The 215,879-nt window shown below is 32.6% G+C and overlaps 4 protein-coding genes and 1 non-coding gene across 15 annotated transcripts; 4 read left to right on the top strand and 1 right to left on the bottom strand.

Moving 5' to 3' along the window:
• The first annotated feature begins 14,702 nt into the window (after positions 1 to 14,702).
• Positions 14,703 to 167,786, top strand: LOC135141810 (uncharacterized). Of its 8 annotated transcripts, none has more exons than XM_064073302.1 (19): positions 14,703 to 14,818; positions 58,055 to 58,900; positions 59,130 to 59,306; positions 121,515 to 121,623; positions 121,705 to 121,927; positions 126,384 to 126,548; positions 127,531 to 127,611; positions 133,595 to 133,792; positions 133,843 to 134,118; positions 136,677 to 136,816; positions 137,053 to 137,097; positions 138,195 to 138,313; positions 139,668 to 139,832; positions 139,904 to 139,999; positions 142,164 to 142,304; positions 157,046 to 157,111; positions 157,535 to 157,674; positions 157,724 to 157,936; positions 166,914 to 167,786. In XM_064073302.1, exons 2-19 carry the CDS (start codon positions 58,300 to 58,302, stop codon positions 167,073 to 167,075), a joined length of 3,117 nt encoding a protein of 1,038 aa, XP_063929372.1. In that variant the 5' UTR covers positions 14,703 to 14,818; positions 58,055 to 58,299; the 3' UTR covers positions 167,076 to 167,786. The 8 variants fall into 8 exon arrangements, with proteins under 8 accessions (XP_063929372.1, XP_063929355.1, XP_063929364.1 ...); XM_064073285.1 differs by lacking the exon at positions 157,046 to 157,111 and adding an exon at positions 156,733 to 156,891; XM_064073294.1 differs by lacking the exons at positions 139,904 to 139,999; positions 142,164 to 142,304 and adding an exon at positions 140,620 to 140,871.
• Positions 92,353 to 93,816, bottom strand: LOC135133404 (putative nuclease HARBI1). Its single transcript, XM_064061789.1, has 6 exons — positions 93,551 to 93,816; positions 93,130 to 93,416; positions 92,873 to 93,070; positions 92,653 to 92,811; positions 92,461 to 92,565; positions 92,353 to 92,384 (listed from the first exon to the last, which is right to left on the bottom strand). Exons 1-6 carry the CDS (start codon positions 93,769 to 93,771, stop codon positions 92,353 to 92,355), a joined length of 1,002 nt encoding a protein of 333 aa, XP_063917859.1. The 5' UTR covers positions 93,772 to 93,816.
• Positions 97,616 to 97,688, top strand: Trnas-gga (transfer RNA serine (anticodon GGA)). The gene has a single exon. It is a non-coding gene; the product is annotated as a tRNA-Ser (tRNA).
• A 5,479-nt stretch (positions 167,787 to 173,265) lies between the features above and the next one.
• LOC135141803 (ubiquitin-like modifier-activating enzyme ATG7) lies at positions 173,266 to 175,945 on the top strand. Its single transcript, XM_064073262.1, has 10 exons — positions 173,266 to 173,517; positions 173,568 to 173,763; positions 173,814 to 173,924; positions 173,969 to 174,186; positions 174,235 to 174,459; positions 174,507 to 174,651; positions 174,701 to 174,856; positions 174,909 to 175,259; positions 175,308 to 175,715; positions 175,770 to 175,945. Exons 1-10 carry the CDS (start codon positions 173,318 to 173,320, stop codon positions 175,803 to 175,805), a joined length of 2,046 nt encoding a protein of 681 aa, XP_063929332.1. The 5' UTR covers positions 173,266 to 173,317; the 3' UTR covers positions 175,806 to 175,945.
• Positions 175,946 to 176,380: 435 nt separating this feature from the next.
• On the top strand, positions 176,381 to 192,375 carry LOC135141779 (uncharacterized). 4 transcript variants are annotated; one of them, XM_064073242.1, is made up of 4 exons: positions 176,381 to 176,539; positions 177,279 to 177,363; positions 190,253 to 190,576; positions 191,521 to 192,375. In XM_064073242.1, the coding sequence occupies exons 2-4, from the start codon at positions 177,279 to 177,281 to the stop codon at positions 191,802 to 191,804; spliced, it is 693 nt and encodes a 230-aa protein (XP_063929312.1). In that variant the 5' UTR covers positions 176,381 to 176,539; the 3' UTR covers positions 191,805 to 192,375. The 4 variants fall into 4 exon arrangements, with proteins under 4 accessions (XP_063929312.1, XP_063929304.1, XP_063929295.1 ...); XM_064073234.1 differs by lacking the exon at positions 176,381 to 176,539 and adding an exon at positions 177,067 to 177,225; XM_064073225.1 differs by lacking the exon at positions 176,381 to 176,539 and having other exon boundaries at positions 177,067 to 177,363.
• Positions 192,376 to 215,879: the final 23,504 nt, after the last annotated feature.

Genomic DNA, 215,879 nt, shown 5'->3' with positions numbered 1-215,879 from the left:
AAGACGCAGAAATGAAGAACATTTCGTAGAATAAAAATTTACCAGATGGGTTTACAAAAATTAAAACGAAGTCGAAAATCTGTCCAAATTTTACAGTTCTGTGGTATCAAATAATTAAGATATGAGACTAAAAATATAAAAAAAACTGCATTATATTTGAAAAAAAAGTTAAGTAATTTCCAAAAAAAACAAAATGATATACGTTTGTTACTTATCGTATCTACATTGTACAATTTATATTACTTCTGTGTTATTTAAGTATTTAAAGTTCAGATTTCTACATATATCTTGGAATAACTGAGATATTAATGTGGACAGATGGATAAATACATAAACATAAACTCAAACTGTGAGTAGCAGAAATTAAAAAAAAATCCAAATACCAAAAATTTTATAAGATTTGTATGTACTTAATTTAACCATTCCTATAATTTTTAAAAACCTGTATATTCCAAAAATCTGAAAAGGTTTCAAAATTCTTAGTAAATTGATTATCAAAATGGGTACTAATCGTTCTTGGTCCTCGAGTCATTCAAAAACATGTTTTTAGTATTGTAATAGGGTCTATCTGGCGAATGGCTACTTTCATGTTTTCTTGACGTTTGGACCCCTACATTAGGAAAAAAATAGAATTTTAGTTTTCCTCTATCTGTCGTCAGTGTCGATTTTTATTACACAAATAATCTCCGAAGCTACTGGACCGATTGTTGTCGAGTCGCTTTTGGGAATTTTGAATTTTAGTGGTAGATAGGAGCTTTAGGGATATTGAACTTTGAATGAAGATGGGGTAATTTAGGGATTTTGAATTTTGGAATTTGGTGATCTATGTAGTTTATGTATTACTATATACATTTTGAAGAAAAAGTGTCAGTCAACTACAGTGTCGGGTGCAGAATTCGAACCTTCACTCGTTTTTCAAACCACACCTTAAGTTTAGCGCCTGCTTAGTCCACTCGGCCAACCTAACTTTCAATCGAAAGGATTTAAATTAGGAATAAAAATCTATATATCCTCCAAATTTGTTTTAAATTTAGGGGTTTATACTTCTGTTTTTAAACAATAATTTTTATTATAAAAATCGCAAAAGTAAATTTTATAATTTTTCGAATAAGCTGCATTTTTGTTAAAAATTCTGTTGAAATAACCTAAATAAGTTAAGGAAGTACAGTAATGGAGTCTATCGGGCGACTCGGCAATTACATGTTTTTTCGACATTTCTCTAAAGTACGAAAAAAGTGGTGCCGTGTTTCCGTCTATCTGTCTGTATCGACTTTTATTAGAGAGACAATCCCCGAAACTACTGGACCGATTGTTGTCAAATTTTGTTTGTATGTCTCATTAGATCGTAAAACGCTAGCCAAAATCTGGCTAATCATTCCCACCAACAATGTGACGACGTCGCCTCAAAATCGTACGTAGTAAATGAGTTTTAAATTGTATAAATTAACATAGTCGTGTCCTACATGTGTAGTTTATAAATCCGTGTTGAGTTTTTACCCGAAAAACATAAAAAAAATTAAAATTGTATCTTACACACGTTTTTTAATCAAAATATATTTTTTGCCCCCCCCCCCCCCCCCCCAACAAAATCTCAAAATTTTTGTGATATATAATTGCCTATATATATATATTTTTTTTTTTCAAATTACCTATACAGGGTAACTCAAAACTGAGTCAATTTATTACATTGATTAAATCAAGAACGGCTCAGTCCTTTTTCCCAAAAATGTGGAAATACAATACAGTTATTTTTAGTATTACACTGCACCTATCCAAATGGATATATGGGTAGTTGCAAAAATGTTGCTGACGTCATCTTAAAATTTTATAAGCGAAAGACTCATTTGAAACATACGCGTAGCACGCTATTTACTTTAGAATTACGTACCTATCTTTATACCAACTTATAGGGGTTCTCATAAAAAAAGTAAACTTCGCAACATCAAATTTTATAATTTTTGAAAAAAGCTGGATATTTATTGTATATTACAACCAGGGCGAGAAAAGTTCTGTGCAAATAACCTTCGACCAATTTTGATCAAAAAATTAATTAATATTTTTAAGATGACGTCATCAATTTGTTAGAGGTGATGAATAAATAAAAATGTTGTTAATCCTGATAGAAATACTACTCAATTCATACAATGTGAGCCATTTCGGAATGAATAAAAAAATAAATCGACTGTGTCATTACTTATTTTTTTTGTGACAACTCGTTTAAGTAATTCTTAACAGTAAAAATATAATCTCAAAACACCAACAAGATTTCGTCTGAAGCCGTATTTTGTAGTAAACATTTTTTACATAATTCTTCGTGATGAGGTCATAAGTTATTTTCAAGGGATCAACAACTTAGTAATATTGTTATTGTACGACCAAAGAAAAATGCAAACGCCGTCAATTATTTTAGGGTTATACACTACTTTAGACCGCAACAAGACCATTACGTATTACCAACTAATTTTAATTGAAGTCATCTGCATTTATCGTTTGGCGTACTTTACGTGGGTTTAATAAATTCTTGCAAAAGAAAAATAACTTTTTGACAAGAGAATTGAATTTCAATTTCTAATTAATTATTGTTCTCTTGTTTTTCGTGGATATCTTGTAACTTAATTATCAACGTCCTCGTCGGGTTCATCATTGTAATCGAATCCTCGCCAACTCATGTACTTCCCAAAGGTTTCTTTGCAAATTGCTAACACATCCTGAGCTGATATGACTCTTTGCATTAGGAGAACCGCCAAGGACCAAATCTAGTGGAAGACGCAGTTCCCGGCCCATCATCATTTTGGACGGAGTGTACTGTGTAGTTGCGTCAACGGCCGTCCTATATGCCAGCAAACCCAGTTGAATTTTCTGATCCCAATTTCTTTGATCATCATTTACGAATTTCAAGAGATAGTCGAGAAGTATTCTGTTAAAACGTTCTACCATACCATCAGATTGGGGGTCTAAAGGAGTCGTTCCTGTTTTATGAATACCCATGATCTTCATTGTTTCGAGAAATACTACGGATTCGAAGTTTCGCCCTTAATCTGAATGCTCCCTGGGAACTCCAAACCGTGAGACCACATGTTCAACTAGCACCTCCGCGATGGTTTCAGCCTCTTGATTTGGTACAGGAATTTTGTAAAATAATCCATTAAAACAATAAGGAATTTGTTTCCTCGCTCGGTGACATGCAGAGGACCCAAAATATCTACTGCTACTCTTTCAAACGGGGCCCCGATATTAAATGGTTGCATTTTAACGTGATTGCCAGTACATCCTACCCAGTAAAATCGATCCTTAACTTTTTTTAAAGTTTTAGTTACATCCAAGTGTCCCGTTGCGACGAAATTTCGGTGTGACGTCTGGCCAACCTAAGCTTATGCGGCGACCTTCATGGGGTGGCGCCTTCGGTCAGGAGCGGCGGTCCTTCGGGCGCCAGCTCCCTCTCCGGGGGAGGAAGCGCCGGGGTTGCTCTAAAGCCGGAGACACGAATATCAGGTGGTGAGCGCCCGCGAAAACACGAGAATAAAATAAAACGGCCAGGAATATTTTAAATACAACAGGTTTATTCCCTGCCACCAGCTACACGGCTAAAATAACGAATGGCGAACACAGGTTCCGCAACAACGGAGGAATCTTTAATGAAACATGTGTAATAACTACACAAACCCAAGGAACTACGAACTTCACGTACACTCCTGGTGATTCTACATTTTTTACAGCTTCAATCTTATCACAATCTGTGTAAATTCCATCACCAGTTAACACATGCACTAAAAATTTATCTTTTCGTTGGAATTGATGATATTACGCTTACAAATACGAACAGAGAAAGAAGTTCAAAAAAATAATGATTAGATACTCCACTTAATGTATTTAGGCCGAAAAATATAAGTATGTCAATTAAGGCGTAAAAGCAGATCTGTTAAGAATAAAAAAAATCTCTCTGCGGTTTCCAAGCACTTCCTCTTCCATTCCATTTGCATCAGTGACAAACTCCTGAATTTGCACATCGTTAGCAATGATTGTGGCATGTTCGAGCTTTTCAGTTAATTTCAGGATTTGAGCCGCTGGATCACACATACCGGCAAAAGTTGTCAGACGTAATCTAAATACATGACTGGAAAGCAATTTCCCAGTGAGAATTATACGAGCAATTGACATCCACCGAACTGTTGTATATAGCACAAAAACTTCTGAGTAATTGCTTCGTGCACAGTGGAATTGCTTTGTCGTATTGTTGACTCAGTACCCATTCTCCAATATCATAGCAGCGCCATCTGGCGCACCACTTATCCGTGTCAGCAGAAACCTGCCATCCTGCAAACGGCGGGAAAGCACCAGACCGCATTTTGTCATATGCCCGAACACGATCCAATCGATTTCCCTTAACTATTAACCATCCAGCGATGTCCTCTCCGGCCGAAGATAGCGTGAGCTCTCCACATATCACCAATTTATCGGTTTCGCTTCCGTCCCTCTTTTTCATAACCCTGCCGACGCAGACACTAATTGAACTAGCGACTAGTCGGCAAACAACACTTCGATCCGACCGGAACCATAAATAATGAAATGCCTCCTCAAAAATTCATAAAGCACCCAGCAAATTTGACTGGTAGAGGTCGTGCCTCACATCACGAAAATCTTTTCGTGTGACACGAGTGTCCACCAGAAGTCCAAAACAAATCGTTCCTGCCGGCCGTAAACATGGTCAAAGGTGAGCTTGGTGTTTTCTCAGACGCACTCAAACGATTTTTCTTTTTTCCTTTTCTTTTAATTTGATTGAAACTCTGTTACGGAGTTTCGGCCGCTGTGATTTATTTCTTTCGGAAAGTTACGAAACAAAGTCGCTCATATATCATAACGGCAGATGCCGAGAATCAACTAAATTTGATGATATTTCTACGTGGCGGAAGTTGGATGGTTCTGTTTTGGAGGCGACGTGAAAAATGTCAGTCTTGGACGGGCTGTTGTTTCATTAAAGTTGCCAGTTATCAGGTCGATAAAAGTTGGATATTTCAGGACGCTGCACAGAACCGGACTAGAAAATTGTTTGTGGGAGGGGCTAATTGATTGAATGAGGAAAACATTACCTTTAAATCGTGTCAGGTTATGACAATGAAATGGGACAAAAACTATTATTGACGCAACCTGTTAATGCATTACATTGTGGGCGGTTCATTTCCTTAAAAGCTCGCCATTGAAAAACGTTCCGGTTTGTTTTAATGCGAAATCGAAAATTTAAAATTCGACGAAGGAAAATACTGTGGGACGGATTGCGGGGCATTGACCCAATATTAAATTGAAGGATTATCGAGCACAGGGCTACAGAGATTTTCACAATGACCTGCCTTGCGCTCTCGGACATAATTTAAAATTATAGCTTTTTATGCACAGAAAAAATCAGGTAAGTAATTTAAACAATTTTTAAAATCAAAAATACAGTTATTCTTTATATAATTATTAATTGTTCGGTAGTGTCTACACGAAATACAAAAAATCCCGAGTGGCCGTGATAGGACCGAAAGAAAACTGCAAGCTGAAGAACAAATTTTGCAGCTGAAGTTGGAGTTTCACAGTTTGTAGTGCATCGTTCATTAAAAGAACAAGGCATACATCCTTACCACGTTCAAAAAGTGCAAGCTTTGGAGCCCGCTGATTTTCCACATCGGATAATTTACTGCGAATGGTTGTTACAGCAATTTTTGAGAAGAACAATGTTTTCCATAAATGTGTGAGAATCAAAGGAGTCTGAAGTTGGATTACCTCATCTTTCTCTTCTGGACCAGTAGTTATAGAAGAAAGGAATCATGATTTGAAAGCTTTCAGGAATCTTACTCTGTGAATAATACCATTTACAAGATCCATTGTTGTGGAAAATGGGTTGTTTAGGTAAAAAAGATTAATTAATCGCCTTTGGTTAATTAACGGTGTGGTGCACACTTGAATATCACGTAAAGATGAAAAGAAAAACCAATTTCGATTTCAATAATTGGACACATCTTTCCAATTCTTTATCTCTGCAAACGTGGAATTAGTTTATTTACTTTGACTGTGAAATTTAATGGTTTTTTAACTTTCGACTGGATCACGTTGTGCAAACGCAACTGAGCCACTTACGTTGATAAGTTCGGTTGATCTCCAAAAGTCTCTTAATCCACAATCCCAAACCAATTTCGCGATTTCTAAAAGCTCCAATATGAATTATTCTTTTTTGCCTGTAGCTATTCTACATTTCTTTTGTTTTGCCCTCCTAATCATCCTCTCAGTGAGTAAAATCAATAAATCCGGAGTAAACTTTGACGCATTTATATTTTGTTTCAGTCGTTCCATTAAAAACAACGAAATCCGACGTCGCTCCGTCAACAAATCATTTATTTAAGCTGAAATGAAATTCATATTCATTCACATAAATTCATAAATGTCTCGCTCAAACCTTTACACAGGAATTATCATAACATCTTTGTTTACAGGAACTATAAATTGAGTTCTTCGGTTTATTCACAACCCAAGCTTCGCCATTATTTTGAGTTTGAAGTTATAAAACAATTTTCTGATTTTATGATGTTCGAAGTTTATTGTTACGCCAAAATTCGGATATCTCATAACAAATTCTCTTTGCTGAAGACATAAATTTTACAACGATAGTTTTTGTAAGAAAGTGCTGAGACATTAAAACGTAAAAATAATCATTTGAACAAAAAACCGGCACCGTCGTGACTGGATCAACTTATTTAATAACGCTCGTTAAATCGATACAAATTTTGCATAAAAATTGTATTAATAAGTTTTCGAATGACGTCATAAATTATTAAGAGCGATGTGAGCGTCTTATTAAAATTTCGACAAAGTGTGTTCTGAGGTAAACTGAACCAAACCGATTTTACGATCCAAACTTTAGCTTTTAGAAGAGCTTATATACGGGAAGATAAAATTTTGAGTAAATTATTAAACCATCTGCTGTCCATAGCGACATCCAGTATTTAACAGCACTTTGCGATGATGTCATCAGTTTTTTGGAGGGAGTCATAAATCCGCTTACGTTACGTGTCCAGATTGTATTATTGAATTATAATAGAAATATTTATAACATTCTTCCCATGTATAAACAAACACTTGAAGTTAAAACTTGTTATTATTGCTGAGAGACCGTTTTTTCGCAAGCATTATTTGCATAATTTTTCCAGCGAGATTTGTTGCACTTGTACTTCAGGAGCGAGGAAAATTCGTCGAAATGAACTTTGATTTTTTAGTAAAAACGTGGGTTTGGGCTGCCTTTTCCATTGAACCCTTGAAATAAAAATTTACCATAAGTGTGTCTGACACGTCTTTCCAATCCGTCGATCCCGCGCCAATTATTGGTCCTTCTAGCCTCACTTCTACTTTCACCTCTTCAAAATCTTCAAAGCCACGGACGCGACAGCCGCCAACGATAATAATAGCGGAAAGCGAACTCTGTATAAATTTGCGACTCATAAATAATTTTATTTTTAAATTTTCGCTCTGCTTTTCGTGTCGATCGGGCGTAAACAATAAACGGCGACAATTTCCAATAAAGATGTATCAAAGGAGAAGCGAAAGTGATTTTGGCGAAGTTTTAAAATGAGTGCGTCAGTGGCGTCCGCTAAATCCGGCGTCATCGCAATTATTATAATTTGGATGAGACACTTTTGGCTTGATACCACGGTTTTGTGCATGTGGAAGGTACGCTTATAGCATGACCCTAGACGAAATTTTTCTTAATTGAAGCCAACTGGGCTGGCTGGTGATTAAAAGCGACGATCCACTTAGTGTTTTCATTTTCGGGATCAAACTTGAGATGACATCTTTCATCTTCAGGCCTCGTCGGGACGTTCGATTATAGAAAACACTTAACGCTTGCCATGCCAAATTTATTCAGATTTTGTGTTGCTTTTAGATGATTTTTCGTTATAAAACAGGCCGCTATTGTGGACGAGCCAATAAAATCGGAAAGATTTGATGCGAATGCTGGAAATAAATGGACGCTGGGAAATGATATGAAAGGTTAAGTAGCACCCTTTTACAGCAGGATTTTTTTCAATACTGAACGTGGATTTCAAGTAAAACAGTTCAGTGGACCTTTTTTAAAAGAAGCGTTTAAGGGTGTGCTTCGTGACGTCATCATAACTGTACCACTCAGCTACACCACAACGTATTTTAAATAAATTTTCTTTGTAGTGCGTCAGGAGGTTCGTGACTGAATTGCCAAGTACGTGGTCGCAACTAGAACTTTCAATAATACAAACGAATGGAATTTTTTACTCAATAACTGGCGCTGAAACTAAAAATGTGGCGACGTAGACAGACACGATAAGAAAACTACACCTTAAGCGATACAAAATATATAAAATTCTAAATGCTTGACTGCGATTATACAAATTCCAGTGACGGCTCGTCGACTGCGTTCCATTACATTTTAAATAATAATAATAATAATAATAATAATATTACAGGAATTGATATTAAATACTAAGTACTACTACTAAGTACATTATTGGCCAAATAATGGTAATTCCCTGCAGAAGCTATTTCGCTATCCTTTGAGAATGTCGCTTAAATAATCCATAGTCACTCTCTGCTAGCTAATTACCTACCTACGTTATCCACTTCCAATAACAGTTATCAACATAGCCTCGATTTCCAACAAAATTATGCCGTAATGGAAACGGCATCCAAGTGGCACGTGAGCAGATAAAGTTATGCCTGGATTATGCATGAGATAATATGGAAGCTGCTGTTAAACTTGTACATAGCTGGATGCATCTGTCAATGTGAGTAGAAAGCAGCCAAGCATTCAAGACGCCGGGGAACAGCTGAACTACGTTAAGTTGAAGTTAGGTGTCTGTGTTTGCATACGAGTTTAAAGTGGTTAGAAAGTTGGATATTGTGTTTGTGTTTTATTGAGTTTTAGGGACTTTACATTTTATTGAAATATCCTGTTTGGTTGTTAGGATAGTCTGAGTTTGTACACTGCTGAAAAGAACTGAATAACTCTTGTGCGATGAGACGAATGATGCGAGTTTTTAACAGCGCTTCTGTCAATTTCCACTTTATGTTTACGATTTTAGGATCATAGAGTGCTTTAAATGCTGCAAATTGTAAAAGATGACTTAAGTACTATAAATGATTTTCGCAATAAAAAATGTTTCACTTTATTTGCATTTTATTGTATTTCGTCTCCTTTGCTTTGTGAAAATCTGATTTAAAAACGAGAAAATGCGTGTTGACAAAAACATTACAGTAAAATTTACTTTCCGAAATTGCTTCCTTCATAAAACAGAGTTTGTATTACGAAAAATTTAAATCTTGCCTATAACAGTAAAAGTTCAAGAATCTTCACAAACCTGCTTATACATCCGAGATTATTTAGTGCTAAACTTGATTCGAAAACAAACTGAAAAGCTCGATATCCACTTTTGCGAGATTTATTTCACTCTAAATAAATGGTTTTCGGAAGATCTCGATGAATTCATTTCATCCTTTCCAATAAAAGCGTACCGAGAAACAGTGAAATTTGAGTTCGGTTTTATTGATTTTGCCAGTCAAAAGCATGATTATAACGGATTAAATATAAAGAATGTTTAACAGCTTGCCACCAACACTCATTCAATTTTACGGTCTGAAAAGTAGATTAGTACATAGTCAATAAAACAGAAATGGCTACAAATCAAATATTGAGTGTATTACATACTCCGGTGAACTGGAAAATTCAAAGTATTCTGAAGCAATAAAAAAGCTCTTAGCATGAAATGCTAAAAATAGAGAAACAAAAAGTAGGAGCGAAAAAACGCACAACAAAGAAACACTAAAAGCTTACAAGGTAAAATCGTTCAAAAAGCGTTCTAATAAAATAAAATAATAATAACAATGTAAAATCTTTTAAATCGATAAATTTGTCATGAGGATCATTTGTTTACATACAGCTTTAGGCTTACAATTAAAAACATGGGTATAATTTAAATTAACAAAATGCGTGATGAGTTTTTTTAGACACAAGCAGAGCGAGTGTTTTAAAACGGAGTGTCTAGAGAAGGTTTTAAATACTAGAGTAGAAAAATAAATTTAAGGGGAAAGCTTAAAGAAAAAATAGTCAGTTAAAAATCTGGTTTATAGACAAAATTTTGAGATTACGTCATCACTTTTAAACGGGATGATCCAAAAATTATAGCTAGTCTTTTACTAGACAAACAATATTTCATATTAGATAAACTGATGCTAAAATATAGTGGTGTCACGAAGTAAACCCATACGCCGCCTCGGAACGACGTCTATGGGTTTTTCAGTATGTACATTGCCGCGATAACCGGTGACTCATCATCGCCGACGGCGGCGTTAGAATAAAGAAAAGCCTAGAAGCGGTTCGCCGGAAGTTGGACGGAGCGCTCCAGAAAGCGGCGATCGCGAACTCTCCAGAAGGAACGGTGGTTGTTTAAATAGGAACCTTCTTCGGGAGCGAGCACTCTAGACAAATTCTTTCCAGTCGATTAGTGAGTGCAAGTTCTACATTAACGCTGTATCGGTATGGTGGTAATTCCCTTAATTACTACTGGACTTTAAAAATCTCCACAAGTTTTATCATGAATTTACTACCCAGCGTTAGCATATGATATTCAGAAAAGATTAAAATTGTTTTAAACAATTGTGTTAATATTTCTGAGACAGTGGTAGAAAACATACAAAATAATGCTAGAATATACCACCACAAATAAAATAAAAGTATGGATCTGAAATACAAGTTACTAAGTAACTTTTTCAGACGACCGTTACAAATCTAGTGGTTCGACGTCCCCCATCACGCCCATGAAACATCATTTTTTCGTACCTACTGAAATGTCAAAATTATTTTTTTGGACTCACTTGCCACTCGAATGTCGAAAACTTACTTTCGCATCTTTGGCCTTATGTTTATATCCAACATTTTTTTAAATAAAAAAGCCAAAAGTGTCGTTATTTGTACTCACTTTTACTAAATATCGTCATGAAACATGACGGTACCAATTTTTTTCTTAATAGAAGGGCAAAGTAGCACTTTGATTTTTATCAAATCTGTAGGACTTTTCCTCCAACAACGAAAACAATTTTCTAACCTCAAAACTAGTTACATAACTAGTTATTTTTCTGTTTGGACACCTAAAAAACCTTGTGTGTACCTTGGTCAAAGAGACCTTTTTCGGCCCCAAACTTCAGATACGCTGAAAAGGTTTTTTGTAGTATTGACACACAAACTATTTAAAATAGTGTCATCGGTCTTTTTCGGGGAAACGTATACACATTAATTCTGCTGTAATTTCGAATAAAATTCTTGAAAAAGTTTAAAAATAAATATCAAACACTTAAATGTAATGATTTTTAGCTGCCGAGCATTAACTGAGGAAATAATCGAGTCCATCGGATGATTGGTTACTTTCATGATATGTCGACTTTTTATCACTCTGTCCGTTTGTCTGTCGGTCTGTCTGTCCGTCTGTCTGTCGGTCCGTCTGTCGGTCTATTTGTCGTCTGTCTGTGTGCCGTCTCTCCGGATTTTTATTAGACAGATAATTCCCGAAACTACTGAACCGATTATTGTATTGTTGTCAGATTTCATATGTGTATTAGGAATATCATGTTGATGGTAAAACGCTAACCAAAATTTTGCTAATCATCCTCACCAACAATAGAATGACGTCATCTCCAATGTTCACACTTGTAAGTGTTATTTAAGCTTATAAACTAAGGTACTCGTGCACTTGTGGTTTATGAATCCGTGTTAACAAAAATTATTGTCTACACCTTCGTCCGAGAAAATAAGTATCGTTTAAGATAAAAAAGTTTTTATTTGGGTATCCAGATTTTTGTAAAAAATCAATTTTACAACATCTTTTGACTTTGAACCTGGAAAACGCTAAATATCCATTTTTTTGCGAAAAAAACTGAGTGTGCTTATTCAACAATAATAATTAATTACTTAGTCTTCTCGTCTGCTTTGAGGAGGCAGACTCAAACAAATTTTATTTTCTTTTAACGACTGATGCAGTGTAGCTTGGAATCAAAACGTGCTAATAGTCGAACTCTTTCCAAGTATAAACATAAACAGTCGAAGTTAAACATGTACTGAGAAATAGAGAGTATCTATATTTTCCCGTCGGTTACTTGTTTAAATATATTTCATACTGTGTGCACTTGAATTACGAAAAAACGGACAATAACTATAACAATCAGGAATCTTTGACCGTCGTGATTATATTATTATTATTTTTCATTAATAAATAAACAAAAAAACATTTAATATGACATTTATAATTATAAACAAAAACAAAAATAACAAAAGGAAAATCCATTAAAGCATAACCAACTAAACACTAGCGACGATGTTAAAAATTCCTGCCCTAGGCATATAAGTAAGCTCGTAATGTTTCCAAATTTTGATCATTTTTTGTAAAAGTTAGTCATCAGTACTTGCTAAGATAAAACTGATTTTGGCAATGACATACCCTCTAAGAAAAGAGGGGGTCGGTGGGCGGGGCTAGTAGCTGCCAAGATAAGACTGATTTTGGCAAATGAGATACTCTCTAAGAGAAGAGAGGTTGGGTGGGCGGGGCTAGTACCTGCTAAGGTAAGACTGATTTTGGTGGCAAATAAGATACCCTCTAAGAAAAAACTGATGAAATACCATATCCGCTAAGACAAGCGAGGGTGGGTGGACGGGGTTAGTAGCTGCTAAAATAAGACCGATTTTGGCAAATGGAACTTTTTTACTATTTTTCCCAGACTCACCAGTTGATTATTGAGAGCGTAGCGGAGAGTTAACCCGCCATTTTCCAGACACCCAGTATATCTAATATGCGAGGGCAGTTTTTTTAAAACAGTTTATTACAGATATTTTTAAATTTTGTTGAAATTTTTGCATCGCGTATTCTAAAAAATCAATATTTCAGTTATTTATGGAAATTTTGGAACGCGGTTTTCACCTCACAAAACTTTAGAAATCGGATATATTTTCGACTTTATTGGTTGGTTTGTGGGAAATATAGTAAAAATAAACGTTTAGCAGCTGTATCGCTTCTAGCAAAATAAGTCGACAAAATATTTGGTACAATTTCTGGAGTTTTGTAAGCTGAAAACAGTGCTGAAAATTGTGTTCCGAAATTTCCTTAAATTAAATGTAATAAAGTACTCTTGCATTTCTGGTTTATGAATGTGTGTTTACTGAAATTAGTGTCTATATTTTCTTCCCAAGAAATAAATCTCGTTTAAAATAAAAACGTTTTTAACCTAGGTATCCAGATTTTTGAAATAGAAAACTGTTAGTGAATTGATAAACCACAAGTATAGATTCAGCATATTTTACACATTGTATAGGATTTAGTTAACAAAAAAACAATTTTTAGTGGCGCCCTAAACGCATAAATTTTGATTAACTATGTTTCCGATAACCTTAAAACGTTACAAGAGTTCAGAGCATTCAATTTCGCAATTTCAAAGTTAAATTGTAAAATGTTCTTATACAACTTTGATTTTGTTTATAATAATCTGGATGCCTGGGATATAAACTCAACACGAATTTATGAACTACAAGTGTAGGAGGTGATGACGATATTCCATTGTTGGTGGAGACCAGCAGACAAAGTTTGGTTAGCATTTTATCATCTACACGATATTCCTAATATACATGCAAAATTTGACAACAATCGGGCCGGTAGTTTAAAAAATTATTGTCTGGTTAATAAATATTGACACGAGCGCGGACAGACGGAAGACGGCAGAAACAAAAGACCTGTTTTCGTATTCTACGGGTTACGGAACGTCGAGAAAACATGAAAATAGTGAGTCGTCCGATGGACTCCATTTTTTAGTTTACGCTCGGGAAGTAAAAAGGGAAAAAACAAAATAATACTGTAAATCAAAAACGCGCTAAACCATTATTTTAAAAATACGTCATCAATTTTTTGAACGGGATTAATAAAAAAATCTTACGCATAATGCAGCAGACAGAATAGAGCTGGGACACAGACAGACAGACGGAAATGAAAAATGTGGGTGATATTGTAATCGATTAATCATGTCGTTAGAGATGTCAAGAACGTATGAAATTAGACATTCGTCAAAATATATATCTAAGACACTGATTTAACTTTATCGAGAAAATAAAAATATGCTTTCTCATCTATTCACATGTGGAATTAAGTATTTTTTAAATTTTGTAATTTATCTATTCCCGTTGACACACCAAAAACTACCAAAAATGAAAAAGGAAAAAATAAGTTTGATTGTAACTTGAGGAAAAATAATAAAACACAAAATATCAGACAAAGGGTTAAAAATTCGTATTTAAAATGTGAAACTCAGTTGAATAAAAATCTAACAGAAAATTTTCCTCATATTTTACAAAGTTTTCTAAAAAGTGTCACAGAATTGTACGAACTAAGCCCTAAAACGCAAAATCTATGTATGATATGTGAGACAGAGCACAAGAAAGCTCAACACAAAAACTTTTAACCCTCGAAGCTCAGTGCGACAAAACCTCCGAAAAGCATCCCCGATCGTATCAGACTACCATCAACTCCTCAGACGGCCCCAAAAAAGCCCCCACAACTCCCCGAAACAGGCGTTCTTATCACCGTGATAAGAGTGCAGCGACATGCGCGTCATCGTCCTGACAGGTAGATGGCAAGACGCGTGAACCTGTACGACACCGACGCCTGTAGTTTTCAGTAGTCAGTACAGCTCCGGCAGCGGACGGAAATAACCGCGTCCTGGGCGTCGCGACGCCCGCGCTCGTGTCGAACACAGTGTGTGATAGTATGAGTGCGCGATGCCTTAGGTAGGTACGACCGTCAACGCTCGGTGTACTCATTACGCGTATAAATACCTGAAGGTTTCCCCGATTTTTACGCAATAAAGGCAGAAATAAACTTTCCGACAACTTTCCAAATTATATAATGGCACTTTTTTTCGGAGACGTTCGGCGTCTCTGGAAGGAAGCCCATATTTAATACCATGCAGTCGAAGGTCGCATTTCGAATTTGAGCGGCGCGGAACGCGGCTAGGGGTTGTTTTTGCGTGCAATAAAAGTAACACTGCGACGCGAAATGAATAAAAAGTCGAAGAATGCCGGGCTGTTATTTATTTTTTGTTGGGGTGATGATGAAAAATGGAGCATTGATCCGACAATTTTACACAAGAAAAGTTTCAAGTGTGAAGGTTTTGACGCGGTAATTGACTGACATAAAAACAAACTATAGGTAAATAAACATAAAATTTTAGTGCAACTATAAAGTACGAAAATACCCGCAAGTTGTCCACTGGCGAACTGCGAATTTATTTAGAGTTGATTCGGTTAGTGGAAGCTAATGCGGGCCTATTTCGCAAACGTGTCATTACGAGGGAAAAGTCAAAAAAGAATGTTGCAAGCTGATATGAAAGAAATGTCTTTATCGATTAATGTTGAGGACATTGACGAAGGAAACGGGGAACGGAACTACAAAAAGAAAAGAACTCCATCCGATAAAGTATTTTAATGAAACACGACACCTCCTATTTTCTTTATTTACTTTTCAACTTGTAAGTCGTAATTAAAAAATAACTTTAAAGAACAATCATGAAATACGCATTCTAACTACCGTTTGTTAAATTTATTGCAGATCTAATCTGCAATCATTCATTGTAAACACATGCAACGAAAAGATTTGCATTAAACTTACACACTTGAACCTTGGGCTGATTCGCTGAATGTTTTATACGTTGCGGACAATGTGACCAACCTGTAACATTTACCAACGAAATTCAAGCAATATACAAAAAAAAGTTTGCAGTAAATCTTTGAAGCTTTGATTTTTATGAATTTATTTTCAAATAATAAATAGTATTTCAAGATACCGACATATTTTGTTTAGCTTCAAAATTTTACATTTTAAATTCCTAAGCTCTGTTATGTTGCCTTGAGGTTATGTTAATTTTGGCACAGGTACTACTATTCATCTTTATACATTAACCAAAGCCAAACGCAGGTGATCTTAAAGCTAATATTTTTTGTTCTTTATTTTCGAATTTTTGTGATATATGACAATGTTTTTTTCAGTGGTTACAAAAAAGTTACTTTTTTTTTTAAACGACAATAAAAAAAACTGTATAAAATGACAGGTCAAATAATTTGCTAACTAGAAAAAACGAGTGCAATCACCTTAACTAAACTTCTAGCCAAACTCCAAGAATAAAGACAGAGAATTTGAAAATCGCCGAACTTTTATAGCTTTCGACTTGACGTGGATAATTTTTACATGCAAGAGGCAATAAAAACATGGTACACCTATCAGTCCCTATATTTGTGAGCTCTCTATTTTTTTGTTTTTATGGGAGTGGTGCGTGTTAGACAAAAATATCTTAGGAGTCGTATCATGAATTTTTTCCCTCATGTAAAATTATACACTTTCGTACAAAACTAGCTTGTATATTAAGGTACTCTAAAATAACGAGTTCACATTAGTTGACTATATTTTTGCAATATTTGTACCTAAAATATGACCAGTAAACTTGCTAAATATTCAATATGATTAGTTTTGTCCATTGGACGATTCGCTACTTATATATTTTTTCGACGTTTCATGACCCTTAGAGTATGAAGAAATAGGTCTCCCCTTTCCGTCTGTCTATCTGCCATCTGTCCGAATTTTTATTAGACAGATAATTTTCAAAACTACTGGAACGATTGTTCTCAAATTTTATATGTATTAGGAATATCGTATAGATGGTAAAACGCTAACCAAAATTTGCATAAACATCGCCCCCAACAAGAGGATGACAATATCTCCAAAATTTACACTAGTAAATATTGTTTCAGTTTTATAAAATAAGATAATCCTTCCCATGCGGTTTATGATTCCGTCTTTAGTTTTTCCCTTTAACATTGGCAAAAAAATAAAATTGTGTAACAACATTTTACATTTTAACTTCGAAACTGTAAAATCCAATGCTCTGAAATCTTTATGCATCCCATTCCAAAAAATTGATGACGAAATCTCAAAATTTTGATGAATAAATCCTCTCTGAAGTATGCAAAATATTATGACTGTATAATTGCAGTCTATCAATGCACTCACATATTTTAAAATTACTTATACAGGATAATTAAAAAAAAAACTAATCAATGAGGCAATTTATTGTATTGATTAAAATCAAGAACGACTCACTCCATTTTCCACTGAGCGTAAAGTACTAGTATTATTAGAATTATACTGTATCTAGCGAAATTGGTATACGTGTCCTTGCAAAGATGTTGATGATCTCATCCCAAAATTTTGTAATGGAAAAGCTCACTTAAAACAAACGCGCAGCATGCTTCTTTGCATCTGCTTTAGTACCACATACATATCTTTATTTTAATTTAAAAGAGTTGTCATAAAAAAAATAAAATTCGCAAAATCAAAGTTTACAATTCTTCGAAAAATCTGGATTTATTTACCTCGGAATTTTTGATGTTAACAATTTTTCGTTTTTCATACTACCATTTTCTGAATTTTTAATTTTTGTTCAATTTTTCGTTCCCTCGATTTTTGATTTTCCATTTTCCGGATTTTATATCACAATTTTTCGTTTTCCCTTTTTCTTCGATTTCACAATTTTTTGATACGAGAGTTTTTAGTTTTTTTTGTTATTTATTTTTTCAATTTCACAATTTCTCGCCTGCCAAATTTTTCAATTTTTCGATTCTCAAATTTTTTGATTTGCAATTTTTCAATTTTGCAATTTTATGTCTTACAATTTTTCACTTTTTAATTTTTTAGTTTCCCAATCTTTAATTTTTGTTCAATTTTTCGTTTCCTCGATTTTTGATTTTTATTTTTCATTTTCCCGATTTTTAATTTTTGATTTTCTCGATTTTATATCACAATTTTTCGTTTTTTTTCCTTTTACTGTTCCAATGTTTCTTTCAATTTTTGATTTTTCAATTCCGCAATTATCCGATTTTCCGATTTTTTTATTTTCAATATGTGGATTTATAACATTTGGTTTTTCGATTTTGGAGTTTGTCATTTTTTTTTCCTTTTTCTTCGAATTTATGTCACAATTTTTCGTTTCTTTGTTTTTTAAATATTTCCATTTTTCAATTTATCGACTTCCAAATTTTCCAATATTTCGTTTCTTGGATTTTCCGATTTGCAATTTTTCTATTTTGAAATTTCTCTATTTTGCAATTTTTCGATATTACGATTTTTCCTTTTTTTATTTTTCAGTTTCCCAATTTTTAATTTTTCGATTTTTCAATTTTTCGTTTGCCCAGTTTTTCAAGTTTTGATTATTTTTCATTTTCCCTACTTTTCTGGATTTTATATAACAATTTTTCGTTTTTTCATTTCCTCGTATTTTCTCTTTCAATTTTATAGTTTTTCGCCTAAGCAATTTTTCAAATTTTCAATCTCTGATTCTTCAGTTCCTCAATTTTCCAATTTTTGGATTTCTCAATTATGTGATTTTCCGATTTCTTTAATTTTCAATATTTCGGTTTATAATATTTGGTTTTTTTCATTTTATACTTTTTCGTAACTCCATTTTTCTCATTCGAAAAGTTGGAAAATCCAAAAATTTAAGAATCGAAAAACTAAAAAAATCGAAAAACTGAAAAAAACGAGCATTTGCAAAATCGAAAAAGTGGAAAATCGAAATTTTTTAAAAATCTAAGAAATGAAGACACGAAAAATTGAAAAAAACAGGACTGAACAATTGGAAGGAAAAACAAATCTAATCGAAAAACTGGAAATGCCAAAAATTGTAAAATCGAGAAATTATAAAATCGCCAAAATTGTTAAGTTGAAAAACTAATATTGAAAGATCCAAAAACTGAAAAATTAAAAATCGAAAAATTCAAAAAGTAAAAATCGAGAAATTGAAAAGTAAAATAAACAAAACAGTTTTAAAGTCCAACAATCGACAACTATAACTATTATTACATATTTAAAATGAAAACTAGAAAAATCCCAAGTCAAAAATTAATGAAAGTAAAAATTAAAAAATCGAGAAAGTGTAAAATGTAAAATTGCAAAAACGAAAACTATTTCGATTTTACAATACATTTTTCTATTTTCACTTTTTCGATTTAGAAGTTTCTCAATTTGTTATACTTGGATTTGTCAATTATTCTAATCTTCAGTTTTTTTTTCTTCTTGATTTCCAGTTTTTAAATTTTTCGAAGTTTTCATTTTATACATTTTGGTAATTTTATTTTATGATTTCAATTTTACAAATTTCAATTTTTTTATTCAAAAGTTAAAAAATTCAAAAACTGAAAAAACGAAAAATTAAAAATCGAGAAACTGAAAAATTGAAACAAACTCAACAGTCCAAAAACTAAAAGACCAAGAAAATCGAAAAAATGGAAAAAAAATTACAAATCGAAGGCCTGAAGAAACGAAAAATTGAAACATTCAAAAACTAAAAATCGAAAAAATTAGAGAATCGAAGAACTGGAAAGAAGAAAAAACGAATAGAATCGAAAAATTGGAAAGTCGAAAACCTGAAACACCCAAAAATTAGAAAATCGAAAAAAAATCAAGGGCTACCAACGTATCGTAAAAATTGCAAAACGAAAAATTTGAGAAACGAAAATTTGAAAAAAGTGAAACTAAATAAACAAAAAATGATTACTCCATAAAATGGGAACAATGAAAAATACAATTCGAAAATCTGAAGAAATGAAAAACTGAAGAATTGGAAAACTTCAAAATTAAAAATTGAAAATTCGAGAAATTTTAAATCGAAAAATTAGAAAATCTAAAAATCTAGTCCCTCCTAAAATAAGACTAATTTTGGCAAATAATATACCCTCTAAAAACAGAGTGGGCGGGTGGGCGGGGCTAGTACCTGCTTAAATAAGACTCATTTTTGCAAATGACATACACTGAAAGATCCAAGAACTGAAAAATTAAAAATCGAAACAATGAAAAATTGCAAATGAAAATTTTAAAATCCACTAATCCAAAAATGAAAAAATCGTAAAATTGAAATATTGTAAAATTTTTAAAATTATAATTATTATTACATACTTTAAATGAAAACTACACAAATTGCAAATCAAAAATGAAACAAACGAAAAATTGAAAAATCAAGAAACTAAAACCTCTAAATTTTAAAAAACGAAAAATTAAAAGAACCAAACAACCGAAAATTCCAAAAATTTAAAAATTTCACGTTGAAAAAAGAAACATTATAAAATTAGAACATTGAACACCGAAACAATAAAGAATCAAAACCCGAAACGAAAAAATGAAGAAATGAAAAATTGAACGGTCGAGAAAATTAGAAAAATTTAAAATTGAAAATTCATGAAATTGCAAACTCCAAAAACTGAAACATTCAACAGTCAGAAAATTTAAACCTGAAAAATTTAAAAATGAAATTCGATAGTTACATATCATATACCTGAAGAAACAAAAAAATTAAAAAATGCAAATCGAAAAAACAAAAATTGATAAAATCGGAACATTGAAAAATCGAAAAATTGTAAAAGTAAAAAAAAATAAATCACGAATTTCTCGTTTCGACTTTTTCTGTTCTTTTAATTTTACAATTTTTCGGTTATTTCGTTTCTCGATTTAGCAATTTTTAAATTGTTCAATTAACCGATTTTCCAATTTATTTAATTTTCAGTGTTTCAATTTTAGAATGTTTTGTTTTCATAACTCGTCGTTTTTTCAACTTTAATATTCCCAAATTTAAAAATGGAAATTCCAAGAACTACGTATCGTAAAAATTGCAAAACGAAAAATTTGAGAAACGAGAATTTGAAAAAATTGAAACTAAATAAACAAAAAATGTTTACTCCATAAAATTGGAACAATGAAAAATAGAAAATTTTCTAAAAAAGAGAAAATAAAAACCGAGACGTAAAATCACAATTCGAAAATTTGAAGAAATAAAAAACTAAAGAATTGGAAAATTTACTCTAATAATTAAACATTGAAAACTCGAGAAATTTTAAGTCCAAAAAATTGCAAAATCTAAAAATCTAGTCCCTCCTAAAATAAGACTAAAATTTTGGCAAATAATATACTCTCTAAGAAGAGAGTGGGCGGGTGGGCGGGGCTAGTACCTGCTCAAATAAGACTGATTTTGGCAAATGACCCTCTGAGAAAGTAGAATACGCGCGGATGAGGTTAGTACCTGCTATGATAAGACTGGTTTTGACAAATGGCATACTCTTTAAGAAAAGAGGTGGGTGGGCGGGGCTAGTAGCTGCTAAAATAAGAGCCATTTTAGCAAATGAGATACCCTCTAAGAAAAGAGAGGGTAGGTGGGCAGGGCTAGTAGCTGCTAAGATAAGACTCATTTTGGCTAATGAGGTGCCCTCTACAAAAACAGAGGGTGGGTGGGCGGGGCTAGTACCTGCTAAACTAAGACTAATTTTGACAAATAACATAGCCTCTAAGAAAAGAGAGGGCGGGTGGGTGGGGCTAGTACCTATTAAGACTGATTTTGGCAAATGACATATTCTCTAAGACAACAGAGGGTGGGCGGCTGGGGCTAGTACCTGCTTAGATAATAGTGATTTTAGCAAATGACGTATCCTCTAAGATATTTAATTAAATTATTATAAGAAAAGACATTAGAGGCTCCAAAGCACTTTCAAATTCCTTCCAAACAGGAATACCTAGAACCTAAAGATGGTTTCAAATTTTTCAAAAAAAGGGGTCTCAAAATTAACTCAACAACAGGTCAGATCAGAATTTTCCAAAAGTAGAAGAGCAAAGTTCCCCAAAATTGTTAGTAGAGGCTAGTACCTGCTTATATAAAACTCATTTTGACAAATGACATATCCTCTAAGAAAATATATGGCGTATGGACGGGGGATAGTACCTGCTAAAGTACGACTGAGTTTGGCAAATGATATACACTTTAAGAACAGAGTGGGCGAGTGGGCGGGTGTAGTACCTGCTTAGATAACACTGATTTAAGCAAATGACATACCCTCTAAGTTAGACAACTGAAAAACTAAAAAATGTAAACTTAAACACTCGCAAAATTGCAAAAAAAACCGAAGAAACAAAAAATGAAAAATTGAAAAATTCAAGACTCAAAATCTGCGAAAGTGTTATTTGTGCATCTGATTTTAACATTATAGAGGTTATCAGAAAAATAACAATCGTAAAAAATTTTTATAATTTTTAGAAGAAGCGGGATTTGTTGAGCTGTACTTCAGGGGCGAGGGAAAGTTAACTTCAGTAAAAGCCATGTCAAAATTTATTATGCAAGTTACTTGATGTTGAGAATTCACAATGTAAGCATGGTTGGAATCGCTGAATTTTATTTTGGATTTATTGCGAAGGTTTAAACAATTTTTTCACATAATAAATCAGTTCAATTTTTTCAAGCATTTTTTGCATGTTTTTGATCGTAAGATGAAACTAATTTTGATTTCTAGAATCTACAAACATATGAATTCTGTCAATAAATTGCAAAGACGTCACTTGAACACCATTTGTTTGTTAGGAATGCACGAAATGCAAACGTTGGTGAATTATTTTCCGTCCCTCCAAATTTATTGGAATTTCTTGAAAAAATAAACTTTCCGGAATTGCGAAATATTTTCCAAAAGACGTAAACTATTCCTCCTTGTAGATATACGGTGGAATTTTAGTAGATAATTTGATTCAAAAATTGAAAAAAGTGTAAAAGTGGTGATAAAAATCTCAAAAGTGCAGTAATTCGGGATGGAAAACTTCTCGACTCGTGAAAAAGCTACGCATATATGAATCGATAAAGATCGAATCTAAATGAGGGTAATGACATTTAAATATTCATGTCACAATTTCTGCCTCACTAAAGCATGATCAAAACAATGTAAATTTTACTCTGGAATTTCTGCGAAAGCACCAAGCTTTTTCCGAAGTCGTCAACACCCAGCCAATCACACACCACTCACACATTTCCGTCTTTATTGTCTACCTTTCTTCCACCATCACATAATTGCCGCCGCATTACTGCGTAACATATTGCCCGGACCACTACAATGCGACACAAGTGTGCGAACCATCTTTATCTCGTAACGATAATGCGTGTCTTACAATTTACGATTGCACCCTGCCGTAAAACAGACATAATAGCACTTACGGCACTCATATTTTAGTGTCGTTGGACATAATCAAAGATCATCGAGGAACAAAACATTTTTCTAGATCCGACAGTAAGACCGAAATATTTTATGATCTGGAAATCCACTTATACGAAAGCAGTACAATAAAACACGTCAAAAGTTATTTAGCACGAGCGGGGTTTACATTTTCCCTCATATTTTCACATAATACAGTAAAATGGAAATTTTGCCAACGCAGAGATCACGGCTAAGAGGGAATCTTATTGGGCGGGAAAATGCATTAACAAACAAAGGAGAAGTAATGCGTGGATGGTAACATGTGGGAAAGACAAAGTGTGATGAACGTGAGTTGCTGCTTTAGTTGTAAAAAGAGAACCCGAATAATATGACAAAAAAATGTTTGTTATTGTGGCAGTGGTGCGTGCGTTCACCGTACGTACATTACCGCGTCCACCCTACTACATTTTTCTGGAGCACATTATCATGGAAAATTTTTCACGGAATAGAAGTGAAATAGAAGAATTAGCAACAAAACGACGGAAAAAACGCAGACTGATCTCAATTAATGTGAAAATACAACGCAGTGAAAAACATGTAACAATCATGCCCCTGGGAGTACTAAAAAGCAATTATCGGTGAATTAAGCGAGAGAAAATTGGTGTTTATGCTTGAATGCGGCGCAAACGTTGTGTCAGACTTTTATTAATAAATTCTAATTGTCAATTATGCGGATGTTAAGAGCCGGGGGATTTTCGTCCGATTTGCCTCCCTTAAGCAACGGCCTCGTTTCGGGTCCTTTGAAAGCGTGTGACAGGCAGACTCGTTTTAATTTTTATAACTTTTTTAAATTCCATACTTCAAACGAAAGCCTCGGGGACAATGCTCATAAATTTTTACATTCAACAGTTTATTTACTTCAGAATTATCATAAATAAGCGCTTGTAGCGAAATTCTGGAGCAGTGATCTTTCGACCTGCGTTAAGCTAGACGTTTTCTATATTGAAGGTGTAAACTGAAAGGAGGGAGACGAACGAATAAAAAACGCAGAGCTCAACGACGTAAAAAACGCCCAACTTGGCACGGATCTCCGGGTTTAAACTCTACGTATTTGCATTCAAATCACGACCAATTAATTTCTACAGGGGGCCTATCAGATTTTTCGCTTAGATTTATACCAGCTTTTATTTATTTTAATTATGTAGTTTTATTTCATTTTTTCAGAAGAATTAACGAGGGGTTTTAATCTAGCGAGCTATCAATTTTACGGGCATACACGCGAATTAAATCGCCAGCTGTCGGAAGACTAAATAAAATTATAAATTTTGGATATTAGTTAAAGTCAGGTTGGTGACATACGAAATTTGTTTAAAAATAACGGATGACACAAGTCATTTCTGGTAGAAACGTGCTGTATGTGGGAATTTCTATATATATCAAAGTATACCAACCATTTAAGATTAATGTGTGTGTGGGGCTTTCGTCAGGGACGTGGATCCGGTTATACCACTTTCATTTTTCGAAACCTTATTTAAGATTTTATTAGATTAATTAACGCATTGTGGGGTATTTTTAAAACTTGTTGTTCGAAATTTGGCAAAAATGATACTCTTTCGTACAACAAAATCAAATATATTGCAACAATTTTGTGCCAACTTTGTTCAATAAGCATTTTAAACAACAGCCTTATGGATATACTGTTCGGAAGATAAATATTTGTGCTAAATTAAAGTGTTTTCAGCAGTTTTAATCCACTTAATCATTCTCAAACTTCACATAACGTGTTTTTTTTAAACGCAACTTAGTATCAACAGAACGTTTAAAGACTACCATCTAAAACTAGCTGTACACCTATACATACTTCCCCCACCCGACAGAAGACTCGACAAAGAGGAATTATATTTAAATATTTCTAGAGAATCAACGCATCTTGAAATTCACATTCGATTGATGCTCTTCTAACTTTGTGACGATACATTTTCTTGTTGTTCCTATATTTTTACCTCCTGAGCGTAAGTAAAAAAGTATTATACTCGAGTTCATTGGACGATTAGCTCCTTTTATATTTTCTCGACGTTTCATGACCATTGGAGTACGAAAAAAATAGATCGCCTGTTTGGTTTCTCTGTGTGTCTGTCTGTCTGCCGTGTGCCCGAATTTTTATTAGGCAAATAATCTGCGAAACTACTAGACCGATTCTTGTCAAATTTTATATGTATATTAGGAATATCGTGTGGATGGTAAAACGCTAACCAAAATTTGGATAAACAGCCCCAGCAACATGACGTCATCTCCAAAATTTACATTAGTAAATATTATTTCAATTTTGTAAAATAAGGTAATCCTTCACATGTGGTTTATGAATCCGTGAACATCCAGATTTCTGGAATTGTATGTATTTTGCAATTCAACTTTGGAATGGTAAAACCGAAACATGGAAAATCGTTCATCAAAATTTATTCGTTTATCCCCTTCCAAAAAATTCGTTTTTCCATTTTCTCTATTTTTTCACTTTTTCATGTTTCGGTTACAAAATTTGTCAGTTTTTTCAAGTTCAGTTTTTTTAAGATTACTTTTTCAATTTTTTAATTTTTTGATTAGTCATTTTTCGATTTTTGCAATTTTTCGATACATCAACTTTTCAATTTTTTGATTTTTTACGTTTTCGTTTCCTCAATTTTTCAAATTGGTTAATTAATTTTTATTTTTCATTTTCCCGATTTCTTAATTTCTCGATTTTATGTGACACTTTTCCGTTTTTTTATTTCATTTATTTTTTCAATGTTTCTTTCGATTATTTCATTTTTAGCTTATTCAATTTCTCCTTTTACCAGTTTTTAAATTTTTGTATTTTGCAATTTTTTAATTTCTCAATTAACCGATTTTCCAATTTCTTTAACTTTCAATATTTCGATTATATTATCATAATTTGTCGTGTTTTTAATTTTTCAATTTCTTCAAATTCTTGATTGCCAATTTTTTAATTTTATACTTTTTCGTAATTTCGTTTTTGATTTTTCAACTTTACAATTTTCCAATTTTTTGCCACTTTTTTTAATCAAAAAGTTGAAAAAAAGAAAAGCTAAAAGTCGAAAAACTAAAAAACCCAAAAAAATTTAAAAACCGAAAAATTGAAAAAACGAAAACAGGAAAATTGAAAACCTGACAAACTAAAAATCGAGAAACTTAAAAATCACAAAGAAGAAAAAATGAATCCACTCGGAAAATTCGAAAACTCAAAATTTGTGAAAATTATGGAATCGTCACAATTGTAAAGTCGAAAAACTCTTAACACTGAAAGATAGAAGAATTGAAAAATTAAAAATGGAAACAATGAAAAATTGCAAATCAAAATTTTAAAATCCACTAATCGAAAAATGGAAAAATCGTAAATTTGAAAAATTAAAAAATTTTTAAAATTATAATTATTATTACATACTTCAAATGAAAACTAGAGAAATTGCAAATCAAAAATGAAACAAACAAAAATTGAAAAATCGAGAAACTAAAACCTCTAAATTTTATAACGAAAAATTAAAAGAACTGAACAACTGAAAATTCTAAAAATTGGAAAATTTCACCTTGAAAAAAGAAAAATTATAAAATTAGAACATTGAACACCGAAAAAATAAAGAAAATAAAAACCCGAACCGAAAAATTGAACGCTCGAGAAAATTTGAAAAATTTAAAATTGAAAATTCATGAAATTGCAAACTCTAAAAGCTGAAACATTCAACAGTCGGAAAATATAAACCTGAAAAATTTAAAAATGAAATTCGATAGTTACATATCATAAAATTGAAGAAACAAAAAAAATTAAAAATTGCAAATCGAAAAATTGAAAAAATTTGAATTGAAAAAAAAAATTGATAAAATCGGAATATTGAAAAATCGAAAAATTGTAAAAGTAAAAAAAATAAAACACCAATTTCTCGTTTCGGCTTTTCATGTTCTTTTAATTTTACAATTTTTCGCTTATTTCATTTCTCGATTTACCAATTTTTAAATTTTTCAATTAACCGATTTTCCAATTTATTTAATTTTCAGTGTTGCAATTTTAGAATGTTTCGTTTTCATAACTCCTCGTTTTTTCAAATTTAATATTTCCAAATTTTCAATTTCTCGATTTCCAAATTTTTCAATTTTTCGTTTCTTCAATTTTCCAACTTCTTGATTTCTATTTTAAAATTTTTCGGTTTTCATTGAATACGTTTTTGTAATTTAATTTTTGATTTTTCAAATTTACAATTTTTTCATTATTTTTCATCGAAAAGTTGAAAAATTGAAAAATTGAAAAAACGGAAAGTGGGAAAATCGAAAAGTGGAAAATCGGAAAATTACTAAACGAAAAACTGAAGAAACTAAAAATTGTAACATTGACTAACTAAAAATCGAGAAAAACATAAAAATCGCAAAGAAAAAATGAATCTAATCGGAAATTTGGAAAACCCAAAATTTGTAAAATCGAAAAACTGAAAAATTTAATAAATGAAAGTCTCAAAATCTAATAATCGAAAAATGGAAAAAATTCTAAAATCGTAAAAATGAAAAAACGAAAAATTTTAAAAATTATAATTATTATTACATATGTACTTCAAACGAAAACTAGAAAAATTGCAAATCAAAAATGGAAGAATCGAAAAATTCAAAAATCGAGAAACTAGAAACTCTAAATTTCTAAAGGCGAAAAATTCAAAGAGCTAAAAGTTGAAAAACCGAACAACTGAAAATTCCAAAAATTGGAAAATTTCACATTGAAAAAAGAAAAATTATAAAATTAGAACATTTAATATAGACAACTGAAAAAATTGCAAACAGACGCGTTCGACAGTCGGAAAATTAAAAAAATTGAAAAAACAAAAATTTATAAAATCGAAACATTTAAAATCGAAAAAATTATAAAAACAAAATAAAATAAAAAAACAATTTTTCTTTCCGGTTTTTTATTTTCTTGTATTTTTATAATTTTTCGCTTATTTAATTTCTGGATTTACCAATTTTTAAATTTTTCAATTTTGCAATTTTTGTATTTCTCAATTAACCACCGATTTTCCGATCTCTTTATTTTTCAATATATCAATTTGACAATGTTTTGTTTTCGTTTTATTTTTCAATTTTTCAATTTCACGATTTCCAAATTTTCCAATTTTTCGTTTCTTCAATTTTTCAAGTTCTTGATTTCCAATTTTTAATTTTGCGGTTTTCATTTAATACTTTTTCGTAATTTCATTTTTGATTTTTCAATTTTACAATTTCGCAATTTTTCCATTTTTTTGATAAGAAAGATGGAAAATTGAAAAATCGAAAAATTAAAAATGGCAAAATGGAAAAACGAAAAATTGCAAATCGAAGAACTGAAGAAATGGAAAATTGAAACATTGACCAAACTAAAAATCGTGAAAAACATAAAAATCGTAACTAGAATTGAATCGAATCGGAAAATTGGAAAACCTAACATTTGCAAAATCGAAAAATTACAGGATTATCTAAATTGTAAAATCGAAAAACTGACTTTTAAAACCAATTTTTTATCGCATTTTTGGAAATTTCGAATTGCCAAGAAGCCTGTAAAGATCTTCTTTCATACGATTCTTTTGGAAGGTTTTTTTTACATTTTGGCGACTAAAAGAGCAAATGGAAATATTTTCTCTGGTATTCTCTGTGAAAAACAAAATAGTCCCCAAACGCACCTTTCTTACATCTAATAATAACTCTATTTACAATGCTCACGTGGAAACCGTTTCACTTTTCAGGAATTCCTTAGCGTATGTTTGGGGAAACAAACGGACGAAAACATTCAAAACCTGCCATTCTAAGTACTTACTATTAATTTAGTAGATTTCTAGACATCTGATATCTTTGTCGCCAAAATTTTATAAAATTTAGCCCAAAAATTTGAACAATGGAATTTACCTGCGTGATGGAGTGCAACGACTGTAGAGTCCCGTGTGAGTCCATTGATATTTTTATTATTTTTCAGTGAGCAGTAATTTTCTTTTTCCTTTTGTTAGCGATTCAAAATTATTTAATAATAATTAATAAGTTCCCAGAATAAACTAAATACGTATTTCAAAATGTATTTATTTCGTTTTTCAACAAACTGCAGCAATGAAAAAACAATTGACTGTAAAAAATTAAAGCCATAAATAATCTGCGCAAGGCTGACACAATTTATATAAAGAATTTCCACCCCCGAAGATACGCAATAATATCATGAGATTAATTTCACTGAAGTATGAAGCAGCACTTTAACCTCCATTTTTTAAATTTATGTTTAGAGATAAGAAAAACATTGAGAGTATTATATTAAATATTTATATCTTAAATTTAGGGTAAACTATTGAGATAACGCTCTGAACATCTGTTACAGTCTTTAAGTAGACGTATAAACAAAATGAAGTGTTTTACTAACCAAGTGAATAACGGCCTAATCAACTGATTAAAATTGTCTCGAAATTTTGAAAATTGTTGATTTCCAAACATTTCCTTTGAAAAAACTTTTCAAATAGCGTTATACTGTCTAAATTGTCAGAGAACTTGTTTTTTAAGTTATTTTTGTGATTGCGATGAGTCAAATTGCTTCAGTTTAATGTCTGTCAACAAAAATGCAAATTATTTACTTACATTTTCACATTCGATAGTAAAATCGTTCAGTATTCATTAGTATTGATATGTTAGGAAATGTTTTAAATTTAAAAGCAATCTACCTTGATCATATACAAAATAATCGCTAGCGCGAATCATTAGTCTTAGTCTTTTTTCAAACGATCTGTTAAAACTTAAAAACAGTCTAATTCCGTTAAAACTATTGAAAAATTCGGTCCTGACACTTAAATTCGATCTAGTTAAACACAAACATATTAACTTTAAGTATCATACTGATTTAAAAGTTTACGATAAAGATCAAACTACAGTGTTTATTTAATTTGAAGCTTTGACCTGTAGCTTCCTATAGTAAAACATGACGGAAAAGTGTGTACATTATCTATGTAATTATTCTAAAATCAAGTCTCGAATTTGAACCTCCGGAAAGAAAACACCTTATTTAAAAGGTCAAATGCAAGGTGTTATTTCCTTTCAGCTAACGCTGTAATTGAAAGGGATCGAATGGAATGTTAGCAGTGATCGGATTTAATCTTGTAAGAACTTCGTCCTAAAGTCAGAAGTTAACAAGTGCCCAAGAATTCGTCGCTCCTAGTAACACCACAGTCTTTTAAAAATACACTTACTCATATCCTGTTTCATTGGATATTCTGAACTTTACTCGTATGATCAAACATTCAAAAGTATCCTTGTTAACATTAAATTTTCACTTGGTTTCACCTTGTTGGGAAAACCTCTGCGTTTCAAAGGGCAACCCTTATGGCTGGAAAGAATAACAATGAATAATATAAGCACGCCTTTTCTCTTTCATCAATTTCAGGCTTATTTTATAAAAATGGATTTGTCAAATAATAGACACAACAGTTCTATTATTGGGTAAAAAGGCGCTGCCAACCAGGAACAAATTTCGATCAACGTAGAGCGAAATTTCGTAATTAATTTAGTACCTTTAAAACAATAACAAGCAGTCCGTTGCCAGAGCAACCAGCCAAGGTGACCTAATGACCCCAAGTTCAGCAAGCAAAATTCGAAAATTTTCAATTGCATGTCTGCGAATACCGAAAATCGCTGTCAAAATATCGATTGTTTTTACGCGCCGAGTCAAATATTTAAATAATCATTATTTATGACGATATTTTCCCGCGCGTGTGCTATTATTAAAATCATTTCCATCGTAAATATTTAGATAATTGAAATTTTTACTGCAAAAATTGCGGGCGTCATAATCATGATTTAGCACGACATTATTGCCGTATTAACACGTTAATAATAATAACATTCACAGTACATAGAAGTACCGCCGAATGTCACGATGACGGATTAAAAATTGACGCTCGATTTTATATGAATTTGAATTTCCGCTCCACCGATGTTTATTTTCTTTCAAGCATGCAGCCACAATACAATCAAATTTACCTTCGTGCTTCTATCTCGAATGCTCCGGCTGAAATTTATTCTGAATATCATAAATTAATTTTTCAGGCTCGTTTGTTTTTCTTGACGATAATAACTTCCACGGATTGAGACGAGACATTTGGAAACAGTTATGAATACAATATTTTTATTCCAAGCAACAACGCCGTTTGTTTCGGTTTTTATGTAATTATTGTCGGAGACGCTGACCGTGAACACAAAAATAATCGGAGCTCGGAGGCAGGATTAAAACCGAAAGGTTTCTCCTTTCTTAATAGAATCACCGGTTGTTGTAATGAACGCACAAGGTTGGGTTAATCTGCTCAAAATGTTGAAATTTCGCAGAAATTCGAGCTTTAAAGTTGGTGGAATTTCATGGATAAGTTGACTGGTTTTTTTACGAGACGTACTAGATTCAGCACGATGAAGAGGTTGCTTAAACTGACAGCTGTCATCAACATCGTCAGTGCATGTACGACCAGAAGTTCCAATTAGTTTTTTTTTACATTATTTGTCTTCGTCCTGTCAAAATAAATTGTAAAACGACTATTTATTTCGCAGGTGGAGCGGAAAGTGGATTTTTTCGTCAATGTTATCTAAAAATGAACATACAGAACTTTCTCGTAATGATTCACATTATTCACGGTTTCTTTGGAAACTACTTCAAAAATTGATCGAAGGTTATTTCAACAGAACTTCCCTCGCCTCTGAAGCTAAACAAATCATGCTTCTTTGAAAAATTAGAAAAAAAAATGCGGTTTTTGTTTTCTGATAAATCTTTGTAAAGCTAAAACTTATTTCGAATTCTTCAATTTTTTTTTCAAGTTTTTAAGTTTCAATTTTCCAGAATTTTTCTATTGCTTAATTTTTCATTTCTTCAAATTTTTGGGTTGGCAATTTTTCGATTTTTCATTGTTCCGATTTTATAATTTTTTGTTTTTTCAATTTCAATTTTTACAATTTTTTGTTTCTTCAATTTTACGATATGCGACTCTCATGTTTTCATTTTTAAATTTTTCAGCTTTTCGATTTTCCAATTTTTGAATGTTTAAATTTATATCACGAGAATTAAATTTTAAATTTTTCGGTTTGCAATTTTCGTTTCGGGTTTTTATTGTCTTTATGCTTTCAATTTTTCGATTTTTCATCTTATAATTTTTCATTTTCTCAAGGTGAAATTTTTCAATTTTTGTATTTTTAAATTGTTCAGTTTTTCAACTTTTAGATTTTTTAATCTTTCGTTTGCTCATTTTTAGATTTTTTTCACTTATTCAATTTTACGATTTTAAAACTTTTTCATTTATTCGATTTTTCAATCTCTCAATGTTAGAGTTTTCTACTTTACAATTTTGACGATTCTATAGTTTTTTTGATTTTACAATTTTTGGGTTCTACAATTTTTTGAATCGATTAACTTCTTTGCGATTTTTTGATTAATTTCTTTGTTTGGTTTTTAACTTTCTCGATTTTTAGTTTTTCAATATTTCAAGTTTTCGTTCTTGGTTTTGCAATTTTTCGATTTTCCACTTTTTCCATTTTTCAAATTTTTCCCATTAGTCTTTCGATTTTTCAGCTTTTCTAAACAAAAAAATGGAAGAATTGACAAATTATAATGAAATTACGAAAAAGTATAAAATGAAAAGTTTAAAAAATCGGAAACCACGAGCTTAAAGAATCAAAAAATCGAAAAAAGTGCAAAATTGAAAAAACGGAACATTGTAAAACCAAAAATTGTAAAATTGAAAAATTAAAAAAAAAGTAAACCGAGAAATTGAATAAATGATAAACTATAGAATCGAAATAAAACATTGAAAAAATAAGGGAAATGAAAAAACGAAAAATTGTAACATAAAATCGAGAAATTAAGAAATCGGGGAAATAAGAAATAAAAATGAAGAACCTGAAAAAATGAGAAAACGAAAAATGGAAGAGTCGAAATTTAAAAATCGAGAAACTATAAAATCAAAAAATGAAAAATTGTAATAATTATCAAAATCACAAGTAATATTACGAAAAAATAAAAAATTAAAACTTTGTCAAAAATGGAAATCAAGAACTTGAAGAACTGAAGAAACGAAAAATTGTAAAATCCAAAGATTGAACATTGAGAAACTTCAAAATCGAAAAAGTACAAAATCCAAAAAACGAAACATGGTCGAATCAAAATATTGAAAATAAAAGAAATTGGAAAATCGAATAATTGGGAAATCCAAAAATTGCAAAAATTTAAAAATTGTAAAATCAGTGAAAAATTATTAAATACAAAGAAACATTGAAAAAGTAAAAGAAATAAAAAACCGAAAAATTGTGATATAAAATCAAGAAATAAATATCTGGAAAATGAAAAACAAAAATTAAGAACTTAAAAAACTGAAAAATCGAAATATTTAAATTGAGAAACTAATAAATAAAAAAATTAAAAATTGTAGTAGGGATCGAATAATTGCAAAGCTGAATGATTGCAAAATGAAAAATAAAATTAAAAAGAAAAGATGAATTCAATTTTTCAAGTTCTTGATTTCCAATTTTTAGAATTTTAAATTTTTCGGTTTTTCAGCTTTAGTTGTTTTAGTTTTTAGTTTCTCGATTTTTCATTTTTTCGTTTCTTCCATTTTTCATTTGTAATTTTTCTAGTTTTCATTGAAGTATGCAATAATAATTATACTTTTTAGAATTTTTCACTTTTTTAATTTTACGATTTTAGGATTTTCCCATTTTTCGATTATTATTGGATTTTAAAACTTTCATTTATTCAATTTATTCAACTTATAATTTTTCTGCTTTTCGATTTTTGAGTGTTACAGTTCGTCGACTTCACAATTTTGACGATTCTATCATTTTCACAAATTTTGGGTTTTCCAATTTTCCGAGTCGATTCCTTTTTTCTTTTTGCAATTTTTAAGTTTCCCGATTTTTAGTTTGTCAATGTTTCAATTTTTCGTTTCTTCAGTTCCTCGATTTGCAATTTTTCGATTTTCCACTTTTCAACTTGGACATTTTTCGTTTTTTCAGTTTTTCGGTTTTTCAATTTTTTTCGATTGTTTAGTTTTTGACTTTTAACTTTTCGATTTTTCTACTTTTTGATAAAAAAATGGAAAAAACTGCAAAATTGAAATTACGAACAAGTTTAAAATGAAAACTGAAGAACTTGAAATTGAAAATACCAAAGTTGAAAACACGACAAATTATGAAAACAAAACATTGTAAAATCGAAATATTGAAAATTAAGACAATCGAAAAATGGGTTAATTGAGAAATTCGAAAATTGCAAAATAGAAAAACTTAAAAACTGGCAAATTGAATAAGCGAAAAATGATAAAATCGATAGAAACATTGAAAAAATGAAGAAAATGAAAAAAACGGAAAAGTGATATAAAATCGAGAAATTAAGAAGTCGGGAAAATGAAAAATAAAAATCAATCAATCACCTTGAAAAATTGAGGAAACGAAAAATTGAAAAATCGAGAGAATAAAAATGAGAAACTTCAAAACCGAAAAAGCACAAAATCGAAAAAACTAAACATTGTAAAATCTAAATTTTGAAAATTAAAGAAATCGGAAAATCGAATAATTGAGAATTCTAAAAATTGAGAACAGTGAAATTGATTAAATAGAAAAATCTAAAGAAACATTGAAAATTAAAGAAAATGAAAAAACGAAAAATTGTGATGTAAAATCGAGAAGTCAGAAATCGTGAAAATGAAAAACAAAAATCAAGACTTGAAAAACTGGGGAAACGAAAAATTGAAAAATCGAAAATTGAAAAATTGTAATAAGTATCATAAAATAGCAAAATTGAAAAACTGCAATATCAAAAATGAAATTACGAAAAAGTATAAAATGAATACTTGGAAAAATTTGAAATCAGGAAGCTGAAAATTGAAGAATCGAAAAATTGAAAAATCGAAATATTAAAAAAACTTCAAAATCGAAAAAACGTAACATTGTATATTACGATCATAATGAGATAATTGGGATATCCAAAAATTGCAATACTGAAAAATTTAAAAATTGAAAATTCGTGAAATTGAATAAGTGAAAAATTTTAAAATAGAAAGAATCATTGAAAAAATGAAGGAAATGAAAAAACGAAAAATTGTGGTATAAATTCGACAAATTAAGAAATCCAGTAATGAGAGATAAGACCAGTAATGAGAGATAAGAAATTGAAAAACTCAGGAAATGAAAAATTGAAAAACCGGAAAATTAAAAATTGAGAAATTGAAAAATATAAACATGAAAAATTCTAACAGATATTTAAAATTGTAAAACTGAAAAATTGCAAAATCAAAAATGAAATTACAAAAAGACTTACAATGAAAACTTTGGAAAATTAGAACTCAAGAACTTGGAAAACTAACGAAACGAAAAACTGAAAAATCGAAAGATTATAAATTGAGAAAGTTCAAAATCGAAAAAATGAAACATTACAAAATCGAAATATCGAAAATTAAAGAGATCGGAGGATAAATTGAGAAATCCAAAAATTGCAAATTTGAAAAATTTTAAAATTGGAAAACCGAGAAATTAACTATGTGAAAAATTATACAATCGAAAAAAACACTGAAAAAATAAAAGACATGAAAACATGAACAATTGTGATATAAAATCAAGAAATCAAGAAATCGGGAAAATGAAAAATAAAAATCAAAAACTTGATAAATTAAGGAAACGAAAAATTGAAAAATAGAAACATTGTAAAATGAAAATATTGAAAATTAAAGAAATCGGAGAATAGGTCTACAGAGAAATACAAAAATTCCAAATTTGAAAAATGTTAAAAACTGGAAAACCGAGAAATTGAATAAGCGATAAATTATAAAATCGCCAGAAACATCGAAAAAATAAAGGACATGAAAAATCGAGAAACCAAAAAATTAGGAAAACGAAAAATAGAAAAATTAAAAATTGTAATAGGTATCAAAAAAATTACAAAATCAAAAATGAAATTACATAAAGGTATTAAAATGAAAACTTTTGAGACGCTGGAAATGAAAAACTTGAAAGGAAAAATTGAAAAATTTAAAAATTAAAAATTGAGAAACTTGGAAATCGAAAAATTGTAAAATCGAAACACCAAAAATCTAAAAATTGGTCGAAGGTTCCAGATAGTTTCAAAAAATTAAAAGATTTGATTTTGCGAATTTTAAATTAAAATAAAGATACGTAGTTAGTACTAAAGTAAATATTAAGAAGCATGTACGAGTGTGTTTTGAGTGAGTTTTTCCGTTACAAAATTTTGTGAGGACGTCATCAACATTTTTGTAAGTACGCGCATAATATTAGTTTTGATAGATGTAGTTTGTACTAATAATTTTCGGAAACATGGAGTGAATAGTTTTTGATTTTGATCGATACAATAAATCGTCTCACTTATTAATTTTTTTGAATCACCTTGTATAAATAATTCTAAAATTCTATGAGTTCATTGATAAACGACAATTAAAAGTCATAATAGTGTTGATATTTCAGAGGATTTATTGGTAAAATTTTGATCAATTTGCCATGATTACGGTTTTTTAGTTTCAAAGCTAAATTGCAAAATGTTGTTACACAATTTTAATTTTTATCAAAAAATCTGGATGTTTGGGGTAAAAATTGAACACGGATTCATAAACCCCAAGTGAATTATTATTTTATTTTACTAACCGAAAGGGATGAACAAATTAAATTTGGTTCATATTCTGTTCAAATCGATGGTAATGAGATAAAAAGTCAAATTTGTTTGGAAGGAATAAAATATTAGTTGCGACGTTTCCAGTGTAAAAGTACTCATAAATTGCGCACAGTTACTCTTGAAACAATGTTACAGAAAAGCAAAGATGAAGATAAACCGAATATAGTACGCTAGAATTTCAAAGTTGAGAAATTTATTATACCCCGAGGAACCTGCATAGTTTCCATTAGCATATGGTTGTGCAACTTCCAATACAAACAGTTTTTCGAATTTTAATAGAAACGTCAGTCTGCACATCCGTCACCCCACAATCAAAACATTTCCTGCGTTTCACTGTTTATGCAAACTTCTCGACCGTCCCCTCGTTTTCCATTCCAGCAAATATGTCATCCCGTCCAAATGTGCAACAATCACAGAGAATATGGAAAGCGCCTTTCCGTATCGACTTTCCGGGTTCTGATTGTGTTACCTCGCAGCTATTAAATCGCTTCGCGAGTGCTTCGACCGATTTTAAACAGCATTCCATCTTGATTGCTTACGTGCTCCAATTATTACTATCCATAAAACTAGAGAAAAAACAGAAAACGAAAATTCTCACATCAAGAACTATTAACGTCGGATCACGTGAAACCAAAAATAACACTTTAAGGTGGAGTATCGACTCGGTGTAGAAAGGTGACGTACGGAATTTCGTCACTTACATCTGTCACAGAAATAACAATTTTTATCTGGTTCGAGGCCACACCGCGAAATGAAAATAAAGTGAAAAGCTGCTGGACGCTAACCGAAATAATTAATCTCGCGACGTCGTAGACCGAAAGACGCTTATAAATAAGGCAAACATTTAACTTTTGCTTAACAAGGCTAGGCACCGTGCCACAAAAAATTCGACAAATTCCGTAAATTTTCCACCGCTTTTTAAATTCCGCCGTGACGTGACAATCAGATAATGTACAGTCCATCCTTCTCAGCCACTTTAAGGCTTCGTTTATTTGCGTAACGCGAATCAATAACTTCCTCAAGGGTTGTTATCCCCTCAAATATTTAATAACAATTTCTCGTGCACAATTCTTTTGGAAGTTCGTGTGTTTCCGAAACGGTAGACGGTTTCTCCTTTTTTTTTTCAAATTGTTAGATATAACGAGTTGACTTTACGGGAAAACTTGAAAGTGTTTCAGCCGGAAATAGTGAATATTACAACTGGATTGGTGTAAACATTTTTTCACCTTTCTCCCTGTTATGTTGACATTGAAAAATCTCATAAATCCTGAGAGAGATTACAGCAGGAGCTTTTCACTAAACACAAATCATACGCAGTCCTCTGAAAGCACGAGAAGGCTTTATTTTTAAAAATGACATTTTGAGCCTTTGTCGCACAACGTTTTTAAAAAGGTTGACCTTTATAAGAAAGAACAGGGATTCTATTGAACACAAAATCTGTGTAGTCACTGATCCTGCTCAAGCGTATGTAGTTTTAGTGTTCATTTTACGGAACTTTCGCAAAGCTCAGGTAAACACACGCTAAGAATTAACTTAGGATTTAAGCTTTCCAGGCAGTATTGATGTAATCCTTCTACTGACAAACAATAGGGCTCTACATATCTTGACGAACAAGTTTTTGAAGTTAAAGCTGCACTCACTTTCAGTGTGACTAACAAAGAAATGAAGATAAAGTTAGCATTAGTGGTATTTGAAGTAATAAATAACGCGGCAATTCATCACTGTCGAATTCAGTTCATTAATTTCTTTTTTACGAATAACCTTGTGTGAGTGTTACAACCTCGCTAAGTATAATAAAATTGTTTGCATTTCTTAATGCGGTTCTATTTAAAAAAATGTGACGACTGCACCAGCTTCAAAAATTAAATGAAAACATTTTCTATATATTTTTAGACTACCACTGTTCTTAACGCAGTAAGAAAGTTGCGTAATTAATGAATACTGTAAAAAAGAGTACCAAACGGTGTAAATTCACAAGAAAACGATAATAAATATAGAGAAAAGTACAAAAAGTAATAAACGAGACAACAAAAAAATTATGTAAAATTTAAATATTAGCTGACATTTACTACCTAATAAAATGAAACGAAATACATTAAAATTAAAAGCAAGACATAAAATAAATAACCAATAAAAACAGCCAAATTTTCGCGGCAAGAGAATTTAACGAAAGCTATAAAATGACTTCGCCATTTAATTCATTTCTGGCCAAGAATCAGAAAACAATCTTACATTTCTAAAATCACTCAAGTTAAAAAGTTCGTTAGGACACTCGCGCAGGTTTTTGACTTTAATTTTTCAATTCTATAGTTTTTCGAGTTTAAATTTTTCGGTTTTTCAATTTTTCTATATTTGAATTTTTCAATTTTTAGATTTCGAAATTTTTCGATTTTACAATTTTTCATTCTTGTCGAATTTTTTAAAATTCTTCAGTTTTAGAAGATTTTTCGAACTTGTAATTTTCCGATTTGCAGTTTCACGAGTTTTCATTTTTCAATTTTTCAATTTTTCGATTTTTAATTTTTCGATGTTTCAATTTTATTGTACGATTTTTAATTTCACAATTTTTCAATTTTTTGTTTCTTCAATTTTTGGTTTTTCAACGTTTCTAGTTTTCAGTTTAAATTTGCAATAATAAGATTATTAAAATTTTGCACTTGTTCAATTTTACGATTTTAAAATTTTTCTATTTTCCACTGATTTTAAAACTTTTTCATTTATTCGAGTTTTTAATTTTTCGATTTTTAATTTTTCAAGTTTTCGATTCTTAAATTTTTCATTTTATCGAATTTTCGATTTAGGATTTTTCGTTACGGATTTTTATTTTCTTCAGTTTTTCAATTTTTCAATGTTGGCATTTTATAATTTTTTGTTTCTTCATTTTTAATTTTTTCAATTTTTCTACTCCTCAATTTTTCGATTTGCAATTTAACAATTTTTTATTTAATTTTTTGACTTCAAAGTTACGACATCATGCAACTCTTCAAGTTTTCATTTTTAGATTTTTCAATTTTTCGATTTTCTAACTTTTGGATGTTTCAGTTTTGAATTTTTTAATATTTCCATTTTCCTTTTTTTTATTTCTTCATTTTTCGATTTGCAATTTTTCGTTTCGGTTTATTTTTGAATTTTCGATCCTTCAAAATCAGTTCATCAACTTTACAATTTCCAGTTTACACTTTGTTTTTCTTGTTTTCAATTTTTCGATTCCTTAATTTTTTTATTTTTAAGTTTCTCAATTTTTAGTTTTTGAATGTTTAATTCTTCGTTTCTTCATTTCTTCGATTTGAAATTGTTCGATTTTCAACTTTTTCGATTTTGCAGTTTTTCGTTTTTTCACTTTTTCAATTCTTCGATTTTTCCGATTTTTAATTTTTCGACTCAAAAAAATGGAAAATTTGCATTATTGTAAAATTAAAAATCAAAAATGAAAAAACGAAAAAGTATAATGAAAACTTCGAAAAATCAAAAAATTGAAATTCAAAAACTTTTGTAAAACTGAAAAATTTAAAAATTGGAAAAACTGAATAAACGCAAAATTATAAAATTAAAAGTAACATTGAACAAAATAAAAGAAATGAAAAACGAAAAATTGTACTGTAAAATCGAGAAAATGAAAATTAAAAAATCGGAAAATGAAAAATAAAAATCAAGAACTTAGAAAATTGAGAAACTGAAAAATCGAAAAATGAAAAACTATAATATGGAAAAATTGCAAAAGTGAAAAACTGTAAATCGAACAATTGAATAAATGAAAAACTGAAAAATTAAGTCGAGAAATCGAAAAAATAAAAATTTACAATTGAAAAAACGAAAAACTATGAAATCGTAATTGAAAGAAAATGAAAAAAAGAACTATTGTGATATCCAAAAATTGTAAAATCTAAGGAAGAGGAAATACGGAAACGAAAAATTAGGAAATTTGAAAGTCGAAAAATTCAAAATTGAAAGAAACAAAGTTGTAAAAAACGAACAATCATGAACCCAAAATATTGAAAAATTGAAAAATGAAAGAAATTGAAAAAATAAAAAGTTGTGATATAAAAAAATTGGTCGAAGATAAATAAATCCAGATTTTTCAAAAAATCGAAAGATTGGAAACCAAAAACTTTGAAAAACTGAAGAAACGAAAAATTGAAAAATCTAAAAGGTGCAAAATCGGAATTAACCGAAATATAAATTGTAAAATCGAAATAATGAAAATTAAAGAGATCGGAAAATCGGATAATTGAAACACAAAAATTCCAAAATTAAAAAATTGAAAAACTGAGAAATCGGGGAACTAAAAATCAGAGTTTGAATGAAAATTTGAAAAACTGCATTGAAATTATAAACTCGAGAGAAACATTGAAAAATAAAAAGAAACGAAAAATTAAAAATTGTTCTGTAACATCAAGAAAATGAAATTTAAAAAAATCGGAAAGATGAAAAATAATAATCACAAGCTTGGAAAATTGAGCAAATGAAAAATCGAAAAACGAAAAACTGAAGAAAGGCAAAATTGAAAAATCGAAAAAGTGCAAAATCGGAATTAACCGAAATATGTATTGTAAAATCGAAATAATGAAAATTAAAAACTGGGAAATCGAGGAACTGAAAAATCAGAGATTGAAAATTTGAAAAATTGAATTGAAATTATAAAATCGAGAGAAACATTGAAAAAATAGAAGAAATGAAAAATGAAAAATGTGTCTATAAAATCGAGAAAATGAAACTTAAAAAAATCGGAAAAATGCAAAATAAAAATCACAAACTTGGAAAATTCAGAAACTTAAAAATCGAAAAATGAAAAATTGTAATACCGAAGAATTGCAAAAGTGAAAAATTTCAAATCGACAATTGATGAAACAATAAACTGAAAAATTAAGTCGAGAAATCGAAATGAAAAATTTAAAGTTGAAAAAACAAATATTGTGATATTCAAAAATTGTAAAATCGAAGGAAAAGGAAAAACAAACAAAAAATTAAAAAACTTGGAAGTCGAGAAATTGAAAAATTGAAAGAATTGAAGTTAAAAAAATAAAATTATGTAATAGAAACATTAAAAAGTAGAAAAATTGAAGAAATGAAAGAAACGAAAAAATGAAAAATTGTGATATCAAAACATTGTGAATTCAAAAAATTGTTAAGATTTGATTTTGCGAATTTCATTTTTTATGATAGCCATTATAAATTGAAAGAAAGATATTGTGTAATATTAAAATAAATCAAAAAATTTTGTGGTGACGTCATCAGCATTTTTACAGGTATTCAATTGAAAAAGGCATCAAATTGGCTCTGATTTTTTGTAAACATTGTGAACTATATTTACAGTTGAAGGTAAGCGAAGAAAAATGTTGCCGCCCGGGTGGGAATCGAATCACACGTCTCTCGCTTGCCGGGCTTACCTTGACCACTAGACTAGAGAGCGGTTTATCTTTCTTCGCTTACCAACTTCTTATTGTGCCGCCACACAATTAACCTAACTAAAATTTAATCAATAACAGCTAAGAACCTCGGAAATGTCAGTTATACACAATAGTATAGAATAATAAAACACATGCGTTTTTCACTACGTCTGCTTCTATTAAAAAAGCAATACCAATGTAATGAGGTTTTCAATTGAACACCCGTTATATCAGTTTGGATAGATTCATGCTAACAGCACTGTATTCCCGAATTTTTGGAAATACAGTAATTAATTTAATGAATAAAATAAATCGCTTCATTCATTAACTTTTTTAAGTCACCTGTGTAAGTAATTCTAAAAACTAATAAACCTCAACTATAGAGGCATAATATTTTGCACATTCCAGAAAGGCAAAATTTTGAGATGACGTCACCAAATGTTTGAGAGGGAATAAACGAATTAATTTTGATTAACGATTTACCATGACCTTTCGAAGTTAAATTGCAAAATGTTGTTATGCAATTTGGACTTTTTTTCCAAAAATCTGGATATCTAGGGTAAAAGCTCAACACAGATTCATAAATCACGAAAATCGGATATCTTATTTTTAAAAAATAGCCAAATTTTGATTAGCGTTTTACTATTTCCATGATAGTCATGAAACATATAAAATTTGATCCAGTAATTTCAGAAATTATGTGTCTAATAAAAATGTATGTAAGTCAGTCAGTCGATGAATCACAATTTCAACTACAAACGTTTTCCTTTTTTGCATTTATCTCAGCTATTAGAAAACTCTCAATTTTGACGTCATAGATACATATTTAAAAAAATCGCCCATCAACGTTGCAAAATCTTTGTGACCGTGCACATACATCATCAACTAAAATCTTAGCCTTGGCCTGCAAACTTTATAAATATCAGTCCACGCATCAACGTAATAATTAAAGCACAAACCTGAAAGATCGAATCCAACTTTAACAACTCTGGAAACAATTTGACGACAATTTTCGTGTTTCAGAGGCCCCAATTTTTCTTAAGCCGCGTTTAGACCTGCCGTATTTGTTTTCTTTTAGACACGACACAATTATTGAGAGCCAATTTTAGCTATTACATTGTCAACGCGCCAGAATAAAACTCGCGGTTACGGTAAGTTATTAAAGAGACAAAAGCGTAAGCTCTGGCCATCTAAAAATGTCTCATATGTGAGCCGCGACGAGGCTGAATAATTAACAACAATAGAATTAAATAAATAGGGGCGAATAATCCGCACGATTACTCAAGGCTTCAATAATTTATGTATTGCACAATTTATTTTAGCCGCTCTTCGCTTCCACCACTAGTGGTGATCCTTTAGATTTATGGCCCGACCCAAACCAACATGATCTACGTTATTTGCCAGTATGAGAGATAAAGACGTGGTGAATCCAACGGGAGGGTTTAATTCTTAACACAAAGAAGATAAATCTTGGCAACTATTTGTCGCCAATAAACCGGTTGTGTGTGTCATCGGCGATCAGCCGGTTTCACGCTCCGTAACTAATCGGAAACCAATTTGTCGTACGACGTCGTAAAGTTTAAGTGCGCACGTGCCACTTCTTCGAGCAAACGAAATCGCTGCAGTTCTCTGTTCGTTAAAGAAAATCGCTTTTAATGGCATGCAACGTAAACCGTTGCTAATAACCGCTAAAATTACCCCGTCATTTCGGCTTGCTAATTTTCAAATTAAAACTGTATCAGTTCCACTCTGGCTGGCGTCCAGTTTTCGCGTAAATTATCAAAGAACGTGTCACTAAAAGCGCTTCCATTAGAAAAATCGCTAACAATCACTACACCGACATGCACTCTCCACAATGAACTCGCCGAAGCTGTTGCTTTATTTTTACAACTGCAGCCAGAAATAGAATAAGGAATCGGTTTTACTTGTAGCAGTGTTGTCTTGAATTTTTTAGGGACGTCTAAGAGTTTAATTTAATAAATAGAACATCTATTTCTGTCGCGAGATAACTAAAAAACCATTTTGTTATCCGCGTACGATATTTATATGGAGCACCTGTTTACTAGTCCTTGCCCAGGATGTTGAAAAATCAATCACATGGTTACTTGACGATGACGCCACATGACGTTTGTGCATGGTGCGATATAAAGTACATCCGAGATTATATTTATCGGGCCACAACCTCGCTGTGACTTGGCTGGATATTTGGTTATTAATAATTTTATAAGTGAATCATCGGCGAACATGGGGCTGACTCGATCAGAGTCACTGCACGGGAAAAATGTTTGATTACATTAACAAAAAGACGTGCTCCCCAGACCCACTTGTTTTTATTGGACATTTACAACGTTTGCAGTGTCACGGCAGTTGCTATAATAACCCGGTATAAATAGAACGATAAAACGATCTTAAAAGAAAACCAGGATTTGTCAAATTTGCGACTTGCTCTGAATTTTAATTCAGCAGAAGATTTTGTGAAACGTCAAACACCATTTTTTTAATTTAACAATCAACGCTCCTGTTTTATTAATAACATTGTATAGAAGAGTTAGTGTAAATAAAAAGATTAAAGAATATCCGGTATAAGTGAGCTAAATATCAATTTTTATAAATGAGGTAATTTTTTTTTTGCTTAGATTTTTTCGTATTTATTTTTTTTTGACACAGCTTACAGTCCAGCAAAAAAACTCGTTTCCTGTATTTAGACACGCTCATCACATTTCCTGTGGTTTCTTTATACAAAAACAAATTTGTATTATAAACGCTTTAAAAATAATTTCTCAATAATGAATATCCAAATGGCTGACAACTAAACTTTTAAAACGCAGAATACTGGAAAAGATAGCTGTCATAAAAGTGTGAACCTCAGTCAAATAATATTTATCACCCTTCTGTTTATGAATAAACATCTGCACAGGAGCGATATGAAGATGAGTCAAGCGAAGCGGCATTGAAAATCGGGCCAGACGTGGTAGAAAAGTTCTAAAAATTACTCCTATTTTATTAATGTTTCGTGTACAAGTAGGTATCAATCTAATTTTTTATATCTTATGAAAATAATTAATATTCATTATTTTTACTTTCTGAGCGTAAGCTAAGAGGTACTGTAACCCAGTCCATTGAAGCACTGCGTACTGTTATGTTTTTTAGACATTTTATGATTTTTACAGTGAGAGAAAATAGGTCCATCCGTCTGTCTGTCTGCCGTCTGCTCGAATTTTTGCCAGACAGATAATTTCCGAAAATACTCAACCGATTGTTGCCAAATTTTATACGTGTGTTAAGAATATCATGTAGATGGTAAAACGTTAACCAAAAGTTGGATAAACGTCCACAGCAACAGTTTTATATCAACACTTTGTAATTTAACTTTGAAACTGCAAAATCGAATGACCTGAAATCTTGCAAACGCTTTTTTACGTTTACTTTAACATTACATACATATGTTTATTTTGACTTACAAGGATTATTATAAAAAAATAAAATTCGCAAAATCAAATCTTATAATTTTTGGAAAAAGCTGGATAATTCAGGAGCGAGGGAAGTTCTGTCAAAATAACCTTTGATATATTTTTTTTTTCAATTAGAACAAGACCAGATACCTAACGAAGCTGTTCAAGTGACATTCAATGTGCTATTTGTTTGTTACACAGGTAAATAATAATACAATGATACTCACTACTTTTCAAAAAAAAAAATATTTTTTAATACGTGACTACGAAATTTTTTATATTTTCTCGAGGATCTTTGAAAGAGAGAGATTTTTTTGTTCAACGAGTAGTCGTATCGATTTGAGATTATTCTCGCTAATAAATCTGTCATCTGCAGAAGTACGATTTTTTTCATAATTTTTGGATACCTAATTTTTCCGGAATCGGTGTAAATATGTCTTCAACAAACGTGTCACTGAGACCCTAAAAAATTCAATGATAGTCTTCATTTTTCGACTGGGGCCATGAACATAGCATCTTTTTAGATTCAGCGCGTCGAAATGTGTCTGCTAGATTTTTTTGTAAATTTTTAGACCACTTCGTGTAAAACTGTTTTAGAAATTGCTTATCATCTATTATTTTGTGAATAAACAAAATAAAAATAAAAAATAGATAAATAAATAAAATGTGTTTTGTCTTCTTTTTTTTTGCTAATTTATACATCATGTGTCAATAGTGAATGGTTCTTTAATAAAGTAATTATTTATTTTTAAATTTTTGTTGAGCCAAATTTTTCAGGGTGGCCGTTTTTTTTTGTCGGTCAGTGTATGTTAAGAAAAAAAAGTTAAAAATAAGCCCCGCCCACCCACCCCAAACTCAATTGTGACGAATTGTACATTCGTTGCCCGACCAAGGAGCAAAGTTAGTAGCTGAAGTTGTCCGGAATCAATATGAAGATGTCAATGGTTTAATTTCCAACGCAAAGAAAGTATTTCTTAAAGCTCATTTGAAAATCCAAGCCTTCTGTGAAACCCTACCGGTTTGTCCGTTGCCTCCAGAACCTGTTGTGACAAGATGGGGTTCATGGATTGAAGCAGCAATATATTATTGCGATCATTTTAGTAATTTCTCGTAGAAAAATAAGGATTTTGCAATTAAGCTCCGCCTGTTTGCTCACAAGGAATAAAGAAATAGTCGTCACAACTGAGACAGGGCGGGTGGGCGGGGCTTATAAATTAGCTTCTTTATTACATTCTCTTGTTAATATACATACTCTTCATAACAAAGGACTGAAAACATGTTTAAAATGGTAAATTTTATCTCCCACACTTCTCTACAAATTTACCATTTTAAACAAGTTTTCAGTTTTTTGTCGTGAATAGAAAACTACGTACATATAAGAAAAAACAGGTAAAATACAAACCCCGCCCACCCGCCCTCAACTCAGTTGTGATGAATTTTCTTATTCGTCGTGAGCCGAGGGGCGGAGCTTAATTGCAAAACGCTTATTTCTCTACAAAAAACTACCATGTGAAACATGTTTTTAAGTCTGCTGTTGTTGAAAGAAATGTATATGTTAGGAAAAAAAAGTTAAAAATAAACCTTAAAAAAATTGGCAACTTTATTGTTTATTTTTTTCTAATTTTATGATATGCAACTGTTCGAGTTTTCAATTTTTAATTTTTCAGTTTTACAACTTTTTAGTTTTTCGTTTCTGAAATTTTTAGATTTGTAAATTTTCAATTTTTCATTCTTATTTTTTTGTTAGAACTGGCTAAAATAAGACTGATTTTGGCAAATGACGTACCTTCCAAGAAAATAGAGGGCGGGTGGGCGGGCTTAGTGTTTGTTACGTTGAGATTAATTTTGGCATATCACATACACTCTAGGAAAACAGAGGGCGGGTGGGCGGGCTTAGTATTTGCTAAGTTGAGACAAATTTTGGCATATCACATACCCTCTAAGGTAATAGAGGGCGGGTGGGCGGGGCTACCACTTGCTAAGTTAAAACTGAACAATATTAAGAGTACTCCCTGGAATAAAGAGGGGTGGGTGGGCGGGGCTACTGCATGCTTATAAGACTCTCTAGAAAAAAGCCAATCTCAGTTCCGCCCACCTTTTATCTCCGTTTCTTTGTCTTATTTTTTTACTGTAAAATAGCAATCTAAAATTTAAAGCAAAGTAAAAAGTGGCCCCGCCCACCCACCACCTCTATTTCGTTTTGATCATTCATTCTTATTGGCTCTGAAGAACGGAAGTTGGATTTTATATCGATAAATAATAGAATCTAGGATTACAAACTTTTCTTATAAAATTTAATTTTTACTAATTTTTTTTTGGAAAAAAATGTCTCAATTTTTAGATTTTTCAATTTTTGATTTGTAATTTTTCGAGTTTTCATTTTAAATAAGTAATAATATTAATAATAATTTTTAAAATATTTCACTTTATGAATTTTACGATTTTAGTTTTTTCCCATTTTTCAAATATTATTGGATTCTAAAACTTTTTCGTTTATACGACCTTTCAGTTTTGATTCTTCATTTTGTTATTTCTTCAAATTTTCAATTTGCAATTTTTTGTTTAGCTTTTTTATTTCGTTTGTTCAATTTTTCGATTTGCAAATTTTCTATTTTTCTTGGCTGATTAAAATAAGACTGATTTTGCCAAATGACATACCCTCTAAGAAAAACACTGAACAATATTAAGAGTAGTCCCTGGAATAAACTTACTACGAAATTTATGACTTGTCCTCGAGGAACTTCAAATTCAAGGGATTTTTTGTTGATTTCTATCTCCTAAAGTCTTTTCCGGTTTTAGTTCTTGGAAAATTATTACCGTTTTGTCAGAGTAAGCAACATGAAATATGACAATTTTTGAAATATTTTAATAATGTGATTTTGAAGCCGAATATTGCGGAAACCAGTGGTCGAATCGATTCGGGATTATTCTCCTCAATAAACCTGTCACTTTTTCATAAGTATGATTTTTTTCATAATTTTTGGACACCTAATTTTTCCGGAATCGTTGTAAATATGTCTTCAACAAAAGTGTCACTGAAGCTCTAAAAAATTCGATGATAGTCTTCAATCTTGGACTGGGACCATCAACATACCATATTTTTATAGTCAACTCTTCAAAGTGTTGGCCTACAATTTTTTGTGGATTTTTAGACAATTTTGAAAAAACTTTATTTTTTAATACCTACTACGAAATTTTTGGCTCTTCCTTGAAGATCCTTGGAATTTGGTAAACGAGATTTTTTTATTGATTTCTATCTCCTGAATCTCTTGCGGTTTTAGTTGTTGAAAAATACTTACTGTTTTGTCAAAATGGGCAACATGAAATAAGACAGCATTTAAGATATTTTAAAAATTTAAATTTGAAGCCGCATTTTTCGAAAACCATCAGTCGTATCGATTTGGGATTCGTCTCCCTAATAAGTCTGTCATTGCTGCATAAGTTCGATTTTTTTCATAATTTTTAGACACCAAATTTGTCCGAAACCGTTGTAATAAATATGTCTTCAACAAAAGTGTCACTGAGCCCTAAAAAATTCGATAATAATCTTCAATTTTCGACCAGGACCATTAATATGCCCTATTTTTGAATTCACGTTGTCGAAATGTGTCTGCTAGAATTTTTTTTGGACTTTTAGATAGTTTCAAAAAAAAAATAATTTAATATCTGCTACGAAATTTTCGATTTTCCTCGAGGACCTTCAAAATGTGGTAAGAGATTTTTTTGTTGATTTTGGTCTACTAGTTTTTCCGGTTTCAGATGTTGGAAAATTGTTACCATTTTGTCAAAATACGCAAGGGGTAACATAAAATATGACAATTTTTTGAGATATTAAAAAAAAAATCGATTTTGAAGTGGGATATTTCAAAAACCAGTAGTCGTTCCATTTGAAATTGTTCTCCCTAATAAACCCATGATTTGTGCATAAATACGATTTTTTTTTTCTAATTTTTGGACACCAATTTTTTCCGGAATCATGATAAATACATCTTCAACAAAAGTGTCACTGAAACTCTAAAAAATTCGATGATCATCTGTTTTAAATTTTTGTTGCAAAAGATGACTACGTATATTAAGAAAAAAAAGGCCAGATATAAGCCCCACCCACCCGTCTCAATTGTGATGATTTTTTTATTCGTCGTGAGCCAAGGAGGCGGAACTTAATTGCAAAATCCTTATTTCTCAACAAGAAATTATCATGTAAGACATGTTTTTGAACAAAGTGCTGTTCAAAAAATACGATGTATATTAAAAATTAAAACCAGATTGAGATCGATACTAATGGGTGGGGCTTATCTTTTGGCTTTCTTTTTTACTTAATACATATAGTTTGCTTTAAAAAACACGATTTTGCAATTAAGCTTCGCCCTACGACTTACGACGGGTAAAAAAATCATCACGATTCAGATAGGGAGGGTGGGCGGCGCTTATATTATGCCTTTTTTTCTTAACATATGTAGTCATCTGTTTTAAATTTTTGTTGTGAAAAGATGACTACGTATATTAAGCAATAAAGGCAAAATATAAGCATATTTTTGGATTCAGCTCCTCGAAATGCGTCTGCTGGAACTTTTCGTGGACTTTTAGACAATTTCGAAAAAAACTTTATTTTAACTACGTAGTCAACACAATTACTTGAATACTTCAGAAGTCATACAATTTGAAAAATAAGATTTATAGCAAAAATTGGATAGTTTCCTTGTTGTTGCCTGAAACGCTAGAAAACACAAAAAAGCTTGAAAAGTAACATTTCTAAGGTTTTTTAAGCATCTCTTGACACTACAAACGCCAGAATGTGAAAACTTAACCCAATCGTCTCCTTTTCGCAAAATAATTGGTCTATTACTTATTATAATAAAATAATTGCATTACTTGAATATTATTTGAATTATTTGTTTACCAAACCTCGAATTATAATATTTAGTCGAGTGTGAGACCTTAATTCAAGCCAAATCACTTCAACGAAAGTGAAACTGCAGAAAAAACATTTATCATATAATGACCGTATTACTAGACCAAACTATTTACATTGTTTTTTGAAGTTTGTTTCTACAACGTCCATCAATTGCTTTTACGTGTAAAATTCTTCAAATTATACCTCATTTTCACTGTTCGAATTTAAATATAGCAACAGTTCTCCAAACATTGATGATTTTATAACCACTTTGGTTTTTCAATGCTTTTCGCTCTGTCCTTGTGTAACTACTCAAACATTTTCTAACTCGGCTTTTAATATAATTAACCTTTGACCCTTTGTTTACAAATTTTGTTTGTTTCAAGGTCACCGCAACACCTTGTACGTAGGAAAACGCTCTAATTCCATAACTACGATTCCCTTGTTGATAGTTGAAACGATGAAATAATATTCAGATTAGAGCTTGGAGACTTGTCGAAAGTTTGTGCTTTTAAATAGTAATTTTCTGACTAAATTAAATGTGAAACAAATTGTTCGTTTCTTTATTATAGTTTGAAATCTAATTTTTGTCTAGGTGCAAACTTGGACAAGTCTCTTTAGAAGTCTTTAATATTGCATCTGTAGGGTCAAACAGTGGATAAAACTTATTCCCTGCCTATGACTTTATTAAGAATTCATTGCAACCTCCAGAACGTCTTTGCTAGACTTACACTAATTAAATTCATGGAGTAAGTTCCTTGAATATTCAGAATTTCATTACTGAACTTTGTAAATAAAATCCATCTTTCTTTTAAACGAAAACTTTGGACAAAAAGTAGCATTCATATAACTGCTACAGACTAAATAATATATAGCTTTCTACCAATAGCGTCTTGGTATTCCAATCCTGGTAACTTCAAAGCACAGACTACTTAGGTTTCAATGTGACCACAACGCCGCTACCAAAGTCCACCTTACAGCACAAAGCTGCAAGCCTTAAGGTCACTCTAACACGTGTTGACCTTGACAGAAAAATAATTAGCCGATCTGAAAGATTTATAACGTCGGGTTTGGCAGAAACGTAGGAAATTGTGGATAATTTTTAAATTCGAAGAGCGCAGCATATTTACAATTTGACGTTAATTTGCTCGTAATTCTATTATGCTCAGTAATGATACCGGCTTCTATATCGATCCCTATGTAACCAGAGAAGTAGCAATTAGCCTCGAATTTAGTAAAAATTCTGTAGCAAAGCGAATATTTACATGGTTTCAGTGAAATATGCTCGTGTTTTGAAACGCTCTGTAATTCTCTAATGCTATTACCATTATTATTACACGTAATCATATTGATTGGAATCTATTATGATTATTATTATTGTACTTGTGTATTGTACATTTTCCGTACGTTCGGAATGGGTAAAGGGTAAAACCACATAAGATAAATAACAACGCTCGTTTCCAATCGGATATGCATCCTGTGTCGTGTTTTACTGATATTTTAGATTAACTTTTAACTGACATGGATTGAAACAAACATGGCTAAGGGCAAAATCTGCTGCAAATGGATTCATTTTTATTGAGTAGTCATTTAAAACTGACGTCGACTGACATTTGAAAACAAAGGCACATGTTGTGCTATTTCCAGTGAAAAGTCAGAGGTGTTACATTAAATTGTGATGAACATGAAAATTAAACACGTATTAATAAAAACGTAGAACGACCACACACTTTTTGTGTGGAACTTTCCTTTTCGAAACCGGTGTCCAGTTAAATATGTCAGTTTTAATATAGTTAGGTCGGGGTTTTTAGTCTGTCTTTAAATATTTTGTTTCCACCAACCTTTTGACAACGTTTACATTAGAGAGAAAACTCTCATATTTATCCTTCCGTGGCACTGTTTATCTTTCTGAAGAATTCCGCAGATACTTTTCTTTTAGTAACTATTTCAACATTTGCAAATTTTTTAAACGTTTTCTGTCGAGTGCGTTTATTTTTTCAGTAAATTTTGTTAACTGGTCTTGACATATAGAACACAGAGACAGATGTTTTTGATTATTGTGCTATAATAAATGTAGTGATTTATTGTCATTACCATTTTCAATTTGAATACTAACACAAATTATTGGAAACGTGGTACACATTACAAAATTCAGGTACATACTTATATGCACTGTTTGTCTTTCTTTTCCGTCATTATTTCCAAGAAAACAAGGAAGTAACGTAATCCGCGGTATCAAATTCCCCCTGATGCTTAGACACACATTGCTGTACATTAGCCCTAAAACCTTTTTCGCCAAATAGTTCCCATCTAATCGAACCTGTTATTGTTAATGCCCCTCACTGAATAGCTTATTGTGTATAAACAAAATTAATTACCCCGAATTAATTAATTATGCACGATCCATTTTGGGGTGGTCGAGGATTACACCAGCACGTTCGTGAATTTATAATGATCAAAGGACGATGGAAGCAATTACATTAATTGCGAATAACCTCCATGTTAGTGATTTCGGTATAATTCACCTAACTCTTTTAAAAATCCATTTCATTAAGGTAAGAAAATTGATAGTGAGAGTTTTAGCCGTAAGACGGGGCTTTAATGACGCGATCATAAAATTTCCTTAATGATGCGAACGGAGCTTTCCAAGCTTTTAGAACAAACTCGCTATTTTCATATTTCATAAAAGCTACGTTCAGTAAAATGCGGCATCTAAAGCAACATTTGTTTTTAGTTAAGTGAGTTGTATGCATCTTTTGTGTGGAGTGGTGGCGAAATTTTATTGTCGTTGAAAGGTAATAATAATAATAATAATTTGATTCACCGTTAGTAGTTTCTATATTTAGAACAAGTCAATACGTAGCTACCAACATATTAATGATAATGACACTTGCATCATAAAAAATATGCTTTCTTATTCCTAGTTGTTCGCTTTGAGTAAGTTTTTTGTGCGACAAAAATATTCCTAATAATTTATTACAAAACGTGCGGGTTTCCACGCAATCTACAAAAAAATTGACTGGTTGATATAAAGCTTCAGAAATTTTAAACTCGATCTATTTGTCTGGAAATTTAACGCTTTCTGAGTTCAAAACTATGTGGTTTAACTCTGGAATAGAGAAAATCATGTTTACTGGTCCTGTTTAAGTGTAAATGATTGCATTTAAATTAAACCTCCGCTTCCGATTGTGTTTTGCTCATATTCTCGACAAGTTTGTTAAATCGTTGTTACGATCGTGTCGTTCGCAAAGCGTATAATTTGGGAATTTGATATATAATTAGAGAAACTATTGATGTAAACACCGACGAACGCAGGAAAACACCCACAGAGATATTAGTTGGTGCGGACGATATGGCATTTAAAGCAATAACTAATAGTAAAAGCTTTAAATTAAGGTTTTGATTTATGAGGTTTTATTTTAAACATTTTTAATTCTGGACGATTTTCACTTCACGAGCGTAAGCTAAGGAAGTGTTGTAATCGAATCCATCGCCGACTCTCTCCTACTTTTGTGTTTTCTTGACCTTTCATGACCCCTACAATACGAAGAAATAGGTCTCTTGTTTCCACCTGTCTGTCTGTCTGCCGTCTGTCCGGATTTTTATTAGAGGGATTAATCATCGACGCTACTGGACCGATTGTCAAATTTTGTACCTATATTAGAAATATCATGTAGATGGTAAAACACCAACCAGAAATTGGCTAATCATCGCCACCAACAATTTGATGACGTCATCTCCAAAATTTACAGTAGTAAATATGTTTTTATTTTTATAAAATAAGACACTCCTGTATTTGTGGCGTAGGAATAAATGTGGAGTTTTCACCCTTCACATCCAGATTTTTTAGAAAAAAATCAAAAAACATTTTGCAATGCTCTGAAATCTTCCAAAAAATTGCTGACGTCATATCAAAATTCTGCCTAATATATCCTCTCTGAAATATGTAAAATTACATACACAGAGTGACTCAAAAAAATTAATAAACGAGGCAGTTCATTGCAATGATTAAACCAAAAACGACTCATTCCATATTCCCGAAAATTTGGGAATACAATACTGTTATTATTAGTATTAAACTGCACCTATACAAATTGATATGCGCTTTTTTACACTTACTTTAACATTGCACGCATATCTTTTTTAACTTATAAGGGTTATCATTAAAAAATAAAATTTGCAAATCCAAATCTTATAATTTTTCGAAAAATCTGGATTTATTTATCTTCGACCAATTTTTTGATATGACGATTTTTCATTTTTTAATGTTCTTTCATTTCTCAATGTTTCGCTTTCATAATTATTCGTTTTTTCAAATTTAATTCTTTCAAATTCTTGATTTCCAAATTTTTTAATTTTTCGTTTCCGTTTTTCCTTCTCCTTCGATTTTACAATTTTTGAGTATCACAATATTTCGTTTTTTCATTTTCTTTCATTTTTCAACGTTCCGGTTTCATAATTTTTTCTTTTTTCAACTTTAAATTTATCAATTTTTCGATGTCTTGACTTAATTTTTCAGTTTCTCAATTTTCCAAAGTTCTTGGTTTTTATTGTTCATTTTTCAGATTTTTTAATTTTCATTTTCTCGATTTTACAGCAGTTTTAAATTTTTCATTTCTTTTACTTTTTCAATGTCTCGATTTTATCATTTTTTGTTTATTTACTTTTTCAAATTTTCAATCTCTAATTTTTCCGTTCCTCGACTTTCCAATTTTTCAATTTTTCAATTCTGCAATTTTTGGATGTGCAATTATCCAATTTTCCGATTTCTTTAAATCCATTTTTTCGATTTTACAATATGTTTCGGTTTACCGATTTTGCACTTTTTCAAACTTTCAATTTTTCGTTTCCTCAGTTTTTCAAAATTTTTGATTACCACTTTTAAATTTTTCGAAGTTTTCATTATACTCTTTCGTTTATACATTTTTGATTTTTCAATTTTACGATGTTTTCCACATTTTCCATTCACGTAAATTAAAAAATTGGGAAACTGAAAAATCTAAAAATTGCAACTCAGAAAAATCGAAGAATCGAAAAATTGAAAAGACGATGAACTGCAAAATCGAAAATTTGGATTTTTTGATCTCACAATTTTTCTTTATTTAATTTTCTTTAATCCTTCAATTTTTCCATTTTCCATTATTTTGGTTTCATAATTTTTCGTTTTTTTAACTATGAAGTTTTCCAATTTTTCAATTCCGCAACTTCCAAATTTTTCAGTTTATGGTATCTTTAATTTTTCAATTTTTCAATTACACATTTTTCGTTTTTCCGGTTTTCAGTTTCTCAACTTTTAAGTTTTCGATTTTTTAGGGTCCCAACTTTTTACTTTTCGATTTTTTCCTCAGGTTTTCATGTTCTGGATACTTATTTTTCATTTTCCAGATTTTTCAAGTTTTTTCTTTTCCTTTATTTTTTCAATTTTTCTTTTGATTTTATAGTTTTTTGTTCATTCAGTCTGAAATTTTTCATTTATACGATTCTCCAATTTTTGAATTTTTCAATGTTACAATTTTTGGATTTTTCAATTATCCGATTTCCGATTTTTTCAACTTTAATTTTTGAATATTTCGATTTTACGATGTTCCGTCTTTTCGATTTTTAAGTTTCTCAATTATTAATATTTTGAGTTTTCAATTTTTCGTTTCTTCAATTTCCTAAATTCATGATTTCCAATTTTAAGATTTTTTCAAAGTTTCCATTTTATACTTCTTCGCTTTTTCATTTCTGATTTTTCAATTTTTTTTTAATTTTTCTAATTCTTGATTTCCAACTTTTACATTTTTCAAAGTTTTCATTTTATGCTTTTTCGTTTTTCTATTTTTGATTTTACAATTTTGCAATTAATTTTTTTTTTGTGATTCGGAAAGTTGAAAAACCGAAAAATTGAAAATCTAAAAACTGCAAAATAGGAAAATTGCAAATCGAAGAACTGAAGAAACGAAAAATGGGAACCCTGAAAAACAAAAAATTGAGAAACTGAAATATCGAAAAAACTTAAGGAATCGCGAAAAATGGGAAAGGGGAAAAACGAATCAAATCGAAAATTTCAGAAACACAAAAATTGTACAATCGAAAAATTGAAAAATTCTAAAATCGTAAAATTGAAAAAGTGAAAAATTTTTAAATCATAATTATTATTAGCTTCATATTTAAAATGAAAACTATAAGAATTGCAAATCATATATTCAGGAAACGAAAAATTGAAAAATCGAGAGACTGAAAAATCTGAAATTGAAAAAACGAAAAACTTAAATATCTGCAAGTTGAAAAAAAGAAAAATTAGAAAAACACAACAGTGAAAAATCGGAAAATTGAAAAAATAAAGAAAATAAAAATTTTTGAATAAATGAAAAATTGAATAAATGAAAAATTGAATAATCTAAAAATTAAAAATTCCTGGAAATTCAAATCGAAAAATTGTAAAAGGTAAAAATTGAAACATCCAAATGTTGGAAAATCGGAAAACAGAAATTTAAAAATGAAAACGCGAAGGATTGCATATTTGTAAATTTAAAGAAACAAAGAAATTACAAATTTAAAAATTGGAAATTAATAAATTGAAGAAACGCAAAATCTAAAAAATTTAAATTGAAGAAACAAAAAATTATAAAATCGGAGCACTGAAAAATACTGAAAGTAACAAACCGAAACGAAAAATTACAAATCGCAAATTTGGAAAAATTCAAAATTTAAAAGTTGAAAACTCGAGAAATTTTAAATCGAAAAATTGAAAAATTGAAGAAACAGAAAAATATGAAAATTTCAAAAATCGTACACTGAAAATTTGAAAAAACAAAAAGTTATAAGATAGAAACATTGAAAAATCAAACAATTGAAATTTAAAAAACCGAAAAATTGAAAACTTTAAAAATGGAAAAATGCAAAAGTTTGAAAATTGAAAAACTGAAAAATGTAAACTTCAAAACTCGAAAAACTCTATAGAGATTATCAGAAAACATAAATCGCATTTTTTTTTATTTTTCAAAGAAGAACCTTCAACCAATTTTCATACATTGGCAAGATTTATGGACCTGTGGTTAGGAGTAGCTCGCTCCGCTCGCTCATTTTGTTTCATGCAAATTTTAACTTTTGTGGCTAATTTAATCTCGGTGGGATGCTAAGCGCTGAAAGTGGTTTAAAATGAAGAGCAAAGCGTAAACAGCTTCACTTTGTTTGTGCACCATGAGGTCAAGGTTTAAAACCGCCGATTCAGTGTGTTAAGATTCTAACATGAATGTACAATGTATAAGTTATTTTTAAGCACGAAATTTCAAAAACACAGTACGCTCTAATCATTTTTACCCAGTCGCATGGTATTAAATTTATAATCAGATCTAATTTTATTTCCACCCATCGATACTTTAACACAGTTAAACAACAAAACTGTGCAGCAACTGTATATATCATCGTAAGAAATTTTTCATGTACCTATGAATTTCTGCTAATAGCGTTCAATACAATTATAAAATATAAAAAAAAATCGTAATCATGTAGCATTCGATCTAAACCAACACAATGCATGTTCTAATTTAAGTTTGGAACCTTCAGGGTGGCCGTCAACTTGTGTAAACCCAAGTTTTTGAAGTTTTAATTGGTGGCGCAGACAAAGCGAAAGAGTTTCCATAATTCAGTGATCCTGAATAAGTAAAGCTGTGGCAGAGTGTGTGCTCGTCGTGAGTAACTGTTCCCACCACCCCGTTACCCAGCAGCCGCCTTCGGAGACACATTAATGTTGGAACCGGTGCTGGGGCTGCTGCTGTGCGCAGTTTCGCGATGTGGGATCCAGTGGGAGCATGTATGTGATATCTCCGGCAGATGAAGTAGTATATCTGTCATATGGTCGAGTCATATACATCCCCTCGTCCCCACCCGCAAGCCGTGTGACCAAACCGATTAGAACCTCCCTGTCGACCGGAAGTTACACGTCTTACCCCAGTGTCCCTTCAACGAGCACCAGTTCGACGAAGAGCCGCCAATCGACAGCCAGCGAGCCAGTCTTCAGTCTCAACAAGCTAAAGCCCAGCAGTTCATCCAAGTCCCTCAACCAGCCCTCCACTAGTCGCGAAAAGTCCCCCAAACCCCCGGTCAGACCGTCGAGAAAAAAGAAGCAGAAAGTCGAAGAGAAACCTTTCGCTCGAAAACAGTCCTTCTCGGACTTCCTGGCAATCAGTCGGGACAAGTCGCCCAAACCCACCAGTCCGACGCCCGAAAAGTCCCCGAACCTAGCCTTCTTCCGGGGCAAGTCCCCCAGCCCGAAAACTCTAGGTCGCAACCGAACAACCCTAGATTTCAGTACCCTTTTCTCTAGAGAGCCCAGTCCAGGCCACCTCTCGGTCAAAAGCCTCAACAACGTGGATAACGGCTCCAAATTGTCGGCGAAAAGAGTGACACCAGGTGAAGCTCGAGTGGAGCTCTTCTGCTACTAATAACCTGCAGATTTACACAGCTTCGCCCGTCTACTTTACCTTAAATTGTGTGAAAACAGCGAACAAATACGGGGCTTGAATCCTATATGCATGCAAATTTTGTATCGACCTAGCCATAACGACGGTTTTTTGCATACACTAACTTTGTTTCGTACATCAAAGGGGAAATTAACTAGAACTATTGATTTTTTTCGCAGAAAAGTCGTCGCCCACCAAGAGAAGAACGTTTTTCGGAAGTGTTCGCATCAAGAAGGTGCCCGAAGTCATCGAGAAGATGGCGGGGCACGATTCGGCCTTGAAAGATCTAATGCATCCCGGATACAACGAACACCTCAAGACACACAACGGGGTCACGTTCAAACTAGTACGAACCGGTAAGTCGCTGTTCTTAGCTCATAGGGGTGGATCAACAATAAATTAGACGGAATTAAACTGAATACAGTACAAAGCGTGATTTGATTGTATACGGAGGACACACTTGAGATGACCAATCAGAACGTTAGTTACGTTGTCGAATTTTCTACTCGTACGTGCATACGTACAATTTTTACTTAAAATTAATTAACGAATTAAAAAATGATTCAATGCTATGTAGTGTCACTAAAAATGATTTTTGAATAGAAACTAGAATTACATTTAATTTTTTCAAGCTTTTTAGTCCCCGGTTCCATTTGTTCCCGCTCTTCAGGTTCTCGTCTGTGTTTCCCTCTAAATTTGCAAGTTATTAAAAACACTAATTAAAAATCAATTTGCATTGCAGCTTTGATAGTGAGGTGAATTTAAACTCCATTTAAAAGTTGCTGCACTGAAATGAACTAGTGATATTTTACAATTCTACGAAACGGAATGCATAATCAGTTAATCACGCAACAGTTGTCACTTTGTAATTAATTATCGCTATTTGTATTATCAAGCGTGAACATCAAATAGCTTAAAAATTTACAAAGGATGTTATGAACCTTGTTAGTTAATTACATTTAACAAATAATTATTACCGCTTTCAAGCATGTTGCACGCGTGTGCAGTGGACCAGAATTGAATTACATGGTTATACAATTGAATTCCTTTTTTGGAGAAAAGGGCAATAGCTCTGAGCGTAAGCTCAAGAAGTATTGTAATCGAATCCATCGGCCGACTCTTCTGTTTTCTCGATTTTTGTATGTCTGTCTGTCTGTCTGTCTGTCTATCTGCCGTCTGTACGGAGTTTCATTAGACATAATCTTCGAAACTACTGGACCAGTTGTTGTCAAATTTTGTATGCGTATTAGGACTAACATGTAGATGGCAAACACCAACCAAAAATCGACTAATCATCCCCACCAAAAATTGCATGACGTCATCTCCAAAACTTACAATAATAAATTTATTTTTATTTGTATAAAATAAAATACTCCTGCACTTGCGGTGTATGAATCCGCGTTGAGTTTTCACCCCAAACATTCATATTTTTAAAGAAAAATCAAAATTATTTAACATTTTGGAAAATTTATCCTTTTATCCCCTCCAAAAAAATTGATGACGTTATCTCAAAATTTTGTCGTATAAATCCCCTCTGGAATATGCAAAATATGATCACTCCATACTTGTGTTTTATGAATGGACTCCTAGTTTTTAGAATTACTTATACAGGGTAACCCAAAAAAAAATTAAGCAATTTATTGCACTGATTAATTCAAAAACGACACACCATTTTACGAAAATTTGGGAACTACTGCCAATTTTACTATTAGACTCCATCATTCCAAATTCATATACGTGTCCTTGCAAAAATGTTGATGACATCATCACAAAATTTTCTAATGTAAAATGACGTTATAGATGGAATACCAAATCAGTGAACCATGTTCGAGTTTTGACCTAATGAATGCAGTATACATACAATTTTTACATATTCCGTAGTTCCAAAATGTTTACAGTCCCAATATATAAAACCCAAGGTTTGAAATCCTGAACTTACTACAGTATCTAGAGATCTAACGAGTTTGATACCAGCATTAACAACGGCTGCAGATCCTTCAAATACCTCATTTTGTAAATAATTTATTCTGTTTGGAATGCGTGATTTATTTATTTATTTTGTACATGCGGCCACAGCTTTTTAGGATCAGATTTGATGTTTTCTTCGGTTTCACTAATATACTTCTTGAAAGATTTAGAAATCTGCCTTTTTATTAATGATCGAAATTTTCAATATTGTTCACAAAAATATTGATTATTATTTTTTTGGATTTTATTCCTAAAATAACTTTTTTCCGAATGTTTTGAATAGTTTAATTGGTAAACCACGGGGATACTAATTACTTAATTAATAGTCCAGTGCTAGCCAATATGCTATTCAGGGTTTCTGTGTAGGTCATGAAAACTTGCCGCCTCTCAGTTTTGGACTTTACTAAATTAAATGCAGAAGGACGCACGACAAATACCACACGTATCTGTATAAACTGGTTGCCTTCCTGCTACATATCTTAGTAAAAAATAAAACTAATTCATTACAATTCAAAAAAGCGATTTCATGTTACAACATTAACTCCTGACTGCTAAGGAAATCTTGTCAAAGATGTTTACGGATTCTGCTCAAGTCGTCTCAAATCATCAACAACTTTCTCAGATACTGAAGGTCTTCCAGTAGATTTCCCTTTGTTGACCCTGCCAGTTCGAACAAATCTGTTGATTATGTCTCTAATGCGAGCCTCTAACGATGTTTCTTGAATTATTAAGTCACGGTATTTGGCTAGATATTCTTGCTTACAAGCGGTTATAGACTACACCTATTCACCGTTTACGAATGTTCCATTGCAATAAGAAGACATAACATGTCTTGTGTTCAACAGAATAAACCAGGTTATAAATGACATTAATGACAAGCAGAGCTGTTCAGTACTTCAAGTAAAAGTACTTGAAGTAATACTTCAAGTACTTTAAGTATTTCAAGTACTTTACTTGAAGTACTTTTATATTTAGGTACTTGGTACTTGGTACTTGAAGTATTTCTAAAATGTACTTGAGTTTAGTACTTGATTTTGCCAAGTACTTTACTCCAAGTACTTCACTCGGTATTTTAAATACTCTTGAATTACTTGAAGTATGAAAGTGGAAATTTCAAATACTTTAGTCTCTATTTTACGAAGTTTTCACATCTCAAAATAGGGTCTGTTAAATACTTGAAGTTATTAATTCAATTATTTGATTAGATGTATTTTTATAGTAAAATCGTGTTTGTTTCCTGTGAGGTTATATTTTGATCTGTGATTGTGGATATCTTATCCACAATATGACGTACATTTCATAGGTACTTGCATAATGCCGATAGATAGGTAGGTAAGAAAATTAATGTCATAAATATGTCATTTGAGAGTGGATGTAAAATTTTCAGCGATGTAAAGTTGTGAATATATGAATTTTGTCTTTTTTGTATTTTGGTCTGGAACTTAACTTTGCGGGTAGTTTTTCAGTACCTTCCCGGTACCCCAAAGGGAATCGGGTTTGTTGACGTACCTGCTAAAGTGCAAGGTCGGATTTGGAAATATTTGAGAAATGATTCAGTACTCGTTCAAAAAGATATTTATTCTTTCATTAGTTTCTTAACCCCGCCGTGTATTTGTCAGTAAGAAGCCTGGTCAGGGCGGAGAACTCGGCAGGGGATTATCCCTTTTATTATAATAGCAATAGCTGATGGCAGGTACAGACTTTCATATTTGCCTCTCCCTCCTAGAATTTAAACACAATTTTATGTTAAATATTTTGCAGTTTAATTTTCTTTATCATGTTAGACACTCGTTTTTTACCAAATTTTCTTTTTTTGTTTATACATGGTTCAGCCATATAAACTTAGTTTGTTATTACTACTTATATTTTCTCACATTACAGTTTCAAATAATCTGTTAAATTGTGTGAATTATTTGAACACCAACAATTTAAAAAGACGTAATGCAGAAAAACAATGATTTTAAAAGTCACACTAATTAGTGTCATTTATCTTTCCTGTGCGGATTTTATTTATTACCGTACAACAACTTTACGTTTTGCATTGCATCGCTTATTACATAAACCCAATATTGTTCAAAATGAAATATGTTTTGTGAAACTCGGCTCGTAGTACCAATGTTTTTTGTAATCCAGTTGATACGACCATGATTGTATGGTTTTGATGAGTACCGAATTGTACTTTGATATTGCTCGAAGGACCTTTGTTTTGTTGTGTGCGAAATAATAGACAGCGTTCGGTTTCGATGTTTAAATACAGGACGGTTACAGAAGTACTGAATTTACATTTGTATTTACAATATCAGGTAAAGATACCCAAAAGGGTCAGTGGCCCCTTCCGTAAATGGAACAAAACACATATTCACATTATAAAAAAAATACAAAGTTAATGAAATTTGCGATTAGTTAGTATAATTGCCTAGATAAATACACCCCTACGAAATATTTTAACAATAATAAATTTAGTACATATTTACCTGAATTTTCGCAAAAGCCGTTGTTAGGCATTCCCTGAAGTCATTGTAGTTATCAGTTACTAATGTCATCTTCTTTGGGTTTTCAGGTAAAAATAAAAAATAAGCCCATCGAAAATGTAAAGGAAAATTTTGAAAGTATTGTGGCATTAGAGGAACAAAATTTTGTATAAATGGACGGAACAGCATTACGAACCTATTATTTGTGATTTGTCAGTGTAAAGTTGCACACTTAGTTAGACAAACATTGTAGTGATTAGTGTTTACTATTTAGTCACTCTAGTATTTAGGTTAATTTAATAATTTTTAGAATAGTAAATACGTAAGTGGTAGATAGATATATTCAGGAATATGGGGCATTCATTCCAAGAAAATTCTCAGCATTTTTGGTAACCGCAAAAGTAAAAAACGACTAATTATTTACTTTGATCACCTTGATATTTTTCAAGAGTTATAGTTTTCGCTGAAAATGGACTCTCGTTTTAGGCATTTTATTTTTTATTTAAAAAATTCATACATTTTTTTTGAAAATGCAACATAGTGACTTAAACATTTTTATGTCACGAGCATGTATATGTATCGCACTGCTCTTAAAATTTTTTTCTGAAAAATTTCACTTTCAGAAATCCGGCCCTGTGCACTTTCACAGTGGGTAATGATTAAGGGTGCTGTAAACTGCCCACAAACTTAAACACGGAACCGGTTCATAAAATTCATATATTTTTAACACAACTTTATTAAAAAATCAGAACGTTTTGGTGGTGAACCAAAATTCAAAATATAAAAAAAAGTCAACAGAAGCCTGAGAAAATACCATACAGCGCCGATGTTTTTGTTATAAATTAATAGTAAGTATACATAGACAACGCCGTCATGTATTTTATTTTAAATTTTAAATTAGAAATAGACGTTAATTTTGTCGAAGGCATTGTGTCAACAGAAAGATGTAAAAGTATTTCAAAAGAATGTTGTTTATAAATAACATAGTATTATTAATAAGTGAGCTACCATTCTGCATTTAAGTTGATGCTTATGCAATTTTTTATGTGGCGAAGTATGTATTATTGTATACTTAAATTCTGAGTATTAAAAAATTCAGTTCCAAAATATATTAAGCTTTTTTAAAAAAACAGGAAAAGTTATCTAATTCTACAGTATTTCAAATAATTAGAAAGTACTTGAAGCATTTTCAGTACTTCAAGTATTTGTAAGTACTTGAAGTATGCCTCCAGTACTTCAAGTACTCGTAAGTACTTGAAGTAATGTACTTGGCTTGTACTTCAAGTACATCTGAAAAGTACTTGATACTTGAAATACTCTTGCTGAAAGTAAGTACTTGGTACTTTACTTGAACACTATTTCAAGTAGTACTTTGTACTTGGTACTTCAAGTACTTTTTTTGAGCACTTTGAACAGCTCTGATGACAAGTGAGAACTGTCATAATGAGGCATAATTTCAACGAAGCGGAATTTTTGAAAACTACTCCATTAGAATCATTTATAAAAACCCTGTATAATTGGTTATAAAATTCTTCCGTTGTTCTAGATATGACCAATTAACATTTTCAAGCAGCTCATAAAGTTTTTGATAATTAGCTTTTTTAAAATAATATTTTTTCGATGAAATGTCGCTAACAAAATATTAATGAACTTCAGGGTTGATAATAAATACTTAGGGGAAGACTATGCGAAAAAATGTTGCATTTTTTTCTCAAAGGATAATAATAACACTTGTTCTTCGCTTTTGTGTTTTTACAAAGACTTGGCTGTTTTATTCCAAAACAGTAGCTTCTAATAAAAAAGTACAAAAGCCGTAATTTACCAACGTGAATGCGTCATTCAGTCCATGGGCAAAAACAATTCTGACGTTTGTTGTTAGTGCAAATGTAACATATACACAACTTTAGATCTAAAGAATACTGAAACGGATGAATTACCAATAAAAGCAAAAATACAAAGGTTGGGTTCATATACAAAAGGTGAACGTTAAATATACTGTAGACGTAGTGGCTAAAACTTAAAGTGAACTGCTGTATAAATTAACTGGTACTTTGTATAAAATAACTACTTAGTTCGGAACAGCCATAACATATACACCGACTTTCAGTTTAGTGGATTAATAACCGTAAACAAATTAGAAGTGAGCCCATTTCCTGGAAATAGTTATTCTTGGCATGCAATATAAACTGGTTATCAAAAGAACGTTCCTATTAAATTATCAACAGTAATAAATTTCAAATATTATCAAATCGTCATAGTTTCTAGCAATGCTTGTACTGCGTAAAAAATGAATTAAATTAAATTAAATTAAATGATATATGACATGAGTGCGTAATATATTTTGTAACAAAAGGAGAAGTTATAACACCTAGTCATTGACACTGCCTTGGAACAATAGCCTTAAAATTATTACGAAATATACCAGACAAAGTTACGTTAATACATCTCTGGAGATGAAAGTACATGCTACAACTAATGAGATAACTATTTAATATGAGGAATTTACACGAAATTAAAATCTTAGTCTCCAACACATTAACACCTACTGCCACTACCATTAAGGTTGTTGCTACGCTGAAATCGGTAAAAAATAACGCCAACTGCTTCTCCATAAGAATCAATGGTAAGAGTCCGGGTCACCGTAACAACAAAAATAAAATCCACAATTCTAAATATATTTTCTAAAGGTTCTTGGACATAATCTCTTTTCTCTTCCAATCACATCGTCTCACACCGTTACCTGACCACATTTCTGAGCGTTGGTGTGGGAGCTTTTCACCTGTAATTGATCACAAAAAAGCGATGTAGATAGCGGCATTATTAGCTGTTAATATTGATTTAGGTCGAGATAAACAGCCTGTGTAAATATTTGCCGACGTATTGATGGACATTTGCGGTAAATATCTTCTCTAAATTCCCTTAGAAAAAAACCACCTACCCCCTTGCGCCCGATCGATTTCAGATTAAACATCAGGTTTATGCAAATGTGACAAAGGTGGAATCTCTGCGGGATACGTCCAAGATAAGTTTCAAAGACGCAAACAGAGCTTGCGAACGTCGATAATAGACCACATGGAGTTCTCATTAAAAGATTTATTGCGTTGTGAGCTAACTGGAAGGATAGGGGTCAATTTGTCCGGGTGAGATGAGTTAATATTTACGTGCCATTGAATGAATTAATGAGCGAATAAACGTGTCGTGCACTAACTCTACACTAATTTGCATTTATACTTGTGGAGTTCTTGTTACGGTGCCATAAATAAACGGAACAGAATTATTTTGATGTATTCTGAGGATATTGTACGAAGTGAAGTTAACGAATGGTTCTAGCTAAATGTAGTTTCATAATTGCCGTTTGCGTCTGTGCTAATAAAGCTCAAGATGTGGATATTAGAAACCAAGAAGCGCTTCCTTTATTTCTGAAGCACTATCTCTACGTTGTGGCTTTAATTACTGCGATTTCATTAGATTAAATGGACGCATTAAACATTTCTTTCGTTTTAATGGATTTTCATATTTGAAATGGTCGAACGTTTTATGGGGAAAAAGTGTCAGCGACTTCATGTTGACGTGACCAGAAATATCAATTATATTTTACATACAGGAGCTTTTTGCATTTCATTTGTATTCCACGCATAATTTTTGATTAAAAAATCCATCAGTTACAATCAGAGTTGTCACAATCAAAGGATGGCCAACATGCAGCAGAGGGGCAATTTCACGCTACAAAAAACGACGTTTTAAAAAGAAAGGCAAATAAGACGAACTAAAAAAAATACTTAATTTATATAAGTATTATGTTTCTGTAGAAACTTATTTAACATTTTTTTGCATGACGTCATCAAATTGCCGGAAACGAAAACATTTTACTTATCAAACTTTTGTAATCTTTGATAAAAAATGGAAAAGTTGATGAGATTTTTTTCGTGGAGACAACACGCGCATAAAGAAAGGTAAAATTAGACAGGTCAAACGATTTTATGATGTTCGACCTTAACTGTACTAGTCTTCTCATCTGAGCTTTATCTTACTTGGTAGTACTGCACCGTCCTCTGTAGTTGGCGCTGCGCTTCATTAAGTTTAAAGTGAGTCTGCAACAATATTTGAAAGGGCTGTTCTGAACGTTAGGGTGAATGGAACCGAATGTTCAGATGAGAAGACTAGTACAATTACGGTCTATCATAAAATCGTTTGAACTGTTTAATTGTACAAACGTCTTCTCATCTGAACATGTCTTTATCTAACTTGGTAGACGTTTAAAGAAATATTGTTGCGCAACTGAAAAGTATGTATGTATATACGCGTCTACAGAAAAAAAAACTAATAAGAGCATATAGTGTTTACGAAAAGGTGGACTGCAGAATGGAGTCTGAAAAGGTTGTGTCAGAGATGTGGCGTTTATGGCGTTTTTATTTTCCCACTGTGCCAAGGAAAAGGGATTAGAACCCTAAAAGGAAATAATTAAGTACGTGAAAAGTGTCTGCAAGCGGGAGCGCACAAATGGAATAATGAAGCGCAGCGCCAACTAATCATATAATACACAATCGGTTTAAAAATGTGTGTGTGGAAGTAGTACCGGTGCAGTACTGCCAAGTTAGATAAAGAAATGTTCAGATGAGAAGACGTTTGTACGATTAGAAGCAAATCAGTTAGTAAAGCCCATTCTAAGTGTAATTTATTTAATAATAACAACAAAGGATGTGCTATTGTAATTTTCTCAGATGTTCAAGATAAAATAAAGTTTTCAGAACGTAAATCCCAAAAAAGGTGTCTTGGTTTTCGCAAATCCGCCTTCAGATCGTTTCAAATTTTACTAACAAAATACGCCCGCTAGTTTTATGAAGAATATATCCCCACAAAGGGCTTTCAGAATTAAATTCTCCTTTCTTTAATACACTTCCCGTCCTAATCCTCTTTCCGTTCTTTAAGAATAATCCAGATTAAACTGCAGCACAATTGTGAATTCCTCCCTGCTTATGTTGCACCAATTCGTGTGCAGACACGTGCCAGGATCAAGCCACGTGAATCACCAACTAGCACAAACTTAATTTCCACACAAATCCCAACACCAACACGAAATGAATCCAGACGTTACATCAAGAAATATGCACCGTCTGTTTCAATTTTACTTTTATTTATCTGCACAATATTCATCTCGTTTTCAAGAGACTTAACTCGACATGGCGGGTAATCGTTTCCTTTCCATATTGAAAAAATAAATTGAAAGGTATAAATAAAAAATCGACGACAAAGTACGAGTGACTCTTTTGACGTAGAAAAATCCTAAAATAAAACTGAGAAACGTGTCGGTGAAATAAGTAAATCCGAGTTCCATTTAGAAGCAACCATAAAAATGTCTCGGTCATCCAAACACGATTCTAAAAACATAGCGCCTACCTTAATCCACAATTTGTGGAACCATTCAACCGCAAAATAACACCACGGGTAATTACTTTTTAAACGTAATGAAAACAGAAATATTCGTTCCAAAAGTGCTTTAATCGTCGCAAATTTTCGAATCGTTTTCAAGACTGAAAAGCTCCTTTCGTCGAACTCAATCAAGCACGCCTTAATTTTTAATAACCTGGATTTTATTCAAGTAAAGAGCGTGGATTATGTGGAATTATAAATCGCACTTTCAGCTTGTAATGTTTCGCAAAAAAAACAAACAACAAAAATGAAAAACAGACATCAAATTGCATAAATAGGTCAATAAAATGAATACAAAAAATGTGCAGCAACTTAATTAGTCGTTTGAGGGTAGGTAAATATTTAGCGAACGACCATAAATAAACAAAACTGGCACAGAGCAATTAATTTTCTGTTGGCAGAACGACAGTTGTCAGTTCTGCCTCGTAACTGATAATCGTAAAGAAGGATAATTGTTGGTTACTCGTTGCTCCGATAAAAAAAAAAAAAACTAAAAATTTTATTATTTCGCTACGTTATTATTTGTGTAGTTCAAGCGTAAATGTACCAAAATCCACAACAATTCATCAAGACTTGTTTATGGAAAAGCAACGAACGTAAATATTGGCACGTGCTCACTCGATGTAAAATCTGGGCTGAAAGATATCCAAATGAATCAGTCCATAATGCCACAAGCTGACTAACGAGCAATTTTCTTTCTCTTATTTATTATCTTTTTGTAACCGCCGTAAAAATTTACGGCTTATTAATGCAAGACATCGAAACATTTTTAATCGCCACTGCAGACCACGCAAACGCATCTTTCCAAATTAAATAAACAGAATGAAAGATGAAAAACACACAATAAAACCCTAAAAATGCACGACTGAAGGTTATAAACGCCGACTTATCGAAAGATCGGAATCCATTAACATTGCGAAAGTCGACAGTTATATTTATTCAAACGTACCGAAGCAACATTTTAGGATTCATAAAAAGCCATTAATTTGTTATCGCAATTGAAAGAAGTGAAAGAAAAGAAACCTAGCAACGTCGTAACTTTGATTTTATGTTTTCAGCTCCGGTTACCTGAAGCCTGTAAATAATACAGCTGGAAATAGGATATTTGTTGAAAAATCTTTCATGTTTACATAGCGGTAAAGCCGCATGATTGTCATTTAAATGACTCGATTAGATTTGGTCGTAACATTCGCATCGATTGACACAAACTACATAACAAAACACTTTACTGCCGAAAACGTTATTTTGATACAAAGTTTGCGGGTTTATTGGAAGGCACTTGGAAGCTTAGAGCTTTGGGAAAATAATTTCTAATAAATCTTTAACAAGAGCTCTTGTTGTACTGGGGTGACAGGGGTTCAACGGACAATTTTGAATTTACTACAACAGCATTTGTTGAGAAGTTTGATGAGGAGTTTTACTACCATTATGTGGTGTTACTCAGGCTTTAAAGTTTAATAAGTCGGGCTTGCAGCGCCTGCAGGCTACACCAGAACATGACCAGTGGAGATTTTCGACTGAAAACTTCCAACTGGACAAAGTTAGCCACTATCGTTCTATTTAATCTAATATTTTATTCATTTTTGTTGGAGTTCTAAATGTACGCAAGAACTTCCACAAACCGTGTTACAACACACTAGGCGACCACAGAATTAATTTAACCAAGTAGGACTTTTTCCTTTTTGATCTAGTTTTTTCAGCACTTTACTAGATCTTTTATTGATGAGGATTTGTTCCAATAAGCTATATACGTTCTTTTCCATCATATTAATATCGAACTTCTAAACTGTGTTTACTCCAGCAATTTCGTTTACAAAACCAAGGCGAATACTAATCACAAACTTCCGCCGAAATTAAGTCGGTGTTCATAAAATTCTCTTATCAGTTGGAACATTATCAGCACTAGACGGCGAATTATCCGCGAATCTCTATTACGCTGTTTGTGTTATCATACACCGTCCAGGAAAATACACTTGTTGCTGAAAAATCAATACTCTCTCCATAATTGTTTGTGTTGAGCCCGGCACAATGCTATGCCACAATTAAAAGAGAACAATATGTTCTGACCCCGGCGTTAATTAAGCGTCTGCGTGTAAGAGAATGTTTTGATTTTCTGAAATGTTTAGGGGCAAAAACTGTAAATTTATTTACAAAGAAATTCCCTCGCCCTTGGCATATCAGTGTTGGATTTTTTGAGACATGGATAGCCAGCAGGAACAAAAGTAACTGGAGTATATTTAATAATCCTTTTGTAAAGAAATAATGCATGTTTTTTGCCAGTCTGTGCTCGGTCAACAGAATCACTTTTCGATTAATGATTTCTACAAAAACCACAGACATACAGACGGAAACCCAACCCTGTATTGTCGTTTTCAACAAGCTGCGAAACCCAAAAAAACACGAAATTAGATATTCATTAAATGATCCTGTTACAATACTGCCCTTAGCTATTGTTGCGGAAGGATAATAGCTGAGTTTACCTTGTAGCCTGTCTATAATTTGATGAGACTGCGCAACAATCAACTCAGCTGAAACTGCAAGAGATTAGCACTTGATTGTAAAACGCGCAGTACGAAGCCGTTAGCAACCTATGTAATTTCGCTCCAGAAAAGAAAAAGAAACATCGAGGCGAGAAGCAATTACACACTCAATGTGAGCGTTCCACATAAAAAAATTAATATGTCGATGAGAAAATGGCAACGGGCTGAAGCTCCGTATTTTCGGGATTAATCCAGGCACGTACAGCGATAATCGACGTTAGCAAATTTCCAGATCATAATTCCATATTGCATTCGAAGCTATAAAAATTCTTCGGCGAACAAACGACCCTAGTAGCGTGTTTTTGGTTTTATTGGGGAGCCGGAAATGTAAACAAGGGTAAATGACTGAATTTTCTTTCGTTGCATACATAAAATTGGATCGTTAGGCCGACAGGCATCGTCTGCATGACAACTTCCTCGAGATTTGGTATTAAAATTGTGGGACAATTAAGTTTTTGTGTCATTTCTATGAATACAAAACATCTTTACATATAACATATTCGTTGCTATTTGTTTTGTTTGTACTTTAATAGGTTCGTTCTACTTTCTTCACACAAAAACTTTGCTTCGTTGTTTCATGTAGTCCTTGGAGAATTTTGGAGTTAAGTAACATATTAACATTCTCAATTATCAATTATGTTTAGACTTAATTACGTAGTCTTCGCAAAGATGTGGTTGCTACGTTCATTAGACCCTTGCAGCTCTGTAAATGATTTACGTGGTCTAAAAAACGACATCACGTTGTATAATTACAGCGACTGTATACTCCTGTTAAATACGCACACGTTCACTACTAAAAGTGTTTTAACCCTAACCCTTTAATAAAAACAAACTACAGTTTCGACGAAGGTGGAGACGGCAGTTTAATTAACAAGAAAGTTAAGTCTGATATAAATTCCTCCGTTTCCGCAGCAGATCCCAAGCCCCTAAAGATGACGCCTGATGGCATATTCAGCCCAACTTTGTATTGTGAATAAATACGCAAAGGTCAGAAACAGAACAGAACGCGATAAGCTCGTCATTGAATCTATTCAGACTCTCCAGAGTCAGTTTGTTAATTAAGTTAATTAAAGTGTTCTCTAACAATTCTGGCGTACAAAAATTAACGTGCACTTCCAAATTAGCTGAAAAACTGCGCTACCTAGTTATAAAACCAAGCTTCATGTCGGGAGGTAACACATTAATTATGTTGACTATTTACCAAGACTAAGAAAATTCGAAGCACGTCTTGGCCGGGCACGACATGAATAAAACCAAGTTCTGAGTAAACGAAACAATTTTTGTATAAAGTTGAGCAGGGTAATGAGGGTCTGTGGAGCTAGCGGTCGAAAAAACTCCTCCTGCGGCAAAAATCAAATTGTGCGGTCGGGAGCCATCCTCGGTTTAACAATTTTCCAAAGGATTTTGTAAAGGAACACCGGTGAAGTTCGACCACAATTGCTCTCTATCGAAGATAGCGTTAAAGTTCTATTTATAGTGCTAATTTCTAGCACGTTATTTACTGCCAGTTGGATACTCGAACGATTGGTTTTGGAGGCGTTCGTTGTTATAAAGCACGAAATATTCAAAGTAATAAACAACGATCTAGTTCACCTGCTGATCCCTATTATTGTGATGGACAACGCGTGCTGTAAAAAAAATCCAATAAAGGCTTGAAGAACGAAAATGTTATTAATTTTATGCACGAAAACAATATTCCCTTACCTGCTGGAAAAACAAAACAGAATTGTTGAAAATTATTTCAGAGCAAAATATCGACGAAAGAACCGTTTTTTTTTTTATTTTAACCTTTCGATGTGGATTTTTAGAGGGTTGGGGTTACAGTCGAACTTCATAAATAAACTGTAATGGTCTAAAGAATAAGTGTTGCTACTGGTGGGTGTAACAATGAATTTACCTATTTTTGTTGTAAATTATAATATCCCAATTATTTGATAAATTGAAACAAGTGCACAAAGACAAAATGGAGGACCTACGTTGTGTTTTAAAACGACGGAATGCGTTCAAATGCAAAGTGATGAACCTTCACTTACCTTAGCGGATTCATAAACCACAAGTACTTATAGGAGAATGTTATTTATAAATCCCGCTCCAGCTGTACATTTTTCGTCACCAAACCACCATACTAATATGGCTTACATTCAGTGCGACCCAAAAACATAATCTGTAATGGCACGTTAATTAAACAACTTTCATGACATATTTTCATATGCTCTTTTTACTATCTGATAATGGATCAACTGCTGCTGTGTCATGTTGTGGAGGTATTTTCAAAAAGAATAAATAATACCTCACAAGCCAGTTAATTAACCAACCTACCAAGGAAACAATACTCACCTAATTTCATATTAATAAAGGCTGTTCGATTCTTTGATTACTAATGTGACCTTATTCCCCTATCAACCCCCAAATTGGACATTCTTTTTTAAAAGAACACTGGAATAAGTGTCCACATTTTTGAAAAACACTTTAAAATTTTCACTTACATTAATGACCAACCTCTCCAGGAGTTTCTTCATCAGTTACTCCTTCTAGTGCAGTATAATTACAAGAAAATCATCAGCCAACTAAGTCCGGTGGTGATTTGTGTGAGCAGGGAACGCCGCTTGAGCATACTAACGCAATAAGTTTGTGGAGAGGTTATGAGCTCCGAAGAAGCTTGTTCATGGCTCCAAAAGTGGCTACTTGAGGGGCTTTGTGAATGACTACGGCCCCGATAAATTCCGTCAATCGTGATTTCGGTCCTGCCACAAGCGTTTACGCAAGTGACGTTCTAAATATTTGATACGTTTTGAGCTCGTGGAGCTTGGATTCACAGCTAAATCAGTTCCTCTTCTTGGCCAAAACCTAAAGTTGTAGAAAAATTACAAATTAATCCACTGAGAATACGTCATAAATTGAGCGCGCAAGCGCATGCGCAGCATTTGCCTAACTAACTTTTGTGTTAATTTTTTCTTTATTCACACATATTTGATGATTAATCTCCGCATAATGAACATAATCAAGCTAGATTGAGCTACTCAAGATAAGGTTAATCGTCATAAACATGAATACCCTATTAGCTTCAGGAATTTACAGAAAAGTTTATTAGTGATATAATTTTCCAAATATATTAAAAAACAAAAAACGACAAAATCAGTACTAGCGTGCGCAAATCCATTATATAAAATACTTTAATCCCGTAAAATTGCACCGCTTTTAACAGAAAAACTCCTAAATTGAAATTTCCACAATTTCAGCCATCTCTACCAATTTTCACAGATATCAGCTCAACGAACGAGCGAATTCAACAGGACAATGTAAAATTTAACTTGCGACTAATGATTCAAATAAAGTTAGACAGAAGAAAGTACTCAGAAAAATTTTGAATAATCGGTGTTAATTTCCCGCATTGCTCCGCAAGATTCGGGAACAATGACGCGGAAAATTGTTTTATGTAGACCGAACGGGAAATACAAAATTAGGCTGATGTTTATTTTAATAACAAATCGATGTTTTAATTGTATCATTCGCTGTTATTAGTAGTTACTCAGATGTGTTACGTAAATGACGCAACATAGTGAACCTCTGCATTAGCGATTACAGTGTTACTAGGTCGAATTCCGGCGTTGGTCAAAGCTTTTAATTAAAGTTAACTGGGACGTGCATACGAACAACGTAACTTGTTTCTTGCAGGATTTTTATAATTAGTGTAAATGAGCTTATGGCCGTTAAGCTCTTTAATGTCTAAATCTGACTGTATTTTTCCAGTTAAAAATAACTTTGTCTTTTTGTCTTCTGTTCGATTGATCTGATGTTGTAATGTTGTTTCTGAGATAATTAATAAAATTTGTCAAGATTATATTTTGAGATAAAATCATCAATTTGTTGGAGGAAATGTGGAAACATTCTATTAAATATACAGCGGAAGACGACTAGCGACAAATTAAATGTATCGTATACTAATCGTCGCTTGAAAACTTGTTTGATCTACAGACCAAAGCGCGCTCAGGCCAGTGTCGACTCTAAGCATTCAGAAGCGATTTGAATGGTTTGAACTATAATTTCTGCGGGAAATAGTTATTTGGTCGAATTTTATAACGAATAAGTGAACATCTTTGGTACATACCTATTTAGATGGTTTTATTTACAAATATAATATCACATGTCACAGGTTTCACTCGATTTTGACATGCAACTATTTTTTTGTTTAACTAAGAATTAATTCTTCAATTATTGTGTTTTGTACTAACAAAACGTCTTAAATTAACAAAACTGTTGAAATCGCAATAATCCAATAGATTTTTTTCGGGAAAATGTAGTTAAGTATTTTTATGTTTTGGAAACATTGTATGAATTTTTAAATGTTTTTAGTGAAAATTTGTGCGGTTATTTTCGGTACATTATATGATATTAACAGTGATAAAAGAAAGAAAAATTAATATCATCGAAAAACCGAGGTGTCGAGAAACCGAAACATAAAAAAAAATCGTAAAACCGAAAAATGTAAAAATGAAAAAATCGAAAAATCGAAAACTAGAAATATCGAAGGACTAAAAATCGAAAAACAGAAACATCAATAAATAGAAAAAATGAAAAATTCAAAAATCTAAAATTAAAAACCGAAAAACGAAAAATCGAGAAATGGAAACTTCAAAATTTAAAAAATCGGGTAATTGAAAAACCGAAACATCACAAAACCGAAAATCCGAAAAGTAAAAATTCCAGACGCCGAGAAATCGAAAAACCAAAAGATCGAGAAAGCGAGAAGTCGAAAAGTCGAAAAATTGAGAACCCGAAATAGGCCAAAATCAAAAAATCGAAAAGTTAAAAATTGAAAAACTGATAAATCGAGAAATACAAAAATTTTAAAATTCGAAAAATTGAAATCTTGAGAAATTCAAAGATCAAAAAATCAAGAAATCGAAAAAAATGAGTCCAAAATCAAAAAAAAGAAAAGTTAAAAGTTGAAAAATTGGAAAATCGAAAAATCCAAAAGCGCAGAAACTCAATCAAAATATCGAAACATCCAAATTTCGATAAATCGGGAAATCAGAACATTGAAAAATCGAAAGATTTTAAAAATGAAAAATTAAAAAATCGAAAGATTAAGAAATCGAGACATTTGAAAAATTCAAAAACTTGAAAAATTAAAATATCGAAGAACTGAGATGCACAATCGAGAAATCCAAAAATCTAAAATTTTAAAAATTGAAAACCTGAAAAATCGAAAAAGTAAAAAATATACACATCGAAAAATCCAGAAGTCAAAAATCAAAAAGTTGAAGAATCGAAGTATTGAAAAATCCCAAAACTGAAAAATGAATGAAAAACTGAAGAGTGGAAAAACTTTAAAATCCCAAAACTGAAATATCCAAAAACATTAGTATGGTACTTGCCAAGATAAGACTGACTTTAGCAAATAACCTACTCTCTAAGAAAATAAAAGACGACTGGGCATAGCAAGTGCCTGTTAAGGCTAATTTTGGCAAATAACATAGTCTCTAAGAAAACAGGGGATGGGTGGGTGGGAATAGTATTTGATAAGATAAGACTGAGTTTGGCAAATGATATACTCTCTAATAAAATAGAGGGTGGGTGGGCGGGGCTAGTATTTGATAAGATAAGACTGATTTTGGCAAAGGACCTAGACTCTAAGAAAATAAAGGGCGGGTTGGTGAGGCTAATACTTACAAAGTTAAATTTGACTTTGGCAAAGGGCGTACTTTCTAAGAAAATAAAGGGCGAGTCAACTGGGTTACTAAAATTTGTATTGGTGGATTTTTTCTGCGCAAAACCATGCTGCCTAGACCAAATCAATAGCTTGGTCGATGAGTAAATGTGATAATAGAAAACTCATTCGAAAACCTTAGCAAAGTTTCAAAGTATCAAAATACCTTACCTCTATAATTTGTCACCTGATTTTGCTGTCCTTTCTTAAGAATGGGACAAATATAACCCCTCTTCCAAAGTGGAGGAAAGACGGATTTCTTTATTATTACATTAAATATAATACAAAGTGGCCCAGCAAGAATCTGCGCACAGTCTTTAAGTAAGAAAGACGGATTTCCATTAATACCCTTTGTGAAAGAATCCTTCGATTTTTTTAAATTTATCCGACCATCTTCAACAGTAATTTGGCACGGTGGAATAGAAATATTAAAATTAGTGATTTTTCAGATGGACTCATTACCTTTGTAGACAAGGCCTGGAATTCTAGATGTTTCTTTTTTGCTTTGAATAAAGATCCACAACTTTTTGGAATCAACCAAAATGGATTGCTTTTACTTTTTTCACATCCTAGATTCTATTATTAGTTTCGATACTCGATACAAGAACATTATTAATCGTGAGAAATCGAAAAGTTAAAAATCGAAAAATTGAAAAATTGAGAAATTGTAAAATCGAAAAATTTAATAATAAATAAACTGCTCACTATTCAGGTAAACTAGCTGTCAAGAGCTTAAAACAATAAATTTTGTCATTCGGGAACATTATGTACTAAATCTTTAAGTACTTTTTTAAAGAAATCGACTTTGCAAAATGTTTAGTGCCACTTCTATAACAGCCGAACATTTTACTCTTATATTTTTACAATTAATTGTAACACGAAATCAAAATAAGATTTATGATTGGACCCTGTTTATTTCCCTGAACATTATTAAAACAAAAAGAAATCAACAAATGAACGAATATCACTGAAAGCCTTTTAAGCTTGTTATTGCTAAAAATTTAAAATAAAAAATAATTAAAAATTCATGCAAAAGTAGATTCTAACGTTTCCAAAAGATAAAAATAACTACATTTTTCCGAAAAAAATCTATTGCATGATTACGATTCCAACAGTATTGGTAATTTTCGGAATTTTACTTGTACCAAACATAATTAAAGAATTATTTCTTAATTAAACAAAAAATAGTTGCATGTCAATAATTAACACATGTATGTCACTTATTCGTTGTAAAGTCCGAACAAGCAATTCTTTTCCGTAGAAATTATGGTCGAAACCGGTTAGCATGTGGATCAGAACGCTGAACTTAGAGTCGACATTGGCTTGAGTGCGCTCTGGTCTGCAGATCAAACAAGTTCTCAGGCGACGTAATATAGCGAGTATATTATTTTCTTGCTAATAAATACAAAAGAAAAATATTTGCTGCACCAAAACCTACATAATAGATTTATAGTAGGTTTATGAGCTATTTTTGAAGACTGAAGAAATCATACACAGCAGGTTGTAGATTCTTAAACTCTCCAAGACTGTTCCAAACTTTATCAAAAAGAAGACACCAAGAGCCTTCAAAGTTTGTTCAAATACATTCAAAAATAAAACACCCAAGGTTCTTGCAGGTACTTAAAAAAAACACTAGACGACTCCAAGTCTGTTTCAAACTCTTTCAAAAATAAGGCACCAGGGGTTCTCGAGTTTTTTTCAAATTCTTTCAAAAACAAAACACTAGGCCCGTCAAGACTGTTTCAAACCCTTTCAGAAAGAAAACGCCAAAAATCCACCAGAGTTTCTCAAATTCATTAAAACATAGAACCCCATGGTGATTGTAGATGTTTAAAAAAGCACTAGGAGTCCCCAAGTCCGTTTCAAACTCTTTCAAAAACAGAACACCCGAGCTTTTTCAAATTTAAAAAAAAATAAAATCCGCAAGGTTATTGTAATAAAAATATGCTATGGGGGCTCAAGTCTGGTTCACACTCTTTCAAAAGCAAGACACCAGGGGTTCCCGAGGCATTTCAAATTTTTTCAAAAGTAAAACCACCAAAAACGTCAGTTTCCTCAGACTGATAACTTTCATATGTAAAGACAGAAAAGTCAATTTCTATCAGCTTTACAATGTACGGTGTTGTTAATCCTGTCGCTGCAAATAATAAAACAAATATAAACTCAGTTCCGCTTTACACAAACCCTCTGGATTAATCCTCTTTATAGGCCACTTATGCTGATTGAAGCAACGTACTACTGTTAGAGACGCTCAGTTCATTAATTTACAACTCTGAAATTAAAATTCAAAGCAAGTTTCGTCCTTAGTGGGTTAGCCCAAACAGAAAAGGAAATTATTGTATAAAAGGTGTCATCCGTGACCAGTGTAAAGAACGAGAACTCTAAACTAAAATTTATATTAACTCAAACACGTTATTATCCCCGCAACGCCGAAGATATCTCAAGGTCCACAGCAAGAGACTAACTTTGTAATGTAGCCTTATATCCAATCATTTTATTGTAATAGCTAAATTGAAGTGAACGTCAACCGCTGACATTGACAGAAAAAAACTAGAGTTCAGCACTATGGAAATTTAAATTGGTAGTGGTTAGAAATAGCTGTCACTAGTCAATCGAGGTGAAACATGTTTCAGACACATTTCACTAAAAATGCAAAGATCTATTGAAACTCCGCATCGAAAATGTGTCATTCTAATAACTCCTCCATCAAGAAAGGTGAAAATTACGAGGCTTAAATTTAGCAGTAGGGAATAAATTTTCCGGGTCGATGAAAAATAGCTTCGTTCTAGTCGAGTGGATGACCGGATTGCATCTTATGGAAATTTCATCGGGATTGACGGACAGGGCCGGATTACGACAGGAATATTTCATGGGACAAATAATTTATGAGTTTTCCCACTGCTAGAGTCAATTTTTCACCGGCAAATCAGGATTGGAGTTCTACTTGCAGGCATTCATTGTCGAGTTAAGAGGGAGATCTTTTAGTGTACATTTCTCTCAATCAAGGTGATTCTTTAGATATTTGCTACTTTAAACGTTTATAATTAGACGCATATTCGTTTGACGAAAATGGCTGCACTAATCTAAACTACGCGACAATGTGTTTCAGTGTGCTTTATGAGATTCAACTCAGCATTCAGTAAACTGTGTCATGAAACTTTATGGTTGCGATTTATTGCTATAAATTTCTGCAACTATGGTCACATTTGAGCCACCTCGTTAACTAACATTTCTTTATTACAAATTTTGGCCGCTTGTTTACACAGTGGTGCAGAGCGTTTATTAAAAATGTTAATTTAATCGCTAGCATTGAAATCCCCACAGCGACTCACAAATCAAGCGTAGCGCCATCTAGTCACCAAGTCAAAAATCCCCTTTCTTAACGACGGAAGTGCGAAAATCCGGGCTTCTATTTACGTCTAAGCCCCGGAAACCGTACGTAAAGTGTTTAATCATACAGCCTTAATAAAAGTCAAATAAAGCCGAGCCTTGACACACATCCCTTCCGAGCATGCAATTAAAGCCGCCTTTAGGACAATTCCACAAGAATACGGCATTTTTCCAAAAAGATAATTGAGTTTGATTTAGTGTACGTCACCTTGAACTCCACGTAGAAGCCATTAATCATGGCGACGGGTTAACGCTCGACCTAAGACCCACATCTATAGGCATACGGAAAATACTCCTGCATCGTTCCGGAGTTCGGGATTCCTCGCAAGAAAAGACAATTTATTATATTAATAAAGACCGATGGCTTCAAAACTTATTAACTTTAGCGCGGGAGTCGATAAAAACAAACACGTGATCGGAAAATCAACAAGTCCGATGCATGGACATAAATTTCAATCGGTTTAGTTAATTGATCGGAGTTACATAATTTATTGTAGTGAAAATCCGGTGCCCTGAAAGTCTGACGGGAGACGTATTTTACTGGAATTACGCAAGCTGTCTACCTGGATATGCGTCAACGATGTTACGTAGCTTTTTAAACTCTTCAGCGTGACTGTTCGCAAACACAGATGTTGCAGAGCTAATTAACTACTGCGCGGTAAAATTATTTTTGAGCTTCCGGAGTGCTTTCACGATGCAGAAATTGTAAATCAGGATGTGCTTCGGGCCAATTTTGTTACGTCTATTATGAAAATGGGAAAACTCTCTTAATTTCCTCTTTTGGATTGTCGATAGTTCAAACAGGAAAACGTTTCTCCTCCAGCCAATATTTTATATTTATCTATTTTCTGAATGGAAATGTTTGGTGTTTTAGAAGCACGAAGTTCTTCAATGTTGTTTAATGTTTCATGATTGCACAAGAATGAATTCGCTTTCTTGATTGTAATTCAAGGAAACCTTGAAGTTTTTAAAGTTTACTGTTATGCTTCTGCACTTAAACTAACACAATCAACTTTCAACAGCTTTGGAATAAATAAATTTTAATAAGGGTATGTAATTCGCCAAGTTACAACAGTACTTTGGCACAATTTCTAAGCGTAAGCTAATGAAGTATAATAATCGAGTCCATCGGGCGACTTGCCTATATACGGAACAAGTGACCTCCCGTTTCCGTCTGTCTGTCTGTCTGCCGTCTGTGTCGATTTTTATTAGACACGAATATAACAGTTTTTACAGTTTCGTCAAAATAGCTCAGTATACAAATTTTGTACGTAGAAAAAAAAATGGGACGGCAGACAGACAGACAGAAGGAACTGGGAGACTTATTTCTTCGTACTCTAGGGGTCATGAAAGGTCGAAAAAACTTAAAAGCAGAGGTCTTGATTACAATTTTTGGAATCGTTATTAATTTTTGTTTCACAAAATACAATTTTAAGAATGCACTTTGTGGTTTTTACGTATTCACAGAAATGTTTGAGACAATAGAGAAGTTAGGACTGGCAGATCATGTCAGGTCAATTCAGATCACGTACATGAAATAAGAAATACATTTTATAGCAAATAGTATAACAAAAAAAACTACGATTACCGCGTTTTTTTACTTTTTTCACTCCCACTCGACAGAAAAACATAATTAGCCCCGCCCACCCACCCTGTCTCCTTTTCAGTGATTGATTTTATCCGAACTGAATGAAATGAACGATCTTATACTAAACAGATATAAAATTAGTCGTAGGAATGAGAAGAGGGGTGATAAGCGGGGCTAGTACTTACTAAAATAAGACTGATTTTGGCCCTTTGATATTTTCGTATATTTATATTAGGAATATCATGTAAATGGTAAAACGTTAACCTAAATTTGGCTAATCATCCCCACTACCACTGCGATGACGTCATTTCCAAAATTTACAATATTCATTTTTTTAATTTAATAAAATAATATCCTCGTTCACTTGTGGTGTAAGAATGTGTTGAGTTTTCACCGTAGACATCCACATTTTTGAAAACAAAAGTCAAAATTTTATAACAACATTTTGCAATTTAACTTTGAAAGTGCAAAATCGAATGTAATGAAATCTTGCAAACGTTTTAAGGTTATCGTAGTCCTGGTAAATCAAATTTGGGAATATAGTACTCACTTGAAACAAAGGCGTAGCATGCTTCTTTACATTTACTTTAACATTACGTACATATCTTTATTTTAACTTATAAGGCTTATCATAAAATATTTTTTGATTTCACAATTTTTCCTTTCTCATGTTATTTATTTTTTCAATTTTTCATTTTCTCGACTTCCAAATTTTTCAATTTTTCGTTTCTACAATTTATCGATTTGCATTTTTTTAATTTTGCAATTTTATATCTTACAATTTTTCATTTTTTCATTTTTCGGTTTCTTAATTTTTATTTTCATTTTTGTTCAATTTTTCTTCTTCAATTTTTGACTTTTATTTTTCATTTTCCCAATTTTTTATTTTTGATTTTCTCGATTTAGTATCACAACTTTTCGTTTGGCTTATTCAATTTTTCAAATTTCCAATTTTTTATTTTTCAGTTCCTCGATTTTCCAATTCTTGAATTTTCCAATTTTCCAATTTTTGGATTTCTCTACTATCCGATTTTCTAATTTCTTCAATTTTAAATATTTCGGTTTACAATATTTGGTTTTTAGATTTTGAAATTTCTCAATTTGTAATCTTTCGACTTTCCAGTTTTTCAGTTCTTGATTTCCAATTTTTAGATTTTTCAAAGTTTTCATTTTATACTTTTTCGTAACACCATTTTTGATTTTTCAATTTTATAACTTAGCAATTTTCCATCTTTTTTTATTAGAACAAAACGAAACACAAAAAAAACGGAAAAAATGTAAAAATCATAAAACTGAAAAAACGAGCATCTATAAAATCGAAAAATTGGAACACTCAAAAATTGTCTAATCGAATAATTATGGAACCGTCAAAATTGTAAAGTCGAAAAACTGTAGCACTGACAAATCGGAAAATTTAAAAATCAAATATCGGGAAATCAAAAATTAAAAATCGAAAAATTTAAAGGTCAAATAAACAAAAAAGTTTTAAAACCCAATAAGCGACAATCATAATTATTATTACATACTTAAAATGAAAATTAGAAAAATTTCAAATCAAAAATTAAAGAAGCTGTAAATTGAAAAATCGAAAAACTGAAAAATCGAATATTAAGAAAACGAAAAATTAAAAAATTTAAAAGTTGAAAAACCGAAAAATTTCACAACGAAAAAATATATACAATCAAAAGACTGAAAAATCGAATAATTGAAAAAACAAAGAAAATAAAAACCGAAACGAAAAATTCCAAATCGAAAGTTTTAAAAAATCGAAATTTTAAAAACTCCAAGAGTTACAATATCGAAAAATTGGAGAAACAAAAAAAATGGCAAATTGAAAAAATTTGAAGAAGTCTCGAAAAATTTTAAATTAAAAAATTGCAAAATCTAAAAATTGAAGAATCCCAAATTTTTCAATTCTTCGTTTCTACAATTTTTCGATTTGCAATTTTTTAATTTTGGAATTTTATATCTTACAATTTTTCATTTTTCGATTTTTCAGTTCCTCAATTTTTAATTTTTGTTGAATTTTTCGTCCCTCAATTTTTGACTTTTATTTTTAGTTTTCTCGATTTTTTATTTTTGATTTCCTGGATTTTATATCACAATTGTTCGTTTTTTCATTTCCTTCATGTTTTCAATGTTTCTTTCAATTTTTTATTTTTTTGTTTATTCAATTTTTCAATTTTGCAATTTTTGCATTTCTCATTATCCGATTTTCCGATTTCTTTAATTTTCAATATTTCAATTTACAAATTTGGTTTTTCGATTTTAAAGGTCCTCAATTTGTAATCTTTCGACTTTTCAGTTTTTCGATAATTCAAGTTCTTGATTTCCAATTTTTGATTTTTCAATTTTACGACTTTGCAATTTTTCCAATTTTTTTTATTCGAAAAGTTGAAAAATCCAAAAATTGAAAAATCGAAAAACGAGGATCTGTAAAATCGAAAAAGTGGAAAATCGAATTATTGTAAATCAAAACGAAAAACTGAAAAAATAGAAAAATCGGAAAGAAAAGACGAATGGAATCGAATAATTGGAAAACCCAAAAACTGTCTAATCGAAAAATTTCAAAATTATAAGGCCGAAAACTGTAGCACTGACAAATCGAAAAATTGAAAAATCAAATGTCGGAAAATCAAAAATCAAATATTAAAAATCGAAAAATTGAAAAGTCAAATAAACAGAAAAGTTTTAAAATCAAATAAACGCCAATTATAATTATTATTACATATTTAAAATAAAAATTAGAAAAATTCCAAGTCAAAAATTAAAGAAACTGTAAATTGCAAAATTGGAGAATTGAAAAACCAAAAAATTGAAAAATCCAATTTCCCAATTAAAAAAAAAAGATATAATCAACACACTGAAAAGCCGAAAAACTGAAAAAATAAAGAAAATAACGGAAACGAATAGTCGCAAATTGATAAACTGAAGCAACAAAAACAATGAAAAATTGAAAAATTGTCAAAAAAGCTGCGGTAGAGTTATTTACTCCACTGGTTTTAATTTTACAGAGGTTATCAAAAAAACAAAAATAGCAAACAATTTTCATATTTTTATAATTTTTCAAAAAAACGGGAATTATTGGGCTGTACTTCAGCGGTGAGAAGAGTTTTGTGGAAGAAACCTTCCACCAATTTTTTAGTTTAATTAACACATTTAAGAAAACACGACATTCTGATATTTTATGAGCTACGAAACGTCAAGAAATCATTAAATTAAAGATTTAGCTATTGCTCGGGAAACAAAAATATAAATTTAAACTACAACTCAAAAAAACACCGCCAAGTATTGATTTAAAATCTATTACTACGTAGGTTTATATTTTCTTGCTGCTGTTTCCTCTAATATTTCTTTTATTTTGGTCATTCGTGACCTACTTTTTTTACAGCGCTTCTACTTTAGACGAAGATTTAAACACAACAAAAAAACAACCGTTTCCTCGTTTTATAGAAAGCAGGAAAAACTGACATATCAGATATAAATTTTCGCCTATTAAAAAACCATTAGGTCGGTGTCAACTATCTAAATAAAAACTTCGAGTTTTGACCCAATATTTTGAAAATACAAGCGTTTAAGCATGTCTGCCTCCTCCCACAGAAATTTCGTCTGATTCATCCTAGCTCGAATGAACCCACAATCTGTTGGCAGCGTTTACTCATATCGAGCTAAAATTTACGACTCCTGTAAAGCTTTTATTTTATTTTTCATCATATCAATGTCGGCATAAAATTACGGCCCGCTATAATCCCCCTATTCCCCTAAAATAGGCACCTCGTATGTTTTTTCATCTCGCTTGGTGCTTAACGAGTTCAAGTTTCGCGCAACATCCGATTTATGTTTATGGTAGATTAAATTTACTAAAGCTTTTAACGTAGTGTCAAGAAAACAACGTAATTTCAGCTTAAGCCGAGAAGGCACGTGCGGTTAGAGTTCGCTCTGTGTTTACTCCAAAGATTAAACCATAAGTTCAATTAACGCCTAAAATGGGAATTAAAGTTTTGATTGGATAAGTTCAACAATGGCGGCTCTAACAAGATACCGCTAAAAATTTGTCGACTTGGCGACTCAATTTGTAAGGTTTCGACGCCAAGTTGAAAATTCGGTCTATTGTCGAAGTTAAAACTTAATTTTATCTCGGGCTCGTTTAACTTTGTTGCAGTTTAAAGGGGTAAAAACTAAATTATTCGGCACGCACTTTAAGTAGCCCCACGTGTTTGGGGCTCTCGGCTCGAACACCTCGTTGGTTCTTCCACTTGTCAAATACACGCAACCATAACTGGGTCATACTGTTATTCCTTTCAACTGCAAAATCAATAAGTACAACAGGTTGACCCAGCAGTCATTAAAGCAAATACAAAAATGAATTATTTATTTTTTGTTACACGGATGAATGCGCACTGTTTTATTTACAGCCACGTATTTAGAGAGGAACGTATAATTTAGAGAAATAAATTCGAGAGCTTTTCATGTTGCTTTAATTTTTAAGAGAGATTTATTGCGGGAGAAGAACGGACTGAAACGGGATTTCTAAGCGAGGGCGGTGAGGGATGCAGCATACCAACTTTCCAAATTAGGACTCTATTACAGTTTCCCGCACAGTTTCTGCCATTTGCCACTATTATTACAACCAACGAAAACATGCCATTCGAACTCTCCCTCTTGAAGTAATTGATTCGCTTAGTACCGAACTGACTGCTCTTGAAGTGCACTGAATCATCTCAAGTTCACCTATTCTGTCAGTACAAAGACTTAAAAAAACTGTAGCCTTTGTATCTGTATAAATAATAATGTACACACAAAATTGTAAAGCAGCGTTTTCCGAATTAACAAACCCATTTTGTTATTCTACACAATTCTTAATTCAGAATTTAAATTTCTGCTCATTGTAACTTAAAGTCAGTTTTTCTCCTGAAAGCAAATTTTTGTAATTACGTCTTAGTATTCATTTTGAAGAAAATCGGAATAATTCACAACAGCTGGTAGACGGACTTGAGTCTCTTGTCAAAAAGGGGAAATTCTAAATTCATTACCTTACTAAATTAACATTCTTTATGTAGGTACAAAAGTCAAGATAACATTCTGAGAAAATTTCTGGAATAATTAATTATCTCAAAAATATCTGAAAATACAGAGTCGTTGCACCAAATCGAAAAGTATTTAGAAATTTTAAAAAGACTGAATAAAACTACATAAATTACATGAAATTATAATACAGTATGAACAAACTGAATATTCATAAACTGTAAATTAGTATAAATGCAAATGTGCGAGTTTTCAGTTGGTAACATAATTTGTCTTTCTAGTAAAATTCAACGAAACTCTAACGTCCCACATTTGAAACTCTTGTCTTGCTATAATAATAATTGCTTTCAGGACCATTACCGTTATTATTACAACGCAGAACATGGTCATGCAAATTAATTCCACTTAAGATGATGAAAAACATTCATCAACACGACGGGCTACAACGAAAATAAAAAAATTATCGAATAAAAGAGGCAAATTTTTTTGGTGTGTGTTTTTACTATTTTCGTTACGGTATGATACTGGCTACTTTTATGTTTTTTCGATGTTTCATGACCTTTAGAGTAAACAAAAATAAGTCTCGCGTTCCCGTCTGTCTGTCTGTTTGTCTGCCGTCTGTCCGAATTTTTATTTGACATCTCCAAAACTACTGGACCGATTGTTGTCAAATTTAAATGTGTATTAGGAATATCCTGTAGATGGTAAAACGCTAAGCAAAATTTTTATAAATATCCGCACCAACAATCAGATGACCCTATCTCCACAATTTACATTAATAAATATTATTTCAATTTTATAAAATAAGATAATCCTTCAGATGTAGTTTATGAATCCATATCTTAATTTTACTTTACAAGGGTTATCATAGAAAATATAAAATTTGAAATCAAATCTTATAATTTTTCGGAAAAATCTGGATTTATTTATCTTCGAACAATTTTTTGAAATCAAAACTTTTCGTTTGTTCATTTTCTTTATTTTTTCAATTTTTCAATTTCTCGTTTCTTCAATTTTTCATGTTTCGATGTTTCATTTACAATATTTCAATTTACAATATTTAGTTCCTTCAATTTTGTGCTTTTTCGATTTTGAAATTTCTAAGTTTTTAATCTTTCCATTTTTGAATTTTTCGTTTCTTCATTTTTTCAAATTTTTGATTTCCAATTTTTAGATTTTTCAAAGTTTTCGTTTGAAACTTTTTCGTAACTCCATTTCTGATTTTTCAGTTTTGCAATTTAGCAATTTTTCCACTTTTTCGATTGGAAAATTTCAAAAAACCAAATACTAAAAAATCGGAAAAAATTGAAAAATCGAAAAACTGAAAAAACGATCATTTGTAAAATCGAAAAATTGTAAATCGAAACGAAAAACTGAAAAAAAGGATTGAAATCGGAAAGAAAAGACGAATCGAATCTTAAAATTATAGAATCGTCAAAATTGTAAATTCGGAAAACTGTAACACTGAAAAATTATATATCGGGAAATGCAAAAATTAAAAATCGAAAATTATAATTAATATTAGTTACATGTCTAAATAGCCGTTTGCACCGGTGTTTGTTAAAAGTATTGATTAGTTAATCAATAATTAAATTTAACGGGCCCTTAATCAGGACTTGCATTGCACCGTTCAGCGTGTGACAGTTCGTTAGCTAATCAAGTGACACATTTGACAACACGGCAAAATTTCTTGATTTTGACGTTTTGTTTCATAATCTAATGTCATACCTGACAGTGTTTTTCAAATTTGTGTTCGCGTGAAGTAAGTTTCTTCAATGAGGAGTGAAAATAAAGCAAAAACAACCCGAGGAAGGGCTCCGAATTACACTCCAGACGAAAAACTGTTATTATTAAACATAATTAAGAAATACAGCCATGTAGTCGAAAATAAAAAAACGGATTCCGTAACCTGGGAAGAAAAAAAACAGGCATGGAAGGCGATAGCGGCTAAGTTTAATGCTGCAAGTGGTGTGCATCGCAGTACCGATTCAATAAAAATGTTCTTCGACAACCACAAAAGAATGCTCACTAAAAAGGCAGCAAATGACAAATTTGAGAGAAAAAAAACTGGCGGCGGACGATATGTTTCAACGGGGGATCCTTTTTTAGATCTCACGTTGGACATAGTGAATAAAAAGACTGTGTATGGACATAACTCCCGTTTTGACGGCGACGCGCCTGTTAACGAAGAGGTAAGTATAGCTGTATTAAGTGCACTTAAAACATCTTGAGACAATTAAATTATCATTATTATTGTTATTTTGGGAACGTGACCTACGGTTAAATCGACCGAGGGTCTTGGAATCGCCGTCATCGTTACCACCCCGCGAACCATCACCCATACCATCACCAATAAGAACGCCATCACCAGTAATGACACCATCATCAATAAGATCACCATCATCTTCTCTGGCATTTGAGATTGGAGGGACAAGCACTGAAAAATCACCGCAGCCAAAACAAACCCCAGCAAAAGAAGCACGTGTCGATTGGGGAAACAGAAAGGCTCTGCATTTAAAAACTCCATTGAATCCAAAACTACAAGCTGCAATTAATGGCACAAATGTATTGGAAGAAGAAGCTGCACCGCGTAATAGGATGTTAGAGAGAACCTCACCCATCCAATTTCCCTCAAAAGGAAAGAAGAGAATGACTACAGACAAATGTGAGAACAAAATGGAATGGATAAAAAGAAGAAGGCCTGCTTTATGCGCAACAACTTCAATCGCCAAGAAGTATGAAGATGTTGCGGATATGAAAACTGAAATTGGAGCTGTTCAACTTTCAATCTTGAAAAGAGCTGAGCAATTTCAAATCCAGGCAAAAAAAGAGTGGGAAATAGATGTAAAGAGGAGAAGAGAACGGGAAGAAGAAATTCACTGCTACACGGTTCAAGCGCAGAAGATAGATATTGCCATAAAACAGGCACAACCAGATCTTCTCCAAAAAACAAACAATAATTATTTGTCATAAAGAATATTATTATGTAATAAAAAAGTTAATTATAATAATCGTTCTGCATTGGTAATTCTGCGTTGTAGAATTTAAAATAAAGTCGTTATTTACAATGCAGCAAAGTGTTGTTCTATTAAAATTTCTCGTGTACCATAGCGAACTGGGTCTGGCCCTTCTTCAATGTTGGGCATTTGTCCGTCATTTATTTGCACTTCCAAATCCTGCTCATTTATCTCTTCAGGAGCAGGGGGTGCCTCTGTATCATTTGTCTTTAAACAAATATTGTGCAAAACACTTGTTGCAACTATTATTGTTAACAGTGTGTCAATTTTTAGCCTACAACCATAAGCTAAGATTGGGAATCTGCGTTTCAACACCCCGAAGCATCTTTCTACAACATTTCGAGTACGAATGTGACTTTCGTTGTAAAGTTGTTGCACGGGAGTTCTTGGATGCAACAACGGCGTCAGTAAAAAGTTCCCATTAGCATATCCACTATCACCTACAGAAAATGTCAAAACCACGTCAAAACATAATAAAAAGCTGCAAAACTATTTGGTTACCTAATAGTATACAATTGGGATACAAATTGTTTAAAAAATCACGGTTGATACTGCTATGGTTAAATATTGTTGAATCGTGCGCTGATCCAGGCCATCTCGCAACAACGTTAGTAATTTTCAATTTGCTGTCACAAATTACTTGGGTATTGATGGAAAAAAATTGCTTGCGATTGCGATATATTTCAGCATCATTCCCTCCTGAAATAGATGTAACAAACACATCAATTGATCACATGATTTGATGCATCATTTATTACCTGGTGACTGTATTTTTATATGAGTGCCATCAATTGCACCTATAATAGCCGTTTGCACCGGTGTTTGTTAAAAGTATTGATTAGTTAATCAATAATTAAATTTAACGGGCCCTTAATCAGGACTTGCATTGCACCGTTCAGCGTGTGACAGTTCGTTAGCTAATCAAGTGACACATTTGACAACATGGCAAAATTTCTTGATTTTGACGTTTTGTTTCATAATCTAATGTCATACCTGACAGTGTTTTTCAAATTTGTGTTCGCGTGAAGTAAGTTTCTTCAATGAGGAGTGAAAATAAAGCAAAAACAACCCGAGGACGGGCTCCGAATTACACTCCAGACGAAAAACTGTTATTATTAAACATAATTAAGAAATACAGCCATGTAGTCGAAAATAAAAAAACGGATTCCGTAACCTGGGAAGAAAAAAAACAGGCATGGAAGGCGATAGCGGCTAAGTTTAATGCTGCAAGTGGTGTGCATCGCAGTACCGATTCAATAAAAATGTTCTTCGACAACCACAAAAGAATGCTCACTAAAAAGGCAGCAAATGACAAATTTGAGAGAAAAAAAACTGGCGGCGGACGATATGCTTCAACGGGGGATCCTTTTTTAGATCTCACGTTGGACATAGTGAATAAAAAGACTGTGTATGGACATAACTCCCGTTTTGACGGCGACGCGCCTGTTAACGAAGAGGTAAGTATAGCTGTATTAAGTGCACTTAAAACATCTTGAGACAATTAAATTATCATTATTATTGTTATTTTAGGAACGTGACCTACGGTTAAATCGACCGAGGGTCTTGGAATCGCCGTCATCGTCACCACCCCGCGAACCATCACCCATACCATCACCAATAAGAACGCCATCACCAGTAATGACACCATCATCAATAAGATCACCATCATCTTCTCTGGCATTTGAGATTGGAGGGACAAGCACTGAAAAATCACCGCAGCCAAAACAAACCCCAGCAAAAGAAGCACGTGTCGATTGGGGAAACAGAAAGGCTCTGCATTTAAAAACTCCATTGAATCCAAAACTACAAGCTGCAATTAATGAAACAAATGTATTGGAAGAAGAAGCTGCACCGCGTAATAGGATGTTAGAGAGAACCTCACCCATCCAATTTCCCTCAAAAGGAAAGAAGAGAATGACTACAGACAAATGTGAGAACAAAATGGAATGGATAAAAAGAAGAAGGCCTGCTTTATGCGCAACAACTTCAATCGCCAAGAAGTATGAAGATGTTGCGGATATGAAAACTGAAATTGGAGCTGTTCAACTTTCAATCTTGAAAAGAGCTGAGCAATTTCAAATCCAGGCAAAAAAACAGTGGGAAATAGATGTAAAGAGGAGAAGAGAACGGGAAGAAGAAATTCACTGCTACACGGTTCAAGCGCAGAAGATAGATATTGCCATAAAACAGGCACAACTAGATCTTCTCCAAAAAACAAACAATAATTATTTGTCATAAAGAATATTATTATGTAATAAAAAAGTTAATTATAATAATCGTTCTGCATTGGTAATTCTGCGTTGTAGAATTTAAAATAAAGTCGTTATTTACAATGCAGCAAAGTGTTGTTCTATTAAAATTTCTCGTGTACCATAGCGAACTGGGTCTGGCCCTTCTTCAATGTTGGGCATTTGTCCGTCATTTATTTGCACTTCCAAATCCTGCTCATTTATCTCTTCAGGAGCAGGGGGTGCCTCTGTATCATTTGTCTTTAAACAAATATTGTGCAAAACACTTGTTGCAACTATTATTGTTAACAGTGTGTCAATTTTTAGCCTACAACCATAAGCTAAGATTGGGAATCTGCGTTTCAACACCCCGAAGCATCTTTCTACAACATTTCGAGTACGAATGTGACTTTCGTTGTAAAGTTGTTGCACGGGAGTTCTTGGATGCAACAACTGCGTCAGTAAAAAGTTCCCATTAGCATATCCACTATCACCTACAGAAAATGTCAAAACCACGTCAAAACATAATAAAAAGCTGCAAAACTATTTGGTTACCTAATAGTATACAATTGGGATACAAATTGTTTAAAAAATCACGGTTGATACTGCTATGGTTAAATATTGTTGAATCGTGCGCTGATCCAGCCCATCTCGCAACAACGTTAGTAATTTTCAATTTGCTGTCACAAATTACTTGGGTATTGATGGAAAAAAATTGCTTGCGATTGCGATATATCTCAGCATCATTCCCTCCTGAAATAGATGTAACAAACACATCAATTGATCACATGATTTGATGCATCATTTATTACCTGGTGACTGTATTTTTATATGAGTGCCATCAATTGCACCTATAACTCTAGGAAACGCAGCTATACTAAAAAAGCCTTGTTGGGTTGCTCGAATTTCTCCAATTCCATGCGGAAATCGTATATATTGTCCGTACAACCTTGCAATAGCTTCTGAAACACGTTTCACTATCCTGCATACAGTTGAAACGTGCATTCCCATGAAATCAGCAACTTGCTGAAGATGCCCTCCCGTAGAATACAGTCGCAAGCAGGCTAGTAACTGGTTCATTGGCGCTACAGAATTATTCCTAAAGAGATCATATAACAGAGATCATTTTGTAATACGAACTTAATTTCCGATATGTATTCCATTTAAGATAAACCTCTACGTGGACCTATCTGTAGGTATTTATTATAAAAATACATAAATTTTTGTGCTTACATATCGTGTGGATATTCCAATTCACGTTCTATCTCTTCTAACAAACACAAAACACTAGCTCTAGAAAGCCTGAATCTCCGGCGAAATGCTACTTCGTCAAACGCATCAAAATAGTTTTTCCTCTCATAAATTTGACGAGGAATCCCATGCACTACAAATTCTAGTACATCTAGATCGTCATCTTCTTCTAGAATATCCGGCAAATTTACGAAATTCATCATTTTCTGTACTTTATACTGCACAAAAGTTCGCAAAATGACAATTGTCGTAAACTGTCAAAGCTGTAATTATCACATAATCATCGGTCCAAGCACTGATTAGTTGAATGATGATTAAGAAGGTATTTAATCATTGGTTCCGTGACGGTGCAATGACACTACCGATTAAAGCTATCGTTAAGTATCCGTTAAAATTTAATCAGACTTGGTGCAAACGGCTATAACTCTAGGAAACGCAGCTATACTAAAAAAGCCTTGTTGGGTTGCTCGAATTTCTCCAATTCCATGCGGAAATCGTATATATTGTCCGTACAACCTTGCAATAGCTTCTGAAACACGTTTCACTATCCTGCATACAGTTGAAACGTGCATTCCCATGAAATCAGCAACTTGCTGAAGATGCCCTCCCGTAGAATACAGTCGCAAGCAGGCTAGTAACTGGTTCATTGGCGCTACAGAATTATTCCTAAAGAGATCATATAACAGAGATCATTTTGTAATACGAACTTAATTTCCGATATGTATTCCATTTAAGATAAACCTCTACGTGGACCTATCTGTAGGTATTTATTATAAAAATACATAAATTTTTGTGCTTACATATCGTGTGGATATTCCAATTCACGTTCTATCTCTTCTAACAAACACAAAACACTAGCTCTAGAAAGCCTGAATCTCCGGCGAAATGCTACTTCGTCAAACGCATCAAAATAGTTTTTCCTCTCATAAATTTGACGAGGAATCCCATGCACTACAAATTCTAGTACATCTAGATCGTCATCTTCTTCTAGAATATCCGGCAAATTTACGAAATTCATCATTTTCTGTACTTTATACTGCACAAAAGTTCGCAAAATGACAATTGTCGTAAACTGTCAAAGCTGTAATTATCACATAATCATCGGTCCAAGCACTGATTAGTTGAATGATGATTAAGAAGGTATTTAATCATTGGTTCCGTGACGGTGCAACGACACTACCGATTAAAGCTATCGTTAAGTATCCGTTAAAATTTAATCAGACTTGGTGCAAACGGCTATAAATGAAAGTAAGAAAATTAAAAAACGTAAAGGTTGAAAAAGCGGTAAATTCAAAAATCCAAAAAACTGAAAAACTTTACTTTTAAAAGAAGAATTATAAAATCAGAACATTGAAGAAACGAAAAATTAAAAAAATTAAAAAAAAAACAAAAATTTGTAAATCGATAATTTGAAGAAATGAAAAATTAAATGAAAACTATAGAAATTTTAAATCGAAAAATTGCAAATCGAAAAACTGAAAAAACAAAAAATAAAGAACTTAAAAAATTCAAGTCAAAAAGGATGCGATTCACTGGTTTTAACTTTGTAGAGATTATAATAAACAAAAATAGCAAAAAATATTGAAATTTCGATTCTACAGTATTTCGTTTTTTCGATTTTGCATTTTTTCGATTTTGAAGTTTCTCAGTATTTAATTTTTTGATTTTTCAATCTTTCATTACCTCAGATTTTCGAGTTGATTTTTATTTTAGATATTTCCGACTTTTTAATTTTCATTTTCTCAATTTTATATCACAATTTTTCATTTCTTCATTTCCTATGTTTTTTCAATGTTTATTACGATTTTTTTTTTTTTTTATTGGTTAACGTTACCCAACAGGCCGGAGGCCCAATTACAGGGTAACGGGGGACATACACAACACCCAGAGCAGGGCGGGAATCGAACCCACGACCCAAGGTGTGGCAGGCAGGCGCGATGCTACCTAACCCACCCGGGTCCTCTTTTATAATTTTTGCGCAATTTTCAGATTTCCCAATTTTCCGATTTCTTTAGTTTTCAATATTTCGATTTACAATATTTAGTTTTTCCAATTTTGCGTATTTTCAATTTTGCAGTTTCTCAGTTTTTAATATTTCGGTTTGCCAATTTTTAGTTTCTTCAATTTTTCAAGTTCTCGATTTGCAAAATTTTTCAAAGTTTTCATTTTATACTTTTTCGTAACTCCATTTTTGATTTTTCAGTTTTACAGTTTGGCAATTTTTCTATTTTTTCGATTCGAAAAGTTGAAAAACCCAAAAACTGAAAAATCTGAAAAAATTGAAAAATCAAAAAACTGAAAAAAGGGTCGTTTATAATATCGAAAATGTGGAAAATCGAAAAATTGTAAATCAAAACGACAAACTGATAAAAATGGATTGAAAAATCGGAAAGAAAAGACGAATCGAATCGAAAAATTATAATAATTATTACATATCTAAAACGAAAATTAGAAAAATTCCAAATCATAAATTAAGAAACTGAAAATCGAAAAAACGCGAAATTGAATAATCTAAAATTGAAAAAACGAAAAATTAAAAAATCTAAAAGTTGAAAAACCGAAAAATTGGAGAATTCAAAAAACTGGAAATTTTCACAATGGAAAAAAGAAAAATTATAAAATCAGAACACTGTAAAACCGAAAAATTGAAAAAAATTAAGAAAATAAAAACCAAAACGAAAAATTGCAAATCGAAAATTTGTAGATGTGAAAAATTAAAAAAAAGATTAAACTAATCACACCCACTTCCACGTTTGAATTTCATTGGTTTATTTTATTTATTGTGAGATGAAGATTGAATTTTATTTTGTCAAGTGTTCCAATCTACAAAAAAAAAACTTCTTGTGGCCCCGCCCACCCACCCGGTTTTCTTCTCGATCACTCATTTTATTGGATGAAAAGTAAATTTTATATTGATAAATAGTGAAAGCTAAACAAAAAAGGTGAAACTAATCCCACCCAGCTCCATGTTGGATTTCATTGGTTTATTTTATTTAGTGTGAGATGAAGAGTCAATTTTATTTTGTCAAGTGTTTGAATCTATGTTTAAGAAAAACTTCAAATCGAAAAATTTAGAAAACTTAAAAATTCAAACATTCAAAAATTGGAGAATTGAAAAACTGAAGAAACAAAAACAATGAAAAATTGAAGAATTGAAAAATTCTAGTCAAAAAAGCTGCGGTGCACTGGTTTTTTAAGTTTATAGAAGTCATTAAAAAACAGAAATAGCAAAAAATATTGAAATTTCGATTCTACAGTTTTTCGTTTCTTCAATTTTTCTTCGTTTTTTTATTTTTCTTCGTTTCTTCAATTCTTTTTCGTTTCTTCAATTTTCAAGTTACTGATTTCCAATTTTTAGTTTTTGTTTTATAATTTTTCCTAATTTCATTTTTGATTTTTCAGTTTTACAATTTTGCAATTTTTTGAGTTAAAGTGGAAAAATGGAAAAATTGAAAAATCGAAAAAGTGAAGAGAAGAAAAAACGAATCAAATCGAAAAACTGGAAAACCCAAAAATTATAAAAACAAAACATTATAGAATTGTCAAAATTGTAAAGTCGAAAAACTGTAACATTGAAAGATCGAAAAATTAAAAAATTAAATATCGAGAAATTCAAAAACTAAAAATCGAAACCTTGAAAAATCAAAAAAATGAAAAAGTTTTAAAACACAAGAAGCGAAAAATTAGAAAATTCTAAAATTGCAAAATTAAAAAGGTGATAAACATTGAAAATTGTACCTAATTACTATTACATAGTCAAAATGCAAACTAGAAAAATTGCAAATTAAAAACTGAAGAAACGAAAAATTGAAAAATCGAGAAACTGAAAAATCTAAAATTGATAAAACGAAAAATTAAAAAATCAACAGTGAAAAACCGAAAAAAATTAAAAATCCAAAAATTGAAAACTTTCATATTGAAAAAATTAGTCTGCAGTTATTCTTCCCTCGCAGGTGAAGTTGATATTTTAAACAGAATTCACTTAGCACATTTTTCATAACGTCATCAAAGTTTTTATAACACATTGGAAACCGGAGAAAGATAAGTAGCCTCGTGGTCTAGTGGTTAGGATGCTTGCCCGGAAAGCGAGAGGCGTGGGGTTCGAATCCCACCGAGGCAACAACATTTTTCTTCGCTTACCTACAGATCTATCAGGCTGATGATAACCTCAAAAAACGTGCTAGATTTCAAAGCGACTGGCCAAGTAGTTGCTAAAAGAATCTGTATAAGATTTTATTCCAGTTTTTAAAAATATTAGGGGACCAAAATTCAAAAAGGAAAACTCGAAGAGTTACATTTTGCAAAAATGAAGATCAAAAAAATAAAAATTGAAAAATCAAAACGAAAAATTGAAAAAACTGAAATTGAAAAAACAAAAAGTTATAAACCGAAAATTTGAAGAATTGAAAATTTAAAAGCTAAAAACTCGAGAAAATTTAAATCGAAAAAAGTGAAAAATTCAAAAGTATGAAAACTGAAAAACTCAAAATTCAGGTCAAAAAAACTACGGTAGTGTTAAAAAACACAATTTTTGAAAGAAGGGGGATTTGTTGGGCTGTACTGCAGGGGCGAGGGAAGTTCTGTCGAAATAACCAATTTTCGACCATTTTTTTTTAGACTAAAACAATCGAAAACCTCAAGAAATTAGTAGTTCGTTGCATGATATTTTTTAATTAAGCAGTAAGCTTAAACTAACACTGTAATTCTGCAAGATCTAAATTATTGGAAACAGCAAGATACTGGGACTGGTAATAAATCAGTTTCGTCAGAAGTCTATTAAAAAGGAAAAACTTCATTTCCATTCCAATCTTTTTATAAACATTAAGCATTCCTGATAATATGCCTTTCGAGTACCGTCTTTGATATTTAAATTTAGGGAAGAATTTAACAATACGACTCTGTTAAAAGCCTGGATTTAACAAATACTCTTCCAATTATTTCTTATTGAAAATTTAAAACATAACCATGTTTCTATTGATTTCTTTTTCTATAACTTAAATGTCTTTCGTCGATTAACGTCACTGCTGTCTTTTCTAGTACACAAACTCATCAGAAAAATAAATATTAGTGGGTACGAATTACACCCTTGTAAAACAAAAATCAATTAACTTCCAGACGTATATAACTATCCAGAGTAGTAAAAACTGCTCTAAATCCCCAAAAGCGGCAAAGCGCTCCCTAAAACCCCCATCAAATATATTCCCAATTCTTGTTTTTTCGTCGCTTTAGTCTCATTGCTTTTTAAAATGTAGATCCCGACCCGTGCAGATTAACTGCCTTTTATGTCTGATTATCGAACTCCACTCCTTTTGATCTAAATGCCATAACAAACGCACTTTCGAGCAGCCGACAACGATAACAAGTTATAAAAGATGTAAAGAAAACGTCAATCCATTATTCCAAGATTTGAAATTAATTCTGAAATACGAAAGGTTTTTTCGGCGCAAGGAGCTTCATTCGAAAATTATTCATTAGTTGAGGGTTCCACCCCATTACATCACTTAACGTTTACGCGTATTCTGCATTTGGAAATGTAATGAAATTGTAATGAATTTTGCTCTGACTTTGAACGGGGAACTTTTGTTTATATTAAAAATTCATCACGTTCGTGGGTAATTGTCAGAGCTACGAGTCGCATCTTGTTAGGGAAAGTAAACAGACAGGTGAAGTTAACTCTTTACGTCGATCAAGGAACTCGAAATATAAATATGTCAGGAAGTGGAACGAAGCTTTGAGAAATTAAGCTTTTATCTGATCTCCGTCTTTGATAAAAACCTATAACGTTGATCAGTTCTAATATTTATTTCAATCTCTTTTCAATTTAACAGAGACTGGCAGAGTCTGGAGGCAGATAACGTGAGGTATTTCACTGAAACAATATTAGAATGGCTTTCAGACCAAAATGCATTTTCCTCGAACGGGAATCGAATTATAAAATGAAAATAATGGATTTTGTATTTATTTCTATAAATAACACTAAAAAATCGGTGTAAAGTTATTTAGAAAGGACTTCCCTCGCACCTGAAGACAAATATTCAAACAAATTCAAGGTGCTAAATTAAAATGTCGACAATTAATATATTTAAACCAGATAACCAACCGGAAAATGAACTCTCAGTAATTACATGGTTAACTTCGAGTATGTATGAGTACACTTCGAAAGAATTCGATTATAATCACGTACAAGCATTAGCGGCCGCATAAAAGAAAATGGAATTTGATTTATTTTGTCTTCTTAAACCAGAGGAGTGGACTGATTAGTACAGCAATAATTTTTGGTTAAAACAATGAGAAAACTAATAAACAACCACAGATAAAAAATGTGAAATTAAAGCAAAAAATGCTGAGTAGCACAAGCACACTTAAAAATGAAAATTACTGTCGCTTTCAATTTAGCACTTACAGAAACGACTCTCATTTATCACAACGGCCATAAAAGTCAAAAATTGATCGTTCAGGTAATGTGCCAAACAAATTCGTTTCACTGTAAACTGAACTGCCACAACCACGTGCTACAAAGCCAACTGCAGATAATAATTAAAGCGTCCTACCGTGAAACCGCAATATTCGTTGTACGTCATTCGGTCTCTTGTTTCCATTAAATTAGATCGCTTCGATTTTCAGCAAAAAAATTTTGCTTTCAGAGCTTGTTACAGAAAAATCTTGTGCATCTCTTGGTGACTGATATATCATTACTGGCAAGATCGCTGCAAAAATGAAAAAGAGTTTCGCTTACGTCGGAAATGCATGCTTTCAGATGGATTTATAAAATATAACGGCACGACGGTGGCATTAAAACACGTATTTGTACAAGATGGGGGATTTTAAACGAGATAAACCGGAGCAGACACGATTTGCAGCACCAGCAAAATTTCGAAGAAAAGCATTAACGATGCAGAAAGATTATCTTAATTTATTTGCATTTCATAAGGTGGTAGCCTTAGTGTTGTTTGACCAATAACTGTGGGAGAAATTGCCAAAATCAACATTATTATTAGTAACAAGTGCAAAGGTCAGCAGAACTACGATTTGTTCGCGTTTCTGAATTCTAGAGTCTACAATTATTTACACATTCAGGCTAGTTTTATACATTTGATTATTATTAAAGTGTTATTTTCTTTTTGTGTTTTCTCGACCTTTCATGACCCCTAAAGTACGAAGAAATGGGTTTTTCGTTTCCGTCTGTCTGTCTACCCGGATTTTTATTAGACAAATAATCTTCGAAACTGCTGGACCGACTATTGTCAAATTTTGTTTGTATTGTTACGAAATAAACCTATACGTCGATTGCGGGATCCAGAGAAACCTCGAAGAGGCGTTCGCCAACCATCCAGAGGAATGTATGGGTTTAAATAGCGCCCAATTTCGGAACAACTATCATTCAGTTAGCGAGTCAGGTCCAAGAAATATTAAGAGAATCCAGTCAAGTTGCGCCGAAATTATTTTGTACGTAATCGCTGTGTAATTAATTAGTCTTGTAAATTCGAGTTATTAAGAAATAAATTGTTGAGTTTTACCCACGCCGATTTCAATCACCGATCGTCGTAACAGTATATTAGGACTATCATATCATCTCCAAATTTACAATAGTCAGTCAATAGCAGGAAGTTCTGTCCAAATAACCTTCGACCATTTTTTCATTTTAATTTATTCAATAGTTTCATTACTCTGCTCAAAGGAAATCGAAATAGGTCGTCCTTTTATTTAATATTGCACACGAACTAATTAGAAAGCTCAGCTTTCAAAGTTTTTTATTGCGAACATTTACTATTTCAGCTTCTCATAATTAAAAGCTCAGATATTGTTCTTTCAATGTACTCCTCTTGTAAACGATTCGCACATTACATTTTGAAAAACTGTTTAATAATAATTATTGCCACCGTCGTTAGAAAATTCTTATTTTAAACGTCGCCCATTGTCTCTCTTGTCATCCGTTCCCTTTCTTTATCGTTTCTGAAACTCGCGTGATGATAACGACCTGGAAAAATATGTTACGGTTCTTATAACAATGACTATTTTCATTTCCCGAGTAAATGTTTAATTATAGTTCATCGAATACGAAAATATAGGTGTCGCATTCCCGCCTGTCTGTCTGCCGTCCATCATCTGTCATCTCTTTGTCAGCAGATTTTTTTATTAGACGAATAATCTCCGCACCTACCCAAACAATTGTTTTGAAATTTTAGATGTCTATATTAAAATTGGAATCCCCTGCAGTGACTCGACTACGTCATCCGAACAAATTATTAATAAAAATGCGTTTTATTTTTTCATCTTGGCGAATGTCAATTTCCTGCATAGAAAAATTAATGCAAGCACTGTAAGTTAATAGCAAATTTAAAAGCTCATTTTCGAAGCCACTTGTCCGTAGCTGCATTTGCAGGACAATATTCCCAATCTCATTAAACGCTCCGTTCCACTAATCCGAACTCAATTTTTCCCCTACTAAAGTATTTAAAAATACAATATCCTCGACTAAGTAACTCAATGAAAATTACGACTTGCAAAAAATACAAAGATGAAGTGATTTATTCAAACGAAGGGAGTAATTAACCCTATGAACGATCATGAAAAGCTCGTGTCAGTCCGAAAAGAAAAGAAACAAGACGTCTGAAAGCTCCTCTCGAAGCACTCAAGCGTCAAGCACGATAACTAAAATCCGTCAAGGACCAACGACAATTCAAGTAAGACTTCTTGTGGATGTTATTTCTATTTTTCGCGAAATTTGCCTCGACTGAAAGCGGCCAGCGATAATGCAACTCCTGGAATCGACTTTCACTGAATAATGGATGGAGAAGGAGCACTATTCACTCTAAAAAATGTATAAAGTGGTTATCGTGCGAGTCGTATTTTTACGAAAATTATATAATTCGGGGAAGGAGCCAAATATTTGAGTTTGGAACACGGTCAGGTTTTTTTTTTATTTATCTAGTTTCTGTTTGTTATCGGCGAAATTAGAGGAGGTCGATTAGATAATCTATTTCCGGAATGTCTGATGATTGTCGTTGCGTTGACGAAACTGTGGACACAGTAATTATAAATAGGACACCCGAGTTATTTTGAGAGGGTCGCCGCAGGGGTATTTTTAATCCGCGTATTTGCCAAGTGACTTAATGATGGCAGAGTCAATAAAGAAGTAAAATACAAAGACATTCTCCCAAAGGCAGGTTAGACGCATTTCTGCATTTTATCGTCTATTAAAGTGAAGGTTATATAAATATTAATAGTAATTGTTTACGGCAGGATTTTACTGCACATCCATCTCTACTCCGGAATTAACTCGTGAATGATTAAAACTGGATAAATCCGTATCGCTTCGAAACAGTTTTCAAGAAACTGGAATCCTCGGACTAAATCAGATTTAAAGTCGAATGATGCTCGAGCTTCTCCGAAATCTAGAAAAAAATCTCAGGATATGATTTGTAGCTCAACTTTCACTATCATATCACGAGAAATAACAAGTTGAAAAAATTGGTGGGAACTTATTTCGATAGAAATTCCCTCGTCCCTAAAGTACAGTCCAACAAATCCTGCTCCTTTGAAAATTTATAAAATTTGATTTTACACAATTTTACTTTCTTGTGATACTCTATATTCTAAAAACAATATAGAAAGTATACTAGTCACAGTGTAAAAGAAAGAAAACGTTTCACCTTCTTAAAAAAAAAGACAGTTGGAACCCCCGAGGAAGTTGCACCTTCTTTAAAAAGACAGTTGTGGTCTCCGAGAAGGTTTAATATTCTTTAAAAAAGAACAGTTGAAAGCCTCAAGAAGCTTTTATATGTTTGAAAAACAATTGGGGCCCCTGAGAAGGTTTCTCCTCTTCAAAAAAAGACAGTTAGGGCCCCTGAGAAGGTTTCTCCTCTTCAAAAAAAAGACAGTTGGCCCCGAGACGGTTTCACATTCTTAAAAAAAAATATGATTTGGACCCTTGAGAAGATTTCACATTCTTCCTTCTTAAAACAAAAGACAATTGGAAACCTCGAGAAGGTTTTATATTATTGAAAAAAGGACACTTGGGCCCCCCGAGAAGATGTCACATTCTTAAAAACAAAGTTGGGGTCCCTGAGAAGGTTACTCCTCTTTAAAAAGAGACAGTTGGGGCTCTCGAGAGGTTTTACATTTTTAAAAAAGACAGTTGGGATCCCCGAGAAGTTTTCAGATTCTTAAAAAAGACAATTGGCCCCCGAGAGGGTTTCACATCCTTCAAAAAAAAAGATCATTGGACTCCTTGAGAAGGTTTCGCATTTTTAGGACAGATAGTTAGGACACCCGAGAAGGTTTCACATTCTTCCTTCTTAAAATAAAAGACAGTTGGAAGCCTCGAGAAGGTTTTATATTCTTGAAAAAAGGACACTTGGGTCCCCCGAGAAGGTTTGACATTCTTAAAAAAAACAATTGGGCCCCTGAGAAGGTTTCTCCTCTTCAAAAAAAGACAGTTAGGGCCCCTGAGAAGGTTTCTCCTCTTCAAAAAAAGACAGTTGGCCCCGAGACGGTTTCACATTCTTAAAAAAATATATGATTTGGACCCTTGAGAAGGTTTCACATTCTTCCTTCTTAAAACAAAAGACAATTGGAAGCCTCGAGAAGGTTTTATATTATTGAAAAAAGGACACTTGGGCCCCCCGAGAAGATGTCACATTCTTAAAAACAAAGTTGGGGTCCCTGAGAAGGTTACTCCTCTTTAAAAAGAGACAGTTGAGGCTCTCGAGAGGTTTCACATTTTTAAAAAAGGCAGTTGGGATCCTCGAGAAGTTTTCAGATTCTTAAAAAAAAGACAATTGGCCCCCGAGAAGGTTTCACATTCTTCAAAAAAAAAAAATCATTGGAATTCTTGAGAAGGTTTCGCATTTTTAGAACAGGTAGTTAGGACACCCGAGCAGGTTTCACATTCTTCCTTCTTAAAATAAAAGACAGTTGGAAACCTCGAGAAGGTTTTATATTCTTGAAAAAAGGACACTTGGGTCCCCCGAGAAGGTTTCACATTCTTAAAAAAACAATTGGGGCGCCCGAGAAGGTTTCTCCTCTTCAAAAAAAGACAGTTGGGGCCTCCGAGAAAATTTCACATTCTTAAAAACACAGTTGGGGCTCCTGAGAATGTTTCTCCTCCTTAAAAAAAGACAGTTGGGGCCCTCGAGAAGTTTTACATTCTTAAAAAAAACAGTTGTGATCTCCGAGAAGGTTTCAGATTCTTAAAAAGAGAGTTGGACCCTAAGAAGTTTTCACATACTTCAAAAAATTGTTCCTTCTTAAAACAAAAGACAGTTGGAAGCCTCGAGAAGGTTCTACATTCATGAAAAAAGGACACTTGAGTCCGCCTATAGAGTTTCACATTCTTAAAAAAACAATTGGGGCCCCTGAGGTTTCACCTCCTTATAAAAAGACAGTCGGGGCCCCTGAGAAGGTTTCACTCTCTAAGAAAAGACAATTAGGACTCCCGAGGAGGTTTCACCTTCTTTAAAAAAAAACAGTTAGGATCCTCGTGAAGGTTTCAGTTTCTAAAAAAAAGACAGTTGACCCCCCAGAAAAATTCACATCCATCAAAAAAAGACTGTTGGGATCCCTGAAAAGGTTTCATATTTTTTAAGAAAGACAGTTCGGGCCCCCGAGGAGGTGTCTCATACTTCAAAAAAAAGACGATTGGGACCCCTGAGAAGGTTTCACATTTTTAGAAAAGACAATTAGACCCCGAGAAGGTCTCACATTCTCCCTTCTTAAAACAAAAGACCGTTGGAAGCCTCGAGAAGGTTTTATATTATTGAAAAAGGACACTTGGGATCCCGAAAAGGTTTCACATTGTTAATAAAAAACAATTGGGGCCCCCGAGAAGGTTTCACCTCTTTAAAAAGGCAGTTGGGACCCCCGAGAAGGTTTTACAATCTTAAAAAAGACATTTGGGGTAGCCTAGAAGTTTTCAGATTCTTAAAAAAAGACAGTTGGCCCCTGAGAAGGTTTCACATTGGTCAAAAAAGACAGTTGGAAGCCCTGAGAAAGTTTCACATTCTTGAAAAAAAAAGACAGTTGGGACCCCTGAGAAGGGTTCACATTCTTAAAAAAGACAATTAGGACGCCCGAGAAGGTTTCACATTGTTCCTTCTTAAAACAAAAGACAGTTGGAAGCCTCGAGAAGGTGTCTTTTTGAAACAAGAACACTTGGGTCCGCAAAGAAAGTTTCACATTCTTAAAAAAAAAACAATTGGGGCCCCTGAGAAGTTTTCACCTCCTTAAAGAAAGACAGTTGGGACCCCTGAGAAAGTTTCACATTCTTAGAAAAGACAATTTGGACCCCCTAGAAAGTTTTACATTCTTCTTCCTTAAAAAAAGGCAGTTAGAGCCCCCCGAGGAGGTTTCACCTTCCTTTAAGATGACGGTTAGGGCCTCCGAGAAGGTTTCAAATTCATTAAAAAAAAAAGACAGTTGGGACCCTCGAGAAAGTTTTATATTCTTGAAAAAAAGACACTTGGGGTCCCCGAGGACATTTTACATTCTTAAAAAAAAACAATTGGGGCCCTGAGGACGCTTTAGACTCTTAAACAAGACAGTTAGGCTCCCCGAGAAGGTTTCAGATTCTTAAAAAAAAGGCAGCTGGCCTCCAGAGGGTTTCTCATTTTTGCAAAAAAAGACTGTTGGAACCCCTGAGAAGGTTTTACATTCTTAAAAAACTAGGACTCCCGAGAAAGTTGATGTGCTTCTTAAAACAAAAGACAGTTAGAGCCCCCCGAGGAGGTTTCACCATCTTAAAAAGGACAGTTGGGGCCTCCGAGAAAGTTTTATATTCTTGAAAAAAAGACGTTTGGGTCCCCCGAGAAGGTGTCACATTCTTCCTTCTTAAAAAAAAGACAGTGAAAAGCCCCGAGAGGATTTTATATTCTAGAAAAAAGACAATTTGACCGTGGCGACGACAGCAACTATCTCATTCGCACCCCAGGACGACCGCGCGCGCTGGGGGGGAGTACTGTGACGGCACAATTACAGGTAGGTAAGCGGAGAAAGATAAGCGGCCTCGTAGTCTAGTGGTCAGGATACCTGCCCGGCAAACGGGTGACGTGTGGTTCGATTCCTACCGAGGCAGCAACATTATTCTTCGCTTACCTTCAAGACAATTGTGGCCCCCGAGAAGAATTAAGATTCTTAAAAAAAGACAGTTGGCCCCAGAGAAGGTTTCACCTTCTTTAAAGAAAAGATAGTTGAAGCTCCCGAGGTTACGCCTTCTTAAAAAGTTTTGCGAAAATTATTCCGTCGGCAATTTTTTCGTCCTTGAAATGTAGTTCGATAAATCCCGCTCTTTAGAATATAATAAAATCTGAATTTGCGATTTTCATTATGTGATAATCTCTATAAAATAAAAACCAGTGGAGTAATTAACACCCTGCTCTTCATACAAGTGTGAACAATATGAAACATATTTAAAGCTAATAACCAACGGGAAAAAAATTAGATGTTCTTAATTTCTTAGTACATGCTTAACTTCGTTTTCGACTATTACGACGCTCACATTTCAAACATCAGTTGTTAAAATAAAATGACATTTTAGTTTGTCTCCTCAACGCAGAAGAATGGACTGTTTAATTAATTAAACACGCTCAGTTTTTTTCCTAAAAACACTCATAAATTTTATTTTTGAATATTGTAAGATGACGGACAAATTTTGATTAGCGATTTACCATGCTTCCAATAACCTTAAGATATTTTGCAAGATTTCACAGCATTCCGTTTTGCAATTTCAAAAAATATTACAATTTTTTCCCAAAAAATCCAAAGGGTAAAAACTCAACACGGATTCATAAATCACACACATACGAGCATGGCATTTTATAAAATTTAAAGAAGACAGCCAGAATTGTGAGATGACGTCATCATTTTTTAGAAGGCCATAAACGAATAGATTCTGATTGACGATAGATATATCCTGTAATCTCAAAACATTTGCAAGATTTCACAGCATTCGGTTTTGCATTTTCAAAGTTAAATTGTAAAGTAAAATAAGATAGGGATCCAAAAATCACACATGCAGGAGCATGTAATTCTAGACAGACAGACACACTCAGAGATTGAGAGAGAGGGAGATGAGACTTATTTTTTCGTACTCTTGGGGTCATGAAACGTCGAGAGAACGTAAGCTTACGCTCAAAAAGTAAAAATAACAAAAATTTGTCATGTTGACGTATTTGAAGAAACCTAATTACCTGATTGCAGTTTACAACTTCTGCACGCACTATATCACAGATATATTTATAAATATGAAAAATTTCTCAGTACTTGTGTAATTATTGACGGATTTATAGCAACACTTACGAGATACGGAGCACAACAATTTTTCCAGATGTTAAGAAAGTATTAAAACTAACCACCTTCGTCTATAATTTACTACACAACTCTCGTACATACTATGTGAGAATATACATAAAAAACGCAAAAAATTAAACTATTTGGAAAGTGTTACCGAGAATTTTCAATCTCACTTATAAAAAAAAATAAATCAATGTTCTTTTTAAAAATTAAAAAGTCGATGTTTTTAGGGTCAAGGAATCGTAAAATATTTCAGTATTGGTTGAGCATAAAACAAATTGCAGACATCACTTCTGCGATTATCTATATTTCGTTTATTTTGGGTATCCTTATTTTTAATGCAACAAGATACTTTACGTTGTAATTGTGTCAACATCAGCGTAAATCGAAGGAATTTCCTTCGTTTCGATTGAAACTACATACAAGCTTTCATGTATATAGATTTATAAAATACGTACACAGCATGACGGTTGCAATAGAAAACACATTTCCAACAGAAACGGAAGTTTAGACGAATAAAATCCACAACAGCAGCCAATGCAAACCAAAAGCATTAACGGTGAAAAAATTGTTTATTTTTCGAAACATTTGTATTGTCCGAAGGTTACACCAAAAGCCAATACTAAATAATAAATAAATTCCCTGCACCGCATTGCTACAAATCTGCGTAACAACTCCATATTATACCTCCTGGATCCTGGATCAGGATTTGTTATAGCAGTGGTAACCATTTTTTTAATATTATATATTTACATTAAGAACTTGCTAGTGACGCACTCATATTTTTTCAATTTCCCGACTAGTTCAAAGGAAAAATACCACAGAAATATTCAGACATCTCACAAAAACCCACACAAACGCTGTCATCAGATCTCAAAAACAGAGCGCCTCTTATCAGCTGTCACACCCGCAACCCTAAGACGAAAATCGAAGCGAAGCCAATCTCACAATAATTTTAAGTGCTCTTTATTTAACAACAAGCAAGTAGTGATGACGCTTAATAGGACAACCTGACGCTTTCTGCTCCAACACTTGACACCATTAATTGCGAGCTCGCATTTTAATAGTTAATTAAATTGCGAATTTTCGCACTGAGAATCCTCTCCGTCAAAGAAGGAAACCCTTCGTGGTTAATAGAGCGTTTCACCAAAGTAGCGATTCTTTTTTTCGAAAAGTATACGGCAATTTTTCCGAGCGATTGCGTCCGAAAACGGATAAAATCGATGTTTTAGGAATCGCAGACGTTTATTATCAACAATGTGCGTAGTGATAACAGGTGCACTCCAATTAAAATGCTTTTGACTAGCCGCAAATTAAGCATTAATGAACTGTGCTCTATGAAGCGCGCTGCCAAATTCATTAGCGATAAAGCTGTTAATTAAAATGTACTTTATTATTTTTTGATGATATAAATGGATTGCGCAAAGGGTGGCTGATGGGAATTAATTCTCGGGAAAAAATTTGATAAAATAAAATCAAATACAAACATGACGGCTTTAGGCGTAAATGCTTGTTGTGGCTTTGTTAATTTTGTTTATATTGTGTTAATATAAGTTCACTGTGTATTTTAATAAAATTTGAATACGGTCCAAGCCATAAGCGTTTGTTTAGTAGCTTTGTGCTGATCTGCATATTAAATTTACTGAATACCATTTATTGTTGTGTAATCCGTATATGCCACGAGGGGAAAAAGCGTCCACAAATTACACATGACATACAGGTAAAGCGGAAACTACTTATGGAAAAGATTTAATAATTTAAAAGCGAACAATATTTTACAAAAGCGCATCAATTTTCGTAACTGTGCTTTCGACGACATTTATTTGTATATGGCGCCATTAATTTGAACTAACACGACATATACACATTTTCATAGTGGAAAAATATATTGTTCGTTTCATTTTCGATACAAATAGCCTCTTCGTTAGAGTAATGTATTTTGCATTATTTGTTCTTGATTCTCGTTCTTACTCCAAATATTTTTCGCCTTTCGCTGTTATAATTGAGTCCATTGGACAACTAGCTACTTTTATGTTTTTTAGACGTTCCATGGTCCTTCAAATGCGAAAAAATAGATCTGCTGTCTGTCTATGGCCACCAACAGTAGAATGACATAATCTCCAAAATATACATGAATAAATTATCTCAATTGTATAAAATAAGATAATCCCTTTACATGTGGCTTTATTATAAATCCGTATCCAGTTTTTACCCTAGACATCCAGATTAAAAAAAAATCACAATTATATATAACATTTTGAAACTGCAAAACTGAATGCTCTAAAATCTTACAAATGTTTTAATTCGTTTATTCCCGTCCAAAAAAATGAAGACGTGATCTCAAAATTTTGACGAATAAATCCTCTCTGAAATATGAAAAATATTATGACTCCATAGTTGTGGTTTATTACTACACTCATAAATTTTAAAGAACGTCTCACCCCATTTTCTGGAAAATTTGGGAATACAATACTGTTATTATTACTATTATACTGCATCTATCCAAATTTTGTGTTGGAAACACTCACTTGAAACAAACGCGTAGCATGCTTCTTTACACTTACTTTAATGTTACTAAAAAAATAAAATTCTCAAAATCGAATCTTATAATATTTCGAAAAATCTGGATTTATTTACCTTCGACTAATTTTTTTAAATCACAATTTTTTGGTTTTTTCTTTTTCTGCGAAGTTACAATTTTTTGACAACACAATTTTTCGTTTTTTTGTTTTCTTTATTTCTTCAATTTTTCCATTTTGACTGTTTCGGTTTCATGATTTTTCTTTTTTCAACTATAATTTTTTCAATTTTTCAATTTATCGACTTTGAAATTTTCCAATTTTTCGTTTCTTCAGTTTTTCGGTTGTAATTTTTGGATATTAAATTTTTTCATTTTTCGATATTTCAGTTTCTCAATTTTTAAATTTTTGATCTTTCAATTTTTCGTTTCCTCAATTTTTCAAGTTCTTGGTTTTTATTTCCCATTTCCCCAGTTTTTTAATTTTCATATTCTCCTTTTTATGTCCCTATTTTTCGTTTTTTCATTTCCTTTATTTTTCCGATTTTATAGTTTTTCGCTTATTCTATTTAAAAAATTTTCAAATTGATTTTTCAATTCCTCGATTTTCCAGTTTTTAAATTTTTCAATGTCGCAATCTTTTGATTTCTCAATTATCCGATTTTTCGATTAATTTTCAAAATTTCAATTTCACAATGTTTGATTTTTCCGATTTTGCACTTTTTCGACTTTGGAGTTTGTCAATTTTTAGTCCTTCAATTGTTCATTTTTTCAATTTTTGAAGTTCTCGATTTCTAATTTTTAGATTTTTCAAAGTTTTCATTTTATACTTATTCGTAATTTCATTTTTGTTATTTCAATTTTGCAATTTTTCCATTTTATTTTATTCGCAAAGTTTAAGAATCGAAATATTGAAAAATTCGAAAAAAAATTGAAAAAGCGAGAATTTGAAAAAACGAGAAATTTCAAAATCGAATAAATGGAAAATTGATAAATTGCAAATCGAAGAACTGACGAAACGAAAAATGAAAAAAAAATAGTGAATTAAAAAATTGGAAAGAAGAAAAAACGAATCGAATCGAAACACTGAAAAATTAAATTTCGAGAAATTCAAAAATTAAAAATTGAATATGGAAAAAAGTTTTAAAATCCAATAATTGAAAAATGGAAAAACTCCGAAATCGTAAAATGGAAAAAGCGAAAAATTTTAAAACTTATAATTATTATTATTACATAAAACTAAGAAACTTGAAAATCAAAAATTGAAAAAATGAAAAACTGAAAAATCAAAAAGTTGAAGATCGAGAGATAGAAAACCGAAAAATTCAAAAATTGAAAACTTTCACACTGAAAAAACATTAGAGAATGAGAACCATTGAAAAACCGAAAATTTGGAAAAAAAACAGAATAAAAAACCGAAACACAACTGCAAATCGAAAAATTGAAAAAATGTAAAAAGGAAAAATTAAAAATTTTAAACTACTCAAATTGCAAATCAGAAATTTGAAACATCCAAAATTTGGAAAATCGAAAAAGTGAAAAATTTCAAATTGAAAAATTGGAAAAACAAAAAATTATAAAATCATAACATTGAAAAATCAAAAAATGGAAAAATTGCAAAATCGAAAAGTTAAAAAATTGAAATATTCGAAATTTGGAAAATCGAAAAACTAAAAAATGTATTTATTGAAACTTGAAGACTTATATATTATACAATTGAAGAAAAAAATGAAACATTGAAAACTTGCAAACCGAAAAATTGAAAGACTTGAATTTGGAAAAACAAAAAATCATGAAATCGGAACATTCAAAAATCGAAAAATTGTAAAAATAAAAAAAATGAAAAACCAGAACGAAACACTGCAAATCGAAAATTTGAAGAAGTGAAAAATGAAAGAATCGAAAAACTGAAAAATTTAAACTTGAAAACTCGAAAAATTGTAAATGGAAAACTGAAGAAACAAAAAAAAAATAAAAAATTGTAGAACTGAAAAATTCTTGAGTTGAGTTCAAATAGGTACTTAAAGGCGCTTTTGGCTTTTTTACTTAAAAAAAGTAGGTTAGAAACACTAAAATTGAAAAAACGAAAAATTAAAAAATCAAAAAGTTGAAGATCGAAAAATCGAAAACCGAAAAATTGCATTGAAAAAAAAATGAAACCACTACATTGAAAATAAAAATCCGAAACGAATAACTGCAAATAAAAAATTTGAAGAAATGGACGACCGAAAAATTAAAAATTTAAAACTACTGAAATTGCAAATCGGAAAATTGGAACATCCAAAAGTTGGAAAATCGAAAAAGTGAAAAATTGCAAATTGAAAAATTGCAAAAACAAAAAATTATAAAATCAGAACATTGAAAAACCAAAAAAAGGAAAAATTACAAAATCAAGAAATTAAAAAATTGAAAGATTCGAAATTAGGAAAATCGAAAAACTAAAAATTTATTATTGAAACTTGAAGAGTTATACAGTATGTCCCCGGATTGAGTTCACAAGAAGAAAAAAAAACTCTATTTTCTATTTTACAAAAAAACGACATAGGAATAACATTTTTTGCTTAATACAAAACGAATAAATCTGCAATTAAAATTTTAATATTATCAGGCTGTGTCCTTAAAATCGAAAAAAACTAAAAGTAACAAAGAACTTAGAAATATGAAAAAATTAATTTTAAGAGTACATACCAGGAATATTGAAGTTTTAATTGCAGATTTATTCGTTTTGAATTAAGCAAAAAATATCATTTTTTTATAAGATAGAAAATACTTCCTCTTGTGAACTCAATCCGGGGACACACTGTATATTGTAAAATTGAAGAAAAAAATTAAACAATGAAAAATTGCAAATCGAAAAATTAAAGAATTATAAAATCGGAACATTTAAAAATCGAAAAATTGTAAAAATAAAGAAAATGAAAAACTGGAATGAAACATTGCAAATCGAAAATTTGAAGAAATGAAAAATGAAAGAACCGAAAAATTGAAAAATTAAAAACTGAAAAATTGAAAATTGCCAAAGGTGGAAGATTGAAAAACTGAAAAATTTAAACTTGAAAACTCGAAAACTTGCAAATGGAAAACTGAAGAAACAAAAAAAATGAAAAACTGTAGAACCGAAAAATTCTTGAGTTGAGTTCAAAAAAAAACTTAGTCAAACACACTAACATTGAAAAAACGAAAAATTAAAAAATTAAAAATTGAAAACCGAAAAATTGCATTGAAAAAAAATTATAAAACCACTACATATAAAACCGAAAAACTAAAAATTCAAAACTAGTGACATTGCAAAGCGAAAAATCGAAAAAACGAATAATTGAAAAACTTGAAATTGAAAAAACAAAAGATTATAAAATCGAAACATTTAAAAATCGAAAAATTGTTAAAAATAAAGAAAATGAAAAACCGGAACGAAAAATTGCAAATCGAAAGTTTGAAGAAATAAAAAATTGAAAAGTCGAGAAATTTTAAATCGAGGAATTGCAAAATCTAAAAATTGGAAATTCCAAAAGTTAGAAAACTGAAAAATTGGAAAATTTAAACTTGAAAGCAAAAGAAACAAAAAAAAAATGAAAAATTGTAGTATTTAAAAATTCTTGAGTTGAGTGAGAAAGCCAAAAGCACTTAAAAAAAGTTTGTCAAAAACACAAGGCCAAGGACGCAAAATTAAATTTTCGACATTTGAGTACAAAAAAGTGAAAAGTCAGTCCAAAGAAGTGACAACTGTGTCCAAAAAAGTAATTTTGACATTTCAGTACAAACAAGTGACACTTCAGAACCTGACTGGAGACAAAAAACGACTAGATTTGAAATGGTCGCCTAAAAAATCAATTTTTTTCAAACGACAAAATAGTATAAACTGAAAACATTCTATTTATAAGCATTGCGCTTGATCACAATCTCTTAAAATTTTTACTGCACCCGAAATGCACCTAAAAGCTCGTTTAAAAGTTGCGCAAAGCATTACAGAATTACCTTAACTCGACAATATCCCCGAAATGGACTCGACAATCCATTAAATAAATCCTCACACATCAGATATCGATTTGCGTCGATGTAATCTGTAACTCCACCTGCTATAAAAAATTCAAGCTTTAGTGGTGGCCATGCAGCCTATTATTATATCCATTCTGGAATATCCTTCGTGTACATATGCAAAAAAGTATTTCTTCGTATGCCGCCCTAAAATATCTCTTTCAAGCCTGTTTTCCATTGCAAATGCGTGTAGGTGAAAGGACAAATACTTGAATTTCAGCGAGATTGTGAAGATCTCTACAAAGTCCTGAAATATGAATACACAATGACCGGAAAGCTCAATCCGCATAAAATTCACTCCGTTCGAAATAATATTTTAGCAATTGTAATTCGTCTTAAAGATAAATGATCTCTTGTATCAGCATAATTAAATTTAATTTTTCACATTTTGAAGGATTTCTTTTTCAAAGACGGCCACCCACAAGGATACGACAGTACAATAGGTGTCACCCGAAAGAAAGGCTCTTTGTTGCCATATTAATACGCAATAACTAAACGAGGTCGTAACTTAAATAGCTTAGACATCAAAAGATCAGCTTTATATCAAAATCTCCAATAATTGAGCTCGAGATGAATTATTTAATAACGAAATGAATGTGGGGATTATGGAAACGCAAAAGGGTGTTTTCAGACACACTGAAATCGAAATGGGTTGAAGAACCTCCTTGTCCAAAATTAGACGCGTACGTCGCTTCATGCCATGCACGAAACTTACTTAAATGAAGGAAAATCTTATCAAATGAAACGAGCATGAGTGACATTTCGCCAAGGACAAATTCGTTACATTTTTAATAAGCGAATTCTTCCAAGTTTTAAAACGGGCTGTTAAGGTCAGCTTATATCTCAAAATCCTTCACCTAGGTGCTTTGAGTTTGAGTCAATTAACTTGAGCTTACTGAAAGTTTTAAACTGGAGGTTGACGCAATTATTCCACGCTGAAAGTAGGCGCTTCGACAATTTTAATTAAAACTGCGAATTTTTCAGAGAAATTTTATGATCGATTGAATTCGAAGAAAGCAAATGATAGGTACGAGCAGGAAATTAGAAAAATTGGATCCAGTTCTTCCGGAAATTTAATTTACTGGATATTTACAGACGCAACGAACTGGGGAAAGCATAAAAATATAAAAAAATATTACAATTTATTTGTATTTTGAGTAATATAATACGTCCGAAAAATGTGTTTTCAGGTTTTATCTTTTTGATAAAATATCTGCTTAATGTTATGTTTTATTATACAAATAAATAATATTGTTTTGTAAGGTTTTTTCCATAGGTTTCATTTTTCTAGTTTGTGTTCGGAATTAATGAACTAATCAACTTTGTAATAGAGTTGATTTTAACATGTAAACAACGTGACTACGTTTCCACAATGTTATGGAAATTACTATTTCTACATTACTTCAAAGAATAAATTGAGTCGTACCCCAATTTTTTAACATCCTTTGTCGAAAATAAAAGAACGCTTCTCAAACTCTAATGTCATCAATTTTTTTTGAAAGGATGAATAAATATCTAGCTACTGTTTTGTGTGTTGTTATTGACAACTAGGTATAGCAACTTTCAAGAATTTATCGTATTTCGACAGAATTTCCCTCTCCCCTGAAATGTGACCCAATAAATCTCGCATTTTTGAAAAATTTTGCGATTTTTGTTTAGTGATAACCTCTATTAAATAATTAGGTTCTTCAAATTTTTTCTTCAGAACTTCGATTTGCAATTTTTCGAGTTTTCAAGTTTAAATTTTTTAGTTTTTCAATATTTCAACCAGTGAATTTTTCAATTTTTAGACTTTGCAATTTTTCGATTTGAGTTTCTAGAGTTTCCAATTTTTCGTTTCTTCAGTTTTACGATTTTTCATTTCTTTGATTTTAAAATTTTTCTGTTTACGGATTTTTCAACTTTTGGATGTTTCAAGTTTTCGATTTTGCAATTTTTCTTTTTTTCAACGTGAAATTCGTCAATTTTTGGAATTTTCAATGTCTCTATTTATCACTTTAAATATGTATCTAATAATGATTATAATTTTTAAAATTTTTCCTTTTTCAATTTTACGATTGTAGAATTTTTCCACTTGTTAATTATTGGATTTCAAAACTTTTTCATTTGTTCGATTTTATCAATCTTCCGATTTTTAATTTTTCAATTTTTCGATTCTACAGTTTTTGGGTTTTCCAATTTTTCGATTCCATTCGGCTTTTTACTTTTCAATTTTGGTTCATTAATTTTTTCGATTTTTAAGTACTCTTATTTAGATTTGTTGTTTATTTTTCGTTTCTTCGATTCTCCGATTTTGGAATTTTTCGATTTTTCAGTTCTTCGATTTTTCAATTGTTACCGATTTTTTAGTTTTTCGATTTTTCTACTCTTCGATTCAAAAAAATGGAAAAAACAAATTGTAAAATTAAAATATTAAAAATTAAAAATTCAAAATGTATAAAATGAGAACCTTGAAAATCGAAAAAGTGGAATTCAATTGAAGAAACGATAAATTGAAAAATCGACATTAAAAACTGAGAAACTTCAAAATCAAAGAATACAAAATCGAAAAAACGAAATACTGTAAAATCGAAATAATGAAAATTAAAGAAATCGAAATGTCGGATAACTGAGAAATCCAAAAATTGCAAAACAGAAAAATTTAAAAATAGGAAAATCGAGGAAAAAAATTGAGAAAATGAAAAATCAAAGACTGAATTAATTATAAAATCGAAAGAAAAAATAAATAAAATGAAAAAACGAAAATTTGTGTTATAAAATCGAGAAAATTAAAATTAAAAATTGCGAAAATAAAAAATAAAAATCAAAAATTAAGGAAATGATTGAAAAATTGTAACATGGAAAAGTTGCAAAGTTGAAAAATTGAAGAAACGAAAAGCTGAAATATGTGGAAGTCGAGAAATTGAAAAATTCAAAAGTTGGAATATTGAAATTCCAACTCCTGAAAAGTCTAAAAATTGAAAACAATTTTTAGACTTCGCAATTTTTCGATTTGAGTTTCACGAGTTTTTTATTTTTAATTTTTTTATTTTTTAAATTGTCAGTTTTTCATGTCTTAAATTTTTCGATTTACAGTTTTTTGTTTCGGTATTTTATTTTCTTTCTTTTTTTTTCTAATTTTTCTTCTAATTTTTCTTTTACTCAAGGTAAAATTTCTCAATTTTTGATTTTGATTCCAGTTTCTCGATTTTTCAGTTTGTCTAATTTTCATTTTAAATATGTATCTAATCATGATAATAATTTTTAAAATTTATGGCTTTTTCAACTTTAGTTTTTCGATTTTTGAATGTTTTTCAACTTTCCAGTTTTGACGATTCTATAATTTTCCGATTTTACAATTTTAAGTTTTCCAACTTTTCAACCCATTAATTTTTTTAGATTTTTAAGTTTCCCGATTTTTCAATTTTTTCCGATTTTTTTTATTTTTCGATTTTCAACTTTTCCAATCAAAAAAATGGAAAAATTCCGAATTGTAAAATTAAAATATCAAAAATGAAAATCGGAAATATAAAAAATGAAAACCTTGAAAAATCTAAAAGGTGGATCTCAAGAACTTGAAAAATTGAATAAAAGAAAAACTGAAAAATCGAAATATTAAAAACTGAGAAACTTCAAAATCGAAAAAGTGCAAAACCGAAAAATCGAAGTACGAAAAGTCGAAACAGCAACAATAGTTTGAAAAATCCAGAAATTGAAAATTTTCCGAAATTGAAATGTTGAGAACTTGACAACTTAAATAATCAAGAAAGAGAAAATTCGAAGGCCGAAAAATTTTTAAAATGGAAAAACAGAGAAATCGGGAAATTAAAAAGTTGAAGTAAAAAATTTTTCAATTGGGAAATCGAAACATCAAAAAATCTTAAAATCGAGAAATTGTAAAAAATCGAAAAAATCAAAAATTAAAAAAACTAGACCTCGAGAAAGCGCAAAATTGAAATATTTAAAAACAAAAAAATCGAAAAATCAAAAAATCAAAAAATTTAAACATTCCAGAACGAAAATGTCGAAAAATTGAAAAATCCAAACATCGAAAAATTTTAAAAAACGAAGAAACGAAAAACGGAAAAGTCGAAAAATCGAACAATTGAAACAGGAAAAAATTCGCCCAAATTCGATAAATCGAAACATCCAAACAGTAAAAAATCAGGAAATTGAAGTGAAGAGAAATCTCGAGAAATCGAAAAACTGAAGAAATGAGAAATTGCAAATTCGAAATGTTAAACACTGAGATACCTCAAAATCGAAAAAGTCCAAAATACGAAAAGTGCAAAATCGAATACACAAAATATTGTAACATCAAAATATTGAAAATTAAAGAAATGGGAAAATAGGATATTTGAGAAATTAAACATTTTCAAAATTTAAAAATAGGAAAATGGAGGAAATGAAAAATCAAAGAAAGAATCAATCTCTGATTTCTCATTTCCTCGATTTTCAAATTTCCTTATTGAAAAACTGAATAAACAAAAAATTATAAAATCGAAAGAAACGTTGAAAAAATAAAGGATATGAAAAATCGAAAAATGGTGTTATAAAATCGAGTAAATTAAAAATCAAGAACTTGAAAAATTGAGGAAATGAAAAATTGAACAATAAAAAAATTTAAAAATAAGAAACTGAAAAATCGAAAAATGAAAATTTGTAATATCGAAAAATTACTAAATCGAAAAATTGCAAATCAAAAATTGAAACAACGAAAAATGAAAAATTTGGAAGTAGAGAAACTGAGAAATTGAAATATCTAAAAATTCAAAAATCGAAAAATCAAAAAATTGAAAATCCCAAAACCAAAATGTCCAAAAACCGAAAAATCCAAACATCGAAAAATTTAGAAAAACGAAAAAAGGAAAAGCCGAAAAGTCGAAAAATCGAAGCATCGAACAATTGAAACATGAAAAAAATCAATAAATCAAAAAAAAATTCAAAAATCGGGAAATTCAACTGAAAAATCGAAACATCGAAAACTGAGAAATCGAAAAATTGTAAAATTGAAATATTAAAAATGCAAAAACAAAATCTACAAAATGAAAACCTTGAAAAATCTAAAAAAAAAATTAAAATTAATAAATCGCGGAAATAAAAAATAATAAATTAAGAACTTGAAAAATTGAGGAAACGAAAAATTGAAAAATTAAAAAATGAGAAACTGAAAAATCGAAAATAATCAAAGTTGCAAAAACGAAAAATTAAAGAATATGAAAGAACGAAAAATTGTAATATCAAAAAATTAATGTCAGTAAATCCAGATTTTTCGAAAAATTATGATTTGATTTTGTGAATTTTATTTTTTATGATATTATATTTTTGCAAAGACATATGTGCATCAGATTAGGCAGATGCAGTGCAAAATTAATAATAACAGTAAAGTATTCCCAAATTTTTGGAAAAATGGAGTAAGTCGTTCTTAATTTCAATACAATAAACTGCTTCATTCATTATTTTTTTTAATCACCCTGTATAAATGTTGTGGTCAAAAACCTCATAGTTTTGTAATGTCATAATTTCTTATTTCTCCGTTACCTCGGAAAATATTCGTACTGCTTGATTTGTAAACCTAACAATAAGTAACTGTAAAAATTTTGAGTGCATTAATGAACCATAGGTGTAGTAATAAGATTTTGCATATTTTAATTTTGAGATGACGTCACCAACTTTTTGAGAGGGGATAAACGAGTAAATTTTGATTAACTATTTACCATGATTACGACAACCTTTAAACGTTTGCAAGATATCAGAGCATTCGGTCTTGCAGTTTCAAAGTTAAACTGCAAAATGTTATTATACACTTTTGATTTTTTTTTTCCAAAAATCTGGATGCGTAGAGTGAAAACTCAACACGGATTCATGCACTACAAATACAGAAGTGCCTTATTTTATAAAAATAAAAACAAATTTACTATTGCAAATTTTGGCTGGCGTGTTACTTTCTACATGATAGTCCTAGATATTATTGTCTTCATGAAAGTTACGAAAAATATTATCAATTGATTCCGAAAGGCATTATTAACCTGAAAACAGAGATGTCGATAACATCAATGACGTCAAGACGGATCTTGTGACGACTGAGTCAAAGAACTGAAATTACAACTTGTTTTCGTTACAACTTGTCAAATTAGGGATAAATGTCACACAAGATGGACTGTAGATCAATAACAAGCAAACTGTAACGAAAAATAACGTATATTTAGTCGACACGAGTTTCGAAATAACAAGAATAAACGTACAAAATTCCACAGAAAGTTAAAAGTATGGCGTGGTATACGTTTCTTACGCGGAAATCCGAGTTACGCTTACTCATTTAAATAGCTACCTACTTTATGTTATCCATAAAGTAGAAACTTTCTAGAGTAGACCCATAAAGCGTCGAAACCGCAGTACATAGCGTTATATCAATACTCATTTCCTGTATGAGCAAATGTAATAGCTGCATCGATTTTTCACCAAAAGTAAACACAACACACATCCTATTAATTTCATTAATATTTTGGTTACCGCTAATTCTGCAGCTTTAACCCCTGGAGAATTGTACCAAAAGTAAACATCGAGCACACCATAAATTACTACATGTTTCGAATCCACCCTCGAACCTCCTCCTTGTCATTTTCTTCATCAACTTGCTGCGGGTTCGTTATTGTAAACCAACTAAACACAGAACCGTAGCCCGGGGTAGCTTCTGACGTTGGAATTCTCCAAAAATTTAACTTCAAAAAAGAATTTCCAGATTTTATTATTCGGAAATGTTTAAACTAATTTGAAAGGACAACAGTCTGTCGTCATGAGATCCTATACAGCCGTTTTAGTACCAACCTGAGATTATTAGACAAATAGAGTTAATTGGTTGGCTTCGACAGTGTACCAAATTGAAATTGTCATAGTAACCCTTTCGTTAAGAAAAATTTCATCAAAGTGAAAAAGATACAAAATTCAAACGATGCGTTACCCAATTTACACCCAGCGCATTTTTACTGCGTCCGGGCCTGTCGGCCCAACACCCGATATCAATAAGGAAATTCGAGCGCCACGCCGGGGCCCTTTTTCATAAATTTTAAACGAGCCGGTTTTTCCTTTCCTGCAACGTCTATTAACGTTCGACTTTCTTTCCAGTATCGGATTTCACACAACAGTTGGGTCAGATGTACGAACAGCATGCCGAAGAATTACAAATGTTGGTCGCGAACTTCCGTAAAAGAAACGGCGAACTGAGGAAAGAAAGGTAAAAGTTTTAATTGGCACTTTCAGGCTCCTGATGATCCTACGTGATTTCTGCTGATTCTGAAGGCGTCTTATCTCGTAGGCCGGCGTGTCCAAGTTCGTTGTTCCACACATGGGAGACGCTGCTTCAAGAGGTGGAAATTGATTCTCAAGCTCTTGGCGATATCGCGTCGATCTTGGGGAGGCAGGTGTCACGGCCGCTTCTAGAGAGGTCCTTCCACAGAAAGATACAGTCCAGGAAAGTGTTCACACACCGGGAAAGCTATGAGACGATCATAGCCAAGACGGAAGAAAAACTGGTTAAGGTGCGTAGTTCGGGTGTTTTATTGCTCCGTAAAAACTTGCGGATGGTGGTTGTTTTTCTTTTTGTGTGCGGGAACTTTTGTTTAATCAAAAGTTTATTTTCCACTTAATGTGAGAAATATGTTTTTTTCGCCATATGCAAGGGTTTTCCACTTGTTTGTTTGCACTTTTATGAAAAATTATCGTTTATAACTCCCGCGGCATCTTATAACTTCACCTTTTTTATTTATTTTATTAGCTTGTGGGGTCGCTAAATTTTTGTCTAACGAGACCAAAACGTTGCCACCAGTTTATCCACAGCTTGTGATTTGGTGAAATAAAAAAAAATCATTAAAAAACTATGTAAAGTTTTAAACAGTACAGACAGTTCAATAAAATTTTGAGATGGCGTCAAAAATTTTTTGAAGGTGATTATCTAATAAATATTTTTTTAAATCGCAAACACTACTCGTATATTAATAACTATTAGGTAACGTTTTACCCCACTTTAATGTCATTTTTTTGATAAATCGTAAATTTTGATTGTATTTCGACGGAACTTCCCTCGCCCCTAAAGAGGAGCACAACAAACACCCGTTTTTACGAAAAATTGTACTCGTAATTTCCTTTTTTGATTTTGAAACAACGAAAAACTGAAAAATCGAAATACTTACATATCGAAAAATTGAAAGATCGAGCAGTTGCAACGTCAAAAAATAGAAAAATTGAAAAATACAGAAATTGAAAATTCTCCAAAACTGAAATGTCGAAACTGGCAACTTAAAAATCGAGAACGAAAAATCGAAAGGCGAAAAATTTTGACAATCGAAAAACAGAGAAGCCGGGAAATCGTAAATTCGAAAAATTGAAGTAAAAAACGAAAGCGAAAAGTTGAAAAATCTAAAAATTGAAAAATCGAAACATCCAAAAATTTGTATAAACGGAAAAATCAAAAAACCAAAAAGGCGAAAAATCGAGAAATTGAGAAATCGAAACATTGAAAAAATTAAACATCGAAAAATTGAAAGGGGAAATCGAAAATTCAAGAAGCCTAAAAGTAAAATAATGAGAAATTGTATTAACCCAAATTCGATTAATCGAAATATCGAAAAATTAAACAATCGAGAAAGTAAATAATCTGAAAATCGAGAAATTGAAAAACCGAAAAATCGAAAAACTGAAGAATTGAAATATTGAAAAATTCCAATACTGAAAAATCTAAAAATTGAAAAATGGAAGAAAAATTGAAAGATCCCAAAACTGAAACTTGGGGAAATTAAGAAATCGAAAAATTTAAAAATTGAAAAATCGAAAAATGGAAAAATCAAATATCGAAAATTTAAAAATTTAAAAAAGAAAACAAAAATTAAACAACTGAAAATTGATTAATCAAAAAATCGAATAATTGAAAAAAGCACAATGTAAAATTTAAAAAATCGAAAAAAAAAATTCAAAAAACGAGATCGAGAAAGCGAAAAATTGAAAAAGCTAAAATTCAATAATCGAAAAATTGAAAAATCAAAAAACCAGGAAAATCCCAAAACAGAAATAGCGCGAAAATCGAAATATCGAAAAATTTGGAAAACAGAAAAACCGAGAAACCGAGAGATCGAGAAATCGAAAATTCGGAAAATCGAAAAATTTAATTAACAAATTTTAAAATAGGGAAACTGAAACATCAAAAAATCGTAAAATCAAAAAATTGGAAAAAGAAAAATGTCCAATTTAATAGATCTAAAAAAGTGAAAGATCGAAAAATTGAAAAAACAAAAAATTCAAGAATCGAAAAATTGAAAAATCGAAATATTGAAAAATTTGGAAAAACGAAAAATCTAAAAACCGAAAAATCGAGAAATTTAGCAATCATAAAATTGGAACCTTTAAAAACTGAAACACCGAAAAAATGAAACATTGAAAATTTTAAACGAGAAATCGAAAAGTCAAGAAGTTTAAAAGTTAAAACATGAAAAATCGAATTAGCCCAAATTCGATTAATCGAAGCATCGAAAAATTGAAAAATCGAAACATTGAAATCTCGAGAAATTGAAAAATTTGGAAAAACGAAAAATCTAAAAACCGAAAAATCGAGAAATTTAGCAATCATAAAATTGGAACCTTTAAAAACTGAAACACCGAAAAAATGAAACATTGAAAATTTTAAACGAGAAATCGAAAAGTCAAGAAGTTTAAAAGTTAAAAAATGAAAAATCGAATTAGCCCAAATTCGATTAATCGAAACATCGAAAAATTGAAAAATCGAAACATTGAAATCTCGAGAAATTGAAAAATCAAAAATTTTAGAAATCGAGAAATTGAAAACTCGAAAAATCTAAAACCGGGAAGTCGAAAAATCGAAAGATCGAGAACTCGAAATATCAAAAAAAAATGGGAAATCTAAAATTTTAAAAATCAAGAAATCGAAAAATTGAAAAACGGGGAAATTGAAAAATTGAAAAATTCCAAAACTGAAAGATTGAAAAATTGAGAAACCGAAAAGTGGAGAAATCGAAAAATCATTGAAAAATCGAAAAATGGGAAAATTGAAGAACGGAAAATTGAATAATCGAAATGTTGAAAAGTTTCAATACTGAAAAATCTAAAAACTGAAAAATGGAAGAAAAATTGAAAGAGCCCAAAATTGAAACTTCGAGAAATTGAGAAATCAAAAAATTAAAAAATCGAAAAGTGGAAAATTCAAAAAATCGAAAAATGGAAAAATCAAAAATCCAAAAATTTAAACACTGAAAAATTGTGAAAACAAAAACCAAAAAACTGGTCATTGATAAATCAAAAAATTGAATAATTGAAAAAAATAAAAATTGAGAAATCGAAACATCCAAAATTTCGAAAAATCGACAAATGATAAATTGAAAAAACTAAAAAATCTAAAAGTCAAAAAATGTAGAAATCGAGAAATTGAAAAATCAAAAAATTGAAAAATCGATTTACTGAAAAATTCCAATTTTGAAAAATCAAAAAATTGAAAAACGGAAGAAAAATTTAAAGATCCCAAAACTGAAATTTGGAGAAATTAAGAAGTCGAAAAATTGGGAAATCGAAAATTAAAAAAATCGAAAATTCGAAAAATGGAAAAATCAAAGATGGAAAATTTAAAAACCGAAAAATCAAGAAAATAAAAACGAAAAAACTCAAAATTGAAAAATCGAATAATTGAAGAAATGAAAAATCGAGAAATCAAGAAGTCGAGAAATCGAAACATCGAAAATTGAAAAATCGAGAAATGAGAAATTCAAAAAACAAAAAAATCGAAAAGTCAAAGATTCGAGAAATAGAAAAGACGAAGAATCGAAAAATCGATTCATCGAGAAAAACCGAAAAATCAAACAATCGAGAAATCGTAAAATCGAAAATTTAGAAATACCAAAAATTGAAAAATGGAGAAATCGGGAATTCGAAAAATCGAAACATCAAAAATTCGAGAAATCGAAAAATTGAAAACTCGAAAAATCTAAAACCAGAAAGCCGAAAAACCGAGAAATCCAAAAATTGTCATACAACTTTGAATTTTTTTTTACAAAAATCTTAATGTCTAGGATAGAAATTCAATACGGATGGATAAACCACAAGTTCAGGACTACGTAACTTTTTAGCAATTAAACAGATAAATTTTGATTAACGATTTAGGATACTTCCAATAATCTTAAAACATGTGAAAAATTTCAAAGCATTCGATTTTGCAATTTCAAAATAAAATGGTATTACGCACAAGATTTTGATTTTTTTTTCCAAAAATCTAGCTGCTTATATTAAAGACTCAACACCCTATCTACGTGATATTACTAATACACGTACAAAACGTGACAACAATCGATCTAATAGTTTCGGAGATTATCTTTCTAATAAAAATCAACACAGAGGGCGAACAGACAGACAAACAGACAGAAAGACCAAAACGCGAGACCTATTCTTTTCTACTAGGGGTTATGGGACGTCGAGAAAACATGAAAGTACTCAGTCCTTACTTTTATGCTCGAAAAGTAAAAAGTTATTGTCATTAAAATTCATTTCACTGAACGTAATCTAAACTGAAAACACTCAATACTAAAAAACACCTAATAATAAAATCAAAGAATAACAAATACCAATAAACTGTCTGATACAGTCGACAGGTACAGTGGAATATCTGTGTTGGAAACAACGTAAACGTAATACGATTGGGGCAGACAGTGTTTGCTTCCATTAGGTAGTAGCCAAATTACAAGCATGATTAGAGCATGTAAATTGGAGCAATTTAGTATTGTCCGACGAAATCGATTACTTCAGAAACCGCTCACTTAATTTCCTTGAAAGTTTAGGAGCCCGGTTATATCACGACGAGTATGTAATGTAATTGTATCAAAATACATTTAGTCCATCCAAACAACTGATGACGTCATCTCAGCAAATTACCAAATTAGCTTGTAGTAAAAAATAAACCTTGACTTTTTAATTTTTAAAATTTAACTAAATTTATTCCAGTGCCGACAAGAATACAAGAATGCGTACTTGTCCTACCTCTCCGGGCCCACCACCGAGAGTCTCAGCTCGTACTTCAACACCCACAACGCGTACGTCCAGCAGCTGCACGCGACCAACGGCATGTTGGAAGAATACGGGAAGGAGACTCTGCCTTCGCTCCTGCAGGTAAAATTACGGCTCCGGAAACCAGTCCGGCATCTCGTTCCGGACGCCAATCAAATGTCAACCCAAACCAATTGGAGGACATTACCAATTCATCAGCCGCCATTAGCAGGCCTCTCCGCCAACAAAGCGCCGATTATTCCGATTTGACAAGCTACGCGCCGGATATTGCAACGCGACTTCATAAACTCCACTTTTACGATTGATTCGACAATTTAGCAAATAACGCAATTACTCACTTCTCCGTTCGACGATTTTCTCGTGATCCGGGTTGAGAAATGGGCCGTTGCCGATTATGTGTGAGCGGAGGTAGAGATAAATTCAGATTTAGGGGCGAAAACAAAAGGTGGTAGAATTGATTACAGAGTCGCAGAATTGATTGCACTGCCACCGACATAATAGACAAAAGAATGAAGGAAATATGCTTTGGTAATGAAGGGACGATTTGTCCCACGCTGGTTGTGTTTAGTGAGGTAGGAAAAAATCAATGTGACAAGAAAAGTGTACATTTAAAGACGCGTTGCAAGCGTTTTTGCTATGAATGCTTCATCTATAGACTTATCTTAGGCAAATTTTTCAAAGTTTAGTAAATAATTCATTCAATATTTATTTTCTTACGAAAAATCGTGGCATTTCGAAACTCGTTTTATTTGAAAATATTGTTTACAAGTAATCAGAAACATTCCAAACCATTCCACTGCTCGAGCATGTAAAATTTTTTTCTTGTTAGTTCACCTTTCGAGACTGCTTTGTAAAACTTGGAAATAACAATTCAATTTTGAGCCGCTCTAGTAACATTTGTTTCCTCGAAGAAATTTGGATTTATCTCAAGTGCCCTACTTTCAGCCGCGGAATTGGATCAACAAACCCGGAAAACTTAGTCAAATTTATTAGAAGCGGAAATGCCGGAGTGCTGAAAGATTTAGAGTTTCTAATCCTAGTGAGATAGTTTTGACGTGTACTAACTAAATGAGGGATGTTACAGGAGTTGGAAGAAATTTATACGGATTTGTGTGCGGCGGTTTCGGAAGCTGTCCTTCAAGGCGCCGAAGTGGTTGGTTCTAGGGTAAGTTGATGTTTGAAAGGGGAAGTTTATAGTATCGGCGTTACAGAAATTCAGAACCAATTAAGTGAAACCAGTAAGTCAGCTCCACGTGTTGCGAATCCGCTTTTCAGGATGTTGATTGCTTCCTTGCAATATCCGCAAAAAGTCCGTTTTTATTTTCCATGCTCGTGTCGTTACTCAAATAATCCAATCAAAAGTAGCAGATTAAAACCGTTCTTCCAATCAAATCACGTTGATTACCCGATGTTTGAATAGTCCATTGACTTTGCGTAATTAATGTATTCAATGACGTACTAGCAGTCGCCCAATCGAAGTCCAACTGGCTAGCACCACCACCTCCCTCGTGCTACACTTTCTTGCCCGACTCGAACTAATTGCCAAGAAAAATTGAAAATTGATTGAATCCAGTAGACGTCAAAGCGTGCTTTTAGAAACGAAATCCACTTTGTCTGGAATTAACACAGCTGTTGTGGTTTACCTATGATAAAGTAAGATCAAATCGTCAAATTTTAAAATTATCCCTATTTTCGAAAATATCTGTTAATTCGAATAGTGATCTTTAATCGTCTATTGTTTAGCAGTTTTCAACATTTTGAAAAGCGAAAAGCACTTTTTAGTTACAGGTACAATTTTTTTTATGTCGAAAAGTAAATATTGACGTTTGGAGTAAATTATCCTCACAAAGTACTCAACAGATTAGACCAACAAAAGGCTAATCACTGTCGACAAAGTAGCTGCTAGTATAAATAAACCTTTCGGGAAGGGTACTTTATGATCATTGATTAGTTTAATGTTTACGTGGTCTGTTCGGGTTTTTTGTAAGAATAATTTATAGTCAAAGTCAACATTCACTAACGAGGGAGTTTTAATATACCATTTACGACAATCGAAGTTCAATAAATAATTACTTAGAGGTCATTTGACAAATTCTCGGAAAACAGTGGGTCGTGGAGACATTAGATTTTGTTGAACTTTGGAAAGACTATACTAAGTTAGCTTCATAACCAAAAGAGTTTAATTTTTAACCATTCAACAATTGTTACATAATTTTTACTTTTTGAGCGTAAGCTAAGCTCTGTCTGTCTGTCTGTCTGTCTGTCTGTCTTTGTCTGCCGTCTGTCCGAATTTTTATTACTGTTAAATTTTATATGTGTATTAGGAATATCGTGTAGATAGTAAAACGCTAAGCATTTTTTAAGGTTATCATAATCATTGTAAACCGTTAATCAAAATTTATTCGTCTGTCCCCCTTGAAAAATTGATAACGTCATCTCAAAATTTTGGCGAATAAATCCTCTCTGAAATATGGAAAATATTATGACTCTATAATTATTCCGGTTTATCACTGCACTCATAGACTTCAGAATTATTTATACAGGGTGACTCAAAAAAATCAATAAATGAGACAATTTATTATATTGATTAAAATTAACGACTAACTCCATTTTCTCGAAATTTTAGAAATACAGTACTGTTATCCTTAGTATTACACTGCATCTATCCGAATTGATGTACGTGGAAAGCATTTATTTATTTTATTTTAACGTATGAAAAAATTAAACTCACAAACTATATATTATTTTTCGAAAAATCTGGCTTTGGTTACCTTCGACCAATTTTTTCATATCACATCTTTCGTTTTTCGTTTTTTCAACTTTAAATTTTTCAATTTCTCGACTTCCAAATTTTTTATTTTTCCTTACTTCAATTTTTGGTTTGCAATTTTTCGTTATTGCAATTTTTCATTCTTCGATTTTTCGGCTTTTAAATTTTTAATTTTTCGATTTTTGAATTTTTCGCTCCCTCAATTTTTCAAGTTCTTGATTTTTATTTTTCATCCCCCGATTTTTTTATTTTCATTTTCTCGATTTTATATCACAATGTTTCAGTTTTTCATTTCCTTAATTTTTTCAACGTTTCTTTCGATTTTTATTTTTACGCTTATTAAAATTTTCAGTTTTTGATTTTTCAATTTCGCGAGTTTGCAATTTTTCAATTTTGCAATTTTTGGATTTCTCAATTATCCGATTTTCCGATTTCTTTAATTTTCAATATGTAGTTCGATTTACAAAATTTAGTTTTTTCGATTTTGCGCTTTTTACATTTTTAAGTTTCTCAATTTTTTATCTTTCGATTTTTCAATTGTTCATTTGTTTAATTTTTCAAAGTTTTCATTTTATACTTTTTCGTAACTCCATTTTTGATTTTTCAATGTAACAATTTTGCAATTTTGCAATTTTTTTTATTCGAAAAGTCGAAAAATCCAAAAACTGAAAGGTCGAAAAACTGTAAAATCGAAAAATTGCAAATCAGACAAAATGAAGAAATGAAAAACTGAAAAAACGGATTGAAGAATCGGAAAGAAAAAACGAATCGAATAAAAAAATTGGAAAACAGGAATTGTAAAATCGCAAAATTGTAGAACCGTCAAAATTGTGAAGTCGAAGAACTGTAACACAAAGATTTAAAAATTGAAAAAGTAAATATCGAGAAATTAAAAAATTTAATATCGAAAAATTGAAAAGTCGAACAAACAAAAAAATTAAAATCAAATAACCGATAACTATAATTTATTGCTAAGAACATATTTAAAATGAATACTAGAAAAATTCCAAATCAAAAATCGAGAAACTGAAAAATCTAAAATTAACGAAACGAAAAGTTAAAAAATCTAAAAGTTGAAAAACCAAAAAAATTGAAAAATCCAAAAAACTGAAAAATTTCACAATGAAGAAAAGAAAAATCATAAAATTATATTTTCTAATTTTGTCAATGTTTCTTTCGATTTTATAATTTTTCAAATTTTCCATGTTTGAGTTTCCAGTCACTCGATTTTCCAATTTTTAAATTTTGTAATTTTGAAATTTTTGGATTTCTCCATTACTCGATTTCCCATTTCTTTAATTTTCAATAATTCGTTGTTAGAATATTTCGTTTTTTCGATTTTAAAGTTTCTTAGTCAGTTTTTTATATTTCGTTTTCTCCATTATTCAAATTCTTGAATTTCAATTATTAGATTTTTCAACGTTTTAAATTTTAAATCCAATAATCGACAACTACAATTATTACTAAGTACCTACATATTTAAAATGAAAACTAGAAATATTCAAAATCAAAAATTAAAAAAACGAAATATTGAAAAATCGGAAAACTGAAAAATCTAAAATTAACAAAACGACAAATTAAGAAATCTAAAAGTTGAAAAAACGAAAAATTGAAAAATTGCAAAATCAAAAAAAAAAGAAAAATTATAAAATCATATTTCCTTATTTTGTCAATGTTTCTTTCGGTTTTAAAATTTTTCGCTTATTCAGTTTTTCAAATTTTACATCTTTGATTTTATCAATTACTCGATTTTCCGATTTTTTCAATTTTCAATCATTCGTTTTTAGAATATTTTGTTTTTTCGATTTTAAAGTTTCTCAGTTTTTAATATTCCGATTTCTCGATTATTCAAATTCTTGATTTCCAATTAGTAGATTTTTCAACAAGGCGGAAAAAATTAAAAAATCGAAAAACTGAAAAAACGAGAAATTGCAAAATGTATAAAGTATAAAATCCAAAAATTGCAAATGAAGAAGCGAACAATTGAAACAATGAAAAAGTTAAAATCGAAAAACCAAAAAAATATGAATGTATCCAAAAATTGGAAAGAAGAAAAAAGAATCCAGTTGAAAAATTAGGAAACCCAAAAATTGTAAATTCGAAGAAATGTAGAAACGTCAAAATTGTAAAATCGAAAAACTGTAACATTGAAAAATTGGAAAATTAAATATGGAGAAATTTAAAAAATGGAAATCGAAAACTTAAAAATCGAAAAATTGCAAAATAGAAAAAATTAAAAAGTTTTAAAATCCAATAATTGAAAGATGGAAACGTTCTCAAATTATAATTGTTATTGGTATGACATATTAAAAATAAAAACTTGAAAAATTGTAAATAAAAAATTGAAAAAACGAAAAACGGAGAACTCTAGAAACTAAAGAATCTAAAATAAAAAAAACGAAAAATTAAAAAATCTAAAAGCTGAAAACCGAAAAATTGAAAAATACAAAAATTGAAAAATTCAACATTGAAAAAAGAGAAATTACTAAATCAGGGTATCGAAAAACCTAAAAATGGAAGAAATAAAGACAATAAAAACCGAACGAAATATTGCAAAACGAAAATTTGAAGAAATAAAAAAATGAAAAATCGAAAAATGGAAAAATCGAGAAACTGAAGAATGTGAAATTGCAAAAACGAAATATTTAAAACTCTAAAAGTAAAAAAAACGACAAATTGAAAAATGCAAAAATTAAAAAATTTAATATTGAAAATAAAAGAAAAATTATAAAATCACGACATTGAAAAACCGAAAAATGGGAGAAATAAAGAAAATAAGGAACCGAAACGAAAAATTACAAATCGAAAATTTGAAAAAATAAAAACTTGAAGAATCGAAAAATTGAAAAATTAAACATTTAAAAATCCAAAAACAATTTGCGCTTTTTACATTTTTAAGTTTCTCAATTTTTTATCTTTCAATTTTTCAATTTTTCGTTTCTTTAATTTTTCAAGCTCTTGTTTTCCAATTTTTTATTTTATACTTTTTCGTAACTCCATTTTTGATTTTTCAATTTTACAATTTTGCAATTTTACAATTTTTTTTATTCGAAAAGCCGAAAAATCCAAAAACTGATAGGTCGAAAGTGTGTAAACTCGAAAAATTACAAATCAGAAAAATAAGGAAATGAAAACCTGAACAAAAGGATTGAAAAATAGGAAAGAAAAAACGAATCGAATCAAAAAATTGGAAAACACAGGAATTGTAACATCGCAAAATTATAGAATCGTCAAAATTGTAAAGTCGAAAAACTGTAACACAAAGATTTAAAAATTGAAAAATTAAATACCGAGAAATTCAAAAATTTAAAATCGAAAAATTGAAAAGTCGAACAAACAAAAAAATTAAAATCAAATAATCGACAACTATAATTATAGTTGTCGATTATTTGATTTTAATTATAGTTGTCGATTATTTGATTTTAATTATTACTAAGTACTAATTTAAAATGAAAACTAGAAAAATTCCAAATCAAAAATTCTCTCATACGCAGGGCTAAGGCGTAAAAACTCATGAAATTGCAAATCGGAACATTTAAAAATCTAAAAACAACCAAAAATCCAAAATTTGGAAAAGTGAAAAATTTAAAAATGAAAACTTGATTTACATTTCGTAAAATTGAAGAAACAAAAAAATTAAATTGAAAAGTTGCAGATCGAAAAATTGAAGAAACGAAAAATTGAAAAAATTGAGACTGAAAAAAACAAAAAATTATAAAATCGAAATATTGAAAAATCGAATAATTGTAAAAAAAACAAAACAGAAAACTGGAACGAAAAAGTGACGCATGAAAGAACCGAAAAATCGAAAAATTAAGAATTGAAAACGTGAAAAATTTTAAATCGAAAAATTGTAAAATCTTAAAATTGAAAAATTCAAAGTTGGGAAATTGAAAAACCGAAAAATTTGATCATGATAACTCGAAAAATTGCAAATTGAAAAACTGAAGATTCACAAAAATTAAAAACTGAAGAACTGAAAAATTCAAGTCAAAAAAGCTGCGAGAGTGTTATTTACGTCACTGGTTGTAACTTTATAGAGATCATCAAACAACAAAGTCCTAAAAAAAATTTATAATTTTTCAAAGAAGCGAAATTTGTTGAGCTGTACTTCAAAGGGAAGTTCTGTCGAAATAACCTTAGGCCAATGTTTAATATGGTCTTGGTCTTTAAAGGACCCTAAATTAAACTCCTGGTACTTTCTAAAAAATAGAATAACAAATAATATACTTAACAAAATAGTAGCAGCTTCTGAGTGGTCCCAAATTCGCCAAAACTATTTTGGTTACAAAATAGCTTTCCATAGACAAAACTCCCACAATTACCGGCAACAAATAACAAGTCTCCACAACCGTTTCCTCCACTCATTATTTCACAGGCAATGGAACAGTGCAGGAGGTACGAAGGCCTCGTTTCGCAATGCAAATCCGTCTCAGGATCGTCGGATTTGGCCCACTTATCGCGATCTTTACCCACTCCTACAGGCCGTCCTCCCGTCCTTAAGAGGCCGTTCGTTCCACCTCAACCGCCTCCACCTCCGGATCCCGTTGACGGCGAACCGCAGGACATGCAAAACGTAAGTTAGCTAACGACCATAAGACGGAAATAACCCGAATTAATCTTCAGGATAACATCCCGCCGCCACTCAAGGACGAACTCGTGATAGATCGACTATCAGCCGTTCAAGTCAAGCCTTCTCATGACGTCTTGAGAAAGGAAGCGGCTGACTTGGAGGCGCAAATCAGACAGATTCAAGACGCCCTGGAAACTTTAGTGAGGATCCAGCAACGATCGGTCGAGGCGGCGCTCTACAATAAAGCCAACGAACTCCAGGAGGACATCTCGATGAAGAGGTTCGATCTGAGGGTGGCGCAGATACACCTCAGCGCGATTAATGCTCAGGTAAAGGAAATGTACAAACTCAATTTTTGAAATAGGATAGGTTTTTAGTCTTCGGAGACCTAAACGAGCAAAGACATAAATATTGAAGTTAACGAAAGTGATATTTTATTCGAGCTTTTAAGCTTTTAAAAGACGGTAAAAATTTTCATCGCATTGAGTACACACGAATGCTTAAATTGTTGTTATACACGGTTTTTATAAATGATTTTAAGGGCGCATTAACGTTTCTCAAGTTATTACAGTAATTCTCGTTGATCCAAGCTTGTTTTTGTGCTAGGAAGTACAAGTATTTTTTAATAAGATAGGAAGCATTTAGGCAACCAGTTATATAGATGCGTGTTGTATTTGTCATCAGTCTTTGGGCATTTAGTAAAGTCCAAAAGTGAGAGGGGACACGTTTCCACGCTCCTTCGAACCTATGATCATTTATAGAAACCTTGCGCTTCAGTGGTTACTGAATGTATTAAATAATAATAATAATACTAATAATAATAAGTTTGTAGAATTTGGAAATCAAAACAGGATTATTTTTGTGTGTGAGCAAATCAAATTTTTTGACAGAAATCCGTCTTTTACAACTATTAAAACCTAAATTCGACTAAAAGTGATGTCTTCAAATCACCAGATTTTTTTATTCTTGTCGTTTAAAATTTATTACAAAAGTTACGGACGCGAAGACACTTTTCAATGAGTTTATCGTCTTAAAATAAATAAAACAATTTTCCATTATAGATCTTCTTTTTAGTTTGACAGATAATGTATAATTCGAGCTTTTCAACATTGAAAAGTTCGAGCTTGGTTGGACGTTAAAAACCCATCATTGTGCTTTTTAAGTCGCAAAACAACAAGTTGTGAAATAAGTGATCTCAGGTCAAACGGATCCATTTAAAGACGTCCAGACGAAGAAAAAACGGTCAAAGCACACCTATTCCAGAATTCTCGGAATGGACCGTCCAATAGTCACGTTAGGTCGAAAACAGACCCAAGTTATTCCAATTAAAGTCCGAGTTCCGACCCTCCACAAACCTTCGCAAGGAAGAAGATTAAAATGTCTCTCGTCCCGCCTAAACCTTTAAAATATGTGCATTATAAAGACTGTTCCGCTTTTTAACGCGATTAACTCCGCGGCAAGCTTGTAGGTTTTCGAAACCCCCATCCACGTATTTATCGATGTTTGAACCCAACATCGACAGACGCCAAAAAAGCTTATTAATTACCCATCCAAAAACAGCGTTTTTCGCATTTCGTTCGACATCCTGGCATTAAATTGCAAATTGGTTCCGGCGGAAATGTAATCCCCCAAACCAGTTTTAATAGCGAGTGAAAATGAAAACCGAAAAATCAACAAAACAATTGAAAGAAACGCAAAACAATTTAGTCGAGCTTTCGTAAAAGCTCGTTCGCGCCCGGAGTTTCAACGTGAATTGATGAAGCTTTCGGGTGCGCAGAAACCGGTCTGCGCACCGAGGATTATCAATACACCTCGGGCACAGCTAAGGTTAACTGTGACAATACGTTTTACAAAATTTGTTTAACTGAATACCGACGTTTCGACTCTCACGGCTGTGATATTAAAAGTCTGCCATATAAATCGATCGTTTGGTGTTTTCAGTGTCGAATTCGTTGTAGTTCCGGAAAACACGCGTTCGTGAAGCGCGGGATTCTCAAAAGCTCAAATTGTTAAGTTTTCGGGAAAGTCTTTAGTGTACCATGGGCTGGGTGACGATCAAAGCCCACTTGGTAAGTCAATAATTGAGAGTCGTAAACATATGGTATTGATTGTTTTGCTTTTGTGTTCATGGAACTATTATTGAGGTCAGGTGACGGTTCGGCCGGTTTGAGTTGACGTGATGTTTCAATGTTGGGGATTTATTTTAACACTGACAAAAAATGAATGTTATTAAAAAAGGATTACGCGGGAGCTCGGGATCACGAAAATAATCTCCCCCGAAAAAAAAGTGTTGATGGCATGTTCAGCCACCGAGTGACATTATCGCGAAAATTTATCTACATACAGATTCCAGAATATAACCAAGAAACCTTCCCGTAGTTAATACTGTTATCAATTAATAGGGTTCTGTAATCATTTGTCTGATAAACTGTCGTAGTTAAAGTTTAATTAATGAAATTCCTCGGGTGTGCAAAGTACATGAATGGATGACATTTAGATCCTCCTCTCCAAGCTGGCGGTTTCGATGGAATATAATCTACAATTAATTTGTAGTTTATTATCCCATGGAGTTTTAATAGACTCACATACAATTATTATTAACGTGTCATCAAAAGTTTCTGACCAAAGTGTACCCTTTAGATGAGAAAACTTTTTGATCACATGCTATAGCCATAAATAAAACGAATTATTATTAAACTCCATGGATGCGTAAACAGCTAATTCGTTACAAAAAGTTTCCACTGACACTCTTAGATCTGTCTTTGTCGGTATCACCTATGTCAGTTGCGAACAGAACAAGACCTAACAGGCAACCTTGTCGTACCTTTTTATTACAGTTGTCTTTTCACAATATATCGTCTAAAATCAACATTTGTCTCGTTTTCAGAAAGAACTTTTCACCCATAAACTCGAAGGCGATACCGGTCGGGAAAGAAAAATGTCTTCGGCGTCGACGGCAAGCATGAAAAATAAATGGCTGAAAGCTTTTAAGAGTTTAAAAACTCCACCTCCAGAAAACACGGAGAAGTAAGTAGCTCTCTTCATTGCCGCTGGCCATTTCATTATTAATTCAAGCAATTACAGTAGTTTGTGTCAGTTTTTTTCTGATAGAACTTCGTTGATTCAATGACAAGTTTTTCTAATCTTTTCATTGGAAGCAGCTTCATCCCGACGTTAATCACTTTAGGAAGTTCGATGAGCCTGCTTCCAGCCTTCAAAGTAGATTTGTTTTAACCGTTATTGATGTTTGTTTTCAAATACAGAAAAAACCAAATGTACCATGCAGTTTCTACGATAATTGCAATGAGGTAAAGGTGTCACGCAATGTTAGATCACTTTTTGTTGTCACTCTCTTTCATGCTTCATCCTGTACATACACCACCACCCCTCATTATTAGCTTCAAAGCTCCACTTCGAAAAGCAATTTCCCGCAAAATCAATTTCGAACGGCCGTCTCAAAAGTATTTCTTTATCAACTGACCCAATCCCTGTTACGAATCAATTCCAGCGAATTTAAAGAGATCACGGCGGAGGGATTTGACGTGAAACGGGCGCTATTAAGTCAAGCTTTGTTTATTTCCAAACCGGATTTGCTCGACTGCCGTCCCATCCAAACATTATCCTACGGGATTCGCTATTATGCCTATTCCATTACTCAGTACACTATTATCATGTCTAGGAAAATTAAGAGAAACGGCAGACAATTCGACCAACGTAGATCCTCCACAGAAAACTTTGTTTAACAATTCTTTCAACATGTTGAAAACACAAAGGACAACATTTTCAACATTTTTTACAAAAGAGAACAATATACAATTCTTGTATAAAGTTTCATTTCTCGCAAAAATAATGCTGTGAGAATGTGATAAAGTTTGTAATAATACTAACAAAAACATTATGAATTTTCATTGCGAGGAAATATTTTGCCTATTTGGTGAAATATTTCATTTAGAATTTCATTTCTTGATACAAGAAATAAGAACGAACAAAAAAAGTTCGCGTTACTACCTTGTTATAAGATACAAACCAGGTAGATATGACCAAAGCTCGTTAATCCACATACTTCAAACAATATTAAACGTGATTTTGTTTGAATTATAAATATTAACCTGTATTAAAAGAATGTTTAGACGAAATTCTGTGTCAGAATCGCTGGTCGCATTTTGTCTAATTTTCCCTGACTCCATCGTCAGCTTGCATCTCCATTATTGCGTTTGCACATATTAGCTGAACACCCTGTACCACCACTACAGTACGTATAGCTTTTTCTATGTCTAGAATAGTTCGATGTTTTTGTGTTATCGCAAGCGCCGTCAAAGCAAAAATTCGTTCGTAACGCAAGAATTCCTCCTGCGTACGGAGCGAATTCCCCTAGAGCTAATTTTGATAAGTTCGTCGTGTTTAGGAAAAACGGCTCCGCTGCCACCAGGGAGCTGCTGAAAGGAGACCCAGATGCTCATAACTTTCAAGAGTATACATACAAGAAAATTACGCCCTGCGATGTATGCTCGCAAGTGTTAAGGGGTGAGTAAACACTAGATAGCTCAAAGCTATCGACGAATGCTGACTGATCTTTTATTAATTATGCCCGAAATTGCGGCTTCCGCCGCTACACAATGCAGCAATTCATCCCCATGTTTGGCTTGATGTGATAATCTGTCTCTATTAAGCTAGCATGGTACGCAATCTAGCGACTTACAAGAGCTCATTAATTTCTTGTCTCGTTGCGAAACTATTTCGCGGATTGCTAGTGCTGGAATTGCGATGGGGATAAATAGGCCTTTTGTTGGCGAGGAAAATGAACTTTAACGCAAATTTAAAACATTGTGGAGTGCGTCACTCGGTTCGTTTTTTGTTTTGTCTTCTTTGTACACCGTGGGCGTTTTGAATCTTTTATTTCGTCAAGCCAAACGAATCATTGAAATGTTTATTCGTAAAAGTCATTCGACGAAGTAGTCATAAAACGTGTCTAGCTGGTAACTTAAAGGTAATAAGTCTATATTTTTCGGATCACTTGTTGTTGTGTAAGTTGGCACGAACTGCCCATAGCAATAACTCGAGTTCCGCTGAAATTATACGATGTGGAAACTATTAACAAAACTTGTCCCTTGCAGTTAATTTGTTTGTAAGTTTGACCATGATTATTATGAGCCAATATGTTTGTTTCCGCCGCTAAATTATAAGTTACAACCGTGTCACTGAAGTTAGACTTCAAGTCCAAAATAGCTCTTCAACAGATCTCCTATGAACTTGACGATAAATATATTGTTACGAAAGAAACCCATACGCCGCCCCGGTACGACGGCTATGGGTTCTAGTATGTACGGCGATTATAGGTGACTTATCGTCGGTGACGGCGGCGAGCGGTGTTACCTAAAGAAAAGCCTGAAGTGAAAGTCGCGATGGGTCTTCCAGAAAGACCTCGACTGCGTAACTTCTAGAAGAAAACGAGATTATTCAGTCGGGTGTGGAGAATCCAGCGACGTTAGTCGTGTAAATTTGAATTAGTAAGAAATAAATTGTTGAGTTGTACCCACGCCGATTTTAATCACCGATCAACGTAACAATATTATTATTATCATCAGATAATTTTTGAGAACCAGATTACTCTTCTCGACTATTTCCCATTCCGGGAATACATTTAAGGCGGAGTTCGCGAGCTCTTTGCACTTTTTATCACGGCAGCGCAGCAACAAACACTTCCAGCTCACGTTTTATTGACAAAGCTAAACAGCACAATACATCGCAAACATAAAGCTCTCAATAAACATGTAGACTATTTCCGCTGCTACTATTTGTTCTGATTTCTGGAGTAATTCCAACAAAGTAGTTCTCCCGCGAATCGTGCCCGATTCTATTATTCCTTTGTCCTTTTCAGGGCACACGAGACAGGGTTTGAAATGTAGAATATGCAAGATGAACGTCCACCTCGACTGTCAGGACAAAGCATCCAAGTGTCAAACGAAAGCCAGGCTGTTGAGGAGGCAAAAGTCGACGTCTGAAATCGAGACCCGTATCCAGGACGGTGCCGGCGAAGACGAAAGTAAGTGACTTAGACGTTGTCCCACCTCTCGGAAGGTTCCGCTTGACAATGAACTTTTAATATATTTATAGAAAAAAATGAAATGTATTCAGGGATGCCAACAATTAACAGGCAATTGTCGATCAGGGATAACAACAGACTGTACCCGCCCCCCAATGCCGTCATAGGTACAAAAACAGACGTGTTGGGTGTACTTAACGCTTCGATCATCAATTAACCCACAGTCCGGCATCTGAGGCACAAGAAATGGTCTGAGTGTTTGCTAGAAGGCACAGCCAAGATTACCGAACCCGATACCGTTTACTTCTTATTCTGGTCATAACTAGTACAAAATTATTAAAAACGAACTCAAAATCGTCTATAAGAGCGAGTTTTCAAAAATTAAGAAGCTTCTCATACAGAATACTTTTTGTAACACTGAAATGGCATACGAGAAGCTTGTTAGCAAAAGAAACATTCGCTTTATTAAATTAAATTGTGTCATAAGAAATATCCAGTTACAACTATAGAAAAACTGGAGTTTCAGGTCCAACGTGTGTCGAATTCTAGCAAATTGAAATAATGGTAAATTTTATAATTCTTGTGTTTTTACAGATGCAGTAATCGCTGGCTGTGCTCTTATACAAATACTAAGACTAAGACCCTTTTTGGGTAAATTTTAAGCTTCAGACCCCGTACTGGCGAGGCGAATCGCAAGCGTGCCCGCTTCCGATTTTCCTTCGACTAAAACATGTCCATAAATCGCTTACGCCTTCGTGCCCGAAATATAATTGAAAAACTTTCCCAGAGAGTCCGGAAGTGGATCAAATATACCAAGTGTTGAAGCAGGCGACGGAAATTTCGAATAGCAAGCCACGCGTTAACGTGGAGCCCGCTCCACCCGGTATAACGGTGGACAGATCCGCCAGCTCGAATCCGGGGAGTTCGGGCAGCTCCGGGCAAAGCCTTAACCGTAGGCCGGGCCCTCCGACTCAGCCTTCTAGGGCTATCGGCTCCAGCTTAGCCGTTATCAATCCTGCTCCTTGCTCCACTAGCTCAGGTTTGTCCATGAATAGGGCTTACGACGTCGCGTTACGCCTTTCTAGGCTAATTATGCATGCTTTTCCGTTTTTCCAGTCCTTCACGTACGGTCCTGAGTTCCTCTAGATCTGGGGGGTTCACTTTTATGGCACCTTTGATTCTGTTTTTGCGTGGCAAGCAGCGATGGGCGCGAGGGAACGCTTCAAAATGGGGCGACAGGGACATGAAAGATGTACGTTGGTACAGGCCGGAAATCCGCGAGGTCAAAATTTTCAAGGCGAGTGTTATGGAGAAATTCTTTAAACCGAAGATACGAAATCCGGAAACAGGGAGGATTTCAATATAAATTAAAATTTCTGGACTCTGATTAGATAAAAAAAATCTCTTGAATATCTTTCAAAATTTAGTCTGCCACTTTAAATTTCCGCGACTATACTAGTTATTTGAATGATAGAATTTGTAAAACTGATTTGTACCCTGTAAATATTTTAATTCATAAAAGAATTACTCCATAACTTGTTCATATTTGGATTTGGTTGGTAGCTACTGTAAATTTTCACATGATCGGAAATTCAAAGTCATAGTAGGATAAGGAAACTACGGTGCTCTGATTAAAAAATCATTTAGATGAATAGAATCCCAGCAAGTATTACTAACTTCTAATATATAGGATTATTGAAAGGGGATATTTTCCTTAATCCTATAAGTGAAGTATATTATATTTTAGACAAAGGGGCAGCAAGAGTTGCACACATATTACCTCAAAAATTTAAATCAGTTTGTACTTTACTTTAAGTAAAATGTTTCTTTAGCACAGAGATATTGCAGACATCGACATTGTAGGTATTAGTAAACAACAATCACGTACATACACGTAAACAAATCATGAGCACTCCAGTTCCCCCATTTCCACTATCGCTTTCGACTTTTCGCGTGTTTTCATGCCCTTTCCGAGCTGTCGTTCGAAACCTCTCGAACACTACGATCGCCTTTCCAAACAAAACATACATTTCGGATTTCCCGACTCGTAGAGTAAACAAGTCAGTTTCCGCGTAAATTCCCGTCGGCACCAGGTAAGTAGGGAAATGCATCAGCTTGTCGCAATGTCATCTCATCACCATCTTGCCCCTTCTAACAGCGCCACATCCCGGACCCAGATCCGCCGATGTGCGTTCTCAACAAACACCACTAACACAAATTTCACTAACACGACGAGTGCGTTAACACGTGTGTTGACACGATTTTTTCTGAAAACTTTGAGATTGTAATGAGAGTTGGCCGTTTCTGCAACCGTTGTTGTACATAATTCAGACCGCAGACCAGGAGCCCCAGGCACCTCCGAAAGCTCGTCGATGAGGCGTCGTCTTTTCGCTGGAATGAAAAGCCTGACCGGCTTTGGCTCGCGGTCCCGGCACGGTTCTCCAGGTCATCGCTCCATCTCTCTGCCGGAAAGTACGCGGCTTTATGATTTTGATGTCTTGTATGGCCGCGGCCTGACGACCTGTCGCACGACCGTCGCACGACAGGTCCTCGCGCCGTGGGGCGTTTTAGTTTTGTAGTAGAGTGCTCGCAGAATTTTGCCCGAGGGTGTTGAGGCCCGTATGACACTACATTAAATCTAAAACTAAAATGACCACGACTTGTACCGTGGAAATAAAAATCGTCATCATTGATGGTTCTATAGTACAAGTCGTATTGGCCATAACCTTTAGTTAGTTTTGAATTCGATGTCGTGTCATGTGTGTCTTAGAGGTAGAAATCTCTTATCCCTCGATAAGCTACAAAAATCTTTACGGTTAAAAAAAATGCATGAAAAATTACGTTGATCTTGATACCTGAAGGATATTAAGGGGAAGAAAAATTATTGCCACTGATTAGTAAGTTTAGAAACATAAAAAAAAAGATATTTCCACACTCTAATCTTCGGAGGCCCTTCGAGCTGCTACTCGTTAATAAATAAAACTCTAAAAACAAAACGTTTTAATAACCCCTTTTGCGGTGGATTTTTGTAGCTTGTCCCGGTGATCTAAATTTCACTTCAAAATGCCTCCGGCGCGCCAACTAATAGGAGCACTCTACTATGGCTGGAGAGGGAATCCACACCGGTCCCGCCATCGGGGCAAGCTTTGGCCGCTGCTGCACAGAAGTGTTATGTTTGGTGTGCTCGCTGGACACCCTCGCGAATGCTGGATGTTCCCCTCCGTGCTTCCTTCCACATGCTTACAGCAGTAGATGTGCTTCGGCAGCTCCATGCGACAGTTTTCCCTGATTTCGGCACAGATCCAGTCCAATCGAACAGTTCTTGGGGCGTTCGGGGACTTGTCGATCAATGCGAAACGTATCAGTCGGGGAATTTTAGAAAAGTGAGGGAGAGGTATATTAGTAAATGGAAAGTTGAAAAGCCTATGCTGGATATGGGAAATCACGGAGAGGCAAAATAAATTTTGACCTCGATTCTAAATCAATGTGGAAGGGATTCTTTAGATGATTGCAGATAACGTTGAACTCTGGAAGGTATTCGAGAAAGTTCTTAAGTTATGTGGAAAATTCAGGAAACGTTTTTACCAAATGAGCGCCGGAGGGTCAATCGATTTAAAATCGAAAAAACTTCAAGCTTGATGAAACTGGTTTTTTATTTATGGACTTTTAACTTTAGTGAGAAAAAATGTAGATGGCAGTTACCGAGCATCACTCATTTTAAAATTAAAACTAAAATATAAAGCTTTTTTCCAAATATATATGTACGAGAAGTGTAAAAAAATGTTGCTTTACATACATGCAACGAAATGATACACAAATACGTTCAAACTGGTGGAATTCGAGCTGTACAAACAAATTTTTTACTAACAAACTATACCAGTATCTTTTTTTTAACCAAAGCTATAATTTCTTATTCTATATTTTAAAACAATAAAACTAATTATAAAAATAATAAAAATTATTTGCTCAATAATTCAATTTTTTGTAAAAATATACAGGGTGTTCAAAAGTAGCACACCAACTCAACGGTTCATTGTTAAGTTCATAAATCTAAATTCGGCGGAAATCATTAAAAAATTCTTTATGTCAATTTGACGTTCAGTTACAAAAACAAAATATCGATTAAAAAAGATATATCAAAAAAGGTGAAAAATTCGCCACTGTTTTGAATAATGAAAATCCGATCGATTTCCGGTACACAAAATAGTGCATTAAAATATGGTGGAATTTCGAAAAGAAAAATTAGACTTTGAAGGGCTGTATCGTTTACATTTGAACAAAAGAATTTTTAAATTATTTTTTCTCTCCTTCATAAAGGCTCCAGAACACCGTGTCATAGATTTGGTGCACAATTTTTTGAACACTCGGTCAAAATAAAGTAGGACACTTTTCTTTCCCCAGTGTAACTTTCAAATTTTTGTTGTTTAAATGTCAGTTTCAATTGAGTCCAGTTTACACAACTAAATTTTTCGAATATAATCCTTTCAAGAGGTGTCCTACTTTATTTTGACCAGCACTCTATATTCAGGGTGTTTCTTTTATTTGATACAACCCCTGTAATTTTTTTATTCTGAATGATAAACCTGTAGTTCTTGGAGCAAATTTCTATCATTTTAAAAGATCTATGTGATGGCAATCTCACATTTTTATTATCAGTTCCGGTAGAACCGGAAATGACGTCAATTTATTTATTTTATGAAATACTAGGCGTATTTTTTCATAAGTGGAAAGATTGATTTTTATTCCCCTAGCGTAAGCTAATGAAGTATATCGAGTTCATCGGCCGAATTGCCACTTTCATATTTTCCGTCTGTCTGTCTGTCTGTCTGTCTGTCTGTCTGTTTGTCTGTCCGTCTGTCTATCTGTCTGGTGTCTGTATCCATTTTTATTAGACAAGTAATCTCCGAAACTACTGGACCGATTTTTGTGACATTTTGTATGTATATTAGGAATATCATGTAGACAGTCAAACGCTAACTAAAATTTAGCTAATCATCTCCAAAATTTATAATAAAAAGTTTTTTAAAATTTCATAAAATAAGATACTCCTGCACTTGTGGTGTGTGAATCCGTGTTGAACTTTCATCATAGACATCCAGAATTTTTGGAAAAAGTTCGAAACTGAATAACAATATTTTGCAATATAAGTTTGAAACTGCAAAACCGATTGTTCTGAAATCTTGTAAATATTTTAAAGTTATCGTGCTCATGGTAAATCGTTAAGCAAAATTTATTCGTTTATCCCCTCTCAAAAAATTGATGACGTCATCTCAAAATTTTGCCGAATAAATAATATCCAAACTGTGCAAAATGTGATGAGTCTACATTTGCGATTTATCATTGCATTAAAAGTTTTTAAATTTCTTATACAGGGTGACTCATAAAAATTCAAAAATGAGTCAATTTATTTTATAGATTAAAAATAAATTGACTCATTTTTGAATTTTTAAATCGGGAACAGTTCAATCCGTTTTCCGGAAAATTTGGAAATACAATATTGTTATCATTAGTATTACACTGCATCTATCCAAAGTTATATATGTATCTTTGCAAAAATGTTGATGACGGCATTACACAATTTTGTTAAGGGAAAACTCATTTGGAACGTACGCCTAGCACGTTTCTTTACATATATTTTAACGTTACATACATATATTTGTTTTAACTTATAAGGGTTCTCACAAAAAAAAAATTCGTATTATAAAATTTTATAATTTTTCTAAAAAGTTGGATTTGTTTTATTGTATTTCAAGGGCGATAACTTTCGACCAATTTTTTTGTAAAAATCAAAAGCAACCAATATTCTAAAATCAATACTTAAAAAGTTATTCAATAAAATAGACGAAAAATTCATATTTATTAATTAAAATCTAGTATCTAGAAAGATTGACACTCGTGTCATTTATTCACATAACTGATCTTTTAAAATGATACAAATTTGCTCAAAGAATTATGTTTATCTTAAAAAATAAAAAAGTAACAGGGGTAGTATCAAATAAAAGAAACACGTGGTACCTATATATAAATATATACAGGGTGAGTACCTAAGCGTGCGGTTTTCGACATCTCAATAATTATTATTAGACATAGAATAAAGTGAATGAGCAAAGCTGTACGGTTCTTTGAGCATTATACTTAAAAAATATTTTAACTATACAGAATGTTAAGTCTTGAAGGCGTAACGCACAACTTAGTCGTTTTTTTTTATAAAACACCCTATATATTTTTACATATTTTGATTGACCTCTTCCAATTTTCTTGACATTTTTTGACAATGGAAGGATTCACAAAAAAATCGCAATATACTAACTAAAGCAAATTTTAATGCACACAGTGTTTAATAAAAAAATTCAAAAATTTTAGGATTTTCAATATCGATATTTCCGTTTTTACAAAAGGAACACCCTGTATTTAATCACTGTATCTTACTCTATTTTTTGTCCTCATTGTTCTAATATGTCAATGTGTCTCTTAAAAAATTAAAGAATCACAATAATTATCCACTTTAAATATAGAAAATACTCAACAAAAAGGACAGAGAACAAAAAATAGAATAAGATCCACTAATAAAACATTGGGTGCTCTATTTGAAAAAACTGAAATATGGATATTTGAAAATTGTAATAATTAAAACATCTTTTTAAACAGTCTGTATACGAAAATTTAATCTCGTTTACACCAAAATCGCGTACCTTTCTTAATATCTCCACAAAATGTTGTAACACAGATTTTAAAAATAACCCTACTGTGATTTTTTGTGAATCCTTCTATTGCTCAAAAATTTCAGATAAATGCGAATAACGTAACAATCTTTGAAAAGTAAACTGTGATTGTAAAGCCTATGAAAAGGTCGATCAAAATAGGTAAAAATATATAGTGTTTCGTTCAAAAAAAAAAAACAAGTTGCGTTACGCCTTAAAAACAGAACACGTTGTTTCGTTAAAAATAATTTTAAAGTATAGCGCTCAAAGAACCGTAGTTCTAAGAATGAATGAGATCGAGAACCACTCACCCTATATATAAAATAATATAATAAATCAAAAATGTTGTCCCCTTTTTCAGGAAAAAGGTTTCATAATAATCATTAGTCCATTGTTTTACTAAATAAATAAAGTGTCAGTGTGCCACAAAAACAATATTTGAAAATCATTTTTGTTCAATATAATAAAATATATTTGTGTTCAAAAAATTTCGAACAAAGCTCACGCTTTGTCATTCGAATAATGAAAAACAAAAACACAAAAAGAAGCAAATGAAAATGGAATTGAAAAAATTGGTAGAACGCGTCATTTTCTGCATGAGATACGTTTTAGCGACTGAATTTAATGTTTTTATTTTATTCAGCACTACACAAATGAAATTGCGCTGTTAGGGTTTTATCGTCTACTAAAATATTTCACAGACCCATATAAATAAACCATTATACGTTTTATTTATTTTATTGGTTGTAATTTATGTATTTTGTAAAATATTCTCAACTGGATTGCGATCTATACTTTGTCACTCGAACATTTTGGCGTCACGAATTTTTACTTTTTAAAATGCTCCCTGGAAATAAAAGACCTCAACCTAAATCTCTCGGGATTTTATCAGACAGATACCTACTCGGCATTCGTTAAAATTCGCTCTCGCCCATATGTCGGATTCTGTCGCCGATAAAACCCTTACGTCTTATTAGATAGGATTTTTTCGCGTTTGTTTCCTTCAAGCACTAAAACACTGTGTTTTTATAGTTGTTTAACACTACTCAACAAGCGTACGATTCCTATTTAAAACACAAATAATGACGTCATAGCTGTCACAATATTGTGAAAAAAAAACTACCATAACATAAATGCACAATGTGTGTGAGTATATATGGTGGAGGCGCCGGGCAAATATGACTAAATATTTTTATATAGGAAACATCTGCCTCTAGGTTTATCGATGTTCTACAATTGCTAGAAGTTTGTAAAATCAAAAAAAAGTTTTATCAAGATTCGTATAGTTCAGACCTGCCGCGCTTACTAAAACTTGGAATCGACAAGTTATATGGCGGTCTTAAAGAGTAATACCGTTAAAACTACAGCCATTACGTGCTACAATGCTACAAATGCATTATTACTTAACCAAATTAAATTTAAATCTACTGCTACATCTACTTTCTTAAATAGTATTATTATGTCCCATTATTCTATAACCAGTTCATGTTGGAATATAATAATTTCATATCCGGGCTCACGGATACAATTTAAATAATTAAATACCTGTTCCTATTGACGTAAATAACTCTTGCATTCATCTAAAACGTAAGACGAACTCAGACTTGTCAATCTAATATGTCAGATCCATTATCTTCCACTTATCTCAGCCTTCAAACTTTCGTTCTTTGCATGGAGCTGTAGCAACGTGTAGAAAACAATACACAAATCCAAAAAGCGGCTTTTCCAATTTCCGATCACTTATACCTCTCTTACAAAACTCCCCAACTTGTACTCTCAATCGACCTGCCCGGAAACGCTTTAACTTTACCGAACAGAAATCTAACACAATTGTACAAACGCAGTTTGGCTTCAAGTAGATTATATTTTGTTTTACTCGATCGCTCTTTTCTTTGCCCGTTTCTTTTCTTTCCCCTTTTTGTTTCCTTATTTTTGGTTTGATTAGGCTGTACTTGCACAACGTGGTGAACTCACACCGATAATTCCGCTATAATTCGGTTAGAAGTAAGAAAACCGTCTTCAAGTTAACGGACCTTCGTTACAACTCCTCCAAGCAGTAAGTCTCGAATAAACTTTTAAGAGGAAAGTTGGCAGCTTGTAAACTTCTCAGATTAGGGTCATACAACTTTATGTCCAAAGTTATTTACAAGCAGCGATAAATTAATTCGACGTTTGTACATTGTATCGAAAAGAAATCCATCCTGATTTATGGACTCGTTTGCCATGCACGCGATCATGTTCGGAATAATCTATTGCAGGACCTTTATGACACCGATATATTCAAATATTTATGACTAATTCCTGACTTGCATGTTTTTGCGCATCCGCCAGAATAGCCTGTTTATTGACGAGAAACTGGAAAAACTGATAATAGACAAATGGTGTCCTGTACAGAATTATCCAGATCGCTCACTAGTTACTGCAAAATTTTCTATTCCTTGTCTCTCCCAACCCAAAAAGAAAATATACTTTTCTTCCTTTCGAGTGCATAATATAAACTTTAAAGGCGAAGAAGACTCTGATTGCGAATACTTATACCCAGAGATATCCCTCGTACAGCCTGTAATTCAGCGGACAAAGTTTAACGTGCGTTCACGCGATTTACTCTAAAATTAAATTTTTATCTCTTTATTTCTGCAAAAGGAGGAACCATGAAATTGAATAAGTTCTGAAAGTAGCGAAAGCAGCGGTTGGAAACAAATTGTTTAATCAATTGTCTACCAGAAGGTAGATGTGACAGACCATAATTTGTAGCAAACTATAGTCACGCTTTAAATGGAAAAATACAAAGCCATTAATATCAATTACTTCTTTCTCGACTGCGGCTAAAACTGTAAACCGTTTTTTAGTCCGGGGGTTAATGGGAAAAGAGGGTTGTAATTTACGTGACAAGGAATGGATTTTCTGAGAAAAATTAACCGCAATCATATTTTTACGGCGGCTCGTTCCATTTTTTAACGGGCCTATTATTTTTATGCAACAATTATTTTAATAACGGCCTTTAAAGCTTCAATAACAATTTAATATTTTTTTAAAATATTCAAACAATGCGTTGTAAACAATTTAACAACAAACGATAAACGGAAATATTGAAAAGCTAAACACAAAGTAGTTACAAAACGAGATTTTTTTAATGTATCGCTATTGAAATAATCATAGAACCTATATTTTAAACATGAAATAAATAAAAAACGAAATGTCACTGATTTTCTTACTGAAACAACTATAAACACAAGTTAGAGCCAAAAACAACATTTACGAACTGAAAATGGAAATAGGAAAAAATACGAACAACAAAAAATTAAAACAAAAAACTGTGGAAACGAATTGAGCAACGACTAAAGCGATCATCTGAAATATTAAAGGATTAAAAACAAAAGAAAACAAAGAAAATAATACCTAAAATCAGAACTTGGGACGATTTTAACTCTATCAACAAGGGAAAATTATAGAAGTTTTCAAAATAACACTCGCCGCACTGACACCAACCAATGAGAACGAAATTTTCAACAAACTTCCGATCCGTTTTAACAGCTACGCTGTCTTCTCCCATTATACGAACTAAATATGTAGATGACCCCGTTGCCGAGACGCGTTGACAGTTTTCGATGTCGTGGGGATAACAATGTGCTTATGTTAATGTCAAGAGAAAATATACCACGAGTGAATCGGAAATGAAGTGGAAAAAGCAATGAAAAATAATGTAAGCTCCTATGGACCAATGAAATATTGTGAGATAACAAAAAACTGTTTTGAATAACCCATCTAACAAAAAAAGTAGTGTTAACAGCTATCGAGAATTTTAATTCACATTCACACAATCAAGCAAAATTGATGAAAATTACGATACATGAAACCGTAAACCGAAATAGAAATTTATTATACATTTTTCGAAGTATGTAATAATACCGAAAATAAATATACAAAATAGTAGAAAAATACCCAAAATAACATACCTTAGTTAGAACAGGTACAAAGGGGTAGGGGAAATAAAGTAAACCACATACAGAAAAAATAAATGGTGACAACTCAAGCGTTAAGTACAAATCAAAAAATAATATACACGGAAAAAATACTAGCCACCACAGTGGCGGATTGAGGACATGGAGGTCCACCGAGAAATTTACAAAGTGGGGCCCTATGGTGTTGAATAGAGATGATTACTATTATTATTTCCAGTTTTACCGGCGTTGTGAAAAAATAATGTTTTGAAATTTTGATGACGCTACCAAGAAAAACAAGCTAGTAAAGATGAAATATATTTAAAGCATTTTCAATTTCTCAGCACATCCTCAACTTCGACTGTTTATGTTTCTACTTCAACCGGATTCGACTATTGGCACATTCGGATTACAGGCGTCAGCGGTTAAAAGAAAATGAAATTTGGTTGATTTTGTGTCCTCAACAAGGATTGATTGATTTATTCATATTCAGTTTTTTTTTTTCCAAAAACACTCATAAATTTGAAAAAATTCGGCAAAATGTAAGATAACGAACAAATTTTGATTAACTATTTACCAGTTTCAAATTATCTTAAGATATTTGTATGATTTCATAGCATTCGGTTTTTGCAATTTCAAAGTTAAATTGTAAAATATTATTATAGAATGTTGATTTTTTTCCAAAGATCTGGATGCTAAGAATAAAAATTCAACACGGATTCTTAAATCACGGAATATGTTATTTTAGAAAATTTAAAGAATTCAGCAGAATTATGACGTCATAATTTTTTGAGGCCATAAACGAAGAAATTTTGATTAACGATTTATCATCTTTCCTATAACGTCATCATTTTTTAGAAAGCCATGAAAGAAAAAAAATTTGATTAGCGATTTACCATGCTTACGATAAACTTAAAAAGCTTATAAGGTTTCAGAGCGTTCGGTTTTACAGTTTTGATTTTTTCCCCAAAAATCTAGATGTCTAGAGTGAAAATTCAACACGACAACACGGATTCATGAATCACACATGCAGAAGTTAAAAGTATTATAAATTTTAATCTCAATAACATTAAAAGCAAATGTTTACGTTTCAGAAAAAAAAAAAATAAACAAAAAAAGGGACAAATTAGTAGTAGTAAAATTGTACATTTCACCCCACATTTTGTTTTTTACTTTATTACGAGGGGCTTTATCATTTTTTTACGGAAAGAGGCCAATTTTGACGTTGAATTTTTTTTTATTTTTTTGTAAAAATCGCAAAATCAGCGGTTTCTATATGGATCCTCTGGAATAATGGTCAAAATCTTTACAAATCCAGAACTTTTTAAAAATAACCTTAAAAATGAGGTGAAAAGTTAAATAAATGCATTAAAAAGCTTCACGACAAAAATTGGCTTTTTTATTTTAAAAAAGCAATTAAAACAACTTCAACGTCAAAATTGGCCTGTTTGCTTGAAAAATTATACAGTACCTTAAATTGGAGGAAAAAATAGGTAAAAAAATAGTTTAAATAGATAAAAAAATGTGAGGTGAAACGTAGTACTTTACTTTCAATTTAGAAATTTCATCTAAAATGTCCCATAATTCAATCCTTAAACCAGAGTCATTTTGATGAGAATTGGGTTTAATATAACAAACAATGCTTTTGGAATCACCAAAATTTATATTTGGTGAATATAAATTAAACAACATTTATTGGGCAAAATTGTAAAATGATGTGATTATTGTTTTAGAGAGCCATAAACGAAAAAAAAAATTGATTAACAATTTACCATGCTTACGATAAACTTAAAATATTTGCAAAATTTCACAGCATTAGGTTTTGCAATTTTCATTTTTTTTACGATAAAAACTCAACAGGGGTTCACAACTACATATGCAGGAGTATCTTATTTTATAAAATTTAAATAATAATAATCACTACTGCAAATTTTGGAGATGACGTCAACAAGTTGTTGGTAGGGATTATCTGTTTAATAAAAATCCGGATAGACGGCAGACATATAGTCAGACAGACAGACAGACGGAAACGGGAGACCTATTGTTCCGTACTGAGTACGCTCTGAAAGTAAAAAGATGCTTTCTATTTATTGCATTTGTAATTATAACATCCTAAATATGAAAAAAATGTGTTGTATAAAAAAAAGACTTTTCGGGGTCCACCGGGAAATTTCTTGATGTCCCGGGGGCACAATCCGAGACTGAGCTACCACAAAGAATAAGAAGTACGACGTTGCCAAAAAAAAAATGTATAAGCAAGAAATAAAGAACGCAACCGAAAACAGAAAAACTAAAAAAGACGCAATGAAAAAACGAATTCTAGAATACAGTGATCAATAATGAAACGTGATAAAATAAATACAGAAAGAAACAAGTAACCTGTAAAAACAAAAAGAAAATTAACGACCAAATTAACAAAAATAGGAAAAAATAAAATCAACAAATAACAATAAACAACGAGATCCAGATAAAATTCAAGTACAAAATAAAAAACTAGCCATTAATTAACATTAATTAAAAGTTTCCTTGAAATTTCCCATTTGACTTAGTAACACATTTTAAATTTCCTAACCTACCAAGAACCCTCTCATGCGATTATACACATCATCTGTTGCATGCAAATTAAGTAAATTACCACGTTTATACACTATAATTAATGCGCATAAACTTTGCTTCTACATGCATATATAAACCAATGGCATTACTGCCTGCATAAAACCCCATAAACTTTAACAAGCAAACATTTCTGTGCTCAAAGCTTCATTTACACCAAAAAGTTCCACCATCGAGCAATTTTTCTAGCACAGAATAATGTCGAAATAATTCGGTGACAGCTTTTTTGAAAACAAACAAGTCGCAGACTGTTTCCGAAATGATTTCGTCATTAAAAACTTCAAACTAGTGCTAACGATTCGAACTTTTACCGAATCGAACAACCCCGGCAAAAACAAACTCCGGGACATCTGAAGCTGCCACTCGATACGTTTCGCAAAAGTTAGAGAAACATCAGGAACAGAAGTGACAACAATATATTATTTAGATTAGTGTCACGTTTTCCTAGAGGTAATTAACAAATTGGTGAAATTCATGACGTCTTTACATTAGGCAAATAGTTGGTTGAATTTTGGCAGTTCCTTCCATTAAGAGAGTCGGCTACGCCGGAAGATTAAATTAATATTTATAATAACTCCAGTCTCTTGGATCTGCATTAAGTTATCTTCATACTCCACGGTTGTTCAAAATTTTCCACTTTAATTAAAGTTCACGCCGGACTAATTTACATTGAAGATTTGGGTAATTAAAGTGATGCACGTACATGCAACACATGATTAAACCAACTTTCAGGATGCATATAAGTTTTAGTAGGATTGACATTGTTCGCTGCAAATTTGCAAGCTTCACTGCTGTGTTCGGAAATCGACTCTTATGCGCTTCGAACGTGGCTGCTGTTATTTAATACACCAATATCGCTCTGATATTTAGGTAAAACTACATTACGTGCACTTGCTACCAGACCGCTGCTACAAAAAACATCTCTCTTTTATTACTCTCCACGAACTTTCTCTAAGACATACGACTTCGAAGCACGACATGGCTACTATGCATGGCTATTTTATTCATTTTTCAGTACACAATAAAGTCAACATTCCTACACAATAATGTACGTGCACAATGGAAAAGAGAAAAGACAAAGTAATAACTAAAGTGAAGAGGAATGACACTACTAAAATTGGACTATTTAGGAAAAATTAAATATATTAAACAGAATACCTCGGTTTTTAATATAAAATCCTTCATACTTTTTATTCTTTTATATTTTTACAATCAAGTTAATAAATAATATAATTTAATTCATCATCGGTGACGGCGGCCGGGCGGCGTTCACTAAAGAAATGCCTGGAAGGGGAAGTCGCGATGGGTACTCCAAAAACACCTCGACCGCGGAATATCTAGAAGGGAAGTATGGATTTAAATAGAAATAAATTGTTGAGTTTTACCCACGCCGATTTTTTAAATACCCAATCAACGTAACAATATCTTTAAATTGGCCTGTGAACTATTTACTGGGATTTAGTGAGCTCATAATGACATTCATGTATTGTCAAATATAAATCAGTTTAAATTTTTAATTTGACCAACAAAATTGAGTGCACAATTATTAAATTATAGTAGTGTTCAGGATGTTTTTAGATAAAGCTAGACCATGGTAATCTAGTAATTTGGTTGGCAACCAATTTCGTAAATGCAAAGATCCTTAATAAACAATGAAATTTATCTTATTAGGTTAAGTTGTTTTTAAGGGTAAGAAAATCTCTCGCAAGTAATTTCACACTTTGTATTTTGCATTCCAGGAACTACGATTCAAAGCACTGAAGTAAATAATTATTATTTCAGGATTTAATAAGGAGTTTATCATGGCTCGCTTTATCTAAAAACATCTTGAACGGTTTATAAGTATCGTATAAAAAAAATCCAAAAATCTATTATACTACTTATATACTCGTATTTACCGATAAATATCTAAATAAATAGATTTTTATGTCTTGTTTTATAGCCTTCGTTAGTACTCGAGAATCTCATAAAGTTTGTTAAAATGAGATATTAATCTGTCCTATAATAATTTTTATGATTCTTTAGAGAACTTAAGCTGTAAATTTTTAAACCTAAAAAATATTAATCTCTCCTGTACAGACAGTTAGAAAAGAAAAAACAAAATAGGGTATTTTGGTTAAAAATACAGATTAAAATACCAGTTTGTTCTATATAGGCAATTGGAAGTAAAAAAGCAAAGAATAAAAAATATGAAGGATTTTATATGAGTAACTGAGGAATTTTTCTTTAAAATATTTCATAGGTCCAATACAGCCTCTTTTGGTAGTGATGACAAAGTAACAAGGAGTGTTTATTCAGTTTCCTTTCATCTTGCCTGTGATTAAAACACCACTTCGTGTAAATACGTCTTATTTCCTTGAATGTATAACAACTTTCAGTATGCTGTAAAATTCTCTAACAGGTGTGGACGCAAGGGAGATGGAGCGAAAGAGTAAAACAAAACAATAAAGACCGTCTAAAATGAGATTTTTTTAACGTCAACTGCGATTTCCCTGTCTGACGAATACCTGTGGGTTTTCGTCAAACAACGGAAGATTCGCACAGTCATCTCCGAAATATGATCAGGTAATCTCAGACTAACGTCCAACTTGTACTTGAATTTTCAGAAAGGAATTCCCAAGATGCCTCTGGTACACGTCCTTTCGGACAGCCGTTGTGCATCGGTCCGCAATTAAACGACAAGAACGGCCTTGACCTACCCCCCACCCCTCCGTCGCCCTCACCCTCGAAGGGGAAGGCCCAGCCCATCCTAAAAAAGGGCAGCAAGCCCAAAAAATAAACCTTTTTACAACTTATCATTATATTGTTAACTTCTACCGATAGTCTACAGCAATTTGCTCAAATTATTTTTTGATTGTTTTGTTATCGTTTCGTTCTCTTTATTTTTGTTAAATTGTTCCAACTGTGATAAATAAAATTGCGAAGCTGAACGTTTCTTTAATTACGGTGTAGAAGTAAGAGTAAGTAACGCTTCGAAAGATAACAGTTTGAGGTGATTTTGTTTTGTTTCTTTGAGATTAACTAAAATTCGATCCCCCAGAGCAATCCCCGTCCCCGCCACCCTCACTACTAGTTAAATGTGTGTTAGTAGTGTTGCGTTACTAGGTTTACACGTTTGCTTGTAGTGTTTATCAATGTCGTGTAAACGTAGTAATAGAACAGTTTTTGGTGTTGTTTCGTCAGGGACAAGCATGAAGTCTTCTCCCAGTGCTGTGACGTTTTGTCTTAACATGGGAATCAACGACGGCGGTCTGTATAAAAGTAAAGAGATTTTAGAATCATCCGGCGGGTTCAAGAGCTCTTGAAGCCGCTTATCACAGTTCACAGTAGCCGAAATCTTAGAATAGTACAGGTCGCCTCACATTTCTCATGTAGTCACACCAACGACACGTGACATCATCGAATTTTGAGCCAACCTGTGATAACATTATAGAACCACTTGTATGCGAATATTGAATCCCTCGAGGGCCCTCCCAAAGAACAATTTAGTACGAGGTCAAGTATTCGCATAGTAGACTCCAATAATTCGTAGAAATCAGCACTTGTCGAGAACACTGCACTTGATGGAATTGCATGTTATTGCCCTGTGTCTTGTGTAACCTAGTAAACGGATTTAGAACGTGACGTAATGGCAATTTCTGTTAGCTCCCCATTCGCCACGCCGCCAAAAATTGAACTTGAGAATGAAGAGTTTGTCCTTGGATTCCCCCGAGAGCACCGAACACGTTCAAAGGAGAAAACACCACGGGGCGAACGTGGCGAGCGACCCTCACTCTAATCAGAGCTCATCGTCGAGAATCCAGTGTATGAAGGGCTTGATTTCTGTTGTGGCGTCTTCTACTTTACAGGCTTACTTAGTTCTCGCAGTTGCACAAGCTCTTTCCAATGCACCCCAAACTACCACCAACTTACGATTCTTTTTATTCTTAGTCTTTTTCTAACTAATGCATGTTCCCAGTTGCCATTCCCGCAAGGTCCGTTCACAACCACCACGTCACTCGAGGTGACCTCAAAGCAAAATCAAGTATGCATTTTGCATTTTTGAGTAATCCAAGTCGGAGCGATCCCTGAAAATGGCGACAACCAGATTTTTACAAAACTTTGATATCTTGCACATTAGAACAAACTAAAAAAATCAGTTTTTCGTTCAAGTCAAAATTTTTCAAAGCAGAATCTAACACTATATCAGAAAGACTAAGTTTCTACTTAGACACCTTCTGCACAAAATTTTTACATAACCGCATGAATTACCTGTCGCACTATACTAAGTTTAGTCGCATTTTGAAAAAATTTCTCGTGAACGAAAAGCAACGAAATTGTTCTAAATTGTGATATACACTTGTTTTGTAAAAATCGCCCACCGTTGCCACTTTTAGTGTTCGATCTGATCCTCTGCAGCACAACCGAGTCTTCTCGCCAGCACTCAATAAAACTGGCTTTTCTCTAGCTCCTTCGAGTCCGGTCCACAACCGTCGACTGCTCTCAGCGAAGAACATCCGCATGTCTTCTGTAGAACTCCCCGACGAGAACGACAAGAGTCCTTCTTCTGCGAGTACTTCGCCCTGTCCGAGTCCGGTGGGCGGAAAAGTACATCACATTCTAGCACCTATCGAATTCTAATCGTTGCGTTTTCCAGAAGTCTCATCGTCTGTTGCCCACGAACTTGTACGTGGTGCTTTACAACTTCAAGTCTCGACATCAAGACGAACTTGACCTGAAGGCTGGTTACAAAGTCACTGTAATTGACACTTCGGATCCGGATTGGTGGAAGGGGAAATGCCTTGGAAGGGTTGGCTTCTTCCCGTCTAAGTACGTCTCGAAATTATCACCGGGGGAGAAACCGCTGCAGGTAAGGAGCACATCAAAAGGTATCGCTGGTGTTCGCCTCGTCACGGCCGCGATTAGATTAGCTCTATCTGGGAGCTACTCCTTTCTTGGGAAATCGACGGCCGTTATCGAATTGAAAACTTATTTCGTGCTCCGACAGATCCCATTAGAGGATTTCTAACGTGGAGAGCGAATCTAATTAGAATGTGACCGCAGAGCCGTTAAAGGGTAGGAGAAATGAAAATTTTGTGGAAAGTTTAGGAGCGGTCAGGGACTGTGTTAGTGCTGATAGATGGGCGGCAGAATAATCAAAGGACAAAATATTCAGTAAATAGTTTAAATGTTGGTGACATTTTAGATTCAGCTACACTTCAGACTTGTTTTGATGATATATTTACAAAGAGAAAACACATATCTCACGTAAATATTACACTTTCTAAAGAATATTTTTTCGTATAATCATTATTAAAAAAAATGGCCGAAACTTATTTCGACAGAACTTCCCTCGTCCTAGAAGTATAATCCAACAAATAAATCATGCTTCTTTGAAAATGTATAAAGATTGTTTTTACAAAATTTTACTTTTTTGTGATAACCTCTATCGAGTTAAAATAATACAGAAAGTATTAATCACAATATAAGACATGGGACTCCCGAGAAGATTTCACCTTCTTTAAAAAAAACAGTTGGGGCCTCCGAGGATTCATATTCTTAACAAAAGACACTTGGAGCCCCTGAGAAGATTTCACCTTCTTTAAAAAAAAAACAGTTGGAACCTCCAAGGTTTCACTTTCTGAAAAAAAAAAATTACAGTTAGGGCCCCCGAGAAGGTCTCAGCTTCTTTAAAAAAAAAGACAGTTGGGGCCTGCGAGAAGGTTTCACCATCTTAAAAGAAAAAAAGACGGTTGGGGCCCCCGAGAAGGTTTCTCTTTCTTTAAAAAAAAGAGAGTTGAGATCCTCGAGAAGATTTCACCATCTTAAAAGAAAGAAAGACAGTTGGGGTTCATGAGGTTTGACCTTCTTTAAAAAAAAAACATTTGGGACCCCCCCCAAGACGACTTCACCTTCTTTCAAAAAAAAAAAGTTAGGACCCCCGAGAAGTTTTCACCTTCTGTAAAAAAATAGACAGTTGGGGCCTTCGAGAAGATTTCACGTTCTTAAAAAAAAGACAGTTGGAGCCCCCGAGGAGGTTTCATATTCTTAAAAAAGGACACTTGGAGCCCGCGAGAAGATTTCACCTTTAAAAAAACAGTTGGGGTCCCCGAGGTTTCACGTTCTTTAAAAAAAAAAGACAGTTGGCGCCCTCGAGAAGGTTTCACCATCTTAAAAGAAAGAAAGACAATTGGGGTTCCCGAGAAGGTTTTTATCTTCTGTAAAATAATAGACAATTGGGGTCCCGGGAAGGTTTCTCGTTCTTAAACAAAAAAAGACAGTTGGGGTCCCCGAGAAGGTTTGACATTCATAAAAAAAACAGTTGGGCCCCCAAGAAGGTTTTATATTTAAAAATATGACACTTAGGTCATCCGAGAAAATTCCACCTTCTTTAAAAAAAAGACAGTTGGGACCCCCAAGAGGGTTTCACCATCTTAAAAGAAAGAAAGACAGTTGGGGCTACAAGAAAGTTTCATATTCTTAAAAAAAGACACTTTGAGCACCCGAGAAGGTTTCACCATCTAAAAAGAAAAAAAGACAGTTGGGGCCCCCGAGAAGGTTTTTATCTTCTGTAAAATAATAGACAATTGGGGCCCCGAGAAGGCTTCTCTTTCTTAAACAAAAAAAGACAGTTGGGGCCTCCGAGAAAGTTTCACATTCATAAAAAAAAACAGTTGGGCCCCAGAGAAAGTTTTATATTTAAAAAAATGACACTTAAGTCGTCCGAGAAAATTCCACCTTCTTTAAAAAAAAAAACAGTTGGGACCCCCAAGAGGGTTTCACCATTTCAAAAGAAAGAAAGACAGTTGGGACCCCAAGAAAGTTTCAGTCTTAAAAAAAGACACTTGGAGCCCCAGAGAAGGTTTCACCATCTAAAATGAAAGAAAGACAGTTGGGCCCCAAGAAGGTTTTTATCTTTTGTAAAATAATAGACAATTGGGACCCCGAAAAGGTTTCTCGTTCTTAAACAAAAAAAGACAGTTGGGGCCCCCGAGAAGGTTTTATATTTAAAAAATGACACTTAGGCCGTCCTAGAAAATTCCACCTTTAAAAAAAGACAGTTGGGACCCCCAAGAGGGTTTCACTATCTTAAAAGAAAGAAAGATAGTTGGGACCCCAAGAAAGTTTCATAGCCTTAAAAAAAGACACTTGGAGCCCCCGAGAAGGTTTCACCATTTAAAAAGAAAGAAAGACAGTTGGGGCCCCCGAGAAGGTTTTTATATTCTGTAAAATTATAGACAATTGGGGGACCGAGAAGGTTTCTCTTTCTTAAACAAAGAAAAACAGTTGGGGCCTCCGAGAAAGTTTCACATTCATAAAAAAACAGTTGGGCCACCGAGAAGGTTTTATATTTAAAAAAAATGACACTTAGGTCGTCCGAGAAAATTCCACCTTCTTTAAAAAAAAAAAACAGTTGGGACCCCAAGAGGGTTTCACCATCTTAAAAGAAAGAAAGACAGTTGGGACCCCAAGAAAGTTTCAAATTCTTAAAAAAAGACACTTGGAGCCCCCGAGAAGGTTTCAACATCTAAAATGAAAAACAGATAGTTGGGGCTCTCGAGGAGGTTTCACCTTCTATAAAAAAGGACAGTTGGGACCCCTGACAAGGTTTCACTTTCTGTAAAAAAAAGACAGTTGGGGCTCCCAAGAGGGTTTCATCGTTTTTAAAAAAAGACAGTTGGGACCCCCGAGAAAATTTTATAATAAAAAAACTCTTGGAACCTCTGAGAAAATTTCACCTTCTTTAAAAAAGAAACAGTTGGTACCCCGGAGTAGGTTTTACATTCTTAAAAAAGACCCCAACATGGTTTCACCATTTTAAAAGAAAGAAAGACAGTCAGGCCCTCCCGGAAGGTTTAATGTTCTTAAAGAAAAAACAAGTTAGGGCACCCGAGAAGGTTTCATATTCTTAAAAAAAGGTACTTGAAACCCCAGAGAAGATTTTACCTTCTTTAAAAAAAAACAGTTGGCGACTCCGAGAAAGTTTCACCTTCTTTAAAAAAAAAGACAGTTGGGACCCCCAAGAAGGTTTCACAATCTTAAAAGAAATAAAGACAGTTGGGAACCCTAGAAGGTTTCATATTCTTAAAAAAAGACACTTTGAGCCCCCAAGAAGAATTCACCATCTAAAAAGAAAGACAGACAGTTGGGGCCCCCGAGAGGGTTTCACCTTCTTTAAAAAAAAGACAGTTGGAACCCCTGAGAAGATTTCACCTTCTTTAAAAAATCGACAGTTGGGGCCCTCGAGATGGTTTCACCATCTTAAAAGAAAGAAATACAGTTGGGGCGCCCAAGGTATTATCTTCTTTAAAAACAAACAGTTGGGACCCCCGGGAAGATTTCACCTTCTTTAAAAAAAACAGTTGGGGCCCCCGAGAAGGTTTTACGTTGTTAAAAAAAAAAGTTGGAGCCCCTGAGAAGGTTTCGTATTCTTAAAAAACACGCGTGGGACCCCAGAGAATATTTCACCTTCTTTAAAAAAAGACAATTGGGCCCCCGAGAAGGTTTCATATACTTAAAAAAAGACCGTTGGGGCTCCGCAGAAGCTTTCATATTCTTAAAAAAAGAAAAGGTTTAGAAAGACATTTGGGGCTCCAGCGGAGGTCTCACCGTCTTTAAAGAAAGACAGAGGGACTCCTGAGAAAGTTTCACGTTCTGTAAAAAATAGACAGTTGGGGCCCCTGAGAAGGTTTCATGTTCTAAAAAAAAGATAGATAGGCCCCCCCAGAAGGTTTCATATTCTTAAAAAACAATTGCATGATCCCCAAGAAGATTTCACCTTCTTTAAAAAAAGACAGTTGGGAACCCCGAGAAGGTTTCACTTTCTTAATAAAATGATCGAAGTTTATTTCAACAAAAATTCCCTCGCGCCCGAAGTATAAGACCTAGATTTTGAGATGATTGTTTTGTGGTAACCTCTAGAAAGTAAAAACCAGCGGCATAAATAACACCCCCGCAGCCTCTGCGCTGTGGGAGCGCAAATTCCAGGGGGACAGCCAGGAGCAGATCTACAGGGACCTACTGCTATTATTTATTTGGAAGCCTTCTTTTTCCTATTATGAATGAGAGTAGGTTAGAAAATGTAATGTACATACTTATTTTCAATATTTAATAAATGTAGAAAAAAAGACGAAAGTGGACGATTGAGATGTAAAAAACTTTTCAACATTTTACCAACTCCTCTTCATTTTGAAACTTAAGTTAAGTTAAAGATAATTATCTGAATACCGTAAGCACTGTTGATCCCAATAAAGATTCTTCCACTCACAATTAGTTATGCAAGTGAATTATTTAATTTTGAAAAAACTATAAGATTCGCTGATAAATGGGTAGAAAATACCCCACACTTTTAAAAAACAAAATAAGAATGATAAACGGTACTGAAAACAAAACATGACCGTCCGGCGGCGGGAGTTCTTTATATGGTGTCTGACTGGCTACAAGTCATAAATTACTGGAACCCCAGGAGGTAGTCAGTTTTGCATTATGCACATTCTTGAAATCGTAAAGGGGCCTATACTCCAGCATTACAAGCATCCCTATAAATCCGTTTCTAGCCGAACGCCGCACAAATACGAACAATGTAAAATATATTTACAGCAAACCACCAACAGGAAATAGCCTATCAGCAACATGCGTAACTTGAACTGTTTATGTCTTGATACATCGGAAGAATGTCACGTAGATATTTGATTTGGTTGAGTTTATCGCCTCAGAACAGAGTACTAAAATTATTAAAAACAACAAAATGTTCTGAATATTATTATTATTCTTACTTTAGTATTATAAAAACGTGCCTATTTTCACATTTTCGAGAAAATGGGGTACTCGTTCTTAATTTGATCAATAAAAAATGAGAAAATGATTAATTTTGTTAAATTTACTTTTTTTATTTTTTAATACAATTCGTAAACCACAAGTACGTACAGGAATATATTATTTAATAGAAAATTGGTAATGTTAATTATGCAATATAATGAGGGGACGTTATCAAATGATGATGGAGGTACTCAGCCAAATTTTGGCTAGTGTTTTCCCGTATATATGATATTCCTAATTTACGTATAAAATTTAACAATCGGTTTAGTAGTTTCGGAGATTATCTGTATAATAAAAATCCGGACAGATGGCAGACACACAGACAAAAACGGCAGACCACTTTTTTCGTACTCTAGAGGTCATGAAATGTCGAGAAAACATGAAAGGGGCAAGTCACCCAATGGACTCGATTTTATACTGCCTTAGCATACGCTCAGGAAATAAAAAAGGATTAAAAATTCAAACTCCTCAAATATTGAAACTGTTTTATAAGTGACTAGCTGACCCTGTGAACTTCGTTTCACCTACAATTTAATTTTGAATCTGCAAAACCGAATGCGTTGAAATCTTGCAGATGTTTTAAACATATGATAAGCATAATAAATTTTTATTCAAAATATATTTACTTATTCCCTCCAAAAAATTGATGGCGTCAGTCCAAAATTTTGCCAAATGAATCCTATCTAAAATGTCCAAAATAGGATGAGACTATACTCGTGATTTATCATTCCATTCATATTTTTTAGTTTTGCTTATAGGGGGTGTCTCAAAAAAATTAATCACTGAGTCAATTTATTTTATTGATTGAATCAAGAATTGCAAAACTGAATTTTGAAATATTGCAGACGTTTTGAAGTTACTGTTTGACATGGTAGGTTTTTAATCAAAATATATCTGTTTATCAAGCCCAAAAACTTGATGACGTCATCTCAAGATTTTGCCGAATAAATCCTATCTAAAATGTGCAAAATATCATCAGTATATTTTCGTAATTTATCATTGCATTCATATTTTTTAGATTTGCTTTTACAGTGACTCAAAAAAATGTATGGATCAGTCAATTTATTTTAGAGAATAACTCAAGTTGCAGAAATGAATACTTTGAGATCTTGCAGACGTTTTAAAATTATTGTAAGCATGGTAAATTGTTAAGAATAGTTATTTACTCCCCCCAAAATATTGATGGAACGGCTTACTCGATTTTCGCAGATAATTTTGGGAATACAATACAGTTATTTTTAGTATTACACTGCACCAATAAGGTGGTATACGTGTTGATCGTAAATGTTGATTAGGTCATCACAAAATTGTGCGAAGAAAAGACTCAACTCGAAAATGCTGAATATGTTCCATTATACTTTTGGTGCGAAGGAAGTTCTGTCGAAACAACGGCCGATCAATTTTTTGACAATAGTTGATATAAATAAAACTCAGTAGATGCTCATACTCGAAATACGAAGTATCTACTCGAATATCAAGTCAAAATATTTCTAGTTTTTCTAATACTTCAGTACGTAACAAATGATGCTCAAGTAGCATCTCGATATAACAAAAAAGGAAAACTGTAACAGTGTCCATCAAGGCAAAACTCGAGTTACCAAAATATAAGTTAGTATGGGGTAGACACCTTGAGATGGGAATCTCTCTGTTAGAAAAAACGCACTGCACAATTTATGCATAAATAAAAGTCAATTACCTGAAAAATTTTCGATATTCCCGCTCCTAATGTGTTTTTCAAACTGAATGCACCTTTTGACGGCGTTCCACGTTCATGAAAGTATCCATGTTTAGTCAAAATTCACTCTTACAACGATCCAACTCATTTTCTAAGCTGCTTTACAGACAGCTCAGTCATTTGCCACGCCGACGCTCATTTTTAGATTAAATGCTCACAAAACGCATAGGTAGATGTTCAATTTGTGTCCGGGGAGATCCAATGTTTTCAAGTAGGTACTCAGTACATAGAGTAGATGCTCAGGTATATAAGAGTAATAATGAAGTAGGTACTTCGTACTTCGAATATGAGTATCTATTCAGTTTTATTCATACCACCCAATGTCTCGCTTCAATGTTTGATTATGTTGATTATGAGCACAACGCTGATCAACTTCCATATCCGAATTACCCATGAAATAATTCATTGCGGATTGACTTCGTGGACCTATGTCAACTTGTCGTCTTCTCGGCATTGTAATGAACTTCATAAAACGACACAGAATTATTTTCACAGTCAATCAAATATGTAAATTTTGTCTCGAGAATTTTAAAATATTGAAAACTTCAAATTAAATCCTCGAATAACGGTAAAGTTTGAGGTTTTGTCGAAACCAACAAAGTGAATCTAGGTAAATAGAATGGCAGATCAAAATTAATAAGACACTTTCGCAATGTGTAACTAAATTCACTTTAACCAAGACTTTTCTTAAAATAAACGACGTTTTTTTTACGAAAAAACAAAGAACGACTTGAAATGCAATATACTTTTCACAATCGCACGGAAGAATTAGTTTTGTATGACACGTCAGTTAGACGACAGGTCCGTCAGGAACGCCAACTATTCAAATTAATTCGAAGTGGCGATTCCCATGCAAAATTTTTAGAATTTTTTTATCTTTTAGCTGAGAGTTTGGTCTTGAAATATTTATGGAAATTCAGAGAAGGTTTAAACGGCGAGTAACAAAAATACTAAAAACAGAAATTCTATTTTCCAGTACATGTTCTGAGCTGTGAAACATTTGATGTCTTTTGTCTTTTTAGAAATAAAAGATTGTCACTTGGTTGTCAAGAAGAAAAGTGCTGTTTTTAGGGTTTTACCGGAAATTATTCGAATTTTTCTCACCTTTTAAACCTTCCCTAGACCTCCACGGACATTTCAAAACCAAGATAAGGTAAATCCGTTCAGCCGTTCTCGAGTTTTAGCGAGACTAACGAACAGCAATTGATTTATATACCACGTGTTTCTTTTATTTGATACAACCCCCGAAATTTTCTTATTTAAAAAAATAAACATATAGTTCTTTGACCAAATTTGTATCATTTTAAAAGATCACCTATGTGAATAAATGACATGAGTGTCAATTTTTCAAGCTACTAGATTGTCATCAATTAATATGAATTTTTCGTGTATTTTATTTAATAACTTTTTAAGTATTGATTTTAGAAATATTGGTTGCCTGTGATTTTTAGAAAAAATCATTCTTTCCATTTATGAAAAAATATACCTAGGGTTTCATAAAAAAAAATAAAGTTGATGTCATTTCCGGTTCTACCGGAAGTAATAATGTAAATGTGAGGTTGCCATCACAAAGATCTTTTAAAATGATACATTTGCTCAAAGAACTACAGGTTTATCTTTAAGAATAAAAAAGTTACAGGGGTTGTATCAAATAAAAGAAACACCCTGTATATATAGATAATATTTTCACAAGTGTCGATCTCGTTGATAAAATACTAGTTCAACACTAGATCATTATAATGAGGACGGCTCACGTCGAAATGTTTACCAAACTCCGTCAAGCAATTTTAGGATTATAAAATCGCGCTTCATTCAAGGTGGGCATCGGATTTTGGGATCAAACTTGACAACACCAGCAATCTGAACGTGATGTTTAAAATCCAAACTCGCCAACATTACTATAAGCTTGAAGGGGTTTACCCGTATGTGGCTAAAATCGCATTAACTAAGATACCGTAGTTGAGATTCAATGTGTCCGTGCGGCTGACGTCATTAATTGGATTATTCAATCACAAACAAAGGGTTTGGTATTTCGAAACAAAACATGAAAATTTCAGAGGAGTAGACACTGATTAGATCAGTACCTCAAAAATTCCCAGGATTGGAGAAAATCTTAGTGTCTTTTCTTCTTGATCTTCTTCTTTTCCAATGTAGAATTTGGCAAAAACACCTTCGCATACACAGTATACAGGGCGATTTATCACAAATATGGTCAACTAAGTTCCTAAATCTAACTGTAGTTTCACATTGTTTTATCTTAAAATTATGCAGTACATAAGGTTGTCTCTTTCAGGTGACCCACAACCTTCAAGTATCAGACGGTGACAACGGCCTGATGCTGTTAAGGGACCAAATAGTAATTCAAATAGGTGAAGAACTGGATGGTATGGTGATGATCCGTTCCGGTGACAACCGTCAAGGCGTCTGCCCCGTCAAGTTCCTCCAAGAAGTGTGACATCGTAGCGAAGTAGCCTGTCAAGCCACCTACACTTGCAACTGTCAGTCAAAACCTCCCGCCGCCAACACCCTAAAAAAGATCTACTATCCTAACCCCGCAAAAATCATGATTCAGAACAACATCCTCCTGACCAAGCAAAACAACAAAAAGAACATCAACGCCGGAAGCATCTTACAATACTACTACAACAACTTCAACAAGAACACGTCGAAACAAACAAATGTGTACAATAACAACGTCTTGCAGAGGCGTCGAAACGAGTTGGCTTTTCTCCACGGCAAGGCTCCCTTTTCCTCGACGAAGCGTCCTTTGTCGATCCGGTTATCCACACCTAAACACATGGTGAACTTCTTCAGTAAGTCCTTTCGTTCCGATTCCCAGAAGCGTCCGCTTTTGCTGCAGAACACCAATTCTTACCCCGTCAACCCTAATTTCAAGATAATACCTAATAAGAACGGTCTTAAGATTTCGTCGATATACACCATCAGCGACAATGTCGACAAGTTTAATTTGTACCGAAAAAATTTGTACATCTCATCGAATAGTAGGCCTCTTTTTGTGAGAAAGTGAGGGAGTAGTTTCACCTATTTTTGTAAATGTTACCTTTAAATACATGTGATCAAAATATATCAGCACGTCCTCGTAATCTTATGAGCACTTTACCGAGTTTCTTTCCCCAGTGATAAGGTGCGGATTATCGGGTTATTTTTCGTTAACGGAAAAGGAAAATTATGTCCGCACCTACTGGTTCGTTAGCTTTGTACTTTGTTGTTATCAGAGTTTACGGAAAGGATTTATTTTATTATAAAAATGTTAATCGAAAAAACCAATCCGCAAAATGGCTTCCGAGTTGATTTCGTACACTCTGCGTTAGGAACATTCCAGTGGATGCTAACTTAGAGGTTACAATTATTTGCGAGTAAATAATATAGTAATTATGTTAAGGAATTGATCATTGAATATAAATCATATATTTAATAAATGTTATATTTAGAGATTATTTGAAAGAATAATAATAATAATTAAATGTTGAGTAATAAATAAAGTATTTGTGCAATATAACACATCATTCCAAAGACTGCTCTGAAAATGTGCTGTATATTCTCAAGAACAGCAAGCAGCCTAAGCACGGCCTTATGTTTGAGACCCATCTGGACATGGCCTAACCGTGATATTTAATTAAAAATATGCAGCACAATTTCACATTGTTATGCACATGACCAATTTAAACCTTTAGTATTAAATTAGTCAATAATTTAGTTAAACTTTTCGTTAAATGTTTGTACCTCATGACCATTGTAACAATACCACACAAACCTGGATACACTCGTTATAAATGTTAACAAAAATTAGTTCACTCTTTGTGTTACCGCGAGAAACACAAAAGGCACATTGTTGAATACTGGATGTGTAACTAACCTCATATTTAATATAAAAAATTTAATAGCAAATGTATTTTTTCTTCCCGCTCGTGAAATCGAATCTTCTCGAAAATTCCATCAATATTTGATTTCAAGAAAATAAGCAAACCCTTTATTTTCCCCATGTGTCGACCGGATACGTCTAAAAAATAAATGACCCTTGGCGCAGCCACGTCTCATGTGTTTTATTCATAGCTGGGCTGCCGTAGGAAGAATATACATTTTTTGTAAGATTTGCGGTATGTTTTATTTTTAAAAGTGCAGATGTCGAATTTAATCAATAAAAGAGGAAGTTAAAGTTCGACGAAAGATGATGTTTATGATATTGACTTCATAAGCTTTTTATAGCAGCTCTCTCATAAAATTTAATAAATACAAGCAATGGTACATTACGCAGAGATCACGTCGGCTGAAAACTTGTTTGATCTACAGACCAGAGCGCGCTCAGACTAGTGTCGACTCTAAACGTTCAGAAGCGAGAATCTAAAAAAAATGAAAAATTGAGAAATCGAATATCAAAAAAGTGATGACGAACAAAACCTTAGAAAAAATCGGAAAACTGAAGAATCGAAGAATGGGAAAATCGAAAGAGTCTCAAGTTAAAAAATGGGAAAATCAAAACATCGATTAATTGAAAAATCGAAAAATTGAGAATTTAGAAAAGTCAAAAATTGAAAAATCGAAATATTTAAAAATCGTAAATTGAAGAGGGGAACAATTTTATTGATAAACACGTAAACCTCAAACATCAAAAAATTGAGAATTCAAAAAATTGGAAATCGAAAAATTGAAAAATTGAAAAATCGTAAAAGCGAAAATTTGAATAATAAATAATCTGAAAAATCCCAAAACTGAAATTCCGAAAAACTGAAAAATGAAAGAAAAACTGAAGAATGGAAAAACTGAAAAATCTCAAAACTCAAATATGTATCCAAATACTGAGAAATTAAAAAATTGAAAAATTGAGAAATCAAAAAGTCAAAAAAGTGAAGTCGAAAAGTCAAAACCTTAAAAAATTGAAGAATTGAAAAATCAAAAATCGAAAGTTTTAAAAAACGAAAATCTGAAAAAAGAACATCTAAAACTGGGAAGTTGAAAAATCGAACTAAGATTAAGAAATCGAAACATTTGAAAAATTCGATCACATGACAAATTGAAATATCGAAGAACTGAAATGAAAAACCGAGAAATTCAAAAATCTAAAATTAAAAAAAAACAAAAACTGAAAAATCGAAAAAGTAAAAAAATCGACACATCGAAAAATCCAAAAGTCAAAAATCGAAAAGTTGAAGTATCGAAAATATTGGAAATTCCTAAACTGAAATATCGAAAAACCGAAAAATGAAAGAAAAAGTGATAAATGAAAAAAGTGAAAAATCCCAAAACTGGAATATCCAAAAACTGTGAATCTAAAAAACTGAAAATTTGGGAAATCGAAACATCGACAAAGTGAAGTCGAAAAATCAAAACCTTCAAAAAACCAAAAAATTGAAAAATCCCAAAACTGAAATATCAAAAAACCGAAAAATGAAAGAAAAACTGAAGAATGGAAAAACGGAAATATCCAAAATCTGAAAATCTAAAAAACTGAAAAACTGAGAAATCGAAATATCAAAAAAGTGAAGTCGAATAATGGAAAAATCAAAACACTGAAAAATTGAAAAATCGAAATATTTAAACATTGTAAAATTGAAGAGAAAAAAAAATGAAAAAACGTAAAACCGAAACATCGGAAAATTGAGAATGCGAAAAATTGAAAATTGAAAAATTGAAAAATTGAAAAATTGTAAAATTGAAAATCGAATAGATGATCCGAAAAATGCCAAAACTGAAATTTCGAAAAATTGAAAAATGAAAGAAAAACTGAAGAAAGGAAAAATTGAAAAATCTCTAAACTGAAATATGTATCCAAAAACTGAGAAAATAAAAAACTGAAAAATTGAGAAATCCAAAACCTAAAATATTGAAAAATTGAAGAATTGAACAAATGAAAAATCGAAAAACTGAGAGTTTATAAAAAATATTGAAACATTATAAAATCGAAAAAATGAAAAATTCAAGAATCTAAAATTCAAAAACCGAAAAACGAAAAATCGAGAAACTGAAACTCCACAATTTCAAAAATCGAAAAATTGAAAAATCGAAACATCGAAAAACTGGAAAATCGAAAAACTGAAAATCCGGAAAGTAAAAATCGAAAAACTGAGAAGTCGAAACATCGAAAAAGTGAAGTCGAAAAATCAAAACCTTCAAAATACCGAAAAATTGAAAAATCCCAAAACTGAAACATCAAAAAACCGAAAAATGAAAGAAAAACTGAAGAATGGATAAACGGAAATATCCAAAATCTGAAAATCTAAAAAATTGTAAAACTGAGAAAACGAAACATCAAAAAAGTGAAGTCGAAAAATCGAAACCTTAAAAAAAAGTCGAATAATTGAAAAATCAAAAACCTGAAAAATTGAAAAATCGAAAAACTGGGAATTTAGAAAAGTGAAAAATTGAAAAATCGAAATATTTAAAAATCGTAAAATTGAAGAGAAAAAAATTGAAAAAACGTAAAACTGAAACATCGGAAAATTGAGAATTCGAAACATTGAAAATTGAAAAATTGAGAAATTGTAAAATCGAAAATCGAATAGATAATCCGAAAAATCCCAAAACTGAAATTTCGAAAAATTGAAAAATGAAAGAAAAACTGAAGAAAGGAAAAATTGAAAAATCTCTAAACTGAAATATGTATCCAAAAACTGACAAAATAAAAAATTTAAAAATTGAGAAATCAAAAAACTGAAAATCCGGAAAGTAAAAAATCGGAAAACTGGGAAATCGAAAAATCAAAAGGTTGAGAAATCGAGAAGTCAAAATTTCGAAAAATTGGAAGACCGAAATAGGCCAAAATCGAAAAGTTAAAAATTGAAAACATGATAAACCGAGAAACTGAACAATCAAAACATCGAAAGAGAAATCATAAAGTTAAAATAAAAAATTGAATAATTGAAATATTGAGAAATCGAAAGATCAGAAGATCGAGAAATCGAAAAATTGAGAAACCGATAAGCCAAAACCCAAAAATCGAAAAGTTAAAAAATTGGAAAAGCGAAAAATCTAAAAGGGGAAAAATAAAAAAAGTTATAAATTGAAAAACTTATAAATCGAGAAACTGAGCAATCAAAATATCGATACATCCAAATCTCAATAAATCGGTAAATCAAATCATTGAAAAACAGAAAAATTTTAAAAATAAAAAATTAAAAAATCGAAAATTTGAAAAAACGAAAAATTGAAAAAAAAATCTAAAACTGGGAAGTCGAAAATTCAAAAGATTAAGAAATGGAAACATTTGAAAAATTCAAAACATGAAAAATTGAAATATTGAACTGAAATGAAAAATCGAGAAATCGAAAAATCTAAAATTTTAAAAACTGAAAAATTAAAATATCAAAAGATTGAAAAATCTAAAATTTAAAAATCGCAACATTGAAAAATCGAAAAAGTACAAAAATCGACACAACGAGAAATCCAGTAATCAAAAATCGAAAAGTCGAAGAATCGGGAAATTGTAAAATCGAAAAAATAATTTGAAAAATCCCAAAACTGAAATTTCGAAAAATTGATAAAATGAAAGAAAAACTGAAGAATTGAAAAACTGAAAAATCTCAAAACTGAAATATGTATCCAAATACTGAAAAATTAAAAAATTGAAAAATTGAGAAATCAAAAAGTCAAAAAAGTGAAGTCGAAAAGTCAAAACCTTAAAAAATTGAAAAATTGAAAAATCAAAAACCTAAAAATTGAAAAACTGAGAGTTTATAAGTCATATTTGAAAAATTGAAAAATCGAAATATTTAAAAATCGCAAAATTGAAGAGAGAAATTAGAAAAACGTAAAATTGAAACTTCGAAAAATTGAGAAATCGTAAAATTGAATAATGAATAAACTGAAAAATCCCAAAAGTAAAATTTCGAAAAATTAGGAACTCGAAAGTTGAATAAGCAAGAAATCGAAATGACGAAAAATCGAAAAATCTCGATGTCGAGCATTAAAATTCAATATTTCTTAATTAAACAAAAAATAATTGCATGTCAATAACTAACACATCTATCTACCAAAATGTTCACATATCCATAAGTCCGAACAAGCAATTCTTTCCCGTAGAAATTATGGTCGAAACCGGTTAGGATGTGTATGAGATCACGGAACATGGCTTATAGATCAAATCGTTTCTGAATGCTTAGAGTCGACATTGGCCTGAGTGCGCTCTGGTCTGTAAATCAAACAAGTTCTCAGGCGACCATCAGACAATTAAATAACCACGTGCCGGATTGACTATTATTAATCTTACAATAAGTGACGGTCTTCCTAGGCAAACTGTAACATAAGAATAATTGTTACATATTCTAAAAAAATTCTAAATTAAAAGAATTTAACTATACCATACAACGAAAAAAGCATGGTAATTCCGGGTAGTCTTACATAAAATTCAAAGGTTATGTTTCCATACGAAACTTAGGAAAATTCATTTTTTACATTAAACAAATTATTCAAAGCGGAAAACCGCAAAAAATTTTAAACCAATTTATAACATGAAAAAACAAAAATATATAGGCCACCAATTAAACGCGCTTATGTAACAATTTATACACATTGAATTGAAATTTTATAAAATAAAATAGCAACTTTTCTACTAATCATTGAGAATTCAAAGAAAACTCAAGTTATTTATAATAAAAAATGTAATTGTTTTGTCATTTCATATTTTGAGGTTATGTACTGTCAATCACCTGTCAATTCCACTCGTTCAATAAACCTGTAGTTATGACTTCAGAAAAACCTCTTTTGCAATTCGTACCTCTTTCGTCTTTTGTCCAGCCCAGTTTTTGGAACAAATTATCCGAGCTGAAAATCAATGTTGACAAACTCAACGATAAAGAACGTGAGATTTGTGGCTTCTTCTCCAACATACCTACGACTTGGACTACACATATTGTAGAAGTGGACAGCACCTCATTTAATTCGTAATCCCGTCAAGCAATACATGCAGTTTAATTTACCTAATTCATTACAGAACTTTCAATAGTCAAAATAATAACATTCCATTTCATGGCAAAATCTTCAACAAGAACACCATCGAACAGTTTAAAGACTGCGATAAAACAAAATTAATCAATGCAGAAGGTAGACAATTTTTGGACGATCTGAAAAGCGGGAAGGTTTTGGAAACGCCTTCAAAGCTTAATTTCTTTTTTGTGCTGTCATTTAGTGTAAATGCTGCTTCTGCATTTTTGTTTGTATTCTAAGGTAGCGTTTTTAGGATCTCAAAAAATACCACTTCTACTACTGGTTTGCCTTTCCAGTACCTTACAATTTGCAAGTAAAAGTAGATGAGATTTCACCAATTTCTAGCCACTTTTCTGAAGCACAGGTTTAGTTAAAACGCTAACTTTAGCCACAACTCAGTTTTAATAGATTGCAGCTTTGGGTGAGGAGTATCTAAGACTTGATCCTCATCAGAAGGCGTATTTTTTGGTTCAAGATAGCAAAATTGACACACTTCAGTCAAAATTGGGCGATGTTGGTGTGTCAAATTATACTGAATATTTGTTTGCGTTTGCTGACTTTGTTAATGAAGGAAAACACCCTAAATCTCAACTAAAAAATTACATAATTTTGTTGTTGCATTACTGGTTAGTTTTATCAAATCACCCAATGTGTATTAAATTATAGTTTTGTAGTCCCTTCTTGAGTGGCAAAAGTGTCAATTTTCTGTTGTTATTCTTAAACCGCAAATTATCTTGCACTGAAAGCTTAATCTACAAATTAACTTTACCTGAATGCACCTCCATCGAAGACATTATTTATGGAGGTGGCGAAAACGCATGGGCTGGATGGGAAAAAAACGAGAAAAACAAATTCGGGCCTAGAATGTCTAACATGAAAGCAACCATGGATCCAGAAATGTATACTAACAACCCTGCTCAAAATTCAACTAATTTTCTTGTTTCAGACTATTTGAAGAAAGCGTCGATTTGAACCTGAAACTAATGAAGTGGCGCCTACTCCCTGAAATAGATTTAAACAAAATTAGAAACGCTAAATGTCTTTTACTAGGAGCTGGAACTTTGGGTTGTTCTGTAGCAAGAAATCTACTAGTATGGTCGGCGTTATAGATTTAAACACATAAAATTGTCTTGTTTGTAGGGCTGGGGCGTTAGACATATTACTTTTGTTGATAATTCTACAGTATCATACTCAAATCCAGTCAGGCAACACCTATTCAATTATGAAGACGCTATTAGTAATAAACCAAAAGCTCAAGCCGCTGCTGATAATTTGCGAAAAATTTTTCCAGCAGTTGTATGATTATTGTGAAACTTGTGATAGAATTGTGAGGCTTTGATTGTTTTAGAACGCTCAAGCACACCAGTTTACTATACCAATGCCGGGGCACAACGTAGGCGACAACACCCTTGAAAGTGTAAAACAAACTGTGGAGGACTTGAAAAATCTCATTCAAGAACATGAACTCATTTTTCTCTTGACTGATTCAAGGGAGAGTCGGTGGCTGCCTACACTTTTAGGGGTTTTCTATAATAAAATTGTAATTAATGTGGCTTTAGGCTTTGATACTTATTTAATTATGAGATATGGGCGCAAAGATGGTGAGATTGTGGAAGAAGGGGAGAGTTCTGCAAGTTGTAAAATTCCAGGTGCTGAGCTTGGGTGCTATTTTTGCAATGACGTCACAGCACCAGGAAATGTATGTCACTTTCATTGGTATAAAAAATATTATTTAATGTATTTGTAGTCACTGAAAGATAGAACTCTTGATCAACAATGTACAGTAACCAGACCTGGCGTATCATCTGTAGCTGGAGCTTTAGCAGTAGAGTTAGCTATCTCAGTGCTACAACACGAAGAGGGTATTAACGCCCCTGCTTTCTACAAAACCGGGGTTCACTCTGAGTTAAACCCTGAGGAACATGCAGGGATTTTGGGGATTGTACCCCACTCAATTCGAGGCTTCTTATCAAGTTTCATGCACGTCTTACCTGCTACGCCAAAGTACCAACAATGTATTGCTTGCTCCAGTATTGTGGTTGAAGAGTACAAAACCAAAGGATTTGAATTTCTTCTAGAAACATTTAATAGTTCATCGTACTTAGAAAATCTGACTGGACTTACCGCACTGTTTGATGATGCAAACTACATAGACGTACGTCGTACGGACATATTTATATAATTAATCAACAATTATGACTTCTTCCAGGTGTTAGAAATCAGCGACAACGAGTTTGAGAATTAATTTCGCCCATGTTGGAAGAACTGAAAAATGACACCAAAGCCTCCTTCGCTTTCGATGTTTCGTATTTGCTATTAAAGTACAACAAAAAGCACCATATTTATAAAAACGGGTTGTGTGTATTAAATAAACAATAAAGCTTTGCGTGGCATTTTGAATTTAAATTTCGAAAAAAGTAGGTTATAGAGGCGCATGTGCTCACCAATTTCGCCGTAGTAGTAATGATTGATATCGGATTCTTCACCTTCTACGAAAACAATCGTCCCCTTCGCGTTTGGTACTCAAAACTATCTTCCACACTTGAAGCAATGATGCGGTGCGAAAATTTGAGCCAATGAAAACGCAGCCGCGTTCACACCCACCAAATAACTCTGGGACATTTTTTTAACTATTTCAGTCTCTTAAACGACTGTGTTTTCGCATTTGTGTTTGTTTCTATCTCGTTCGTGTCGTTTATGATTGTTGGTTAATTTTTGCGACTGTTTTTGCGAAGTATTTGAGCTATTTTTTTGTGTTTGTGGAGTGTGATTTCGGCTTGTGGTACGCAAGTTTTCCGCCAGGGGATCAGTGTAAATATTTGAGATTCCGATCATACCAGAATCGCAGGTTTGACCGAAATGTCAAATTCTTTGCACGGTTATACTTGTTAGTGTATATAGCAGTGAAAAAAAAGGATAATTAGTCAGTTTTTCATCAGATAAGTGTGATTATTAAGTTCGTCACTAGTTTGCGTGAGGGTAAGTCGTGTTTCGAATGTTCCTGTTATTACACGTGATTAAAATTATTGATTTTTGGGGTGGAAAGTTGTTTTTGTGTTTGATTTCCCCCATGGAGTTGGTTTAGGGTTGTTCTGTAATAAAGGCGATCGATTTTGCGTTTTTCGATTTTTTTGCCTTGAATCCGCGTGTTGTTTATTAGTTTTCCTGTTGTTTTTTAACGGTAATCACAATAAACTAATCATTTTGATCGTTTTGTTTTGTTTTGGTCGCTGTCGGTGCCCCCGAACTGACAATAATGATTATTGTCGAATGGAATTCGAAATATTTTTATTATTGAGGTCACTGTTTTCCCCAATTTTTTTCCACGATTGTTAACCGTCTCACATTCCGTTGAATATTTCCATCGCAATTAATCTCATTACGGCGTATAAATAAAATAAACATAATTTAAGTCAGATAAATATTAAAATTGGAAAAAATTGCGAGATAAATTCGTTACATCACATTCCCTCCTTTAGTAAACAAAATTCCACGATAGCGCGGGCCCACCCTGTCGCTCATTTCGTCCAAACAAGTATTTTTATTCGATAAATTGAACGAATTCGTCGACTGTCTTGGGAAATTTTAATGCGTTGTGGTGGGTAACGGCGCGTTATTCCCTTTGTCGGAATTCCGAACAACATCTGCCTGCCATGTGCGACACGGTCTCGTGAAAATATCAGAAAAACCACCCTTTGTAATAATGGAATGGTTGCAGATGGAGGGCGGAGAATCCCCCTTGGAGGTGCTGTCGAGGGCCGCCACCATGGTCCAAGAAAACCAGAACGCGCTAGCCTCAGCAGGTGGGTGTACACTGAGAAAAGTGAACGCGATACTATATTTCAACGAAAAACTTTTTGTTTGTGTAATGGGGGCATTTCAGCTAAGGCAATTTTTGTTGCTTTATCTGAAAATGCCCCACCTCAAGCTAAACACTCATTCTTATTAAGTACTTCCTTATATATATTTTTTTAGCTTAAGCGCCTCACTTACAAGATAGCTTTAAATGTTCTAGAATTTTACTAATAAGCAACACAAGAAATTTGCCATTGCTATTACATTATTGTGGCTAAACGCCGCTAATTTAGCTTTCACAACTGTCCTTACAGTAGTTTGACAATCTTATTAGAACAACATTGAAATGGCATTCCTGTTTTACTAGTCGAATTGAAGTTAGTCTCGTCAAATTTTCGTTATTTCAATCCCCAAAAAAAATTTCCTTGATACCGGTGTTTGTAAGTCAACCGTTTTCCATATAATGGTTATCTGCTTAAAAAACGCGACCTATAACCTTCAGGAAAAATGCGGACGTAAATTTATCGACTAATGCAACGAAATTTATGTGGCGTCAAAAAAATTCAGTGTGACTTTAAAACTTTGGTAAGACACCAGTGATTCAGATACTACAGAACCTTAACTAAATGCGTTTATTCATCGATTCCAGAAAACATCTTTGCTTGCCTCGGAAAATTCATGATCATAACAGACTTTAAAACTTTGGTAAAACACCAATGACTCAGATATTACAGAACTTACGTTTATTCATCGATTCCAGAAAATTGATAACGCCGCCTCGAAAAATGCTTAGATACATATTTGTTCAAAAATGTGTCCCTAGTTACGACATTGCGTGAGTTTCAGTGATAGCTGTTATTTATTGAAAGTGCTTAAAAAAGTTATTATATACGCACTTTTTTTTATCGATTACTCGTCTAATTTCGTCAAATGGGGTAAAAATATGATTGATCAATGTTAAATTGTGCGTAACAGGATCAATATATTTATCCCCACCAGAAGATTGATGACGCAAATATAAATCTTTATCGAAACATTAACCCTGAAAACGCGTTAATAAAATTCTCTACCTTGCACAACTGTTTACAAGAGATGTCTGTGGAAAGAAAAACATGTAAATTTTCCTATGGCCATATCGGGTGATTTTTTAAATTTCCGCTCTAGTTGGCCATGACGCCTACGTCAGCCGTTTCAGTTGTTTAATTGCTGACGTACGCGTCATGGCCAACTAGCGCAGAAATTTAAAAATTCACATGGTGCATACATATCTACATCCACTGTTTGTTAGTATAACTATGAAAACTAGTTTTATAGCTAAATAAATATTAAAAATTATATAAATTAAATTATTTAAATTATGTGACGTGAATGTATCCTCTTCATTTAAATTTCTCTTTTCACAGTTTCCTTTGTCAGAAAGTTCCCACACTACTGGTTTATTAGCCTAAAATCTAAAAAAAAATAATAATAACAATGAAACTGATTTTTTTATTTACCACAAAATTTATAGAAAAAATACAGAATTCATGAAAAAAATTATAAAGTGGATATTTCGATTGTTACATTGCAAACATATTTATAGGTTTCTTGACTGATCATTATTGATCAACTTTCTTTCCATATTAATTAACCTTGTATCTTCTGCCGTCTCCGGGGTCACAATGATGAGAAAATATGGACATATTTGCATCAAATAAGACGGCTATTTCATCTAAAAATAATTTAAATTAGGTCAGATTCATTCATTCAGATAGTCTCGATTCATTCCCATAGTACTCATTTAGGTGTAGAATTTTTTCCATTTTCTGCAGTTCCGTCCAGTTAAACTATAGCCTGTGCATAGTCATAGTGCAAATCTTACAAATTACGGTAGACCACAACTTTGCAGCATTATCGTTTCTATATTTATCTACAGAAGTGTTTTGTTATTAAATTTAAGGTAGTCCCATGTAAACAATGGTTTTAGTAAATTGTTGATGTGGAATAACAATAATAAACAAGGAGCCGAGGACAGAACCTTGAGGCACATCATATTTTACTGAAACCTTGCTAGAAAAAAGTCATTATAAAATGTAAGGTAACCATTGCTGTGGAATACGTTGAAAATGACGTATCAGTAAAACATATATTAATTATTTTTATTATTTCTGTATGCACCTCCCCTAGGCGCCTCTTTTCTCCGTGTCGGCAGGTGGCGATTCCGCCAATTAGTCTGAATTTTTCACTGTCAATGGCACGGTTTGTTGATTGTTCACAGTGTGTGGATATTAAAATTGGCGCACTCACTCGTGTTGTATGAAATTATCAAGTCGTGGCCGTTACGGTGCCGCTTTAGAGGTCTTCGCCGTCTTGTACAGCAAGTTTGATAAGATGTGCGCTTTCGAGCCGTTCAAAAATAAAATCTGTTGTTCGAGAGTCTCCTTTTTGCCAAATACTTTTGCAGATGAATAGAGGATGATAATCTGTTCTTCGGTGGAGTGATGCCAACGATTTTGAAAATCTAGCTCAATGCGCATAGTTTCTTAATTACGTATGCACAGGGTGATCCAATATGTGTTGGCACTCGACGATGCGCTATATTGGAGATTAGTTGTTATTGCGTTCCGGGCGTGTTTGAGTGGTGTCGGAATGCTTTTCCGGGGAGCTTGGAGTGGCTTTTTCTGCGCTTTTTTTCTAAGTATTTGTATGTGTTTTATTAGAAGCGACTTCAACTTTGTTCTTTAATTAAGTATTTTGGCAACGAGAAGCACTATTGAATGTTAGGAATTCGTTGACGGTGGAAAATATGTCTTTGGCATTAGCTGTGAGGTTTTAAGTAACGAGAAGCTATCATTTGCGTTCATTGCACGTAAGTGAATAGTTGAGACTGAAATAATTTAGGGAAAAATTCCGGAGATTTTTTTGCTTGGGCGGCGTGGACGCAAAGAAAAACTTTTATTTTATTTTGAGGATTACAGGTGATTTACACGTACAGTGAAAAATTGGCTTTTAGTTATTCTAATTTGAAAGTCGTTCAAATGTGCACGTATTTATAGAAATATGACAGTTATTAAAAACGATTTTGAGTGATCCCACGACATGATTTCACTAAACGGTGTGACAAAAAAATCTTTGTGAGCGCTTCACGGGTTAATTGTTGCTGACATAAAGTACACCGGATTCATTTTTTTTAATAAACAATTTTAATTTTAGTGTTCCCAACACACTTAGTAGTTACGTTTTTAGGTTATGCTTGAAATAGACAATACAAACAAAAATAGCATCCGAGTACGAGTACTGACAACCGCAAATGTACAAATTGTCAATTTACTTAACTCACTTTAAAATAAACTCTTATATAATTTTAACATTTGGCTGTTTTTACTGAAAAATGTGTACGATTTGGACTTCAGGGCTTCCAAGTCAATTAAAGTTAAGTCACTTTTTTGTTCTATATCGACGTCATTCAAAGAGATAGTTGTGAGGGAAAAGTTTTCTATTAATTCTCAATAGGGACCACTCGAAATACTGTTTTGACCAGCGGCCCAGGTGGTTTGCAACGGTTTGAAACAGGTTCGTCTGTAGCGTCTTTGTTTGATCCAATTTCACCGTTAATATAGTTGGAATCGAACTGAAACTGGCAAAACTCGACTTTAATGTTTAATTGTTCAAATTATTGCATTTCGACCTCCGACCATGACGTAAGTTTGCACAGAACAAAATTGCCAATTCTGATTTTATAACTTTTTTTCCGATACCAGGGTATTATGTATCTAACGAATAATTTTTTAATGGGATTTAACAAGCGTTCATTCCATGAAAATGTTCCAAATTACGTCATAATTGTCTTCAACAAGCGAACTAGCCATGTAGTCACTTTCTTTTTTGATTTGGAACCAAAATTTCTCGCCTTCTCAATGCGTAACTTTTTTCTAATCGAAAATATGTCATTGTTACTTAGACTTTGGCATTGCTATAATTGTTTACAACACACTCATTAAAATGATAAAAAACAACGTTGTGTGCAATTTTGAATGCGGTTTAATTATCTACACGTGAAGTAAACAACAACAGAAAACACTTCGTATTTTTTTATAAAGTGTGATTATAAATGTTATGGTATCATTGTGTCTAATTTTGCGTTAAATTATAAAATTTGTCACCGGTGCATAAATTTGACATTTGTCATACTTGTGTCATGTGCTTTATCAGAAGGAAACGTTAATACCCATTTTTATTGTGGATTTTAAGCGTGTCATGAAAAATTAGTACAATATATCGACAGTCGTATGACTAAGATTTCAACATTCGAAATTTTATTTGTTTTTCAAGAGTTTTCCTTACTTGGACTTTCTTCGTCCAAATTTCGGAATAAAAGAAAACGCCGACTTTGTGGTCGAAGGATCTCCACTTTGAAATAATTGCTCAATCGGACTTTTACAATCCTTATGACTAACGACAAAAATATCATTAACAAAGCATCTAAGCGTAAACACAAAGACCGAAACCAAGCCATCAAATTTTAACTATCTGAGTGTAATTTAAATAAAATTTCCATCCAACGTGTTTTCACATAACTTACGTTCGTCAACACGAAATGAATCCATTATGGTAATATTTTCATTGTTTGCTTAACAATAAAGCGGCACTTAAAATATTTTTGTAAAATTGCTGTTGGTATAAACATTTGGGCCAGTTGTGTACACAGAGTGGGTATAAAATCGCATGGTTCATAAAAATTTTATTCTTGGAGATCATGGACAAAAGCCACAACAGACCCGAGTTTGATAAATTGGCAGGTTCAGTTTCTGTTATCTAAATTAACTTGGCCGTGATATGGCGGCCTCTGAATGTTTTTAGTGGATCGATTATCATTTTCTCTTCTAATTTTGGCAGATGCGGTCCGAAGTTTACAGAAATATCTATTTTGTAATAATTTGGAGAGAGCAAATAGTAAAATTATTTCGGAGTCGTAAATTATGTTGGACTTTTTTTGGCTTGTCAGGAGACATAGATGTACAGGGTGGGGCAAAAGCTATAAGTTTGCCCTCTAGCGCCAAAAATTTTATTCGCACGCCATCGCTTTCCCGTTTGGAGTCAAATGGGCAGTTCTAGTATCCATTTAAGTAGAAACCACCATTACCAGCGACCACTCGATCGGAATTTTCTCCTCCTCATTACCAACCTCACGCCACAGCTCCGATCGCATTCCTATCAATCTCTTAATTACGCCTGGTACATAAAGCACGACTTACCGAAATGAATCACGAGACGTCTCGCTATTATTTATCGTCGAGCAGCACGATGGAATTCGACAAATACACGGTATGGGTACTCCCGAGCTAAGGTCGATTTTCGAGCGTCCCGCGATGGTGTGAAGCAAGAATTTCAGCCCAGCAAGATGGTATGCGGTCCGGTTGCCGTTTCAGAGATAAGAAAACTAGGAACATCCGACGAGATCACGACTTTAATGATGTGGATGGAACAAAGCGTCCTTAAAGAAGACGAAAAGATAGAAAAGGATAATGGCCAACGAGGACCGGATTATCCGATTCCGGTGGAAGAATGCCGCCGGACCTTCCCGAAAACGCTTGGAATTTTTCTTAAATGCGATCGATGCGGGGAGATTATTTTGCAGCGGAATTTTTATGGGCGATGATTGTCACGAAAATCGCGTCGATCATTCGAGGGAAAAATGCGAAATATGTGCAGCGTGGCGTTTTTGCGAGGAAATTGTAAAAAAGGTGTTATTAACATTCCTTGGCAAGGTTTAATGGTGCGCGGGGATTAATCTGTTCCGACAAATTTCTGTCATTAGGGATTGTTTCGACGGTTAATGTGGAATTAAAATTAGCGGGAATTAATTACCAGCTGGAATTGAACGCATCAACGGCGGCGTTAGATTTTACAACAGGAAAGGAGTAGATCTGGCAGAAAAGACCAAAAACAGTCTACAGTCCAGCTTAAAAAAATTTAAACAACGATTATTGAATTACTAATGGATAATTATCGGGAAATATTAACAACAGTTCTAACGTTTATAAATTAAAATTATAATTATGTATTAACTTCAACTAGGTATAGTTTAAATTTATTTAAAAATATTACAATTATATAGCTTCACAAACAGTAAATTTAAAATAACCGTAAATTAAAAAAATTATCCTGTGATATATGATATTAATAGAGATTCTATATAATTAAAGTTACAGGACAAAATCTGTGGGTTCTCAGCAATTTAATTGTGGCTTTGTATTCCAAAATTTGGACACAGGTTTGTTGTTTCAAAGTTTCTTGGTCTCAGACGACACTCTTAACATTTTACCAGTGACTGCTGACAGTGTGGATTCACAAAAAATCGTCACTTTTTTTTAATTTATCTGAATTTTTAACTATAAAATTGAGAAAAAATCCTCTGCAAAGTTCAATATTTATTACTTTTGATACGCTTTATTCGCTTTTGTATTTTGTCAAAGCCTTTTTCTACATAACATTCTTCCGATATATAAACAAACGCTTGAAGTTGAGTCTTGTTGTTGTTGAGAGGCCATTTTTTCCCGTTGGTTGTCTGTTTTTAATATATTTTACATTGTCCGTACCTGTCCAGTTTGCACAATCCCTTGCAATTTGCGCTCCCACGGGGAAGTTCTGTCCTTTGACCAATTTGTATTTATAATTTTATAGAATGAAGGTTAAGCATATTTAATTACGGTTAATGTTAGTTAATTTACCGGAATTACAATTAATTCTGAATTAACCGATTTTGCTATGAAGAAAGTATACCGGGTGTCTGGAAAATTGTGGATTAACTCGTCAGTACGTTATGTAAGGGGGTTTCGGGAGTCTCAAAAAATAATTAAAAAATTCTTTATGATGTAGATTACGAAAAAAAGGTAATTTTATAAAAGTAAAATTGGCAACACAGCACGCATCTAATGCGTGAATACCTCCGGCTTACTTTCTAATTTCTTAGTAACGATAGTGACTGAAATCCACTTTTTTTAGGACAATAAACATAAACCTATTTTAGCAGCTCCTAGTGCCGCCCACCCACCCTCTTTTTTCTTAGGGGGTATGTCATTTGTCAAAATCAGTCTTATCCTAGCTAGTAACTGCCAAGATAAAACTGATTTTGGCAAATACATCTATATATATAAAAATGGATGTTGGTATATATATCTGTGATCGATAGACTCCGAAATCGTTTGACCGATCACCATGAAATTTGGCACATGTAAGTGGTTTTTCATGGAGAAGGTTTTTGTGGTATCCGCTTTGCTGTAACTAGCCACTAGATGGCGCTACAGCACATCAACTTCTACACCGTTCAACCGATTCTCATAAAAATTGGTACACGTTGGCATTTGACTATGGAGAATATTTTCGCCCTATCCATTTTGCTGTAACTCGCCACTAGATGGCGCTGCAACACATCAACTTCTGTACCAATCAACCGATCCTCATGAAAATTGATATACGTTAGTATTTGACCATGGAGAATATTTTCGCGCTATCGATTTTGCTGTAACTTGCCACTAGATGGCACTGCAGCACATCAACCTCTCTGTCAAAGTATTATGAACTTAGTGAATCAGCGGCACCCATATATCTAATACTACTATATTGCTATCAGGCCTCAAAAGAGTCCGAAAACACAACGGCAGAGCAATATATCGGACCTCTTTGTCTCTTTATAATACCAAACAGTACTGCTCATAGACTCGTGCTTGCTTGATTTTTAGTCGATAACGTGACTAGATGTGTTTTGACATTTCATACGTTCGCTTCTATTTTGTGTACGTGCGCACAGACCCTCGGTACTTTTCTAGACAGAAAACAATATCTTCCGTCTCCCTTTGTCCGTGAACACCGTTTCTATGTTACTTCTGAAGAGGTCGCAAGTATTAGATATATGGCGGCACCAATGACAACATTGTTTTCGTTGGTATTACAACAAAAATCGTATTAACCGCAAAAGAAAATAATTAGTGATGTTCACTGTCTACAATCCTCAGTAATAACAAAGAGTGAATTACTAGAGATTATTAAAAATGCCACCCAAAAAATCAAACTGATTCCGCCATAGAAATAATATTATATGGAAATAACTTAGAGAGAGACGCGCGTTGTCAACACAGTGGGACAGAGATAGGGCTCTCTGGGTGGCAAAACATTGACGCGAAACTGCAGAGCACTGTTTCTGGAGGTTTCTTTCGTGCTGTCTCATGGTGTTTGAAGGTATATTTTTGCAAATTTACGTTTTTTAAGCTCAAGTTACCTTATTTAAATGTCTACAGTCTTCTTAAGTTGTATTTTATCGGAGTATTTGTTAAGCATCGTGAAATCGTGTTGTGCGTATAATTGCATAGAACGTGCAAAGACAGCAATCCTGTTTCATTTCATAGGTAATAATCACATACACAGACGAAGGATTTCGTAAATAATTTAAAAAATTTGTTAGATTCCCTAAACGTTCCGAGTTACGAAAAAAACGGTTTATTGCTACAAAAAGAGGGAATTTCATATTTATTGATTATTGTTTTAGTTATTTGTACGTGGATTTAGAAAATAAATTTTAGTAGAAAATTCCACACAATTTAATATGTTTAATTTAATTAGGCACCCTGTCACTTTTATCGAAAGTTTAGTTATTTTTATCCTAAAAATTTCAGAATTACCAATGAACGTACACTACAAGATTAGTTAACTTTAGAAGATTACTGTACTAACTGAATTCGTAATATATTGTAGATTCTCTATACATTTCATTTTATTAAAAGACTATCTCCACCACTTAACATGATTTTTGTTGTTTCACATTACACATAATTTTAATGTAAACTGTAAAAATATAGTTTTCATTAACAGACGTTTGTTATAATTGATTGTTTGTACAAATTTGTAAGAAAACGTATTAATTCCCGTTCAAATGAAGCGTTTCTTGCCACCCAGCACGTGATACGTGGTCAGCCGTCCTTTCCCCACTGATGCATAACCGCTCTAGCTATTTCTTTCTTATGTTGATTACACTCGCTCGCGTATGGAAACGTATACAAGGCTCCATCCATTCCTTTATTAGATTAATGGATTCCGCGCATTCCAATGGTTCCTACTGATTTGCTCCTTACATTCAAACGACTACAGTTTCCTGTGCGTCTTGCTTTCGCGATGACAATCAACAAAGCCCAAGGGCAGTTTCTGCGCGTTGCCGGATTAAATTTAGGAAATCCATGTTTTTCGCATGGTCAACTGTATGTTGCTTGCTCCAGAGTAGGAACGCCAAAAACTCTGTACGTCTATACACCAAATCGAAAAACCAAAAATATTGTTTACCCACTAGCGTTACGATAGATGTTAGTATTGATTAAAATGTGTTCAAGTTGTTTCAGTTATATAGCGAATACAATAGTAAAAAATTTTGTTCATTCACGTGAATTACTAATACAAAAATGTGTACATTATATATACTAATGAAAATAGATGGAATAGCATCAATATGAGTTATCTTATTATTCAGTTTTCTACAACGCATTCTGCGCTCCAGACCATACATTTATATCCACATACGAGTATATACAAAGTAAATATATACACAAGCAGGACAACGTCTGCCGGGTTCCGCTAGTATCCTTTAATAAAAGAGAGGGTGGGCGGGCGGGGTTAGTACTTCCTAATCTAAAACCGATTTGGGTAAATGACATACCCTCTAAGAAAAGAGATAGTGGGTGGGGCTAGTTCCTGCTAAGATAAGAGTGATTTTAGCAAATGAGATACCCTCTAAGAGGGGGCGGGTGGGTGGGGTTAGTACCTGTTAAGATAAAACTGATTTTGGCAAATCATATATCCTCTAAGAAAAGAGAGGGCGGGTGGGTGGGGCTAGTACTTGTTAGGATAAGACTGATTTTAGCGAATGACGTATGCTCTGAGAAATGTAATTAAATTTTTATCAGAAAAGACACTAGAGGCTCCAAAACACTTTCAAATTCTCTCCAAACAGGAATATCTAGAATATCAAGATTGTTTTAAATTTTTCAAAAAAAAACGGGGTCCCAAAATTAACTCAAAAACAGGTCAGGTGAAATTTTTACAAAAATAGTAAAATTTTTATATTTATCCGAAAATAAAACACCAGCAGGCGACCTAAAATTAACTGTGAACATTTTAAACGTAGTTTTGAAAACTTTTACTCGATTTTTGCTGATTTGTACTTTCGCTTTATATCAGGCAAAGATTGTTGTCAAATGAAATTTTATCAAATTATTACAAAAATAACACAACCATATCTTTGTACATTCTAACTGAAATGGTAATTAAACATGGTCATGAACCAGAGAAATTTTAACTAAAAGTTTTATTACTAGTTATTGTGATAATGAATGCGTTATTTAATTGTTAAACGTAGCAAAATAACCAATTTTAAAATCATCGTAACTCCACCAAAAAGTGAAAACGATTTTTTTACTATTTTTCCCAAACTCACCAGTTGATTGTTAAGAGTGTAGCGGAAAGTTAATCCGTCATTTTCCAAACACCCGGTATAATTTAAGAAATTAACACACTACTCAGACAATGCATTTTGAGTTTTTTTACACAGTTGTGTACCTACATATTTTTCATTTGTTTGAAATACCTTCAACAAAATTTATAAAGTGATTAATTTACTTTCTCATTGTATATTTACACAGTAGCATAATATTTGCGGTTGATTAAATTTTTTTACCTATTTTTTTTAATGAACTTCAAAGCTTTTTTCCCGTAAATCTGAAAAATTTTATAATACCACATACACTTTCGGCCAGAAAATCTTGGGCAGTATTTTTCTGTCATTTAAAAAAACACGATGTAGTCTATTCTTTATTGTCATAATGATTGACACTTTTAAAAAATAAATTTTGACATACATCATCATCCACATTCCAGTCTACGTCAAAATGACAAACATGGCTAATTTAAGGTTATAAATACGTAAAGACTGTTTTAGAACTTATGTCACTGGCATGACAGAACTGCCCAAGATTTTGTGGCCGAAACTGTACTATTTTATTCAAAAAATATTAGGCACTGTCATTCTATCATTTATGACAAATCATATGTGATTCAAGCTTTAGTGTCATTTTGACACTTTTCAAAAATCTATTTTATCAAACGATGGCTTTGATATTATTAATATCCGACAGTTACGACATTAGTAAATGACAACTGCCCAATATTTTTTGAATAAAACTGTACATAGCTTCTAAGTTCAAAAAAAAAGAAGGCAAACATTGCTTCTAATTAATTTGTTCGATAAAATAAGGTTTTCAGCACATTCTTGCCATACATTCGAAAACAATAGTCACTAAAATTAAGTGACGACAAAATACCTACATAAAAATTTGCATACACTTTGAAATGTGTATTTTTGACATTGTATGACCTTGATGGTACCAGTGGTACTGTCTTTCGTAATAATTAATAGGCGGTAATTAATTTAAAATTAATAATCATTTTGTTAGTTTTCAACATAAATGGTACTTCCTCCAGAAATGCGTGCTTCCAATAGAGTTCCTAGCGATAATAATGACAGTAAACAATAGAAATTGACAGATGTTGAAAAAAACGAGTGAATGAATCTTGTGTTTCGATTTTTTGCTGCAGACGCTTCATATGGTTGGTATAGTTAATAACTCTCCTCTGCCGATTCCGGTCCCCTCGTCTACCTACTTAGCACGAAAAGCCAATGGGCGGACCACTCCATTCCGATGATATCGTTAGTATTTTGACACCTTCGCCTAGCGGCCATTTACCTTTCCATTTGTCGTATTTTTAGACAATGCAAAATTCTGCAAACTCACAGTCGTACTGACCCGAGCCGAGTTGATTTTGTTTTCGTCCGATGGGTCCCCGCTCCGGTGCTTTTTTCTCTTGAAACGTAACTGGAACAATTCCGCGTTTTATGCAATAAACTTGAGCAAAACCGAGATGTAGTCAGCAGGATTGCGACCGAACCAGTGCTGAGATAATGAGATCATTTTTGCATCATTTCTTTCTGTGAAATCGTACCGATCGTCGGTGGCGTCACAAAAATTCCTGATGCGGTATCGAAACCCGGCCTAATAACCGACCTTGCTGTATTTACTACTTCATTATAACCCCAAGTGCCATCAAAGAGTCACCACGTCGGTAGTCCCTCGCGTTCCTCGCCGGTACCACCGCCGTCGACGACGTGGTCGAAGATTAATCGAGCGCGAAGCCGATTCTGGTGGTACCAGATAAAACAAAAAACACCGAACCGGTCAAAAAGAGCGCCAGGGGAAAAGGGGCCTTATAGCCGCAGTGCGACGGTCGCTCCGTTCTGGATGAATAAAAAAACTAATTACGTATACCTGAAAGTCTCTACCTGCGAGATTCTTATGAATGAAGGCTGGTTTACTATTCCTCCGGCTGTCGCACAATGGCTTTCGGTGTGTGTACACAATGGGATGTGTGAATTGAGTGCTGAGTGACCTTTGACGTGTGTTTTTTTTATTATCGTTGACGGGGAGGGTGGTACCATGGAGTTTTCGGCGTTCGTCAAGGAATTGGTTAAGGCGTCTCAGGCTACGCAGAGCGAGGAAGTGCCGAAACGCGTCTTTTGGCAACCGTGGCTGGACGAAGGTAACTTGGGCTAGTACTTAAAGTCGTGACCCCTTGCTTCCGTCCGAATAACCGCCGCTGATTACCGGATGTTAGCCATCATGTGTCGTTACTACGACGCGGCCTTGGCGTAGGTCGCTGCGGGAAGAGGGGCACTTCCTACAAGCATCGATTCAACAAAATCAGTACTCCCGTTAACTTCCACATTTAGAAAGTTTTGCGAAAAAGTATTAACACCAAATTTACTAGTAGTACCCATACCAGTACGTTGCGTTATTTAACGAACTCCTTTTTCTTCCGCAGAGGAGTCCTCGAAACAGTCCACCAACAAGCAGCTCCCCACCACAAAATGGAAAAGGGATCGTCGCTCCCGACTTCCGGAGTACTCCCGGAAGTCCGATCCGAAAATCGCCGAAACTTTCGGAACAGAACCTCCGAGTCCGACGACGGAAGGGCCGAATCATCCATCGACCAATGGTCAAGACAACGCTCCGCTTGATATGAGCGTCAGACAGAGGGGGTTGCCACCATCTTATTCGCAGACGATTAACAACCCGGGTTATCGATCCAGCTATAGGCCGTCTGTTATTCAGAACAACGCTCCTAATAGAGAGGATTTGCCTCCCGGTTAGTATATTTTCTTTGTTTGGGATTGCGGTTATTTTTAAAAGGGTTACCACATCCGAAGATAACACGCAAAATGTTGGGCGATAATGCGGAATAGTAATGGGTTGTTATCGCCAAGGTGAAAAATTTGCACAGTTTTAAAATTTGATGGTTCCCAAGTTTGCGTGGATGGGTTTTTATGACACTGTGTACAAGATTTCTCTTACTTTTTTGAAGTTTTACGTCAAGGCGAATTTGCGATTGTGTCAGTGTTAAAATAAAGAACACCTTTTATTTTAAAACGGGTTCTCAAAGGACTCGCCTTTTACTTCGTGCCAATAATGAAAGCGTTTCTGGGACTTCAAATTCTAGGACGCAGTAACGTTTTAATGTTATATTACGAACATCAAAATTAATTGAAGTTTCAGCAAAAACTTGTTGAATACTCTGACATGCACTATGTATTAGTCACGCCTCAGGGAAGTACTGTCTAAACTGTTTTAACCAATTTTTAATTACAGCTCAAGTAATTTGCGCAGTAATGAATATTTTGCCACTTCACTGCCAGACGTTTTATAATTGAACTTGTTACTTCAATTGTTACGTATTTAATTATCGCATTAGCACCAATTGTCACTTCTGTTTTTTGTATGTGCAGTAAGAGTGATTATGTAAACTCGAACAAGCACTCTTAAAAACAAGGTGAGTTCTAATTACACCGCATTTTCCAAAAACCAAATTTATTTCGTTGGTTATGTTGATTATACACATACACAAAACGCCGCAGCGTACTAGTATCAGATCGTAAACCCAAAATAACTATACTGACGAGATCGGTTGAACGACACTTACCATTCTTATATAAGCAGTTTACCAATGTAATTGGAGTACTCGACTTTTAAATTAAAGAAGAAACCTAAATAAAAGTAATCCAATAAACCACCTAATGAAACATTTTGTTACAGGCATTTCAATGTGCGACCCCATCATCGACGAACATTTCCGTCGTTCTCTCGGCAACGACTACTTAACCCTCTTTTCCAACAACAACGTTTCCAAAGAACCGATTCCAGTGAAACCTCCCCCGAAAGCACCGACGACGAACGTGATCGAATTGATGGACACTGCTGGTCTATCGGTGGACGATCATTTCGCTAAAGCGTTGGGGGACACATGGGTAAAGCTGAACAAAAAAGAACAAGAAATAAAAAACGGCACCAGTGATAACCACAGTATAGTTACGATCTAATGACTTGTTTGTGTATTTGATGTTTCAATGTACGGTGTTAAGTGTAACTTTATCGAAATAATGTACAAATGTATGTTAGAAGTAGGTGTAATTGTACCGAAGGTCGCGAAATAGCATACAGAGATTGAGGTTAGTTTCGGTTTTCATTCAGGGATCGAATGACGTTTTTATTAGTGTGTTAAGTTACGTTAATTTTTTTATTGAGAGCACAACCTGACAAAGGCTGCCTTCCAATTAACCAGTTATGATTCCTTAAGTTCCATTGTAAATAGTGGACTGTCTTGTATATAGGTTCTGTAAATACAAAATGATTATTTAGTTCGATGTAGAGGTATTTATGAGTTAGATTACTTTGTTGCTTAGTTTTAAAGTTCGCAGTGTTACTATGGTATACGTAAGAATGCAGCAAAATGTGTTTATAGCCTGAACTCACTTCACTCCAGGCATGAAGCTTTCATGTCTTATAATTGGAATGTGAAAAGTACAAAGTACTGATTTCCTATAATGCCTAACTTCAGTGACACAATTAGTAATGGTTAACATTGTTCTAATAAAAATATTCTTCTGATAACTGGTGGTTTTCTCTTTTCCTCAACTTCTTAATCAGATGGAAACAAATCCACAAGTGTCATTTCAATATTTATATCTATAAATGGAAAAATACTTAAAATTAACCTATATTTGTATAAAATTGGAACTAAAGCTGATAGAATAAATGAAAAAGAAATAAATTACATGAAAAAGAAGTTCACTTAAGCGATAATTCAATAAACCATCCAGATAATGTATTAAGAACTTCAAATCAGCATTTATGTTTCACAAAAATTTTTTTTATGACAAAGGATACAGGGATTCAAAATTAATATCTGATTACTTACCGTTAGTGCCGTTGGTAAAAGAAATCTCTCACGACTATGAAAGATCTACTAGAAAAGTTGTAATTGTATATGAAAATAAATATTATTTCATTGGCTCTCCTAATTTTCAAACACAGCAATCTGGAAACATTTATGAGTTAGGAGTATCGTACACAGGACGTACGTTTGTATTTTATGATAATTATTATTAACTACCAGGGGCGGCTCATGACTTGAAAAATTGATGAGGCACAGCACAAAACGCTCTAAAATATAAATAAATCAAGTTTACTTAAATATTTTCTATTTAGTCAAATAAACAAATTTGTAAACTCATTTAACTGTCCACAAAGAACCAACGTGAAGGTGTAAGGAGGTCTTGCAAGGAAAGGATGAGAATGACAGGACAAAAGGAAAGGGAAGCGTGGTCAGAAAAAACTAATATAACTTCTAACAAAAAACAAAATTAAAATAAACTTTAAAGGAAACATATCGAAAAAGATCAAATACAACATAAAATAAAGCTAATTTGATTTATAACAAAAAACAAAATGAAAAAAATATAAAATATAAATACGGATTTATTTTAATTTTTTTTTTATGGATCAATTAACGATTTACTCAAATCAGGAACCGGCGGTTTTAATTCCTTAACTACATACAATTTATCATCATACGTGAAAGTAGAAAAAACAGAACTGCCATTGTCATTTAACGTTAGTAGAGAAAAATTCCGATTTACTCGTAATCTTAAATAACGATTACCGAAATCAAATTATGACAAGCACAAAGCACTAACGCGACCCACGCAAACGTAGGCACTTTTAAGACAAAATTCTGTTACCGAAATTTTGAATCAATTTATACACACACAGATTTGTGGCAAAACAATCAACGGCCTAATTTTGAATACTCCTGCGAATGCAGACTGCATTGCAATCGCACGTTCCCCGCGCGCAAATAATATAGTTGTCCATCTCTTTTGCAAGCACGGAAATGAGGCTAGCCTCAATTTTGTCTTTTTTCAACTCATACCGCTTATAAGTGTATTGCAGGTTGCTTGCCTATTAACGACATGATTTCTATATATGCTGTAGAGGCAAGCTTCGAGTCGGCCTCATTCGCGTCACAAAATACATGTTGTGCCGAGTGTTTAAGCGCGCTGTTTAATTAAGGGAGCAACGAGTACCTACCGAGATAAAAATAAGAATATAATTTTCTATATTTATTTTTAAAATTTTAGAAAAAAGACACAAATTATTGGCCGAAATGTGTCCGTATAAAATAATAAAAATCCTAATAAGGCGTAAAATTCATTGGTGAGGCACTGCCTCACCTGCCTCATAGGACAAGCCGCCCCTGTTAACTACACGGAATTATTAATGAACTACCTACTTCCTGGTCTTCCGTTTGAAGTAAATCGTGATTGTCGATATAGAAATGGCATATTGTACTGTTTTAAAAAGAACAACACTGTGATTTCATACGAATATAATAAATTTTCAAAATATGTTAATGAAAGCTGGTTCATTTGATTTTGGTACATATTTTCAATATCCATTGTCAGAATTTATTATTGGAACAACTAAAACTTTATTAAATAAATTGGCTTTATTTAGTTTTAAAGCTGGATAATTCAATTATTTTTTATCGTACAATTACTTACATATATATGTGGTTGCCAAAAATTCGAGTGATTGTACTTCTTCAAATTCAAGGTGGAATATGTTTTGTAAACCTAGGCAACCAGGTATACTGTGGGTCAAATATCATTTCCATGTCACTACTCATTAAAAAAATTGGTCAAAAGTTGTTTCGGCAGAACTTCCCTCGCTTCTGAAATACCATGAAACATATCCAACATTTTTGAAAAATTATAAAATATAATTTTGCGGATTTTATTTTATTTTTATGAGAACCCCTATAAGTTGGAATTAATAGAAGAAAGAAGCGTGCAACGCGTATGTTTCAAATGAGTTTTTACTTTATAAAATTTTGTGATGACGTCATTAACATTTTTGCAAAGACACGTATATCACTTTGGATGGGTACAGTGTAATATTAATGATAACAGCATTGTATTCCCAAATTTTCAGGACAACGGAGTGAGCCGTTCCCGATTTAATCGATAAAATAAATTGACTCATTCATTAATTTTTATGAGTCACCCTGTATAACAAATTTAAAAACTTTTAATGTAATGATAAATCACAAGTACAGACTCATCATATTTTGCACATTTTGAATAGGATTTATTCGGAAAATTTTGAGGTGACGTCATGAATTTTTTGGGAGGGGATAAATGAATAAATTTTGCTTAACGATTTATCATGATTACGATAAACTTAAAATATTTACAAGATTTCAGAGTAATCGGTTTTGCAGTTTCAAAGTTATGTTGCTAAATATTGCTATATGGTTTTCAATTTTTTCCAAAAATGAAATTTAAAAAACTTTTTCTTATAAGTTTTGGAAATGACGTCATCCCATGATATTCCTAATATAAATACAAAATGTGACAACAATCGGTCCAGTAGTTTCGGAGATTTCTTGTCTAATAAAAATGGATACAGATAGACAGACACAAACTTTTTTCGTACTCTTGAGGTCATGACACGTCAAGAAAATATGAAAGTGGCATTTCAGCCGATGGAATCGATTACTAACCTTACTTAACTTACGATCGGGAAGTAAAAATGTGACCGACAGAAGAGAGTAAAAAAAATGGCGAAAACAGAGGACAAAAAACCGATGAATATATGAGAAAACGACCACTACAAAAGTCACTGAAAAAAAAGAAACGCTACAAAAAATGGAAGACAAAAATAATATCAAAGAAAATCACTATAAAAACTCCACAGAAAAATGCTACATAAAGAGGTGAAGCATTTTAGTTTATTAACTAAGTATATCAAAAAAGGTTTACCAATTTTACCTTACCGTATCCAAATTGACACATGCTCTTTGGTGGGGGGTTGGAAAAATCGGGATCATAAAACCACCATCTCTCTTGTCCCACTATACTTTGTTCCCATTAAAAAGTTGATGACTTGTTCACAAAACTTTAACTAAACTAAACTCAGCAAATTTAAAGAACATTTTATTCGATTTACGATTTCCTATTACCGTAAATTTTTGCAAGATTTCGCAGAATTCAGTCTTGCTATTTCAAAATTAAATTGTAAAATATTGTCATAAAATTTTGATTTTTTTCCAAAAATCTGGATGCCTGGGATACAAACTCAACACGGATTCATAAATCACACAAGCAGAAGTAGGTGTATGTTATTTTATAAAGTTTAAAGATTGTAAGATTACGTCGTCATTTTTTGGAAAAGCCAATTCTGCAAAATGGCAGGAATTTCCAAAGAAATGAAACCCAAATTAACTTCCAGAATTTGAATTCTACAAAAAATGTCTGTACCAATTTTCGAAGATGGTTGTGAAAAGATGAGTACGCATTAATATACAAAAGAAAATATAACCCCGCCCACCCACCCCATCTCGATTGTGATGATTTTTTTTATTCATCGTTAGCCAAACGGGCGAAGCTTAATTGCAAACTCATTGTTTCTCTCCAAGAAATTCCCATCTAAAACATGTTTTATTGTGGTTGACATAGTAGGGGAGAGAGGGTTACACAGTTCATTTTTTCAAAATGGATAAAACTTAAAACACGTTTTGGTGAAAAATTTATCTTTGCTTTTTTTTTCTTAATATATACAGGTTTATTTCCACACCATACTTAAAAACATGTTTCAGATGATAATTTCTTGGGGAGAAATAAGCATTTTGCAGTTAAACTCCGCCCTTCGGCTCACGACGAATAAAAGAGTTATCACAATTGAGACGAGGGCGGGTGGACGGGCTTTGTGTTTCATCTTTTTTTTCTTAATAGGTATGTAGTTTTCTTTCCACGACAAGAAACTGAAAACAGGTTTAAAAGGGTAAAAGGTTAAACATATTTTTAGTTTCTTATCGTAAAGAGAAGACTATGTATATTAAAAAGAAAAACAAATGAAAAACTTAAGCCCCGCCCACCCACCCTGTTTCAGCTGTGAGGGGCGGAGTTTAACTGCAAAATCTGTTTTTTTCTACAAGAATTACTACGTGAAATATGGTCTTCAGTGATCGTGTTGCTCAAAGAAAACCACATATATTAAGTAAAAGAAAGCCCCACCCATTCGTCTGGATCTCAATGGTGATGAATTTTCCATTCGTTGTCTGACCGAGAGGCGGAGCACAATTGCAAAATCAATATTTCCCTACAAAAATTTACAATGGTAAACATGTTTTAAGTTCTTGTTGTGAAAAGATGAGTACGCATTAATATACAAAAGAAAATAAGCATTCGGTTTTGCAATTTCAAAGCTAGATTGTAAAATGTTGCTATGGAATTTTGGTTTTTTCCAAAAATTTAGGAAGAAAACTCAACATGGATTCATAAACCACAGGTATCTTATAAAATTTAAATAACATTTACTATTGTAAATTTAGAGATGACGTCATCGTGTTGTTAGTAAAGATGATTAGGCAAATTTTGTTTATTATTTTACCATTTACACCATATTTCTAACATACATATAAAATTTGACAACAATCAATCCAGACACAGACAGCCAGAAACGCGAGACCTACTTTTTCGTACTCTACGAGTATGAAACATGGAAAAAACATGAAAGTAACCATTCTCGTAGGTTAGACTCTATTACAATACTTCTTTACCTTACGATCGGAAAATTACCGAAAAATTTTAATGGAGTAAAAACAAATTGAAGCAATTGGCTGCTTTGTGTTAAAAAATTTGGTCTTCTGATACTGGAAAAAACTTCCCCGCTCCCTTGAAGTACAGTTAAATAAATCCAGTTATTTAGAAAAAATAGTGTAGGTAGTAGCAATCGCAGTCTAAGAAAAAAAATCACAATTTGTTTTTCTGAATTAATTAATGTATCATACCCGGTGACTATGACTGATTAAAGCTAATTTTTATGTTGGCAATTCTGAATTAATGGCAACAATGTTAATACGTCAGTTGACAGGAGCATACACAGGAGTGCATTATAATATTCTGATTATATCCTTCCTCCATGCCTTAAATTTTATTTTAAAATTTTATTTTGCCAGAGGGGCGACGAAAGTTCTATCTAGATAATTTAAGCCCATTTTTTGATTACATATTACAAAAAAATATATAAAGTAATTTATTTTGTCGATTATATTACAAACAAATCTTCCAAGTCCTTTGAATTATGGAAATATAGTTAAATTATGACATGAATACTGTAGCATTATGCATATTATTTTTATTAACCCTAACAAACGTTGCCAACAGCCCAAAACATTTTTTTTTTTTTTGATAAACGTAATTTAATATAATATATAGTATTTGTTGCGCCTCAAAGTCAGGGAAAACTCTGTGTATTAACTTTCCAGATCGAGATTGTGTGAATATAACTTTCAATATGTCATTTGTTAGATTATAAATATATATCAAGTGCTGCACTGACTCATTGACCACAGAAATGTTCTACTGTGGATATATTTTCATTAAATATATACCCATGAGTAGAGAAAAAATTCAATACATCCAATGTTACCAACTATATTTGATGCATATAGATAAATTCAAAAATTCAAAGTGGTCACCTACAAGTACACAAATTTTTTTTTAATTTGCCACTGATAAGAGGTAACGAAGTATTTCAGTTGTTGTCTTATACTTTTACATTTTAACTAGTTACACTGTGTCACTCCTCACTTATATGATATGTATACTTATTGTTACGTTTGCTACTGATGTCTTGAATTACCGACCCCTTTTTGTGACGGAGTCCCTTAAATCTGTAACTTTTTTTTATTTCAAAGAGAAATTCAAAATCATTTTATTCAGACCCTTAACATGACTACCTTTACACGAAAAGACTGTCTGTTATATGAATTTTTTATACCTGAAACTACAAACTGTGGCACGTTAAATTTGGCGCCAAAACCACTTACGTATCGAATTCATCCACCTGTCGTTTATTAATTGTCAGAAAAAACTTTTGTGCGCCAAATTTAAACATTTAAAAGTATTTCTCCAACAATGATGTGTCTTTTGTACAATCAACAAACGTAAAATACCTACAAGGAACACTGTTTTAGCACCACACACTCTTCGCTTTCGAGTTCATACTCAGTGTCCACATTTTGCCGGTATTTGGTACAAGAACTGATTTCATATGGTGCTAGAATTGAATAAATCTTACCACCACACGAAAACAGTGCCCAAACCCAAATTCATCTATCCACCTAACACTACACACTAAACTGCAGAAATCACCTTCACATCTTACTTAAGTATGACCCTGTTGTCACACTACGTTCTTAAACACAAAATAGATATTCACTTACAACCGGTAAAGAAAATTTAAAACCTGATGAGGTTTTGATAGCGATCGAGTTCAGTACTATCTAAAACCCCCAGTACGACCACTCTATATTTCCTTCCACGCTTTTTTTCCTTGTTTCAATATTGAATTTCTACGGGATATCATATTTGCGGCATTTTTGAGAACAAAGCGGCACTGTTTTTCCATCACTGCCGGCGTGCGGAGCCTGGGAGCCGCTTGGTCGTCATGGTGGTACCGCCGGTGTCCCAATTCGACAATGGTGTAATTTGAGTGAATCGCGTAGTACCTGCAGGTTGTAACTCAATCATGTGGTGAAGGATCGAGTTTTAGCGGAAGAAAAAAAAAGTCCTGCGACGCGAGGAATTTTTCGGAAAAACTCGCGAAAAACTAACTCGGCACTCAAAATTTTCCAAAAACACTGCGCGCCAATTTTTGATCGCGTCTTCATACTCATGACTCACGATCTCAACTGATTTCATTCTACTGGATGGCCGTTGTTGCATCAATGGGAATTACAACACCCCATTGAAATGTTAAATGCACCCTCTACCCTCGGCACGGCCGAGCGGATCCACTATTTGTCTGACTTGCAGGTTTACAATATTTAGGGGGTCTCATTGTGTATTTTTTAGTGAAGGGTATGTTGAGGGAAAGAAGTTTTGAGTAGGACGAATTGGCAAATTCGGAGCGCTGGCGCTTACTGTGGAAGATCCGGTCCGTGAAAAAACAACAGAAATGATATTTTGGAAGAAAAATTAAAGGTAATGAACGATGGTCAAGGTTACGCTTCACTACCCTATAATTTGTGAAATCGCAACGGTCGTTGTTGGCAGAATGTTGGTTGGGATCACGCTGTTGGAACTGCGAGGGTCTTGGCAGGTAGATTAGATGGATGGAGAAGTGATGGTTGCATAATCATGCGTTTTGTGACACGGGTGAACTAACAGAACCTGCTTAGGAGAACGAAGGCGATTTTTTTGTTTCACGGCCGAGGAGGGTAAAATCTTATTCTGTGTGTGTATGTTTAAATAAGTATACCTGATTTTTGAAGCGTTATTACGAGAAGTGTTTTTGGAACAATTAAAAACAATAATAAAAACATTAAAGTACGTTAATTATAGATTTTTTTAAATATGAGCTGAAAATGATTTTTGCTTGATCAACGTATTCATAATTTTGGAAAACCTTTCAAGTTTTAATTTTTCTTGGTAAAAATATAAAAAATTGTTTTACAGCGATTTGCAAAAATGGTTTAAAAAAACTGAACACGTTTAGTTCCTGTATCACGAATTTTTGATCTTCACATTTATAGGAGTTGTTACTTACTGTATGAACGAAACATTTTCTGTTTTTATTCCCGGGCGTATCCATCGGGTGACTGGGTATTACGTGTTTCCTCGACGTTTCATGGCTCCTAGAGTACGAAAAACTAGGTCTTGCGTTTCCGTCTGTCGGCCGCCTGTCTGGTTGTCTGTCTGTGTTAATTTTTGTTACACAGATAATTTCCGAAACTACTGGATCGGTTAAAATCAAATTTTATAAGGTTATTAGGAAAATCGTGTAGATAGTAAAAGGCTAATCAAAATTTGGCTAATCAAATCATCCCTACCAACAACTTGTTGACGTCATCTCAAAAATTTGCAGTATTAAATATATATTATTTAAATTTTATAAAATAAGATACCCCTGCATATGTAGTTTATGAACTCCCGTTGAGATTTTGTCCTAGACATCCAAATTTTTGGAGAAAAAAATATCAAAATTTTAAAACCGAATGCTCTGAAATTTTGAAAAAATTTTATGGTTATCGTAAGCATGGTAAATCGTTAATAATTTTTTTTTTTTGTTTATGTCCCTCTAAAATAATAATGACATTATTTTATTATGTTGCCAAATAAATGTTCTTTAATTTATATTTATTTAAATTTTGGTGACTTTAAAAGCATTGTTTGTTAAATCAAACCCAATTCTCATCTAAATGGTTCGGGTTTAAGGATTGAATTATTATTATCGGACATTTTAGATGAAATATTTCTAAATTGAAAGTAATCCCACATTTTTTTTTTTCATCTATTTAAGCAATTTTTTTAAACAGAAATCGAAACATCAAAAAATCGTAAAATCGAAAATTTGAGAAATCAAAAAATGTAAAATTTAAAAGATCGAAAAACTGTAAAATAAAAAAAAGAAAAATCGGGAAATCTGAAAATCGAGAAAATCCAAAAATCGAGAACTCGAAAGAGCCGAAATTTAAAAATCGAAAAATGGAAAAATTGAAACATCGAGGAATAGAAACATCGAAACAGTTCGAAGTCGAAAAATTAAAAATTGAAAAAATGAAAAATTTAAACACCGAAAAATTGAAAAACCGAGAAGTCGTTAAAAATTTGAAAACTTGAAAATAGGAAATTGGAGAACTGAAAAGTCGAAAAACAGAAACTTAAAAAAATCGATCGAAAAATTGAAATGTCGAAAAAGTGAAGAATTGAGAAATCTAAACATCAGAAAAATGAAAAATCAAAAAAGTAAAAAATCGAGAAATCGTAAAGTCCGAAAATTGAAAATTCAATGAAAAATTGAAGAATCGAAGAATTGAAAAATCTCAAAACTGAAACATTGTAAAATTGACAAATTCGAAATTTAAAAATTCGAAAAATTGAGAAATTGAACAATAGAAAAATTAATTACATAATTGAAAAACTGGAAAATAGAAAAATCGACAACTATGAAAATCCAAAACTCTAAAAGTCGAAAACTCAAAAACGCCGAAAATTAAAAAATCGTACAATCGTATCGGAAAAAACCGAGAAATCCGAAATTAAAAAAAAATCAAAAAATTGTAGCATCAAAAAACTGAAAAATCCCAAAAATGAAATATCGAAACATTTAATATCGATAAATTGAAGAATTAAAAAAATTGAAAAATCTTAAAACTGCAATTTAGAAAATGAGAAATCGAAAGTTGAAAAATCGAAATATCGATTAAAAAATTAAAATGTCGAAAAATTAATAATTCACAAATCGAAACGTCAAAAAATTGAAAATTTTAAAAATCGAAAAAGTAAAAGATCGAGTCGAAAAATCGAAAAATTGAAAAATCTCAAAACTGAAATATCGGAAATAATAAAAAAATCCAGAAATTAAAGAATCGAAAAACTGAAAAATTTCAAGAATGAAATATCGAAAAATTAAGTAATCGAAACATTTTAAATGGAGAAATTGGAAAACTGAAGAATAAAAAAATTGAAAAATCCCTAAACAGAAAGTTGGAAAAATTGAGAAAACGATAGTTGAAAAATCGAGAGATCGAAAAAAACAAAAGACCTCGTAGGGGCGAAAAAAAATGCAGAATCTAAATATTGAAAAGTTCCAAAATTCAAATATGTATTAAAAAATAGATAAATCGACAAATCTAAAAATCGAATAACTGAAAATCCGGAGAAGAATTGAACAGTCGAAAAATTGAAAAACCCTGAAACTGAAACATCGAAAAATTCAGAAATCGAAAAATTGAAAAACTTTTTAAGCATGATAAATCGTTATTCAATTTGTTTTATTTATGTCCCTCTAAAACAATAATGACATCATTTTACAATTTTGCCGAATAAAATTTTCACCAAAATTTATATTTATCAAATTCTAAAGGCATTGTTGTTATATCAAACCCAATTCTCATTTGAACGACTCGGGTTTAAGGATTGGATTATCGGACATTTTAGATGAAATTTCTAAATTGAAAGTAAAGTGGTACGTTTCACCCCACATTTTTTTTCATCTATTTAAGCAATTTTTTACAGAGAATTCGAAACAACAAGAAATCGTAAAATCGAAAAATTGAGAAATCAAAAAATGTAAAATTTAAAAGATCGAAAAACTGTAAAATAAAAAAAGCCAGAAATCGGGAAATCTAAAAATCGAGAAAATCCAAAAAACGAGAAATCAAAAGATCCGAAATTAAAAAATCGAGAAATTGAAAAATCCCAAAACTGAAACATTGTAAAATTGACAAATTGAAAAATAGAAACTTCAAAAAATCGATCGAAAAATTAAAATGTCGAAAAATTGAAGAATTGAGAAATATAAACATCAGAAAAATGAAAAATCAAAAAAGTAAAAAATCGAGAAATTGTTAATTCCGAAAATCGAAAATTCAAAGAAAAATTGAAGAATCGAAGAATTGAAAAATCCCAAAACTGAAACATTGTAAAATTGACAAATCGGAAATTTAAAAATTTGAAAAGTTGAGAAATTGAACAATCGAAAAATTAATTACATAATTGAAAAACTGGAAAATAGAAAAATTGACAAATGGGAAAATCAAAAACTCTGAAAGTCGAAAACTTAAAAACGCCGATAATTAAAAAATCGTACTACTGAAATATCGGAAAAAACCGAGAAATCCGAAATTTAAAAAAAATCCAAAAATTGTAGAATCAAAAAACTGAAAAATCCCAAAAATGAAATATCGAAACATTTAAAATCGATAATCGAAAGTTGAAAAATCAAGAAATCGGAAAAAACCAAGAACCTCAAATAATTGAAGAATACTTGCGAAATAAAAAAATCTAAGAACTGAAAAATCGAAATGTCGATTAAAATTAAAATGTCGAAAAATGAATAATTCACAAATCGAAACATCAAAAAATTGAAAATTTTAGAAATCGAAAAAGGATAAGATCGAGTCGAAAAATCGATAAATTGAAAAATCTCAAAACTGAAATATCGGAAATAATAAAAAAATCCAGAAATTAAAGAATCGAAAAACTGAAAAATTTCAAGAATGAAATATCGAAAAATTAAGTAATCGAAACATTTTAAATGGAAAAATGGAAAACTGAAGAATAAAAAAAATTGAAAAATCCTAAAACAGAAAGTTGGAAAAATTGAGAAAACGATAGTTGAAAAATCGAGAAATCGAAAAAAACAAAAGACCTCGTAGGGGCGAAAAAAAATGCAGAATCTAAATATTGAAAAGTTCCAAAACTCAAATATGTATTAAAAAATAGATAAATCGACAAATCTAAAAATCGTATAACTGAAAATCCGGAGAGGAATTGAACAATCGAAAAACTGAAAAACCCTGAAACTGAAACATCGAAAAATTCAGAAATCGAAAAATTGAAAAACATGTTAAGCATGGTAAAGCGTTAATCAATTTTTTTTTTGGTTTATGTCCCTCTAAAACAAAATAATGACATCATTTTACAATTTTGCCGAATAAATGTTCTTTAATTTATATTTACCAAATATAAATTTTGGTGATTCCAAAAGCATTTTTTGTTATATCAAACCCAATTCTCATCTGAATGACCCGGGTTTAAGAACTGAATGATCGAACATTTTAGATTAAATTTCTAAATTGAAAGTGAAATCGTACGTTTCACCCCATATTTTTTTCATCTATTTAAGCAATTTTTTTTACTTTTTTTTTCATCCAGTTTAAGGTACTGTATAATTTTTTTAACAAAACAGGCCAGTTTTGACGCTGAAGTTTTTTTATTGCTTTTTTCTAAAATAAAAACTCAAGTTTTGTCGTGAAAATTTTTTAATGCATTTTTAAACATTTCACCTCATTTTTAAGTTTTTTTTTTAAATTGTGGATTTCTAAAGATTTTGATTCCAGCGGAAGCATATAGAAACCGCTGACTTTGAGATTTTTACAAAAAAAAAAAAATTAAAAAAACACTCAACGTCAAATTTCGTCTCTTTTGGCAAAAAAATAATAAAGCAACTTAAATAAACTCAAAAACAAAATGTGGGGTGAAATGTACTACTACTAGTTTGCCCCTTTTATTAGCATTATATATAATTAATTCTATAGGATATTTTTAGTGGGTTTGTTGTTTTTTTTTTTTTTTCTTTAAAAAATAAACATTTGCTTTTAATGTTATTGAGATTGGAATTTATAGTATTTTTAATGACTTCTGCAAGTGTGATTCATGAATCCGTATCGAACTGTCACCCTGGGGAAAAATCAAAATTGTATAACATTTTACAATTGAACTTTGAAATTGTAAAACCGAATGCCCTAAAACCTTATAAGCTTTTTAAGTTTATTGTATGCATGGTAAATCGTTAATCAAATTTTTTTCCTATATGGCCTCCTAAAAAATAATGACGTCATTGTAAAAGCGAATGAATCAAACGTTTTGAGGTTATAGCAAAGATGATAAATCGTTAATCAAAATTTGTTCGTCATCTTAGAATTTTGCGGTATAAATGTTCTTTAAATTTTATAAAATAACATATTCCTGCATGTGTGATTTATGAATCCGTGTTGAATTTTTACCCTTAGATTTTTGGAAAAAAAAACAACATTGTATAACAATATTTTACAAATTAACTCTGAAATTGCAAAAACTGAATGCTGTGAAATCATGCATATCTTAAGATAAAATAAACATGGTAAATCGTTAATCAAAATTTGTTTTTTCCAAGCGGAAATATGCGAATTTTCAACCGACGCCAACACGTGGTGTAAATTTGTTTTATTGTTTGTAAATTCACAGTTCATGTTAGGATTTTAATCGTTAACTGGTTGTAACACAACTTAACAGTCACGAGATTGTTCAGATAAAGCACTCGCTAAGAGATTTCATGAGATTCACTTAGTCAGGACTCACCCTTTGTTTATCAAGTTATAAATAAGGTTTCTGGATGCTATACTTAAGTGTTACATTATAACACTTCTTAATTCCTCACGCAAGATTGCTAATAGTTAATTTACGGCAGTTAAATCAACTGGGAAAAGGACCGTGAAAGTGCGGTAGAATTCATAATATTGTGAACTGACATCATCACATCATCGAGAGATTTTTCTCGCCACGTGGTAAATTATACCACCGAGACGCATATTTTTCGCGACGAGGGAAGCATTGTGTGTTTATTTATCATGCGTTTTGTTTGGGATAAGCCGGGGACAGTCCAAGATATAAACTCTCAAAGCTAATTGTTTTACAGGTCTCTTGGATTAGGACATAATTTAACATCATGTAAATACTTTGTTTGAATCGCTGATAAAGTGTGGCATAATTTTACATCATGTAAATTCTTTGTTTGAATCGCTGATAAAATGTGACATAATTTTACATCATGTAAATTCTTTGTTTGAATCGTTGATAAAGTGTGGAAAATATTAACCTCATGTAATTTTGTTAGCTTTGAAATTTTTCACCTCATGCCACTTTTATATATCTCGCAATTTTAGCCTCAGTAATTTTCTTTACTGTATAATGTAAATTGAACGTAAATTTTCATGCTCTGCAGTTTCTAAACCTCACGTAATTTTTTCGTCTACACAAGTTTTGCTTCACATCAGGTTTTTTGTGTTTTATAAATCTTTGCTAATTTTTTCCATGTAAATATTTTGTAGATTAATACTTCCATCATATAAACTGTCTGATGTCCGATCTTAATGGCATGTTGTATGGCGAATTTAAATGTTGTTTATTACTCTTTTTGAAACTTTAACACTTGTCCGGTTGTAGTTTAATATCAGAATTATAGAAAGTGAACATTTAAATGGAATTCAGGTAAATCCTAGTCGAACTGGCGGGATTTATCGCGCCATCTGCACAGGGTAAATTTCCGTGTGGACCCCCATGTCCTCAATCCGGTACTGCAAATAATATATCTGGTATTATACTTATGTAAGGTACATTTATTATTGTGATTCCCTCTTTGGAATGGAGAAAATCGAATAACGAAGTTTAACTATGTATTTCTGGTTGCCTAAGTCACAGAGTTGACAAAATCAACTAAATCACGTATTTATAGGAATTATTATTACAACAATGAAATGTTGAAGTAATACAAATAACCTTTTTTGATCATTTTGTGTCAATTACTTTGAATGTTATTTTTTTTAACCACAGAAGTTATAAATAAAAATCACCGAAATTTCTTTTTATTAACCACATAATATTTACGATCTTACACTTATTCAGTTTCAGACAAAAATTAGAGCACACACAATGAATTTTTTTGAAAATTTTACTCTATAAAATGTTTACGCTAAGAAATTTATTAAATAAAAAAGAACATAGCACAGCCTGAAACTTTTGTTTGAAACTACTACTACTGTAAAAATAACGACTGTTTCTGACTAATTTTGGAACTACGCCGACGTTTATAAAAATATTTATAACCACTTTACGCAAAAAAGAAAGAAGTTGATATGTGTCACTTCGGAATCAAATAGACCTGAAAGTTAATAGCACGCTGTTGTCGAAAAGGGAACACACCCTATTACGTGACACAAACGAAAGACACCGAATTATCTCTTAAGTGGAAAATACTTTACTAAGAAGAACATATAAAACTAAAAATAACAGTTTACATGAACCACAGATTCGTATAATATCTAACTATTTGAAATCACTCACATCCTAAAAAATTAACTAAACAGTTAGAAAATAATGTCGTGTTTGTAGTGTTCTCTTGTCACTGATTTTTAAGGGGCAATATTTTTTGTTTATAGGAAATATTTTCAAAAACTTAGAAACAGACAAAATATAATAATGTCTGATCTGGAATTATAACGACCATATAACCATAACGTAACCACGATAAGGTTCAGTATAAAGGTATGTATATTAACCTGATATAACATAAACGTTGCATAATGCAACTACTACATAACAATACTTGTAACTATATTGGAGCACTAGATTATTACAGTTACAGACAATATTTATAAAACCAAAAGCTTTTCAACATTTGTTGACATAAATTACCAAAAAAAGATATTAAAAATCAATAACACACTTATGAATAATCTACAATTTATGGGAATCACTCATGAAAAAGTATTACAACTGCCTGAACACCTTACACAAACAAATAATTATTCTCCAAGGTCTTTAATTTGTAAGTTATTACAGCTCCGATCGTCAGTTAACATCAAATATTACTTCTGTAATAAAATATCGTGCCACGCCTTAGACAAATATATGAGAAGTTGTTGTCTAAGAAACAGGACGTAAAGTGAATTGTCGAGTGTGGACTAAACTATAAAAAATGATTAGTTTTTATTCTTTTTTAACAACCCCATTCATCAATCATAAGTCATAGCAATAAGGAAACAACACTATGTAAACATTAACTTGCATTCGTCACTACAGCTATCAAAATGCGTAATACTAGTCACATCAACTCAAAAAAAGTCTAAAAACTTAATTAACTAATCAATTTTAACAGTGTTACATAATACGAATATGACGACGTTATAGACTAAACAAGTGACAATATTTTATTTTCTTTAAGTTATGTAAAAGTAATATAAAATATGCTACAACTTTCCTGTGGTTACATTAAAACAAAAATAAAATAACAGTTTGTTTTTTATGTTTAGAATACACAAAATTAGATACATTTTTATGGATGTGCCAGTGAATTTCATATAACTTCAACTTTAGTCAAAACATAGAATATTATTTGCATTCAATTGAAGGCGATAATTTCACACAATTTGCCTATTTTAAGTCGCAGTAATTTCACAGTACGTAAGTTGACCGAAGTGTTAAGAATTTTTTGCTCCATCAAGGTGTTATCTACAGCTAAATTTATTGATGACCAGTTCGGTGCATAAAGAAGTAGAAAAGTTAGATAACCAAAATTTATACAATCGTAGTAATTAGATTTTACACAAAGTCAAAAACTGCAAATGACTCTGTAATAGCCAAATTTGCATAACTGCAATAAATATATGTATACATTTAAATAGTTTTGGAAATAAATACCTCTTTCTGACTTCGTAAATGGTTTTTTAATTAAATTAAAACGCGACCTCGTTTATGGCTAATTATTTGTCGTCATTTCACTACAATGGACGCAGTCTTTTCAACACAACATTATTAACATTTATGTAGATTTACTAGTGATTAGAAATTAAAATTTGGGCTAATGAATTGAAAAATTGTGACCTCAAAGATAGTGTTGCTTTTAATCTTTATGTATTTTTTAATTTTAATTAATCTCTTAACTTTTTGCCCGTCCTATAGACAAAAACGCATTTTTATGTATTGCAAGAACTAAACAAAGCACCGTGTTTTACATTGAGATAACCTGTTTAAGTGAGTAATATTTTATTACTGTTTTAGTCTCTGGTAGAAACAATTTTATTGACGTTTAATTTATGTACAGATTTTTTTTAATTCTGCCAGACCAACGTGCAAATTTATTCCTCATAGTTTGAATGTTTTTGTTTATTATTTAATTTATAACACTTATAAAATATTGATAGTTTATGATGCTGGATTAGAAAGCGTGCATCAAAACACGTCCTTAAGTGTAAATAAACAAAACCGAAAAAAAATAAGTTCCTTGTCACCTTGTCTATGTTTTACTTACCTACCTAATTTTAAATGTCATGAAGACCATATTTGCTTACTCATCGTATTAAACACAATAAGGTGATGATGTATATATTAAAGTCGCTATATTTATTCACACTGAAAAGTTAATAACGTGATCCAAAAAAAAAAGAACAAATTTATATAGACAAGTTTAATAAGTATATGCTGCTTGTAAATAATTAGTAGCTGCATTTACCTTTAGACAATGAATATTTATTTTTGCATCTTACACAAATATCAGTCGATTAACAATATTTACGTCTTTTTTATTTTTGCGCTAATGTCTGGGTGCGTCGTAAAGTACTAGTAATTTGCATCTATCATCGGGCTTAAAAAAATATATAAAAAGTAGAATAATGTCACGTAATTTTCTTCTTGCGATTTGAGACACGTGGGAACAACGTACAGACGTCAGAACAAGCAAACTTGAACTCCAGTTGTGTTATTCCAATTTAATTATCTTAAATGCGTTTATTTCTGTAAACAGTTATTAGTTGTAAAAGCACAACATGCAACAAAGTACTCTTTCAACGGTCTCCAGGCCCTTCATCCATCCAAAGGTCTTCTTTTTGGTGGCTATTCTGATTCGTGTGTTCTATGTCTATTTTCGAACTTTCGTTACCGGCTCTTTAGCCGCCTGATTTATGTCTTGTGTTTGGCAAATGAATAAATATTTTCTAAGGTTATTCACAACTGGAATCTTGTTTTAGTACCGCTTCAAATCGGTAATACATCGATTTGCAAAAAACGACTACTTCAACAAACATGAACTTGTCCCAGATTATAATCGTGTGGTCTAACTTGAAGCTGAACAGGTTTATCTAGTGACCGAAGTGCTAGAATTTCTAGAGGATAGATCAACCAAAATATTAGCCCGCCATAACTTCCTTGAAGACCACAGCAATATCAACTTGGTTAAATATAGTGGAGTGAAACTACTACAAAATTTGTTAAATTACTTAATCGAATTTTTCTTGCCTTGGAAGTAAAACGGTTCTTTGAAATGACACCATCAAGTTCAGTGGGAGGTAAACCTTCAATGTAACGCTAGTCACAATGTTACATTGTTGTTGAAGTTGAACATGAAACTTTCATTTTGATATTCCACCAATTATAAAACAAAACATGAAAGTAGATAGGCACTAAAATGAAAAATAATCCTATGAAAATAAATTCAAGTAGGTAAGTTGATAATTAGGACATTAAAACGCTTTATGATGTTCGAACGAACTAAAAGTCTGTATTGTATGTAAGTGATTTTCATTTATTAGGTAACGTTATAAAGAACGAACTACCGCCCATTGAAAAAGTATCGCGTATACAATGAACTTCATGTTGTGCTTGCATGATTTGCACCATTAGCATTCGGTATAGTTCGGGTTGTGCGGTTCAAATTAAAACTCAAAAGTCGTAAACCACTTCACATAGTGTTAAGGTGTGATAGTTTAGAAAATATCTGCTAACAGCATAAAATGCAACCTAACTTATTTCTTGTGAAACTTGACTCATACGTTGCAAACAATAAAATGTTAATTTCTACTACTTGCGAAAACCAACATAATCAATTAAAAATAAAATATACGACCTATTGTTTACCAAAGAAATTATATTGTCAAATAAGCTGTACACTAATTAAATAGAATTCTTTTGTTGTTCATTAAACTCCAAAAGAAAAATATTTTTCAATTTGGGTTTTAAACTTTTGGTAGTCTCATTGAATTTATTCAGGTTAAAAGTAAAAAACCCAACGTTTTTTATAAATAAAAATTAATTATTTGATTTTTTAAAACATGATTTTCAAAATTATCATTCCCATTTAAAACTAACTCTGACAGAGTAGAAGAACACTTAGGTGATATTTATCAAATGGTTATCCAATGTTGATTGTTTTTTATTACCACTATTATAATAAAAAACACCTGTAAAAGAAAAATTACATCACCACAGTTGCTTAGTTAAAATTAATTCCTGGTTTTAGAAAATGTTTGTAAATTTCATTTTAATTTTGAACAACAGTGCTAAATGTTTTTTAGTTTGAATTCAGTCCAACGTGGCAAATTTTCCAAAAATTCAACTTTTAAGAAAATAATGGTATTTTAAGTGTTGTTTATTATTAAATTTTTTTGTAATTGAGAATGGAATATTCTCGGGATTTTCCTAATAGCAGCTTCGTCAGTAACTAGTTATTTTATCACATTGCTTTATATTAATTACTGCGTTTCCTAAGACGGTTTCAAATTAAAAAAAACTCGTATTATAAATAAGTGAATGAATAATTTGCTTTTACTTGTAATGATTATAGTAATGACACTATTATAATAATTTCAAGATTTGTGTGGCAAAAAATGGGTGTTAAATCAAAAACGACCAGCTGACCTCTACTGTGTCTTGGATATTTTCCTCTGGAAATACACTGACGCAATACCATTTAAACACACGCAAAAAAGTTCACAAAGTACTTATGTTGCATAACACGCGCAACTTCAAAATCCATACACTGAATACATATTTAATCTGAACAAATATGTCTTTTTCGGTGAACACGAAGTGGACACATTTATTTAAAAATACGAATAACTCAAAGGATAAATCAAACACAAGTGTCAGGAGGACCAAAGTTCGTAGAACTTATTGCCCCCGAAAAGGACAAATAAAAGACGTTTTGTCTGGAGGATCAAGATACGAGCATTGGAAAAAATCAACGAGCGCCTTTCTTCTGCAATCTTGCTACCAAATCGATAACAATACGTCATGTTATTGTTGCCATTGCTATACAAGTAACGTCTCACTTATGAAATAATGTTGCAATTAAAGTTGTACATCATGTAGGTGAAGCGTCCTACTTTTAACATAAATCGGCTAATAACTTTCGTCCTGATGGGTATGTGGGGGCACAAAAGGACATTACAAGGATTTGCTCTCGTCGGGGAATTCCAAAACCGGGTTTGTATTTTTTAATCTTGCTGGGAGGGACGATTGACGTCACTCTAGGTTAACCTGAGTGTTCCATGCAAACGCACAATGTTTTATAATTGTAAGACTCAATTCAATACATTTTTAATTTATATAGTTATGTTTTGTAATGTTGCAGTAATTTCATCATTAGTAATTAAATAACGCACTTTCCTGAGTTTCGCTTTTTGATGTAATGACTGAATATGGACTTTTGTTGTCATATAACAGCTTCAAAATATCGTCTACCTGTGAATGGAAATTTACGTTGTTTGGAAAAGTTTCGTTTTAAATTAATGGGACAGTGGCAGATTTTTGGAGTGCGAAATTCTGTGGGGCGAAATATCTACAGGTAGGTTTAAGTTCATGGTCTTATCAAGTCATTAAAATTTTTTCAGTTGCGGTCACGGTAATGCATATAAACAACATTAAATTCATGATTAAAAAAAAAGTAATAAAATATGTATTAAAATTTATTTTGTTATTACCTACTTTATAACCGACTTTGTTTTTTATATAATCAAATGTACTTTTTCCATGTGCGGAATGTTTGTCCAGAGTACTAAATGTCAATGCTTTAAAAACATATATATCTTTCTGACTTTTGACTTATTTTCGTAACGTACTAAACAAACATAATTTCTTGTTTGTTGTGTCCTTTAAAGGTGAACTGAATCAGTTGTGTTGTGAAAAAAATTTTTAAATTTAAAATTGCATTTACGCACATAGATTTAATTATTTCCGTTTAAATCTCAGCATCGTTTTAAAATGTTAATAAGTTCACATTGTTACTGAAATGGAAATCTACAGTGCAGTCTATACTTATTAAATTTTGCGTCTTTAAAATGCCTTCCTATTGTTTGATCGAAGACTTATTAACACACTTTTAGTTAAACCAAGGTAAAAATTTTAGTCTCGACTTTTTTTCGAACTTATTTGTGCCATTAAACATCCTTGATGGTCGCGAAGTTAAAATATCAAGGCCGTTAAAAATTCGAAAAAAAAATTTTTAATTCCGAAGATCACAGTTTTTACGTACGTTGCATGAATGTAAAACGTTAATAACTTCGTGGTAAAATTTAATTATTGTAACCTGTTTCTGTTGTAGTCGAGGAGATAATTAAGCGGTTTTAATTAAGCAAAATTTATGTTAAAATTTCCGATCAACTTCTTCTACTTCAATTTACATACACAATGCATACCTTTTCAAAACTGTTAGTTTCATTTTAAATTTTTTCGGCATTTAAAAACAGTGGAAATGTATATCACAGATAAAATTGATATATGTAAGTATACATACATATACATATATGGTAATTGTGTTGTACATGTGCAACAAAAAATATCTTGATTTGTTTTGGCTTATCTAATGTGGGAAATACGTTTTCGTGAAAAGTGTTTACGACACCATTTCAGATATTGTTAGACATATGACTTTTAAATGTATGCCACTCGGTTCGATAATGGTGGCATTTTTTCTTCTATTCAAAATTTTTACTTGTGATTTGACAATCCATTCCTGCTTTTAATTGTTCCTTTGCAGATTACTGCGAAAAATATAGTTAATAATAGTCAATACACAAGGTCACTAAAAAAAGTTGTACGGTTCTTTAAGGACTATACTCTAAAATGATGTATTTTTAAATATACAGAGTGTTCTATTTTTAAGGCGGAACACACAACTTGGTTTTTTTATTTTAGTACTGTATTCTACGAACATTTAAGATTTTCATCGTCTATTTTACCTCTTTAGGGGAGGAATTTCAATAAATCCAGCCTTATTTTGTGTATCAGAAATTTCAGCTTTCTATGAATATACTTTAATTAAACTTGTCACTTAAACTAGTTAATTTAGATTTGTCCTGTTACTGGAATGTTTGATTCTAGTAGACAACCCACTATTATTATTATTATTAAAACAACACAATTTTTCATGTTTCAAAGTGCAACTTGATTTGATGTTTTTTTTTGTGTTTGTTTGGTAAAAATTGCAGTAAGAACTATAATTAATTTTAAATTAGTGTTGCTTTAACTACCACAAGGACATTACGTCAAAAACATAAAATTTATTTTCGACGGGTACATTGCAATAATTAGTTCCTAGTATCATGGAAGCGGACATGTTGTAGATAAAGTTTGAATTTGCAGCACCTTGTACCGTAAACTCACTTGACGTACACCATCAATTGATCATGATTATACTTTACTATTTTTTATTCTACTGTTTAAAAGTTAACTAACTTTCCAAAGTCAGCTGTTGTTACAAAAATTTTCGACAAAATATTTAACATAAATAACTTGTCCTGAGCGTAAAATTTAGGACACCTATAACCGTACTAAGACGAAATTAATAGTTTTTCCACGAATTGCATGTAACATGTATTTATTATTTGTCCCGACGTATCTAGATTTCAGTAACCGTTATAGAACTGATCTTAACTTTGATGTAGCCATGAAATTAATCAAAATCCGGTCTATAAAGCTTGTGATACGTAATTGTTAAAAGTGGCACGCAAAGATGACAGCTTGTGATTCGTAATAACTGTTAAAAGTAGCGTGCTTTGTTTTTTATTTTTTTCCTACGATGAGAAAGACATAGATTTTCGTTTTTTTTTTGATAATTTGTTTAAATGAAATACGAGTCATGAAACACCCTGTATTTTATTATTTTTTGTCCTTATTCTTATAATATTTCAATGTGTCCCTTAAATAAGTAAAAAAATCCAGCAACTCTCAGCTTCAAATATATAAAATTATTCGCAAAGAGGAAGAGAATAACAAATAAAATAAGATGCAGTAATAAAACATAGGGTATTCTATTTGAAAATTGTAATAATTAAAACATTTTTTTATAAACACTCTGTACGTCAAAATTTAATCTCATTTATACCTTCTTTATCTCTCTACAAAATGTTGTAACACAGATTTTAAAAATAACCCTACTGTGATTTTTTTATGGACACATTTCAAGAAAATTGGAATGACGTGGCAACGTCTCATCGTAGCTTAAAAAATAAACTCTGGTTGTAAAGCCTAAAAGGAGGTTAGTCAAAATGTGTAAAGATGTAAGGTGTTTCATTGAAAAAAACCTAAATTTTGTATTGCACCTTAAAAATAAAACACTGTATAGTTGCTGCATTCATATTTTTTAAATTTGCTTAAACAGTGACTCAAAAAAATTAATGAATGCGTGAATTTATTTTCTTGATTTAATCAGGAACTGTAAAACCACATCCTTTGAAATCTTGGTAAATTTTTGACCAAAATGTATTTGCTCATCCCCCCCTAAAAAACTGATGACGTCACCTCAAAATATTGCTGAATATACTTATATGCCGTCTTAAATGTGCAAAATATGATCAGTCTAACTTGTGATTTATTTTTAATAGATAATTAATATTTTTTAAATTATATACAGGGTGTCTCAGAAAAATTAATGACTGAGTTGTTAAAAAATAAATATCCAACCAGTTTTAGGAATTTAACTCATTACTGTGGAAATATGCAATTTAACACCTT

This window comes from Zophobas morio, unplaced genomic scaffold (assembly GCF_036711695.1).
Source record: "Zophobas morio isolate AGI-343-1 ecotype UQ-CSIRO unplaced genomic scaffold, CSIRO_AGI_Zmor_V1 ptg000004l, whole genome shotgun sequence".
NCBI classification, from domain to species: domain Eukaryota; kingdom Metazoa; phylum Arthropoda; class Insecta; order Coleoptera; family Tenebrionidae; genus Zophobas; species Zophobas morio.
This window is presented reverse-complemented; position numbering and strand designations above follow the sequence as displayed.

Excerpts from the sequence above, each read along its gene's own strand:
- LOC135141810 (XM_064073276.1), top strand. The coding sequence starts at position 58,300 with ATGTATGTGATATCTCCGGCAGATGAAGTAGTATATCTGTCATATGGT. Across the intron at positions 127,612-133,594 it reads CCGAAGTGGTTGGTTCTAGG|GCAATGGAACAGTGCAGGAG; the intron begins GTAAGTTGATGT and ends ATTATTTCACAG. Across the intron at positions 157,675-157,723 it reads CGAGTCCGGTGGGCGGAAAA|AAGTCTCATCGTCTGTTGCC; the intron begins GTACATCACATT and ends TGCGTTTTCCAG.
- LOC135141803 (XM_064073262.1), top strand. The coding sequence starts at position 173,318 with ATGACTTCAGAAAAACCTCTTTTGCAATTCGTACCTCTTTCGTCTTTT. Across the intron at positions 173,925-173,968 it reads GCCACTTTTCTGAAGCACAG|ATTGCAGCTTTGGGTGAGGA; the intron begins GTTTAGTTAAAA and ends CAGTTTTAATAG. Across the intron at positions 175,716-175,769 it reads ATGATGCAAACTACATAGAC|GTGTTAGAAATCAGCGACAA; the intron begins GTACGTCGTACG and ends GACTTCTTCCAG.
- LOC135141779 (XM_064073216.1), top strand. The coding sequence starts at position 189,868 with ATGGAGTTTTCGGCGTTCGTCAAGGAATTGGTTAAGGCGTCTCAGGCT. Across the intron at positions 189,971-190,252 it reads GCAACCGTGGCTGGACGAAG|AGGAGTCCTCGAAACAGTCC; the intron begins GTAACTTGGGCT and ends TTTCTTCCGCAG. Across the intron at positions 190,577-191,520 it reads TAGAGAGGATTTGCCTCCCG|GCATTTCAATGTGCGACCCC; the intron begins GTTAGTATATTT and ends ATTTTGTTACAG.
- LOC135133404 (XM_064061789.1), bottom strand. The coding sequence starts at position 93,771 with ATGATGAATTTCGTAAATTTGCCGGATATTCTAGAAGAAGATGACGAT. Across the intron at positions 93,071-93,129 it reads TATAAAAATACAGTCACCAG|GAGGGAATGATGCTGAGATA; the intron begins GTAATAAATGAT and ends CATCTATTTCAG. Across the intron at positions 92,566-92,652 it reads ATTCCCAATCTTAGCTTATG|AGGCACCCCCTGCTCCTGAA; the intron begins GTTGTAGGCTAA and ends CAAATGATACAG.